At 29.1% G+C, this 281,761-nt stretch overlaps 5 protein-coding genes across 6 annotated transcripts; 1 reads left to right on the forward strand and 4 right to left on the reverse strand.

Annotated features, from left to right (window-relative positions):
- Nucleotides 1-9,749: 9,749 nt before the first annotated feature.
- On the reverse strand, nt 9,750-12,805 carry LOC129966344 (innexin shaking-B-like). Its single transcript, XM_056080765.1, has 3 exons — nt 12,793-12,805; nt 11,121-11,248; nt 9,750-10,571 (listed from the first exon to the last, which is right to left on the reverse strand). Exons 1-3 carry the CDS (start codon nt 12,803-12,805, stop codon nt 9,750-9,752), a joined length of 963 nt encoding a protein of 320 aa, XP_055936740.1.
- A 13,410-nt stretch (nt 12,806-26,215) lies between these two features.
- LOC129966093 (L-seryl-tRNA(Sec) kinase-like) lies at nt 26,216-38,535 on the reverse strand. The gene is made up of 6 exons (XM_056080469.1): nt 38,266-38,535; nt 35,889-36,135; nt 35,166-35,367; nt 34,377-34,446; nt 31,159-31,252; nt 26,216-27,314 (listed from the first exon to the last, which is right to left on the reverse strand). Exons 1-6 carry the CDS (start codon nt 38,464-38,466, stop codon nt 27,037-27,039), a joined length of 1,092 nt encoding a protein of 363 aa, XP_055936444.1. The 5' UTR covers nt 38,467-38,535; the 3' UTR covers nt 26,216-27,036.
- Nucleotides 38,536-43,977: 5,442 nt separating this feature from the next.
- Nucleotides 43,978-68,103, reverse strand: LOC129967111 (tudor domain-containing protein 5-like). Its single transcript, XM_056081785.1, has 19 exons — nt 67,983-68,103; nt 66,472-67,128; nt 65,888-66,051; nt 64,675-64,837; nt 64,381-64,448; nt 63,452-63,633; nt 62,366-62,513; nt 58,907-58,968; nt 58,759-58,828; nt 58,581-58,664; nt 57,291-57,434; nt 55,977-56,140; nt 55,324-55,447; nt 53,469-53,548; nt 52,524-52,583; nt 51,575-51,677; nt 51,374-51,486; nt 46,678-46,805; nt 43,978-44,278 (listed from the first exon to the last, which is right to left on the reverse strand). The coding sequence occupies exons 2-19, from the start codon at nt 67,121-67,123 to the stop codon at nt 44,262-44,264; spliced, it is 2,526 nt and encodes an 841-aa protein (XP_055937760.1). The 5' UTR covers nt 67,124-67,128; nt 67,983-68,103; the 3' UTR covers nt 43,978-44,261.
- Nucleotides 68,104-68,356: 253 nt separating this feature from the next.
- Nucleotides 68,357-82,620, forward strand: LOC129966208 (succinate dehydrogenase cytochrome b560 subunit, mitochondrial-like). Its single transcript, XM_056080621.1, has 6 exons — nt 68,357-68,564; nt 69,664-69,714; nt 77,989-78,093; nt 78,957-79,018; nt 80,271-80,434; nt 82,426-82,620. Exons 1-6 carry the CDS (start codon nt 68,539-68,541, stop codon nt 82,528-82,530), a joined length of 513 nt encoding a protein of 170 aa, XP_055936596.1. The 5' UTR covers nt 68,357-68,538; the 3' UTR covers nt 82,531-82,620.
- Nucleotides 82,621-90,485: 7,865 nt separating this feature from the next.
- Nucleotides 90,486-226,378, reverse strand: LOC129965756 (monocarboxylate transporter 12-like). 2 transcript variants are annotated; one of them, XM_056079911.1, is made up of 6 exons: nt 226,011-226,378; nt 100,595-100,906; nt 99,103-99,246; nt 96,615-98,204; nt 95,257-95,382; nt 90,486-92,320 (listed from the first exon to the last, which is right to left on the reverse strand). In XM_056079911.1, exons 1-6 carry the CDS (start codon nt 226,054-226,056, stop codon nt 92,124-92,126), a joined length of 2,415 nt encoding a protein of 804 aa, XP_055935886.1. In that variant the 5' UTR covers nt 226,057-226,378; the 3' UTR covers nt 90,486-92,123. The 2 variants fall into 2 exon arrangements, with proteins under 2 accessions (XP_055935886.1, XP_055935884.1); XM_056079909.1 differs by lacking the exon at nt 226,011-226,378 and adding an exon at nt 117,934-118,820.
- Between the last annotated feature and the right edge of the window lie 55,383 nt (nt 226,379-281,761).

Below are 281,761 nucleotides of genomic sequence, written 5' to 3' on the forward strand. Positions count from 1 at the left end.
ATTTTCTAGTCGTTTAATAATATAATAAGCGCTGTGATACAATATCACATTCAGAAAATGCATGATTTTAAAATGAAATTGGTGCTATTCATTGTGCACGATGTGAGTATAAACTAATTTCATTAAAAAAACTAAGTATATACAGTAGCTCAAAAAATTGAGAGTACACCTTACTTTTATTTGATAAATCCGACTTTCAATATAAATAACACATTACCGGGAAGTTCAAACATGTTTTTATTTTTACACATAACAAATGGTTTAATTTAGAGTAAAAATAAAGAAAAATCAACGAAAAACTTCTAAATTGAAGAGTTTCAGAAGCATTTTAAATAAACATACTCAGAATTTTGCCTCAAAAAAGTGAGAATACACCAATGAAATTCTTGTAATATCTCGCATAGAAAGAACGTGTCAGTTTTTAGTTGCAAGTATTTTGGCTTTTATAATGGCCTCTAAACGTCGTGGTACCGATACGACCCATTTTTGGTGGTATCTGAAGACATTTTACCCCATTCTTCTGGCACCACTTGTTTTAAATGGGTTTTGTTTCTAATTTTGTGTTTTTGGACCACTACTTCGAGTGTGGCCCACAGATATTCAATGGCATTGATGACGGGGTACTGTGGTGGCGCGTGTAACTGTTTTTTACAATGAAAAAACATCATATTTTGACATTACGTGCATTCTGTTTGGGGTTGTTGTCCTACTGCAAAATGAAATTTCCATCTAAACCCAAATTTTTAGCACTTTCCTTTAAATTGCTGCTAAGTATATCCAAGTAAACCATATCGTTTATAATGCCATCTATAAAAATTAATTTCCTACCTCGGATGAAGCCATGCAACCTCAAAACATGACGGACTCACCATCTGTTTAACTGTAGGAGGTAAATTTTTTTTGGATCCAATGCAATATTAGGTTTTCCTTATACAGTACGATGGCTGTCACTGCCAAAAATATCGAGTTTTCTTTCATTGCTAAATATAGCTTTCTTCCAAAGATTATTGGTCTTCAATTGATGAGTTTTTGCAAATTTAAAATGCTTTTTCTGAATTTGCAAGCTGATGAAAGGTTTCTCTCTAACAATGCGAATTTTATATCCAGCTTGTCTAATGACATTTCGCACAGTTTCAGCACTTACACTTCTGCCTATGATTTGGAAAGTTTCTGCAACAAGTTGGATGAACCATATGGTCGCAGCAATCTAAAGAAAAGTGTTAAAAATTTGGGTTTAGATGGAAATACCATTTTCCAGTAGGACAACGACCCCAAACGGAATGCCCATAACGTCAAAATATGGTGTCTTTTTCATTGTAAACAGCAGTTACACACACCACCACAGTATACCGACATCAATGATATTGAATATTATTGGGCCATACTCGAAAAAGTGGTTCAAAAATAAAAAAAATTAGAAACAAAACACATTTAAAACAAGTGGTGCAAGAAGAATGGGGTAAAATATCATCAGATACCACCAAAAATGGGTCGAATCGGTACCATGACGTTTAGAGACCATTATAAGAGTCAAAAGACATGCAACTTAATAGTGACACTTTGTTTCTATGCGTGATATTGCAAAAATTTCATTGGTGTATTCTCAATTTTTTGAGGCACAATTCTGCGTACGTTTATTTAAAATGCTTCTGAAACTTTTCAATTTAGAAGTTCTTCGTTGATTTTTCTTTATTTTTACTCTAAATTAAACCATTTGTTATGTGTAAAAATAAAAACATGTTTGCACTTCCCGGTAATGTATTATTTACATTGAAAGTCGCATTTATCAAGTAAAAGTAAGGTGTACTCTCAATTTTTTGAGCCACTGTATATTAATTTTATTATTCAGAATATCATCTATCGTCATATAAAATTAAATTTCTTTCAAAATGCATCAACCATTTTGAAATATATTAGAACTATTGCACTCGACATAATGATAGCATGCTTAACTCTCCTAGTACAGTCAATTCGAATAGTTATTTAGAATAGTAATTGTTTCGTGCAAATTTCAAATAAATAATAAAAGTTTAAAAATTTTATTTGTTTAAATATTTATTTGTTTAAATATCTTCTCTTTACAATTTTCGGACATCTCTAAAAACGATTTTTCGAGCAAACGATTTTTCTTATACATTTTATTTACGTATCAAAAATATTTATTTTCGAATTTTGCGTCAAAGTTACGAGAGTTTTCTTTCTAGAAATAAGTTAATTCTATGAATTATTTACATTCCTTATCTTCTTCTACTTCCACAATGTGTATATTTAGTACTTGAAACAACGTATTAATTAAAGAAGTTTTTTTTTTAGTATCACTATTTACTCTTTGAAAATAAAAGTATATTTGCTAAATTTTATTTTTAAAATGTAAAACAATCAATAAAAAAAGTCCTTTTTTTTTGCTTTTTTCATCTAAAGAATATTGAAAATAGCAAGAATATAGAAAATTGTTTCCAAAAACTTTTTTTAAATCAACACTTCTTAAACTGTGAATCGTTACTTCAAAATCAATCACTCAAAAATTATTGGGGATTATTTCTAATTTTTCACAAATTATATTCATAAACTGAAACCTTCAAAATCAAGTATATTAGAAAAATTAGCATAATTGTTTTTTAAATTTAGACATTTCATTTATATTATTTGATTTCTTTTTAAATGATCATTGTTTACAGCTCCAATTTTTGAAAACAATTTTTGTACTTTTGAGTAGAATATATTTTTAAGAATGAAATTGAGAATACGAAATTTTTGCTATCCAAAAAGAAGATCTTGCATATATAAATTTTAGAAGGCTTTTTAACCACTTACTTTAGAATCAGAATGGTACTAGATCGTTATCATTACCGACTTTAAATATTAAAATTTAAAAAAAGTTTGCTTAGCATAAGAAATTTTTCGTATATAAAAATGGAATAGGAGTTATTTCACATAAAGACTACTTCCAGAAAATTCCCTGGGGTCGAGAACCACAAAAACGCAATAATAATAATTATTATTAAGAATTCAGGTTTTGCAAATTTAATTTACATTTTATAATCTAATAAAAAGAATAATTTCTCAGAAAGATATGATTTATTTTCTCAAATATATATAAAAAAGCGATATTCATTCAGAATTTTTATGCAGTATTTTTTTCCTTGTAAATACATTCATGCAAAATAAAAATCAAAACTAAAAAAAATATAAAAAGTTCGTTGCATAAACGAAAAATAAAGTAGAAGATATATAGTTAAAGTAATCCTCCTTTTCTCGGAAGAATCCTCTATCTGTAATTCACCAATTGCATCATCCAATCATGTGACACTCTTGAATTTCGTATGAGTTATTATTGCATTTGAGCATAAATCATTTAATAATATATTTTCAGATAATTTATTCCACTTGTTCGAGTAGTGAAGCTATCTGTAAGTTTGCTCTTTATTCTTTTATTTTATCTCGTTCGAGCAGTGTTTTAAAGTACTTTTTCGTATCATAAATTGAAAAGAACATATATCATATTACATCAAATTATTAATTACTTTAATTTCATGCACTTATAAAAATATCACTAAAATCATTATTCTGCTTTTTTAGTGTAACACTCATCGTTTACCTATTCGTTCCAGGATCGCGCTATGGAAGTTAGAAGTCCTCAACAGAAATATTCAATGCTTCCAAAGATGATGTTCATGTTGATGATGGCATCAATGTCCCAAGTGATGAATATCGCGATGTTTGTGGGCATGGTGTTCACGACATTGATGATGGTTCTGATGGCCATCATGATGATAGTCATGTTGGCTATGATGATGGTGATGACGCTGTGCTTCTGCTTCTACATCAAATGTGTTAGATATGTATCGCAATTCACGCCAAGGAAAATTATTGTCAGGAGGGTAGCAGTGGTACAAAGAAAGGTTCCTGACAAAGTAAAGTAATCTGGAATGATCTTGATTTTCAATTTCAAATTCATCTATCTGCAGTAAACGGTGGCTTTGTATGTAATCTTAAAAGTTTGTTAAATTAGTATTTGCAAGTGCTTGGATATGCAATAATTCATTAAAAAAAGAAAAATAAAGATATTTACTACTTTGCGAGGACGGTTTTTTTTTTTTTTCCAATTATGCAACGTTGATATGTTAGCATTTATATATAATGGTAGGTCTGTGTTTCTTTTTTAAAATCGCTCTTGAATAATTTTAATTATTAAAACGTTATCTCTTCTGAGGCAGCTATTTTTTCTCAGCTGAAAGATGAAAAGGAAAATAAAGTGGATATCAAGGTGAGAATTTAAAAAAAATCAGATTTTTTTTCGAAATGGCTTTCTAAAATTGTGCAATATATTAATTTTGATCATTCTGACTCAACACAAATAGTTCATTCTTATAAATGTATTTATTTTTAGTCGAATATCAAATAATATAAGATAAATTAGACGTCATAAACTCATACAACCGTTATGTTTTTTAATATGACATGTTTAAACATATTTGTGAATACTTGAAATAGCTGTCAGATTATTTTTGCAGTTTTATCAAAATAATTCCGAGCTATGTCGATTTTAATACATTCCGTTTTAATTAAATTGTATACAGCGCTGAAAATTTGATTTCATTTTCATAAATTAAATTTATATAACATTTTAAATCTTAATTCATTGCCTATAAAAAGCATTTATGAAAAAAAAATTATTTACTACACTATATGGTTTTTCTAACTAAAACCCATTTAAACTAAAACTAAATGTAAAACTACTATCTTTATGCATAAAACAAAATCATAACAAACTTTATGTAGGAGACATATTTTTTATTTTATAATAAATTTTTAAAATACATATGTTTGATACTTTACTTTTAAAAATTTATCCCACTTTAATATAATATATTTGATATAATAATATTTATATAATATAACTTTAATATAATATATTTGAAATTAAAAAAAATTACACTTTATTTTAAAATTATAAATCAAAATTTTTAAATTAAGAATAAATAGTGTTAAGATTCGTTTCCTTAGTTGCATGAGGATTTTAGTAGAAATTCATTGCATAGTTTTGACTAAATTTGTTTAAATCATCCATTTAACTGCTGCTTTGCTGAATTGATTTATTGGGACTACTCATATCAAGATTGCAGCCGATTTTTGATGAGATAATAACCTGAATGACGAATTCAGTATTTTCATTTATGATGAGTATCGATGTCATAAGTTTTAATTTTATTTCGTTTTTTCTTTAATTTTAGATTGACGATATAGAAAAACCACGATCTAGAGACGTATTTCTCATAATTCCGGGAGGGTGGATTGCACAGTTAACACAGATAGGAGGCAAAGTTCTTTAAGAAAAATATACCTCATTTCTATATAAAACCTTCACATAAAAATATATAATTAGTTGACAGCGATTCAATTAATTTTATATTTGTTGACTGCTCAACCATTCTTTTTCACCGAGATAACGACGAGAAGAACTAGAAAATTTCGTTTTAGTATTAATATATAATATAAAAATGAGTCAAGTTTTATCTTTTTACTTGTATTGATTCATCTGTTATTATAACGAGTAAATTTTAAGTTATAAAGAATTTTTTTTTTCGAATTATGGTTGGATAACCATCTTCTAATTAATATAAAATTCTTCGAATTTCTCTCCTCCTACATTTTATATGCATATGTAAGATAGATATTCAGTACTAATATCTTTTTCAGTGTTTATCTGGATGATTTACCGTTTAAGATAAATTTCACGTAACTATAACTGTGGAAAATAAAATGAAAGTGAATTTAAAACACTGTTGGATTCCTAAAATTTAAATAGAAATCTATCTCATTTTGCAAATAAAGAGCTGCTTAACATAATAAATATCTTGCTAAAAAACAATTTTGCAATATTTCATTTTCAACAAGAGCATAATCGCAGGAAAATATGTGTAGCTGTGTAATGTACTTTGGATTAATCAGCCTAAAGTTTGCAGATAGAATAAAATATTGTACTGAAAATTGGGAACCATTGTAACCATTTGTCATCATTATTTACCAGTTTTCATAAAGCAGTCACTTTCATCAAATAAAAAAAGGGAAATAAGAATTTTTCTAAAAGCATTAGGTTTAAATTCTTTTTGCCATCCTTGAATAATGTGTGAATTTTATATGCAATATCTAAAATGTATGCATCAAATACGTTATTAAATTGTTACAAATTTAGATTTAAGGATTTAGTTAATCATAAATAAAGATATTTTTTATAAACAATTGGACATTAAATCACAATCTCAAACAGAATACTAAAAAGATGATGCATCCATAATTAGTTCCGAGTTTGCTGTATGAATGATACAATTTAAATAGATGTTTATTTTACGCTCATATTTTTCCTTTCAAATTATATATGGAAATGCATCCTCACAGCGTTTGATAATTGCCTTCTTTTGTTAATCAGTTCTGTTTCCTTGTTCGAATAGCCTTTAATAATTTTTACTATAAAAGTTGTTGAACTTTTCGTAACAGTATTTCGCAATTATAACTGAAACCCGGTTGTATTGTTCGTTTAAAGATCTTTTCTCTATGTGCTTGTCTGAAACAACGAATAAACGATTTGTAACAAGAAATCTTTATCTAATTATTCTGTAAGCAGAAGAATTCATTTTCAATTTCACAATTCTTTTCCTTCCTAATTATTTGTGTTACTACTTAAATCAATATCGTCTGCAATATCAACATTTATTTTTACTTCGCACGAAGTTAAAACTCAGATAATTCTTTGCCAGCATTATATTTAGATTTAAATTAATGTATTAATAAGAAAACAAAGAAAAATTCCTTTCGTTTGGTGAAGGCACGTGAATTTCGCAACTTTTTACCAGGTTGCTTTTATTTGTATTTTGATTTTTATGGAACTTCTAATTTGGTAGCTAACGCTATCTGGTAAAATATGTATTATTTTACTAATTAGCTGTACATATCACTATATCTAGCTTAACTTTTTACATGCCTTAAGGCTGTCAATTTAAAATTAAACTGTTCCTTTTTTTTTCAAGTGAGATTTAAGCAGAATAATTATTCTCTAATAAGATGATGTTTTCTAAACGTAAACATTCAAAAATAAATTATTTTGAAAATTTTAAGGAAAATTTAGCAGTTTATTTTTTTAATTCTAGCCAGTTATAAAAAAAATATAATCATTGTCAATTGTAAAAAAATGCATGAGTAGAGATTAAACATATGCAGACAATATGCATGAAATGTATCGAATATATGTATTATCACTTGATAGATTGCACAATAATAAATATATTCACAAACACTTCAAGGAATGGTAAATTTTGTATTAGAAATTGTTATCCAATCTTAAGATATTGGAGAATTATGAAAGGATTGACTATATATAAAGAGAAAAATTGCGAAATACAAAATTCTATTTGTATGTGTCATTCTACTAGTATGTGTCAGCAATATTATCCTTTATTTATAGAAATTTTTATAAATAAATTATTTTCTCATCATATCATTTCAGACACTTATTATAATTATCGTCTTATTAAATATTCGTCATTTTTGCCGCATTACTAACAGTCACAGACAAAACGCTTCATTCAAAAATTCATAAGTTTGCATAGCAACTTCCATGCAGCAAAATGAACTCTGCAAATTTCGAATTGGAGATATTTTAGGCAGAAATTATCAAACATAGACATATCTTTGACATAAGAGCTCAAACATTTGTTTTGAGTTACTTTTTAATAATACGAAAATTTGATCAAAATTGCGTTTGTATTCTAAAAACTATTGCAACATAACCCCCCCCCTCCGCCAAAAAAAAGCCCAACTGATGTCTTCATAGTTTATTTACAAAGCAAGAAAAAAAAAACTTGATTACTACGTAGAACCATTGAATCTTACCTATCCATTGTTAGCAGACTGTGTTTTGGTACACACAAATTACTTAATTCCTTTATGCTTATGAATACAAAAACCCCATTATCTTCTGAGCTTTTGCAAATTACTTTAAACTGTTTGCTTGTACATTCTTATTAGATTTAGCAAAGTTCTTTCATGTTATTCGAAGAAAAGTGCCTTGCAGAACTACCCATCCCTTTATTGTAATCGAGCTGGACAGTTACTAGGGATCCACCAAATGAAAAGAAACTTACTGCCATAGAGATGATTTTTATCTCCACTGTTGTAACAAATGGTAATGAACAGTCAAAGAGTGATAAATGTTCGATTATCACTCTAGCTATATGGAATATTTTAATGTTTCTAGATTTTAATTAATGCCAAATTTCTAGTATTTCTATTGTACTCAAAGCACGACCCGAAAACTTTTTAGAGCTTGTTCGTGAAACAAATATCCTGTGATGTTTCACTTACAATAACAAAAGAATGGTTAAATGCTTTGGTTCAAGGTGAGAAGGGTGGTTGTCGCAGAGGACCGGTTGTTGCTTTTGCTGGGTCCACCCGTTTGTTCTTTATGGGATTCGCGGGCAAGTCACGACCTTACTTCGGATTCGCCTCTTTCGAAACGAACAAAAAGGAGATGCATTTGCAAATGCAGACTTCCCACGCCGAATGTGTGCGTCAGTGATGAGAGCATTGATCTGATGTCCAAAATAGGAAGTTCATTACCAGAGGGCGAGGCGTGGAAGATGAAATTAAAGGAATTTTTTAGTGTGTGGTGAGAATTTTCCAAGGATGCGGAAGTCTAAAGGTGGTAATGAGGTGAATTTTGGATACATTGTTATTCTTTATCTTCTTGTTATTCATCATTACTGAGATTAATCTTAGGAATGAAATCAACAATTTTTGTGAGATAGATCTTTTGTTACTATTTGCCGCTTTGAAATTAAACAAATGAACGCTTGAAATTTAAAAAGTATTGGGAATTTTTGAACCTATAATTATTGTCATTTGGTAAAATAATGAATACTAAGTAACAAATAAAAAAGAATGATTTCCACTTTTGACTTGCAAAGAAAATGCGATTTACACTATAAAGTTTTTTTTTTTCTACAAGTATTCCAATTGTAGCATTAAGGTTCAATATATAACTGCACATGGCATCTATCTATTGAGAAAAAAAAAATTCACCGGAATATACAAAACATTGCCTTCATCTTTATAATTACAATATTTTAAAAAGAACGAATCGATATTTTAAAACATATATAAAAATTGTAATTGCGCTATTAAAAATTCTACGTTTTAGCAATTAATTTGTTATTCAGATATTTAGTTAAGATATGCATTTTTAAATTAATAGTACAATTATTTACAGTTTGATAAAAGTAAATATAAATTAACACTCTAACCTTAGGTTGGCAATAAAATATATTGACATTCCGTATAAAATTATGTTTGTATATTTTTACAGTTATCTCAAACATGCAAAATCTTTGACAGTTTGTATCTTAAACGAAAACTATGCTGTTTATTTTTTTTTCTTTTGAGTGCTCATTTAATAAATATACACAGTGTCTCATGAAAACATAATATATTTGCATATTGCTGGCTTGGTTATTGGTTTGTAAATAAACGTAAAAGTTTAATAAAATCAAAGACAATAGTAAAAAGAATCATCGATGATATTTTATGAAAAAAAAATTGCTATAAAAAGGCTTTACAATCATATTTATATATATACAATAAGAAAAGGTTCATATGCAAAGTAGATCTATCATTCATTAGTAATTTAATACTAAAACTCAAAAGACAACATATCAGAAGAAGAAAAAAAAATCCAAATATACATTGAAGCCTGATCAGTTCAGTTTACCCCTCTGAATAGTGACAAAATACTCAATAACTTCCAAAAAGCTTGACTCGTCCATATTTTGTCCTAAGAGAGTTATAAACAGATAGTTACTCAAGTTTCCAGTCTCAACAATAACTTTAAAATCATCTTCTCGAATGCAAGGAAAACGTATACATAGTAAAGATAGCCTCAGCGAAGGAACAGAGAAAACCACCACTTTGAAGATCAATGCACAGAAAGTAACGATGCTTAAAGCCATAAACCAGAACCAGAGAAAAAGGAATATTTTCTCGTTCATCACATTAACGGCGAGAACGCAGAGAACAGACTCGCTGCGAATCTTGCCACCTTCACCAAAATATCGGTAAGTACAACTAGTGATCCTAGGAAACATCCTCAACATAGGATCTGTTCCAGGTGCTGAATTCTTTTGATAATAGCTCATTACTTCAAATCCAAAACTAAAGAATTCGTTATCGAATACGCCATTCAAAAACGCCATCTGCCCAAAGATATTGAAGAAACACCAGATTTCGCATGCAAGGTATTTGACAATGAAAAGATTGTCCTTTGTCCATCTAGATCGAAGATGCTGTATGATGAGATCTCTGGATTTTATCTGTTCTTCTCTTGGTAGGTACCTTGTATCTCGTTCTAACAAAGAGGACAGTTTACCACCTTCAAACATCTTCCATAACCAATGTGGTGCATAAAAGAATACAGCTTGAATGAAAAGAATGAATCCAACCCATTGATAGTATCGATGGTATCGGTGATCTTTCTCATCTTGAGAAGGGTATATGCCGGGATGGGGAGCGCCTTCCAAGACCTGAGAGAAACTAATATAATCATTATTTGAATTCAAGTTTAAAAAAATGTGTCGTTCTATGTTAGCGCATTTGCCATTCTAAATAGATTTTCTGCCACTGCTGAAATAACTTTAAAAAGTTAAAAAGAAATGGTGTTCTCATTCATTACTATACAATGTTATAATGCTCTGCTTTGATATAATATATATGTGTGTGTGTGTGTGTAATAAAAAATAAGATATATTTTGATATTTTTCCACAAAACTTTCAAAAATATTACAATGCAAAAATTATTTTTACGACATTTTAAAATTTTTAAATAATATTTTAAGCACAGTTCCAAACAATATATTTCGTACAAAATAAAAATAAAAGTTAACCTGCATGAGTATGTTACGTTGGAATGAAAAAATTAATTATATTAATTTTTTATATAATTAATATTAATGTTTATATTTTAAATTTTTTGTGTATTAGCACTGATTATTTTGTAATAAAAATGCTTAGCATTACAAATAATCAAATATACATAGACATGCGCTTGCCTTGCTTCTTAAAAGAAAACGTACCGTTTTATTCAAGGCTGTCTTGACAGTGTAGGTGGAAGTGATGAAACAGTAATTTTCAACTAAAGCAGAGTACTCACGAGTGTCTTTAGAGCACTTTATAGGCTCCCCGGCATATTGCTTAGTGCTCACTATAATACAAAACAATAGTAAAAAAAGAACAGTAAATCTGTAGTGTAGTCGGAATGCCCAATGATCGATGTGTAACTTTTTGGATTGAAGAAGGCTTTTCAATGCACTGAATATGTGGATCATGACAGCTGATCTAAAAAAAAAAGATTTTTAATTATATATTTAGTTGTATATTTTGTTTTTCTAAATTAGTGATCATTTAATGTAGAAATAAAATGACTCAACTCAAAACTGTCTGCAAAATCGTCAGTTATTATTTTGTCATTTTAGTTCTTTAAAAATAGGAAAGAACGAATAAATAAGTTGTTTTTGTTTTAAATTGACAACAAATATTCCGAAAAAATTATCTGACGCAAACTTTGAGTAAATGATATGTGTTACTTTAAAAGAAAATGATGGACAAAGGTTTAAATTTAAACATGCAAACACCACATTGAGTTTTAACATACTGCAAACTTACTTTTACAAATTGCATGAAAATGTTAAGAATTATTCAACAAAAGTGTGAGTTATAGATAATCAAGAAAATTGTACAAAATAAGAAAAGGGCAAAATTACTATTACCCAATTTACAAGACTTTTTAAAGAAATTATTATATAATAATTTAGTTGATTTGGACTTTTATACAATGAGTACAATGTATAATAAAAAAATTCATTTTACAAAATAATTACAATTACAAAAAATTATTTCAAAATTGCAAGATTCGCATATTGGTTGATACAGTAACGTACACAGAGGGCCATGAGAAAGTTGATACTTTAAGGATTGATAGTTAGAAATTTCAAACTTTTGCAGGTGTTAATTTTTATATTTGTATAGTTTTGTAAATACTTCGTTGTTACTAGGTGCTTTTCAATCGACATTTAATTTTAAAATGCATCTTTTATGAATACTGAAAGCAAATAGCCTAAACAATTTTAAAAAAAGCAAATAACTATAAATAGAAAAACTTACTCTTTTCATCGTTTCTTCATACGTTGCAATTAATGCTCCGTATCTCTGAATTCACGATTGATGAATCAAAAGAAATTTCATTATATTTAGAATTTGACTTTCCAAGCAGCTATGGTAGAAACAAAAGGCATTAATTCATCCTATAATAAATAAGTTATGACAATATGCAATGACGAGTTTCCTTCTGGAAATACATAAATAGATAACATTTTACCAAGCTTTGCAATTTATTCGGTTATAATAAAAAATAATGAATAAATATAGAATACATGATTTTAAAAGAAATATATAAATTTTTATAACAATTTGAGATAACTCAATATTGCTTGAAACCGATTATTTTAGTTTGGTAAAACTTTATTTGCTACAGAATGGATGATAGGAGAACATACTTTTGAAGTGCACTGTATTATGTTCCTCAGCTACCACCCAGACAAGATATTTCTCAATTGCTCGCTAGTTTAAAATGGCTAACAATAGAATTTGGAAATTTTTATGAAACATTCTTCATTTTTATTCGTATTAGTTCATCATTTGAAAATATTAACAAAAGTTTTAAAAAGTACTGAGGACTATTTTAAATACTCTTATCTGTCATGCTCAGCTGTGGAGCAAAAGAGGACACAATTACATTTAGAGTAAGAATGATCAAATAAAATAGTTTGTGCGTCTAAAAAGTCCGAATTTAGTTTTGAAATGATTATTTCCAATAAATACATCACAAATTTAACCTACTGCCCAGTTAATTTATTCATGACATATCTTATAAGAAATATGATACATCTTATTTTGGAGTTTTATAATTATTTCATCCCATAAAGTAGAAACATAAAATGCCCTTGAGATATTTAAATCTTTCAAGTTATTTTCGTCTTTTGATTTAGTAACGGATTTAAATATAAAAAATTCTGCAATTCAAAGTATAAGTCATATATACCATAGTAGACAAAAAGGTCAATTAGTATGAATCTCAGAGTATTTTTTTAATAATATTTATGATTATAACATGTCACATATTCAACTAGAATTCTGACTAGAGTCTCCCTTATGCAATAGGAAATTTAAATATTATTTTAATGTTTTATAATTTACGAAGATCAACATTTTCTCTTCATGTGACTTTTTTTCGTAATTTTTAAAGAAAAATTCAATTTTTAATGTTTTTGAAAGTTTAAATTGCCTAATTTCGTCTCATCCCTCTCGTTAGCTTTATTACAAATATTTTAAAGCAGTGAATGGTATTTTATAACAACCCTACACTTAACAGATATGCCGATCATGTCTATATTTCTTAGAAGTTTATAAATATAAGAAATTTAAATAAATAAGGAATACTAATATAGAAACACGTGGAATAGCATATAATTCAGCTTTTCCATCACTTTGATTGCAGTTACATTGTGATATCCTAAGTAATTAATTGCTAACTCTTTTTTTTCATTAGTGACATTTAATTTTTGTTAAGATGACATATAAATATAATATCGTATAACAAAATCATGATCTAATTTAATTTGCTACATTTGAAATTGAAAAAGTAAAAATATAAAATGCAATAGAATTATCTTGTTTCATAAAGAAACTTATTTTATATGTGATTTCCGATTATAGCTATAGTAATTTGTGGAGTTTTTTTATGAATTTTTTGATTAATAGTTACATCAATTTCCCACTAAATTATTACTCAAAATAATTAAAAACTACAAAACATATCTTAGTTATATAACATTAATTCTAAGCAAAAATACCGAAAAGTAAAATGTGGTCTAAGTAGTAACTATGAATATTCAAACCATAGCAATGGTAAAAAAAGAAACAGCTTATTTAAAAAAAAAAAAAAAAGATGCTATTTCTAATTAATATTTGTTCATGTTGTTTCTTTTTAATGCAAAATCATGATTCTTAAATTACAGTGTTTTAAGAAAAATTACATAAAATTAAGCTATTTTTTTTTATACAGCGCACGCATAGTAGGAAAAATATATTTTCTGCAAATGGATAATTCTGTATTAATGAAATTATACATACATTTAAAACTTATGCTAATAAAAGTTTCTGTTTCTAAACTAAACACGAATTAAAATGAAAAAATTACATATTCATAAACAAACAAATTTATGATATTAAACCAACAAAATTTAGCAAAATGACCATGGAATATTACAATATTACCTCTAGTATTATATTAAAAAAAGTTAAATATAAATAACTTGTTTATCTTAATCAAACAAATAATTCGAAACTTCACATTCATGAAGAAAAACATGCTGATATCAAATATTTTCTTAATAATACTACGGCCATTAGATAAATTATTTTTAAAAGTTGCCATTCAAAAAATAATAAAAATGATGCAAACGATAATTTAAAAAAATTAGCTAGCAGATTTCCACACTTAATCATATATTTATCCTACAATACTTTCTAAACTAAACACGAATTAAAATGAAAATACGAAGATTAATAAATACCAAATCATAGGAAAACAGAATTCGTTCTCTGAGTATCAAATGTTCTTTAAGGATTAATATGAATTAAAATTGCTTTACATTAATTAATTTATTTTAAAATGACAGATAATTTGGATGAATTATTCAACAATATTAACCAGTCGGAAGAAGAATCAAAAGCTCAACAAGACTATTTGGAAGATTGTAAGTATTAATTTAATCGTTTTCATTTATTTTTGAACATTCTGAAAATTAGATTAAATATTCAAATATATATTTGCTTACTTTATACAAAAATGAAACTGAAACGTTGAAAAAAAGGCTTATGAGAAAGTTGTTTTTGTTTTTTTAAAGAATTAATCCGACAAGTGATTTTCTCAAGTGAAGATAATTGCATGTTATTTTTTTATTGAATTTTATATCAATTCCTAATTATATTATTAGCAATTATAATTATTTTTAACTGTAAAATTCCTTTTTGTATACTATTGCAAGAAATAAAATATTTCCTTTGCACTTTTAAATAATATATAGAATATACATTAAAATATTTTTCGTAATATCAATCGAGAAATTAATTTATGGAATATATATTATAATTATAATTTAATTAAGTTTATTTTTATTTTATCACATTCTGAGTTAGTTAAAAATTAGATAAATTTACAATGGGTTAAATAGTGTATCAAGAATGCTATTTTTTGCCTTTATTTTTTAACAGATTTCACCGTACCTCTTTGTGCATTAATTCGCAACATTTATCTACTTCTCAAATTATAGTTTTTGTGCTGATAAACAGTTTTATTCAATAAATGAACTATTGAACCCAAAAAAGTAGAAAAGGCATTTATTTCTTAATTTAGCAATTAGATATACGCTTTCAATTGCCAAGTTTCATCAAATAAAATTACCAAATATATGGAAATAATTGAGCTTTTTTAGAAGATAAAAAGATACATAACTTTAATTTGTATATGACCTCCATAGCGAAAATCGTCAGTAACTGAAATATTTTTCTTGCAGACATCTATGAAGATATAAAGTTTCATACTTCTCCCTGCAAAATTTCGAGAGATCAAAAATCAAATTTATTGACTTATACCATTTTATCATACTTCTGACCTATATTAGAGTCAGACTTTCGCTGTTTTTTTCAGGGATAATATATATAAGACAAAGATGACTGAAACGGCGTAGTAAGAAAATAATTATATTCTTTAAATACTTGTGTATACGCAATCCAGTTCATCACTTGTTACATAAAGACAGGTTTTTAAAATTTGTTGATAAAGATCTACGAGCATGTATTGCCAAAGACAATTCATTTTTAAGTTCTGACATAATGCCAATGAAATCTAACAGAATACAACATCAACAATTTAGTATACCGCCATAAAAATGAGATCAACTAAGGAGATTCTAAAGATACCAAACCCTACGTTTATAGAAAATTTCCTCTGATAATGAATCTTTTGAAAGCAGAATGGATTTTTACGATTCCAGAAGTGATCGTTTTGAAAATTAAGGCTTCGTTCTTAATTAAAGCACATTCGTCTGTCCCAATAGCGGTTCACAGAAAAGAAGGATTTGGTTTGACCTATAGCAGAACATAATTGTAAAATTCTAGATATCTATCATGTAGTTGTTCATGTAACTGTTGTGAGAGTGTATGGATTTTACGAATGTCATATAGATGCTAATTATTAAGTTTTTTCTACAATATTGGTTTAGGAACGTTGAGCTCAGAGTTAACTGTTCGTACTCGGGTAACACTTATACACAATATTGTAGAATATTTTGCGACATCATTTTATATTGTCCAATATTTTACAATATTATACAATATGGCCAATATTGTTTAATATCTTTCAATATTGTACAATATATGCGTGCTACTAGGGTATTCCATCATGAGAATAATTAGAAAAATAAGCTAAAATATCAATTTTCAATAATTATATGCATAACCTTATCTTCCCCGTTCCTCCCCAAGGAAATAAGAATCGTGTAATTTGTTATCGCTGACGATTCTATAAGCACACTTCCTAGGAGGATAACAGGAATTCAAAAAACGACGTTTCCATTCTTCAACAACTAAACCAACATTATAGTTAAATTCAGCATAAATCGTCAGTGTTTCCAAACGCTCTTTTTAATTGAATATGTCATTTCTTTAGAAAGCATATAATTTCAAGCAAAGAATTTTATTCACTTGTTCGGCATTCCAATATTTCTCTGGGATATATTAAATGTTCAACTTCTCAAGTTTCTGTTTCCTTCCATATAAAATCATAATTGCAACTGACGGCCAATTAAAGAGAAAATTATGCGTCATTAGCGAATTTCTCTCAAGTCTTAAAATTTGGATGATGTACTACTAGAAAAATATTTGCATATGATAATTTTTCTGTACTGAATAAATTTGAGTTCCATAAATAAATGTTTACATCAAAATTTGTGATTAGTCGCTCCAAATTTAAAAAGTAACATTATCTGCAAATTTTGTAGATAGGAAAATGAAACTTTATGAGAGCATTGATGAATATATAATAAACATCTCACTCGTTGATACTTTTTTCGCCAAATTGTCCGTATAAAAATTCAATATTTGTCATTTTCTCCCCTTTACAGAAACAAAGTATTTTCATAAATTACTCACCTTATTTAATAAAAATTTGTAAGTGGAATTTAATAGAGGGGGACTATTTTTACCCAGTATATAACAAATTATAAAAAATGATTGAAAAAAATAAATAATAAATTATAATATGATTTTGTGTTAAATAAATTTTGTATCATCACAATGTATAAATTTAAAAAAAGATATATAGACACGAATTTCTTCCCCGTTTTGCTATATATATATATGTAATGATATTTTAAATTCTTAATTTAATCCAAATTAATTTCCAAAACTTTATCTTAATTTAGCCTATCGTAACTTCATTCTAAAATATTCTCTTATTTCGTGATCCAATCCCCTTTGTAAAAATAATGCGCCATCAGTACTACGTATCAAATGAAAGTGATGCTTTTGCCCTTGAAAAGCTGTCAAAGATCATCACGTAAATTGAATTGGCGCCTGGCCAGAAATCCTATGTTATATAAGACTAGTGATCATTTGTTCGGCCCTTTTTGTAACTTCTGTGTTTGTGCTGCGTTGCGTTTTCTTGCATATAATCATGCTTGCCACTCGGAAGAGAATAAAACGAAATTAAAAATACCAAGTCTCTTCACTGCTTCAAACCTACATTATACTTAAACCAAAAATATATTACATATACATATATATCTACGCTCTCCGTCCTTCCTCTAAAAAAAATCTATTTTAAAGTGTTATCTCATTTCAAAAAAGAAAAAAAAGAAGCGAAAATATAGATAAAAATATATTTTTTTCTTGTATATCTTTTAAACTTTTTTCATCCTTATTCTACTTGCATTTTCTTTCAAAACTCTGGAGAAATGTCAATACTATTTTCTTACGCAAACATTTATCAAAATTTTTTTTAATTCTACGGATCGAAAAAAAGCAAAAAGGCTAATAATAAAGGAAAGCTTTACTTGAGAAGTTGTTTTGTTCAGTATGCAAAATACAAAAGATGCATCATGAGTGGAGTTTTAATCCTAGCAAATTTCTGAGTCACTTTCTAATTCCTTCGACTTTTTTCATACTTATATAATAATGTTCGAAATGAGCCAAACATTCTGAGTTTGGGTTCGAGCATTATTAAAAGAAGCGAGTGCATCTAAAAGTTCCTATTCATCTAGCTCGTTACATATCCATATGTTTCTGACAGTATGAATGAATTCTAACACTGAGTTCCACTGTAAATATTTCATATATATAACCGTATATTTAGCCCTTAACCTAGGGCTGCTTGACTAAGGAAATGAAGGAACAACAAACATGTTGATATTTTGTTTGTTTTACATATTCTATAAATTATAAGTAATTACATAATTAATATTATTTGGGATATTTATTTAACTAGTTGAGTTATATTCCTCTTGAGGTTATACTGCTAATTGGAGATCCTTGCAATTATAATTTTGATGTTATTTGTTAGGAAGTAATGACTTTCTGATAATCCAACATATAAATGTAATCTTTTATTCGCAAATAAAGAAATCATTAATTTAATAATTATGGATAAACTTCCAAGTATTAAAATAAAATAAATCTTTAGCATATTGATTAAGTTAAAAATATGTTAATTTAATTATAATTAAATTGGGCACTATGTAAATTGTATAGTTATGTAAATTATCTAAATTTCGCACTGACTGACATATCTGTCTTGAACAGAGGAAATAAAATATTATGCATGCATCAAAAGTTTAAAGAACTTATAGGCCATCCAGTGGTGATGCGCAATGGTTCTTAATACACCTAAACACAACGCCATCCATATAAGTTTTGCATAAACAAACATACAAACTAAGATTATGTAAATATACTCATAAATATGTAATCAATCATAAAACGTTCCGTTTCAAAATTTTCTTGTTTTCTACTTGCAAATGCGTATGCCGCACTTTAGCTCCGATACATTACGTGATCAGGTTGAAAGAGAAAATATTATCTAAAGATCATTAACTCAAAAGAAACATTACTGAGACGAATAGGAAGCATTTTTTTTTTCTTTTAAAATGTTCACATTTTTTTTCTATCGCATTCATGATCAGTTGGCAAATAAAAATATTTGTAAGCGTGTTATACAATGACTGTTCTGCCATATTCTTTTTATTATATCTATTTGCTATAATAAGAGACGGGAGATGGAGGGTAGTTCTAAGTGACAAAAGAAAACGGCATCAAGCTTTATCTGAAAATTTGTAAGGGAAAATATAAATTTATCACACACAAGAAGATTGCGCTTTAAAATTTCCCGTTGAAGTGCTGTTTTACTTGCTTATTAAATGTATGTCATAAAGACTATGATGATTTTTTTTTGGAAAGCTTTTTTCTCAATGTAAAAAGATGGTTTGTTTTGTAATTTTAATTTGTGAATATATTTTAGCTGATTATTATCTTTGAATCTGATACGGAAGAAGCATTGCATAAGTGTAATCGTTATCGCCCAATAATTGCATTCATGCTGTATCATTTCAGCCATTTTTTTTATTTCGTTAATCACTAAAATGAAAATACTTTCAATGCTTGATTTGGATTTTTTAGTATATTTTTTTTGAACGCGTTATTATCTGTAAGAACTCATTTTCAACAATATTACAGAAATAATAATATAATTAATCCAATTTATTCTGATTAGCCTATGTCTTGAACCAAATTACTTTAAATATGATCTGCAAAATTCTTAGATTTAAATTTTCTTAAATAAATTTTGTACGATGAAGGATATTTTCTGGTTAGATAGAGGCATTTATCTAGAGAAATAATACAAGCATATGAAATACTTTCACTAATTCTGTACTGTGAACATGAAAAATAAGCCGGATATATGCTTAGAAACAAACAAACAAACAAAAAGCAAGAATTCGTTTTAAAATTATTGCATATTTCTGTTTCAGTAAAAAACCAAATCAAAACCTGTGAAAATCAACTGAAAGATGCTGATCAAAAGTGTACTTACTTCCAAGAAGTAACTACCAAGAAGGTAAAATTTACGATTCCGAATAAAAATGCTTGTTCGTTGAGAAGATCATAATTTTTGACAATTTATACAACACGCAACAGAATATTGCTTAAAATTTACAGCAAACAACTCTCGATTGCACAAATTTCAGGCAGGTGTTACAGTGTCTAATGGGCATAACATCATTTCTTCTATTAAAATATCTTGCCTTTCTAACATTTACGAAACGTTTATTATTTATAATCAGTCAAGTCAGTACACAGTATGTAAATCAGCCAAAGGTAATTATATGGAATATTAAAGGTTTTCAATAGCAATCAGCAACAAAATTTGAGCCCGGCAAAATTAGATCTGAATAGCCAGCAGCTCTCTAAAACTTCGCCCTTTCTAACTGTATATTATATGATCAATCCCGATAAACACATGCAATAAAATATAAACTTTTATAAATAATGATGGACTTTTTTTAATAAAAAGCTATCTATTTAGCTTCCATATTAATAAAATAAATTGAAAATATGATCAACACATTAACATTTTTTTTTACCAGCAGCATCAGCAACAAATGGCTTTTTTTATAATTTAATATTAAAAAAGTGATTTTGTGATTTATTTAATAATTCTTTTCCTTCAAAATTTTCGTTTTTTTTTTTTTTTTTTACACCATTAAAAATAAATTTCCTAACATTTCCATAAGAATAATGCGATCTCATTCAAAATTCTTTTATAAGATAAACAATTAGTTATACTTTTCTGACTTTAAATTCAGAATAGAAAAAAAAAAGACATTAAAAATAGATTCCAAGTTTGATTTTCATTGATAGCTGATGGTAATGATTCAGTGGAATTTAAATCGAAATATTTTGCTATAAGAAATCGCTCTGTATGATTCTCAGAACTTTTATTGACTTCCACCTTCATTATCGTAATTATCCATGAAAAATCAAAGAATTTTATTCGAATTTTTATAAAATATTTCAATTAATATAATGGATGATAATGAAATCAATTTTGCTGTGGAATAATCATCAAACTAAAAGTTTCTAATAAAGAATAAAAAATAATAATTTTCCTATTCTAATCGTTTAACATATTAGAATCAGTTGATTCATTATGAAGACAGGAAAAAAGAAAATCCGCAATTTTAACTTAAATAGTTGGGAATAAAAATGCAGAATATATATATATATATATATATATATATATATAACACCTCCACGGTTAAAACTGATTCAGTGCTAAATAAAAATTAATAATAAATAAAGCCAATTACAAAAAAGAAAAAAAATGTTAAATAATTCTTGCCTACATTTATTCATACATATAATTTGCAGGTAGAACGTCTTTGCAGAAGACAAGTTTTATTGAAAATTTTACAAATACGCCATCAACTACTTAAAGAAAGAATTCGCGAATTGAATTTAGAAAAAGAGTCATTGAAGAAAAATCTGGTAACACCAAAAGCTATATTATATGCAATCATTAGTCATGCCTATATTGCGAGTAAAAACTTCTTTACGTTTGATTTTAGGAAGAAATGAAACAAAAACGTTCTAACATGCAGCATGAATTTTGTGCTAAAGCTACACATTTCGATAAGGAGTACGGATTTGCGTCGAAGAAAGGTTTCATAGATATAAAAGATCACATTTATGGTAAATATGTATTATTTGAATAGAAATAAAATTTAAAAATATTCTAGATACATATTAAAATTACATTATATACTATCAGAAATTCGCTTTCCCAAAACAAATTTCTTAAATCGTATGTTACAATCGTAAGCCGGGCTCGCACAGAACAATACCAGAATCGAAACAATTTTACAGTACTTTCACTTTTCAAATTCTTTTATATTTGAAAAAAAAATGTATCACTGTTTTTTTCTCATTATTAATTAATGCTTTATTTTCTTAATTGTTTCGTGATTTTAAGGATCGTGATAAAAATTTTTTTTAAAAACAGAACTACAATTTTTTTTTTCTGATAGGGATCGCCAATGAAAATAAAATTAAATTCTGATTAAATTTCTGAAAATAAAAATATGTTCGCTTAGCTAACATACAAAGTTTTCACGGACAGTATTAGAATGATCTACCTATTTATTTTATAGAATAATTTTTTTTAATTTTCGAAACAAACATTCGAGTATAAAAAATATTATCTCAGTATTAATCTTAAGTTTCCATGGTTACCTTATTTAGCAATTATTCAAACGGAACTTCTTAGTTAATCATTTTAAAACTTTTATAGCACTTAAAATTAAAAAAAAAAATGGTCATAATTGCCGACAAATTTAACAGATTATAAAAATTTTTTAATAAATTTGTCAGATTAGATATTGAACTATTTGAAGTTAAGGGTGACTATTTACACTGACCTGATTCAAACTATGAGCAGAAATGCTTGATCAGTGTACTTTATTCATAATTAATTGTTATTTGGAAGTTGATAATATCCTTACAACATATGATAGCATGGATGTTATGTTGCCAGAACTGGTAACTAGAAGAGCTGGTATAACTTAAAGGACTTTTAACATTGCCCGTATCGTCACAAAATATTTTTCAGTTCACAGGGATATGGGAAAAAGCGAAACCAAAATTTTATTCTAGCTTGTCGTTAGAAACAAAATTTAGTAAGGAGACATAGAAATAAAAAAAAAAAAAAAAAAAAAAAAAAAAAATCCTAACTATTCCTTTCATTGTGAATAATATATAAAAGGAAATTCAATTAAAAATTTCTATGAAATTTGTTAAAGTTCAAATTGCTTTCTTAGTAGTTTTTTCTTATAATGTTTAAGAAACTGAATTTTCGTAATTTTTTTTAATGAATCCACAATTTAAGAAATTATTAAGATGGTTAAGTTAATTCTTCTATTAACAGAATTTTTTCTAATGGTGCATAATGTTTTTTTTTAATAATTCACCATGTGTATTTTAACAAAATTAGCTATCACTGCAGTCCAGTTCCGGGAAATTTTTATTTACAGCTAATTAATTTGTTAATTTTACAGATTCGGGTCCAGACGATAAAGGTACACCAAAGATCTCAAAAAATGATTCAACTGTTATAGTGCAAGAATTACAAAGGTATGAATACAAAACGTCTCAATCCAGAGTTAAAACTTCTAGGAGGAGTAAAGTACGATGACTTTAGAAATATCCACTTGATCAATCAGAACTGCTTGCCAGATACAGTAAATGGCATTGTACATGTGCAAGATTCCCAAGCGTTCTTCCAGGGACTCATCATTTCAGTATTCTACAGCAAAATTCAATAATTATAACCAATGATTTCACTGTTAGCAGCGAGTCTTCCCACCACTTTTAGACCTCTTCTCTGAAATTTATTTTGTGATAAAGGATTAACATAAAAGAAATAAAAGACAAAAACTCTGTATTGACTTAACAGACAGCAATGTAATGTAGTTGTGATGTCACTGGTTACGATCATGAGCACAATTGCACCATTGCTCACTTTACTGATAATTACTGACTTTATGCTAAGGAATTTTGAAATGAACACTCATAACAAAAACTCTTGGGAAGAAGGCGCATGGGCAATGCACGACATATCTGCCAAGCAATTTCAACCAAGTATTACTATGTAATTCCGAATCATCTATGTGCATTTTAACCCTCTTAAATTTTTGTATTTCTGGTTTGAGACACCTATAGCAAACATTAGTCAAAAGAGAATAGCACAAGCACATTTTTAATGTTTTGTTTTCCATTTTTTCCAGAGATATACAAGATTTAGAAGGAATAGAAGCATTGCTTTTCGATGTCGATTTCAACTGCAGTCAAATCGGTTAAATAAAACAGCGTAATTAAGTAAAACTTCAATTTCTGTCAAGTACTTATTCAATTAATAAATTGTAATTATCAAAATATTCAAAATTTCCATTTTTTTTATATAGAAAATACAGATACAGCAAAGACTCTAAATTGAAAGGTATAAATATATAATTTTATATAATTTAAAATCCATAAGTATTGCTTTTTAATTAATTTAAAATAATGATACAAAAAATCTGCTTAAAATTCCATTAAGAATTATTTTTCTGTTTCTTAGACCTATTGAAAAATTTTACTTCCTCAAGAATCAATTTTTCAAAATTCAAGCCTTTTGTTTATCAGTAGCACATTTGTATTTTGTAACCAGAGGATCCATTAACTTATGTGAAATGGTGAATTTTGATATAAATTAGTTTCACTTTTTTATTAATTAAAATTTTTATTATTAATTAATAAAAAAAGTAAAATTCAGATTTTTGACTTAACTTCCTGGCCTAAATATTTACTTAACCTTTTAATTATATGACATGTTCTATTTGAGTCATTTATTGTTATTTCAGCCCCTATTGTTATTTCAGTCCCTCATAGGAAGAACACTTGAGATACTGCAGCATTTTAACTTACTTAAAACTTTCAACAAGCCTTTTAACTTGATTAAAACTTTCACTTAATTGCATATTTAAATATGCAAAATTCCGTAATTCGATGCACATGACAGACATGCAAAAGGAGTTTTAACAAAAGTTTAGTAAGTTTTAACAAAAAAAAAAAAAAAAAAAAAAAAAAATATCAAAGCAAGTATTAACATACATTAATCAAAATAAATTTCTTAATAATAATTATTACAGTCTATACTGTCATTTAAAAAATTTACATAACAGTGTTTGAACAATAAATAATGAAAGTGTAAATACAAAATAATTACAAATATAGAGATTTTGTTTCCACATAAATAAAATAAATAAATACAACATTTTTAATTGACTTCTATTTTTCATTACTCAGATCCAATTTTTTTTTTATTATTAATTTTAAATTTTAAGCTAGTGGAAATATTTTTCATTACAGAAAAAATATTTAAACCTAAACTTCTAATAGATCTGACACTGTATTTTCAATACCTTTTTCTCTTTACAATAAATGTACTATGTTAGTACACATACACAGCAACAGGGAATTTACCGAGTTAAAAGGCAGTACTTAGAGAAATTTCAAGGAAAAATTACCACTTTTTTGTAATATCATTGTTTTCTGAAGACTAAAAAACAAATTGAAATAAAAAATCATTGTGACTTTCAGACTATATAAAATTAACTACACACTTTATATGTAAATCATTAAACAGCTGTAAGTTTTGTTATAATTTAAATAAATAAAAGAGAGCTTCATATTATACAAATATTTTTTACTGCATTTATATTAAATAAAGTTATTAAACTTTAAGTAAATGTAGTGTATCTGTAAATTAAATTTATGTATGAGTGAAAAATATTTCATGTATAAATTTATTCATAGATATACTATCTCATTCTTAATGCAAATACTTTTTAAAACAAAACATGAAATCTTATCTTAAATGAAACAAAAATAACAAAATTTTTAAAGAAAAATTATTATAGTGCAAAAAATAAAAACTTCTGGTCTGAAAATTATTTAAAAGATGGAAAACATAAGTTTTTCAATATACTTTATTGATTTCAAACAAAACAATATAAATAAAACACACATTTTTTTATATAATTGCGACTACTAAAAAAAAACAACTTTAAATATCATAGATTTTAAATTTTAAGTAACCATCATATACTTATATTTTCAAATAATTATACATTAAATAAATTATGTCTTAGACTCTTGAAAGAACAAATATTAAAAACCATACTCAGTTTTAGTTCTCCCTCTCTTTCCAGTAAGTTATTATTTAGCAAAGAACAATTTCTCATAAAATAGATGCTTTATTATTTCGTTATTTTAAAATCCATTCATGCATTTATTTATAACATCTTAATAATTCAATGAATTCCTGATTTTTTCAAAATTGTTTATTTAAATTAAAAGCAAATGTTTGTAAACATTTAAATAAAATTTATTTTAGCTTATTCATGCCATTAAATTTAAAATCGAATAATTATCTTAGCATACTAAAGGATATTTTCATATTTAATTTTTTACCTGGAAATTTATAAATTACATTTATGCTATTTAAAAAAATGACTTAGAAAATTGTATTAATAGTCTAATTAAGAGATTGTTCAACTAAAGAGTTTGTATAATTTATATATTAAGTAAATTAGATGTTAAAAAATAAGAGAAATAAATAAATTCAGGATATTTAGATTTACTTAATCATTTAGTCTTCATCCTTTCTTGTTTTTTTTTATTGCTAAGGATTTTGAGGTCATATCCTACTTTTTTTTTCTTTTCTACACATAAATAATTTATATTTTTCTACATATAATAAAAATAAATATATATGAAAAATAGAATAATGAGTGAAAAGCTTTTGTGATAGAATAGGAAATAAATGCATAGCAATTAAAAAGATTTCAAATAAAATTAGGGAATTCAACTGGCTTTTATAATTTTTCATAACAAAACAAATCAGTTTTATGAGGAACTTATAAGTAGGAACACTTCACATTAATAAATGCAATATCAATAAAAGAAGAAATCACATTAAATAATGACAATCACAGAATTTCAAAACTGATTATATCAAACAATATGAAAATATTTCACAATATAAATACATTTCTGCTTGTCCATTTCTTTCAGCTGCCTAGAGACTATACATGCTTTCTATCTCTAATGTCCTTTAGAATTTGTCAAAACCTTTCGAAATTCTTTCTCTACATATATCTATATACATAAATATGCAATATATACTAAAATATAAAGTATAACATCTTATTGATACAACTTTAATGTAACAAAATAATTCTTTTGACTTAGAAGATTTACTTAAAATAGCAGAATAAAATATCAAGAAATATAACCATTTTTCAGATTTAATGTTTTACTGAAAGTTCTTGATAAAAAGTCAACATCTGCCATTTTACATTGCAAAGTATTTTCAAAAATTTCATTTAGTATGTCTTCATATTCCTGATGCACCTTTTCTATACCTAATTCTTTTAAATTTTCGAGAACTTCTTCTGGTAGATTAACTTTTCCATTTCTAATGCCATTCAGCAATTCTTGTTTAGCATCAATAGTAAATGAAACCAAAGATTTTAAATCTCCTTCATCAGAGATATTTTCTGAAAAAGAAAAATATTACAAAATCTTAGTTTATATTAATATGATTTTTTTAACATTTACAAATCAGATTGCAATAAAAATTGTGCATATTAAAAATAGACTCATAATCTTAAGACCACCTTATCTTGCAATGACCAATATGTTAAATACAGTAAATGAACTTTAACAGAATATTTTGGGGCATATTTGACTAATTAGTATTTTTTCAGAATGTTATAAAGAAGTCAAAAATTTGGTGACCTGCCCTTTATTAACAGGATTTTCTATTTATTGTTCTCTCTCTCTCATCAAATTTTTCATCACTAGTATTAAACTGATACATTTCAAATTTCAAAAAAGAAATTTTTAAAACACTTCAGCGTCAGAACAGTTATCCCCCCTTCTTTTGTTATTCCTTTAATTAAACATTGTAATTAATATGGCTTAAGTAAATTCATTAAGTTCAAAAGAAATTAAACTGTTCTTTTAATATACTTATGTTTCATTGTTCTTCTTCAATTGTTACTCCTTCCACACTTTTTTTTTATTTTAATATTACAAACTTTTCCATTATTTTTCTTTTTTTGTGGAATATATTTTCAATAAACTGACTACCTATATTTTTGAGATCATTTCAAACAATGAAATATTTATCAAAATATTGTTCCACATGAAATAAGCAGAATAACTCAGCTATAATTTTTTTAAATTAATCCATTAATGGCATGACTAATCAGACAATAAACCAAAATGTAAAACAATAACCATGCCCTACATCAGCAATATAAAAAAAGCTAATAATTGTCACATCTCATCACTGTTTATACTCTTACATATGTTTGTGTGTGTGCATATACATGGTGATTCGTAAAGCACTTTAAATTGCAAATGGTGTCTTCAAGAGCCAGGGAAGTAATGTGCATATAAAATAAAGTAATTATATTGAATTTATTCAGATAATTTACAGTGGTGAAATAAGGAAATTTATAAAAATAAAGTAAGTCAGTAAAAAAAAAAACCAATTACAAAAATGTTGCTATAGTATAATAAAAACACAGGGAAAAGTTTCGTGCAATGAGAAATTCTGAAAAATAGGCTGAGATATTTGTGACTAAAATTATAAACATTTCATTATTTGAAAAAGAATTCATCCTAAAAATGAAAAATATATTATCAAGTATTATCACACAGTTATTCTGAGTTAAGTGACAGCAAAGTGAAATTTAAGCAATAAAGAAAATAAACAAAAATATTTTTTTTTTAAACCTGGAAAATAAAAAATCTAAGGAGTACATTTTTTATGTTTAGGATTAATCCTTTTCTAAGAGAAATAAAGTTTACAATTTTAATCGCAGCTATCTCCACCAATTTTACAAATTATTCCATGAATTTTTTCCTTTTTTTTTATGGTATAGAATACTTTTTTCTAACTGGACTTTTTGAGTTATTTTTTTGTAACTTCCTTATTTTGCCACTAGGAACACTGCAACCTATTTCAATTAATTAGCATAGTTTCTTTACTATAAGTAAAGAAACTTATAGTAGTTTTATTTTTTTATAAATGAATCATATTTTCAAAATATTAAGAGATAAATTGATGTGTGTGTGTAGGGTGATTGATCAGTAAAGTCCTTAGAAGCACTTTTAATTTAGAATGTTGTCTCACATTACTTCCCTACTATATGAGACAACATTCTAAATTAAAAGTGCTTCTAAGGACTTTACTGATCAATCACCCTACACACACACATCAATTTATCTCTTAATATTTTGAAAATATGATTCATTTATAAAAAAATAAAACTACACAAGAGAATAATGTAATTATACAAACATAAATATATAAATTTTAAACATGGATATTCTAGCATGTATTTTTAAAATATATATGTTACCACTTTTATGAAATATCAACCAACATTAATACATCTAAATAAAATAACTTTTTAAATACTAATGCAAATTACACTTTCTTTGAAAAAAATTGTGTATCATAAATAAAATAACGTTCATTAATCTGAAACTTGCTTTCTAACTCATTTCCTACCAGAACAATCCAAATAAGAGTTACTAAACTAATTATTTTCTTTCTTCAAATCATTATCATAAAAGGCATAATTAACATAATAGATAAAAGGTAACCTTAACAATGGCAACATAAAGTATATATTTAAAAATATTTCCTATTTATAATTTTAAAATATTTTCATTAACCTTGAAAACATTATTTATGAAAGCTAAATGAAAAAAATCATTTTTTCCCAGTTTTTTTTAAAGGGAACATATGTAATTGAATGTAATTATGTATAACTTCAAACACTGATGGCATTTTTTTTTCTAACATCAATGAATATTAGTCATCAAATTTCAATTTAATTAAATATTTTAAATTATTTTTACTGTTTTATTTAACTAATTTCATGTACACAAAAGGGCTGTCCAAAACAAGAACTCAACTGATTTTCCTCTATTATCTGCATTATGCATGTGACCTATCAATTACATATCTTGGCCTTATAAAACAACTAGCTACATATAAAAAGATTTTATCAATATTTTTACTATATTATATTATATGGCTCATAAATAATTATCAATATTTTTACTATATTATATTATATGGCTCATAAATAATTATAGCATATATGTTTCCAAAATAATTACTTCATTTCCTAAAATTATATTTCTAAAGAAAAATGAAAGAAGAAGAATCATAATTTTGACTATGCAAGATAAGTTTTAATGTCATAAATTGATGTAATAATCCATTCTCCTAACACAAATTCATTCAGTTATCTGAATTTCAGTAGTAAATGATATATTGTGTTATAGTACACGCATGATGCAGTCATAAACTTATGCTACAAATCTTTCTATCAACAGAAATTCTTCTGGTTCTCTGAATCAGTTCTGAATTATTCAAATTTGGAAAGCCATAAGTATATCATAAACATTATCAATATATAAAACAGTTTACATTCTATAAAATTACCTTAGTCTCATCTGCAGGTATAGAAAAACACAATATAATTCTGAGGATGCCAAAATAACTTTCAAAGGTTAAGATTTATCTATATTTCTCCATTATTTTTTAACATTAATTAATCATAATTTCAAACTGAATATCAAAATTAAGTATGCTTTTCTTCAATAAGTGACTATTGGCAATAAAATTTTATGGTCAATCCTAAATAATACACATTATGAAGCCCCTTGTATAGTAAACTGTTTACTATAGTTTCATACTTCAATACATTTTCAATTTAGTCAACATGCTAATGGTTTATTTTGGATTAATTTTTGATTAATATATATATTAATTAATTTTGGATTAACTATTGTGAAAATGTATATATAATTTTTACCTATTTATTATAACTCATGATTGCAATAATAACATTTGTACATAATATTATTTAAATAGATGTTCAGAGTTTCTAAATACAATAATAACGAAATGAATGCTATGAAACAGATAGAAACCTCACCAGCAATACTCAACATCATGCTAATATCATTCTAATAATTTTTAAAGTTTATCCTTTTTACAAACTTATTGCCAGAATATTTGCCAGATAAGGCAAACAGTTCAATAGAATCTTTTTAATTAATTTGCCTGCAACATCTCCCTCCTCCCAACTCTTTGTATTACATATAGTTCCTAACTGGATATCTGAAATTGACTATTGTGAGAAATAAACATCATATTGAACACATATCTGCTATTCATGATGAAACATGCTTAAAAATAAAATATGAAAAGAATTTCATATAGTACAATGAGACTGCTTGATAGAGATTAACTCATCAATTAATCAACACAAAAATCATTCATTACTTTCAAAACAGAAACTTTTCTCTCACCTTTAAAATATAAAATTTTCTTTGATATCAGTTTTCTTAATATGTTGTCTGCTTGATGCACAGCATTCTTAGAACAGACTTTTTGAGCTTCAATCTGAAATAAAAATAAGAAATATATATATATAGCCAACAAATAACTTATTAGGCTTTTTTAGATGTTTTTTTTAAAAACTATTAAAATGAGAATAGCAAAACAATAAGGAAAATTATTTATTATTATTAATATTACATGTGTAATGGTGATTCAAATATTGTTACAATGAGGTATTGATTTACTTTTTTATACATATTTTAGCATATCAACTTAACAGTAACAATATGAGCAATCAAAGTGCTGTTATGATTAAATTGTTGAAAGCTGCATTTTCTTTTTTTATACATCCATAGTATCTATTAAATGGTTTTTAAAAAATGTTAACTCATAAAATATATTTGTAAATGCCAGCCAGCATTTAAAAATGAAAATATTTTTTTCAATATGCGAAGAAAATCTCTAAAAACTGAACAGCAACACATTTTTAATTATATATGCATCAAATAAGCATTGTAAATAAGAGAAGTAATGAAAACAAGCATTATTATATATCAGGTTAATAATATATATCATGCATTTGAAAATAGGGAACATTTTCTTTTCTTAGAGAAAGAAAAAACACTTTATGAAGACTTTGATTGACTTTTTGATTTTAGTGACTTAATAATTAATATTTTTTGTAGATAAAAAATATCTTTTTAAAAAAAGTAACATTTTTTTGTTGTTGTTGCAATTTTTATGCCTTTTACAATTGGCTACTTTATAATTGAACAAGAATTTTCTTAGCTGCCAAATCTAAATGAATTCTTCCAGACCAAGGGAGAGGAAGTTGACAAAAAAATGAGCTTTTAAATTGAAATCTATGACTTTTTTTAAGATTGCACCTGAAAATTAAAACTTATAATGCACTTTTTTCTAATAAATGACATGATGATACTCAATTGACTGATTAATAAATTGTCTCAATATTTAAATCCGAAATGATTCACTAAATAATTAATCAAAAACTAATAACTATTAAAATTTCTCTAAACTAATAGTAAAAAGACCTTGGTAATGCTGAGTAAACTCCTATGCTGGATGAATTAATATATTACAAGAACTTCATGCTTTGCAATGCCATCTATAAAAATTTGTGTATGTGGACCCAGGTGGCCATGTTTGTCAATTTATCAACCACAATCAAATAAATAATATCAAAAAGTACACATTATTTAAAATTAAAACATGTAAATGCAGCTCTATATTTCAGAAAAGGAAAATAAAGCAACATTTCAAAACTATCATACAAATTTTCATATTAAAGTGATGCATTTTTCAGCATGACAGCACATAACTTTAAAAATTCACTGTGTCTAATAAAGTTTTATAAATTTGATCCAGACATTGTTAACAGTGACAATTTTTTCTTGATAAATTTTATAAAAATCTACTTTCTACCATACAACTTTTTTCGTCTGAAGGTTGTTGTGAATCGCATATAAGCCAGTAACAACTCTTCTACCCGAACGATCGTTTTAGTATAATTGTTAAGTTACTGGACTGCTAACCTAAAGATCCCAGGTTCTATCCTCTCGCGCCCCTCAACGCTTCAAGGTCCTTCAGACCTTTTTTGGTCTTTCTTATCATCTAATGCTCTTTACCAGGAGAAATTCAAGTTTTTTTACACTCATCATAAGAAAGAAAGCTATAGGAACAGAATAGGCCACATCTAACTAACATGCAATTCTCATTACTAATCCAAAATATATAACTCATATATTCAGGTTTAATTTTTATCTACAAAAAGGCTATTAATTCATTCTAGTTAAAACAAATTTTAATGTATTAGTAAAATAGAATTTTTTTAAATAAATTTTGTTAGAGATGCTTTTTTGTTTATTTTCTAATTTGAATTCTGATTACTTCAAAGAATGTATCTAACATTAATCAGTTTCCTCAATTAATTCCTTATACAATATGAGCCACCTTCAGTGATCAGCTAAGTGATTATTAACTTTTTAGGCAGCAAAATTCATAATATAGAATGCATTTTTTTTAATTCAATGTATTATTTGATACAACTTCAAAACAGGAATTTGATTGAATCCATTTATTACAATTTACTGGGATGAAAATGCATTTACTATGAAATAAAACCAAAAGTGAAAATCCAGCAACTTTACTGCATCAAAGAAGGTAATTTTTTAATCATAATTTTAATGCTAAAACGAGCTTGTGATCAAATTTTTTAATGGATGAATTTGAATTTTATCATAACATTGTTTTAGATTGAAAATTAAGTAAATTTTAAAAATATATATTAAAAATAAAGAAAAGAATTGTCAGAAATAAAAGATCATTAAAATATTAATTTTTTGAAGTTTAAGATAATGCAAAAACTATTTTTGGGAAATAATAGTTTTGGATGATATGAACAAGAGTTTCCATAGCAAGTCATAGTAATTATCTATCTATTGATGGTTAAACCTATTTTCATGCACAATTAAATTTTATTTGATACTTGTTTGATACATCTTGATTTCTTTTACGCATTCCTTTCTTTGACTAAATGAACTTTTCAGTGAAATAAAAAACCCACATCCCAAAAATCCTAATAGTTGATACCATTAATTAATGTTGAATTAAGTGCAGCTGTAAAATGAAGCAATCAGAAACAATTGTATGACACTTTGCTTACATTTGATTGCTGCCGTTCAACAATAAATAATAATAATGATTTATGTGCCACATACATTAATGTTTCATATATACATAGATAAACGACAAAGGATTCAAGATTTTGAAAAACTGTCTTGGAATTATTATGCAATCAATAAAAAGCCAGCATTCAAAAATTATTAGGGAATAATGTTTTATAAAAATTATGTATCTACAAACAAATAAATGCATTGAATTTCATATAATTTTCAAATGCAACTATAACATATATCTTTATAAATAAATGGAAAAATATTGATTTAAAAGCAAAGCAAAATTTATAAAATAACCTAATAAACGAAAGGAATATACAAGAGATGCAAAACAAAAACATAAGTGATTATAAATTAGTAGTGAAATTACTTGACACTTTTAAAAAAATAAATGGTACAAGAAAATAAATTATCCATCAAATTTTATAAGCTTTTGTTTTGGAGAAATATTAATGATGCAAATGTCTTATGAAAAATTAAATTTAAATAACCTTCTCTTCATTAATCATCAGCTCAGCAGGATTATTTGCAGCCTCTTCTATCAACTTGATTATTGGTGTTCTACAAATTAAAAATAATTTACATTAAATTAAGTTTCTTACAATTCATAAATAAATAAAAATTCTTGATGAATATACATCCAAAATAAAATAAAAATATAAGGTAAATTGTCAGCAATTCTTATATACATTAAAGTACTAAAACATTTAAAAAAAAAAAATACAGCATATATCATAGATTTTTTTTTTTTTTTTTTTTTTTGCTTTTGTTAGAAATTATTATCATAAATCACAATTTTTATTTGTGGGTATTAATGAGGATTGATTTTTAATAAGAGTTTCAAATTCTGTACAAAAAAGAATATCAACCCATATCATATATGAAAACACATTCATTTGTCTGACTTATTTAAAACATTATAAATTTTTTAAAAATATGAGTTTGTTGAAAAGTATTATAAAGTTTTGAAGTACTTTTTTTAAAAAAATAAATTGTATATGCTGCAATTTCCATAATTTAATTTAGTATGAAGATCAACAAAATGATGAAAAAATAAGCATTATATCTTCCTCCTTTTCTCTCCCCTATTCTAATTAAGGAATGTAAAAAAAGGTTACCACAGTATAAACACATTTTATTTCATTCATAATTCAAAATATATGTGTTGTCAACAACATATGTTTGTTTAAGTAAAGAAAGTTTCAACTCTATCAGGATTACTATTTTAAAATAACCAAAAATATAATATCTTAAAAATTAGAAATATTAAGAAAACTTACAGTGCAGAGCAATTCAAGTCAGTCGAGGAATCAAACACCAGAGAATATTTTTCCCATTTATATTTAACAGGGTTTGGATATTCCATACAAGTCAGCATCATTTTAATTTTCTGTTCAGGAATATTATAGCCTCTGGTGGAATTCCTATATATTGCCATATTCAAAGGGCACTGCACAAATACCTCACAAAATCCGATATTATCTGAAAGAAAAAAAAACAACATATTTTGAAGGCTAGTACATGAAAGATTTCAAGTATGCAAAGAAACATAAAACTACACAAAATTCAACAAGAACATACAAAAAACATTGTTTAAGTATTTAAAATAATTATTGAAATATCAAATTAATTTTTAATATACTTTAAATTTCTTATTTACACGTTTGCTTCAAATACACAGGTATCGTAAGTTTTGTTCCTTTATATTGTCACAATTTGGAAAATTAACAAAAATTAAATGAAGCTCATAATATATGAAAAATGCATTACACCAATAGTAGCATAACTACACTACAAAGTTACCTTTTTTTTAAAATTCTTATAAAACATCCTTTGTGATAAATTAGCAACCAATAAAAATATACTCTAATGAAACATTATATACATTTATTTGCAAAGACACTGAATTATTAAGAAACTTACATGATTATAAGAAACACTTTTTTTTTTCATCATTATTAATGAATATGCTTAAATATAAATGTAAATTTGTCAAAACTTACTTCTTCTAGCTATCTGAAACCATTCATATCTCATGCTTCTGTAATAAAAATTGTCCTCCACAAAGAAAATTGCTCTTGCAGTACTGGAAGGATTATTTAATTTTTGTATTTGATTATACAAATTTTGGCTACGTTCAGATAGTGGCCCTGTAGCTTGACATTCCAAACCACAAACAGAACTTATAAAGTATTCTGAAGCCATTAGAAGATCTACTCGAAAATTTTTCCAACCTTTAAGAGATTTCATCTGAAAATAATATAAATTTTTTTTTTAGAAATGGATTTAATTTTGTTAAACTTTTTTCAATATAAAAAATAACAATGGACACTATTTTTATTTTAAAAAAGTAAAGAAAGTTCTTAAAAACAATTTTCTATTTAGGAGGCAACAGTTGCAGCCAAGCGAAAATGATGGTGCAAAAAAATAACAGCAAGATGATTTATAAGTGAATTCTGAAGGTATGCGGTGTCACCTTCACAAAATAATGTAACTATTTTAAATATACTGGCATATATATTTAAAATGGTTGGTTGCTGCCCCAAATATAGAAAAATATTTTATTAAACCCTTTCGTTTATACTTCCTTAAAATAATTACAGCATATTTTCTTTGCCTGAATATATGGCATATATTTTTAAATAATTCTTCTTTATTCATGATATACATTTAAATATAACTGCAATATTAATAAATCTATAGAAGTAAATTTATTGATGATATACATGAGCATAATTTAAATGCAGAAAATTTCATTTGAAATGGGATCTGGACTTGTCTAGAACTACTTCAGAATACATAAAATTCACTATTGGCTCATGGCCTCATAAATATGAGATATTTTATGGAAATTTTATTTTATTATTTCAAATATAATACATATTGTTTTATTTTAAATTACTACCTAAATCCACTCATAACTTAAGTAAATCAAAAGGGTATTTCCTACTGAAATTTGTTTAACAGTTATTGCTAGATGCAAGCATGTCTTATTTATTTTATCCATTAAGCTTTTATTAATTTTAAAATGTATATCAAATTTTCAGACAGAGAAAAGAAGGGTGAGAGTTTGTGTGTACATGTTTCAGATATTAAAACATTTAGTGACAAAAAAAAAAATTTTTTTTTCCAGCTAAGAATACCATTATATCAATGACTTTATCTAAACATAAGAATACTTTAATTAAATTATTTTTATAAATTTTACTCATATAAATATTGTATTAGTAAAATTTTCTTCTAGATAAAAACTGATATAAATTATTCATTTCTGTATTAAAACATCTATATTTAACTACTCCACAGATATTTTATCATTCAGTTAATAATTTTATTTCACTTATCAAATATATAATTTCAGATAATTATTGCTGTTGAACAATAGCCAGATTACATGATAATACTCATAAAGCAAAATATATTATACATAAAGAAACATTTCATTTTATGTTCCAAAGTACTGAAATGGGAAAGAATATTTTATTTCAATTACGGACCAAACACTCCTATTTTAAAAGATCAAGAGCTCATCCCTGCATATTCTAAATGTTCATTTTATTTCTGTAATAAATAAATCAAGTATAATTCAAAACAGTTATAAATATTCTTGTAATGATGCATCATAAAGAAAAATTTGTAGATATAAAGAAATAAGAGAATATTTTTGAAATAAAATGTTGTTAGCATAGTTATGAATATTTTCCCTTAAGAATATAGGATAACAAATGCAATCAATATTTAAATTTTTAAAAAATATGTTTCACAGAATAAATCAGGAAATCTATCTATCTATATTTTTATATATCTATATAGAAATGTTTATACTAATTCTGATGAAACAACATTCCATAATTATTTTTTAAACCTTAATTTATTTAGAAAAGTGGAACATATGGATGTATGATCTATTTGTGAAATTACTCGAAAAAATGCACTTAAATATAAATATATGGAACTTTAAAAATGATTCGATAGATTTATCAGTATCAAAAACACGCCATACTAGCGAACCGGCCAGAAACGTTCAGACATTCAAATGCTTTTTTACAAAAACGATTACAATATTTTGCTTATTTTAATGAAATATGTTGAAAAAGTGATTGATCATAATTTGTTTTGCTTTAATTACTGCCTATTCACATTAGGAATTTATGCTCAGACATTAATTTAAATTTCTTTTAATCTCAAATAATTAAACTCTATGGAAATGCAGTATACTACATCAGAAATTAGTATCAATTTCTACCCACTGGGTATTCAATGCTGTTGCGGTTTATTTATTATAGTTCAATAAAAGGAAATAATCTATAGAATATAATTAAAATTCCATAGAAAAGAAGAGCAAATATATCAGATTTCCAAAACTAATTAGGAACTAACCAATTCTGCCTGTTCCTTTATTGAACAAAGTTCGTCAAACATAATTTTATACGCTTTAATTTCCTCCGATTCGTTTATCCTTTCATCATTTTCATTATAGAAAGAATTTTTTAAAAGTTCATTCTGATGATCGAGAAAGAAGTTGACTAGAGTACTTTTACCACAACCTATCAGACCTCCTACTAAAACAATACACGACATATTTTTAATTAATATAAAAATAAACTGCAAGTTTTTTTCCGGCAATCCGTGAAGTTTAAATACCACGGTACCGATAATGTAGCAGATAACAACAAACGATGAATTCACTTCAGTTTTCTCTCTACGTCATTTTTTTTTTCTAATGAGTTTTTTTACTTAGTACATATTTTGATTATAACATTATCGTTCGACTTAACAATTTCGCAACTTTGAAAATACAAATTTTATAATTTTTTATACATCTCTGATCTTTATGTAAATACGAGCCTCCACAAAATGGCACGTAATTGCTTTGTTATCTACAATTCATTTCTTCATGCATATTTTAGGTAAATCGATTTAAAAGGGAAACAGAATAAACAGCATCAGTAAAAAATAATGCATAATTCGACATTTCTTCGAGGAATCACTGTCATATATGAATGTAGTCTTTATATTGGAACCAGAGATATAAAAATGGAGGCTGCATAAACTAGAGCCGTTGTAAAGAAAACCGAAAATTTGTCTGTTTATAAAATTTAAGAGAAATATAACGTAATGGTCTTCCATCTAAAAGCTGCTGGACTGATTAAAATTTTTTTTTATTTAAAAAAAAAAGCTTTCATATTGATATGCTGAATTATTTGCTTATGAATTTTCAGTCCCGATTTCGGAGAAATTCTTCACTAGCCTTAAAATTTAATGTGTTGCAAAATTCTGCTATTTCAAATGCTAAATACAAATTAGTTATGACGTATATATAATACGCACCGAAATAACTATTCATTTAAATGCTAGTTTCTTTAAATAATTTCCTAAAACAATCAAGGGTGATTTTTTAAAAAAAGTAATCAGTAAAATTGTCAGTAATTATTAATTTATTAGGATAAATATCACCCTAAGGAAGAATGCTAAATATTATGGTCGCAATTTCGGGACAAAAAATAGACGATATAAATATTCGAATAAACATTAAAAAAATGACTAAAATAATAATTATTAAAAAGAAACAATATGTGGGTGGGTGAGAAAGGGTTAGTTTTTTTTTTTTTTTTTTCAAACAGTAGAAATTAAAAAAAGAATTTTAAATGCTCTAGTAATTCCACCTAATTGCTGAATTAATTACCACAGCTACTAATTGCTAGATTAATTACCACACTTAAAGTCTATATGGTATATCAAATTCTAGTAGCAATTTATAAGTAAAAGTAGAAAAAGAAATCATCCATACTTAGTTATGCAGGATATTATAATTAACGCCTAACATAAGCATGCTTTTTGCATAGATCCGAAATCATAATTCACATAAATTACTTATATAGAATATATTGCTTCATTCATTACTTATAAATTGCTTAATTTATATAAGTCGATAATTTCTTTGGAACAAACGTGAATAATTTAAAAAGTAAGGTAAAGTTAACATCATTATTATCTCTCGATGTAGAGTGAGGAAGGTACTTCAATGAGGCTCAAATGAAGTCTATACTGATCCTATTAGATTTAGTTCTCATTTACATCGCAAAAGATTTTGTAAATTTTTATTCAAATTTATTAAGTTGAAGTTTTGTTTTCTGTTGTTTAAAATAATTGTATGTTAAAATAAACAACAACAATTTTAAGCAGATTTTTCAACTTTCTCTCCTGGATAAAGACTAAGCTAAATGTTTATCTGAAATACAGTTCTTCCTCAATAAGTGATCACTGCTTATGCATTTTGGAGGTAAAAGAAAGAGCGAGAAAATATAACGATACGATTTAAATGATATATATTTGAAACATTAGTTCACGTACTGACCATTAAATATATAGAGAATATATAAGTATTACACTGAAAAAAAAAAAAAAAAGAATTTGGAAGAGGACTATTTGAGATATTACATCTTTGTGTAATGCTTGTGCACTCATGTATTATTTTATTTCAGCAGAAAATCAAACAAATATTTTCTTTTGTGTTTACAGGCAGGAATCTTGAAGCGATAGAAATCTATAATAAACTACAAGAATTAACAACTGTAGTTAATTCTATTGAACTTAGCATTATCTATCATCAGATTTGCAAAATAACTTTTTGCTTTTATATGTATATAGATTTAAGTATATATTTAGTTTAATTGTGGCTCTTACATATTAATTTTTTAAAAAATGAATGATTTGTGAAAAGATTTTAGGGTCAAAGAATTGAACCTGTTGTGGACTTTTACTAACGAAATGTAATGTAGAAGCATCCAAGCCATCCTAAATTGAAATATATAGTTCTGACTGTTTGTCATCAGTACGAGGATTAAAAATGAAAATTGTCTTAAAATGAAAATTTGCCAGAGGGAAAAGGGGTTCTCATACTTTTGAAATTAAAATATAAAAATATTTAAAAAATAATAAAATTCGTTTATTTAAAAATATTATGAAAGAAGGAAAAATATCAATTTGCATGACATTTAAAGTAAACCAGTTTTATTTTGTTTACAAAAATAGCAAATTTTGTTCAGTATATTAAAATTTTTTTTTTCTTTGATATTTCAAGAAATATACAGGTTTAGCATACATAACTTCTAAATGTTTGCTAAAGCTGTAATGTGCAAAATCCGTGAGCCCCATCAAAAATTTCCACATGGGACTTTTTCGTTTAGTGTATATGTAATAGATTTTTTTTTTTAATTTTTCTTTTGAAATGATCATTCCATTGAAACAGTAATCCTTCGGAATATTGGAATGACCCCCCCCCCCTGCTTCATGCCACTCAACTTAAAGTGCATTAACCTTAAAGTGTTAAAGCCCTCCTCCCCAATAATAAAACATTACAATATGTTTTATTTGTGATGATTTCTTTTACAAATAATTTCATTTAAATTATTTTTTTTCTTGTCATTTCAAGATTTCATTTCGTTTCAATACTTATTTCGATATAGTAGTTCATTTGAAATCTTCCTTCAAACAAACTACCTGATTTCAAAATATAACTATTTCCAAATTATATTATACAGTTTAGAATTTGTCTCAAACCATATCAACACTTATTTTATGAATCATCATTAATAAAATAAAATACACAATGAATCTTCTCTTCAGCAGACATTCTCTGTTCCACACACACAACTGTTCTAAAGGAGTTTTATATTTTAAATACAAAATATGTATTTAAGCATGACCGAATACATTGCTCCTGACAAAATGATTAGCTAGAATCATTTAAAGGAAAAAAGTACTTTATTTGAATTTTTTTTCTTTAAAAAAAAAGATACAGTTTTTGTTGGCTAGGACTTACATATTAACCACATGCCAGCAATTAATTGTAAGAGACATCATTTTAATCTATTGATGATATTCGCTTATGGCATGCAGTTAATATTTAAATACCGATGGAACCTTTTAGTTTTTTTGAAATAACATCTTCAGTTTTGCTTTTTAACTGTAAAGAAAAAAATATTAATCAGAGTTGAGGAATGGGGAATTATATACAGGGAGGTCATAAAAACCCTATATATAAGTTCAATAAATATTCCGATATAGGATGAATATATGACTTGAGTTGCCTGTCTGTTGAACCACTCAAAAGAAAATCTCCATATTGTTATTTGATTGCACGAGCTCGAGATTGTGACAACGTAAAACAATAGAGCTTTTATGGTTACAGTTACAGCGAAAAATTTCGGAATGAATTTTTGAATAGCACCACACTGAAAAACTATGAATCGCATTAACACTATACTAGTATGACGAAAATCGGAAGCGTAAAAAATTTTCAAAGAGCATTCTAAAGAATCAATGACTAAGAGAGAAGACGGAAAAGAACTTTAATCGGTATTGTAAGTTTTTAGTGTTTCAACTTTCACAGAGGATAATGGATTGAATGCTGAAGATTGTTGGCAAAAATGAAAACTAGGATGATTCTGTATAATTTAACGTTTTATGGCAATTAAATTTACCCTTTTCATTAACAGTTCCATCATCATTTTATGGCATTCAATTCTGAGAAATGCCGTGGATTCGATGTATACACCTTAGATTTAAGGTAACCCAGAATCAGAATTACATTTGAGTAAAGTCTACGGATTAAAACAATATGTGATCATAAAACTGAAAAATTACGAGACTTTTATTATTAAAATACTATGGCAGCACTTGTCGAACACATGTGGCAAAGTGTGGAGCAGCACAGTTTTGCATACATATAATGTCATTAACGAAATTCCGCTGTTGCAATTCTGGAATGCTGCAACAATGTTGTATACTGAGCACTTGACTTCGAAGAAATACGAACCAAAAAACGAATGTAATTGCGATGGCACATCATATGGTCACTTTAGCGTCATGTAAAAGTACTGATGTCATGTCATGAGGATTTCCGTCAATACACTGAACTCAGTTCTTGAGAATCATGTTTCCAGTTAAGAACAAATGTGCTTCACCGATCCATAATGCCTACACGAACCATGTTCCATTGTCATCATTTTTGAAGAGAAAAAAATTCTCAAAATCGTCAGTCAACAAGTTGTTCAACTCCATGCTACAACATTTGAATACATTGAAGTCGGTGAAAAACATCTGCAGAAGCTTGAAGACTTATAATATGTGTTATATTTGTGCAGGCAACACTTCTTGCAGTGGACCCACAGTAATCGAATTATGCAAGTCTACAGCCATTTCAATAGGAATAGATGATTATCAAGATCACGATCATTCATATGTCCATAAAATTTCATATATTTTACCAAATAACGTGGTTTTTTAGAAACATAGGCTTTGTCTTAACTTATGATTTCGCACTGCTGCATCAACATTTTCTTCATTCAGATCAATTTTATCAATGCACTACATTATTTTTCTATGTTCGAATACCCGATTGAAGAAAGAATCACACACACACACACATGCACGCACACGTAACACACACCTCTGTCTGTTAAACTGAAAATTTTATTTGCTGCTTTGTTACAATTCTTAACAGCATATTCTATATTAGTTTGAACTGCTTCCTGAAAAACCACATTTTGCAAAGAGGCTGAAATACAGTTCCCTTTATATAATGAAATGAATAATTTATTTTGATTTTATTTCAGGTGTTGTTTTCAAATGCATATATATATATATATAAGAAAAAAAAGTCAGAGTTGAAAAAGGAATGAACTTCACTGAAGTTGAATGGGTATCCAAGCCAGTTGTGCAAGAGTTTGCAAGTAAATACCTATGAGGCAAAAGTTCTATTCCAAACAAAGGTGGTCATTGAGAGGAATGGCTATTAAAGAATTAATGCATTAGACACAATTTTAGCAGTCTTAACAAGGAATTTTACATATTTCTTTCTTTTAAATCTAAATATTAAAGACAGTCCAAAATTAATTAGCAATTGCCTACAAATTCATGCAACTAAAAAATCAACAGGCAGAAAAATTTTCATTATAAAATAAGATCTGGAAAAAGTATAATTTCTTTTTAATTAGAATTCCATTTCACTGATTATTAAACATGTGCAATCTTTCAAATAAATAAGACAGAAATTTATATTGAGTTAAATGTTTTACTAACAACATTGTAAAAAATACAATGAAAATATTAAGCTCAAATAACAGTCAAGTAACAAAAACTTCAACACATACACAATTGGTTCTGTGTTAAAAATTCATAAATTAATACACAAAAATGAGCATCATTGTCTATTCTGTATTAGAAGCATTGTTTTGTTTTTCTTTACACAGATTCAGGAATACTGAAACAAGGAGATTCAATCACAAAATATCACAGCTCATGCATTTTCTTGTTTCATACAGGAACTTGTCCCAACATTTATTCTGCATGCATCAAGAGTATAGATGAAATCATACACACTTTGAAACTAGGGAAAACAAAAAGATTTATCACTACTATGCAAATAAAATTGACAAATGGAAAATGTATAGAAACTTTTAGAAGCATACACATATATATTAGTTTAAGACAGAAAATCCCTCAATAAATGGAAAAAAAAAATTGACATTTTCACATTCACAATAATGCTTCAGCTTAACTTTCAAGGTTATTTTGAAGGAATAAATTGAAGCTTTTAGAACTGAATTTTTAAAGTACATAAATCAAACTGTTTACATATGTAAATAAAATTTTCAAATCCAGAGTATTTTATTCATTTATATGAGTAAAAACACTCAGTTTTTGACGTCACTATTAACAAAATATATTAACCTCCTAAGTAAAATACAGATATCTTAATGTTTTAAATTCATTTTCACAAATATTTAGTCAAATTAATTCTGCATAAGTAAATCCATATATAAATATATATAAAGATTAAATATTGATATTAAATTAATTTAGAATTGAAAAATTGAATGTAAAAAAAGAAGATAGTAAAAACACAAAAATCAGTAAAAAAGATCATATAAATTTTTTTAAAGCATGGAATCTGAACCAATAGTAAATATTAGTTAAAAAAAAACTTTTAATCTTTTTATTTCACATTTCGCTCATTTTTGTTCCTTCACTTATGCTTATTATTATTTTTTTTTTATCTAATTGTAAGTTTACTAATACTAATTTTTAAAAAAATATTTTTTTGTAGTTTATTCAATATTTTATATATATATACGCAATAGAAATTTTTAAAAAAATACAGAAATCTGATAATATAGATATAGATCTGGATATATATACTAGAATATAGATCTGGATATATATATTAGAATATAGATCTGGTGAATTCAGATAGCAACAAAACCACACAAAATTAAAGGCTGATTTTTTTATGACTTCAAAATGAGAAACACTGAAAGAACTAATATGATTAGAAATTGCAGATGTGGTATTTTTTAAGATGCTAACAAAAAAGGTTCAAGACAGTTAAATTAACAACTAATTAGATTTTGAAGAGGTGTGGATAAAACAAGAAAAAATTTGATGTATGTGTGCGTATGAGATAATTAACCTCTCTGAAGAAGCAAGTAATTTTATCAATATCTTATTGCTATTTCTTTTCAAGATTAACCTTTTCGTGGCAGAGTGCTCAGAAATGAATTTATCTCGAGGCAGCCGGCGGGACGATGGAAAATCCGGAAAACACGATACGAGAGTCGTTCCAAACACGATATGCGGAGCTGATTTTGCTGGTCATTTCCCGGAAGCAGCTGACCGGCACGCCGATCAAACAATAATAATTTTAAGTCAAAACATTACCTATAAAAGCATTTTAGAAACCTACTTTAAGGTAGGATATGTCACAAATGAACAGCGCCAAAAGGAGTTGTTTGTTTGGAGAGAGACAAACTCTGCTTGAGCGCCTATAGGTGCTGTTCGCTCAGGGTGAGCGTCTATAGCTGAGTGTCTAAAGGCGCTGTTCGCCGTGAAAGGGTGAAAAGTTATTCTTTTTTATCACAAAATTAAAGTCTAATTTTGCACATAGACGTTCCATTCTGCTCCATTCATAAAGAAGTTTTTAAAATATTTATTTGATGACGCAGTGACAGATTTTTAAAATTAAAAGAGATTCTTAAATGATTCTAATATCAAATTTTGAGCACTACATGAATTTATCCTTGATATAGATTATTAAAAACAGCAATTTATGAAGGAATTAGAAACTAAAATTCAACTACGTGAAGTTTAAAGATAAAATTAACTTGGGGTTAGTACATTTTTTTTTCGTTTATGATTCCTTTTTAAAAAATTACTTTTTGATAGAAATTTAATATGCATAAGATTTTTCACTTTATAAAAAAAATTCATTCTCAGCTAAATATCTAAAACAATTTCTTTTCTTCTTTTTTTTTCTCTGCAAAATTTGATAGGTATTTTAATTTTAATAGCATTAGAGATTCATAAAAGGATATCACAGAAAAATCTAAGATATGAGAATTAACTGCAGATGTTAGAAATTCATTGCAATGTATGACACTGCATAAATGCTTTGCAAATAACATTTCAAAAAAAAATCTTTTTTTTTTTTTTTTTTTTGCATGAAAGATAGTCTAGAAATGTAAAAACATTTCTAACGGTCAAAATGATAAAATTGAAATTCTGATAGAAAAGCTACAGATAAAATTTTATGACATGTTAATAGAATGAAATACATATTTATTAATGGAAATAATAATTATGCTTGGTTCAAGAAAAGATAAAAAATGAAAAGATCTACAATACTTAAACATTAAAAAAAATTGCCAAAGAATAATTAATTTTAAAAAAATAGAGTAAATAAGACATATCTTCCCATATTTGATTCTTGATAAGTAATTATATACTTACATTTAATACAAATTGTATCAATTTCTTTTATACGCTTGTTAATATAGTTTTGAATGGCATCCAAATTTCTCACTTGATCAATTAAATTATCACTCCATTTTTCCTCTAAAGCATCTAAAAGCATTTTCCTATGGAAGACATGAAATATTAATTCCAAGTGTAAGAAACTTTATCTTAAAATCAATGTATAAATTTATTATTCACCGAATATACCAGGAATGAAACTGAGTTAAATTAATTTTTTTTATTATTTTAAATATAAGCTAACACTTTATATATTCAGTGAATAATTAAACATCATGTCATATTTTATTCATTGATATTTTATTAATATATTTGCTTAAAAAATTAATTTCCTTTAAGAGTTCCAATTTTAACCAAATTTGAATTTAAAAGATATTCCTTCCCAAAACTTAAAAATGTATAAATATTTTTTCGAAAATAATCCTTTTTTATTACAAAATAATTTTAGAAAACTTACAAAGAAACTTTTAGCATACAAAGTACTTATAAATAGAATGAAAAACCCAATTAAAATTAATAATTTTTACAGAGAATCATTTTTTATACTACATTTCCTTTCATAATACTTCAATTAAAGTATATTTGATCACTTTTTTACAATTTATTGAAAGGTAATAAATGCATCACAATTTTGCTCACTTAATAACTTTTTGCATGAATACATTATTTCTAAAAAAAGGTTACAAGAAAGACTTGCTCAAACACCACTTTGAGATATAGAAAAATAGTCTGAATAAATTTTCCTTCCAATTTCTCAGCAATTTTACAGATAGAAAAACCAATTCTTGTGTGCTTATACATGATTGTAGGAAAAAGATTTTATTGACTAATATTTTTTTACTGTGGGGACAGCATAAAACATTTTATTTTTTAGGACGACACCTGAGTTGGCACACCCTCTCTAAATTTTTGTACCACACCAGTGGGAGAACATTTGATTCTGACAGATTTAACGGGCACCAGACTAGCTCACACGACGGTTCTTCAGTGGAATCAGGTCTCAAACCTGAAAAACCCTCCATTTCCGAAGAAGTTGAGTTAGTTTTGGTACAAAAGCCAGATTTGTTTATATTATTATTATTTGTTTATATCAAACATATAGTAGAAATGGATACAATACTGATAATAATAATAAAAACACATGTTAATTTTTTAAAAAATTAGGTAGTTTTTAAATGAAACTGAAAATAAAATTTAAAAAAAAAACAGGGTAAAATCTATCATTAAATAACAAGGTATGAATTACAGAACTTAGTTAAATAGTTAAAAAAGGCCAATTGTGGATTTTTTTTTTTTTTTAAACAGAAAAATCAGGTTAGAATTTTGAACAAATCAGAGCAATCATCATGGATGTTTTATTGAAAACTAACAGTTATGAGTATGTTTGACAAAAATACTAAAAAATGTAGATATGGTGGTATTTGTCATCATACATCACAAGCTTAATGCATTGTACTAGATCTTTGGCATAGGATAGAGTGGAAGGACTCCAACATTTATTACTAGTAAAAAATTAAGTAAAATACTTTATTTCACATCAATAGCATAAAGTGAATTGACATTCTGCTTCTTATGTAGCTGTAATCAATTACTCGCATTTTGCTCATTCAAGTGGAAAATGCATTGCTCATCATGCAAATAAGTCGGACTCATATTTATTAAGTCATCATTTTCAAGTTCATTTAAACAAGTGAATATATGACCCCACAAATAAATGCCTAACAATGACATAAGATTGTGAAAAATTTCTAGATATTCTGAAAAGCAGTTTTTGCTCAAAGCAAGAAATTACGCAGTTAAAATAATCAATAAATTTAATGAGAAAATTTCGTTCCTATGACAAACAGATACGAACATAGAAGGTTTAATGTACCACTCAATTTGGAGTTGTAAAGCATTTTAAAAATTTAAGAATTTTTGATCCAGACAACTTTTATTACAGTGAGCAAGCATGTACATACTTAAGTATTTTTTTTTTAAACTATACCAGCATAAATTTTATTTGAGACCTTGGACAGCATTATGTCCAAGAAACTGTCAAAAATTAGAGATAATTATAAACTTCTTATTAATAACTGTTCAATTTTCTACCAATAACAATTCAACATGCATCTTTTTCTTTTTTAAATAAAAGAGGTGTTTAGTAAATTAATATTTTACGGGTACCATTTTGAAACCAGGAACTAAATTCTACATACACATTTTGAGATATAGCTATATCCATTTTTAAAAATTCTGCTCAATTTACTGGAGGGCAAAAGGGCTTCATTAACTTAAGTTATTGTTTTAAATTCCTTTCAATCCTTAGGCAAAAACAATCAAACATTTTGAAGCAACTATAGTTAATGATTTTATTCCCATTACATAATTCAGTATTTATTCAAAAATAATGATATTCAGGTAAAAAGTATTATAAAAATAATATACAAGTTTAGACTTGTCACAAAGTTTATAATATTTAAAAGCTTTGTTTTTAAGCAAACACCAACAGTTTTTATCATTTCACAGGAACTAAGGGTCTTTATCTTAGCATATTAAACATATTTTAAGAAATCATTTCAATTATTCTTTTTTCAATTAAAAATTAAGAATAAAATTTTATGATGAAATGATGGTATGAATTTATTATTTGATTTTTCAATTATATTGAAGGGGGAAAAAATCATCTGCTTTTCTTAAATGTTGAAATTAAGATCTTATCTGTTGCACCTCTGAGTATTTCAATTATAACTAATAATTGAAATAAATGGGAACACAGTTTTTTTTTTTTTTTTTTTTGAAAATATACTTTGTACTTGTGTAATAACTGGATTCATTGGAAAACTTTCGGCTTAACTGCTTATCATGGACAACATAGTCAACAGTCAATATCTTTGATGATCATTTTCGGTAAATAATCGGTGTTATGTAGTTAATATAAATAAAGATTCTTGGATAAAAGTTGTAATGGTTGTCTATATGTATACAATACAATACAATATACTATCAGTAATGTGACAGACAGAAAAAAATTTAAATATAAACCAAATTAACAAAAGTACCAGAATAATGAATAATTCATTTAAAAAATGCATATAACAAAACTTATAGCCCAAAATATTTAGAATTTTATATATATATATATATATATACAGACATTGCAAAATATAATTCAAAATTTGAGCTGCAACCCATTTTTTTTTTTTTTGACAAGATAATTTACAGTTGGTTAGCAAATTTGTCCACTACTATAATAGCAGTTTCAAGAAATATATTCTTTGGATAGCAAAGCATGAAGTAAATCACTCAAACAGTATTTAATAACATTTAAAGAAGAAGACTACTACCCATGAAAAAAAAAAAAACCTAACAAATTTAATGAGATCCCATTGTTATTGAGTGCTTGCATGATTTTTTGTTTTTGTATATAGCATCATGAAGAAAATACAATGTTAGAAAATATGTTTTAATTAAAAAAAAAAAGAAATGCCCATACAGGATAATTCTGTACATGCTTTCATATGATTCCAAGTTGCAATATTTTTTTAAATAATAAATCGTTAAATGTGTTAATTTTTTTCCCCCATTTCTTATTACATTAGTTAATTTCGTAAATTCTGATAATTTGTTTAGAATTTTTTTTTTCACCTTGACTTGAATACTCATATAAAATTTCCCTGTTTTAACAGAAAAATAAGATAAATGAACTCTCATACTTGCTTCCAAAATAAAAAAATTATAAAATGCATTTATAAGAGCTAGGAAACACACATCTTCCGGTAATTTTTATATTGATCCTTTTTACATAATGCAGTCATTAAATCTTTCTCTTCCTTTATTTTCATTCAATTGGTTTTATTCAAGCTTTTAATCTTTAGCCCACAAGCATTTAAAAAATTTCAAAGTATGAAAATGAAATAAAAGTAGTTTTATTTCATTTTTTTTCAAAACTTTGCAATAAAATCTTAGAAAGTGTCAAAATTAAAGAATTGAAAATTACTTTTTAGCTCCTAACTTTTAAGCTGTTGCAGCAATTAAAAAAAATTAATTAATTTTTTTTCCTTAACATTAAGTAAGTTTTAGGGAAATTTCATCCTTTTACCATTTCTACCCCCTCCTTCTGAGGTAGATGGTTTATCTACAAACTCATCTCACGTTTTTACATTTCTTATAATGTATTCCAAGGGTGTTAAGATGCAAACAAAATTATAATAATCTTATTAATAAGATTTTCTAAACTATTGAATGAAGAGTGATTTTGGGTTCTAGAAACCATGACCAGTGAAGATCTGAAGAAATTTTTCTGAAGTCATGAAGTTCAGAACCATGGCAAAAAGGTAGTCTTCCTATAAGGAATCTCTAATCAAGAGAAAATATTCTAATACCATTTTTTTCCCAAAAATTAATTCTTAAACCTTGAGTCATCTGTTATGCAATGAATAGAAGTTACCTCAGTTTTACTTAAAAAATTCTACAAACTCAGGTGTAGCTTTCAATTGGAAAATTGAAACCATTCAAATAGCGGTTAGTTCATAATTGTATAATTAATTTTATTTGAGCATATTTTCAACTTTAATGAATATTACAATATTATTTTTCAAAATTTCTACTGAATAAGATGGAAAATTCATAGCCACTATTTGAAATCTACTCATTTATTGATTTACTTGATTAAGTATAGAAAGAGCATTACCTCTTATAACGAAGAGCTTCTTGCCTTGCTTTCAAATCATGCAAACATAATCTGTCAAGTTTATTTTCATGTCTAGTATTTTCTTTGAAAGGTTCAGATTCTTCAAATAGTTCCTGAGAAAGAAAATTATAACTTCTTAATTAATGATGTATTTGAAATATAAAATAAAACTGAAAAGATATAAGTTGAAATTCGACTTACATTCCATTCAACATTTCCTGGATTGAAATGATCCACTTCACTGATAAGTATATTCCGGAGATTTTCAGAAGGATGTCCCAAAATGTTTATAATTTTTGGAGCACTAAAAAGAATAAAATAATATTTAAAAAATTCTGTACACTATTGTGTATAGATCATATAAACACAAATAATGAAGTAATTTAAAAACATAATAGAATGGTAAAATAACAAAATAATGTATTGATAAATAAAAAGATTTTTGTTACAGAAAACTTCAGACAGAATTATGGTAATGAAATCGTTTATAACAAAAGATTTTATAAAGATAAGTAAAATATATAAATGAAGCTTGAAAAGGCAAAAGGTACTATTTAAAATTAAATTTTTAAAACATGGATCTACATTAAAAATTATATAAAGTAGCTTTTGAATTTTTGAAAAATACAATCAATGAAATAGTGATTTAAATAATGGGAAAATATACAGTGTGGGTAATCACAATAACTAATATTTAAATTTAATTTGAGGTGATTAAAAAATATGCTAAACAATAAGAAAATGCTAAAGATGGGAATATAAAAGTGGGGTATTATTGTAGCAAAAACAACACTACTGATAATGAAACTGTACAATTATTATACATTCATACAAATAAAAAGAAATGTGACACAGATAACACAGAAGCTTTATTTCAAAGAAACAGCATTTCTATTAGTGTTCCTAGATATTTTAAATATAATTAATTATGAAAAAGATAAAATGACATTTTTGTAAAATAAAGAACATCTGTTGCAGGTAATAAATTTTGAAACAGGAAACTACTTAAAAATAATAAATAATTTATCTCAATAATTATTTCAGGAAGGGGATGATGAGATTCTCAATAATAATAATAATAAATGAATGATAATGAATAGAAATGATAACGATGAAATATATAGGAATAGATGTAAATCATAATACTTACAGCTGAAGAGGAAATAGAGTGACTGAATCTTTAGTTTCATCGAAATCATTCACAGAAAATCTAGAATAAACAGGCAGAAAGGCTTTTATAAAAACAAATTGCAAATTCTTAATTTAGAAAATTAATAATTAAGAATTTTTGCTAATTGAAACTTAAATATTTGTTAAATAATTACTGAAATAAAAATTTAACCCCCACTCCCCCAAGAGAATTGACTGCAAAAAACAAAACTTTGGGGGGGGGGGGACTGCTTGCCACCTATTTTGAAGAAAACAAACAAAAAAAAAAAAAAAATGGTATTTGACTTGTTAATTTATTTTACTTCACTTTTCTTTTGTATTTAGAAAAAAATAATCAACTTAGAAGAGCACAGAAAATACTAGATGAGAAAAAAAATAATTGTTTAATAATATGCAAATTAAATGATAAACAGTAACAATTTATCATTTTTTTAAAATCTCAATAAAAGGAAAAATATGAAATATTTACAAGTTCACAAAAATTTTACAAATTTTTAATTTCATAACCTATTTGAAGATGTTATTAAATGATTCATCAGAAAACCTTTTACAAAATGCTCCATAAGGAAAAAAAGCTAACAAATCTCCATATACTCAATAAAGCCTTTTACAATCAAGTTCGTACAAGGTATAAAATTAATAACATCTATAAAAATAAATGAGAAAAGTATACTTAGTCATAAAATATATATCACAGAAGACTTTTTTGTTGAAAAAATTAAAATCAATTAATAGAATATGAAACAGAAGAAATGCAAAACTTCTTTTAGTATTTAACTGAAAGGATAGAATTTTTACTAAGTAGACAAGATAGTATTTTTACTAAGACAAGTAGTAATATTTTAAAATAGTTATATATATATAAGGTAAGCTTTAAAATTAATTTTTAATAATTTTCTTAATTCAGTCTTCATGAAGAACAAACCTTTCACACTGTTCAAATAAGTCAGGGAAGTCATCTCTGGAAATAGTAGTGGTTGGTACTGCCACATTTTTATATTTCAGCTGAAATGAAAAATGCAAACATTAGAAATCAATGATGGTCAAATAATACAAAACATTTCGTCAACTAATCTTACAAAATAAACAATAAATATAAATGCAGTTTCCTCTTCTTTTTTCTTCTTCTTCTTTTTTTTTTCACAAATTTTTATATAAAACCATTATTATTGAATAACAAACTTATATACTATTTATTACATATTTATATATACACCCTTCAACTTTTAATAGTAGAATTTTTTCACAACTTAAAGAGGGACAATTTAAAGTCACATTATACCCATGAAATGGCGTGATTACATTTATATGCAATAAATAAAAAATACTTAAAAAATTTAGAACAGGAAAAAAAAATGAATAAAGATTTATTATTTATGTTATCAATACAGAAAACAAAATAAAATCTAAATAAGTGCATAAACATAATTATTCATTTATGTAATTAAAATACGTTAAATTAAGTAAATAGTATTAAAGTAAAATGCCTTAAATGTTTCAAATATACAGTCCTCAAGCAAACTATCAACATGTATATTTACATAATATGGCTTAAATGCAAAGTAAGATTACCTATACATGATAAATTCAATTTATTTACATTTACAGGAATGTCATTGAAATCGTGGAAGAGATTTCTCTATTTGCCTGTATGCATATGCAATTTAAGCTAGTTATAATAACATAAACACTAATTTTTAATAGTGGAAAAAGCAAGGAGAAGTAAGAAAAAGCCAATATTACCTGAAATAATAAACTATTATAATAAAGACTAATTATATTCACAAATAGTTTTTTTTTCTTCTTCATTTATTGTCTAGAATTTAGCAAGACAAAGTTCACATGTTGAGAGAATATCTCTTATTTAAAGCCACACAAAATTAAGGATTCAGGTGAAATAAAACACAAAATACTATTGTTGCTATCAAGATAAAAACTATTTAATGATCACTTAAAAATGTTACAAAGCAATTTTCCTTTTATGCTAAAATAGCATTTCTTTTCCTTTAGTAGCTCCACTACTATTCAAATGTCTTGCACATATTATTCCAATACTGGCAATTTTCTTTCAATCTTGGAAATTGGACTGATATATGCAAAAGAAAAGGGAACGGTTTCTGCAGTTTGACAAACACAAATAGTTTTTTTATGTCATTAAAGCTATGGCAACGATCTCTTATTCTTGAAATGTTTAAAGAGATTGACACTTTTTTTAGATGAAAAAAAACTAAGAAATTTAAAATTCCCTGTACTTTCCTGATTTTTAAGGAAAGTTATAAAATTTCCGAAATGTTCCTTGTTTTAGAGATGATTTATAAATTTCTTTTATTTTCATATTCTCTCATTGTCATGGCAATCCTGAATTCATTAATTTTTTTTTTTCTTGCCACTTAGTTTTAAACTTAAAAAGCCACTTTGGTTTCTGATTTTCTTCTCAGTTTTTAATTTCTACAATTTTGTCTAGTACCAAATGGCCATATCATGATTGTTTGGTATTAGACAAAGAAATGGTCAGCTTTTTTCCCAATAAAACCTGAATCCACCTGAAATGCATAAAAATATTTAACATATTCCTATGTTCCTTTAATCGGTGCTGATAGCATACTATTTAGATTTTTAATCATGGTGGTCAATAAAGAACTTTAAATTCATATAAAGCTTTGATTGACAATGAAGATAAAGAAAATTGTGATTTAAATTATGATTTGTTTTACCATTTAATCAATATTTTTAAAACAAAAGGATAAAAATAATGCATTTATTAAAGAGGATTTACTTACTCTGGTTAATAATAAGTCAGGACAATTATCACTCCAGAACAGATTGTTTATATCTCCAACAGACACATAAGCTTTATTTTCCACCCTCAAAATGTGCATTATATAATCATCACTTGATATAATTCTATAAAATGCAAATTTATTACAAAATGTTTGATGAACAAGATACTATACATAAAAATATAATAAAACAATAATACACTTTTAGTAAAAGAATTTATATTACTAAGCATATTATATTCTTCAATATTGTTTAAAACAGTATTAGTCTCTGTATTATACATATAACAACATTTAAAAAAAAAAGGTTAAACCAGTAAGAAATAATATCAATGAGATGTTTCACTTTTTCAAGAATACAGAAGAGTTAACTAAAAGAAAATGCTCTTTAACTAAGGGGTTTAGTTTGTGGATGATTGGAGAATTGGCTAGAATCATCCACAAGTTAATGGACAAATGCAGTCACATTTGCTATAAGACTCTGATTTTATATGAATCAATTCTATTAAAATAAAAGATGCCACTAACAATATGTAATTAAAAAAATAATCATAAAAAATAAATTACAATACTGTTAAAACAGAAAAAAAAAAGAACTATTTGTACCATGTATGAGTATTTGATTAAAAAAAAAAAAGCAAAAATATCAGTACCTTTTAACACATTTTGTTGGTTGCTGTTTAACTGTTAAGTTATCAGTAAATAACTTTTTGTGACAGTTATCTCGGGATCCTTTCCCATTGAATTGATTAATATGAGTTACACGGTAAACAGGCGAAGGTAGTGGACTAGAAGGTGACGAACTGTCTTCTGATGTCTAAAATAAAATAAATAAACATTAAAAACATGCACAAATAGTACAAGGCAATACTTCCCTGAAATTGGTTACATTTAAAAATAAATCATATGATTCAAAACTATGTAAAATTTGTTTTAGATAGCATTGGTAAGAATAATAGTGTAACCAGGGATAAAAAAAAACATAGATATATAAGTAGCTGTTTTCAGACTGTAAAAGATATTGTATTAAATAGTTAGAAAAATTTTTTTAAATAAAAATTTGGATTTAGCAGAATTTGAACTTTATAACCAGTTAATATGATGGCATGAAATATAGCCTTAGCAGACATTTAAACATTTTATTATAAAAGAAAGCCAATATTTTTCGTGTATACAGTGGAAGCACTTAAAAAAATTTTTTTTAAGTCCATATTCAGGAAAAGTTCTTATTGCTTTCCTTTTCAAATTTAGAATGAAATGAAAATACTTCTAAAAGAAACAATACAAGACACTTACACGATAAACAATTTTTAAAATAAACTTCAGTTTTACGCAGATAATATTACTGATAGTTGCATAATCAGATACTGTGACTAATTTTTAAAATTCACCACCTTAACTAACATTAATCTTAAGCACCTTCATTAACAAGACTACAAAGTAAAATAGTTACAGCTGGGTTTTTAAACTAAGAAAAGATTCTGTCCAAATAATACTCATTTATTTAATTGACTGATTAAAATTTTTACATGCTTTTCTCCTTATTTTACTTCTCCACTAATCCTATGCTAATCCTCTACCAATATGTATTTGCATATAGAAATGAATAATTCAAAAAAGTATTTTATTAATAGAAAATTAATTACTGAGAGTTGTGTAGATAATTAACATTTGACCTCAATTTAATTAATTCCAAGAAACAAGTGAATTAATATTTTAACCCTAACTATTTGATTTAAATAAAAGACATTGTTCATAATATCCATAATTAGAAAATCTTAGGAAATGAAAAAAGAGTTTAGGATTTACTAACTAAATGTATTTTACAATGGTCTGAATTGAAACAAAAATCATAGAAAACTTTTGAACCACAGAAACACAAAAGCAAAATAACAATAATATTTATGTTATAAAAAATTCATAAGAAATTTGGCTTAAATGTATAAGAGTCAAAGAGTTATACTTACATTTGGATACAAAAGAGGGGGAGTATTGTAAATATCTATATCTCTATAGAATTCAGCATAACCTTCTTTAACAAGGGTATTGTTTATATGAATATCATCATCTCCAGAAGTATCACAAAGAAGAATTGACAAAGTTGAATTATGCTAAAATGTAATAAAACAATAATAATAACTAAAAATGCAAAATATTAATTATGATTACTTATAAAAATACCTGATCAGAAAATTTTAAGTCAAAACCACAGTATATTTATTAAAAGTGAATGATACAAACATAGTTTGATCTAATATCTGATAAACTGAAAGGTGATTTGAAACATCAAAACTTCAAATTCTAAAAAATTCTAAGGCATGTCACAGCCAGTTAGGATAAAATACCATTATTACAAAAACAAAATCTTCAACAAAATATACATACTTTTTCAGGCAGTATTATTTATTTAGTTAAGTATAAATATTGAAATTTAAATGAAATTAATATGGGAGAAAGATAATTCAATTAGGATTATATAGTAATTGAAAAGAAAATTTACATGGTAAATTTAATTCTTAAAAGTATTCATCACAGACAAATAAACATAGATGCATAAAATACAATGTATTTAGACAAAAAACATTCAGAAGCAACGGCAAATATTTACAGAACTGTATCAATGAAAGTTTTCCTCTAGAAAGAGATAACTACTTCAAGCCTTTTCTGGTCCCTTTAATCTTTCATTTAAGATTAAAGCCTACTGTATTTTTCATCAAATTATCTATTGCTTTCCAAAAAAGTCATAAAAAACTGCTAGACTAAAATTAGTGAGCATCAGCAAACAGTTTACAATTTGAAGGATTAGAATAAATGAGCAACAAATGAAATAACATTATAAATGCAACTACGAAGAGCAAGAAATAATCATTTACACATATATAAAGCTCAACTGTTGACAAAATTAGACTTTATTGGCATATAAAAATATTAAAGTTGCTATTTTAAATACAATTTAATTACATTATTAATTATTTATGATTCATTTTGCATAAATTACTACTTTCCAATATGCTTAATTCTAAAACCACATATTGTATATAAAAATATATATTATTTAATTCAAAATAACTCATTACTACAACTATGTATTCTATCTTACATTAAAATCATAGGCAAATTTGCATGATTAGTTGCTTTTGTAATAAACATTAAATCAACCAATATTTTATTGTTTGCAAATTTGAAAGAGCAAATATAGATTACAACAAAAAATAAAGATATAGCCAATAATTAAAATAATAAAGTTTTAAATATACCATAGTTTTGATTTGTGCCATCAAAAAAATCTTATTGCATAGTTCAATAAACCGTTTATTAGCTTCCTTTGTCCATTTGCCTTTCTAAAAATAAGAGGAAAAAAAAGCAGTTAAGTATATTATTACCTAAGATAATAAATTCATTGTTCAATTAAGAAAAAAAAAAATAATAGCATACTTCATTTGGTGGTTTCACAGCAGCTAATTGAGCCTTGAATGCCTGAGCAGGTAAATGAATAAAACTATACCTAATGAGAAAAAAGTATATTAAATGTAATAAAAATAAAATAACATCAATAATATGGACAAAAAAAAATGCTACATACTTTAAATAATATAATGAAGATCGTGGAACTTTATCTGAACTTCCATAATCAATAAAATCAACCTAGAGAGAAAGAGAGGAATTTGAGAATGCAATACAAGTTATCCAGTACTGAAATTTATAGAAAGCAACTTTTTTTTCTGTAAAAATAATTCCAATGTTTAAAATAATAATATGAATAGTAGTTTGAAAAAAAATATACTGTAGAAATATCTTTTAGGAATAATATCATAATTCGAAATTAATTTTGAGTATTTCAACACTGAAATTGTTGACAAATAATCCAAAGAATTGGGAACTATTTTGAAGACTTTGAGCAAAACAATTTTAACTCCAGAGTACTATTATTCAAAAATTAAGTATAAAAAAAAAAAAAAAAAAAAAACTAAAATAAATGTTGGTAATGGAATTTGTTTGTAAAAAAGAATTTGACAATTTAAAATTGCATTACACAAAAGAAGATTTTTTTTTTAATCATGTAGGAATGCCATTTTTATTGATTTCAGACTAAAGTAACTAAATGATGGATTCAGTTAGCTTTTTATCATAAAGTTATATAACAGCTATTTCAAAGGCAGATTTCATCTTAAGAAATTTGACAACGTCCTCTGCGAACATCGGTACTGATGTTGCAGCAACGTTTGCTGGTGTCCATTTTAGTTTTTCTTGAATATCTTAAAAACTTCTCAGTTTATGTCAAACTGGTTTATGTCAAACTATGTTATGGGCTTATGTCAAATTAAAGAGTATAAAATTCCTTATATTTTCAAGATTTTTTTTTTTTCAAGTTTTAATATTTTTGAAAATAAAAGTTCTGAACTACTTTTTCGTTTTCATTAATTTACGGCCCTCTATATCATCAAATCGGGATGCTTCTATATGAAAAATTTTTTAAGGATGTGCTTTCATTTAATAATGAATTCATAGTTGGAACATGATTTGTTACTTTTTTATTAATTTCTTACAATTTCCAACAGTTCTCGAACTCCCTATATTTTTGCGACTTTCACCTACTAAATGTAGCTTGGGACCCTATGCTGTATGATGATTCTTTATACTCTTGATTCCTACTATCATCCCTACGAATTTGTCTGTCAAATTGGGCAACACCTTGTGTGCATGCATGTATATGTATATATATATATATCATTGAGACATCAATGAGAGACACCTTTTTTTTTAAACTACTGGATGTATTACTTACATTCTAATAATTCTTCAGTAAGTATTTCATACTACTTTAGGGCCAGTATACATGCCTTACTGATACTAATAAAAAAATTAATGTAACATTATATAATGAAATGTTATTTAACATTTAATTACATGTTGTCTTCCTCTTACTTCAACATCAAACAGATTTCAAAATTATACTATCACAGTATATTTGTTGAGTGCTGTATCAGCAAAAATGAATATTATAGCCTCTGTAGTACAAACTAAAATTTTAAATGATATTTGATGAAATCTAATCCATTAGATCAGTTATTAGAAAACTAATGTAATTTTTATGAATTAAATTGTTTAATAGAAAAGAATACCAGAGTTTAAAAATTGACAAACTATAAAATATTCCCCTCAGTCAAAAATTTTAGAATCAAAGCTAAATTGTAATTAATTAAAAGTTTTAATAAACCTCATTTTAATAAAAAGGACTTTACATTGAAACATGCTTTTTATGACAAAAAGTCTTTGTTTTTAACAATGGAAGATATGCATCCAAACATACATGAAGTAACAGTAAAAATAGTTTTAGCCTTATTATAATAAAGAAAAACAGAAGGGAAAGATCTTCCATTTTTTTTAATAAAGATGTTATTTTTTTTCCACTGAATAAAAATTATAGTGAAGTGAATTGAATATTCATTTAAGATGCCTTATTTTCAACGAACTGAACCAAAAATTTGACATAGAGATACAGTTCTAGAAACAAAATCACATATCACATTTCATTTATTTGCATTTTTTAATTATTGCATTTACAAACATGAAAATGATGCCAAACTCTTTTATAGACCAGTATCAAAATATGAAACAAATCAATACTTTATATTATATTGTGTTCGGAATTTCATTTAGCTAAGTCATTGTACTTTTGAGTAATCAAATTTATATGTGTAATATCGCATTTCTATGTGAAAATATAAATGGAAGATGAATAATCTTTTAATAGATTTTGTTCAAAATACACATTTCATATATTTACACTTTACACATACATCTACACTTTACCTGCTTTAGTGAGTGCAAAAAATTTTATTCAATCAGTTCTATAAATTTTATAGATATCATTTCACTTGAATTTAGACAGCCAAACAGAAAGACAGTCTGAATGAATTTCTTTCAAAATTTGATAATAATTCTAGAATTTTGCATACAAGCCACACATCAAATTTCATCTCTCCTGATCAAGATGTTTTTGAGTTATAATGTTCACAGATAGGAAGACATAATTTCAAAAATGTAGTTTAAGAACTCAAGAGCATCTGAAATATGTAAATTCATTAACATTTTGAAGTCAAATTTTTTGACAATTACAATACTTTTCTTTTGTATGCTTTGTATATCAGAAAGTAACAATTCATGGCATCTTTTTAAAGATAGTCTTCTTAATTTTAAGATAGAAATGGGTAAATGAGAATAAAAAAATCATAATTTAAGCCAATAAATTAAAAAAATTAGGGATGAAAATATTTTTGTTAATTTCTAGTGTATCAAAATGCTAATTATAATTTCGCAAAAACTATCGAGTTGAATAATATCTCTTTCCAAAGAACATATATGCCAAATATTTTATAACGTGAAAGATGGTACATTTAATTTGCAACTTCAGGTCAATTTTCAAGAATATACTACAGTTCTAAATAGAATACATAAAAAGAATTTCATTTCAATATGAATATTTAATTAATATTTCATTACATCACAGTAATTGAAATATTTAGTCATAATTAATTTGACAGAAATGAAAATGAATAAAAGTTTATCAAGCAACGAATAACAATTTTTTTAATAATTGAATTTTAGTTAAACAATTTTATGTTATAATATGACTTATTGATAGATTTCGACATACATTTTGTATAATACTTCATCAAAGTTTAAAATAAAATTGAAATTTAGCACTGAGCAGTGTAGTTGCTGGAAAGTAGATGCTTCAACATAATTAATAAATAGCTTTTGAAAGTATTAGACATCAGGTTTAATTCAGACAAATAAAGAATTCAATCATTCTTTAATTTTAGAATTTGTAAATCGACCAACATACGTAAAACTTAACAAATAGAAAGCAAACAAATGAATTTTTTTATATTAAACTATTTTATATTAAAATATACAGCATAACTTTACATTTTCTGAAACAAAAGGGGGAAAAAAGTAACAAGTGCATTAAAAAAACAGAGTTTCAAACACAAACACACAGAAAAAGTAAAAGTATATATAATAAAGAATTACTTACAACAACTGACTCAAGAGATGGAAGAGCTGCTATGACAACTCTATACCACTGTTGGTCAACTGCATAATAAGCAGCACAAGTAGCTCCTACTACTATATCAGCATCTGCCATTTTATAGCTACGATTTGGTAGATTGTTATAAAAATCCCTAAAAATTAACAAATCCAAATTAAATCAATGGATTTCTTTGTTTTGTTACTACAATAATTTGTCAAGGATTTAAGAATATTCTACTCTCCCATTTTAATAAATGTCATTCAAATTCTGCAATCATTTCTTTTCAAAGAAATTATATTTCAAAAATTAACAAAAATATTCATCAAATCATGTTCAAATTTTTTATGAATGAATTTAAAAATCAAGAAGAGATTTTCAGGTTTTTAAAGAAGGGTGTTTTAATAATCTCACTATTTTTGTACTATAAATAAAACTATTTTGAATAGGTACTACTTTAAAAGAAATACTTTTCATATTCCATAGTAATTATTTCTTGGGAAACTAACTAAACATATGACTATGTGAAAAACTAAATATTTGACTGAACTGCATGCTTACATCACAAATGTTACATTACATCACATTTTAAAATGTTCATGAAATTTATCAATTTAATTACAATATTTTCTAATAAAACTTTAAATTACTAAGCACTGTCTCTTTTCATAGTTGAAAAAAGAGAATATAGACTATAGTAGTAGAGATAGCAAAGGGATGACAGGAAGTCTATGAAATAGAATAGAACAGAACTGATAGAACTATAAACAGAATTCATAGATAATTTAATTTATGCCTATCAACAATCCTAATCTTGGATAATTAAAAAAGTACAGGAGACAGGGATTTATTGATTACGTTTAAAATGACTGGTCTATAAATAAACATATAATAAACAAAATACAAGTAACAGGAACAAAAAAAAAAAAAAAAAAAAAAAAATGTTAAATTGATTTAATTAAGTGATTTCTTTTAATATCAAGATTCCAGGACTTTAATAGAAAAAGGGTACCATAAAAATTCTGAAGGCAAACACTCTAAATTATTTAAAAGACACACTTGCAACAGCTGAATCATCCATGCATTACTTACTGCAATTCCTTTCCTAGACTTTCTATGCCTAGAATTGCATCCTGAGTTTGTAACTGAAACCAGAAATAACTAGGGCTATTGACAGCTGATATGTATACTGGAACATATGATTTTTTTGCTTCTTCTGGTATTTCTGGAGAGATGTATTGTAGAAAAGGCAAAGCAATATCACTTGGCATATTCTGAAAGCATAGAAAAAGGTTAAAAAAATATCAAAATCATTAAGAATTCAGTTTTGACTGAAAAATAATTAAATATCTTCTAATCTCACTATAAAAAAAATTAACACAGTTCTATTATATAGATAACTTAGGAATTTCAGTTGGTATTAAAAATTCCACTCTGATATTTATAAAAGTTGGATGTTTAGGGATTCAGATTTTTTTTTTTTTTTAAATATGTGTACAAATAAAACTAAGCTTGAATAATAATTAGTTATGAGATCATAAACTTCATAACATTTCTTTTATGTAGATAATAGAAAACATCAGTTCCACAATGTTATTTTGTATTTGACATTATATATTTGTTAGTGAATCATTGTTTGCTTCAAATCAATTTTAGTGATTAGTTCTGAATATTCATAAATATAACTGCAAGGAAATAAAACTTTAAACATAACGATACATTTATCACTAAAGCATCTACAAATAGCATTTTTTTTCTTCTTTTTTCAAGAGATTTTCCATAAACTTTTATTAATCTTATATTAGTGTGGCAATCATACATGAAATACCGTTAACAGTATAACAGCCCAATTAAATAAGCACATTTTTTGGTAAAAGAAATTTAAGCTGCTTATGGACAATTTTATGACATTTTAATTCTTTCATATACCCCTAAATATCCATTGTAATGGGAAAACTTAAATCTCTTTTTAATGCAAACAAAAATATGACAATAAAAAAAAAAATGTATACAGAACTTACCTCTTTCAAAGTGCATAAAATCTTATTTTTTAAACGAATTTCAGAACTTGGTTTACAAGCAAATGAACCTGAAAATAAGATGGGAGAAAAAAATGAAAAGAATAATACACAATTTCCTATTTTGAAAGAAATTAGGAAAGTTAGAAAATTTGATTCATTTTATTTTGTTTAAAAAAAATTAATAAAAATTATTTTTGTGAGAATATTAGAAAGAATAGAAGGAAGAATAAACAGGAAGAAAAGAAGAGAGAGGGGAGGGAGGTTACATAAACTGGAAAAAAATAATACACTTACTAAGATAATTTGCCTCAGGTGCATTGTCAACATGGAAAAGCATCCAATCCTTTGAGTTTTTTGGAGCAGGTACTCTTATAAAAATATCTGGCAGAGAATCAGCCATTTCTAACAATGAATTATATCCATATTCATGAAGCTCAAATTGTTGACCAGTCAATTTCTAAATAAAAAAAAAAAAAGTTTGAGAGTGGTGGGTTTTCTTGAATTCTTTTAAACTAGAATTTTGAAATATCAAAATTCCCTACTTTTAGCACATGTTTCCACACATAATAATGAAATTGAATGAACTTCATTAAGTTCTTTTGGTTGGAATTGATTTTCCAGTATAGCCATATTGACAAGCATAATACAGTGAAATATGATACAAGCAATCAAGATGATGAAGCAAAATGAATTGTTTACACAATAGCAATCTTGCTTCATAAAATTGATATATTATTGACAATGATTGGATTCTTAAAGCACAAAATACATTTTATTCAGTTTTTACTTTTCTATATATTGTATTCCTAAAGAAAAAGCATAATCATAAAAAAAAAAAAAAAAATCAACCTTGATATTTCAATGAATTTAGGAGTTTTCAAGACCATTCAATTAAAAAAAAGAGCAAAAATGTTTTTTTGAATGCAAATATGATAATACATGAATGAAATATTTAATGAAGTTAAGTTTAATATGTGGTCTTTACACTAAAATTTATTTTATTATTTTGAATAAAACCCCAAAATGAATCAAGTAACTTTTTCAAAATATGTAAAGAATTTTTCTTTGCTAAATAATGAAGGTACCATAAAATACTCTATAATGACAAAGAATACGATAGCCAAGATGACACTTTAGATACTACATTTTTTTGTATATTTTTCTATTAACACTAACAGGTTTTTGGAGAAATGATTCCATTTAATAAGTAACAATAACAGTCAAAACAATCAAAGAGAATGAAAAAAAAAGCAATAAGAAATAAATTAACCAATTTAGAGACAAGTAAAATACTGTTATTAAAAGTTAATAAAAGCTAAACAATAAACTGAAATAGCCATTTCCTTGCAGGTTACAGAATAAAGTATTATTAATTTTAAATTTTGTAAAAGTAACATAAAGAGTATGATATTCATTTAGTAGCACACAGTAAAAAAAGTTGGTGCATAATCTATAGATGGGGCATTAAAAATTAGAATTATATAGAATAGAATATATTTTTTTTTACCTGATATAATATAGGGAAATGTACAGCCATGATACCCTCAGGATAATGTTGTAGAACCTTTACAAAGTTATCTTTTGATGATTTAGAAATGAGAGCTTTTTCTTGCTTTTCATCACATATTGAAAGTAACAGATTTGACTGAAGTGCTGAAGCACTTTTAACAGCTAGAAAAATTTAATAACAGCCATTAAAAAAAAGAAAAAATCTAGTCTTTAGAAAACATTATTGTTAGTGTAGATGATAATAAATAATTGCAATGATTTGCGCTAAATATAAGAAAAAAATGCTAATATTTTTCTATAATTATATGCATTTAAAATGAAGTAGCTTATTTGTTTTATAATGTAAAGGAAGATAGGACAAAACATGAACGTAACTGTATAAATAATTTACACAATTAAATAATAACCAGTAACATTAAATTACAATAAATATTTATGAGTAGATTCAGAAAGGTATAACCATACAGATTACATACCAAAATAACTAATAACTTATATTGGTTTATTTCATATTTTTAAACATTTTATTAATATTAGCTTCACAACATTTAAAATAAAAAGAGTTAAAACAAAAATACTAACCATCTAAATTCTTACATGTATGTATGTCACTTGCATATTCAAAATGTTTGGAAATAAATAATTTTTCTGTATTTCTAACCGTCTTCAATTCAAATTCTGGCACGGCTAACACAAGCTTTCTAAATCTTTCTGATGGATTACTTGACAACCACTCTAAATTAATAGGTTTGGAAAATGTTTTATTATAATCTAAAATAAGAGCAGTATAGCCAATTCCATCTGGATGTTTCTTTAAAATCTGAAATATTTCACTTCTCAATTTTGCAGGAACAAATGGTCGATTTTTCGGCACGCTGTTTGAAGAAGATACATAACTACGCACAGAACTGCTGGCAATATGTATTTGTTTATTATTTTGTTTCTTTTTATTTTTCTTCTGTTTTTGAACAAGCTTTTGGATATGTTCAGTTGTTTCATCTGCAATAGCAGTCAAGACATAAGAACCATTTCTATCTTTTCTCATACAAACAACATCAGGCATTGATTCGATTAGTTCAATGTCAGTAGTATAGCCCAGTTCACGAGTTGGAAGTCTGGAACCAAGAAGAGCTCGATATGTTTTAAGGAATTCTTGTAAAGTCAGGCCTTCCTTAGAAGATATCAAGACACTTCTAACCTCTTTTTTAACATCATCTAATTTTTGTTCCCTCATCGTGCCTATAATAAAAATAAAAACAAATTTAAGACTGTCTAATATGACACACATTTTTAAAAAACAAAAATAAAATAATTCGATGAAAAAAATAAATAGTACAAGTCTAGAAAATAAAATGCTCAAATTTGTGGAAAATGTTATTATTTTTTTTTTTTTTTAAGATACATTGTTTAAGTATGATCAACCAAATAATTAAATTTCTAAAAATCAGAGATAAAAAAAATTAATGAATTTATTTTTGGAGGTGTATTTCAAAATACACTTCAATGTAGAATCAAAATATATTGGAAGGGAATAAGAGTGAGAAACAACATTAAACATAATTCATTAACATAATTGAATTAAAAGTAATCAGTCAAATTTTATAAACAAGTTTTTATTATCTTATATAACATGTAAATTCTTAAAACTGAGAAAAAGGGTTAGATTTAACACTATTTTGAACTAAAATTAATACATCTTTTAAAAAATGAGACATATTTAACTAATCCCTTAACATATATATATTCACTTTTGAGTACACCATAGTATTTTTTTCAAGAAAAGGGAAAATTAAGCAATAAATTTAGCATGCCGATTGAAAATTTAATGTAGAAAAAAAAAAATTGTTTATATAATGCGCAACATAATGACATCTCGTGTAAGCAAAATATTTAGTGCTCTGTAATGTGAAAAAGTAACTACGTTGCTTTATAAAAAGTAATTATGTGCATGAAAATGTATATAATAATAATAAAAAAAATGTTCAACAATCATATTTTTGAAATAAGCAAAAAAATGTAATTTAAAAGAACTATTTTGAAAAAAAAAAATGAATGTTCAAATATTATTTCCTGTTATTAAAAGTATAACCTACTTTTTATATTAATATCTATGTCATAAAAATTCGTTTGAAATATTCAATCAAATAAAATGAATAATCTTGGAGAGGGACATAAGAACCGATGTTCATTTCATTAATCTGAAATTTTGCGTTTATTTACACGAATATATGCCGTTACAGTTAATGCTGCGTAGCCTACAAATAAAGGCTCAGCTTCAAAAATAAAGTTGTTTGTATATCCAATATATTAATTTTAGTAAATTCATTATTATTGATGTGAAAAATAGTTCTAAAAATGTTTATTAGTTTTTAACATAACATTACTTATAAAAGCAATATTTACTTTTATTAATGATTATATTCTATGATCCCAGCCTTTCGTTGGTCAAGAAATTATTCAAGGTTAAATAACTGCAAAGCTGGACAACCGGTAGTTGTATAAATTTATTATATGTTTACGAAACCAAACGAATATAAATTTCTTTCGGATTAAGAGTAATTCATATGTTTGGAATTCTTGAAATTCCTTAAATCACATCTGAAAGCTTTCTACCGAAATTAATCTTTCTATAATTTTCTTGAAATAATCATGAGTGCTTGCCTTTATTTGTCGAGGTAAGTTTTAAAATATATATATAATCAATATGTTATAGATAGGACATATTTACAATTTTTATGAACCATATTTATAAAAAAAACCCAACCCTGTATCTAACATTTGCAATATGTTCTATAAATAGCCCAGTGTGGGTTATTTAAGTATTTATCAGATTAGAATTATACATTTAAAATTATATTATTTCTTTATTTTCATTCATATTTTTAAAAATCTATTCTAGATAATATTTTAAATAAGTATGACGCTCAAAGAAAATACTGTTTTTTTCTCATTTCTATTTTCTAAGGATTAATGTTGGGTAATACCAAATATTTCTTACCTTTTTGTTATTAAAATTAAGTAAATACTTATATATATAAATATATATTGATGTATTTCTTCTAGAAAATAGTATAACGTAGTATATTTTTGTGGGCAAACAAAATTAATTAAATTATAATAATATAATTGGTACACTGCATAGTGAAAATCCAACAATTTGATTTGCTTGTAATAATATTTTGAACTGTTAAAATATAAAAATAAAATTTGTTTAGTAAAAACAAAATTTTAAAAATAAAATTACTTTACATGGACTTAATTACTGATGGGGAGTTAAAACATATAATAATTATATTATACTATGTCAAAATAGTAGATTAATATACTTTTAAATCAGATTTCAAAGAAACTATGTATTAGATATACAACGTGAATTTTATACATAGTCTTATATTGCCTGACTATTTTTTAAAATTTGTATTATCAATTTCAGATAAACGAAGTTTATTGATTACTTGGGGTAATTTGAATATAGTTCCAATATAGGTCTATCGGTGATATTTTGTATTGACGATTTTTCATTTGGCATATTATGGAATTTCTGCGATTCATGTAAAGTTCAACTTGCCAAAAAAAAAGTTGCTAATAGAAAATATATCCAAAAACCAATATCAATATGTTTCATATTTTATTAAACTACAATCCAATTCATATTTAAAGACTTGACAATCAGGGAGAAAAAATGCAACATTGTTTTGATGCATTCTAAGTCAAAAAGAGCATTGCTGATGACTATCTATTATTAAATAATTGCATTTCTTTTATTTATTTCAGACATTTGGGAAGAATAGGAAAGAGAGCTTGTTTTACATCAAGCCTTCAAAGGTATCTGGATATTTTATTTTTATATTTTAAATATTCATTTAATGTTAACCTTATTTGTTTTCATATTATTTCTAAATTGGATTTTTATCTGATAAATAAGAAAACACATATGATGTTTAAAGGAAATGACAAGATGTTTATTTTCTTATCAAATTCCTGATTTAGGTATCTGTTTTAAGATGTTCACCTTAATAGTTCCATATATTTTTCACATTTAAAATTGTCGTAGTAATTTTTTTTTAAGACTTTATACATGCCTTCTGAAAAATATCATCATGCCAACGTGGAAGTACAATAATCTACATTTCATTTTTATAAGGGTTTTAATCCTCAGAAATACAGTAATCAATTCATGCTCAACTCTGCCATACCAATTTACTTTTAGTATGTATTTCATATCTTTAAGTATTTAAAAGGATGTAATGTCATAAGCATTATAGTTATGCTTGTAATGCAATTGTGATGCTGCATGAATAAACTTCATCGGTATTTTATATTCGTGATAAAGTTTGGAATAAGGTTGGACAATGACTACATTTTGTCTTATTTTGTCCACTGTGCATCATGATTTTATTATCTATTTATTGCAATTATAAATAACCTCTCGTAACATGCTGACTAATCAGAATTTACCAAACAAAAGAAAATTTCAATTTATTTTGCTGATTTTTCATTTTATAAAATATTTGTGCTTTTCCTTTCAATAAAATATTTTGAAAATAATAGTATTAAAATCTCCTCAATGAAGTGTGTCAATATTAAACAATATATCTTGCATTTAATAATTTATCATGATAGTGATTGATAATGCAGAATTGCTCAGGATTAAAATCTTTTCATGGATAATATTTTTAACATGAAAGCTGCTTTTGTTTAAAATATTATAATAGAAAACATTCTACAAGACATGTTGTAATAATAGAGAAATCTAAAAATTTTAGAGTAGTCCTATTATTGCCAATCTTGTCTTATCATTGCCCAGCTGGAATGCAAATTTCTTTATTTCAAAATTCTTCTGCATTAAACTTTCTAAAGAACTAATAACTGATGGAAGAAAAATTGTACGAAAATGAAATTAGTATTATTGGGAAGGTAAAGTTTTCAATTGTATTGTAATTTTTTTGTACAATTTCTTCCAAAGTTTCTATAGGGGAAGCACAGGAAAAATGGAAAAGAAAAGAAAAATGCAAAATCTCTATTTCTAAAATACTGATATATGTGGCACAGAAATCTCTTTTATTACTTACTGTAGAATGGTGATTCTCAAATGCAAATAAATATCTAGATGAAAGTTTGACTGCTTTAATAAGCGTTTTTGCTTAATTCAAGGCTCACAAATTAATGAAGTTGGGAATTTTATAAGAAATGCACTGGAGAGAACCTGCAATATCCCCTAAAGGTTTTATTTATTTAGAAGAAAGAAGGTTTAATAGAAAACAAGAAATAGGCATTAAACTGATAGATTAATAAAGTTGCTTAACCTATTAGCGAAATGGCTAATCACTATGGGAATTGATGACCATATATTCCAAAAGTAATATCATAAAAATGATTTTTGCATTATCTTAAATCCTAAAAACTACCTTCTTCATGATATCCATTTCATTTCCATACATTTTTTTTTTCCTTTATTGTAACTTTTTAAAAAATTTATTTGATACACAAACTATAACAATGTTTTTAATATTATTCAGAAATTCAAATCCATCCTGCAAAATATTCAGTTATGTGCTTTTATTAATGTTAAAATGCAAAAGAATAGCTTTATTTAGACCATAACTCCAAAGTAGGATATTCACTTCCGTTTTTATTTCACAATATATATATATGTATTCTAATTTGCATTTTCATTAATTTAAGTAGCTTGATAAAATTAAATTTATTTTTTAGTCTTTCAGCGTGATATAGTTTTTAAAAAAATGCAAACTAGATTAATAATTTAACTGCCAAAAAGCAAATCTGGATGAACAAGTTAACCCTGATGTTCATTTTGTATAGTATACCATACATGCAACTTTATAAAAATATACTACCACTATAAAATAATTTTTAACTTAGTTTTATTAAATGATTTTTATTACACGATTTTTTAATTTTTTTTTATGTTTTTTTTTATAGTGTAAAGAAGTTACCTATATACTTTTTTTTTTTTTTTTTTTTTTGCTTTTCTTCAAAAAAAAAAAAAAAAAATCTTGCCACAATAAGGGTTAATTACCAAAGTTGGCTATTATTAACATCTCATAGCTTGAAAAGGCTGCTGTCCTTGAACATGTTTTATTTACTGACAAGACTTTACTTTTTTTACCTCCATTTGAGCAGCTGACTTATGCCCGCTTTTAAATATTTTTAAATTACTGTCTTGTAATAAGTGAAAAATTAGTAAAATATATATCAATTAAATAAAGCAGAATATTCTTAGAATTCTTATATTCTATGAAATATTCTTAGAATGGTTCAAAATTAACACTAATTTTAATGCATTGCTTTTTTTTTTTTATAAATAACTATTTAAGGAAATACTGTGCAGAGATGAAATTGATATAATTGAAATTTCAGAGATCAAAAGGAGATTAAAACTAGTAGTTCTGAAATGTGTGAAGCATATAATAAATAGTATTTTGGAGTGTAAGTGCATTTATGAAATAATAATGTAATATATTAAAAAGTTTAGAAAAAAGATTTCCCAATTTTTAGACAATTACGAAACAGTATAGACAAATAAAATAGTATATATATATATATATATATATCAGTATAAATTATCATTAATATAAACTCAAGGAAATAACTTGAATAAAACACTTATACTTCTAAATATTAATATCATTTCCAACTATTCTAAAAGCATTTAAGTATATTTTTAACTTCAAATTATAAAATTGAAAATTCAGATATGAAAAAGTCTTATGTAAAAGGCATTTATGGATTGAAAAGTTGTATAATAGTAATAGTTAAAAAGTAAAATAATTCAAAAAAATCTGAAATAATTTAAATGCATTTCAGTATGCAGAATAATTGAAAATAAAGCACACACACATAATATATATATATATATATATATATATATATATATATATATATATATATATATATATATATATATATATATATATATATATATAAAAACTGTGTGGGAATGTACAAATCTAGCAACATGTATTCCAGTTGCAAAGAGTGAAATAAACTCAAGAAAAAATCATCCATCATTCCTCCAGCATAGGCTCTCATCATTAGATATGATTTTACTATCATGCTTCCATATTGAATACCACTTATACACATTATAATGTAAGTCTATCATTTCATCAAAATATGCTCTTCTAAAATTGTTCCGTATGAATTTCTCCATATAAAATTGGAAGATATTTCTAGGATTGATTCTTAATGATTATGAAGATGTGATCAGGATTGAGTCAAGCTTAATCAGCATCAAAAACTTGATCATCACTAAAAGTTTATTGAAGTTTGATCTTCTGCAAGCAATTTGTCCTGTTTAAGCATTTTACCACTAAAAATAATCATTATTGAAAATACAAAATAATTTAATAAAGAATATTATATTTAGAATTGAAAAGCAGTTTTTTTTAAAGATATGAAAGATTAAAAATTATGCATTTAATTTAATATAAAAGCATCTATCACAGAAGGCTATATGAATTAAAATCTAAAACAGAAGAGTAAACCAAATTATATTCTATTGATATGCCATTTGAATAATAAATAAAATTATCTACTTTCCAAAGTGATTTTAAAGTGATGTCTCCAAAAGCAATCTGAAAATTTTGTTAGAATTGTAAGCTTAGTCAAATGTGATCAGCAGTGAATGTTAGAGCTAGCTATGATTAGCACTTTAGAGGATGTAATTATTTTGTGTTATTAATCTTCCATAATATAAAATGTATATTCAAGGACTTCTTAGGTCTTTGGATAGAAAATATTACTGTCATATATTGCTGCGAGAACTGAAAGACTTCTGGGGCTGTTGCATTTTCTATTCCCTATAGAATGAGATCATATTCTGCTTCCTATAATGTCTTTAATTCTAATGCCTCCCTGAAAATTTATATTTTGTATTGTTCTTTTCATTTCTGAATGGAATAATTACACTTTAACTTTATGAGCCAAAATGCCTTGTTTGACAGAGCCCTGACCGATCCTTTTGGGCGCATAGTTCAAATATAAGAGTAAAGAGTAATTTGTGACCACTACAAATGTGTTCTCTATAGGATGCTAATATCCCTAACAGTGATTGATGTGGATTTCTTATGTCATGCAGATAAGAACAGAGTGGGCAGAATGTGGTAACTACAGAGATAAAATGTTTATCAGTAAAGAGAGACTCTAAACACAATCAAAGATTGCAATTTCCTTATACATTTTATTGTTATTGCCAAAAACCATTTCTTTTATTCATGAATAGGATATAAAAAGTTTATAAAGGCCTTTTTTTATTTATTTTTATTGATGCTGATTACTTAAAAAATTTTTTCTGAGTTCTTTTAGCTCGTATTTTTCATATTCACTCTAGTAGTAAAGTTATGTATAATCATTTTTTTTTTATTTAGCTTGCTGGGCTTATTTCATTACCAAATTAAATAAGAAATTATAAGATTACTATTTCTTTGCAAATTACTGGTTCCCCTCCCCCTCATTTTGCAGGATTCGCTCATTTTATTATCTACATAATAATTGTAATTAGATGATAATTGTTAAATACAATTAAAAGTCACTTGTGAATATAATTTTAGAATAAAGTAAAATTTAATGTTAAATTTTAATTTAAAAATAAATTGATGATAATTTATAAAATAATATTATTTACTATAATTTGTTTATGACATTAATATACTCTTTATTCAAATAAAAAAATTTCTTCTAAATGATGTATGATTAATTTCTAATTTTTTAATACAGTTTTGTGCAAATATTATGACAAAAGAAAAAAAATAAAGAATAAAATAAAGTAAAAGTATCATTTCATTTCTCTAATTAGTAACTATAAAAACCAACAAATTAACTTTATATATTTGTTCTCATACATTTATTTTTTAAAAGAAAATACAGAAAACCTTTTACATTAATGTGGTAAGCCACTATTTGCAATTCATATTTAAATTTTCATCTTAAAGTATAAAACTCTTGTGGGGGAAAAAAGTAAATTAATTCATATTTCTGCAACTTTTAACTTATCTGTGGAAAATGGAAACTAGAAATGAAATTGATAGTCTTATTAAAAGTAAGAAAACATTGGTCAATAAAACAGTTTCTGCTTATAAAGCAATTGCAACTAATATTATTGAGGACATGTAAAAATATATTCCTTTCTATTTTATGTCAACAAGTTTCATCTTATTAATATAAAAATATTTATATTTCAATGAATATTTATTCATTATACAGGAAGTGTTTTATTAAATTATGATGAAAATTTGTCAGTCATAGAAAATTTAAAACGCTAACTTTATCGTCAAAAAGTTTCATATGTGATAAATAGGCATATAATTTTTTTTTTATGGAGATTTAATTTTTATTTCAAAGTATTGTAGATGATAATGCTTTACATTTGATATGCCTAACCTGATTTTTTTAAAAAATATATTATTTCTAATAATATAGCAGTAACAAACTGCAATCACACACATACAAAAAGAATGTAATTAAAATATTTGAAATATTGCCAAGTCTAAATTTAACAACCAACAACAAATTAAACAAAACCGTTCCTTAAGCCACAAGTGACAACCACAGGGTGTGCTATCAGTGTTGAAAACTGATTGCTCATTTCCATTTTTAGTTCAGTAATGTCCCCCTGAGGTTCCATTTTCTTTCATTGTTGGGAAAGCTACTCTTGAGATTTAAAGTCCTGAAATTCTCACATTAGCAAGTTCATAAAAGTAAAATTCAGCTGCATTCTATAGTTGTTAATACTTTTATTATCTTGCAATGACATATAATATATATCTCTTTTATTAAAGGAAATTTCTTTTTACCTTGAAGTTTGGTTAATAAGATTATTTATGCATTGATGTAAGACCTTTGTCTTGTTTGCCTGGAACAACAATGCAAATATTTTAAATACCTGTTTTTATTATAAAAATATTAAAATGCAATGCAATCTGTGATATTACATCGAATTGATGACTAAGATTTTTTTAGACTTTTAAAATAACATTAAAAGAAAGTTGCAAAACAAAATTCTTGTTTAAATTGATTTTCATCACGAATTTAGTTCCAGTGCTTTAGAAAAAACTTACACATATAAATTTTTAAAATGCATTTTGAAATATGAAGGCAACAACATTAGGAAATTTTTTTAAGCAAATCTGTTCTGAATTTCAAATTTGAGTAAATGAATTTTTCAATGACTGTAATATTTTCTAAAGGTTATAAAAATGTTTAAAGTTAAATCATACTTGGCATCTATTACCTATAAGATATATTTTAGGTTCAATTATTTATATTACTTTTAAGCTTTATTTGTAAAAGTATTAAGAATTAATCCAAAATTATTTACCATTAATTTGGGAAAATATTTCATATATTTAAAGCCAATAGAAAATAAAAAGTGCTTGAATTGTAACTATAGCTGAAAATGAAAGATTTGTGATTCTTTTATTATATTCATAAAACAATCAATTTTTGAAGTATTTCAGTTTAGAATACAGAAAACAATTTCTTCTAAAATAACTTAAATCTAGTACTTTAATATGTTAAAATATGACAAAGTCTTTATAGAAATTTTAATAAAAATTTTGTAGGAAAAACAAACAACTAAGAACAATTAAGTTCTTCTCATGCTAATTCCTCTTCAAGCCACTTTTTTTTTCTGTCAGGTTGTACTTTTATAAAAATGAAAATAAACATAGAAATTTTTATCAAGTTTTATCCAGTTTCCATTTTTGAAAAGTAGGATTAACATAAATCCACTAATGATAAAAGTTTAGAGTAAACACCCACTAGGCATCAAAAATTAAATTTATGTATATGGATTAACTGCATTGCAGTTCATTGTAAACTATGATTCTTCATCAGGATATTTATTAGGTGCTTGTATATATTTTGATCATTTTTTCACTCTAAAAAGGCATTTTTTGGAAAAATTTTTTACAATAAATATAAATCAAAATATTTTCCGTCATTTTCTACAACTTTTTCCCATTTTTGTCTGATAAGTCTTGCAATTGATTGTCTTTGAATATTTTTTTGGCCATCCAGGCCATTCTTTGTCATTGATGTAGAAATTAGTACTCTTAAATCTTTGAAACCAAAATCATTGATTGGGATATATTGAGACGGAACAGCATCATCATAAGTTTCAAAAATATTTTATGGACTTCGGTATCAGATTTCTTCAAATAATAATAATAAAGCAATGAATGTCAAAAATGCAATTTGGAGCATTCCATGATTGGGGTCTTTATACTCTGAATAACTCAATAATACTAAATGAAAAATTTTCAAAATGATAATAAAGTAATAGTAAATTGGTAAAACCTAAAACCATTGTTGTTTATATAGATATTTTGCATGTTTACCAATAGATGTCACTGATTAAAATGCAAGCAAGCATTTAATATATATATTAAAAAAAAAATCGATTTTCTTTTTAAAAATATATTTTTTTTAAATGTTGAAAATTGGCTCTCCCTAGGTTCCAACTGTTAATACATTATGATTTCTTTGTAAATCTACAGTTTTAACACTTTCAAGATGGATATGAAAGGATTACCTTATAAACTGGCATGAATATATCTCATTAAGTTCGATAGTGTTCAAGCATGGCCTCACTTCAGCCATAAAATTATTTTGCAAAACAAGGCATTTATTAATAATAAGCAGAAAAAATGATAAAAAGCTTTTATTTGTAAAATTTTGGTGAAAAATTTCAAATCTTAACTGGCATTGTAAAAGCTTTGATTTTACTTACTGGTATTGTAAAAGCATTCTCTGCCAATGTTTCTACAACTCTAAAATAGAAATACACTATCTAATCTGGGATAAAAACTAATAATATTGCCAACTCTATTTAAAACAAATGATATTATAATTCAAATATTAATTCAACATTCAGTGTTTGTTTTATAACTTAACAAAGCAAATTATTATTTTCACATAAGTATTTAGATATTGGTTTAAATATCATAATTATAGATAGTATTTAAAGGTTGGATACCTTTGGAGACAAAATTATTTCTAAAGTTGTATTTAGGAATTTATAATTTATGTATATACATTATATTTATTATATTATTAATTTTTTCCCTTTTATTAAAGTTTTGTACCTGTGAGCACATCGGCTGTCAGAGTTTCTTCCGAGACATTTTTCGAAAGGAATGAAAGACTAAAGAGGCCTCTTTCTCCTCATTTGACTATATACAAGTATGGGGAAAAAAATTCAATCATATATTTATTTTTTTAGTTAAATATTTGAATGTTTTAAAATTTTGCCTTTTAGTTCAAAATATTGATCTAAGCTGTTATTTGAATATTACCTAAGTATGCTTAATTATGGTTTGAATAAAGAAAATTATTTTATTTTGTTATACAAAAAAAAAAAAAAAAAAAGTAAGATAAATCTTTTGGATTTTTTAAAAACTTAATTATAATAGCCTGAATTTTATTAATAATGTAATCACATTCTCTGAATCATTCTGAAATAGGTATTAAAATTATTTAATGTACCATGTCTTTCAGTTTGTTTCTATTAAATTTTTTTTAAAGAATAGTTGGCAAAGTTTGTACCCGTTTTGAAAAGGATTTTTTGAAAGAAAAAGAAAACTAAAAAGATTTTTTTTTTATTCTTGAATATATTTAATGATTCATTAATTTTACTATCCATATGTCTTTTTTTTTTTTTAAATTTCATTTTGATATTACATAAAAGCAGAACTGTTGATTACTTTTTACCTGATTACTGATTTATATTATTTTTTGGTATGTTTAAGAGTAATTTTAAAATTTATAAATTTCATTGCTGCATCATATTCTATGAAAATTATACTATTCCAGATGAAAGAGCTGAAATATTGCTAAAATGTTTATTACTGTGCATTGATTTCTTTGACATTAAAAGCTATTTTGTGAAAATATATTTACTTAAAATAAAATACCATTCTGCCAGATACAAAATAGAGTTTGTATCTTTGTTGTCATTTAATTTTTTTATTTTTTATTAATTCATGCATTTTGGATTTTTTTTTATATTTTCTTGCAAGTTTATTTCTTATCTACTTTTTTTACAGACCGCAGTTAACATCTATTCTTTCTGTAACTCACAGAGCAACTGGTATAGTCTTGTCCGGAGGTATGTTTTCAGTTTAAATCACTTAATCACTAAATTATTTTATTCAGTTATTATGTTTATATATTCCTTAAAAGCTTGACCTGCAATAAAACATATATTCAAAAAATCATATTTCATTTAAGCTAGACATGCTACATGCATTATGAATCACTTCATTCATTTTTCTATTGTTTTAAAAAAAGACTGTCATAATATAATCAATGTTTCTAAATTTCGATTTAAATTTACAATTTAAAATATTGGTTCAAAATATCGTCTACTTTTAAAAAGTATTTATTGTTAAGTCTTTAATAAATGGAATCTGTAGTATTCTCATTGTGTATTCCTATGGTATGTCTTTAAATGATTTTTGCTTTCCAAGATAAAAATTATATGCGAGAAAATACTTTTATAATGAAATAGTTTAATGTATTTGTACATTTAAGATCTTCCTATGACTAAGCAGTTTTTTAAAAAATTATACCTGTGTGGGTATTTTGGTATAATTACAAAAATGGCAAGACAAAATAAATAGATGAAATGGGTTTTGCAATCTTTGTGTTAAAATTGTAGATCCATTTCATTTTTTTGCCTAATAAGTTCATAGTCTTTCCCTAAACAAACCTACTCCCTTTTAATTTTACTGTGAAAAGTGCTATTTGTACAATTTTTTTAAACATTTACATAACAATTGCATTGAAGGAAAGTATTGCGAACATCTTTTAGTATTGTATTTATCAAGCAATATATTGCCACTTGTAAAAAAAAGAAATTATGACATTCGTTTCCAGTTAGTTCTTTTACTTACATGTAATTTGTCATTATCTAATTAAATTATATTTATTTATATGCAGGCAGTTGTGCTTAGAATTGAAAGTCATTATCTGCCATTAAATGGATAATTTTTCAAATTTTTTGAGATTTTTAATAATGTTTGTTGCCATTAAGATAGCAATGAAATATATGCAGCAGTGGTAAATTAGAAAAAACAACAACAATAGATTAGAAAGATAGAATATTTTTATTAATATCAACCAAGAACATTTTGTTGCATATTGGGGTCATATCTAATCTCCTTTTAAAATAATTAAGTATTTTAAAGCAATTAAGTTAACTCATTTTAAAACAAAAAAAGTAAAAAAACTTTCTAAACTCTTTTTATATAAAGAAGAATTTAGGAGTATTGTGTGAGTGATGACTTGTTGATGATTTATTGTGTGAGTTATGACTTGTATTGCCTATGTATGTTAATTGATTTTTTTTATCTTTACAGGCCTCTATGGTTTTGCCATTGGAATGCTGGCTCTACCAGCTTCATTTCCATATTATTTTGCATACTTTCAAACTCTACAGATTGCAGCTCCAGTGATATTCTCTTTGAAGTTTGCATTAGCATGGAATTTGTTTTACCATGGAGCAAATGGAGTTCGGCATTTGGTAAGTGTTTAAGGTTTTCCAGTAGTCTGAAGCTTATTAGAAATATTTATTAAATTGATCTGCATTTGTTATGGAGTTATCAGATAAAATTTTGAAATTACTCTGTAAGAGTTTATGAAACTGTTAAGCTGTTTAAATATCTGTTTTTATTTGAAATATTTAAAATATCTTGCATATATATATCTTTTTTATTTAATTCATATTATTTTTGAAAAGCTTATGTGTTTTTAAAAATGCTCTTCAATTGACTTTAATACTTTTTTACTTATGAATTTGGAGACTAGCATTTGAAAACTTTAATTATGATAGTATTTTCAGAATTCTTTTAAAATATAGGCAATACTGGAGAAATAAAGTTTAAACCTCTGTAGAATTTTGTTACATTCTTTTGAAATTATTTAAATAATTTTAAAATAATTTAATTATTTAAATAATTTTAAAAGGAAATTAATGCCAACAATTTTTAAGGATATGTTCATGATAAATTCCATAAAAATTTTCTAATATTTTAAAACATGCAAATTTACTATAACTTACCTTTAATTTTCATATGGATTCTTATATTTTTTACCTTTTTATCAGCAGTAGTTACATGTTCCAAATTTTTTGATAACTGTATCTAATTTTTGTGTTTTTTTCCTGTTTCCTATTTCGTGATTCAGATATAATTGGGATAAAATGACTTTTAGATAAAGTACACCTATTAAGAGAATCACATGATATATTGTTTCCATTTTTCAAAGAGAAATTATCTGGATGTAATTGCTCCATGTGTGTTGGAAAGTTGTGCATAAAGAGAAAGAAAAAAAATGTTGTTTCTTGTGAAAATACATATGGATGTATTTGCTGAAATTACTTATTTGTTTTTAAACAGTAAAATTAAATGATAAGTTGAGTCTTCTCATTAAAATCATTCTTTTTTGAATTTATATTTAGAAAAGAAAAAGAATGCTTTTAATGCATTTAAAATATTAAAATATATCATTGAAATGAGAATTTTTAAAATAACTTCATAATTTTAGATCTTATCTCAATTATTGTGTAAATTACTTCTCTCTTTATCTTGCATAAGACTATTACTAAAAACATATAGTTATTAATTAATAACAATCCATTAATTTTTTGAAAGCTGTAGGAAAGAAAAATTTCTTATATGCTATCTTCTTATATTTTTATTGTATATTCTTGTTGAAAGTTAATTTTAGAATACAAAAAGAGGAGCAGTAGACTATTTTTTTATACACATATTTATATACATTTTCACTAGTACATACCTTATTTCCAAAGATTTAATATAAAATCATAGTCTTTGTTCTCTTCCTAAAAACTTAGGAGAGTAATGTCATAAGGCAGTGAATTTTAATATTAAAGAATAAATTTAATTTATGAAAATATTTTAAATAACGAAATTATATATTTCAATAGGAAATAAAATAATTTAAAAATATATCAAATGATTTTCACATATAGTTAATATAACATTGTTTTTGTGACTTCATAATTTTGAGCATTGGATTAAGTTATTTTTAAGATTTTGTTCGCTTTGTATGTATTTTAATTTCAATTTTTTTAATATTATTTTGTTAAAACATTTATAAGTACTCATTAATGTCTGTTTAATCATTGTCATATAAGATTCGAGCTCAACAATCAAGTCAAATATTGTGTTGTAGTTGTATTGGCATTAATCAGTGCTAAATATTTTCTTTTGAAGATAAATTTATCTTATTTTGTACATGATACACAAATTTTTAGTGGTAATATGATTTTTGAAAAATTCATTGTTTCAAATTCATATTTGCAAAAATGGAAAGACTTTTAGTCTCTCACTATTTTCAAGTTTTGAAGTAATTAATTGAATACAGTATTTTTAAATTTATAACCTTATAAAAAGTTTAAACATTTTTTTAATATTCTCTATCATATTCTTTTTTCATGTAATTCTTTAAATGCATTTATTAATAAAGTATTTTCTTTTTCTTTTTTTTCAGTTTTGGGATATGGGGTATGGATATGATCTGAAAAATTTGTATTTATCTGGGTATTTAGTGCTTGGTTTTTCTTTGGGAGCTTCTCTCATAGCAGCTGCTATGTAATGTTTTCTAGATTCTCATATTTGTAGTTTATTTTAACTCTACCACAGAGCTATTGTGTAATATATACTGAATAAAAAAAAAATCTGCGTATTCATTGTTTCCATTAGTTTGAATTTTTTATAAAGCATGATATTTGTTTATAAAATTATTTAAATTATGTATCTTGTTTTATAATTTTTTAAAACCTAATTTAAAAAAAGAAAACAGTGTTGTAATGTAATATAAAAATGTATAGTGATAACTGTATTATAACAAATTTAAAATAAAAATTTGTAATTTGAAGAAGTAAAATGCATTGTTATTTTGGATAAATAAGGGATATATCCTTTTTTTTCTCTTCCCCCCCCCCTTCAAACTTTTTAATGAACGAAAGGTAATTGCATTTATTTATAATATGTTTTCACTATTAAAATGTATTCAAAATTTAAAATATGTGCTGCTATATAATTTTAGAAAAAGCATTTTAAAGTTTAAAAATAATCTGTTGCACATTTTATTTTCGTAACTAATGCATTTTATTCAATGCTTTAAATGATAACTATGGATTTAGTGACAGCTTAAAATTATTATTGCTTAAAATTGAAAATATACTTTCATTACATTAAAAGTTTAAAAAAAAATTTATTTTATTAGTAAACTTTTAGGAAATTAAACTAATAGCATCATCAAAGCCAGACCATTCTAAACTAAAAGTTCTTGTTTGTCTTCTTTTTCTTTTAAATTCATTAATTTATTTAACAAAATTATATACCTCAAATTTATTTCTAAAAGATTATTTAATTTTTTAAATTTTATGAAAAACTATTCTTGATTTCTCTGTATAGAGATAGCAGGAAACAACATTATTTTGTTGTTCAATTTCTTCATTTCTAATATATAACTGCATTTTAAAGCCTATGACGATTCTTTATCAATAATTATTGTACAAATTCTTAATTCTAAAACCAAGAAATTGCTTTGTAACTTTTTTTTTTTTCTTTTTCAATGTTGTATTTGAGTTTCGATATTCTGAAAGCATTCTTCAGATACACAGACTGATGTATAGTTAAAATATGCAGATTATATTTTTCTTATACTTGCTGTGTCATTGAAGTTTGATAAGGGCTTACTGGCAATCCTCATCATCGGAATATGTTTTAAAATTGGATGGTAATTTGTCAGTAACTTTGATGCAATTTTTTTTAGTTATTTTATGTGAGTTACAAGGATATTACAGACATAGGCAATATCTAAATCAGTATAAATCTTGTATTTTTAATTACAATAACTATTTGGAAATAAAAATTAGTTTACCATATAGTAGGTAGCTATAGTATGAGTGTATAGTATGTTGTAATTTATACAGTTACACTCCTAAAGACTAAACCCAAATTAAGGAGAATAAAATCAATAAATTTTTGATATTAAATGACAGACTGTTAATCTGGTCAAGCCTTAAATCAAAAAGTGAAGTCTATTAGTTGTTATATTACATGAATTTTTATTCATTGACTGATTGTTATATTGCAAACTCTAAATTGAATACATTCTTAATGTGTGAACTTAATGAATTCATAATATTAATTGTCTTATTTATAATATGTTCAAAGATCATATCAACGATTAAAGAATTAACTAATAAATGAAATTAATAGACTTGGCAATTTTAAGATTAATAGAAATTCTTCACAAAAAAAATTATGAGCAATTTCAATTTTAATTGTCTTGTAAAATTGCTTATGTACTTGAAGGCTCAGTTTTTAAGACAGCTGTCTCGAGTTTAATCATTATATGTCATAATGCAAAGTGATATATTTCATGTTGGATATTCATTTTGTGATTGCATTGTATTCTAATTAGTTTTCTAAAATAAGGTAAAATCTTTTAAGATTCCAAGCTCAAAGCTATCAAAGAACCAGTCTGTATGCAAGTGAGGTTAGAGTCATTAATTCTAGCTGTTCAGATGTCCTCCTGCTAGTATGGACATTTGATCTGTTAGTGTATGACAGCTTTGAAAAGAGGATGCTGGCTCAAATGTAGTCCTCTTCATCTGATGAGGTTCAAAATTTCCAAATAATCCTGATGTTGCTTCAAAATTGAATATACTTATGCAAAAATATAATATAAATCGAATAACTAAGCAAAAATATTGTATTTAATCCAGGATGTCATGAAATGTTAGGAATTTGAAATCTATTTCTAATTTACCTGGTATAAAGAGATATTTTATAGCATTTTCCATAAAAATAAAAATTATGATTTTAAGTCAAAAATTATAACTATTATTACAAATCATTGTAATGTTTAAATCTGAAGAAAAGAAATATAAAATTTTGCTCAGTTATATCTTTTCTTTAAATAATATTTTTATTAGAAAGACCTTTTATTTGGTGCTCTGTGTGATTATTCATCCAATGCAAGGGCTTCATTTATTTCGCAACTGTTTCTGATCTACCAACTATAAAAAAGTACAATGACTGTCTCAATGATTCCATAAAAACATTCATCCTTCAATAATAGCACTGGGCAAGAACAGAAAATTGCTACTTGCATGGCATTTTTTAAAATTAATTTTCATTATTTTGATTCATTGATTTCAAATAAGAAAATAGTTTTCGTCTGCAATTATTTTTTGTGATTCAGTGTAATTGAATTATATATGTATCTTTAACTTTAAAGAATGAATTATTCCTCTGACAAAGAAATCACATGGGGAAGATGAAAAGAATATTAGTATTTGTTATGTAGAAAATCCCGTGCTAAATAAATAACATGATACCATAGCTTTGATCATGGAGAAGATGAATTTTTTGAATATTAGTAGATAATTTATGTGGACTTAAAATTGGTTAATTTTCTCTTTTGGTCAGCAAGAGGATCGCATGAAATATTGTTTATTGTGTCCGTGATAGCAGATTCAAATACTGAATACAATTTATCAAAGGAAATATGGTTGCTGGAGAAAAACATTTGGGATCATCATGTCTGCTATATATAAAACTAGGATTGACAAAACATTTTCTTGGAAAGCTTTGATCAGGAAAAGCCTTTGTTTTGCATAGATGAAACAAAATTTGTGGAAATGATGTCCTCAAAACTTTCTTGCATAATCTGTTAAAGGTTATCATCCCCATAGTCTCATAGTCCCCATAGTCATATCCCTAGTCTCAGATTTTTAAAATTTATTTGTCTGCTCATGAGCATTTTGTGATTCATACATATGAAAGAAAGCAAAGTATGGATTGTGGGCGCGCTTTTATTATTATTATTATTTATTTATTGAAACCAAGGTTTGATACAGAAATGCTATTTTAGTTACAAGATAATGTACCAAATTTCATTTATTTAAGTTCGCATCTTTGACGATTTCTCTTGGACTTAAAAGTAATTGAGGACTAATACTAGAACCAGATGATAGCAAATTGTTAGGATTGCTGAAACAATTGTGAGGGCAAAGCTCACTGAAGAATGTCAAACAAAAGGAGCTTTTAGAGTGGAACAAAATGATACCTTTATTTTTTTATTTTTCTAATTTTTAATTAAGCTATTATAACCTTACTGGAGTTCTATGTTTTTCTGTTATTTGAAAAGCTTTACAAAAAAATTATTAAAGGAAAGATTTTTTCATTTAATACTCATAATCTCAGTACTGCCATTTGGGCCGTTTCATTGAAAATCTTGCCTATTCTAATAGAGCAACAGATGAACAAACAACAGATAAGGCGATAAAGAAAATGGAGGACCAGTACCGAGTTATATGGGATATTTATTTGATTACATGTTATTATAGGCATAGTTCAATTAAGAATGTTACAAAAAAAAGTTTCTGCAGTGAAACAAAGTAGCTTTTGTTTTGATATGATTCTTGTTAATTCTTATTTTTAGATAAGCAATTGTAGTTTACAAGAGTGTTGCTATGTTTTTTTCCCAATCATTTGAATTATTTTATATAATTAATTAAGAAAAAAGTTTTTAATTTAACGCCTATAATCTGGACGCATTTAATTTTTTAATTAAATTAACAATTAAGGCGCATCCTACTAAGAATTAATGGACAAAAAAGAGCCATTTTTTCAGCTCATAAAATTAATTTTAAAATGCCCTGAAGCGATATGTGATGCGTGAAGGATAGAACCTGGGACCTTGTGGTTCGCAGTCCAGTAACTAAACCAGGAGACCAAAGTTTACGCTCTTGTAGCGTAGTTGTTAACTGGATTATATGCTATTCACCACAGTACTCTCCCTCCAGTGAGTCGGAGGTGAGACGAACGATATGGCTGTTGAGTGGTGATGTATTGAGTTATTAGCTGTTGTTTTAATGGGCCTGTACCCAGTTGAATAACGCCGAGCATTATGGCGAGCGTTGTCACCATTGTGGTATGTTCATGTAGAGTGTTGTATAAAGTACTTCCTCGCTATTAGAAAAATAAACTCTTTATTTCACTAACAACTATCGGAACATCACTGCTTAGCGCACGTATACATAGAATGGGGATTCCCCGTGCGAACTATTAATATAGATTGTATTAGAGAAAGTAGATAGGTAGCGCTTTAGAATAACATGAATGAAAGATGGCGCTACGATCACTGCAGCCCCACGGCATCAAAATGTGCTTGATATTATTATTATTATTATTTTTTTTTTTTTTAGTTTTTATTTGGTTGTCAAAGATGGTCGGAAAATATTTTGAGTTGACGTTTCGACAGTCGGGAAATATTTTGATATTTCGATTTTTTTTTTTTATTGTTTGTTTGAAATGATTGAAAATAATATATTTTTATTCTTTTTATGATTAACAGCGAAATCAAAGCTACTTTAATATTGTTTTCATTCAATAAAAAATAGCATATGTTTGTATACAGGCATTTGGTTTTTTTGAAAAAGAATTGCGTAATTTGACATTATTTTAATATACATTATTGAATGTATTTGAAAGTAATATCTAAATACTACATTTTGATTCTGACGTTATAAAGGCAAACACAGAATTTTTTTTTTTCTGTGTGTGTGTTGTGTGAAAGGCACTTCATTAGATTGAGAAAAATTATTAAATTTTGAAAAAAAAAAAAAAAAAAAAAAAAAAAGTGAGAATGCGTTTGGTTCGGCGCGGCAATTTGCGTTTATCATCTGGCTACCCAAAACCGTTATTAACATTGCTTATGTAAATAAATATAATTTTTAAAAATTTAATGGAATAAATTTTTTTAGCAAGTATAATTGTTACATTTTTTTAACTATTAGTATGCAAAAAGATTATTTGGAATCATTAGTGTGATTTAATTTTATTAAAGCTCCGTATTGAAGTAACATAGCCAAAATGCGACAAATCGCGGTTAGATGAAAACAAGCCTGTATTGGCACTCCCTATGCAAACATTCTCACCTTAGTAACGGGAGGGCATTTGGCCTACATTTAATATACGTGAATCCAATCGTACATTCATGAAAAATCTTTAATGGAATTAGTTTTTGAAATTGTGCTCTCCGTTCCCGCAGACGATATGGTGCCACCTCGACCCTAATATGGAACCATCAGCCGTACTTATTGACCATGAGATATCTACATGCTAGCCATATAGGTGTAATAGGATGGATTTAACGGATTAATTTATTGGGAGTAGAAAGCTTTTAGTTTATGTAATTACAATGAGCTAATTGGAATATAATGAATTAAAGTTTGAATGGTACAGATATAGGGTATACATATATTAAAAATGCTTCGAAATATTTACACAAAATAGATTTCTTAGATTGTAAAAACTTACGAAAAATGTGTTGAAATTTCTATGGCTTGTCCATTAAGCTGCAAGATTCCCTGAAATAATTTTAAAGGCCCCCCTTTTTTTTTAAATTCCGGTTTTAAATTTGCGTAATTATTTTTCTTCACTAAATAATAAGAAAAACGAAGCTGCAATAAGGATAATAAAAATACAAAAAGACAACAGAAAGTGAGTCTATAAATAGTACCTATGCACGTTGGAAGCTTTTCGGTGACCAGCTGCAAAAAAAATATCAAAATTCTTTCATTACGCAAACGCGAAAGACATAAACCAAAGATTCCTTCCATTGATTCTGGCGGTGGCTGGACTGCTCCGGTTATAGATCAAATTTGGCGCATGTCCAATTGGGATTTTCCGGGTTTCCCTCCCCTCTTCTCAAACGTAAGGCTTGTTTTTGTTTTCTTGATTTGTTTTTCTCGTTTGATATTTTTTAATTCTGATTTTGCTTTCACGGAAACCAATTTATTTTAATAAATCACTTGCCGAAAAAAGGATGTGACGATAATTTAAAAAAATAAAAATTTTTGGAGATATTCAGAGGTAAAATTGTTTGGTATTCACTTGTGAAATATTTTTTTATTCTCCACTTGTTTTTGAACCGACAAGTCGCCTTGTAACGAGTATTATAATAGGATAGTTACGGGTTGTTATGCGATTGTGATCTACTGACCTTGTTACAATATTGTAAAATTTCCTTTCTAAGAAATATAATAAATTATGTTATGGAACAATAATTACAAGTATTGTTTTAAATTCCTCTTTCAATCTAAATCAAAAAGGTTGCCACCTTTTATATTTAAAGCGCATTCGGATGGCCTGTTCTACAATGCAATTTTATAAATAATGTATAAAAAGTATGAAAATGATTCTGAGTACTATTTAAAGATTTATTGATTCTCGATTACAAATAGTGTTGCAGTTAGTGAACTTTGCCATCAAAAATTGTGTCACTTGAATTTGTTGCGAACTGTTGTTACTTGTTGGTAGAGTATCGTTTTTTGGATCAAAGAACTGTAGGTTCGAAATCCGATTCCATTCAAGAAATCCCGCGTAAGCTGGTCTAGTGCACATTTAATCCATCGGGGCTGAATGTCCTCACGTTGAAGACGATCTGCATGGAAGTTTGAAGAAGAGGGTGCTAGTTCAGGTATCATCCTTGCCATCTACCACTGTTCAAAATTATGAAGTCTACTTTAAAAAAAGTCCTATTGCTGTTTTCGAAACAAGACGTAAATATAACCTCCCTAAACTGAAATAGCAAACTGTTGCTTTACAGATGCTTACTTAGGTTGGTGAATATTCGTGCAAAACGGAAATTTAACTAAAGCGAATTAAATTTCGACTAAAGAAGATTCTTGGAATAAGTTTTAGGAGTGAGTAGGAAAGGTGTGGTTAATTTTGAGGTTAGAATAAAAGTTTTTAGCTCAGAATGTTAGAAGTTATGTTCAGGCATTCTGAAGGAAAGGGGCCACTTGATAGTCACATATGGGCAAACAAGTTTTCTTGCTATCAAAAAGAAGATAGCTGAGAAGTGGATTAGGATGACTCTTGATGTGGTTGAAGAAGTATCTGAATAGCTTCTGATTCAATTTTTAAATAGTTATCCATGACGTTGTTTCTCATGTACCATGGCGCGTTCATAATAACGAAGAATTTTATTCTGTACGTATTTGCTGCAAGCCTCCAAATTTGGGAGCTGCATTTTAAAATATGAAGAAGTACTTTCTTGTATTGCTCTAATTACTTTCTTTATGAAACTAAGGGAGGTATTTACAGACATATTATAATTTAAAAATTAATTCTTGAAAAATGGGAACAGTTGTATCTCAAAATATAATGTTGGTTTCCTATTGGTTTATTTTCAATTGCTTTTTTCGTTGTCCCGAGTATAAGGTTTTTAGTTCCTACTTTTAAGATTTTAATGATCACTACATGTGTCACGAAAATGTAATAAATTTTGATTTATTTTTATGCATACAGTGTTTATATTAAGTGTAATTGTGCCTGAAGAAATTTTAGATCAGAAATTGTTTAGCATTGTCATTAAAATACAAATGAAACAAAACAGAAGCATTTTTTTTAAAAAAATTTTATTTAAAAGTTGATTTGTTATCAACAAACCAAAGATCATTTCTTCCAGCCAGTTTTAGGCATCGGAGATACTGCATCATTTCAAGTTCACAGTTGTTCTTTAAATTTTTCTTCTCGCCGATAATCAGTAGTCAAAGAGCGTGTAATTAATGTTTGATCCCTTCATTACAGTATCACAAGAAGTATTCTAATAAGAACATCAAAGTTGTGTTTGATAGTAACAATACTGAAGTAACTTGACGAGTGAGCTAAAATGGACAGTTCCTAAAACATTTAAAAACGTTGTTGCTATCTATTGTAAATTATGTAATACTGCTAAAACATTAAGGAACAAAGAATTTTCTACTAATTAAAACAATTTTTCGAAAAACTTCTATCAGAATTATAACCTAGAAGCAACATAACCGAATAAACAGTATTCCTCGATTTTCCACTCAACAAAAAACTTTTATCTTTAATACCGTTCCAAGAATTGCTTTCTTTGAACAGACATCAATTTTGCGTTTTGATGTCATGGACTTTTAATTCAGTCACGAAATACAAAATAAATAAAAATTTTGGTCTGCTGACATAATCAGCAGTCATAAATTTCAGAATCCGTACATCGCCAGAATGCGAAACCGCTCACCAACTGTTTTGCATAATAGCATTTGATGTTGCAATGAAGTTGATGCTTTATGAGGCGGGAATATTATCGCAGTTTTAGCGATTTTTGAATTCTTAACGTTCATTTAAATGCTACAGGGGATTCCAGATTTCACATTTTATGCCTGATTTCTTGAAAACTTAATTACTAACTCCAAGATAAGAGCATTAAAAATTTTGCGAAATCACATACTTAAGTGTGAGCTTTATATATGTAAGTAGTTTAAGCCTAAAATTACATTTATATGTATATAAAAAAATAAGTATTCATCATGCATTTTGAAACAAATAAATAAAAACTTTCAGGAATTAAGTACATATTTATTTAGAAATATAAAATTGGTTTTCCCTGTATCATTTAAATGATTACTGCAATTACTGGAACGAAAAGAAGTTCATAAATTAATATAATAATAGTTTTTATCGTGAAGAATTTGCTGTGAGTATTGTATTGCTTTCTGTAGATATCTTTCACAGTTGCAGCTTCTTGCATACATTGTAGCCGATTGAATAGTGATTGTCTTTTTTTTTTAATAACGACGATCCATTTCAAAATAGTCTCTGGCATACCCGTACGGGAATGTGCAATCATATCACAGACTCTTAGCTGCAAAGTACGCATGCGTTAAGCAGTTTGTCAATCACACTTTAGAGGGAAAACAGAATCGGCATGGAAATATTTGTTGTGAAACCCAAGCTCTGTTAAAAATCTGTGCGGTATCGCAGCTCATAATATATATATTCTTTTATCAACTCCTTTACACAAAAAGAAACAACTAAGAATTGGCATCATTTTGTCACTCAGTCATCTCATGCACGCATCCACCACAAAATTGTATCAAATTGCTATGAAATCCATACTCAAAATACATCAGCAATATCGACGTGCTGCATCTGTGGGTACTTTGCATATTTTTTTAAGCACATCAAAACTGTCAGTTTTTTTTAAACACCAACAGTTATTTACACGAAGAAAAAATAAACTACAAGGCCGATAGATAGATCTTTGGATCTTCTTTCTGCTTAACTTCCAAAAACTATTAGAGATAGATGGTGAAGTCTTTTAAATAAGATTGCTGGTATAAAGGAGAGGAAAAATTAGACGACGCTCTCTTGGTCGTCGCTCATGACGTCAGGGTTCTCGTCTCCTCGCACCACCTCGGCGTTGTTGGCTTGAGCCTTCTCTCTGTTGACTACCACAGGCACCATAAAGCTGATCATGGCAGACACGATAAGTAGGACCCCCGCAATGTAGAAAGGTATGTCATAGCTGCCGGTCATGTCATAGATGGAGCCTATAAAAAATATACAATTTTGTTTAAAATAATTCTAAACTTTTAGAAGCATGGTAGCATATTGCCTAAAGACAGATGGGGTTATATACAGTGGATAAAAAAAGTATTGGCAATTGCCTATAAATGATCATATTTGCTAACAAAGTATGTTTACAAATTCTATTTTGATATATCAATTACAGAAGGAGAAAAGACAAACAAATATAACGAAATTTTCATTTAAATATTTTTTTAGTCAAAATCTACGAGAAAATCCAAAATTTGCATGATAAAAAAAGTATTGGCAAAATTATGAAATTGACAAAATTATGAGCGAATACAAAATCAGTATATGTTTAGTACTTTTTATGCATACCTTCTGCATCTATAACAGCTTGTAATCTATTTCTCATAGAGGAAACTAAGGTCTTTGTTGTACTGTTGGGAATTTTGTGCCACTCTTGCAAGAGTAAACGTTTGAGGTCGTCTTTACTTGAAATTTTATGTTTCCTGATTTCTAGATCCAGCAGGTGCCATAAATTTTCAATTGGATTGATGTCATATGATTGAGGTGGGGTTTTTAATTGGCGAGGAGCATTGTAGAGTAGCCATTCACGGGTGAGATTCGCTGTATGCTTGGGGTCATTGGTTTGTTGAAAAACGAATGATGTTCCCAAGCCAAGATTTTGGGCACTGATTTTTAAGTTATGGCGCAAAATGTCAATGTATGTGCATGTTGTCATAATACCATCATTAAAAAACAGGTTGCCAACTCCATTAGCTGCCATACAGCCCCAAACTAAGGCTCTGCCTCCACCATGTTTTACAGTAGCAGTTAAATGTTGCTCTTCCAATTCAATATTTGGCCTCCTCCACACATATCGTCGTCCATCACTGCCGAAAACGTTAAACTTTGATTCGTTGGAAAAAATAACTGTGTTCCAAAACTCTTCGGATAAATCAACGTGGGATTTTGCGAAATCTAACCTCTTTCTCCTATTTATTTGCGAGATGAATGGTTTCTTTCTAGCTGCCCTTCCATAATAACGTCCCTCATGTAAAACATTCCGTACAGTCTGTACGCTGAAAGTCTTTTGCGAAGTGAAAGAAACATCTCTAACTATCTGGGGTGCACTTATTTTAGGGTTTTTCTCAACCTTGTTAATAATAGCACGTTTTTCTCTTGTAGAAAATATTCGAGGTCGTCCACTTCTAGTCTTATTTTCCATTGATCCTGTTTCCTTGAACTTTTTTACAACACTTCTGACAGTAAATAAATTTATATTCAACTGCACTTCTATAGCACGATAAGTTAAACCTTCATTTCTGAGCCTAATAATCATGTTTTTAACACTAACGTTTTCCTTCGATTTCGAAGTCATTTTACTGCAGTAATCGCAAAATAATGCATAGACACTTTTAGAGTAGTTTTGCAGACTTTATACCGGTAGAATTTCTTATCAGTCGAAACACGTGACTTCAATGTAACAAAATTTGAATAGCAGTTAAAACTTTGCCAATATTTTTTTGGCGTGCAAATTTTCGATTTTGAAAAAAAAATCGTAGAAAATGCAAATTAAAATAAAAGTTTTACTAGTTTTATATATCTAAGATGTCTTGTATTTAATTACGACAGCTAAAATTGCATAACATTTTATTTATTTGTCAATATGAATAAATTAAGGCAATTGCCAATACCTTTTTTACCCACTGTAATTGGAACTAACTATTGTTCAAAAGATTTTGAATTCACTATTGTAAATTATGTTTAGTTTTCTATGCAAAACTGAACTACTGTTTAAGTAACCTGAGACTACCACTTTTCGTTGATTCTACCTCACTAAGAGGTGAGACATGGAAAGATGAGCGGATTTCCGGAGTGTGTCATTTTTTCATCTTGCTTCCGCCCTATTAAATACTTTTTCGTTCAGTTCAATTGTGATAGTCGTGTCATTTTTAACCATATTATTTTATTTTAACTTATATTTGCGTATCGATTGCTTATATGGTAAGTTCAGTTGGTATAAAAGCTTTCAGGAGTGGCAAGAATATTTTTTATATAATATCATTAAATGTGACAGATTATCTAGCTTTGTTAATCTCAAAATGTTATTAAAGAAATTCAATAACAAATAAAAAGTTTTAACATAAAATTATTACTTTGTAAAGAAAAAAAAGAAAAAAAAAACATATTTGAAGAACAGAAACCTTAAATCTTCTATTTGTTCACCATGATTTAATGATTAGGTCCCTTACGGTAAACAAAAATTGTTCTAAATTATTTTATTGCGAATTAATATCTTTTCCGACAATATTATTTACATTTTTTTACGCCTCCTAAGTAGGCATACAATACAAGTTCATCTTATTGTTAAATGTAAACATCTCCTCTCTCACCCCCATTTTGACTAAATAAACGCATCCTAACGCATGCGCAAAAGAATGAACAGCACTTCCAATCCGTTGCACAAGAGATTTTTCATGACATAATAATTTTGGGGGAAATGGAACGTTCTTTCTATAATGTTTCGTAAACATCTATATCTCAAAATCGGATATTTTGAAAAGGTCTTATAACTTGAGTGCATTAAATGCATCGTATTGCCACGTTTTTACTTAAAGAAATTGCTAATATTAAATATTGACAAATTTCTGTTTTTAAAAAAATTAAATGTTAAGAAAATTAGGCGCAGAAGATACACTATTATGTAAATATCGTCGATGAATCAATAGAAAGAAAAACTTTAATGTACGCTATTATTGTTTCTTCATTGTGATTTTTTCCCCTTTTTTGATTTTGACGAATATTTTAACATATTTTATAACTCCATTCTTCCCATTATCTAGCATTAAGATTTGACTCTTATCACTTTATTTAAACTGTCATTTCAGTTTTAATTCACTTACTCACACGCATTTCAAAATCGAAGAAAGGCAGTATAAAAATGATTCTTTACCAGCTAGTGGTGGTCCTATAATGCAGGAACCTCCTCTGAAGAGACTGAGCAAGCCGAATGCATTTGTTAATTTGTCCAACCCCAACAACTCGACCAAAATGATTGAAGTCAAACAAATATAAGCAGCTGAAAAACGAGAAACGAAAAATTATTACAAGCTTATAATAAAATAAATTCAAACTACAATATATTCAAACTTCGCATACACATATAATTTTACAGTTTCATCTCATTTGGAACACGATGGAAATTATGATTTCTCAAAAGCCAAATTATTTTCCTAAAATATAAATTCAATTGGTTTCTAATTGGTTATATTTTTTTTTGTTGTTCGGTTAGGGTTATTTTTAATGGAACTGGAATTTCATAAGATAAATGACGCAGCACTGCCCATTATTATACTTACGATATAAAATAAAAGCAAGTAGCATAGGATACGTTGTGTCAAGACAAAAAAATAATAAATAAATTGCCTGTAATAGCAAGGATACCGTTATTAAAAAGCAATTGAAAAGAAGCTATAGTAAATTTAGATAAAGAATAAATCTTTATGCTAAAGATGAATTCTTTGAAAAGAAAAAGACGATCTTCTAAAGATGTAAAGAAAGTGCCTTGTGAAAATATCAAAAAATTGAGGTTAAGTCTTTAAGAAAAGTTCAACTAAACTACTGAAGTGCTACTGAAGAAGTGAAGTCAAATGATAAAGAATTTTGTCGGCGATGTATTCCCTCCGCATTTGAGAGAGCGGCAAGTGGATATACATGCTCCAATGCTACAGACATTACATTAGAACTTTTAAATTACTTTTAAAGCCAAATGTAACGCAGGCAATAAAAATTAATTCCATGCCGCGGACGGCATTTGCACTTTCAAAGTGATTGAATACAGGACACTTTATAAAACTATGTAAAAACCGTAGGGCATTTGCAAAATCACTAATGGAAGTTTCTGCTAATATTAGTTGCTAAGGGTGAAATCGTAATTATTTACAGCTCACGCATAAGAAGAAAGCATATTATTTGAATATAGATGAATAATAATAATAGCTTTAAATGCTCTAATATTCTAATTAAAAACGTTTGAATAATTTAGTTCAAGTCATTATAAAATTGATTAAAAACAGTTTTAAAGAAACTGATCGTATGGGTTGCAGAAAAATAACGAGATTCAATTTGTATCAACAAAAACACCAGGAGTTGATCTCGCATTTATGCAACTCTTTTCTTTTAGTTAGTAGTGCTTTTATATTAAGATTATATTCTGATTCTGACAGTCATATTTTTCTCTAATGGCTGTTCAAACCTCAAAATTATTATGTTTTAAATAAAGTTTGAAGGCAAGGAAATGTGTTTACTTACAAACAAATAATCCAAAAAGGACGCAGTCAACTACGATAGAGGTATAATCAGTACAGAATGGCAAAAAGAAAACACATAAGCCCGTTAGGACCATTGAGACATTGTTGACCATCAAGGCTGAGATCCCTGGTCGATCGGCGATCCAGCCGAACAGCAGTCTCCCGGCTGTGTTTGTGATGCCAATGACCGAAAGCAGGAACGCAGATTTGTCAGCCGAAACGCCTTTCATTATACTACTGTCCGTAATGTAAACAAATGGCACGTAGAAACCAACCATTCCTACAATGTTGGAGATGCAGATCAGGAGAAATACATTATTCTTCAGTAGAGAGAAGTCCAGCATTTCGTAGATGGTGTCACTCATCGAACGAGGCAAGTGGAAGCAAGGACAAAACTCCCGGCTTGGTTTGTCAAATACAACTGATCGGTTATCTAATCGATTCAAAACTGAATGAGACATTGGTATATCCCTCGGAATAGACGTGACACTCGCAACATAAGAGCGGACATCGCCCTGCGATTGTTTGTACTCTGGTAAATTTCTGATGCTACCACTGTAGAATACATCTTTTCTGTACAGTGGTCTGCTATAGTCTTTACGATCTCTTTTCAAGGATGACCTCCTACTTCCGTCCAGCGGAACAGGGGTCTGAGAGTTCGCATCTCGAATGCTTTGTTTCCATACCTCGTCGGCATTAAAGTTGTTGTTCTGCTGACCAGGGCACAGGAATCCGCTGGACGATATCTTCATCGGGGCATTGTTCTTGCGCATGTCGTTGTTAACGGTGATATTGCTCAAGCTGAGTTTCATCGCTCCCTTGAAAGGTGGCAGCAGCCCCTTTCGTTTGGCCAATTCTCGAATGGCCGTTTGGGGAAGCCCACCGTTCATGAGGTGGGGAGAAGAGGGCCCTTCCTGCTGATCTATTCCGTTAGGGGCATTGCAGATCTGGGCAGTGGCTGATTCAGCATTGGGCAGAGACACCGTCGTAGCATTCTTAGGTAGAGAAGGACCTGTTAATGGCACTTTCTCTTCCTTTTCGATATCTTTTTCTTCTTTCTCCTCTTTTTCGTCCATTTCGTCTTCCTTTGAACTGGCCGGCGATTTTCTGGCTTCCTGGATTGGAGACAAGGTGAAGACTGGTGTGTCCGCTGGAGATTTTCCAAATTGATCAAGATACAGAGTGGAATGCACTCCAGGCTCTAAATTCAAGATGAATTTCGGTCTTTTTTCGATAGTTCCATCCGAGTGTTGTACTATCATATACTGGCTTTCGCACATGGAATCCATTCTGTGTCGCTCCTTTTCTTCAGCAATTCGCTGCAATAAAGGCTTCTGCTTCGGACCTATTGAAGATTCCAATGGCCTCATCAGTGCTCCGAACACCGCACAATTCAGACAGAGGCCAGCGAGGATGAGCATGGCGCCTTGCCATTCGTAGATTTCCAAAAGCTTCTGGCAGAAAGGGGCGAAGATAAAAGCTCCCATTCCCGATCCGCATACAGCTATGCCCGTTGCCAAGGCTCGTTTCGTAGAGAAGTAATATCCAACACTGACGACTGCTGGCAGAAACACAAGACCAAAGCCTATTCCTAAAAAGTAAAGAAAAAAATGTATACTAATTAATACAACATATAATATCTTACAAAAAGGAATCGTGAAAAGATTTCTGTTAGGCAATTATTTTATATCTACAACATACTTATAAGAACATAAATAAAATAAAAAACACAATGTCAATTGATTTATAGACTTAAAATGCGTATAAAATAAACTATTGGGAGCAAATCATATTTGCTGTCAATATCGGATCAGATAAAGGTTGGGGGGGGGGATGCTGAAACAAACTAATGTTTGTATTTTTCCCAGTTTTTGTTTAGGTTTTACCCCGCCTTAATCAATCCGATATCCGGAAGGAAATGTAATGGTCTGTTTTGGATAGCTAATCTAATAATAATAGCAATACAATTACTATGATACTACTCTACACTTTGAGATTTTACATGACAATGCGACTAAGACTACCCATGAGACGAAAAACTTTCAACACTTTTCCAAATGATCATGAAATGTGTTCGTTTAAAATATCTTTTTATTTAAATCCTAAAATAATATTTTACCGATCTTAAAGTCATCTATCATGATTAAAATTAAGAATTTTTCAGGGTCCATCAAGACTGCAATCTTTTTAAGAAATCTATACATTTTCAATCAACTTTATGCATATAGCACTTATCTGGTACAGTATGAATTTTCTTTTTCTTTAATAAGTGCCAACTCCCACTGCGGGTACTTCAAAAATGAGGATAAGAAGCTTCCAGTATGGTGGTTGGTTTCGCCATCCTAGTGGATACAGAAAAAGGTGGGGGTGGGCTTTCTCCCATCGATGACGGGACGTATTTCCCGAGGGAAGAGTTGTACTGAGGCCGGTGATGGCCCTTAGGACTTAACCATAGTTCCCGCCAAATATATAGATAGAAATTGTCTTACCTCCCATGACTCCATAAGTTATCATCAGTACGTCTATCGAGGGTGCCATCGTACTCAGAATGAATGAAATGCACGAAAAAATACTTCCTCCTATAGTGACGGCCCGACAGCCGAACCGATTCGTCAGAGCACTCACCACGGGGCCTGCAAGAAAGAAACTAGTGAAAAAACAACATTGAGTGTACAGCACTCAACATACAAAATATTAAATGTGTTTAGTTTAGTTGTATTAATGTCCCAGTTAGAAGTAGCATAAGGATTATTTCTGGACGGACCTTGCAACTTTTACCCTTTGTACTCGGTTGGTATCTCTTCCTCACCATTCAAGACGGTGCACCATTTTGACATTTTATTTATGTATTTTTTAAATTTTGATTGTTAAACATACCTACAGAATGGTAAAAAGATGAATTTCTCAGGAAAAATGAATCTACAACTTAAACAATTGTATGTATTTATTTTTTGGTGAAATAACAATTCCAAGAATTAAGTGAATAATTATGCATCGAATTAATTAATCGATTGCAAAGAGTTAACTCTGTTCAAATGATGAAAAGGACTCCTGAGTTGAGATTCACCCTCTCCAAGTTTCCACCTTAAATTGGCGGGGGATGTAATTCTTTAATTTAATTCTGCACTAATTAAAAAAAAAACTAATAAAACCATCATTCATCTAAATAAAATAATATTGCAAAAACTCTCGGTAAATAACAAAGAACTGAATGTAGTTATTCCAGAAGGAGGCAACTTTAAAATAAAAAACATAAATGTTTTTGGAAATCATTTCAAAGAAAAATTCAAATGTCGCACGTTTCCGAAATTACTAATTACATGATAAATAATCTTTGGGTAAAGCAGATTGTAAGTGGTTCGGTTTTAGACAACGAATTAACTGTATTTACACTTTTTAATAGTAAATTCGCATTTAATCAGATGGTACTTGGTTCCTAATTAGTTCCTTTAGAAAGAAGAAAGTTTTAGAATTCTTCAGATATTCCAGCCATTTAAAAAAAGAAGGGAAAAAGATTATTGTAGCTATACGGCCATTAAAAAAAGGGGGAGGGGGAGAATACTGTAGATATTCCGACCATTAAAAAATAAAGGAGAGGAGAAAAGAATAGTGTAGATATTCTTGAAGCGAAGTAGATATCATGGTTTACTTAACTACTCTTTACCTCTTATACTATTGCGGCATTTTATTTTTATAGCAAGTTTCAGAAATATCTTACATTGTTTCCACGACATCATGCAACAATGGCAATGTTGTATATTTCACTAAGTTATTACAATATTATACAGCATTTGTGTATCGTTCCAGAAACTCAATGTCTGGAAATGTTTCAGAGGTTTATATTCTTTAAAATGAAATATCTGTATCTAATATATCACATTCAGCTATTTTTTTTTTTTTTTTTTTTTTTTACATAAATATTCACATTTCCTTGCCAGACATTCAGAAGCACAAAATTAAAATTTTCAAAGAATCACTCACCGACACTGAGATAGAACCCAGAGAGGAGGGATCCAACCCATGCCACTTTCCCTTTCGGTACGTCGTAGTACCGGACGAATTCGGTGAAGAAGATGCCAAAAGTGTAGGCGATGCCATCCACGATGAGGTTACAGAGGAAAGAAGCTGCTACGATCACCCATCCGAATCCCCCGTCCGGCGGTTCGGGGATGTGGGCGAGCTCCTCCGCCTCCCACTCCTCGTCCTCCTCCGGCTCTTCGGACAGGCTTTGCTGCACCGAGCTGGACGGAGAGACGAAGTAGAAACGGTCCTCCATGTCCCGGAGGATCCGATCTGAAAACAATAAAAATAAATATTGAATTAGATTTTATAACTTGAGGGAAAAAGAGTTCATAAAACTAATAAGCTCACAAATAATCATTTTGACAAAGTGGTGTATTGCAAAATTACCAAAGCAATAAAATGAATTCAGGTTAGTTCTTTCATTTACGCAAGTAAAATATGGAACTTTTTACCTTCTCTTATACGTAATATAGCGAAAGTATAAGAATCGTCAAAAAGTTTGAACTCGAGATCTTGACGAATCACCACGTTTTAGAATCCCCTGAGTTCGAAAAACACATTTTTAGAAAATGCCATCTCTGTCTGTCTGTGACAAAGATAATTCGCAAACGTTTTGAACTAGACGGTTGAAATTTGGTATACCGAATTACACCGAATTTGCAGATTATTACAAAGAATTTGCAGATTATTACAAAGAATTTGCAGATTTCTTTCAAATTTTGAGTAAAACCTGTTCAGAAGTCCGCTGTTCGAATATTAATCAACGTGATAATTACAAAACAAAAAGCGCTAGATAGATAAAATACAGCACACGAAATTAACATCTATATAGTAGATATCTGTCAATTTTTGGGCCAAACTCAACGTTGGGTTGACTATAATCTGCCTGTACTTTCAGAAACATATAAACACGATCATTCAAAAACGCATTGACTTAAATATATCAAATTCGATATGAAATTTTGTGACTACAAGTGCAGGTTTATGTGAAATTTTTGCTTTAATTGGTTGGGAAAAATGTCTTTTGGACTTTTCGACTTTTGGACACTATTAAAGCATTCGAGGGATTAATCGCATAATAATTCGCCAAGTATGACAGGGTAGATTCAATGAAGATTCAGAATTCACGTCAAAAGTTAATATATCATAACAATTGTACGCCAATGGCATGTAAGGCATTCTCTGGTATGACAAACTTATTAGATAGTATGCGAGAAAATTTTGGAGTGATCGCTCCTTCTGGTTTTTATAAGGAATCATTAGAATGTACATAGACATGAGATAAAACAGAGAGATTTTCTCCATTTCAAAATGAGATCTTCTAGAATTTGGATACTTAATCTGGAAGATGATTAAGCAAGGGGGGGGGGATGAAAAAATCCGGAATGCATAATAATAATAATAAATAAATAAATAATGCCAAACAATTACATAGATACTTATTTTTAAAAAGCTATAGGAAATAAGAATATATTTGGCTACGATTTTCACAATTTTTCCTTCAAATATTGCATTGGGGCAGAGATATATTTAGGAATTAATTTTTTTAAAGTTATCTTTTTCTCACATTGTTTACTGATAAGTAACAATTTAATAATACGAGACATTTAATTAAAATTCTTGACAATTTATCAATCTGGCACCAACTGTCGTCTGCACCATGTTATTTTGGAACACAGAGGTAGGAAAATTCCGAAACAATGAATTCAGATTCGGAAACACTTGTAGGTTTGGGTAAAGATTCAAAGAAACGATTCTATCGTAAGGGTGCACAACATATTTTTTGGCAGTTGCGCTTTCTCACTTATTTTCTAACTTTTTTCTAAAGATTTTGAAATGAATGAAATATTTTTTAAAAGCAGATAATTAAAATTTCAAATACGTCTAAGCGGAGATGATATCGGACAGTATCTCAAAATATAAGGAATCGAACATTTTCTGCAAACACAATACTCCGATGTATTTCAAGGAATCGATTACATTCTGGTTGAATTAAAAAAAAAAAAAACTTTAAAATAACTATATGTTTAAAATTTTGGTTAAAATAGATGGTAAAAAAAACCTATATGAAATCAAAATTGCCAATTAAATCCTAAATTTCTTTAAAAATTAGATTTCTTTTGTAAAAGAGGATTATAAAATAAGAACCTTCTGGTTTAAAAGTTTATCAAATGATTTGTTCAAAATCTTACAGTTAGCTTAAGAAATATATCATCTAGTCCCTGAATTGAGAAATAAGGTGGATTTTTATCCAGTCTTTTAGATACTGCGGTTCGACTAATAGATAATATGAAGTCTTAAATTTTTTGCATAATAAAGTATTTTTATGAAAACTGATTATTTTAAAACTGATTATTCTATTAATAATTCTATTTTAGAAACTGTACTACATGTTGACTAAATATTGATATAATGTTATCAATATTTGTTACATATCAGATTTTAATTTATAAGAGTTTTTACATACAAAAATTCAACTAAAATCTAGTAACGTTGTGAAAATAACGTTTAAAAATTCAAAATAGGAAATTAAAATGTATATTATTCAAAAACAGAAATCAATATAATTTCCCAAAGAAGGAAACTTAAAACAAAATTCGAACGATTTTATGAAATGACTGTTCAAAAATTTAAAATACTGAATTAAAAAAAAAAATTTCATATTTTCGAAATGTAGTCACCTAGTTTAAACAGATAAGATAGATACATATTAATACTTTATGTCGCTGAAAAAGGCAGGACCAAACACATTTATAAAATTTGATTTTATTTCTTCAGCTGTGAAATATTTTTAATGACAACACGTGATTTAGATCTGATCGAACTATTATATACTTTCTATGAAATTTTTCAATTTGATACAAATTTCATTTTACTCAAAAATTTACAATGCACGCTTTCATGGCGATTCTTTAATTATGAACGGGTGCTATTAAAGATATATAATTATTTTATGCATTAATTAAATAAACATTTCTTACTTAGAATTAAGAGTCGAGAATGAATGAAAAACCAAAGCAAAATTATTTTATATAGTTTTAGTCATTGAACTTAATATTGATATCGTGCTTCATTGTTATTCAACTGAATAGATAAATATTACGCGTTTTCATGCTTTCAGTTTTACAACAAAAGAATATTTCTCCATAATAAGCGATGAATTTGCTTTTCTATTGCATTTCCTGTATTACAGTACTCTGTGTGTGTTATATATTCTTTTTACGAATATTGTGTAAAATGCTTTGTAATTTCCGAGTTGCATAGTTGTGTCAAAGACAGCCGGAAATGGACTAAAAGTTGAATTTCATCATTAATCCATTTAATAAATATCAGAAAGATACTAACAATTTACGTGCTGTTGTCATGTAAGTGTGTGAGCGAAAACGAGGGTTTTAATGATATATGAAATAGAAGTAATAGGATGGATATTTAATTGATTGTTAAACACATTAATCGTCTATTTCGGATCATGTCAGGCACTGAAATCTTCTCAGTAAAGATTCACTCACAAGAATTGAAGTAATAAATTTCTGTCATTTTGAATCATAACAGGTATTTTAACCCTTTCTAGGGCCGTGGGAAGTATGCTTCCCACCAAATTTATCAATCTTTGTATGAAATTATGTAGGTTGGCATAAGTTCTGACAAATTATTTTAGTAAGTCAGAAACTTAGATGCTTCGGTTCTTTAGCTCAGACAAAATGATGTGTCTTGATTTGTTACTTAATTATTAAATAACCAAATTAATTAATTAATCAAATTAAATTTATCTAATAAGCTAAATGAATCCTTTTTCTTAGTCTAATTTCAAGCCTAAAAATATTTTAACATAATATGAATAGAAAAAAAAATGGCCCTTTAAAGGGTTAAGCAAAAACAAATCCAGAGTAATCATAATCGTTTAAAATTATATGGATTTCAATCTTTCGAATTAATGATTCTTAAACTAATCAGCTGCAAAAACCGATGTCGAGCCAATTATGAAAAGAAAGTCAAATCTTGGTATTTAAGCAATAAAATAAGTGCCCTAATGCAGTGTCGAGCCTGTCAAATTTATTAAAGAACATATCTTTCAATCAGGGATAAGACGCATAAACTAGATGGAATATTTTCAAATGACAAAAAGATTTTACATTATTATGAATGGCAAACTATCAATATTGAAAGGCCTAAACACCCATTTAAACGGATCTACGGTGGATGCCTAGATATCACTGAAAAGTTTTCATTTGAATAAATACCCTTGGCGCGTGCTTTGTTCGTTAGAAACGTTCGCCAAGAAGGTATTAGGGACAGGGAGATTTTCAAAAAACCTTGAAGGAGAAGACCGAGCATGCATTTATATAAAAACCATGAGTTAAGCGGAGGCCTCTTATAATATCAACTCCTTAAAAATAAGGATTGCCATTGCGGTTTTTTGAGAAAGTAAGGAATTTTTCTTATCTTTGAAACAGAAAGACGTTTTGGTATTCTGAAGTGCCAGAACCCAAATGATCTTAAGAATGAAAGGTTAAAATTACGATAATTTTTTGGATTAAATCGATATTACAACATTTTAGTTCTTAGGCCATTTTTATTTCACTCATTTCCCAAAGAAATACAGAATAAACAACTTTCTTTGTTCCAATCTCACAAGAAAGACATTGAGACGCACATCACGCTTCCACAAAACTTTAATATAAATATATACCAACAATATTAACCCTTTTATTGCCAACTTTTCACCAGGATTCTAAAGTTATTTTATATTTTATTGGCTGTAAAGTGACCACAATTCATGAATTCAATCCCAGGCGCTCTAGTTATTTGGCTAGATAATCTATCAAAGATAAAAAGAAAAGAAGAATGGATTGTTCCCGATTATTGGACGTCTGGGTATTTAATATCAGCACTAAATGACTGTACGAATTTCATGCGTGATGGAATTTAATCATATGCAAAGAAATTAGGATATTGCATTGTCATTATGCATTTAGATAAGCTGAATATATATAAGTTTTGCCTTACAAAAAATTTTAATATGTATTATTTAGTCACACACACACACACACACACACACACACACACACACACACACACACACACACACACACACACACACACACACACACACACACACACACACAAAGAGAACATTATGCGGGATATTATATACAAAACCTAAGCATTTTTTTTTAATTTGAAAAAATTCTAAATATTGTGACTGTTAAGGATATGTTGGCACTTTATGCAATTCATCCATAAACCTTTGAACCAGATTTGTGAGCTTAAAATGTTCCAAAAGCTAAGAACTAATCAATTCATCATTTTTTTTTACATGTCCTGTAATTTTAATCATTGCAAGTGTCGAAAACATTTTTAAATCGAAATCAAAAACAAGAAACAAAATAAAATGTGTAAGATGGAGGGATTTGCTTCAATTTTTTCCTTTCAATTAAGGTCATTCTTCCTCTTGTGCTGTAAAGTCTAACTTTTGAAGGATTATCCTTCCTTTATTTAAAATAAAGAATAAATATAACACTAAAAAGTTTAAAATAAAATATTTTCTTACAAGTAAAGAACTGGATAAATAAGTTAAAATCGGTAGACAACGAGAAGGAAAAAAAAAAAAAAAAAAAAATCGAAACTTTTTATTGTCTTGGCTAATTCGGGAACATCTTGCCAATTTATAAAAAAATTTGATACTTTTCATATAATTAAAATTTATAATTAAAAAAACTTGATTTTACAAAGCGGCATTCAGACCACAGAATAAAACTTCTTCCTAGATATAGTCAAAGCGAGATACGGAAGTCACCTAGACAGTGAATTTATATTTTGTTTAATGTTTTGTTCAACAAGAGACATTTATTATACTGTTACGAATCTGTGATGCGGCTTCCCAGCATAGTTGGTTCCATCATCAGAAAGACAGTTTTACAGTCATCTGTATTAGACGGAGTCCGGGTGTCGCGTCGGAGGTCCATGAGCTTGGCGACCATTTGGCGCCAAAATAGATTATACCCGAAACATCGAGAATTTTCCCGATCCGTCCATTAGGAACCGAGATACGCCTCGAACGTTCCTGATTGGTTGAGAGGCTTCTAGCCCCGCCTCCTGAGACCTATAAAAGGAGGCAGCCGCGGCTGTCAGGGTCGTCGTAGTCGGAATCGACGTTAAAGAACTGGTCTTCCAAAGATAAGCGGAGCAGCGACGGAGTCAAGCTAGAGCTGAACCAAGCTGTGCGCTACTGTCTGCAGTAGAGTCTTCTTGTTGTATGCTGCACGTCTCGGCTGAAGATAATCGTCTTCTGTGCTGTATATAGTTGTCTTTGTGTTGCCCTGTGTGTCTTCGTGTAAATAAACTGTTTTATTTTCTACTGCCGCCTGCTGATTGAGCATTCTCCACACCATATAACTCACACTATCCAAACGAACCCGTAACAATACGAAAAAAAAAAGTTTTTATGCAAAGTTTAAAGGAAAATTTTACTATGATTAATACAAAGAGTAAAACATCCCCTTTGAATATTTAGTGGAAAATGCACATTCCGTTGATAGTCAAAGAATTAACTAACTATTCTTTTTATCTGTTTGCTATTTGGGGAATATTAATGGAATCGGAGAAATATAACATGCACGTTTACCATTTCTATTCTCTGATTTCAAACACAGCACTTAAATTATGTTTTCTACACGCAATAATGTTAAATTAACAGATTTTTCTGTACTAAGAGACAAGAGAATGAGAAAAGGTGAAAGAATCCATTTGGAAAGAGTCCAGGAAGCAGCCAACTAACAGACGGGCTGTGTTGATTTCCACGGAACTTTACATCTCAAGGTCGCAGCTCGCTTGCTTCACGTGATAGCAACGGACCAGCTGCCTGCAGTAATTGTTGAAAAGCAGAGAAATTATTTGCAAAACAGTCTGGCTAATGTAGGACGAGCAATAAATAATTAAATGCCAACGAGGTACATAGCCATAACTGATGGTTTATTGTAGAATGTGCAGTTTCTGTTTTCGATCATAAGAAATAAAACAGAATCATAAATTAACAATAAAATATTAAGTTCGATGCCTAATTTTTTTATTATTATTATTATTATAATTTCAGCTTCTATAAAAAAAATTCGGAAATTTCAACAAACGGAATTTAATTAGCTATACAGTTAATTACATGTTAATTGCCAATGACAAGTCTATTCATTTTTACTTTCTCGCATATATAATATGGAGAAAGTATAGTAATCGTCAAAAAATTCGAAATCGAGATTTTGACGAATCTTCATGTTTTAGACCTCCCTAAATTCGAAAAACGTTTTTGGAAAATGTCCGTCTGTCTGTGACATATATAACTCAAAAATGCTTTGAACTACGGTTGAAATTTGATATACGGTTTTTACACTTACAAATTTCAATCAAATTTCGAGTGAAATCTCTTCAGAGGAAATTCGTCTGTTCGAATATAAGTTAGCATAATAACTATAAAACGAAGAGAACTAGATAGATAAGATTCGGTGCACATATTTAACATCTATAGTGCAGACACCTGTTAAATTTTGAGCCAATTCCAACAAAGCGTTGATTGTCTGTCGGTCTGTACTTTCAGAAGCATGTAAACGTGATAATTCAAAAATATGATGATTTAAATATATCAAATTTGGTATGGTATTTTGTGACTATAAGTGCAATTTTGTGTCAAATCTTTGTTCCAATCGGTTGAGAAAAACGTGTTTAAAACTCAAATTCGATTTTCGGATACTTTTAACGGCGTACAAGGGATTAGTCGTTATAAAAAATTAAAAACCTCGCCAAAAATAACACGATAGAATGTATAAATTTTTGCCAAAAGTATATTTCGTAACTATTGTACGCCAATGCCACACAAGGCTTTCTCTGTCATGAAAAGTTTATTAGAGAGTATGTGAAAATGTTTTGTGGAGACCATTCCAGTTGTTTAATGAAATGTTAAGGATATTTAATTTTGATTATAATAAATTTAAAAGCACGTAGCTCCATTTTTTACGTCTATTATTGATGAAAAAATAAGACTATGAGCTGAACATAAAATGAAGAACTAACTTTAAGGTTCACAGTGTGTACAATATTGCATGTTTGTGTAAATTTAATCCTTCATAAAGAATTGGATTTCATACTGCGAAATAAGAAAGTATCCAAACCCAACCCTGTCTTTCCACTTAGACAGTAGATATTTATAGACAGCAAGTTCACCCTCTTTAGCCGATGCTCTGATGAAGACCAAATGCGACACAGAGTCCATTTTCCTTTTTATCTTACAAGGATCAGTTTCGACACTGTTTACCGCCTTGGCGAGATTGATGTGAGCAAACACGCACAATTTTTTAGCTACGCCACACCCAAGCAGTCTGATCTGCAAAATACAACTTCTCAAAGGGAACCTTTTACATAACTCATGGGGAAGGCGAGGGATGGTAGATCACTCAGTGTCAAAACACATGTCGGACCATTCTAAGAAAAACAGCTCGAACAGTTCACGGTCAAGAACAAACCAAACTCCATTCACCGGGGACATAGGAAATCTTCAAGGCAACAACAACTCTTTCCTGGCAATTTGCCGCTCACAGGCTGAGGGTGCGATAAAGAAACTGCATGATTTGCGTCACCTTCATAAAGGTAAATACAGAATTATTATTAGAAAGGCCCTTCGAGATCTCTTCAAGAACTCCTTGGAGATGGATAAATGATCCACTTGATCAAGGAACGGGAGTCACTAGGCGTTTCTATTAATAAAGGCATCGTTACGGTTGTCATTTTGGGGTTTATAAGAAATGACGAAATTGCATTATGAGAAATTTAATTGATTTGGGGAGTGTCGAAAGAAATGATACAGCAATTTCATAACCAAATTTCCTTTCTTTATTCCATATTTCAATAAATGTTATAGGATTAAATCCTTTATTATAAATTTTTTTAAAGATTTTTGAAAATTTTACCCTAAAAATACATTAAACAATACATTATTAGCTCGTATTTTAAATTAAATATGTATTCAAAATTATCAACTAAAGTATCAATGTTATTTACTAAACGTATCACAATTTTTTAGGATGAAATGCGTTAAAATTTAAAAAACAATATGTATCGACGTTTAATATAAGATTTTAGCAAAGCATAAATTAACCATAATTTTATAAAAATTTAATACAGACTTCAATTTAAAGGGGTAAAAGAATTTTCGGACATATTCCACTTAAAAAAATTAATAAGGAACAAAAATAAACACATTACCAGTAATTGAAGAATGTGTATTGTAATCAAGAAAATGGTTAGGAATTTCAAAGAAGATAAAAATACAATTTTAATTTCTAAATATAAAATTTCTAAATATAAAATTAGTCTTAATCACTAGACTTAAGAATCTGTCATTCAACTGTGAAAAAAATCGGACAATAGATCTTCGACTGAATTTGAAAGCACGAAAGAAAAACCTTCAAAATAAGATTCTAAAATTTAAACAATTTTAGACTTTAATTTGAACTACAACGAGCATATTTCTCTAGTAAAATAAATAAATAAAAGCGCAAATATTTCCATAAAAATATCATAGAAAAATTTCGGGGATTCTCAAAGTTGTGAGGTCCCTAGGTAAATGCTATTTTGCTTATTTGATAAATTGACCCTGGATACATCTTCCTATTTTGTACGAGATCCATATATTCATTCGTTGAAGAGAATAAGGCGAAAATTCTAATGTCAGTCATTTATCCTCAAACAATGTATTGCAGGGTTTTGTTCTTACTATTCTAGAGTGTAATGAGCAAAGTAAAAAACGCTCCAGAAGGTCGAAGCACTAAATTTAAGCAACGCAGTGATGCTGCGAAAAACAACGCTACGGCACATGAAGATTATTGCACTTCTGGAGTTGAACGGAAGCTTTCAAGATATGAAATAATTAGCTTCGGGAGATTGGGAAAAAAAGCAATAACTTTTCCTCTTTGTTACATTGATTGCTTTCGTGGGTTAAATATTACACAACAGAAGCATCTTTTCACACTGAAAGCTGCGAAAAGGACTGGCATGATATTTTATGGATTTCAATTCCTATTGGCATGTAGCTGAAATTTTTTTCTTTTGTATTAAATTCATTTTCATTTTTTTGTGAGCAAGCTGTTATAGTATTTTCCTTTTCCTTTTAATCATAATGCATTCAAGGATAAGTAGTTATTCTTAATAATCATTTATAAAAAGAGCAAAATTGTAGTTTCTTTGGTAGTAAGCAAAGTAATATGTTGGCATCTGCTATCATATAATAGTAAAATGTATGCTGTTATATTATGTCTTAACTGCGAATATGTTAATAAATATTTTTTGCTCCATAATAAGCATCATCATCTTATTTGGAGAAAATATTTAACATAAAACTAACATTTAAGGGAATAAAAATCTTAATGCAAATTTTATACCGTTTTCCATAAATGCCTTTAGTATCGCAGTTTAGTCCATTTAGATATATAAGTCCCTTTGCAATTCTAATGATATTCGTATGATATTCAATGTTAAAAAATATTATTTTTAAAATTGTTAACTAACGAAACTTTAAAAGTACTACTCTCGTTCTACTTTAGCACCCGAGATAAACTTAATGACTTACACTCTGACGAGAATTAAGGTTCTGGCTTAATGGCCATTATTATCCATGGTATAACTCCTTGCATAGGAGGCATGTCCCTTCATTGGAATAGAAGTAATCAACCCTACGCCATTACTTTACTCGCCTGGGAAGCGAGGACCTACCATCATACTAGTAGCTTTCCCATTATAAGATGGCCTCGGTGAGATCAGGAATATACATTAGTTGGTAGAAGACATTTTATGGATTTAATAATCAAGTAAGTCAATTAAAACTGACAGGTGAACAAATTTGTCTCATACACGAAGCAATCGGCTGGGTTTTTTATTTTTTTTTTATTTCTTCACAATTTCAGTATATCCATTAGTTTTGCAGCTTTACATGGCATTGATTTCAAATAGCAGCATTCAGCGAAGGGGAAAACCAATTTTAGAACTAATATTATAGGGAGTAAAAGTATTTTGGTTTCTATTCAGATATCCAACGTTTCAGGAAATAGTAAGATTTTCATACATTTTGTATTCCCTGGAATTAATTATATTTGGTTCCCAAGAACGAACGGGCAAATACACAAAATTATAAAAATAACGTTAACACGTTTATGTTAATTTTCAAAGGCAAATGCGGTAAGAGGGCAAAAAAATTTCATGCCTGTGCTTCATTTACACCTGCTAAGTCATTGGTGACGGCTGGAGGCTAAAATATCTTATTTTGCTCTAGGTATATATACTCACTTTTGCTACGCCATTGCGAAGAGGATAATGATGAAGCATTAGAAAATTTTGTCAAAATGTTTTTAAAGCATTTGTGATATTCAGAAGGGGACTACAAGCGAAATGCTACAAATAATGTGTTTCAATCCTTATAAAGGCGTGAAAAATGAATGAAAATGAAAAGTTTATGAAAAATGTGTCCTGTATATTAAATCTACACAATCAGAATAAAGAAATTTCAGTATTTAAGATATTTGTTAAAAGTTAATAAAATGGATATCTTTTTTCAGTTACCTTATTTACTAATAACTATTTGACGGATTGTTTTACAATGAAATTTCTATATAACAAAATTTCGTTATAACGAATTTTCTTTATAACAAATTATTTCATAACGAATTTCCTTTATAACAAATTTCTTTATAAGAATTTCCTTTACAACACAGTTTCTTCATAGCGAATTTTCATTATAACAAAGTTTCTTCACGACGAATTTTCTTTATAACGAATTTTCTGCATTAAGAACTTTCTTTATAACGAATTTTCTTTATAACAAGTGACGATATTTCGTTAAATAAAGACGCTATTAAAAATAAGCCAGACGCGCTCACTCTTTCAAACGACACAACCAGTATTAGAAAATACCAATTTGCGAAATATCTCCAACAAAAACTAAGGTGCAGTGAGGCATTGAATGTCAAACAAATGGGTCAAAGAAGCGTTTCAAAAAGAAAGAAAAAAAAAAAAGAATTTTCAAGGAAATTCACACGTCCCTTTTTTTTATTTCTCTTATTTTTGGAAACGATGAGAACAGTTACGACAGTACCGTCACGCTCCGTTCGCGCAAAAATTCTTTGCACGTGACTCTCGACCACTTTGCAAGAATCGTGTTTGCTGGATATAAAAAGACGAAAACTCATGTTGAGAAAACATTTGACAAAGACCGAATTTCTTCGAGCGCATGCGCAGTTTTAACGAACAAAGCGGAATTTTAAACTTTATTTTTAACACCAGTTTGGAAGGTTAATGCAATTCCCAAGCATGGAAACAATTGCCTGACTCAATTTCTGGGAGCCATTGCATCAGAAACAATTGTGCAGGAAAGTGGAACTCGTTGAATATGGAAAATGAGAAGACTTAACAACAACAGACAAGATAGTGAATAATGAAGTCAAATAATTTGAATTTCAACTCATTATTTAAAAAAATTATTTCTTCAAAAATCTCTTTAAAAGAATTTGTTTATTTTAAAATTTTTTAATTCAAATTATATAGAAAATATTAATATTCATAATCAGAAAAATCAAATGACCGGTTTTCTAAACCTAACTATTAGTTGATTGCTGTCAACTTTTTTTTTTCAGATAAAAACTTATGACCACTAAGCATGTCATCAGGGGTTATCTATTCCCTACCGCTCATCATTTTTGAATAAAATCTTAAAAACACAACTTCACTTTTTCGAAAAAAACCACAAGTTAATCACGAAGTCCCAATTATTATACTGTCAACTACTTTTTATTTTATTTGAGCAGTTTCATGTTTGGATACGTTATCAAAGTGTATTTGCCTCGCCTCACTTCTGTGTTTTAAGATATCAAAAAATAAAACTTTGACATTGACCCTAGCCTCAAAAATTAGTCAGATTTCCTCAATGTTATTTGCATAACTAAACAATTAGTATAATATTGTGTAAGTACAATCCAAAACAATTCTATGATTTGCTGTGATAAGATGTGATTCCACAAAGTTGGTTGACATCACTAAATTAAAGTTATTAATGCTATAGGGGAGAAGCTGGTCGCTGAAGGCGGATATTCTATAAAGTGATATATGCATTTGCACTGATAATTAATTCCCTTTTAGAAATTGTACTAGGACTATTGTGGAATGTACATCATCATTGTAAAATATGGTGCTGACAAGGATGTTTAATAACAATCAGAAATTATCCGAGTCTTCAAAATTCCATACCACACAAACATGAAGATATCTTATCTTCGACAGCGAATTTGATTTGCATTAGTCCCACATACATAGTGAATCTTTGGTGGAATCAAGGATCGGAACCGAGACCTTATCACCAGGCTGCTCTGAATCTCGTAAGAAAAATTATCAACAAAAAAATGACTTGCATAAGCACAACGCCTATTAAAAGGCACAGTAAATATTTTTTGAAGCAGCTTTAATTGTTAATTGTTTATTTTTATATACTGCTTAAAATATTATATCTGTAATTATTATAATTTTATTTAAAATGCAATCAGATAATTAAATTATGAAACTGACCGTAGTTTAAAGAAGCTAATTTATGAATTTATAAATTAAAGTTTAAAAAGTATTCTGATAAATAAATTTTGATAAGTTTTTGAACGCCATATATGAATATATAAAAAAATGAAAGGAAAATAAAAAGTTTTATAGAATTATCCAACTATATTTACACAAAATTATTCTCATTTATTTCTTTGATATTTATAATGAAAAAAAGTATGATAAATGTTTTCAGTGATTGATCAATCAGATTGAGATATTGAGTTTTTCATACCATTAGATTAAGTTACCATTCAGTCCAATCGATACTTAATGATGTATTTATAGTATTATTTTCAGCAGAAGTATTGGTGAGAAAAATGAATTAACGTGAGGATTTATTTTAATTTCATTCGAAATATCAAAGCTATAAAATAAGATATATGGTTTGCGTATATATGGTAATATGGTATTTACCATATATATATATACCAGTATGGTTGGTATCATTAAATAGTTCTATTAAAAATACTTTAATAAAATGAACTGTAATAATAATGAAAATCCTAAAATTGCCGATTAGAAATTTTAAATGTTGTTTTTAAAAGCAATAGAAAGTTGTTTAAAAAGAAATAGAAAACCTAAGTGTAAGGACAAATAAAGGACACTTTAAAAACAGCTATTAGAATTTAAAATTCACCAAGAGTGTGAAAAGATTAAGAAGTTTCGATTGAAAACACATCGTGACCTAGGACAGTATGAATGTCAACACTCATTCTTAGTTTCGAAAGATAAAACAGATTAAAAGATGTTACGTAACATAGATTCTAAACTGTGGTTGTGAATTTCAATGGAGAAAACACTGAATATTTTAATTTTAAAAGGAAAGTTAAATAATGCTCTTTATTAAAATGATATTTTTTCAGTTTTCACTGATAACTTATGGTAAAGATATATTGAACAAGAAAATATTTTTTTTAAAGAATTAAAACTCAAAAAATTAGCGTATTTTAGATATGAAGTTAAAATTAGAAGATGTTTAGATTAAAAATTTTCCAAGACACCTTTTTTCCCTTTAAAAGATAAATATTTTATTTCTTATATGAATTCTAAACTCAAGTATTCAGAAAAACATATTAATCGTATGCTTCATTATAACTTATCTCGTTTAAGCTAAAGTAGAGCAATTTTCATCAAAATAAACAACGGTTACATAATTCCGTTATTTTTTTAACTTAATCAACAGATGACTCTGCAATTAATTACTCTGTTTATTTGTAGGCAAAGGACACCGGATGTCAGCGAGCGACGTATGCGAATGCTTGCATACTCATTGCTTGTTTATGCTGCAGGAATCTAATTCATTCATTCTCGTAATGAATTTCTTTTCTCGTCTATTTAGAGATGGGCAAATGAATAATCATAATAGTCTCTTGTACATAAAGATAATATAGTTGCTATTTCTGCCCTTTGGATTTTCAGGTCATCAGATACAACTATAAACTCCTAATAAATATAAAAATGAATAAATAAATAGAGACACTTTAATTTTTAATACATAAAAACAGACTTACACAACTTTTATTCTTGTTAAACCTGTAACCCATTAACATTAATAAAAACAGGAAAACAAAATGAATATTGTTTTATTAATTTTTTTTTGGATAAGTTTCATAATCATTTTTTTACAGTTGACAGTTTCTAACCAACAGATGAGGTAGCTTGAACTGATATTAGCATAAAAACACCAAAGACTTTGAAGCAAAACAAACTTTTATAACGCTAAAATAGTACAAAATAAACACTACCACCCGCAAAAATCGCCAAATTCATTAAAAAAAAAAAATCAACGTCCCATCATAGTAAACCACATAATATGCAGATTGAGAGGTAAAGAGTAAACCAACTTGCAGCAATTTTCCTATCCATTTTTCACATGTTAAAGGGCCTTTTAATAATTAAGTCTTCTTGATTTATATTAAACACTTAAATGCGATATGTAAATAAATATAATATTTACAAGTGATTCTTATTCTACTTAATAATCGTTACAGCATAATTTTCACAAACATATATTCTTTTATATTCAGTGCATGCGTTCTATGTAGTATATAGCCAAGTATCTATTTCGTCCTGTCTAGGAATGCTTATGGCAAAGAGAATTCTCCAATGAAGATATCTTATTTTACAACATTTAGTTTCAAAGCACCGCTAATGCTTGCAAAAAATAAAAAATAAAAAATCAAATTTTTTTAAATGATAATTTTTAATTTGTCACATATATAACGCCTTTGGTACACCATTAGTAAAATAATATCGAATTACCAAAAATCACACTTACAAATTCTATAATTTCAGTTTTCTTTACATTTAAAATATAATTTGCCTCCCCCCCCCTTAGCTTTCAATCGGGTATTAGTTAAGTAAAAATTTAATAAAATTTTCCCCTAACATAAAAAAATTAAAGGCAATTAAAACACATTTTTTTTTCACAATGCAGAATAATTTTGAAGCAACACAAGAAGATGTAATTTTACTTTTAAGCATCATAAAAATTACCTCCTTACAGTTTTGAAATTTTATTTATAATTATTTTCAATTAGATTTCACTCATGACTTATTGTTTATAAATTGTGCACCAGTTAAATAAAATACTGTCTGCAAGCAATTCGCTTGAAATTCCATGGCACAGCATACATAGAAAACTGCACAAATACATGCTTAATAATTGCTAATAACTTTAATAAGCAAAAAATGGACTTGTATTCCAAGATATGACTAATATGTCACGCCCTTGTTAATGCTCAGTTCCAAAGAAACTACTTAAAAAATTCGAAAATTACTTTTCAAATTTCTGATTTGCATTAATAATTTTGAATGTGAATAACAGGGTTTTACTTTTAAGTAACAGCATTCGGCCTCTGACGTATTTTTGCCTTAATCGTTTAGATTCCAGTTTAAAACTCAATATCTTCTTGTTTATTTTACACGTACATATCTTAATAAGATGCTTTTTATCTTTTTATAATTTAGCAATTTTTTTTATACTACAGTGAATTTAATAAGTTCTTTATGATTTATATTAGTCAGCAATTTTTCTTTGTAAAAACTAAATAATTTATTTTTTAAACTTTCATTTGGAGAGAATTATATTTGCAAATTATATGGCATTTCTAATATTGTACAATTTTTATTAAAAGATTACTATGAAATATGTTGCTCCAATCCAACAATCTTTAACAATATCCTGAAAAATGTACTTAATGATATTAAGAATTTATTAAAATTACGACAACAACAAAAAACTGAAAATAAAATTGGTTTAGTTAAATTTCCAATTTTAAAAGATTAAAAAAATGTTTTTTACTATATTTGCGCAAAGTTATTGAGGAAGAATGTTAAAATTACGATTAATTTGTAATTGTTAGTCTAATTAAAATTTCGTATGCATCCGTTTCGTATATCAAGCACAAACTACCCAAGAAGCAATTATTGGCAGCTCTGGGTTCAAAAGTCCGCCCTGTCGAATGTTTTGCATGATATTTTTCCTCGCACATGACGCAGAATGCTAGACTAAACTTTACAATAAAAGATCACTTGAGTATAGAGCCAAAATTTATATTTATAAAAATGAACGATGGTATTAAAAATTAAATAGTTCATTCAAATTATTTTAAACATGATGGGAATGAACTATAAAAGTATTCGAACAATGAAATAATTACATATCAGAGACTTACCAGTGTGCACATATGGTCCATTAATTTGAGACTCTCTTCTCGAATGTGACAGCAACGCAGGCGCATACGGAGTACTCTGACTCCTCTGTATCCGTCTTCCCGTATAGGACGGCTTGCGATAGCGAGTTATCACTTGGTCGTAGCTAATCTTGCGATGCATCGTTTCTTAATGGTTCACAGCAGACAAAGAAATGCAAAATGGGAACGGTCGAATGCTTAAACTTCGATCAGCCAAAACGGAAGTAACGGCAACCGAGCAAAATATCTCCAATGAATAAATTACTCTGTCGCCGTAAAATTCATAAATCCGAAGCTAGGACACGTACAGAAAAAACAACAATATTTTTTTGCAGATCCAGGAAAAAAAGGATGAAATATTTTGCAGACACAACAAAACTGTTTACTCTGATGCTGTTTGAAATTATGATGAATCGCCGCCTGGGAGTCATTCATTTAGGTCATATAGAAAATTGTTGCCGAGATATTTCTATCTCACCAATCCACTTTTTTCTGGAAACTCATTAATTCACCGTGAAATTAAAAGTAAGATTTCTTTCAACGCACTGGAGACAAATGAAAACGATTTTTTCTTGAAATTCCAACTCATGATTTTCATAATACAATTATCATAAAGTTCCCAGAAGGACTCGCACCATATACTTGGCGTTCCTTTTTAATTAGGAACAGCTTTCGATTCCGTTCGCCAGATATCTCGTAAAAGCTGTGAATGCTTCATTCGGGAATCATCAGAAAAGATGAGCAAACAGCTCTGAGAAGTAGGGCAGCAGAGAATGAAATAATACTCTGTTTACTCTGGTGAACGTTAGCTGTCTATATTCTGTGGCAACTTTTACTAGAGCAAATATCGCATTATTACAGCACCACATTTTAATACGCGTATTTATGCAATCAGTGATGAATTGGTTTCTAGGAATGCAGACAAAGAAAAAAAGAACATACACTAGTGAGATGTGGGCCATTATAAAAGCAATACGGGAGTGAAAAAATACATCGGTGGAAATTGTACGTAAAAAGGAAGATTAATACAATCGTAAGTTTTTTTTAATGCGTACTACTTACGTAATCATGTTTGATTACGTCATATGGCATGGATGTAAATACTCTTATAAATAAATTTAAAAATCAACGTCATTCATTCATTCAGAAATATTGTTCCAATCGTTTAAAACTTTTTGCTATGACGTTCAAATCATCCGCGTAACTACAATAAAGAAGGTAGAGTAAAGCTCTTGACAGCAAAGCGAGATGTTTAAAGAAGGTATATTAATATTTCAATGGTTAAACAAATCATCTTTTGATTATTTCTTTTTTTCAGGTAAAAAGCAAAATATATACAATAAAGAACTAGCAAGCTAAACCAAAGATCAGTATAATAATAATAATAATAAATAAATTAAAATGCATAAGTTTAATTAAATTTCATCCCACTTTTATGTGTGAATTAATCTTCAAAGTGAGTCACTCCAAAGATAAATAAAAACTATAAACCATTATAAATTAGAAATTTATGGTTGAGTTATCGTAATTTTTGGGCACGGAATTTAATTATTGTGACATTAAATCATTACATTCTGTAAATTTATCAAGTTAAAATTGTATGCAAAATTAACCTGCTAATATGATCATTTAATTCTGTATCAAACAAATATTCGGATCCGAAATTTGGAATAAAAAGTATTTTCAACTGAGTCCTATAGTAATCAAAATTCATTTTTCAGATACCGGTCAGAGGGGAAAAAAATATTCAGGTTTTTAAAAGTCTTATTTGTTTATTTTTCCAACAATGCATCTATACGAATTTTGTGGAGAGGAAATGCAACTTATCAAAAACATTACTGCGTCTGAAGTAGTGGAATTAAAATCTTTTTGCTTACCAAATTGGGCAGGAAACGATTTTAAATGATGAAACCTGAGAGTACACATAGGTAGCGGAAGCAATAGAAGAAATTTAGAGAGTAAAATGAGAGAAAAAAAAAACCCTAATAGATTTTAATTTTCTCAAACTTTGTGTGAAAAGCGAAATTATGTAAATTCGGAAGCCTACTGGATCGAACAGAACGAAAATGACTATATCGATATTAAAACAGTACAATATTTAATATCTTTCACGAACACAGGTTTTATTGAAATAACATTCTCGTCTGATTCGTTTAATAATAACAAATATCGCAGCAAACCTGAAACAGTTTCTGATATAAAATTATATCAGTTTCCGTTTGGGTCTGATTTTATGAAATTCATCTTCATAGCTGCCTTCCATTTTAATAACTGGTTATCACAATGAGTAGTTGTTTACTTTCAACATAAGCTAATGTGAAAATATTTCATTGATTAGGAAATATTAATACTATTATAAAAAAATGGAATAAAATATAATATCTATGGTATCTATAATCTATATGTGCTGAGTGACGAAATTCTTTATAACTTTACTATGAGGTCATGAAAATAATAGACGAGATTCAGGAACAGCTATTTAATTATTTTCCAAGTTCCACATTTCACAAGACAACACGAACACGAAAATACACTAGAAAACAATCTTATAACGATCCCTCAAAAGGATCATGGGAAATATACCTTGATGTCAATAAGGTAACGCCATCTGTTGTACCAAAAGAGAAGGTAGTAGAGTTATGTAACCGCTACATATAGAATAATATTGGAATACAATATCAAGAATAAATCGTACATATTGCTGTTTATTAAATCAATTCTGGTCATTTTATTTTTAAGATAGCCTAAACTTTGAACATTAATAATAAGTGCCTCTTTTGTATAAATTGAGGGACTCTTTTGGCCGAGGAGAAATATATAAAAAAACAGAGACACTTAAAAAGAATTGATCAAGCGGTATGGGATGGAAACAGTTTTAATTTAAACAAATGTTTAAAAATGATTTTAAATATCAAATAAATAATAATAATAAAACATATTTAATTGCTTTGCATCTTTAAGATGGCACCTTAGATTTCGGAAATATACTACCCTATTAAAAATCTATAGAATACTTGAAGTGATCGAAGATTATGTGAATTTTTTTATATTGAATTATAAAAGAAATTAAATCATCAAAGACACTATAATTTGAGAAGAGTTGATTTGATGCCCATGTAAAGCACTCCACGAACGATTAAGAGATTAAACCAATGAAAAAAGAAAACTCTTGTTTTCAGTTTACTTTGGCATTATATTTATATACCTTTCCTGAATTACAGAAAGAAAGAAAATCTTTTATAAACGGCGACGTTTAGGACACCATCTAATAAACAGTGATCGCTGCCTGTAGAAAATGATATCGATACTTTATCAAACAAGAAAGTTAGAGCAGAAAGAAAAACTTTTTGTTAACAGAAAATGAGAAAATATAAGAACTACAGTCGGACATTATTAATATCAGATCAATTTCCACGCTTGGTGGAAGACAAAACGCAGGAAGTTTGGGAGAAAAATAGTTTATGTCAGGAAACAGAATAATGAGAAAAAGAGTATTCGGTAGCAATTATTAAATAAGATATGAAACCTTAGCGTCTTTTTTTTTAAATTTTTTTTTACCTAATTTAAGGACAAATATATAATCTCTTCTTGAAGAAGTAGTTTGAATTCTTACTTTAATTTCGGTAAACTTGGATAAAATAAATATTTAGAATTCGTGAAAGATTGCGTTGTTGATAGAATAAAATTGCGAATTAATTGTCCATAAATAATATGACAGAATAAAATTAATTATCATACTTTAATTCTAAATTATCTTTGAATTACAGCTGAATATTAAAAATGTCAATTTCTGTAGAATAATTCAAAACAATTCTGAAGTTTTAATTGCGAATTATTATAAAAATCTAAAGTCACGCATTTTTTTGAGGCCTTTGAAATACATTAAACGAAATTTAATGATTCATTCACAATCCTATTACCACAAGATATTCTAAGATATCTCTATGATTTTTAATATTTTGAATGCCAAATAATATTGTAAAAATACTGTTTGACATTTAAAGTTGATAGAGAAATAATACTTTGAAATTGTTATATTTATAATTCATTAACTTACTTAAAATTAATATATTTAATAATATTAAGTTTTAAATATCCAAAGATCTTCAACTACCAACAAAGATGTAGTAAAAATTAATAACTTTTATTTAACTTTAACTATTTCAATTCAGTTGTATGTAAACAAGACTACATATCTATTTCTGTTTCTAAAATGAAAAAGATCTATTAATTCATTCTAAGTTCGAACAGTTTTTTCAGGTTTCCTGAAGAAAAAGAATCGCGGGCTATTTTTTTTATCTCTATTTATATGTTATAATTGAGAATCAGCCAAATGTTTTTGTAGTAAAAGAGTTGCTTTTTAAATGCACCATTATAACAGCGTAGCCCCGCAAAGTCAATAAGCGTGCATAACATGAAATTTTTATTTCTAACGCAAAGACGTCGTGAAATGCGATTTCTGGTTCTATAAAGCTAAAACAAACATTTCAGATCAAAGGAAATTAAGAAGTTGCAATGGATATTTGCCACAGAAGTTTGTGATATTGAAACATGAAAGCTAGGAAAACAAACCGATGTTATGTCTTGTGTTACAAAATAAAATGTTTGCTAATTCACAAAGAGATTCAGAATGGTAAACAATTATGAAATTCTTAACCATTAATTAAAAAATGGGGATTAAAAAGTGGGAAAAACCATTAATTAAAAAATGGGGATTAAAAAGTGGGAAAAACCATTAATTTAAAAGTGGGGATATTTTAAAATTGGTTAAGTTTATAGATCTTATTACAAATTCTATTTGGAAATTTACCATCTGCAATAAAAATAATTATACGCGTAAGTATGATAGTTTAGCGTAATAAATTTTTGCAAATCTGAGAAGGCGTTGTTTTCACTATGTGTATTATTAAGAATCCAAACGCATTTTTCAGCACCTATCTTTCTTACAAGTAACAGCAGCAAAGAATATGTTCTTGACCCAAATCATTATCCGATGAAAGAGTATGCAAACCACTGGTGATGCCCTCGCTATAAATTTAGAAATCTTGATTCATTTAAGAGTTTGATGTCTATCCACTTGCGTTTCAAGGGAGGTGTTTTCTTTTTTCCCCATGTGTGTGTATGTGTGTGTGTGTACTTCTTTCCTTTTTTCCGCACGGCCAGCTGAGATTCTTTACGACCTAGCGCTGACGTCATCAAAGGAGCACTCGCTTTCTATGCTAACTCATGTCGAACATCTGCTTGGCAAGGTGGGTGTATTGTCAGACCCATCTGGTTGGGAAGCAACCGTGCGAAACACTTGTAAATCGAGAACTCAATAGAAGTAGGAGGACCAACTACGATTGTGAAATTATTTGTTTTTATAGGATGAACTGAAAACAGTGGAAAACAACTTAAAACACACTCGATTTTTATATTATTTCATTGTAAAATAAATAGTGGAGTATTGATGGAGAAAATTTAAATCCATTTAAAAACAAAAATAAGATTGCGGTTCGATATTGGAAACTTATAAGTAAATCCTTAATTTATCTTGCACAACCACTTAATTAAGTAATCTCATTGCCATGTTATTACTCTATTCACCTGTTATGTTCGGAGATTAAGAACCTTGAGTTCAAGTACTCCGTGACATTTCCTTCAAATCAGCAAATCGGTTAAAGATAAAATAAAATCCAGTTTCATATTTTTATATCAGAAAAAGGGGAGGGGGTAGCATTGAAATTAAAACTGTTTCGTAGTTCTTAATCATATTCAAAAAATTTTTGATTACCCCTTTATCGTTATAAATATAAACATAATAATACTCTGAAAAATTTTATTCGATTTATTACAGAAGAGAATAAAAAAGAAATTAAGAATTAAAATATCCATTTCAGTCTTGCAAAGATAAACCTTTAGAATAAGATCTATAATAGTCAATATTACTCTAAAAGGCCGGCGTCCTGGGCTAGGGGTAGCGCGTCTTCCCTGTGATCTGGGCGTCCCGGGTTCGCGTCCTGGTTCGAGCATGGTTGTTTTTCACCTTCTGTTCTATCTGTGAGATGTGTGAAAAAGCCCCCCCCCCCTTCTGTAAAAGGGGTTGCGCAAGTGATTGGTTGAGTGTCATCTTCATATGAGCTAGAAGTCAGACTTCTGCCCTCAAGTGCTTAGAGGGCTTTACCCTTTCCTGCAGAAACTCGGCTTAAATCGGCTTGTCTAAGGGCCATAAGTTGTCTAAAAGCCAACAATAACTCTAAAATCTTTAAAAAATTCTTTGACTCAGTAAAAATGTTGGTGGGGGGATGCTTGGGTATATGTAAAAATTTCTTTTATTCCTAATTTTCTAAGCACTGTTAATATCACTTTCACTCATTGAGATAGATTACATTCTCCCAATGAGGATTTGTCAGTCTCTTTAAATTAATCTCATTATTTTTTATTTATTTATTGCATGCCTAATTAAGGTAATTCCCACCTCAAAGTTTTCAAAACTTTCGTCATAAAATTGACGCCGTCTTTCTATGTTCAATCATTTCCGGGACATACGTACAGCAACGCACTTACATTATCAAAATGGTCATAGACAGGAAATATATAAATTCTTTTAAAGAACGATTGCATTCTCTCAAGAAATGATAACGTCATTTTCATTGTATATATAAGTCATAAATCCTTTTTATCCACACCTATCAAAGTGTAATTGCTATTAACTTTCACTTTCACAAGTTAGTTGGTTGTTCCAATGAGCTTCAAAAGTCTTTTAAAAGTAATGAATGAGCAATTTCTTCTCAATTGCATTCCAAATTACAAGTATCCCTTAAAGAGAAGTTGGAAAAAAATGCAGCCGCTAATTCATCATTTTTATTTTACTGTTCAAAAATCCTTGATTGTTCGTATACTTCACGCTTCGGAAAAGTCAAGGACTGAAACCTCCTAAAATACTGAAAAATATTTGTTTACTTCTCATCAATTTTCAAATAAATAAATACTATCATAATGTTTAAAAATGATTATGTTTACAGGGTGGCATAATATCTATATACTGCGACATTTGTGATGGAAAAAAAAGTTCAAAATGCTCTACAAGGCAGAATATTGATTTTGAATTATGGAATTTAGCACGTTGTTATATCTTGGATATTAGATGTTTATTAAGAAATTATTTTCAAATATTTTTCATTAGATTTTTTTCAATCAAAGTTTTAATTAAAAATTTAACATTTTCTTCTCAATCAATCATTTTTATACCACATTAAAATTTAAAAAAAAACTTTCCAGAAAAAGAAATTTTATTTTCATATAATTTGTCGCTAATTTTAATAAATTTTAAAAGTTTTTTTAGTATATATATACAACGATTTTTCCCATTGTTTCAGTTACTAGAATTATTCTCAAACAAAAATTTTTTTGCCTGTGCACGCTATCGTTGTCATAAGAGTAAAACAAAAAAAGATTGATGAATCGAATATAAAATGAATCAAATAATCAAGTATTGTCATGCTACGATGTTTTAGAGTAAAGGCTCCACTCTATTTTAAATAATTTCAGAACGACATTAGCTATTTTTAATGACGTTTAATGGTTATAATGCTTGGTTATCAGGAAAATGGTTTTCAGTTAATTTAATCTCATAGATATCCTTATGCCCGGCTCGGATTAAATAAAGATACTTAGACAATACAACGCGTTGTTTAACCAGAGGCAGTCCGATTCCCTCCAAACTTCTAACACTATATATTTTCAATTTAATTTAATTTTCATGTAAAGAGTTTTTAAATGATATATATTTTACGGAAAAGTAAAATAATAAAACATTTATTTGAGAATCCTTTCAGAGAATTTATTTTAGTTTCTGGTATGCAAAGAAAAAAAAAAAGGAAAAAAAATAAGGGAGAAAAAAGAAAAGAAATTTTAATTTGATATCTTGAAACAAAATTGTAAAAATATATAATTTTTTTTAATTTAATTTAAATGCTTACATCTGAATTTTACCAAAACTTCTGGATTTTGGTAGTTGGTGAACTCAGAAACCAACCACCACCACCAACAACAAAAACCCTGATCTGCAAATGATTTTATAAACATAGAAAAAAATATAGAATATTTAAAATTTAAACAACGATTTTAATTTTTATATGTTATAGTGCAATCAAATGAAAGCACAAAATGAAGCAATAATCCTAAAAATACAAAAACGGCGCCTTCAAAAGTTATTAGGTAGCTGTCTACTTTGCCTATATAATAACCCGACCCTTCTTTATATAAGATCGTAGATTTAAATAAACGCAAAGCTATGCTATAGTTAAACATTCTGACTAAAATTCTTGCTTAATTATGGCTTCCCTTCGATTAAGAAGAAACAAATCTGATTTCATTTTCACGTGGCTCGTCAAGCCATCCGATTGCCAAGTTTAACAGTAATCTCCCATTACGCATATAAAAAGACAGACACAAAACACACCAGTCTTTCTTATTTTTTTATTCGAAAACCGACACCGACTGCCCTCTTCCGTTGTAGGTGTCAGCTGGCGAGATGGTTGGTCACTTCATGAAAAAAAGAAAGAAAAAAAAAATCTTTGGCACAACCCTCTCTTTCTGCTGTTACTAGGTGGAAACAGGCGGCTGAATCTTCACTGCAGCACTTCCGCGGTAGAAGGGAATATTCATCAGGTTAGCGGAACTGACGTCACGAAATCGGGATCTACAAATCGATCCTTTTGTCAATTCCCTCCCCCCTTCTTCCATTCTCTCTTCCCTCCCTTCTTCAGTGGGGTTTTCCTTTTCAAAGAAAAAAATGAGGCAACTTCAATTTTTGAATAGAATGCTTTCGAGATTTACTGTGTTTTCTTTTGGGTTTTTATTTTCTTTAAGAGAAGAAAACTGAACAGCATTGGGAGAGTGAGATGTTAAAATGCTTTGGGGAATTTTTATGATGGCGTTTACCTTGCAGGACTCATTTTTTTTAACAGTGTCGGGTTGAATGGAGTTTATGTCGGGTGAGTGGGTTTACGGTCTTCTCTTCTATAAGCATGCACATACAAAATGATCGAATTTCGATAAAGAAATATGGTTCGATAGAAGAACAAAGTTTAGCTATTTGAATATTTAGTATTGTGTATTTTCGATATATGCGGAACAAACAAGGAAGTTTCTTTGCTAAGTTTCAAATGATTTTAAAACAATAAGGATTTTTTTTTTCTCATTCAATGGAAATAAAATTAAATACTCCAAACATTTAAAAAAAAATAGGAAACAAATATATTATCTAATTTAGGAAAAAGCGCAAGGTTAATTTTTCGTTAAAATTAAATAATAATAATAAAGACAAAATACTAACAACTTTTAACATTCTAATCTAAATCATATTTCCACTATATGTAAAAACTATCTTGTTGAGTTTTTTCTTTTTATATATATCCCACATCGAACCGTGAGAAACGTTTTCAAAAGCGATTTTTAGAATACCATTCCTAATCAATATTAAACAAAGAAAAAAAGGAGCAAAAAAATTCTACAAAGATAGCTCATATCTCATTCATGAAATTGCAATTTAAGAGGATATCTTCCAATTATCTAAACATGAAACCGAAATCGACGAACAAAATGCCGTTTGCATTATTCTTTTTTTCAATTGCATTTCTTCTTCACAATGTATTCATAACAGTTTTTTTCCGATTGTCAGAAGTCACGATACCAGTTCTAACTGAATTATTGGGTTGATTAGCGTTTTTTTTTTAAAAAAATAATTTAGATTCTATTCCAATAAACAAACTGATTAACTGTATTTTTTTTTTAAAGAAACAAGAATTGCATCTGGATTATGGCAAACATTTGGCAATAATCGACCAGATTTTTTTTAATACTGCATTTGTAAAAAAAAATCATAATAAAAAAAAGATTTTTATATATCTAATTAACATCAATATTATCTCTGAATTGAGAACTTCGAGATCAGCTCATAAGAATAATTGTGAAATTAGACGAATTTCTTTAATGATAATCATATCAAATAACAATAAATAATAACATATAATCATTACGTAGGATTTAATAACAAACAATAAAAAATATGTTATTAAAAACACATTTTTGAATAAAAAATTATATGAAATCTCTCTAAAACGAAGAAATTATAAAGTGACGAGACAATATTTTGATACTTCTTTGAATCCAAAGGCTAATTTAATAAATAATAGTGTCATTTATCAATTTTTTTCATTAGTGTAATACAAGAATGCTAGATAAAAGCATTTGTTATTAAAGAAATTCGACTCATTTCTCACTTAATAATTATTCTTATGATCTCAAAGTTCTCACGTCAGAGATAATATTGATAACAACTAGATATATAAAAGTCTTTTTTTATTTTCAAACCAACTCTAAATTTCATAGAATCAAATTTTAAAATTACCTTATAAGATGATTCATTATGATTACGTACAAACTTCTCTGAACTCGTATTCGTGAACAATGTTAAAATCCACTATGTACTCAGGAACATTATTATGGCAGATACCTTAAGACTTCCCTCAATATCTGAGAATATGCTGACCATGAATAATTATATCGCTTACCTCAACTATACGTAAATCCCACGTGAATGTATGTCCCTAAATTGAAATTCATCTTCATTCATTCTGCAATGTAATCATTACGATTGTGGCGCTAACGTATTTAACTGACTTCTCTTGTAAGGTAATATATATGGTAAGGTGGTGATTTCTAATGAATGAAGAGTATAAACTGTCGAGTATTGATTCTTCATTGGAAGCAAGTTATATCGATGTCATTACTTTAAATATATGGCATGCCAAATTTAAATGAATCTCTAGCTCTAAAGGTCTTATTTCACGTGGTAGAACTGGGAAAATTCCACTGGAAAAATGGCTGCATTATTTTATACGGCCGAACTGTGAGATTCCAATGGTATGTAGCTGTGTATTTCAAGACGACTTTGGAACAAAACATTCGGTAGCAGCGTTTTATTGAATGAAACAAAGTGAAGAATGCCGCAGCAAGGATTCTCTATACAGGCTTGGAGAACAGCAATTCGGTTTTTTCGATAGTAGCCAATATTGACAATCGATATTTACAGTTGGATGCAAGACTGATTATGAATGGATGGGGACTTATCTGTGTATTAATTCAGTTTTTACTTTCTAGATACAAAATAGCATTGCATTCGTCAAAAAATACGAACTCAAAATTTTGATAAATTTAGTTTTAGACAGTACGAGTCAAAAAAAAAAAAAAAAAAAAAAAACCTCGCTTTTTGAAATTATATCTCCCTTTACTTATGAGCTCCCCTTTACTTACGAACTTGTGTATACAGCTGACAAGTGATTAAGACAATATTTCACGAAAAGGCTTTCAAATTATTATCTCTAGCTCTAATAAAGACAAACTTGTGTGCATGTGTGTTGTACTACGTACATGCTGACACTCTAAAGAACAAATCGCTGGTTTATGGGCAACCAAATTCGATACAAACACATGCACACACATATTTGTTTTTAGAAGAGAGGAATCTCGAGGAAATGCATTAAGGTCATAATATTTAATGAAACTTTTATCAATAATTAATCCAGACGAATCAACTAGTAGCCAAAGGCGGCTAATTACATAATTTATCTGTTCATCTGCCAGCCAATATACAAGAAATACAAAATAGAACTAGCAATTAATTTACTTTGGATTTCAGATAAGTATTAACTCATTAACTATGTCATAACCGAAGAGCATCAAACGCTCATTTAATGAAACTACGGTGAGTGACCCAGACATCTAGGTATCACTGTTAAATTTCTTTTCCCTTTCGTTAGAAGTGGTTTATTGAATATTCATGACGTGAGAGCTTTTTTGTTAGAAATACTTGTCCAAATAGTTTTGAGGGATATTTTCTGAATATTTATAAAGGATGTCCGATCATACATTTACGTAATACCCATAAGTTGGTTCCTTTTTCTTATATAAAGCTCTTAGTTTAGTTTAGTTTAGTTATATTAACGTCCCGTTTAAAGCAACACTAGGGCTATTTTGGGACGGACCTCGTCATTTTGAACCGCGGTCAGATGACGAAGACAACACCAGAGCTGGCACCCCCCTCTCCACACCACACCAACGGGAGGACGTTTGGCCCTGACGGATTTATCGTGCAACAGACCCCTTTACACGGCGGTTCTTCGGTGGAATGGGGTCTCGAACCTGAAACCCTACGGCTCACAAGCCAAGACCTTACCACCAGGCCACCACGGCCATAAAGCTCTTAGATACACAGACTATCATTGATGTTTTCTGATGGGTACGATTTTTTTTGAAAGAGATACTTGAGGTACTAGCATTCTGAGGTGCTTGAACTCGAGTTATATTTGCAATGAAAGGGTTAATAATATTCATTTATAAAATATTTATCTCAATTTCTGAGAATATTATACTTATGAAAGAGTTCCTCACGAAGTACATTTCTCCTCCATTATTGCTCTGAAGCCTTGAAAAGTGTGAAAGCGGAGCAATGCTCTAATTTTACTTTATAGCACACAAACAAAAGTGTGCTTTTAAAAAGTGCTTTTTAAGTGTGCTTTTTTCATTTCATTAAATTTATTTACTTTTTAAAAAGCTTTTTATAATTCGAAGAAGAGTTCCCCGGTCTCGAACAAACACGAAACGTCCGTGAACGCACAATTGCTTTACCGAAAGAATGAACAGTCAATTACATTGACATGTTACTTATCTTCAAGGAATGGATTATTTGCTCTCGCAAGGATAAGAAAGGAAACTCGGAATTGGTATAATTGGTTTATGAGATTAGCTCGAAAAGGAAAACAAGGATTTCGCATTTGTCTGAAACGTCAGCTATGGGAGATTTATGATAAGCGGAATGGAATCTTATTACGACGCATGAGAATGGAGATCTTGATATTTTCGAGACTTTTTATGTAAACACACAATAGTTATTCTTATTCCTACATTTCCGCTTTTGAGCATGCAATAACGATAAATCGTGGGAAAATTTAACGGAATTCGAATAAAAAAAGATTTGCATGACTTATCTAAATAAGCAGACTTTTTTTTTGTCATTTCTTTTTTATTGCTTCTTCCATAACCATTCGGTTCTTCAGTATAAAACAATGACAAATCAAACTGCATTTAGTGCAGATTGTCAAAGAATTTTCATAGTAATATATCAATTAAACCTCCAAATGCGTAAGAAGCGATTTCCGCGGGTTGGAAATTAGTTTCTTTTCATTGCATTCTGCAATTTTTCAGGCTTTTGTGCTTATCTTTTATTATTACAGCACTGAATTATACAGGGGCAATTACAGATTAATATTTTACGGGGGGGGGTGATCATTCTTAAAAATATAATCTTTGGCACAGAATTTTTTGATGAAGTTTGAAATTCAATAAAAAGTATCAAATCGGCCAGAATTAAGGCGTGAAATAGAAATTAAGGTCAAACTGTGATGTTATACAACATATAACTTTATTTTAAATTCAAAATTAGAGCTGACATTTTCAGTTAATTTATTTCCTAGACAATAAAAGGAAGTATAGTACAAATCGTTACTTAAACTTCCATTATTATGGTCTGTGTATTTTCTGTAGGCGGTTCAAGGTCTCATTTTCTAATTCGTTATTGGTTGTCTGGTACCTGTAACGCGGTAGAAAATGTGACCTTGAACCGCCTACAGAAAATACATAGACTATAATAATCTTCAGTTACTCCAAACTTGAAATATATAACCATCTATATATAATATAAATAGCATATTATAACTTCGTTGATAATATATAACATATATTGTTCTTTTATAGACAAGCCTTCGAGACTCAACTGTATAGAATACATTATGCCTAGTGTTCATACTTGACATGAGAGTCCTCTGTACTAAATTGAATGTTGATCAATGTAGTTTTTTATTAAATTTTAAAAAGATTGACAGTATAAGACTACATAAAGATGGATCATAAAAATAAGGCAATTTAATTCATTCTTTTACCTAAATGTTTCTAATCAAACCATCATACATAACTCGATCAAATGTGATCAATTTTATGGCAGCATTTCTTCAAGATTAAAAAATATTATTCAAGATTGGGAGGGGGAGTGAGGGGGAGGGGTTCATGACAATCTTTTGTCTCTACCCCAGAAATTATATTGATGTGATATAAATAGAACATGAACAACATTCTGCTTCATTTTCAAAGTATTTGAACTTGTTTGCAAGCGTTGCATTAAAAAAAAAATAGATCGTTAGAAGATTAAGCAATCGGTAATTACTTTAAGAAGAACGGTTGTTACGAAAGAGGAGAATAGTGTTAATCCAATGCATACAACGGTAAAAAACTCTAATTGTCTTATTCCAGTAGATAGGGAAAAACTTAATGAAATAATCACTTTTTTATTTACAAAATATTTTAACCTCTGATCCATTGCAGTGAATTAATGTATTAGTTAAATGTAAATATGGAGTCTAAGTTCTTATAAAGATTTTATTGCTATAATTTTCGGATTAATTATTGCAATTTATGTTGGAACAAAAATATCTTATTTCAAAAGTTACAAATAGATTTTGAATATTTTTAACAAACAATGACAGTTCCTCCAATAATATTATAAAAATCCTTTCATTCTAGACTGTTTCATTATTCTAGACCAGCTGTTTCTAATATTTATTGCATCCCGTGCTCCTTAATCCTAAGCGATCATAAGTCACCTCTCACGTGACAACAATGCTTTGTCAACCACGCCACGTAAAAAAAATCTAGTACCGATAAAGGTTAAATAGTTCTTTATTTTTGTGCAATCCATATTTTTCTTTAGAACAGAATTTTTTTTATTCATAATATTAAAAAATTGGGTTAGCTTTAGATGTAAATTAACTTATTAAAATTTGTAAGATTTATTTTTTTATTTTATATTTTGTACCATTTTTTAAAAAATAACTGAAAAAAGCGTTTGAAATTATTTTGCATAAATAAATGATGAAAGCCAAACGATTACTCATTGTGATAATCAACTGTTCAATTGTAAGTAATTTCAATGTAACCTTTGATCTTTATTTTTATGGAGTCGAGTTTTATAAAAGTAAGTTTTAATGAAGAAAGGTACAATCTCGTATTTAGAGTTGCGTGAAGCTTACCGGGATTTTTAAAAATTAATATTTGTTTAAGACATGGATATATTTTTTTTCCAAAAATTTTGTGCTGGTGAAAGGCATTAAATATTTCATTGGTTTACCCTTTAAATGCCGAGTGTTATTTTTAAGTAAATAAAATCAATTTTGTCTTTTAAGATATTGTGACAATAAGACGGAAATTCTAATTATATCGGTTGCTGTCAATAGGATACATTCCAAAGACGTTTTATTTCGATTAATCAAATAATTGATCAATTTACTATGGAAAAAAGAATAAATTGATATTTTGCTTGTCACTGCATGTCCTTTTTATTTTACTAGTACTTATTCAGAATGTCTCATTTTATTCTGTGATGTTGAAATGAAAGCTGGTACTTGAAAAATAAGGCGTTTAGCCTAAACTTATCGCTTTTTTTCTTCCTTGTTTTACCGAACCATAGACCATCATTGACTGATAAAATAACCACACTTAAAACAAAATATGACTTTTTAAAGTTTTTCCCCATAATTTATTCAAAAAGTAAAAGTTAAAAATATTTGACCAATTTTTGAAACGTCGGGCGCTTAATAGTTAACATTTAATTTTTTGTATTCTTCTTTTTCTTTAGCATACTTTTGACTATATTAATGCCAGTTTTTACATAAATAAAGAAATAAAAAAAAAAACCGAAATTCTACAACTTTTTTTTGTTTTAATCCATTATATTCTGTTTTCTGCAACTACCAACCTTACAATAACATACCTCTGACTTACCCGCTATAAATATTGCTATTTTGACTGCATTACAGTCCATATATGATATCTTTACCGAGAAATATAAATCACATATTTTTAAAGATCAGACACTCAATTAACTTTTAACTTAAGAAAATTCTCAAAAAACTACATTTAACTTTAAATCTAATTTTAAACAGTTTAAGTATTAACGCTTTTTGAGTTTTTTTATAAATAATTTCATAAAAATTATAAAATAAATGCAGTTTATTTCTTAATTCCAATATCTAATTTTCATACTTTCAATAAATCACAAAATGCTTATATAGTGAAATATGTTTTCTCTTCAACATCCAAAACACAGATTATATATTATTCTCCCTCACTTTTTATCGATTAATCAGTTTGATCGACGATCTTGCTCTTGACATTTTAATGCAAAAACCCGCTTAACAACTCTTTAATGGAAAAGTTCCTTTGAAAAAGCGTTTATCCTTCAGCTTTATCATGCTTTTATCCTTCAAAAGAATAACGAACACTCAGAGTTGCGTAGGAAATGATACATTTATCATTGCCAAGATCAGAATAATACATTAGCATTACGAAACAGTATTTGGTAAGCGATAATTCTCAATACAAGTAAGAAACAATAAAATTTTTATTGATGGAGAAGTTACTTTGCATATTCAAAGACTGTTCATACAAGAGCCTGATTGAAATATTTTATAGACAGTTTTATGAGGAAAATAAAACATTTCATGCTAACCTCAACACATTTTAGAATCTGAACTCTAACCTCGAATTTTACGATTAATAACTCCAGAATTCTACACGCTGATGTTTCTGAGTCAAAGTTGTAGCTAGACCTGTTCAGGATAAACAAACGACTAATTTATATCTACTAATCTCTTATTGCGAAATAAACTATCTATATTGCCGGGTTTACAATCGGCCAGTTATAAGACGGCCAGTAGGCAGCGCATGCGTAGAAAGGCTGAAAAATGTTGTTCGGTCGATGGCAAGTAATTGTCCCGACTGGACAAGATGCCGCTATATTGTATTTTTTTCTTGCTGCGCATGCGTTTGTAGAATGTAGTGGTTTTTTTTGGCGTGAAATAAATAATCACTTATCATGGATTAATTCCGACATTTTTTGCCCTTTGTTCTTTCTGATGCGAGGTTGTGTTTTTTTATTTTCATTTTGTTTGCCATTTCTTGTTTATAGTTTTCAAATTTAGGTATGTTAATCTTTTTTTTTTAATTTTTACCATGTTTCTTTGTGTAAATATCCATCATTTTAATACGATACACAGTAAAAAAAAAGAAAAAAAATCAGGAACGCCAAAACGAAATTCATAGCCAAGTACGGAATGCCTGAATCTATCTTACAAAATTTTAGCAAACATAAATCAGTCCCTTTCTGCGCATGTGTTGCCTACTAGCCGTCTTATAACTGGCAGAGGGTAAACACTAACATACGCGGCACAGAAATCGCATCGCTCTAACTACATATTGTCGAATGGTAATGGTCAAAGCGTCATACAAACATTTCAGACAGCTTAATTGAACGTGTTTATAGCTGCACTTAATTTAATCCTTCGCTTAGCTAATTAGCTGCAAAATATTATATGAAATTTTCTGGAAGGGGTTCATTGGGGGTTGTATGCCAAAAAAAAGAGGACTCAGTCCAGTTCCATGCAGTTAGAGGAAAGAAAATATAAAAGATTTCAAGAAATAGAAAGTTTAATCGAGCGCAAAAATAGGCCCAACCGTCGCCAGATAAGTAATTGCAGCAACTTGCCTACGGAAATTGAGTCTCATATCTTTCAAAAAAATACTTTACAAGACTCAAAACATTATTTTTTTAATGATATTAATTTGAATTCCTTATAATTTTTACTCCTTAACTTTAATAACATTTTTAAATTTAATTTGACACGTAATCTTTTTTTTTTTTGAAATGTTATGAGGGAATTCAAACTCATCCATCAAAAAATTCAGTCGTGTATTTTTGACGATTACTAACTCCGTAATAGGATTTTTACTTCTACTTTTATTACATATATATACATTTTTGAATTTAAAGTAAACTGATTCAATTGAAATTCATGTTTTACGGTCGCATCAAATTACATTCCATATTAATTCATTTAACAGCTTTAAAAAAAACCAGTAATCTAGACGAACAAGCTGGTCGCCCAAGGTTGCTAGTTAAGAAATAATGAGCTAAATCTCATGCTATAGAATATTTGAAATACCATCTCTTGAAACAGTAATTCTAGGGATAATAATACAAGAATAAGGTTTATTTCAAAACAAAAACGTATCCAGCATGAAAATCGTTCTTCCCTGAGGAATTCGAGAACCATTCAAGTCTTTTTATTTCATTTAACCACTTCGTGCTTTATCTTTCCTTCGAGCTGAAAACGGCTGCTATCCAACCATTCCACTGATAGTTAACCATCTTCAAATATTTACCATCATCCACCGAAATTTGTGGAAAAATGGTATGATTCCGAAAGGTTTATATTTCAAAGGAAACTAGCCAATATTCATTTAATATAAAGATATAAAAAAATTCCTGATTTAATGGGCTTCCAATCAAACGATGTAAATACGGGAAAAAAATTTAATTATTTCCATTTAGCTTTTAACCTTATTAATAAATCGTTTGGACAAAAAGAATGGCTATATAATTATTTCTATTAATAATAATGTCTGTGTTTTGTCACTTTAATGGCCATACCATTTGATCTACATTTAATTGAAATGTTTGGCAATCATTCATTTCGGTGACCAATTAGTTGCCAAGTAATAAGGCGGTTAATATATAATAAGGGAAATTTTAGAATAATAAGATTATATGATAGTGGAACATAAAAATGCCTACATTGTTCAGAAATATTCGTCGTTTTGAAAACCACTCCAACGGTAAATCAGTTCTTGCTATATGTATGTGAGCACCTTGTTCAAACAAAATGTAGAGCAAGCATTGACTGCTTTCCAAAAATTTTCTGAGATTCTTCTATTCTTCTCGATAATTGTGAGGAATAAATTTTGATAAACCATAGATAATATTTCAGTTTTTCAATGCTGCTATACATCATCTAGTTACAAGAACGTACAAACGTAAACAACTGCAAGTTACATCTCACTTAAAAATGGACTTGAAGCATCTAAAATGATCTATTAGCAAAGTTAGGATAAAAGGCTGCGAATCTGCTTAACTAGTGCTTTATCATTATTATTTCTAAAAATATTCAGTTATGAAATTACCCAACTTATTTGTGCCCACCCTTTGTTTGGTAGTGATCCAGGAGATTGAAAATTTTGCGTTTCCATTTCCCCCCTCCATATACCATTCTATTGTGAAAAATATACGGCAGTCATAAATGGCTTCTCAGACTTAGTTCAATAATATATTATTTGCATAAACTTTAATTCACTATTGATTAAGCTCGACCGTTGAATAGTTTTGTTATGTCATTGTGATGAAACAGAAAATTACAAAAAATATACTCAGTGTTTCATCAGATAAACAAGATCCTTTAAGGGATAATATTAAAGAAATTGAAACCTACGTCATCAAGAAAGGGGTGAATAATGAATTGCAATATAGTTTCAATTTGTTCTTTTGCTGTTTAGAGTCAATGGCTTACAATCCTATTAATCGTCGATATAATGAAATCTGATAAACAACGTAACGAACAAAATATGAAATACTGAAATTATTTGATGAATCCCTGCTAAAAATAAAAGAAATGTAGCATTTATGTTGGTTCTACACAGGACAGACTGTTTAATATACAGTTGCCACATTTGACATAGATATTGTTACGAAATTGCCGGGGGGTTCGTTTGGATAGTGGGAGTTATATGGTGTAGAGAACGCTCAATCACCAGGCGGCAGTAGAAAATAAAACAACTACGTTTATTTACAGGAAGACACACAGGACAGCACAAAGACGACAACTATATACAGCACATAAGACGATTATCTTCAGCCGAGTCGTGCAACATACAACAACATACACAGCAGCTCTACTCCGTCGCTGCTCAGCTAGTCCCTGGAAGGCGAGTTCTTCACCGTCGCTTCCGACTACTCTTAGACTTCACTGGTCCACGACTCCAATTCACGACCGGTTCACAATTCCTCTGCTCTGCTCTGCCGCTTCCGACTTCTCCTCAATTCACCACTGCTCGGCAGCTGCGGGTGCTTCCTTTTATAGGTCTCAGGAGGCGGGGCTAGACGCCTCTCAGCCAATCAGGGACGTTCGAGGCGTAACTCCGTTCCTACTGGACGGATCGGGAAAATTCTCGATGTTTCGGGTATAATCTATTTTGGCGCCGAAGTCGCCAAATTTGTTGCCAAGTCGCCAAATTTATCGCCAAGCTCTGGGATCACCTATGGAACCCACTATGCTGGAAAGCCGCATCACAGAATCGTAACAATATTCTTTAGAGAGTGGGATAGTGCATCTCGTCATTGTTTTAAAATATTCATTAAAACTTTTATTAATTAAGATTAATAGTTAATAAAAATCAAGGATTCATGAAGTTATCAATCAAATAGCCAAGGCGCCTATCTGCAATAATTACCGAAAATTTTATTACGCAACAGTAATTTTTGTATAATTTAAAACGTATTTTTTAGTGATTCCATTTAATCACCGAACAGTGTTTTCTAAATTTTGACTGTTTAAAAAACCGGTGAAGAATTTTTAGCAATGCTTTTCTTTATTATGATGAAATTCAAAACGTTTTAATCGCTTCATATTATTTAAGCTTCTTATTTTTCTTTCTTCAATATTTTCTTCCATTGTTTAGAGATCTAACGAAAATAAAATTATTTTCATTTCTGCGTAGTTTGCATGCAGAATAAGAAAGTGAATTTCCAATTCAACGGAAGACAACGTGCAATTAGAAAATAGATTATCCAGATAGTTACGTTTTTTAATGACACTCTGGTGTCTTGGGACACGACTCTAATAAAAATTTTACTATTCAAAATAAACAGAACAGGTGTAAGGCTATTAAAATATTGTTTGAATCTCTATCACAATATGTACAAAAATGTTGTGTTGAAGGAATCATGAACATCAAGATTTAACTGACAAACCATCTGATCGAAAAAAAGCGGCAAGTTATTTTATAAGTTAAGAATTCTTCATAGCAATAGCGTTTATTAAGTAGAATTCGTTTTTATTGCTTTTGAAAAAAAAAGAATTATCTTATTTAATTCGCAAAACTAAAAAAAAGTATTAAGCGAAAGCTACGTAGCCCCGGCAACTAATTTGATTTTCCTCTAGTACTTTATTAGGAGTAATTACCGCAAATGGCTTAAAGTATATTAAGAGATCCAAATAAATAGGAAGGCTAACAATGCACTCTCCACGGTGAAAATAGTAATTCTGTGAGAGTAATGTTTTTGGGGTGGAGCACTGCTGTGCTCTTAAGGATATCGTGCTCTGAAGTTAATTATTAAAATAGTAGAATGCACTCTATTACAAATTATGTAGGATTGAAATAAATTACAGATCGTGAGTTTTCTTTCATTAACCGGAATCTTACATATATGGTTCAAGTTTTTGCGATTTAGACTAAAAAACAGAGTAATCAATTAACATTAAGAAGTATAAAAACATTAGTTTATAAAGAAAAGTTAATAGGATCGTTGATTGAAGTTAAGTGAATAATTTTTTTTTACTAAAGTGAAATCTATTAAAAAATCCTTTTACACTGTAAATATTTTTTTGTTTTGTTTTGTTTATTTCGCCTTAAAATCTTTTTCCATTTTTTTTGTCAAAATCAGTGCTGAATTATACATGAGTAAAAGACGAATTAATAATAATAATAATAATAATAAAATGGTATCTACAAAACAAACTTCATAAGATTATTATTAATTAAAATAGTGAAAATATTTATTTAACTTGCTAACACATTGAAGGAAGCGTAACAAATTTTGTAATTATTTTGTTTATCTTGTGACTTTATTGGATCAAACTGAAATAAAATTTGACTCCCATGAATGTGAGAAGCATTTAGCAATTCAGACATTTAGTTCACTTTTATTGCTGCAACGATTTTTTACAGACTGGCCTGAAATTATAGATTTAGGATGAAAATAAAGCTCGCTTTCATATAATAGTATACGATTTCCTACGTTTATAAAATACAAAATTAAATAATTAAACTTAGCTAAGTTATATTTATGATTCATTCTGAAGCAACACGGAGACTATTTTGGGACGGGTATCTCAATTCTGAACCATGATCAAATGCTGAGGACGATGCATGAAATAGCATCACCTCTTTGCATTTCTACACCAGCTTGCGGGAGGACATTTGGCGCTAATCGATTCAGCTTGCATTTTCTTACGTGGAACAAGGTTTCGACTCTGTAACTGTCCAGCCTAGAAGCTCAGATTTTATCACTTAGCCACAGTGGTCCACTAATAAAAGAAAAACACTTTTTATGTCCTGTATCACGTATTACTCATTCGTGATTAGAGAGCACATTTTACCCACTATTAATGAAGTATGGTTCCCAAAATATTTAAAAGAATTTAATTAAAAAATTATTTATTTTATTCCTAGTAAGCGAAACAATGAGTTTCAGTCTTTATTTATTATTACTAATATACACCATTGAGAAGAATGTCAATTTGTAAGGTACGGATAGCGTTCACCAGTGTCTGTCTTAATTATTCATGAATGAAGTTCCCGTTTAATGCACTAGAATACATAATAGCTGAATTAAAACCGCAAGCATTGATCAATGTCCAATTTTCAACTAAAATTTTACCTATATTTCTGGCGGCATACCAAAAGGCGAAAGGCATCCGTCTGTTTGCAGGTATAAAGACCCCCTCCGCCAATTCCTTCTATAGTTTCATAGGAATTGGAGTATGAAAATAAATGTTGAAGTGATTGAGATACGAGTTTTCATCAAGGTGTCACAAGTTTAGTTTTAAAAATGCCCACTTTTTACGTACTATTTCTAGTGCTGTTGCAACTCTTGAAAAACGTTTTAGCACAAAAGTATTCTGTTATGACGTGATAATTCACCTGATTTAAATTGTCTTCCTAACTTTAAGAATAAAGGAGTAATGGAACAATGAAAAATTCAATCTAATGTTATTTTCATAACCTCAGAGTGGATGGTCTATCTATAAATTCGGCTAAGATTTTCCATCTGCGTACAATATATTTCTCACCCGTTTCAATCCGATCAAAACTGTTTGAATTATTTTGATCACAAAATAACATGGGCAAAGTGGTATATGCATAGATAAGAACTTCTAGGTCCTACAGGCTATGATTGTGAAAATCTGTAGAATTTTTTTTCTTTGAAAATCATTTCCCGAGAATTACTGCTATAGGAAGGGAATGAACAAGGAATCCACCCAAATCAATCGCATTATTTTGGTTCATTAAAATTATGAGATTTTTTTAAAGTTGCCTAAATTTGAATGTATAAAAATAAGGAATTCATAAAAATAGTTTAAAATAATTTACTTTGACTTATTATTAATTAAAATAAATTTAAAAATTAGTTTAATAAAAAATTATTTTTTAAAATTCTTTAATAAATTTTATAAATTAATTATCAAATTATTCGAATTTATTTGAAAAAGTAAAAAAATGGTAAGGATGTAAAAGGAATCGAGGTCAAGATATGTTTGTCATGCACTGATTAGCACTACCTCTTAAAATGGAACTGCTTCATAGTTGCAGATTAGAGGAAATTCAGTCTTGTTTCAATGACATTTATTAATAATAAAAAAAATCTGTCGCGCTTAATTTTATGCCTATTCTACTAAAAAATAAAACTATTTACTGTATATTAACATTTTAAATTTTGTTTCACGTAATAAAGTAACCTTTTACTGTTACTTTGGATTAATGTAATCTGAACGGAATGTTGGCATTGCTGTGTTTCAGCACAAGCGGATGAAAAAAATAATAATAAATAAACAGTCATTATTTCGAAAACTTTTTAAGCAGAAAATAGAGTTCTTTATATTCTCATTTAAAAAAATGATTTCTAAAACTACCCAGATGCACCAAATCTAAAAATCCGGTTTTACAGCAGATAGAACGATTCAGATCTTTTCCAAGATTGTCAATGGTGCCTAAAAATAAGCTTTCAGAAATCAAGTTTTTAAAATTAATTGGGTTATTCAGTGAAAAAAAAAGACATCATTCCCAATTAAAACTGTTCCATATGCAATGAATATTAAAAATTCTAGACAGAACTTCCTCCCAAAGAAGACGTTGCATTTGAATAATATGGACTTGTTTTTCGCGACCAGACCGCCCAGATCGCTAAAAGAAAAACAACGAGCGATCGGGATGACGCAACAACCCTTGTTTACCAAACTGCAACCGAAAAAAGAGGAAAGAGGAAGTGAAGTAACAGTCTGATGGGAGAGGCAACGCGGAAGAGGCGATTCTCACTTCCCGGCAGATCACCAAGCGAACGAAGTGGCACATGATCTTTGAAGAAAGAAAACAATAATTAAACAATCATTCATTTGCGTTGTGATTTTTGACACGCCAGTAATCGGAACCAGGGTAAAAAGGATAAATTCAAAGCTCCATGAAACACAATTCATTTTGGTTTGTTTAGTTAGATAGACATTCCGTGTCGAAGTTACTCAAAAGTTAAGTTCGAGTAAACCTAGCAATTTCTTATGGTAGTCAGATAATAAAGATGACATTTTAGCTGACAGCACCTCTTTAAATTTCTATACCATACTAGTACGCAAAAGTTCGACCGTTGGAGTTTGTAATGACTTGATCCTGACCGACCAAATAAGAGGGTAACGTTTAAAGACAATTTATTTATTTACAGCCTTATGCACATAAGAACATATAACTCGTTCTCATATAGGTTAATATGATTGATAATATTTACAACTCAGATGAAAGTTAAACATGAATAGTTCCTCGATTCATTCGGAGTAACAACCTCCCAAGAAAAGCTGACAGGCTGTTAGCCCATCCAACTATTGCAGGGTTAGCTCTAGGAATCCCCCGAGAGAATCAGAAGTCAGAATCACACAGATCTTCTCCAACTTCGTCTCAAAACGACTCTCTCTCCTCTTCCAAAAATCTCGAGTTTTATTTTCCGTCAAATCTCCGCCTCTCATTTTCACACTGGTGCACTTTAGCTCCCTGTCACCCAATAGCTGTTCAGAAAAATTCTCAATGGTCTCCAGTCAATCGTTGGAAAGTCCATTAATGATCCATCCTCGTAGCTGACCCTTCACAATGAAAAAATATTTAACATCCGAATGGTTGACACTCTTCCTCTTTGAAGATACGATTTATTTCCTTGAAACGACGAAAAACGTGCGTTTGGTTCTTTATCTGGACACAGCTAATGACCAGATAACCCTACTAGGGGAAAGGATCCCCCATCTGGCAGTCTGGAGGCACTTAACAATGTGGGGGTGTTACACAGTTGATGACACAGCTGGCCGGAAATGCCTGTGGGAACCAGGAAACGTTTACAGGTGTCTCAGGGCAAGGCAGCTGAATCTTTACATGTTTGTCTTTTACAAGGTTTCCATGTACTGTTATTTCAGTATCCTGAGAATACCATTTTTCGACTATTCTATTTCACCAAAGGGCGAAACCCGGAAAGATGAGCATATTTCATGAATTCTTCGTCATTCTTTGATCCTGATTTTCGCCCTATTAGAAACTTTTCCGTTCAATTTTTTTATGTGTATGTGAGTGTCATGTCGCTTCTGATCGTATTATTTTATTTTAATTCAGAATTTATTTATTTTATTTCCGCGAATAATCCGAGTTTACTTTATTGTTAAACTAGCCACCTTTGGCGACCAGCCGGTTCGCCAATCTTAATGTTCGTTAAAATTTTAATAATTAAATATTTTATGCAATTCCAACTTTAATAGATTCTTCATCAAAATATTTTTAAACTTCAAATTTTGATAGCCATATAATTCACTCATAATATTATAAAGGCCTTCAGTCATAACGTGATATGTATCTCTCTAATTTTCTGTTACCCCTCGTAGAATTTATGCTTTAAATTAAAGTGTAAAGGATTAATCTGCAATTAATATAATAATATTTTTTTACTGAAACAAAGCATTTTTTTTAATAATATGATTACTGATAATAGAGTCACTGAGCGTTTAAACTTTATGGGCACTAAAGAATATCTTTCTTAATTTATGTAATATCTCAAGAATTTGTCAACAAAATTTTCTCAGATTCATCATGAATGGATCGTATCATTAACAATGTTTCATTTTAAATGCATCAAACACTAAGAAAATAAAATGAATCGTTTAAAATAATCGGTCGAAAACAGGTTTAAAAAAACTACTTAAAAAACGATGTACTTAAAACTATAAGCATATATAAAAAAATATATAACTAACATAAATACAATTTAATTACAAAAGCATGCAACTAACCTAAAAATAATTTAAATCATTGTAAACAGGTTAAAAAAAACTACTTAAAAAACGATGTACTTAAAACTATAAGCATATACAAAAAATATATAACTAACATAAGTACAATTTACTTACAAAAGCATACAACTAACCTAAAAGCAATTTAAATCGTCCGTTGATAATGGTTGCCATGCCAACAATCAGAACACAGTGCGCATGCGTGAATTTTCTTCGCCTTTTACGGTAACGCAAATGCGTGAATTTTTCTACTCTAGTTGGGGTAACGCTATGCAGATTAGACATTTTTAATTTCCTTTATTCTGTGTTATTTTAATTCAAAAGTACTTCAGAATGAATCTGAAACATGGATTAATTAAAAATGTTTAATTTTAAATGCATCAAACATTAAGAAACTAAACAGAATCGTTTGAAATAATCCGCCGAAAAATATTAACCCTAGCCTCATTACTGTTTGGAGAAAAAAAAAATGCTGAAGCCTTACTCATTTGGCGGTGGGGAAAATGGAAGATTTTTTTGGCGGGAAAGTTAGTTTTTAATTAATAATTAAAATTCTAATTAAAATTTCAAAAAAAGGGACCCCAGGTGCACATTCCCGACCTCTAAGGTATACATGTACCAAATTTGGTAGCTTTATGTCAAATGACCTGGCCTGTAGAGCGCCAACACACACACACACACACACACACATTGAGCTTTATTATAAGTATAGAAGATATAGATGTAAACATCTCCCGCTTTCATCTTTCCTCTCACTCTATTTTGACGAAGTAAACCATGTGCATGCGCAGAAGTGCAGCGGGTTTTAGAATCCTTTGACGAACAATATAGAGTTAAGGGTTGTGTTGCTTGTTGGATGGAATCAAGTCCATTCTCCACACTTAAACCAGCATTTTACAAAAGATGTCGATAAAGAGAAGAGATTTTTGAAATACCGAATATAGTTGAAATTGAAGAACTATAATTTTACCGAATCGAAAAAGCTATCTTCGTTTGGATGGAGATAAATAATGTTAGGTTTTCAATGAGTTAGAAAGTTTTAAATTTTAAAATCATTTATCAAATTAATTAACTTTAAACACTTCTTTTCTTTTAAATATAACACGGCTATTGGTTCTTTAAAATATGCTGCGATTTACAAATCTGTGTGCTATTAAAATATAGGATAATTCAAAATGAATATAGCGATTATAAACGGCTATAACTATATAACGAAAAAGAATTTATCAATAAGATTAACACAGAATATAGACGGAACTTCAAAATTTCCCATGTCCAAAACAATTGATGAATTCAAAGTATACATTTGTAATGCGCTTGCGTCGGTGACTGCAGGCATGCTTCAGAATGTATGGCGTGAAATGGACTACTTCCTAGATATTGTCCGTTGACCAAGGGAAGTCACATAGAACATCTACAAAATTTCGAAGTTCAGTTTACATTATGTGTTAATCTTATCGATGAATTTTTTCATTAAATAGTTATAGCCGTTTGCAATCGCTATATTCATTTTGAATTACCCTGTATATGCTGTGCTGCTATAAACAAAAGATCTAGTTTTTTTAAAAAAAAGCGTTTAAAAATAATCATGCAAATTTTAACGTGTTATATTTCATTTTTTATTTGACATTCGATATTTCTGTAATTTAATATAATGTTGTTGCAAAAATTGCTAATTAGTTTCTTGACCTTTGTTTCGTATTTTGGTAGTTTTACATTTCGTGTTATTCAATACTGATGCCAGTTTCGTTTGTTTTTATTTTGTAACTTTATTTCTCTATTGAAATTCCCCACTGTCTGTCGGTATCTTATATCGTCTGGGTAGACTGAGTCGGTGTGGGGTAAAATAAATTACTTTTCTTACATGCATATCGCAATCTAATCATCTGCAATAGGAAGAAGGAAATCTACGTGTGTTAAAAACTAAACTATCACTTCAAACGAATATTATTTTAGAGAAGTTTCTCCCTTCCTTCAGGCTTTGTTATGCGGTCAGAAAATCCACGCCAGGCCCAAACGAACCGAAAACTAATCAAAGATTCTGGCTGAGATTCGAAACACGTCACCGAAAGACTGAGGGTATAATTAGAATTAATGAAGTTGACAACCCAGCTGTAATGAGAAGCTGCAGCGAATAAATGGGAAATTAATGATTTGCTCAATCAGACTTCCTCGTGTCTCTGCTGCGGTTTCTCTGCTTTTTTTCAAACTCCATTAGGCACTTCGAGGAAAAGGGTTTTCGAAAGTGGTTTATTTATTTTATGATCGGTTTTTTTTTATGGGTGAGAAAATCATTTTCACACAATCGATTTAACCACGAAGTTTTGCCTCTCCCCCTTCTCTCTCTCTCTCTCTTGATGGATGTTTGAGAACGGAACAAGAATAATTAGGTTTCCGATTTCTAAGAATGACAGCTTTATGAGACCGGGACAACTTGCTTAAGGGGTCAAAAAATTTCTAATAGAAATCATAAAAAAAGTAAAATAGGGTGAAGAGTTTTAAAAATAATTGGAATTATTTACGATTCTTATTAGGCAAAACTTCTTATTTTGTCACTCTAATGAGATAAAAATAAAGTGCAAGATGGATTTTAACCATTTACATTCGGACGGCAAATTTTAATCATAAAATGTAATGTTTTAATATATATATATATATTATTTTATGTGAAGCTGAATGTAGTTTTGAAGACAGTGAAAAGCCTTTTTACATTTTAAAATTAATTTTAATATCCATTCCGGAAAAGCATAATTCTGATAGGGAAAATATTTCTTCGTAGTGCTAATATATTAATAAGATTCTAATGGGGATTTCTGACGCATGTCAATCACAAGTAAAGGAAACACAGGGATCTTTTAAAAAGAATTTTCCTATCCCTTCAAGCGGAGCGTGAGAATGTGTCGACGTTTAGCCTATTTAGCAATTTTATAAAGCTTCTCTTGAATTAATTAAATAGAGAAAGTGGAATTGGATCAAGAAATAAGAGAATGAATTTATTATGGGCTAAATTAAGATAAAATTTTGGAAATTAATTAAATTGAAATTAAGAGTTAAAATATCATTATATATATATATAATGATATTTTAAACTATTAATTTCAATTTAATTAATTTCTAAGACTTCATCTTAATTTAGCCCATAGTAACTTCATTCTAAAATATTCTCTTATTTCGTGATCCAATTCCACTGTCTCTACTTAATTAATTAAGGAAAGTTTTGTTAAATTGTTGAATCAGCTAAAATCTAACTTTCCCACACTACGCGTGAAGAGATAACATACCGCTGATCAAGCAAATTCTTTTTTAAAATCTCCCTGTGTTTCCCCTACCTTGTCCACCCGTGTAATGAAAATCCCTATCGAAATCTCATAATACATTAGCTCTGTAAAGAAGTATTTTCCCTATCAAAATCATAGGTTATATAAGAGCAGGGATAAAATGTCCAAGAGCTTTTTCCTCATTCCTTTCTGTGTCCTCGTCGCTTGTACATATGCTTGCTTCTTCAAAATGAATAAAATGACGTCACGAAATTAAAAGTATCTTCATTGTCTTCAAACTGCATCATGCTTCACAACAAATAATATTATATATATATATATATATGTGTCTGTGTGTGTGTGTGTGTGTGTGTGTGTGTGTGTGTGTGTGTGTGTGTGTGTTGACGTTTAGCCAATTTAGCAATTTTATAAAGCTTCTCTTGAATTAATTAAATAGAGAAAGTGGAATTGGATCAAGAAATAAGAGAATGAATTTACTATTGGCTAAATTAAGATAAAATTTTGGAAATTAATTAAATTGAAATTAAGAGTTAAAATATCATATATATATATATATAATGGAATTGTAACTTATTTTGAGAGAACAGAATTCAAAACGAGAGAAACACCGTTCATATTACATGGGAATATTACATTTAGGCAAGAACGCTATATTCTAAGAGAATTATAATATACTTGGCGGCGAATATCGCTGATGGAAAAGCAAAGAACGACTGCCATAATAACAAAGAATCTAAAGATTAGCAAGCTTGATGATTTCATATATATGACAATATCAGAACTAAAGCTATAACTCTTCCAAAATAATATGAAATTAAATTACTTAAAGGAACTAAAATAATCTTGATGAACAAGTTGAACGGTTGACGATTGTCCTTGACGATGTCCCTGAGCTTAAAGGCTAATTAATAATGATTTTTTATATAAAAAAATAGAAATTGTATATTTTTACAGTCACAATATTAAACATCTCGTTAAAATATAGAAACCAAAAATTTTAAGTTGCTTTTTGTTTGACAGTTTTCATGTTTCAAAAATATTCTTGCGGTTACTTTAAATTCCCTCAAGATTAAATCATAAGAATTGAAGTATAGATTTTCTCATCTTAAAATTCGCAATTCTAAAAACACCAAAACAAAAATTATTACGATATTTTCAATCTCTTCTTAATGCAATTATGAGAGTAACAAGTACGTTTGATATAAAGAGGTATAAAAATTATAACAAATACTATATTTGTTAAATATTTCAGAGATTTTCAACATATAAATCTTTTATTTCTGATGAGTTATTACATAAACAGAGTTTCAATAGAAATCAAAAGCTATATCAGATCTTAAATTTATATTAATCTAAATATTTAATTATTCGCACTCGTAAATATATATTTTCATTAGCATAGTCCCCCCCCCCGGGTGGAACTTAGATTTTGGAAAAGATAAGAAAATTTTCTATTACATCAGAATAACGGTTTTAAGCATCCTTATCAGAAGCGGGGCAATTATAATTATTTTAGATTTTTATTAACAATTTTGTAAATTATTTATTAACAATATTATACAGTTTCACAAAATTATGTTCATTCTGATTTTAATTGATAAAGCAGAATAGTTTTTATTTATAAATAATTTGTTGACAACAATTATTAATTTTCTTTGTAAGACGAAACATCAAAAGTCTATATCCACATGACTAAATATACAGCAATCCATGAATGAATCAAGATATCAGAAACATTTAAGTGCATATAGTTACTGATTAATCGGAGTAATGGCTGCTCTAATCCATTACGCCGCATGCATAAAAATAAAATACATTACATTAAAAATGTTAAAATTATTCATTAAATATTTACAATATCTGCTTAAATCACATTCTTCGTAATAAATTGTTCATAAATTTTAAAAATACAATTTAGTGAAAGTGATTTGGCTTGTTTCGCCGTTAAAGAGAAATATAAATTAAGCGAGAATACATTTATTTAAGCAAAAAAGAATGTTAATGATTTTACTTAATCACCAAATGTTAATAAAAATTCTAATTCATGCACTTTCACGTCATTAAAATAAAGAAATCTATTTATAATAATTTAAGAGAAAAAATATTTAATTGAAAATTTATTTTAAGCACTTTAATAAGAATAATTCAACAAGAAAAAAATTTGTCGTATGCATAATGTCGATTTTCACACAATTCGATAATTTTATACATAATGTCGTTTTATAATATAATAACATAATGTCGATGTATACATATATGTATAGATGTACACATATATGTATAGATGTATACATATATGTATACATAATTTCGATACATGTTGAAACAGACTGAAAAAGACAATGGAACAGTTAAATCTCTACAAACCTCAACTTGTATCAACCATTTAATAACCTTATATATCACTTTATATACAAAAATAAGTCAAGGCAAGAAAATTCCAATCCCATCCGCTATCAGTTGCATTCACAACATGCTGATTTTCAACAGCAAACAGCGATGAAGCAAATTCTGCGAAACTTTCTTCTTAACAAGAAGAGGCTCTTGGCTGGAAAGCTGCCATTACAACAATTCAAGGGCAACAACAATGACACATAATACATAAAAATACTCCCCATTATACATAAGTGGCGTTCGCATAAGAAGCTTTTGGTATTAACGTTCAAATTACTTTTTAATTTACACTAAAAAGGGAAAAAACGGAAAGAAAACTCAGACACATAAAACACAATACAAGAGAATCATTCGTTTCTCTCAGGTAACAAAACACATTTTTATAACAGCTATAAAAAGTATCTTTAAATCTTTTTTTTCCTCTAGAATGACAAAGCCGAATGGGTTTCATTGAGTAGGCACTAGAGATTAAACGAGTTTGCAGTTAAAGGCTTTGCAATTAAATTGCAAATGCAGTGAAAGCTTCATATTTAGTCTGAATTGGAAAAGGCCTAAAAGCTGCTATCGATTTTCCCTCATTCCAATGCTATAACTATGAACCTTATCATTAAACAGCTTTTAGGCTGCAACCCTTTCTGTTTTCCACATATAATCTTCAAAGGAAATTAACCCTTTGGGAATATTCTTTTACAGGGAAATCTCGAAGGTAGAAGTAGTTATAACGATGAAAGCATTTATCTTTGTGTGAGATATGTTTCACTAAATTCATTTTGGTCAGGACTGTGTGAGATCTGTTACCATCTTTCTTCTTTTCACCGACATTCTATTACCCATTATTATGTCCTTAATTTATCATAATTCTCTATGCATTATCATTATTTTGCAAGTATGGATATCAAGCAATAGGAAATTCCTGGGTAATATGTTTCCAGTGGATGAGAAAAGAACAATGACAATTTTTATACCTTATGCACAATTTTTGTCTCATTTATAAACAAATATTTATTCGGCTAATGTTCTTTGCTACAGTAGAAAGTATTTAAGCAAACAATGGTTTTTGAAATAGTTATTCGATTGGCTGGCAGAACTTACATTAGATTTTCTTCAGGTTTTATTGCCAAGGGAAATCCGAAATTAATCTCATTTTTATTTAAATTAATAAAATGTTAAATAGAAAAATATACGAGTAAAGATTTTTTTAAATATAATTCTAAATATTTTTTTCGACATTTGTAAACAATAATAAATACGAATAGGTAACTATCATTGCTAATTTAACTTTTACATAATAAACATACAAGTTTTAAAATATGAATTCCCTCATACAAAAATCAGTTACAACAAGTATTTTTTTTATAATTTTAGACTTAAATAATAATAAAACGAACGAAGTAATGTTATTATTTATATTTAATCCTTTGCCCTCGGATAGTTGCCTCTCACTCATCATTCACGACGCTGCATCATTTTGACATTTTAATTATTTTTTAATTTGTATTTATAGGTATTAAAAATACCTAAAGAATGGTAAAAAGATGTAGATTTATTTTTTCCAAGGAAATTCATCTGTATGTAACTGCACTCTAAACAATTGTATGTATTTATTTTTTGGTGTAATAAACAAGTCCATGTATTAAGTAAATAACTATGCATCGAATTACTTTTTCGAGTGCAAATTCCAAATTACTCAATAAGTGATCTAGCTATTTTCCAAAATATCCAAACCACATAATCTCCTGAAAAGTACTTCATAATGAGTAGTTGATTGTGACAACGAATAGAATTGAAACAAGGGAATTTTGAATGGCAAACTACAAAATTATATTCAAATTCTATTAAGTAGTAGCCGGTTTTGATTGTATAAAATTTCATACCATTTATATTCATTTTGATTGTATAAAATTTCATACCATTTATATTCAAACTTAAATTGGATCAAATATATTCACATATTCAATAAACATTTTAAAATGTTCAGTATTCAATTTCAGGTATTTGGTAATCACAGCTAGTAAGCATTTTTATTACAAAAATCAATATACATCGATAAAATCATAAAAAACAATTTTTTTCCAAAAATGTCACGTAAAAATATTACATTCATGGTTATGGTGTAATTCCTATTTATTTTATTAGTTTTTCAGCATCATTTCAGAGATCATTAAGTATGCACCGGAACTCTCATCTCCAAGCAAAACATTTTTAATTCCGTCCAGCTGGAAAAAAAAAACAATTTGGTATGTGTTATAAATTACTAGGAGAAAGCTCAACGTAAGCATTAACCTGAGTTCCCTCTCAACTGAAAAGTAACTCGATTGGTTCACACAAAAAACATAATTGATAAATCGTGATCCGCTTTAGGTTTTTGGGTCAGTTGCTTATTAATTAATTACCAAACTTGTTAGGCAGACATGTTTATACATGCGGAAAGATGTTTTAAAATTATAGGAACACTTTTTTTATGGAGAGAAATGACCTGAAAGAAATTATCGTCTGGAGTGTAGAGAAAATAAATTAGCCCTTTTTATATTTACTTTTTTAATTATAGAATATAGCTATCTTAATGTATAATACTCTGAGTGGAAGAGTCATTTTTAGAAACACCAGAAAGTAAATTACTGCATGTTTCAATATTCCAAATTATTTTAAATAAAGCAAATATTGCCATTATATATTATAAAGTTTTCAATCGTTCATAGAATAATATCTGATTCACTATGAAAAATTAAACACATCAAAAATAGAAATAAAATTTTTAAATAAAATCATATAATAATTGAAAAAAAATCATTAGGAGAGATGCGAAATATTTCGTGGAATAAGTTGAAGAACCATTTTTTGACATTTTAAATTCCAGTTTTCAATGAAGCTCAAGTGACGTCATAGATATGTGATTAAAATAACTAATTTTTCTGTGACGCAATACTACAACGTAAAGGATTACAAAATTAAACGTTATGTATCTAACGGTACAGAATATTTTATGTGTATCCATAAAAGGAAAAAAAAGCGATACGATATAGTAAAGGATACGATATAATAAACTACTAACAATATCCATTTATAATATTGCCTAATTTAGCAACAAAAGAACGAATTCGGTCTTTATCTTTATAAATTAGGCTGGCAACTATTTCTATCAAAGTTATTAAATCACAGGTTGTTTTAATTTTTTGCCTTCAGAGTTTGCTTTCCTAGTTAATCTATCAGAAAAAATATTTAATTTAAATTCAAGTATGGGAGGGTAATCTTCATAGCAATGAAAAAACATTTCATTTTGAAAAAAAAATGTAAGGAGATTCGAACCTCTTATCTGAAACATCGTAACAGGATTATGTTTTAGGTTTAATTCGTCTATCTATAGTTTATATTTAAAATTTGCTTTTAATTATATAGCATTAATAAGGTGAACATCAAAATATATGTAACATCATAGCAACGTGCGTTAAGTATAAATGCACTAATTAAAAGAATGAAAAGTATTAATATGAAATGTACTTAAAATAATTTGGTAAAATGATTAAAATAAAAAGGCAGAATTGTGTGGAAGTTACATTAATATTGCTGAAAAATAATTTTTCGAAATTTTTAAAGTGTTATAATAACTGTCTTATTTTGTACAATATTATTCCCTTAAATTATTTAGAATAAAAAAGTTATCATTTCGTTTAATTCTTAAATTAAAAAAAAATCAAAGAAAAATTTTGGAAAATCATTTTTTATTGAGTATCTGCTACCTAAAAAGTCTTTTCCTGCCAAAGTTGGTAACTCAAAATTCAGTTACCAATTTTGGTAAGTGTTAAGAATGATTTCCGTATGTCACAGAACGCAATTTAAAGATAAAAGGCCAGCTTATAAATATCATGTGGAAAAAAAAAACATGAAAACAAATAAAACAAGAAAGAGTTTGACGAGATAACACAGAAAGCGATTATATCGGTGATATTTTCGTATCATCTTTGATTACCATTTATTTTCATTGATTAAATTTAGTTGCATTACATTAATTATTCTTGAAACATTCATCCAAATTTAATTGTTCGATTTTTCGATTTAAAGATCGTTATGATTTAATTGACAATTGTTTTTACTTTCACTCATACGAAACATACCGAACTATGCATTTTTCGAGAAAATTTCTCTCTGAAATGCATAAAACATAGTATCACTCGTGTAATTGTCCTTTGCAATCGTCACAAAATTCAAATTCTAGATTTTGACAAATATACATGTTCAACAGATTCCAGAATTAAAAAAAAAACACGACATTCTTGGCATTATGTCTGTCTATAAACACAATATCACAAAAAATCATCTACAATAAGGCATTTTACTAACATCCGTTATAAATGTCGGAACACAGATATTGAACGTCATTCATTCTTTATAACTACGATACATCCATCCAAAATAGCGAAATTGATTCATAAAGAAGAAATACATTCATTCATAGCAAGAGGAATACGTTCATTCATAATAAATACTTTCATTCATAACAAATGAAATATATTTATTCGCAATTAGTTAAATAGAATGCTCAACAGAATCTGAGGCATTTCAAAAATAATTATTTAACCTACAAGGCATCGTTTAACCTTTTGGCTACACGTTTTTATTTCCATTTATATGTTTCACATGACTGTTCTAAAGGGTAACAATGAGTGTTTGGAAAACTTTTTTTAATGTTTTTTTTAATAAAAATGTGTAGAAAAGACCTATAAGATGGTAATAATAGTACTAGAAGTAGATTTAAACTGCAAACTTCGAAAAATACCAAGACGGCTGTTGCATGTATAGTTCTAGTATTAAAAATGCAATCAAAATTCTTTTTTTGCTTCTTAAAAAATATATTGGTAAAAAAGAACTTTTATTTTTATTGCAGAATTGCTATAATTGATTTGTGTCAGTGGGATATTGTTCCATTCATAATGTAGCCATTTAGAATATTTTAATTGTTTTAAATTTCACGAAAAAAATACTTTAAAAATTTTAAATTTTTTTTTTTTTTTGAATTATACGCAGTTATTTAAAACACATGCTTTTTTGTAAAAAAGAAAGTAAAAAAAGCCATGCATTGTAGGGTTAACCGAAAAGAAACTGCAGCATAGCGTACCACTATTTATAAATAAAACTTTTAAACAAAATACAAGTATGCCCAACCAAAATTCAATCAACACCAAACACCTAACAATCGCATGGTATATAACTGGCAATCGTTTCTGTCATAAACATCAATTTGTCAAGCATCTTAACAGCTTCCCTCAGTGAACACATATAAAACAGATTAACATCAGATATTTACTTTACTTAAAATTAATAATGAATTTAAAAATAGCCCGAGCCATCATGGCTTCAAATTTTCAATAGTCAGTTTGCGAAACACGTTAATTGCAAAATGAAACCTTCTCCACTTAAAGCAATCACGTAACATGCAATCTAATAAATCATTCACTAATATCTCTGAAGCGAATGACATGGAAGTTATGAGAGATGACTTTAATTAGTTCAGGAAAGGCCCTTCTTGTATGAATTCGGTTGGCCGCAAGTGAAATCAGCTCGCAAGATCAATATTATGTTGAACTGCGGAATAATTATGGAGTTCAATTTAATGAACTCGAAGGCCCTTTCAAGTCAACGCAAGTGCTGCGAACTAAAAGGTGACCTTCAAATATTAAAATTTTGATGGATATTTAGGATTAGGTTACTTTTAGAGGAGCAGTGTTTTGGGAAGTTTAAATAAAATGAACAGATGTCACATAACAGCCGAGACAGTTCTGATTTACATCCGTTTATCCTGAATTAAAAAAAATGTTGTATTTGTCCTGAATTTCACTGGATTTTTTTTCTAATAATTATACAACTCTTATATTAAAAGAATCAAATATGAAGATTATATTTGATTCAAGAAATTCCATTTTATTTTCAAAAGTCAATTAAACATTATTTATAAGTAAAAGTATTGCTAAAGTGAATTTTTCTTCTCAAATTTTTTGTGCATATGAAATGACCAGTAGTTCTGGGTTATAAGGAACCCGACTTTCAGTCATTTAGTAGTTCTGGGTTATACGGAACCCGACTTTCAATCATTTAGTAGTTCTGGGTTATACGGAACCCGACTTTCAATCATTTAGTAGTTCTGGGTTATACGGAACCCGACTTTCAATCATTTAATAGTTCTGGGTTATATGGAACCCGACTTTCAATCATTTAGTAGTTCTGGGTTATATGGAACCCGACTTTCAATCATTTAGTAGTTCTGGGTTATATGGAACCCGACTTTCAATCATTTGTCTGTCCTAGAGAAATAAGTCTGGATTAACCCTTTCTAGGGCCGTGGGAAGTATGTTCCCACCAAATTTATCAATCTTTGTATGAAATTATGTAGTTTGGTATAAGTTCTGACAGATTTTTTTAGTAAAACAGAAACTAAAATACTTCAGTTCTTTATCTCACACAAAATGATGCGTCTTGATTTGTTATTTAATTATTAATTAACCAAATTAAATTTATCTAATAAGCTAAATGAATTCATTTTCTTATTCAAATTTCAAGCCTAAAAATATTTTAACATAATATGACTAGGAAAAAATGGCTCTTTAAAGGGTTAAAAAAAGTGTCCTGTATGTGAATTGTACGCCCTAGATTGTCCTGTTTTATATTGAGTCAATAACCATTGGAGATTAGAAAAATAAATTTATATTACCACTCAACATATGAGAAACAATCCAAATACCATCATATAACACATTTTTTCAAATTCAACACTTCAGTATACCACCTCTAGGACATGCTGTTAATATGCGAGATAAAATCAGATAGATGACCAATGCAAGGCAGGTGATTATTTATATGCAGAAACGACAATCAGATAAATGGCCATCGCTAGAGAAGATGGTAATCTTTATATAAACAGCAGTCTAAACAATGATTACCTCTTAGAAAGAACGATGATGATAAAATCAGATAGATGGTCCCGGTCAGATGGGTAGTTATTTACATATATAACTAAATTATTACCATCGCTTGTAATGATGGTTTATTTTATATTACATATATATTTCAAGCAAACTTAGATCCAAAAAATAATTTCCTAATCCCCCGAACTCCGTCTTTATTGTAATTTTAACTTCGGAAGTGTGCGGGCTTTTAATTTTCTCACAGAATCAAAGCGCCGAGGTTTGCACATTCCCTTCTAAAACCACATAAGATCGAAATTCTTCCACACGTTCTCTTTTTCATCTTTCCTGCTTAACTACTTCACTTACTATATTATATTATATTATATATGCAAACATATTTCAGCAGATACGTGGCCAAGAAGAAAACTTTTGAAATTTTTATAACGATTTATTTCACCACGGGAGGCATAATTTACGTACAAAGAATAAGTGGTAAGAAATACGCCAGTCCACATCACGATGCAAGAACAGAAGAGTACAGCATTTTTCCCTTCAGTGATTTTACTATGGTATTTTGACAAGGATTTCTTCAACATGTGTCCATTTAGGAACAGGAACTTTAGGTATCTTTAAAAGAATGTTGTAAGCATAAGGATATTTATCTCTTCATTCGAAGTGTGAGAAAATGCAAAAGTAAGTATTTTTATAGAGTGCGTACAGAATTAATTTAATAAAAATTCAGAGAAAATTTTAGAATGAAGTTAATATGGGCTAGATTAATATAAAAATTGTGAAATTAATTATGATTTAAATTAGATTAAGAGATATCATTACATATTATACACCTGAGTAAGACCTTTCGATCTTGTGTAGTTTTAGAAGGCTTGTGCAAACCACAACGCTTTAATTCTATGAGAAAATTAACAGAAATTAAAATAACAGTTGAAGAGTATAAATGTCCGGGGCACCAATGTCAGTAGGCGTCAAGAGGAGAAAACATTAGGATGTTTATGACAGTTTTTAATGAGAAAAATCTCACTGGTTAAAGTAATATTAAATACTGAGAACGTCATTTACCTTTTCTAATTTGGAACACAACGGGGAGGGGCGAAAAATATTATACTCACTATGTCTCAATGTCTTTAATAAAGCTTTTTCGCTTATGCGAATAGAATATGTCCTAGACAGATTTCTTGGAAGGAGGGTTAGCTATAAAAGATCATTTTATTCTCACTCTCATTCTCATTTTATGCTAGCGTTACTAAAATACTGAAGATATATCGAAGACCGCGTGAGCCGGGAACACGTTTCTCTTAGCCACATGACTTTCGCGTTCTGTTTAAAGCACATGTGTTCCAGTAGAAGATAGTGACAGTAACCAAATGATCCTAACTCTCGTTTTTCTTTGGGCATTCGGCAATCTAAAAATTAACTAGATCATAACGATTAATTAGGTACTCAGACATGTAAGTGGATTAGAAAACAATTTTGTATATGAATATTTAACTATTTGCTTGACTTAATTGTTTATGCAGTACTTTCGTTCTATTTTACCCTCTTCCCAATCAAAATTCAGTCTATTTTTCAGAGAGGACTTTTCAATTTTAAACTGTTGTTGGGAAAATTGCGATCAATATTAGCCCAATCAATTTTATTATTCGCAAATGTGAAAATTATATCTATAATTTTATTCACACTTTTAGAATTAAAAAAAATAATAATAATCTACACGAAAACTACATAAAGATTTTATAAGATAAATATATTCAATATGGACGAATGAACTCGTTGATCTTATGGGAGAAATATAAACAGTAAAATAGCTCCTCTTAACTCCTTTCATTATAAAAAGAATATAAAAGAGCTTGTTTTTCATATATTTAAATTTCTAACTGCCATTTTGAATCGCAGTTTAAATACAACGCCTGAAAACAAGTTCCATATATTTTCAAAACAAAAAAATTGATGTTTATATGTCACCAACGTTTAGCATAATATAATTCAATGAAGTAACCTAAAAGATAAGATCTTACCCACGAAAATTGCAGTAAAAAGTATATTGACTTCCAAACCTGCAAAAGGAAAATTCTTGTGAAAGTGTTAAGCCTTAACACTTTCAACGCTATCGACGAGATATCTCGTCTTTCAGACACTTCCAATTACAGATTTCTGTATGCTAAAATTTGTCTCTTATGCCAGTTTAGATTGGTTGAATTTTCTAATACATATCTGAAGAATACCTTTTAATTTGTGTTTTTATATAAAAAATGTCAATAGCCGGAAGAATTGATATTTGTCTTTTTATGGAGTTCCTTCCAATTCCACCTTACCAATGAATGTGTTAAGCATTCGATGGATCATTTCTAGAATCATGACTAACCATGACAAAACCGAAATTTTGTCATTAAAGAACACCGTTCTTATCATTTGTGAGAAATTCCACCAAATATTTCATTATAACATAAATTAAAACATCTCTTGGAATGATTTACTACATCATATCTATAACATTGAAGTAGTGATCATAATTACCCCAAATTAAATATCCACTATACTAGACAAATACCCATTTTTTATAAGTATTCCTAAGTAACAGTTTCATTCTGGAAAAAACTTAAATAATTGTTTCCATTGTTTTTCTTCTGCACCGCAAGCACCATACTTAAGTAATAAAATTAGGTTAATTACAATTTAGAAACTTTAACAACAACAGTAAGCTAAATTTTACCTATAATTATCAACTAAGAACTCTCCTATAACTAAAGCAATATTATAACAAATGATAACTTAAAGTTCGGAATTTTTTAAATCGGCATTACAGAATATCTAATTTTGTCTTCCATCAGTGTAAATTACCACTAGGCGAAAAATTTCAACACGCTTCTTAAATTCAAATAAATAATGAGAGAATAAAACTACGAAAACATTTTCTAAATGATCCATGTCTTATAATAGTCCTTTTTTTCTATTTCGCAAGTTTTCACTCTTGTACCAAGAAAAATAAATAAAAATCCAGTTCACGTTTCACTGCTTAATGGCTTCGACGAAACTGCATATTCATATGGCAAAGAAAAAAAAAGATTGGGATCAAGCCGTTGGCAACAGCGGCCGAATCGTCTGCCATTTGAAACGAACAGCGTTTGGAAGATGTAAATTGGGGTTAGTAATTCAGGCTAAAACACCCATTTCGCAAAGTGCTGCTCATGTTGCATAGCTATTCGGTGCAGGTAAGTCAGACAAAGGTCACATTGTGTGTGCACGGAAGGGTTTCTATTTCAGAATCGAAACGGGAAAACAAGTTGGGAGTTATGAAACACAGATCTTGGCTACGGCGTCATTTGAATAAAAATTAAAGCAAAGTGAAAGTAAAATCAACAAGTGAAATACTTCTCTGTATTGACTACATTATCCGATTCAATTATCAGATTCAATTTAATACTGCCAACTGGGTAATTGTTGATTAAAAATAAAGAACGGAAAAAACAATGCGGTTCCAGTAGAAATAAAACCAACATAAAATTTAATTTGTGACTTCCGTAAAAACAATTTATTAGATAAACGAATATACTTGAAGGAATAAACTTCTTGGCATTAATATTTTACAAATACTCATTGATAGAAATTTATAAAAAATAAAATGTCAAACATTAGAAAATTAATTTTAAAAAGTGAAAATCTTTATACCACCACTTTGACCTTTTTATATGTAAACTTAAAATCCATTCAATTTACTTAAAGAAACAAATGCTTTAAATTGGTTTTATTAAATAACTTGTAAGAAATATAAATTTTTATTTACAAAAACTTCATTAAAAAAATATGATAAAATGAGTTCCTATTAGTTTAAAAAAAACAGGGTCCACACAATTAGTAAATGAGAGTGGATTTTATTCAAATATAAACCACTCTCATTTGCTAATTGAGTCAAAGTGATTTCAAACACACATATCATATACTTTAATAATGAACTGTGTCGTCACATTTTGTTTTTTCTACTGCAAAACATACAATTAGAACAGTGTATTTATTCTATATTAATTATTTTAGGTAAATTTATCTCACTAACATAGAATTTTAAAAATTAAGTCAATTTAATAATAAAAATAACAATTATTTTTGTTATTTTTATAACTTTACGGTGAAACTAGATTGAATAGAAAAGAATCATTAAAAATACTGTATACAAATAATGTAAAATATATATAATAATTGGAAATATATATAATTTATATTATATGTGCCACAAAACTGCAAGCTTTATAACAGACGCAAAATGAATGAACAAGTCTTATGCGATAGCTATGGACAGTAGTACTATAGTGATAACTTTATGAAGCTGATATTAAGGAACTGCGCAAGTAAATTATTATGACAAAAACACATGGTTTGTATCAGATTTTAAAATAAATTGCTCATTATTACTCACTAGTCGCCATTGGCGACCAACTGCTTCACCGGGTTAATAAGTCATTAGATCAGTTAATTCATTTAGATATAATTTCAAATCCATGTATCCATCAAACAGCCAAATATTAAAAGACACCTTTAATTGTCTTACATATGTTCAATTAACTGTGTACATGAACCTATCCAATGGTAACCAATCACATGACACATAACGCTATTAAAAAACGAAAATCTCCGATTCGTCTATCTAAATTTCACGATATTGTAACTTCAGTTCATTAATTCATCTTGTAAGGGATATTAAACAGAATTCTACTTTCTTTAGCTTAAAGCAATGGAATAAATCACGGCGATTAAGTATTTGATGAAACAATGGAACGGTTCGAATTTCAGGGCATTAATATGGAAAATTAAATAAAAATAATTTTAAAAGAGTGTGCAATTTATTTTTGGGCAGAAATATTTTCAGGAGTTATTGCGGAGAAAAAATTCCAAAATTCAGTTGAATTTTTAATTAATTAAAATTACAAAAAAAAATCGCTCCGAAGTGCAGTCTCACCCTTCAAGGTATATAAGAGCCAAATTTGATAGCACACACACACACACACACACACCTTATTATTTGTAGAGAAAGAGAAGCTCTTTGTAATAGCGACAAATGGCATTATTACAGTGTCTTTCAATGTGATTTATTTGTGCAATAAATTTAATCTACAGAAGCGGAATTTACGAGAAATTTACATATAAAGAAAAAGACTGAGAAGTAAAAGTGTGTTAATTAAAAATGAAATTTTGAACTACCTTATCTAAGACATTGCTTACATTTCTGTTTGTCTTTTTTGGAAAATATATAGGCTAAACTATTCATTATAATTAATTTTTGAATTTAAAGTAAAAAATATTTAAATTCAAGCTAAGACAATGAAGCTTCGAGCTAAATACACAAACAGACTTTGTCAAACATGCTACTAAAACGCCTTTCATTAGCTTCATCGGTACAAAAAAAGCACTAAAAAGACCCTATTCATCCAAAAAAAAATCTGGATACTTCAGTCACAAAAATGATAATTTGGCATTTGCGTCACAATATTAGCATTAAGAGATACCAAAATAAGTTGGAGTTCCAACTAATTCCTGCTGGGTGTGAACCAACCGGGTGTTCGTTGAACCAAGGTTCAAGAAATTTTGTGCAGCTGGGAGGCGAAGATTCGGAGAAACGAGGCGAAATCCGCTTCACAGAGATGCGGTGGAAGAGCGAGAGAGAGAAAAAGAATCCGATCTTATCATTTGCTTGGCAGTAATTAGTGCACGTGCAGCCATTGTACTCTGTGGCTGAGATTGCGAAACTTTAGTTTTCATTGAAATACAGATTGCTACAATCACATTGCTTGAAAAAAATGACAACCAAATTGTGTAAGTTGATAAGATTCAATTTGTTCACTTTTTGCGGATGTTCTTGAAGAATGCCGAAAAAAAAAAAAAGGTAATTATTTTGAAATTGTATGTAAATAATCTAAGGCTTATTGGTTATTCTATGAATTTAGAGCAGAAAGTTACTAAATTAAGACTGCATTTTAAGGCAATCCGCAAAAAGTGAACAAACAGATCGTATCTTATTTCCTATGCATATAACAACATTTCCGGCTAGTTCACCAGATGACAGAGTTTGGTATATAAAATTACAAAATTTGATAATTATATCAGTATTCCGCATAAAGTTTCTTTAAAAGACAAAAATCAATTAAATAAAATTTAAGTAAGCACAAATGTCATTTAAGTTCTTATATGGATTGAAATAACAATAAAAATATCATCTAATAAAAAGATTAAATATATCGCAGGTCAGAAATGTAAGATACTCATCACTTCCGATTTTTATTATTCATTGGAATAATTAACCTTTGGCTTAAACGATTTATTCAATTACTTTTATTAAAACTATAAATTATTAATTATTACACAGATGTAAAACATAATACAAATTTCACTGCAGTTTTCATTTTCAAAAAGGACTAATGCAGAAATTTATAGTTTTTATAGTTAATATTTCATTATATTTTTTATTTATAGTTAATTTTAATATCTTTTAATTATATTATTTATAGTTAAAACAAAAATCTTGCATTGAATTAAATTCCATGCATTGAATTAAATTTGCAATGTAATGCAAAACAATGAATGATATGAATATTCAAGAAACCAACATTTGCATTATTCTCAAAATACATCAAAACCAATTTTATAAAAACATTATGTATAATTTTATACAAAAATATGCCTGTTGTTTTATATACATATAGTTTTCAGCTAATAACAAAATATTACAGTTCATAGATCTTCACTTACATGGTCTCTTTTTATCTGGAACACTTTTAAGGAAAACATGACCGCAGCAAAATCTTTTAGAGTAAAAATAACGAAAACAACTGACTTTTAAATATTTGGGAAGTGTTATTTCAATACAATAATTATAAAAAATGTAAATATAATTTAGTGACTACGAAGACAATAATGTGTTGTAAGTAAATTTCTTTTTACACTATTAAATAATTTTCATCAATTATCCAGCTATCCGATTATATGATTATCCGGATCGGGTATGATTTCAATTAAGCAGGAAAATTTGAGCGCTGCTGTATAAAGCCCAGTTAATCTAAAGCTGATAAATTTTGGCAGAAATTCTGAAAAATAAATATTCAAGAAACACATTTAAACAACATTTTAAATTATTTATTAAACGAAAAAAATATTAAAGGAAACTATACTTCACCTCAAGCAATTGTGTTGATGAAAATAAATATACTATACATATTTTATATATTATTACATTATATATGTATAGGTATACATTTGCATTATATATGTAAAGCAAATAAGGCACTAATATTTCAGATGAATATCTAAATAACACTATACTATATATAAACGATGCCACTTCAAACGAAGTATTTTTAAATCTTATACATATATTATTCCCCATTATTTTACAAATAAATCCCCTTCGCCCTTTCAAATTCAAGAGATCAAAATATTAAAAAAAGCGACATTAAGACCTCCATTACTTCGTAATTCTACACAATTAACTTTTTTGAACATAAATTCCGCGTCAAAAGTAATTGAATATTGTATAATTATTAAGTTATTGATATTAATACATCATTTAGCCCATAGTTCTCTCACGCTCCATAGATCACGGATTAAAAAAGTGGAAAGGTCAAAGAACTTTTATCTCTTGGGACATATACTGTAATCTGGCGGGATCCCAAAAATTTCGTCAACCGCTTGACGATAGACACTGGGAAACTAATTTGTCACGGGTAGGAAGGACCACTTCCGAACATTTCTCTCTCTTTCTAGAATTTTTTTTTTTTTTTTACTTGGAATAAACATTTCTTTTGCTTAAACGATCTCTCGCGTGTTGGAGTAGAAGTTGAAAAAAAAATTCAGATTGTGTGGATTCAAAAGAGTAGGATAAAAAATATTGACAAAAACGGTGATTTTTTTTTGTTTTGTTATTTCTTGAGCATTGTCGTTAACATTTGTCACGGAACATAAATGTAAAATAGGAAATGAAACAAGATTCAAAAATGCCATCGAACTCTGCAGAATAGTATTTTTTTCTTCTCAAATTTTGTTTGTAATATAGTGTGCACTAATACATTATGGCGAATATACAAAAGAACTTGCCATAAAGCGGCAGAATTGGTATGATTTTGCAATTTATCATCATTACCATTCATTTTGATTATTTTCAGAAAATCATTTACAGACTGAGCTATCGAGATTTGCAAGAAAAGTAAATCTAGTGAAGTATACCATAAATAAGCAGAACAAAAAATATCGCTTTTCAATCCTTTCTTAAGTCTTATTTGCATATACTTCATATATCGTAAAGGAAAAAAAAAACATATTTAAAAGCTTATTTAACCACGAAAAGGTAATTTATATTCTTTAACGTAGGCTTATAAATAAATAATTCCAGCAGTTATTTCAAAAATTAGTTGACACAATGCTGTGATTAAATTATATTCTTCTATTATCTAATTAGATGACTTCTTTTACGCCAAAGTGTTGCAGTATGAGTTTAACTAAGAGTTTTTAGAGCAATTGAGAACTTTATTGGTTAGGTTTCATTTCTGTATCGAATTGTCTATGGAAGGTTCAATTTTTAAATTAAAAATACGATAAACTGATGCACAAACCGTACTCTAACATCAAAGATAAGAGAGTAATTACTATTCTTATCAGAAGTTCCTTGAAATATTTTAAATTGTAATAACATGTAAAAGATAATCTTCAAATGATTCATATTATCAGTTACATGTTACATTTACTTTGCATATCAGTTGTTACGTTGATTAAGTATGTAATAGCTGAAAAACATGAACTGTTAAAAAGATTCATTCCAAAAGTAGTAGATCTACTGTGGGCTCAAAATTGAGTATATACCAGCCACTCTATTTTTTTAGTGTAAAAATGTGATAAAAACATACCATTTTAGTTTAATGTTTACAGAAAAGCTAAAGTATGCATTAAAAAGTCTATTGAGCTAAAAACAATTATGAAGACTTCAGGATATTTTAATTATATAATTTTCCTGTGATAAACACAAAATTAGAAACCACAAAGTTGAGCATACACCTAAAGAATTTGTCAGTTAATAAACACTTTTTTTAAAGTTTTCTTTAAAGTATTTCACAGTTGCACTCGAAGCTTATAATGCAATATTTTTTTCACCATAAAACTGAATGCCTTGTAAAGAATTATAAGAACAAAATTTATGAGAAACACGTTTGCGTTTCATTAAAAGGACAATTTTAGAGGTTTTCTTTCAAATGAAACGCAAACTTGGACCAGTTTCTTCTAAAAGACTTCCAAAAAAAGCAAAATTTTCTATGGGAATTAATTTATACGTTTCAGATGCTTCTAGGTCGGCTTTAGGCAGCACACGATACCTTATTTCCCCTTCAAGATGAATCCTTGAATCGTGGATTTAGATACACATGCAGGATACTAAACAAGATGGAAATCATATAGGTATCTTTTAAATGATCTCCCTATCTCCAGAGTTCAATACTACACAAATGTAAACAGCCACAATGCGACAACATACTGCATTCTTCTTTGAAATCGACATTTAACCTTATGACCTTTAAATCAAGAACTGAAGATTTTACTTCATTTATTCCAGATATATTAAATTCCTTGATATTATTTACCTTACTTATTTTAATGTAACTTATTTCTCTTAGAAAATTCAAGGGGGAAATTTTATGTCAATAAACAAAAAAAAGGGGATTTAAATTAAATAGAATTGGATAATTTTTTTTATTATGAAATTAATTTTAATAAAATAATCATAAATAATTTTTATAATATAAATATAATTATTTTATTATAACTCTTTAATTTTATTATGAAATTTTAAAAAAATAAATATTGAGTATACATTACATGGATGGCTTTTTTTAAAAATAGTTTCAATTAAAATAAAGTTTAAATTAGTGTGATGATTTTTTTATTATTTATTTTACAATTCCATATCCAATTTTTATAAAAATTGTTGGGTCAGTAGATTATTAAACTGAAATTATTGCTCTGGCAATCTATTTTTACCTTTCGCTTTCTATACTTGCACAGTAAATGAATTTACCAAAATAGTCCAAACTTTCATACAACAATGCAATTGTTAAGAAACTGGCGCAAGGTGTATTATTCGAGTCATTCAGATAAATAAAAATAACAATGACAATCTTCTTGAAATATTCTTATTAAGTTTGACTTGAAATGTTTTGAAGCACTAAATTCAAAGCGAATTGTAAAGAAGTGAATTTCTTTCCCTGTCAACAGCACTCTCTCGATGAAGTGGGCGGAGAAGAAACTATGACGTTAGTGGATGACGTCAACCACTTTCAAGGTCGAAGTGGAGCAAACGCATGGAGAAAATCCGATGGAATAATCCAACTCAGTCGCTAATGTTCTTATTTTTATTTTCACTACAATTAAATAAACAGATTTGACAGCAGAATGCAAATATTATTTCTCAAACATAATACGAACCAAAATACTTTGAACAAGCAGGGCAGCGTATTTTTGTATAGATGTTTTGACAACTCTCAATCCTTTAATAATGCATAATTCCTAAAAGTTTTATTTTCAGTGGCGCAGAGAGTGATGAGAGATCTATACCCTGGCGCCAGTCTTGGGAGGAGGGGGGGGGGGAGATAAAATGAAAGTGGAATTATTTCATACTTTTAAAATCAAATTTGGCCAGTAGATAGAAAAACCTTTGTACGAGAATCATTTACTGTCGCTATGAAAACACATATCCTGTTAATTTAAGCATACATCATTTAAATGAGTAAAATAATAGAATAAGGACTATTAGTCCTAATTAGTCCTAGTCCTTAGTTCCTTAGTTCTAATAGTCCTAGGACTAATAGAATAAGGACTATTAGTACTTAGATAATTGCAATAAACTATCGAGTGAACAGATTACTAATTGGGGTAAAATGGTGTCCGTAAAATCAAAAGTTTGTTAAATCATTAATTTTTGCACAAGGAAGCTTTTTAAAATTGTCGCATAACAAGCAATACTACCTTCTCAAACATTTTGCTTCAAACAGTACAATATCCTGATATATTTCTGAGATCGTATATTCGCGACAAATGTGGAAAAAGAAATCAGAAATAAAATCAGAATGAAAAAATATTGTTTTTTTTTTCACCTGTCCTTTGTTTTAAAATATGGGAAAATAGAAATGGGTGATGATGCTTTTTTTATATGATTTGAAATTGTGTTGTATCATGAAAATGTAAATACATATCAGCATAAATTTTGCATGTTAAAATCAGTATTTACAACATCGCTTTTTTATGTAGTATAATAAGAGGATATAAAATAAAATATCCAAAAAATTATCATGGTTTTATTGCTTCTTTTAACTTACAGTCAAAGGAAGTCAGTTACACTAAAAGCATAAAATTTTCACCTATTTGCCGAAAACTTGCTAAATGTTCACTAGCTAATAATCTATCTAAGGTCTACATGTGATGATTGTAAAAAGCAAATTATATTAAAAGAAAGAAATAAAGTGAGTTTCATAGCGAAATGAATAATTTATTATCTTCGTAGCAAAAGTTTTTAAGAAGAAATATACAAAAATTTATCATTTCTACAAACAACAAATGTTGTTACAAAACATTTAAAAAAAAAAAAAATTTTATGACATGGCCAAACTTCGAAAATTGATTCATGTATGTTCGAAAATGGTCGAAAAATAATAATAAAAAAAAACAACGGATAAATTATAATTGTCTTAAAAACGATAAAAGTAGCTCAGCTTTATTAAAATTTGTTATTTATCTATTTATTATAATAAATATATACAGAATTTAAATTTTATTTTTAAAATTTTGCTATTTCGCATATTTTTAGCTTCATCAATCACTTTTCACTCATTTAACTTCTAGATTTCACACATTTTTCTCAGTTCATCTTATAACATGATAAATGATTAAGTAATTATATTAATAATACCAGATAATTTATTTCTTAAATGATGGCAAAAAATTCACCTAAATAAAAATAGTAATCCTATGAAAAAATAGATACGAATTCATTACATATAACTGTATTAAAATGATACCGTTTCAGTGGAATAATTTTTTTAGAGATAATACGTCAAATGGGTAGCTCAGGTTTAATTTTCGAATCTACAAGAACAATCTTCTAAAAAGGACTATGTATCCTATTAAAATAAATATCTATTGCATTGTTTGATACTGAAATGCAATGCAATATACAGTTAAAAATTAACCGGCATGGACAGTTCCTTAATTATGCAAAAATGTTGACAGATAAATAGATTTCATTTTTGAAAAACCAATCAGTTATCTAAAATTTCATAATTTCTACACAAAATTCTTATTTACTCTTAATTTAACTCATCAGCACTCGCACATTACTTCCTTTAATCCGAACATCCATGAAATTATAAAATAAACATTTAATATTTATTACCCATCTTTAAGCCACCATTCAGTTCTCCGGGAACAGCAGTTCAGAAAAATTTCAATTAAATCTCTTACACAAAATTTGATGCTTCCGATTCCAACAACAAAGTATTTTTAAATATCGTATTTCAGAAACATTAAAGCCATATTATTTTAATAACTTTACTCTTGTTTTGTTTACTGTGTATACGAACATTCTTATCGCAGTCGAGTCCCATGATATCAAAGTGTAATTAAAACATAAGCAACTGTGTAATATATCTTCAAAGTGCGCGCTGGTGGCACTGTCACTCAAGTTTCCTATTCGTAATTTTTCTACATATGATTAATAGAATCTTTCTTTGTTCGTTTTCAATAAATTGAGAAAACTAAGCGATAAAGAGATGAATTTTAAAATGGTGCAAAAATCCGTTTCGAACTATATTTTCTGCGGGAAAACACCAAAATCTCAATATTGTGGGAGCTGCTCTCATATACTGTATGGCGCCATGTTGCGTCACTGATCACATGATGCTTTCGCGCCTTTAGTAGCGGACGAGAGTTTGACGGTGAGACGTACAGCTCACGCTCAGGTATCTTTGTATGTGCTTTTTGTTAGTTTAGTAATGTTTTGTTCTTGTAATCTTAACATATTTTACATATTAATGCTAGTCGCTGTCTTTCCTCACATTTTAATCGATTAAAATTTTAAATGCAATTATAAAAACATTGACGTGATGTGCACATTCTTATTCTTATATATCAAATTTGGTAGTTTTAAATCAAACACAGACGCATAAAAAGATACATATTTTTCTTTATTATGGAAAGAAAAATGGTTAAAAGGAAACAATTCTCTGCTATTTCTCTTCGGACAAGGAAGTTTCGAAAGATCGGATGGCAGCACTCAAGATAATCCCATTGAGATTTTCTAGAGAAAGCTGCGAAGATTATATGCCCTTCGGCATTCCTTTCCGCAGCTCGGAGAAACACAGCTGCTAGAGACAGAAACGCATCAACCGTTCGTTTGCACACAATAGCGATCAAAGCACAGACCGCTTCGTTGAATCTCGTTTGTGCCACGAGATTTTCTGTTGTCAAAAAAGGAAATTCAGTTCTATTTGAAAAAGGGAAGGAAAAAGATTTTTGCATGGTTAGAAACTCTCGTATCTTATTATTTAAAAAAATAAAAAGATAAAATCGGATTGTTGTAGAAATCGCAAATGTTTTTATTAAGATTCCAGGCCAAGGCCGTTATAGCTAGGTTTGTGCAAGATTTATGAGGCTCAGTTTTATCTACATTATGAGTCTGAAATCTGTTCAATATGTCACTACGAGTATAAGGTCCATTCAGTATAGTTTAGTTTAATTAAATTTATATTATACCTCGAAACCATGCAAAGGTTATTTGGAAATTGAAGTGATTTTGAAAATAGACGACACCTATGCCGTCACCTAATATTCCAAACAACCACGTCACTCTAACATACTTATTTTAAGTGCACTAAACAAACTACAAATCTTCTGATTTTAAAGCAGATTTTTTTAATTTAAAATAAACTATTGAAAATGGATATCTTCAGCAGTTCTCTAGAGTATAAAAATGCGGTAGTAAAGACAATGCATTGCAGATGGCTATAATGCTAAAATAACTGAAGATCTTATAATATTGGATGGTGGTTTAGTTTAGTTATATTAAAGTCCCGTTGTAAAGCAACACTAGGGCTATTTAGGAACGACCCTCGTAATTTTGAACCACGGTCAGATGACGAGGACACCTGAGCTGGCACCCCCCTCTCCACAGCACACCACACCACACCACACCACACCAGCGGGAGGACGTTTGGCCTGACAGATTTAGCGTGCAACAGACCCCCTTACACGACGGTTCTTCGGTGGAATCGGGTCTCGAACCTGAAACCTAACAGCTCACGAGCCGAGACCTTACCACCAGGCCACCCCGGCCCATTTTGGATGGTGGATGGATGGTTTTGGGAAGGATTTCAGCTTTGACTCCGCAATAAAATGAATTACTTTAAAATGCAAATGCTATAAATATTTAAGTGTTTAAATATTAAGTGAAAAAAAGATTAATGTTTATTAATCAATTTAAATATATAGCTAAATCGACAATCGTTCGCGGAGTAATTCAGTCTTTTTACTAATATTCCATTTGACTTTTTCTGCATACATTATTAATTTTATTCAGATTTTTTTTAAAAATTTTTATTTAAGGAGAACTTCTGCTTCATTTTATCTTAATAATCATTCCCAATTAACTCCCTTTTACTTTTGTAATATTTGGCATTAAGCTGTTATCTCAGTCTAATTAAACTCCAAGACAATATAATAGAACTTCAGAAATGATGCAAGTTTAAAATACATTTTGCTTTGTACTTCAGGAAGACACATAGGCCTATGCATAATAAGTGTAATTAAATTGTTTCACACTTGCAAGTGATCTCATTTCTAAATGAATACGATAATAATAATTAAATAAAACTGATCAATTTCTTCATTTAAGCAAAAGTTTGTTCTAAATATTATTCACTAAATACATTATTCATATTTATCATATTTCAGCTTAAAAATTCAAAACGCAAAGCTCCAAAAGTGAAGATCTAAAACACGTTTCTATAGTTTTACAGCGTTCCTGACTAAACTTTAATTTCCCTTATTTTTGTTTAATTGCTAAAATTTACAATGAAATACATTGAATTTCTCTTGAATGTTCCAGATACTTTACTTTTACATAAATACTTTTTCTTATTCAACCATATTGTCATGTCTTCCAAATGAAATTTCTTAATTATGCAGTGTAACTATCTTTAATGTAATTTATTTTAAATTCATTCAAACTTCTTGACCTTACCATTGATGTTATATCAGCGCGCTTTTGATAACAGTTCCTGAATATTATATTATATAAAGTTATAAAGGAGTCGAATTGTTTGTTTCAATAAATTATAATTTAAGAAAGGTTTTTACAATTAATATTACTTTTGCTACATAAAATTTAAAAAAAATTTGTAAATTACTCAACTAGCATACACTCAATATAAAAATCATATTCTCGTAAAAAGAAATTATTTACATTGAACTATTTTTTGTTATTGTTAAAATAATCTGTTTTAAACAGACTGGAGACTAAAACTTAGAATAACAAATCTTAAATTACTCAACTGCTTTGTCTATTTCAAATGCTCTTAATTATCAAAGATTTGTGAGATTATCTGATAGGGAAGCACATAAATAACCACTGAAAAAAAGAGCAGAAACGGCTCAATATTATTATTGTTTGCAGCTATATATATGTTGTGATCAATATCAATATTTCAATGAAACATTTTGTATAGCAATATCCTGATCGGCATAAAAAAAAGTCAGAAAATTCCTCCATTGGTCAATAATTATATACCCTTTCCATAATATAAATAAATTGACATAATTCAAAGTCAATTTTTTAAATAGACAAAGTAGAGAATTGCATAGGGACCCTACAACTTTAGCTCTCTAAATGTTTACGGTATTTTAAAAATTAATTTAGTGTTTTTATTTAATTATTAAGTCCATGTAATCGAACTTATTCAAATTCAAGTGAAATGTTATATAATTTTGCAGCATTATTCCAGCAACATTCCTAATGAATCCCCATGTGTAAGCTTTGTATTATGTTATTTCATAATTCTAAAAAAAAAACTTTTGTGCTTAAAATTTTTTTTAAATGTACTATTCTTTTATTAAATATTATTTAAATTATGTCAAGAAGAACTATCCCATTTTTTAAAAATATTTTGTTTAAAGTAAATTTTTTTAAATTCCAGATATGCTCTTTTTTTTATAAGCAATATACAGAACTCAAATTTAAAAAGAAAAGATTTGTAATAAAGTTTTTGCTAGTTTGGTATGCCAAAATTTTCTACTTAATTCTACTTGTACAGAGAACAAAGTTCAACATTTGGTTTTGAAAGTTTTGCAGAGAAAAAGGATCCCCCAGATGCCCACTGCTTAAGATCACCTAGAAGGCTTCATCCGGCCCTGGGAAAAAGTGTACTAATAGTCATCAGACATGGTGGTTATAAAAATCACGTCCAACTGCGAACTGGACCAGTTACAAAAATAAATCCTTTACCGTAGCAACGGATTCTACTTTATTCGTCATAAGGGAAAGAGGTAAGGTGCGTATTGAAACTCTTCCAGGCATTGGGTAATGATCCTACCTGGCCGATTCGCCTCTCGCAGACCCGGATTCCAGGAGCACAAGCGAGAGCCTGTGCGCTTGCATTAATTTTAGAAGAGGGAAACAAAGCTCTCGGCTCGATTTCTCAGTGGGATACCTAATTTGGGATTAGTGCCCAATGTAAGAGCAAGTCCGAAGGTAACAAATGACTGAAAGTAACTTTTTGCAGAGTGAGTAAATCCTTTGCACTTGGAAAAGTAATTCGATGCATATTTATTCACTTAACACAAGGAGTAGTTCATTGCTCCGAAAAATAAATATTATATATATAATTGTTTTAATTTACATTTTTTCGAATTATTTTCCACATCTTTTTACCATTTTATAGACATTTTTAACAAATAAAAAATAAATAAAACGTTAAAATGATGCATCGCCTTGAATGGTAAGTTAGAGTTACTATCCGATTGCAAAGGGTTAAAATATAAAAAAATTGCATTTTATTATAAGATAGCTTAGATTTTATGAAATTACAGCTTTTATTTAATGACACGTCAGAAAGTTGTATTCAATTAATAGGGCGAATAAGATATTAACTCTTTGCACTCGGATGGGGCCTCTTTCTCACCATTCAAGACAGTGTGTCATTTTGACGTTTTATTTGTTTATTTTTCAATTTTGATTGTTAAAAACGCCTGCAGAATGGTAAAAAGATGTAGATTAATTTTTCAAAGAAATTCGATTTAAAACAATTATGTATATTTATTTTCAGAGCTCCAAACAAATCTTTGTATTAAGTGAATAATTATGCATCGAATTACTTCTCCGAGTGCAAAGGTTAATAGTTGCCGTTATGTGGTAGGATTCACGGAGTGCTCGAAATCGACAGTTCTTAACCTCCGGATATTGTTGCTGTTTGGAGAAAATGGCATTAGAAATCGAGTTATTATCAAATATTGAAATTATAAATAAATACATGATGAAAGATATAAACATATAAAAGGTGATGAATGATAAGACAAAAATAATTGTTTTCATAATAAATATTAATAATTAACCCTTTGACTGCGCAATTTTTTAAAATCAGTATTATATGCGAAGCTTGCAAATGAGTTCGAATATTTTTTTAACAAAGCGAATTGATATTATATGCTGCTCGACAACGACAATGATATAATAAAAATCTGTCATCGTAAAAATAAAAATAAACACACTAAACTGCGAAAAATGCGGATGCAACAGAAAATGAATTGACTGTCAACCGGCGAAAATCGCGGGATAAGTAGCTGGAGGGTTAACAATGAGTAAAGAACCGTTAATGGTTGATTAATGTAATCCATATTATTGGTATCTAAATCTCAGGTATATATAGAATAGCTGATTTAAAAATTCCAGATTTCAATGACGCTCTTTAGTGAAGATTTTTTTATAAGTCTAATCAATTATTGACATTTATCATATTTTGAAATTATTATTTTATTAAAATGAGCTCAATCCTATGAAGTTGAAAGCAATAATCAGCAAATCAGCAGATGCTCCGATAGCAGTTACATTTCATTACATCAAAAGGTTAAATCTAATGATATAGAATTAACATTTTTAGATTGCCGTTAAAAAAAAAAAATCTGAATGGAATGCGCGGTTGCTGCCAGTTGTCCAATTCGCATCACAATTCAAGGGCACTTTGAACAATGAGGAAATGTCGAGTTTACAAACTTAAAACTTTCTAGAAGATTGGTTGTTTTGGTTACTTACCAATACCATGTTTGTATTCAAGTACTGGGAACACGGGAATCAAATAAGGCTTGCATACATATCTCTACTAATAATAAAGATTAATGAATGATTGTGTGTTGGACAGATTGTTTGGTCTAGAATTACCAACTTAAGTACATATACATTTTGTAGGATGGGAATGTGTGCGATTTCTCTGAAATTTTGATTAATTAAAAAGTAATCATAATTTTAGTATTTTTCCGCAATAACATTCAAAAATATTAGAGGACAAAACTTATTTTACATTAATCTTAAAATTGTTTTATTTTTATTCTTTCTATGAGACCAATTTGCATGCTTTGCAATTTTTTATTATTGTTATTAATTAATTTTTTAAAGCATTAAAAGCCATTTAAATGTCCCTCAACCATAAAATACACTTTTATTGATTACATTTTTTTTGCTATTAATATTTCATCCTGACTTTTTCTACTGTTGATAACTATAAAGATTCAGCTTACTTTTCCATTTTAATTAGGTTTCAATATAAAGCACGGTTTTAATTAAATTTTTTAAGTTAGTTGTATTAACAATTAAAGTTTAATTTTAAAATCAAGTAATTGCGAAATAGTTTTTAAAATACAACCAGTTTCAAAAACTTTCTTTTGTAATATAAATGGATGCATAAAGATATAGACAGCAGATTAGGGAAACGCATAATATAATATACAGAAAAATGAAAGTAGTCTAAAATACCACAATTTATATATCTATGAAAACCTGAAGTCTAAAAATATTTTGTTGAGGAACCTATAAAGACCAAAAATAGATAAAATATTTAATTTAAATTTTTAGCAGCCATAAAACGTAGGGAAGCAATTATTTGGCGTCTGGTATGTAATAAACTCAAGCTATTTGCTTTCATAAAAAATATTTTCTAACTACTTGAATTCGTATTACTTTAACTTCCGAAATGAATGGCGTCTTGATTTTTCCACACATCTTGGGATCTAATTTTTGTAATTTTGGGACTAAAGTCTTATTACAGCTTTAACTGTAATATGACTATGAGCAGTATAATCACGTAATAACATAACATACTAACATAAATGCTTGCTCAGCTAAATTTTAAAATTGACTTCAGAATGCACATGCTATAGCTATCTTCAGAGCGCTATGCTTTCATATGCCGTTTTTTAGTCTTACGTCGCTATGGGCAATATGTCAGTCAAATTCCTGAACATGGTATTAAAGACATCTGCTGATGCAAGAGTTAATGGAAAAAATTTAAAGGAGATTATAACTATTAGAGCATTCGAGCATGGTAATGCTTTATGTTTGATTTGTTAATCTTTAGTGTTTTAAAATGTGCTTTCAATTATTCAATTAACAGGGAAAATGTTCAACAGTGAAAAGTATTGTTGTAAATATGCTTAACAACATTTTTAAATGTATAATAATTAGAAGAAAAATTTCTATTTAAATAAAACCGATATTTCAAAAATGCTTATTTTTTAATTTTAATCTTCTTTCAACTGTTATATTTTGTGCAATAATATAAATTGGACACGATTGACAAAGAAACACTCATTTTAATTTGATTAAATTTTAACGAAAAGAATCTTATTAAGATCTTGAAAATACACTTTCTTAATGAGTATTTACTTATCAAGAAGAAGAACTTAAAATATTTTATAGCTTTAGGTCCAATCATCTAAACCTACTCATAAAGCTTTAGAACGATTCTTGTCTTATGTTTGTCGCAGCAAACATATCTAAATTTAGATATATAGAATATCTATGTAATTTATATATTGAACAGTATAAAATGATCATCTGCAATCTGCTAAAATGATCATCTTGCAATCGTATCAATATTATTTAAATATACTATTATCAATATTATTAATTAAAGAAAAAGATTTGCTAGTTATATGCGAATTAAACTGAGGATCTTCATCTCTGTAGCAAATATTCCACTGCAAAACTTTTTATCCATTTAAATGTCTCTCAAATTGATTACCTAAAGCAAATAGAAATTCTTTTAGAATACGATATATTTTCCAGATACAATCAATCGAAATAGCATACTTAAGATCATCACATATTCATAGTATAGAGCAACATGTGCTTAAGCGCATTTAATAAATTACTTTCATTTATCGCCACTTGATAACACATACTAGACTAAATCATTCCAATTCCAAACAAGTTCAGAAGCTACAGCACCCAAGAGGACACTTATTTCGTTGTCATTATCGTGATTGATGAGATTCAAGATTAAGATCATTGGAATCACTTTTATCAGTTGTAAAATGCGATAACGCTCATTCGTTTTTCGGTCTACGGCAATGGAAAGCCAAGTCATGGAATGTAATGGGGTTGATTGACGATTAGGATCGGCAACAGGCGAAACCGAAACTTTCACGCATCACAGGCCATCTGAAACCCCATTTCAGAAAAGAAAAGAGAGGTGACAGCTGGAGACATTGTTCTTCTAAGAGAAGAATAGAACAGTTAGAAGAACGGAGAAATTCCGAGAATGTAACAAGATAATACTTTCTGGAGGCAACTTAAAAATTAGGAACATGATCTTCAAACAGTGAATTCGATTAGTTAATAATTCACTATTACAATAAAATGAAACCTGTTGATTTTTATTAAATCTATTACAACATATCCAATAAAAAAAAGTTTTTTTTATTTACTGACTTTTCCCTAAACAAAAATATCTATAACCATTTAAGTGTCCTATTAATTTGGTGAAATGATTTTAAGGTTTGAAAAATTACCATTTATATTGAATGAATCGCATCTTGATTTATTTACTAAGATGTTTGAATCTTCAGAAAATTTTATTCCTAAATTTTAAGAAAAACGATATATAGACATGAATGATCTACTTTTAAATTGAATGCTAAAAACAGAATATTATAGGATTCATTTGGATGCTTACAGTATTAATCTATTATTCGTAATTTAGGATTTCAAATTAGTAATTTGAATAATGATTGTTTAATGCATTTTATTTATAACAAAATGAATTTCAATACCATCTATTACCTCTTCTCTTTCTGGATAATGTATTTGCCTATTATCTTCGAGTTAAAACCCGTAATATTTAGAATTTCTCATAAGAATGTTTAAGAGTTAAAGAAATTTGTCACTTGCACTTAGCAACTAAGGTTGTTTTTATAAAATCCTAGAATTGTTTCTAGAAAGAGGATCGAATGCACTTGTAAACAGAATTACATAAGCCAAAAGGTACAAGGTACGTTTTCTTACTATTTTAAATGTATTTCTTACTATTTTAAATGTACTATTTCAAATGGGGAAAAGGACAGTTGTTTCTATGCTAGCTTTAATGCCATCTAAGACACTATGTTGAAATAATAATTATTTGTCAATTATTAGGAGTCGTTAAATGTTCTGAAAGCGCAAAATGTCCAAAATTTCTATAGTAAAGAACTGAATTTGCCTCCGAATTATATATTTAATTATGTCAATAATCGTGATTATTTAATAAAATGAATCTCTGTTTTTGTTTCCGGTTTAAAAGTTTATTGTTTTCACTTTTTTGCTTGTGTTTTGTATGTGGCAACGGAATATAAACAATTATTCTAAGAAAAATTAAGATTTAATAATGAACATAAACCAGATTATACAAAGCAAATTTTAGATTAATGCGCAATTTTTCCAAAAGCATTATTATACAGGGTGCCTCAAAAACCTTGACCGCGGCTTTTGTTCCTTAAATATTAATAATAGACATATACTGTAAATTCCAAAGTTGTGTAAAAAAAAGGTGCAAAATGTTATGAAATCGATTAAAATTTTCACTTAAATTTTCATTTAAATTTCAATTAAACTTTAAAAATACAAAATTTAAATTTTTATACGGACCCCGTACAAAAAAAATTCTCAGTGAGTAAAATGAGCTAGATACTTTAATAATGTCATGTACAAAATTTCAGAATTTTTTCATGAAAACTCTCAAAGCTATGTTAAAACAAAGTTAGTGAAGGGTCAATCACAAAGTAAAATGCAAATGTTTACAGCTTCAGTGCAGATGACGCTATGCAGGAATGCATCATAAGGAAATAAAATATGCTTCATATCTTTAGTTTTAAATACAAATTTTAAAATCTATGCTTCCTGAAAAATACTTAAAAATTGCAGAATATAACTTAAAACTAGTACAGTCAATGAACTTGTAAAAAAGGAAAGATTAAAAAGGAAAAATTACTTAAGTTATGCAATCTTTCCTTTAAGTTATTATTTTTATAATTTTTTTTGTACTTTTGAACCAATAAATAGCAAAATTATTATTTATTTATTTATTCAACCATTACTTTCTTTGTTAATTTGTGTAGGACCTTTAAAACACGAACATGGATTTTCCTCTTTGCGAACTCATATTCAGGCATCGAATAGTGGTTTAAGTCAGCATTTATGTAGTTTCATATCCTTGAGACTTTTTGTGACAAAGTGCTGAAATTTTGTACGTGACCTTATTAGAGGATGGGACACATTTTACTCACTGGGATTTTTTTTTTTTTTTTTTTTTTTTTTTTTTTGTACGGGCTCCGTATAAAAATTTAAATTTTGTATTTTTGAAGTTTAATCCCCTGAAAATTTTAATCGATTTTATAACATTTTACACATTTTTTATGCAACTTTGTAATTTACAGTATATGTCTATAATCAATATTTAAGGAATAAAAGCCGCGGTCAAGGTTTTGGAGATAGCATGTATATTACTCGCTTACAGTATCTTAAAAACGTCTTCTTTATCATTTTAGTTTAGTTTAAATATACTTATGTCTCTTTTTGAAGTAATATGAAGGGTGTTTTAGTTTTGACTTCATATTTTGAACTGTGGTCATCAGATGACAAGGGTAATTCTTGAGCTCTCCCCACCCGCAGCGAACTTCTATCCCACACGAATCAGACATAGTTTCGACAAATTTGATGAGCACATGATCCAATTAAATTAAATAATGACCCACGACTTATTTAAGTAAAATTACATTCTATGAAAATTTTTATTTTAACATATGGTTACTTTCTTAGTCCATATGCTAAACTTATCTGCAAATTAAGGCACATGTCGATGTACAATAAGAATGTTTGTTTTAAAATTATCGTAATTTGAATTAGAATAAATTTGTTTTCATTAATATAATTTTATTAAGTTTATTCTATATGTCCATAAAACTGCTTAGTTCTATAATTCTTAACTTCACAGGAACGTATTGAGGCTTATATATGCAGTGGAGCTTATTTGCTTATTTATTGATACTTGTATTATTCTTGTAATGTGGTTACCAGTAGATGAAATATGAAAGCAGTTTATTGGAGAGTAACAGAAAATATCATTCAGACAATATTTTACTAATTAAACTAGAAAAAAGCAAAGTTTCATGCTTTTTATTTAATAACGGGGACAATCATGCTTAAAAATTGGAATCTTGAATCACAAAAGATTAACAGAAAATATCACTAGTTTATACCTAAAATTCTTCTATAAAGTATTGATAAAGAATCCTTGCTTGTTAAAAAAATAAAATGAAGAATATCAGCACTTGGCCTGCTGTTACATTTATTATTTTTTTCACAGAAAGAAATCTCAGATCGCGCCCTAGCAATATAAAAGCTGTAATCACCCCACCCCGCTTACAGGAGGTTCTTATTTCAAATCAGAATTTATCTCCTTTCATTAACCTAAGCATCGACATCCCTCTCACAGTAATCGAAACGCCCTGTTTGTATGTATCACTGCTTATCTGGGTCTTCGGGGAACACCCCTGCCTGAAATGTTTCCATTCCCTCGCCCTTCTTTTTCAAGGTCACATCACCCTTGGTTACCGATTCTATTGACTGCCGGCCGCCCCGGCACGAATCTCAGTGCAACACAATAAAAAGCAGCGAGATAATCTAGATTAGCAGCAATTGAATTGTTGTTTTCATTTTTTCTTTGCAATTTGCAAAATAAAGTGATTTCGAATTCCTAAAAATAATTCAGGTGACTTAAGGAAAAGTTGTAACGAGATAAGCAATGACAGGGAGAGAAAATAAAAAGAATTTCAGCCCTGAAAAATTCATCAACATTTGAATGCCCTGTCTAATAGTTAGTTCTTCATTGAGTGTTTGTGTTTAATTGATTTATTTGTCTGCGGAACTTTCGCAATAGTTTGTATTTTACATTTGAAGTACGTGGGGACTTTAAATGTCTTCCTTTGTCAATTTTCTAAAGTTATTATAACATTAAATTGAAGTTAAAAAACTAAACTAAAAGATTAAACTAAAGATTCAAAAGGGTTTAAATGCATTCCTCCATTTTATTATTTTAAAGCACCAATCAACCAGCAAATCAAAAGCAGGATTTAGCAATTTGTCACCACACGTTTTTTTCTCTTAGTTTTTTTTTATTTATTTATTTAACACGGAAATTGTTTTTTTAATCATTATAAGACATTGTAGAATTTGCTTTCTCCAAAGAGTAACTATACATACTCTTAAAAACTAAGTTTAACCCTTCTTTGCATGATGATGGATATTTCTATCTTACTGTTTTTTAATTATTTATATATTTATACTAGGATTTTTTTAAACATTTCGCATTTAATCTAGAATATGAATTATATCACCCTGATTTATTTCATAAAAAAATCATGCAAAGAAGGGTTAGGCAATATGGATGTACCTTTTTGAGTTTACAAATGCACTTTATATTCTATTATAAATATTTTTTCTTATTATATATTATCATCGGATATAGCATTAGTATTTTGATCATGAACTTGTCTGCGATTTAGAGAGTCTTCAAATTCGCTCATGAATCTGCTCTTCCGTCTAAATCCTTACAGATTGTAGTTATGATTCTAATTATTGTAGTGAATTTTACAAATTTGTAATTGGCTATCCATCAATTTTGATCAGCTATAATTTTCAAAAGTCCGTAGCAATAAAACCATTAAACTTGCATAATCTTAGAGACATGTTTTAATGCATTAATTCTGATTTTTCTACGCCCCCTTTTAAGTGTATAATAGCAGTTTCATTTACATATAAATGCGATAGTGTGTTGTAACAATTATTAATAAAAAAAGCTGTAATTCAATGAGAATTTCAAATTTTTTAGGTTTCTTTTCTTCCATGTTTTTAATTGCTTTAATACCCCAATTGCGTTTAATTTTGTTACAATCCACATGTAATTTACATCTGTTGATACTGCAGGTAATAATAAAAAATTAAACTATATTTAATACGTTAGTTGCTACATGACTCACTTGTGACTCACAGTTAAGTGTTTAACTAGATTACATTTCATGCGTTACATCTAAACAGGGCTTTCATTTAATTAAACAGATTGCTATAATCACAGCCGTGAGTCATGTCAACTAATGTATATATGTCTTTTTAAGATCTAATATCTTTCTGAATAATATGATCGTATCCCATGTTCGTAATAAAATTGTTTTCATTCCGGTTTTTCCTATTTAAAAGTGTTTTCTTAATTGAATTTATCAAATCGTTTATTTAAAACACTATTTCGATGTAATTTCTTTCAAAAAAAATTTAAGCAAAAATATTTACTAATCTACTTTTTAAAGCAGGATGTTTTTAAAGGAGAAAATATACAAATTTTAGAAAATTAGTAAAACAGAACACGAAAGAGAAATACTTGTACATACTTTTTAAAAAATGTTTTCGAATTTAAATAATTCAGGTTTAAGTCTATCTTTAGTTTTCGGGAATTATTAAATCTTTAGTTTTAGTTTTCTTTAGTCTTCGGGCATTATTAAACTTCATTTCTTTTAAAGATTTTATTAATTAAATATACTTTTGATGCATCTTGTTATATGCCTCATAACTATTTGATTCATGACATTAGAATGGAAATGAATTATTTAAATCAATTTTATTTAATTTTTGCATTTACATATATCTCGTCAGTTTGAATTAGCAACTACATCATTTAAGTTAATTTTATTTAATTTTTACATTTACATATATCTCGTCAGTTTGAATTAACAACTACATCATTTAAATGAATTTTATTTAATTTTTACATTTACATACATCTCGTCAGTTTGAATTAACAATTACATCATTTAAATGAATTTTATTTAATTTTTACATTTGCATATATCTTATCAGTTTGAATTAACAACTACATCCACAGTGATGTAATATAATAACAAGCACAACTTTTCAATGTTTTTACTTGTTTGCTATTTTTTTGAGATGAAGAAAATAATTACAGTATCAGAATGAAAATATATATTCTCTTCATTAAAGTTCTTGATATTATTTTCAATGTCTTTTCTCATTAATTTACATTCGTTAGAACAAATAGCTAAAAGATTCGATGACACAAAAAGTCAAGATTCAACCAACCACTCAAAATAAGGCATTTTCTTTGTTACAAAATTTACTTATCTCCAAACAATCCAAAAAAGACACAATGTATTTATTCCAACTTTCAGACAATGTTTTATGGCAAAGAAAATATCCCAGTTGCGACACTAAAACCTTTTTTATTACCAAAAAATCATGCTTTCCTCTTCAGTGAAACAAGCTAAGAAATTCTTAAGGATTCCCTTTTCTTGCAAAGTTCTACGAGATAACTTTTATCTTAGCGAGAGAAGTACTTTCTCTTCGGGAGGAAGAACAATTTATTAACCTGCCCAGTTTCGGAAACATAGCAAGAATTTTCTTGTTGGCATTTCAGGCTTGGAGCGAGAGCAATTTTCTTGGAAAAAAATAATCCATTCTGTTGTCTGCCGTTTTTAACTATTTCTTTTGCACAGTTCTAGTTAAATTGCTACTAACAGAGCCGATGTTCTTGAAATGAAGAAAAACATTTAAAAGCTACAAGTAACTACTTTATAATAGTTATGCTGTAAAGAGACGAAAGCAGTTTTCTCCGAGAAAAATGGCACATCTAGATTTCTGTCTTTCTAATTACAGATTACACTTGAATAATTGAACAGATGTTACAATAAGATTTATATATTTGCAACGAAAAAATATTCAGCATTTTTGCTTTTTCGTATACGAGGTATAGAAAAAGTATAGTTAATAGTCCAAAAATTCGAACTCGAGATTTTGACGAATCTCCATGCTTTAGAGAGACTGAAAAACACAATTTAAGCATTATGTTTGTCTGTCAGTCTACATGTTTGCGAACACGATAATTCAAAAATGGTTTGAATTAAACGAATTAAATTTGTTATATAGAATTATTATCAAAAACATTTTTGGAAAATGTCCATTTGTCTGTGACAACAATAACACCAAAATGCTTTGAGCAAGATGGTTGAAATTTGGCATACAATCTTTACATCAAATTTGCAGATTTCTATGAAATTTTATGTAAAATCTATTCAGAGGAAATACATTTGTTCGGTTGTTCGAATATAACACAATAATTACAAAACGAAGACTGCTAGATAGATAAAATTTTATACCTGATATTAATATCTATAGTGTACACATCTATCAGATTTTGAGCCAAATACAACTACGTATTGACTATATCTGTCTGTACTTTCAGTAATATGAAAACGCGAAAATTCAAAAAAAAAAAAAAGCAATGACATATTTATAAAATTTTATTATGGAATTTTGTGACTACAAGTGCAGTTTTGTGTCAAATTTTTGTTTCAATCGTTAAGAAAAAGACGTCTAAAACACGAATTCCATTTTCGGATACTATTAACTGCATGCCAGGGAGTAACTGCCAAATAACACGATAGATTCAGTGTTCTTAAGCTTTCAGTTCAAGAATAACACGATAGATTCAGAGTTCTTAAGCTTTCAGTTCAAGAATAACACGATAGATTCAGTAAAATTGCTAAATCCACGCCAAAGGTTAATATTTCGTAACTCTTGTACGTCAGTGCCGTGTAAGACGTTTTCTGGCATGATAAATTTATTATAGAGAATGCGAGTAAGTTTTGTGGTTACTACTCTCGCTGGTTTAAAAATATGATTTAATAATTGACACAATAAGAAAATAACCGTTGCACTTTTTTGTAACGATTTTGAAGTAAAGTAGGATTCTTGAATAAGCTTCTTAAATAACTTTCTCAAAAAATTAACATATGTGGTTGTTTAAATTATAGTATTCACATACAGATGGAGTGACAGACACATTTATCGTACATTCATTTCGACCAAACATTTGATAAAGATTTAGTTTTGGCGTTAAGTTTGTACACTACATTTCGTCAGTCTTTCTTATCATAATTTGTGTTATCGTGTTCAGTCATGATTCTAAAAATTGGATTTTAATTTTGGACTCAATTCAGTCAAAAATAAAATGCTTAATCAGAATTTCATGATTAAATTTTTTAAATCAAACTTTCTCTTAATATATTTCGTATGCAAGAAAGTTAAGAATGCAGAAAAATTACAAATGCGTAATGTTAGAAATCGCCAAAATAAAGTACGATCCAAGAAATATTAACATGACAGTTATTAAATCATTAAGCTTGACAGAAGCTAAACACACTAAACGTTGAAGAATAAATTATTTGTTATTTCGTTGTTTCCATGGATTTTGGTTTATTTAACAGAAAATGGCTTTAACATTAGTGGCAGACGATATTTCATGTTTACAAGATATATAGATGTTTTGATTTGGTTTTCTATAAACATGGAATTCGTCACTTTTACTAAACCAAAATGCTCTGATTAAAGCTCCAAAGAGGTCTAATTCTTTTTCATTATTATTAATTTGACTTTCTTATCGTCGTGCGAGCAGAGCACAAAAATAAAAAAATTAACAGCAATTAATAGCATAAATGAAAGTACAACCGAGGAAAACTTAATATTAAGCCAAGGAAAAAAATCTTATTGTTTTTTTTATCTCTTTCTAAGTCAATTCAACAACTTTAAAGAAATATGACGAGATTACACTGCTACTAAAACTTACCAAGGAAATTTATAGTTCCATCTGGAAACTGTAAATTATCTTATTTTCCAATAAAATCATTTCCAGCCATTCACAAATATCTATTTATTATTTATAACAATCAGTCTTTCACAGTAATTTTTCCTTAAGGTTGCATTTCTATAATCCTGCATAGGAAATATCACAATTATACTTTAACGTCCTCCACTATATACTAAACACAAGTATTAAATACATCATTAATTTAACACACATAAAAATGTGAAATTCATTCATTCTTAAAGAAAAAGAGAGAACAGGGTGTGATCATTTGCAATTACCACAGCTCTCCAATGTCAAAGTCAACAAGTTAGGCAAGTTGTTCGTTCTGACATTGAATTTTATTTAATCAAATAGGATGTTTTGTTATTAACTTAAGGCATAATGCGTAGAGTTCTTGGTGTTTTCCCAGCCCTTCCTTATAGATTTCTTAAACAGACAATGCTTTTTTTTAAAACTTTTTTTTAAAATTTGAGATAATAATTTGTTTCTATTTTAAAGTAGTATAAAATTAGATAAAATACAAATATCTCCCGTCAGAATGTATTACTGAAGGCAACAAAATATTTTAATTGTATTAGTTTCCAACTTAGGCAGTTTTGTCTTATGGTGAAAATAACACAAATTTTACAAAATTATGAACAATAAAAAATGTTTTAATTTATTCATTATGTCCCATGTGAAGTCTAATTTAATTACGAAGAATTGCTTTGAATTGAAATTAAAACAAAATAAAGTCGGTAATTTATCTAAATGTACTTTAACCCCGTTTAACGACTATCTCACATAACGAATGAGTCGCATAATGAGCAAAATAAAAAGCAAAAAAATATACTTGATTAATGAGCGATGTTTCGTAGAACGAGTGGCTAGGCAACACCACGCCATCACATGTTGGATTAGCCTGAATCAGTATGTGTTGAACACTTATTCGAAGACAGCTCTTTAACTTAGATGCAAGAAAAGAAGTTTTGGCCGTATAGTGTTGTCGAATGCAAATCCGGGGGGGGGGGTACCTGTGGAGCTTTAATCGACAAGATTTTGTCCCTGGCCAAGAATTGGGATTGGGGATGAATAACAAAGACATTGACGATAGAAAAACATAGTCGGAACAACTGAAGAACTTATGAAGCTGCATTCAGTGTCACAGCAGAAAGCTGTGGAGGAGATTTAGTCAGTAGAGAAAGAAATAATAAATGAAATAGAATTACAACCTTCTAGAGAAATAGGGAAGATGCTGAAAGCATGCAAAATTATTGCATCGTTTGTTGAGAAGCATCACACTGTTAAGTCAGTAACTATGAGCGCTATAAACAAATTTAACGGTAATGCTGTGTCTTATTTTCGCCAAATTTTGAAGCATCGCCAAAGATAAATGGCTTTAAACAATTTTTTTTTAAAAAAAAGCATGAATTATAAATAAGAATTTACTTTATTATAATTTTTTGAGTATCTCCCTTTGGAATGGAATATATTGTCCCATTTAATGCAGATTAACATGTGTTTCGCATTATGAGCAAGATTCGATAATAAATTATGCACCTTAAGTGAGGTTTTACTGCATTCTGAGATAGAAAATTCATTTCAACATGATTTACAACACACACACAAAAAAGGGTGATTGATTTAAGTGATAGCATTTGACAAATTTCTTTTCCTTACTTTCATGCAGAAAAACATCAAAAATGAAATTCAAATCTGAAATGAAATCAATTATTCATAATATGGTTCGAACCGAGACATTTCAATTCTAAGACTATACTGTTATTAACCGAAGCACTGTGTTATGAATCCATCATGTGTCTACGGCATTGTAATCCTATTAAGCGGCATTTGTACAAAGACACCAATCGAATAATTTTAATTCCACTTTTGTTTTAAAATCTACTGCGATCTGGACAGAACATACAAGTGAGCTATTGTTAACCCATCACAAACATTTTAGAAAGGCAATTGAAGTTTCTAACGCTGTTTGAAGAATGCTATTGCAATTTTAAAAAATATATTTTCTCTCATTCGAACATATCGAATTATTTGAAATATTCTTTCATAAATACATGCTCAATATAGTAAAAATAATTTTTCTCTATGCAATCCACTTTCAAAAAACGCTTGAACTGTATGTACTCGATTCGAGAATATCTTGCACTTTAATCAAGAGATCTTTTTCCCGCCTAATGTGTATTATTTTGATGGCGAAGGTTAGGGCGGGAGGGTTAATCGAGGAGAATGAAAAACTCGTCTAGTGCTCCACCCTTATGTAATGGCAACTACTAATCGCTACTTGTGTTACGGGGTGGTCTTCATTTCATCTGCCGAAAGAAACACATTCATCGTCACGAATACTATAAAAATAGATGCGTTTACGACATTGTAATCCCATTAAGTGACACTTGTAAAGAAAAACACGTTAATTATATCTTTCTCGAGAATGCTGTGTTCCAGTAAAATTTATTTAACATGAGATCAATTCACGTGACGCAAATGTCACATGGCGGAAATGCGACAATCACCTAACTGCACGTTGCATTATGTTACACAGTAACTTAATTTTAGAATTAGTAAATAAAAGAAATGCAGTTAGTTTATGAATTAATTGAGCTAGGTGCATTCATTTGCTATGTTATTTAAGAACATGAGTTGACTCCTTTACCGACTTTTGTTAGAATTGCAATTAGTATTTTGCTTATGTAGATCTTATAAAACATACAGGGAAAGCATAAATTTTTTCAATAATTTGTATATTGGTAAAAACGGTTGAACTCAACGAGAAGAGAAAAAAATAGTTACTTTAAAAGCCAGAATGCATTCGATTGTTATATTTCCATTAACTCTTTGCACTCGGAAAAGTAATCAGAAGGAAAATAATTAAGCTAACAAAGGACTTGCTTATTGCTATGAAAAATATTTATTATAGATTTAAGTTGAATTTTACCGAAAAATTAATCTACATCTTCTCACCATTCTTAAGGTATTTCTTAAAAATCCAAATTACAAAAATAAATCAAACTTCAAATTGCTGCACCATCTTGAATGGTAAGTGAGAGTCACCATCTGAGTACAAAGAGTTAAACTTTTTTTCATCTTCAAAAATAAAATTATATATTTATAGCACAATATAATATCTGAAACAAGAGTAAAAATATCGGAGCTTTTTTCCAAACATTATAATCAATTGTATCATTTGTTCTGTGATTCAGCTACAGGAATGGTGGACTACATTTTCAGCATTTTTATATCATCTAAGAATCAAGATTAAGCTTTCAGTTCAATAGATCCTCCTAACAAGACTGTCTTGGAAAAAACAATAAAGACTATAGGAAAGTTCTTGCCAATTGGCTGATATCTGACATTAGGTCTGTGTACAGAAACAATAACGAAGAAAAAAGGGTAAATGGCATCCGAAGCATGATATCTTTTTACGCATTCATCATATTCGGCTTCAAAAAGTGACATAAGCGAACTTTTGTTTTCTCCCAATAATTTCCTTTGATACTGGCTTCCGGATCATCTACATCCCTTTCGCGGTTACTACGTCACTGCATAAAATTTAATAAACAAATATATTTAAAAACTTAATACATTTCCAGTTGGTTAAAATAAATTGGTTAATACTGTTAAAAAGAGGATGGATCGTATTAAACATCACTTTATTGTACAAGTTACTTTAATCATAGCTGAAATATTCACAGCATAAGACAATCCTTTAGGAGATAATACTTTTTCCTTGTTTTATTTACCCTAGTAGCACACAAATATTGTGCAATATTGTATGACAATGATCAATATTCGCAATATTGTGGAATATTGCTTAATATCATATAATATCGAACAATATTGTGGAATATTGCTTAATATCATATAATATCGAACAATATTGTGGAATATTGCTTAATATCATATAATATCGAACAATATTGTGGAATATTGCTTAATATAATATAATATCGAACAATATTGTGGAATATTGCTTAATATCATATATCGAATAATATTGTGGAATATTGCTTCATATAATATCGAACAATATTGTGGAATATTGCTTCATATAATATCGAACAATATTGTATAATATTGTGCAACAGGCTGTACTAACTGGTTACTGGATGAATATCTTCTTACATTCTGATGATTTTAATTGCATGTTTTTTTTTGTGTGTATGCATGTTTTCATTGCTATGTAATAAAAATTTTAAAAATAAAGAGAAACGAATGAAGCTTAAACATATAAATGAATTTAATTTACACAAAGCCATCAAAGAATCATCTCCCGACTATAAATCAATCATTTTTCTTTTCTTTGAATGGGCGGAAATTTTAAAAACACATTATCTTTACATAAATACATGGAGACTTTTAATCGCGAAAGATATTAAATAGATTATTTTCTAAGTTAAAGAGTGAAGGACTTATCGTCTGTCCCACCAAGTTCTGAAGCATTCATTATACCAGTGTCCCCAATTACCCCGTCCATAGCAACCTGTTCGAACCTAAATGAAGAAGGTACATGTTTTGTAATAAGGGGCTTCACATGAAAGGGGAAAAAATAATAATAATAAAATGGGCTTCCAATTCGATTCCATGGAATCTGGTACCGGCCGTTGACCTTGAAATTGACAGTCGATGCCCTTGAAAATAACCTGAATAATGACTCATCGCTTCAATACAGAGTTCCTTCGGGCAAACCTTGAAATAATGTTATGCAAATGTTTCAATGGATGACCCTGGGCTGTGCGCGCTAAAATTATCCTCGTTCAGTTTTTCTGCCCTGTTGATCGGAGACCTACCTACCAGCTGGCTGGGAGATGCAGAACAGGGCTGTTTTTTTTTATACCTCTGTGAGAAGCAACTCTCTGCAAATAGCTTCATAAGCTTTTCCAGCCATCTATTTATTTAAATACTAGCATAAATAACTTTAAATATCTGATAAAAATACACAATAAAAATTGGAATAAAGTTAAATATATTCTTCACCAGCTAGGTTGGAGTCACACTATTATATCTGGTTAAAGAAATATCGTTTGGATACATTAAAATTCATTTTCTTTTGTGACATAACATTAAAATGATATCGTAAATAGTCTAGAAATCTTCAATGGATCTATATTCGAAATTTGTTTAATTAAAAGCAAATATTTAATTTAAAAAACACAGATATCCTAATTACATGCATCCTCAGTATCCTTGACAGTTTATAACTCGCACACATTAATAATCAAATTATTCATTCATAGTCAATAGGCCATTGTGACCAATTGATTCGACTTTATTATTGAATCGGAGGATCACAGATTCAATATGCGATTAAACCAGGATTTGCCATGTAAGTGGTCCATAGATATTGATTTTATCTGTAAATTTGGAGTGAAGTTATATTAATGCCCCAATTTAAAGTATTATCAGGGATATTTTGGGACGGATTTCTTAATTTTGTACCCTGGTCAGATGATAAGGATGTCACCTGAACTGATACCCCCACCCCCACCCTCTCCAAACTTTCGCATCACATCTGCGGGAGAATGCTTGACCTCAACTGATTTTAAATGACCAATCCCACTTATCTACAGATATCCGGTCTCGAATCTGGAAATCATCCGGTCCTGAAACTGTGATTTTACCATCAGGCCACCGCATCTCATAGGTTAAGATGCCCACTCAGGTGTCATTCTTATCTGTAGTCTACAGTTCAGTGTTACGAAATAAGTAGTAAAGTAGTTCAATTTTTATTTCAAAAAGGGGTACTATTCTAACAAATCTGAATTGATTATTCATAGACTCGTACAAAAATTACCAGAAATTGAAACATCTCTCGAAAGTTTTCTGCTGAATCAAAACAATAATACATTCCAAAAATATAGTATATCTAATTTTACAGCACAATAAACTGAGCTGCCAATAGGTTTAAAAAAAGTGTGAGAGTCTAACTCATGCAATATAATTATTAAGACCAAAGTAACATAATCCTTTTAACATCTTGGTGAAAAAGAAAGAATACCAGAGTTTATTTTTTAAATATATTTATACTCTATCAGCAAATTCAAAAACACAGAAAGTGAAAGCAATAACTAATTTGCACAGGAGGGAAAATTGGAAACATATCGAGAGCATGTATATTTCCATCAGAAAGAGCGAATCATTCAGTTTTTATAAATAATTTTTTTTATGAAATTTTACAAAAAAAAAAAAAAAAATGTGTTAGTTTATACCTCGCACAGACAGAGATAATAGGAGAAAGGCTTAGAAAATTTAGTTTCATATTTCAACTCATATTTAACTTAAAAAACCTGGTTGATGATTTTTTTTATTTTAGTACCTTTTTGAAAATATGCATGCTTATTTATTATGAGTCATGATCGTGGGGCATCCATGTTTGCATCTTATAATAAGTTAAGCATATACTCATGCTTAACTTATATATTATGCTTAGCTTGTCCGCTTAAACAGATCTTATAGTAATCAAATGAACGTAACGATACAAGTAAGAACGGGTCGTTTAAACTGAATAAAACGTTAATAGTATTCTAAGATTTCATAATTAATAGATTTTTTTTTAAAAAAAAATATCTAACTGGCAACTTGCCTACCACCCTTTGTCAAACCCAGCTGCCTAGTCGGAAATCTGTTATAGTGTCCCTATGAATGCAATAGGTAAAAAACACGACAAATAAGATGGATGAATTTTAAGATGTCTACACCAAAACTATAAATTTGTATTTAAATTTTAAACGAAATCTCTCAAAGATATGATACTATATTAATCTATGCAAAATTCAGTAATACAAAATTTATTTGTATGCTGTCTTGGCACTTAAATTGCAGATCTATATTAAATTTTGAACCTAGTCTAGAAACATAAATCTAAAATGTATATTTGATTATTTTTTCACTATACAAATAAATAAAATACAAAATGGGTTTCAGTGTAAATATACAAGAAAGTCGATAGAGGAATATTCTCTCAAATTAAAAATGAAAGACGCTAGTGAGTAGATCATGGACGATAATTAGTAGCAACAGGAATAAAAAAAAGGAAAATTCAGCATTTTACGGGAAAACAAATCTACAATTTACTAAAAGAATTTTTAAAAGATCCACTAAACGAGCGAAGTCTCCGTAAACTTAATCTTTTTAATTAAACAGCGCATTCCGAAACCCTTTTGGCTTAATCGAGTGGCGAGTAATTGAACAATCCATCAACGTAGGAGCGAAAGAAATTTAAATGAGGAGGAAAACCAGCTGCATGTTTTCATTCACTAATGAAAATTCCACAAACGGGCAGCCTATTTAAGATTCCCGTCTCAAAACTGTTGTGGGAAAAAAAATTTCCTTTTTTTTTTTTTTTTTTTTTTTTTTTGTAGAAAAAAAATGGAATATGATTTTGATGCACAGGCAAAAAATAAAATGGAAAAATAATCAAAATATGTCGTTAAAAATTAAAAAGTAATTTATTAATTCACTAAAACTGTAGACAATTTCACAAACGGAACATATGAAAATATTAAAGTGCAATGGCCAGTCAATTTCGAGAAAATGGTCCTCAAACTTTTGGTAAAGCTTATATACTGATAACTTGACTCCCATTCGGGTGACATCCGGAATCCTAATGGCATGGTTGTTTAGGTAATATGGTAACGGAAAAAAATAAGTAGTATATTAAAGCTATCTTTGAATCGTTAATTAAATTATATAATTTAATTTTTTTTAAAAATGCATCTGTATTTATAATTTTTTCTTTTAAAATTTTAATTTTTTTATTATGTATTTCGATAATAAATATTTATTTTTGGATAAAAAAATTGAAAACAATAATTAAAAGTATTTGTAAATGTTTAATTGAATAAGAATTATTAAAAAAAGAAAAAATAATTAAAAAATTCTCAGCCAGGTTCGAACTCTGACTTTCCGCATCCGAGACTGTTACCCAAATAACCATGCCATTGGGATCATGCGGATGGAAGTCAAATTATCAGTATATAAACTTTACCAGAAGTTTGAGAACCATTTTCCCGAAATTGACTGGCCATTGCGTTTTAATATTTTCATGAATGAACATTCTAAATGTATACTATCATTATACTAAATCTCATCCCGATCTCAGATTTCAACCCCGTGCCCTCCCCTTGTGAATATTTTGTAAAGATTGTATAAAAATCGTATTTTAAATAAAAGCTTTCAATTTGTTAGAAGCAATAAGAAAAAATTTCTAAACATAAGGCGTACATTAAATAGGCTGTCCATAAGTACATACGATCTACTACAAGTGAGTAAAGCGAACAATCGACGTCCTTGAGATTCCACATTCGAATTTTGTTTACCATGCAGTTCCCACAGTATTTAGTGGATTCATTCTCATTGAATTGTGATGTCTTTAACTGACATACGAAATAGCAAAAAATGAATTCCAAAAAGATTCCTGGTGATATTATTATTAATAACTTAAACAATGTTAAACGCTTTTCTTTCACGATAAATACATTAAGCTGATTATTTTTAAGAAAAGATGAGGAAAGGAAGGGGGGGGGGATAAAAATGCAAATTCTATTACACAGAATTTAATTATGTTAACTATTTTTTTTCAAATTAAATGTATTCGTTGAATAATTTTGGAAGCTATTCCATGAAATCCAATTTAAAATTAATATCATTTAAATTATTAGCAACTCAAAGCCTTGCAAGATTACAGTCTTGTAAACAAAATAAAACGTTTGCGATTTAACAAAATACTTATTGAACAATAGTCAGGAGTTCTCTAATCTATATAATAAAATTTATACATCGCCCAAATATATGTTGCTTTTTAAAATTGAACTATTAGAATTAAATAAAAAATAAGTCAATTCAATTTCAGCATTTCTTAAAACTCTAATGAACATTTCATTAGAATTCATTTTTCTGGCCACTTTTTGATACTTAAATTGCGAAACTCTTCTGTAAAAGATTTGTAGATTGCCAATCAAGAATTTTTATTTTGTGGCCTTAATTTCAGGAAGCTTAACTAATTAAATGTTTGGACTTCTTCGGAAAAAGCGTATCTAAATTGCGCCGCAATAATTTAGCAATGGCGAGTATATTCGTCAAACACAGAGTACATGTAATATGAAATTATGTTATAATGAAATGACTTTTTATTTCAATAATCACATTTATTTATTTACTTAAACTAACATACATTTTTTTGCATATGGACAAAGAGAAACATAAAAAATTAATTTATTATTTTAATTTGATGTTAGAGAATGATATTGAGAGAAACATGGTACAATGCATAATAGTCTTTTATTTGTTCTTTGATTTTGTCTTGGCCTCAAAATATTTTAAACATCTTGAAATTTACGGAAAAGTTTGAGTTTATATTAAATTGTAATTCAAACTGCAAATTGTCACTACTTATTACTCTTGACGAATAAACTCGCCATAAAGCAAAATGTGCTTTTTCCATGACGACTCGTAAAAATAGTTAAAGTTAGTTTAAAAAGTTAGTTCCTTTCTTGAAACTAAACTAAGATTTTGTATGGACTTACAAAATCTTATGATTTGTATTTATCATATACAAATCATATAACACACATATCCTTAAATAAAAATATTCCATTAAATGAATACGAAGGTAAGTTTGGGCATTAAATACAGGATCCAGCCAAATATGAATTTTCTGCACCAATAAGGTCCTCACAAACGAGATACATTTTCCCGCAATATTTTGTGCCGACATAGTTATTGTCCTTTCTTTATTACTGAATTTTGATTTATCTCGCAAATAGCCTTTGTTGTAGGACAAATTATTTCAACAAATAAATTATTACAAACTATGACACAAATTTCTTCATTAAAAAAATACAAACAACCTCGAATTTTTTTGAATACAAAATCAATTTAACGCACAAAAATATTCCACAAACAGAATGATAAGCGAAACATTCCATAAATTTTATTCCAAGAAATGAACCGAGTGAATCCATGTGAATTCTAGGAAGAGGAACTGCTCGCGTGCTATTTTATTGCCTTCGTAATTCTGAAAAGCTTTGTCATCCCCAAACATGCATTTCCTTTGTTTGAATTCTTGACAAACTGCAAGGCTGGAAAGTTATTGTTTCCCCATTTTGTACGCTGCAGTAAAATAAAGTAATTGCATCGTATATTTATTTACTATTGGTCGTGGAGTTCATGTTATATATTTTTAAAGCAAACATTTAAAAATTTTGCTTTTTAGATTACCAGAAGCATTTTCTTTGTTTGGAAAACGCAAAAAACATATAGAGACCAAATGTCCTGAATTAGCTAATTATCCCTAGATGTGGGTTTGAGTTTGTTTCTGTTTCAAAGCAGAAAAGCAATTTTTGGCTAAGCTGCGCCACACTTATGGAATTAAAATATTTATATCAATTTATAATAAAATCAAAGTATGGAATGTCTACAAAATACAAATGTTTAAAAGTATAAAAATGTGACTCATGAAAAAGTGCAACAATGATGTAAGGTATGGAACAGTACTAAAAAGCGTGGCTACTTCTGAAAATGGAAATAAATATCTTGGTTATCTACAAATTTTAGTTTCTAAAAATAACATATTCAAAAAAGATAAACAGGATTTAATTTCTAAAAAATTCTTTATACTTTTGTTCGTTAAATTAAAAGTGACGAAACGCACAGTAAGTAAAATACAAATTTTAGCAAAAAAGGGCACTTTTTGTGGCCTACATCATTTTAATACGTATTATTCATTTTGTTTGACATGTACTTAAAACTAACATATATTATTGACATCAACACAAATCTTGGAATATGAGCCAATGTGGCGTATGTCATATGTACAAAGACATTCGTTTTGAACAAGGGTCGCATTCACAAGTTATCGTTCTTTGACTATAAATAATTCTATGACCACTCGCATGGAATTATCTAATGCAGGAGATTGGGGGAAATATACGAATGAATATTAATACAAATCTTGGAATATGAGCCAATGTGACATGTCCTATGTACAAAAACATTCGTTTTGAACAAGAGTCTCATTCACAAGTTATCGTTCTTTGACTATAAATAATTCTATGACCACTCGCATGGAATTATCTAATGCAGGAGATTGGGGGAAATATACGAATGAATTTTAATACAAATCTTGGAATATGAGCCAATGTGACATGTCCTATGTACAAAAACATTCGTTTTGAACAAGAGTCTCATTCACAAGTTATCGTTCTTTGACTATAAATAATTCTATGACCACTCGCATGGAATTATCTAATGCAGGAGATTGGGGGAAATATACGAATGAATTTTAATACAAATCTTGGAATATGAGCCAATGTGACATGTCCTATGTACAAAAACATTCGTTTTGAATAAGAGTCTCATTCACAAGTTATCGTTCTTTGACTATAAATAATTCTATGACCACTCGCATGGAATTATCTAATGCAGGAGATTGGGGGAAATATACGAATGAATTTTAATACAAATCTTGGAATATGAGCCAATGTGACATGTCCTATGTACAAAAACATTCGTTTTGAACAAGAGTCTCATTCACAAGTTATCGTTCTTTGACTATAAATAATTCTATGACCACTCGCATGGAATTATCTTATGCAGGAGATTGGGGGAAATATACGAATGAATTTTAATACAAATCTTGGAATATGAGCCAATGTGACATGTCCTATGTACAAAAACATTCGTTTTGAACAAGAGTCTCATTCACAAGTTATCGTTCTTTGACTATAAATAATTCTATGACCACTCGCATGGAATTATCTAATGCAGGAGATTGGGGGAAATATACGAATGAATTTTAATACAAATCTTGGAATATGAGCCAATGTGACATGTCCTATGTACAAAAACATTCGTTTTGAACAAGAGTCTCATTCACAAGTTATCGTTCTTTGACTATAAATAATTCTATGACCACTCGCATGGAATTATCTAATGCAGGAGATTGGGGGAAATATACGAATGAATTTTAATACAAATCTTGGAATATGAGCCAATGTGACATGTCCTATGTACAAAAACATTCGTTTTGAACAAGAGTCTCATTCACAAGTTATCGTTCTTTGACTATAAATAATTCTATGACCACTCGCATGGAATTATCTAATGCAGGAGATTGGGGGAAATATACGAATGAATTTTAATACAAATCTTGGAATATGAGCCAATGTGACATGTCCTATGTACAAAAACATTCGTTTTGAACAAGAGTCTCATTCACAAGTTATCGTTCTTTGACTATAAATAATTCTATGACCACTCGCATGGAATTATCTAATGCAGGAGATTGGGGGAAATATACGAATGAATTTTAATACAAATCTTGGAATATGAGCCAATGTGGCGTATGTCATATGTACAAAGACATTCGTTTTGAACAAGGGTCGCATTCACAAGTTATCGTTCTTTGACTATAAATAATTCTATGACCACTCGCATGGAATTATCTAATGCAGGAGATTGGGGGAAATATACGAATGAATTTTAATACAAATCTTGGAATATGAGCCAATGTGACATGTCCTATGTACAAAAACATTCGTTTTGAACAAGAGTCTCATTCACAAGTTATCGTTCTTTGACTATAAATAATTCTATGACCACTCGCATGGAATTATCTAATGCAGGAGATTGGGGGAAATATACGAATGAATTTTAATACAAATCTTGGAATATGAGCCAATGTGACATGTCCTATGTACAAAAACATTCGTTTTGAACAAGAGTCTCATTCACAAGTTATCGTTCTTTGACTATAAATAATTCTATGACCACTCGCATGGAATTATCTAATGCAGGAGATTGGGGGAAATATACGAATGAATTTTAATACAAATCTTGGAATATGAGCCAATGTGACATGTCCTATGTACAAAAACATTCGTTTTGAACAAGAGTCTCATTCACAAGTTATCGTTCTTTGACTATAAATAATTCTATGACCACTCGCATGGAATTATCTAATACAGGAGATTGGGGGAAATATACGAATGAATTTTAATACAAATCTTGGAATATGAGCCAATGTGACATGTCCTATGTACAAAAGCATTCGTTTTGAACAAGAGTCTCATTCACAAGTTATCGTTCTTTGACTATAAATAATTCTATGACCACTCGCATGGAATTATCTAATGCAGGAGATTGGGGGAAATATACGAATGAATTTTAATACAAATCTTGGAATATGAGCCAATGTGACATGTCCTATGTACAAAAACATTCGTTTTGAACAAGAGTCTCATTCACAAGTTATCGTTCTTTGACTATAAATAATTCTATGACCACTCGCATGGAATTATCTAATGCAGGAGATTGGGGGAAATATACGAATGAATTTTAATACAAATCTTGGAATATGAGCCAATGTGACATGTCCTATGTACAAAAACATTCGTTTTGAACAAGAGTCTCATTCACAAGTTATCGTTCTTTGACTATAAATAATTCTATGACCACTCGCATGGAATTATCTAATGCAGGAGATTGGGGGAAATATACGAATGAATTTTAATACAAATCTTGGAATATGAGCCAATGTGACATGTCCTATGTACAAAAACATTCGTTTTGAACAAGAGTCTCATTCACAAGTTATCGTTCTTTGATTATAAATAATTCTATGACCACTCGCATGGAATTATCTAATGCAGGAGATTGGGGAAAATATACGAATGAATTTTAATACAAATCTTGGAATATGAGCCAATGTGACATGTCCTATGTACAAAAGCATTCGTTTTGAACAAGAGTCTCATTCACAAGTTATCATTCTTTGACTATAAATAATTCTATGACCACTCGCATGGAATTATCTAATGCAGGAGATTGGGGGAAATATACGAATGAATTTTAATACAAATCTTGGAATATGAGCCAATGTGACATGTCCTATGTACAAAAACATTCGTTTTGAACAAGAGTCTCATTCACAAGTTATCGTTCTTTGACTATAAATAATTCTATGACCACTCGCATGGAATTATCTAATGCAGGAGATTGGGGGAAATATACGAATGAATTTTAATACAAATCTTGGAATATGAGCCAATGTGACATGTCCTATGTACAAAAACATTCGTTTTGAACAAGAGTCTCATTCACAAGTTATCGTTCTTTGACTATAAATAATTCTATGACCACTCGCATGGAATTATCTAATGCAGGAGATTGGGGGAAATATACGAATGAATTTTAATACAAATCTTGGAATATGAGCCAATGTGACATGTCCTATGTACAAAAACATTCGTTTTGAACAAGAGTCTCCTTCACAAGTTATCGTTCTTTGACTATAAATAATTCTATGACCACTCGCATGGAATTATCTAATGCAGGAGATTGGGGGAAATATACGAATGAATTTTAATACAAATCTTGGAATATGAGCCAATGTGACATGTCCTATGTACAAAAACATTCGTTTTGAACAAGAGTCTCATTCACAAGTTATCGTTCTTTGACTATAAATAATTCTATGACCACTCGCATGGAATTATCTAATGCAGGAGATTGGGGGAAATATACGAATGAATTTTAATACAAATCTTGGAATATGAGCCAATGTGACATGTCCTATGTACAAAAACATTCGTTTTGAACAAGAGTCTCATTCACAAGTTATCGTTCTTTGACTATAAATAATTCTATGACCACTCGCATGGAATTATCTAATGCAGGAGATTGGGGGAAATATACGAATGAATTTTAATACAAATCTTGGAATATGAGCCAATGTGACATGTCCTATGTACAAAAACATTCGTTTTGAACAAGAGTCTCATTCACAAGTTATCGTTCTTTGACTATAAATAATTCTATGACCACTCGCATGGAATTATCTAATGCAGGAGATTGGGGGAAATATACGAATGAATTTTAATACAAATCTTGGAATATGAGCCAATGTGACATGTCCTATGTACAAAAACATTCGTTTTGAACAAGTGTCTCATTCACAAGTTATCGTTCTTTGACTATAAATAATTCTATGACCACTCGCATGGAATTATCTAATGCAGGAGATTGGGGGAAATATACGAATGAATTTTAATACAAATCTTGGAATATGAGCCAATGTGACATGTCCTATGTACAAAAACATTCGTTTTGAACAAGAGTCTCATTCACAAGTTATCGTTCTTTGACTATAAATAATTCTATGACCACTCGCATGGAATTATCTAATGCAGGAGATTGGGGGAAATATACGAATGAATTTTAATACAAATCTTGGAATATGAGCCAATGTGACATGTCCTATGTACAAAAGCATTCGTTTTGAACAAGAGTCTCATTCACAAGTTATCATTCTTTGACTATAAATAATTCTATGACCACTCGCATGGAATTATCTAATGCAGGAGATTGGGGGAAATATACGAATGAATTTTAATACAAATCTTGGAATATGAGCCAGTGTGACATGTCCTATGTACAAAAACATTCGTTTTGAACAAGAGTCTCATTCACAAGTTATCGTTCTTTGACTATAAATAATTCTATGACCACTCGCATGGAATTATCTAATGCAGGAGATTGGGGGAAATATACGAATGAATTTTAATACAAATCTTGGAATATGAGCCAATGTGACATGTCCTATGTACAAAAACATTCGTTTTGAACAAGAGTCTCATTCACAAGTTATCGTTCTTTGACTATAAATAATTCTATGACCACTCGCATGGAATTATCTAATGCAGGAGATTGGGGGAAATATACGAATGAATTTTAATACAAATCTTGGAATATGAGCCAATGTGACATGTCCTATGTACAAAAACATTCGTTTTGAACAAGTGTCTCATTCACAAGTTATCGTTCTTTGACTATAAATAATTCTATGACCACTCGCATGGAATTATCTAATGCAGGAGATTGGGGGAAATATACGAATGAATTTTAATACAAATCTTGGAATATGAGCCAATGTGACATGTCCTATGTACAAAAACATTCGTTTTGAACAAGAGTCTCATTCACAAGTTATCGTTCTTTGACTATAAATAATTCTATGACCACTCGCATGGAATTATCTAATGCAGGAGATTGGGGGAAATATACGAATGAATTTTAATACAAATCTTGGAATATGAGCCAATGTGACATGTCCTATGTACAAAAGCATTCGTTTTGAACAAGAGTCTCATTCACAAGTTATCATTCTTTGACTATAAATAATTCTATGACCACTCGCATGGAATTATCTAATGCAGGAGATTGGGGGAAATATACGAATGAATTTTAATACAAATCTTGGAATATGAGCCAGTGTGACATGTCCTATGTACAAAAACATTCGTTTTGAACAAGAGTCTCATTCACAAGTTATCGTTCTTTGACTATAAATAATTCTATGACCACTCGCATGGAATTATCTAATGCAGGAGATTGGGGGAAATATACGAATGAATTTTAATACAAATCTTGGAATATGAGCCAATGTGACATGTCCTATGTACAAAAACATTCGTTTTGAACAAGAGTCTCATTCACAAGTTATCGTTCTTTGACTATAAATAATTCTATGACCACTCGCATGGAATTATCTAATGCAGGAGATTGGGGGAAATATACGAATGAATTTTAATACAAATCTTGGAATATGAGCCAATGTGACATGTCCTATGTACAAAAACATTCGTTTTGAACAAGAGTCTCATTCACAAGTTATCGTTCTTTGACTATAAATAATTCTATGACCACTCGCATGGAATTATCTAATGCAGGAGATTGGGGGAAATATACGAATTAATTTTAATACAAATCTTGGAATATGAGCCAATGTGACATGTCCTATGTACAAAAACATTCGTTTTGAACAAGTGTCTCATTCACAAGTTATCGTTCTTTGACTATAAATAATTCTATGACCACTCGCATGGAATTATCTAATGCAGGAGATTGGGGGAAATATACGAATGAATTTTAATACAAATCTTGGAATATGAGCCAATGTGACATGTCCTATGTACAAAAACATTCGTTTTGAACAAGAGTCTCATTCACAAGTTATCGTTCTTTGACTATAAATAATTCTATGACCACTCGCATGGAATTATCTAATGCAGGAGATTGGGGGAAATATACGAATGAATTTTAATACAAATCTTGGAATATGAGCCAATGTGACATGTCCTATGTACAAAAACATTCGTTTTGAACAAGAGTCTCATTTACAAGTTATCGTTCTTTGACTATAAATAATTCTATGACCACTCGCATGGAATTATCTAATGCAGGAGATTGCGGGAAATATACGAATGAATTTTAATACAAATCTTGGAATATGAGCCAATGTGACATGTCCTATGTACAAAAACATTCGTTTTGAACAAGAGTCTCATTCACAAGTTATCGTTCTTTGACTATAAATAATTCTATGACCACTCGCATGGAATTATCTAATGCAGGAGATTGGGGGAAATATACGAATGAATTTTAATACAAATCTTGGAATATGAGCCAATGTGACATGTCCTATGTACAAAAACATTCGTTTTGAACAAGAGTCTCATTCACAAGTTATCGTTCTTTGACTATAAATAATTCTATGACCACTCGCATGGGATTATCTAATGCAGGAGATTGGGGGAAATATACGAATGAATTTTAATACAAATCTTGGAATATGAGCCAATGTGACATGTCCTACGTACAAAAAAATTCGTTTTGAACAAGAGTCTCATTCACAAGTTATCGTTCTTTGACTATAAATAATTCTATGACCACTCGCATGGAATTATCTAATGCAGGAGATTGGGGGAAATATACGAATGAATTTTAATACAAATCTTGGAATATGAGCCAATGTGACATGTCCTATGTACAAAAACATTCGTTTTGAACAAGAGTCTCATTCACAAGTTATCGTTCTTTGACTATAAATAATTCTATGACCACTCGCATGGAATTATCTAATGCAGGAGATTGGGGGAAATATACGAATGAATTTTAATACAAATCTTGGAATATGAGCCAATGTGACATGTCCTACGTACAAAAACATTCGTTTTGAACAAGAGTCTCATTCACAAGTTATCGTTCTTTGACTATAAATAATTCTATGACCACTCGCATGGAATTATCTAATGCAGGAGATTGGGGGAAATATACGAATGAATTTTAATACAAATCTTGGAATATGAGCCAATGTGACATGTCCTACGTACAAAAACATTCGTTTTGAACAAGAGTCTCATTCACAAGTTATCGTTCTTTGACTATAAATAATTCTATGACCACTCGCATGGAATTATCTAATGCAGGAGATTGGGGGAAATATACGAATGAATTTTAATACAAATCTTGGAATATGAGCCAATGTGACATGTCCTACGTACAAAAACATTCGTTTTGAACAAGAGTCTCATTCACAAGTTATCGTTCTTTGACTATAAATAATTCTATGACCACTCGCGTGGAATTATCTAATGCAGGAGATTGGGGGAAATATACGAATGAATTTTAATACAAATCTTGGAATATGAGCCAATGTGACATGTCCTACGTACAAAAACATTCGTTTTGAACAAGAGTCTCATTCACAAGTTATCGTTCTTTGACTATAAATAATTCTATGACCACTCGCATGGAATTATCTAATGCAGGAGATTGGGGGAAATATACGAATGAATTTTAATACAAATCTTGGAATATGAGCCAATGTGACATGTCCTACGTACAAAAACATTCGTTTTGAACAAGAGTCTCATTCACAAGTTATCGTTCTTTGACTATAAATAATTCTATGACCACTCGCATGGAATTATCTAATGCAGGAGATTGGGGGAAATATACGAATGAATTTTAATACAAATCTTGGAATATGAGCCAATGTGACATGTCCTACGTACAAAAACATTCGTTTTGAACAAGAGTCTCATTCACAAGTTATCGTTCTTTGACTATAAATAATTCTATGACCACTCGCATGGAATTATCTAATGCAGGAGATTGGGGGAAATATACGAATGAATTTTAATACAAATCTTGGAATATGAGCCAATGTGACATGTCCTACGTACAAAAACATTCGTTTTGAACAAGAGTCTCATTCACAAGTTATCGTTCTTTGACTATAAATAATTCTATGACCACTCGCATGGAATTATCTAATGCAGGAGATTGGGGGAAATATACGAATGAATTTTAATACAAATCTTGGAATATGAGCCAATGTGACATGTCCTACGTACAAAGACATTCGTTTTAAACAAGAGTCTCATTCACCAGTCATCGTTCTACGACTATAAATAATTCTATGACCATTCGTATGGCATTATCTAATTCAAAAAATTGGAGAAATGAAATCATACTAATGAATTTAAAAAAATTCAATTTCTTAAACTAGTTTTTACAAAAGATCAGTAAAGAAACAGTGACCTAGAGTGAGTTATAGGCGCCCATATTTTAATTCTTTCAATAACTTATCACATTTTACTTAGAGTATATATTTTAACATTTTTTTTCTAAGACTGGTAAGATTGGCGCCATAGCGTTTATATCTCCTTCTCACCTTGTCACTACGCTATTTAAAAATGGCGATATTTTATGCCAATCCAAAATCATGAAATATGCTGCCTTTTCAACTATCACTTTGAAGTAAATAGAAACAAAGGGTTCAAAGAATTATTGATTCATTTATTAAGTATAGAAATTTTAAACAATTTTCTAAATTTAATAATCCTGAGTGAAGTAGTTCCATAATACAACAATAATAATTTAAAAGAGGAAAAAAATCGAATTTTTAAAAATTATTTTAGGTTTATTATTTTACACTGAAAAATTTCGTTGTTTCAAATCGATAAAACATTCATTTAGAGAAATGAAAATTTTTAAAATCTATTTACAAAATTTATTTTATTCTGTCGTTTACCTTAAAAGATATGAAATCCACCTGGTGAGCGATTTAACTGTTTGGTTCATTGTTTTTAACTCGCCCAGAAAAACAGGAAAATAAAAAATGAAGATGACGAAAATGATGAAAGAGAAACAGAAAAACACCCAAACAACCTATTTCACAAACATTCAATATTTCTCTTTTACCTATGCAATCCAATCCATCAGACTAATGACTTCCAAAATAGATCAACTCATGTCAAATCCTAACAAAGGATGGAGGGTGAATCGAAAACACTCTTCAACTAAAATATCCCACATTCTCCAGATGATAATTCTCGCTCTTTAGTTTTTAAAATATGAAGTGGGAAAAAAATAACAGCTTGACACCGTAGAGAATTACTTCATTAGGAAAATGAGACGTTTCTGAAAGGAATTCAATCCATGGTAAAACCATTTCTAAATTTACATTGAAGAGTACATATTATGTCAACGGATTCTTTCATTTTTCCCTGTCCTTAACCTTGACTGCTTCACGTTTCGGTCAAGGTTACTTTTCTCATCGCGAAAAAGCCGGAAGGCATTCGCTTTTTGTCTTGCACTGCAATCAGCCAATACGTCCATCACTGCCAATTTGAAGTAATCAATACACATTTCCCATCTAAGAATAATACAAGGGGATAAAAACCGATAGTTCTCTGAAAAGGCAAAGGGCTAATCATGGCCGTGACAGACTGGAAAGCAAACTATTGGAATAAAAGTTAGGGCTGAACTTCAAATGAGTAGTTCTTTTTTTTAAAAAAAAAAAAACAATGTTTAATCGGATAGTTACTTATTTTTCAGTTTTAGCTCAAAGTTCTAAACTGCCAACCCATCAGGGAAATCTTTGCTTCAACTATCTGGGTGCAACGTCACGTTTGCATTGACATTAATCCATCAATAGTTGTGTGTGGAAGATTATTTCGAATAAGCCAAAACATTAGAAGAAGATGGGCAAATTATTGACTTTCATGCAGTTCTTTAGACATTCGCTGTTTGCAGTCTACTTTATATATATATATAATGCTATTTTAAAATATAATATAATCCTAATTAATTTCCATGTTTTTGTCTTAATTCAACCCATATTAACTTCATTCTAAAATATTCTCTTATTTCCTGATCCAATTCCACCTCCTTTTATTTAACCCTTTCTAGGGCCGTGAGAAGTATGCTTCCCACCAAATTTATCAATCTTTGTATCAAATTATGTAGATTGGCATAAGTTCTGACAAATTTTTTTTAGTAAGTCAGAAACTTAGATGCTTCAGTTCTTTATCTCAGACGAAATGATGTGTCTTGATTTGTTACTTAATTATTAATTAACAAAATTAATTAATTAATCAAATTAAATTTATCTAACAAGCTGAATGAATACCTTTTCTTATTCTAATTTCAAGCCTAAAAATATTTTAATATAATGTGATTAGAAAAAATGGCCCTTTAAAGGGTTAATTAATGCAACAGAAGTTCTGTAAAATTGCTGATATCGACAAGTTCCCACACTCCGAGTGAAGGATAAAATTTGTCGATCTAAGGTATTCTTTTTAAAGATCCCTATAATTCCCTTACCTAAATTGACACGTGTAAAGAAATCCCTATCAAAATTTCACAGTATATAATCACAGGAAAAAATATTTCATTAGTTTTCCTCTTTTCGCTCTTGTGTCGTTCTGTGTTGACGTGGCTCGTCGCTTCTGCTTGTACATAAATTATGCCTCCCGGGATGGAATAAAAGCGAAGTTTAAAAATTCAAAGAACTCTTCACTTTCTTCGGCCATAAAACTGCTCAAAAATTATACGTTTACATATTATATATATCAATTTTCGTGGCCAAAGAGAGAGAGAAGACAATTTTGAATTTTGAAACTCGATTTATTCCATTATTCCAACCCAGGAGGCATAATTTATATACCAGAAAGAAGCGAATGAGATACATCATCCACGACACAAGAGAAGAGCAAAAGAGCGAAAAGAGACAAATATTTTCCCCAGTGATTTTATACTATGAGAATTTAATAGGGATTTCTTTGACACATGCCGATTTAAGTATGGTAATTTAGGCATCTCTAAAAGAATGTTGCAAAACATTAAAGATTTTTATCCCTTCACTCGGAGCGTGTGAACTTGCTCATTCAAGCAGTTTTACAGAGCTAGGGTAGTATTAATTAAATAAAAAAGGTGGAACTGGATCAGGAAATAAGAGAACATTTTAGCATAAAGTTAATATGAGTTAAATTAAGATAAAAATTTGGAAATGAATTAAGGTTTAAATTAGATTAAGAGATATCATTACATATATATATATATCATAAAGATTCTCACTTTTTCTACTTTAATAAAATTTATTGGATTACATTGTATAATATGAATATTTTTATCATGTTTTAATATCGTACTTTTACTGCAGAAATAAAATGGCAAAACCAGTCTCTCGCAGTAAAACTAGTCAAACCATGGATATATGAATATATTCTTTTTTTAAAAAAAATATTAGTTTAGTATACAGTTATTATTTATATCGCATTATTATCAAATACGATTTTTCGTCATAAAAGCCAACTGCTCAATCTGCATCCATTCTTTTCGTTTCAGTTTGGATCTTTTAACTCTTTGGCACTTAAAGGGTTAAAAAATATATCCAACTTTTTGATTAGCTTTTTATGCTAAGTGGGATATATTTTTACCTACCTCGAAAAGTTGAAGTTACTCATAGCAATGCAATTTAATATTTTATTTAAAGTTTTTCATTCGATTGGCAATCCTATGCATCAACGGTAAATGCTTTAATAACTGAAAATCTATCAGTAAGTAGTTACCTAAAACTCTATCAGTGTACTGGTGAAATTAATTATGTAGCGAATCTTTGTAGCTCATATCGGTATATGTTATTTTATTATGAGTGAATAAGTTGTTTATATTAGAAAAAAAATATGTTATTTTGCGTTATGTTATGTGTTATTATTATTAAGCTTGTTGTGAGGTAGTAATAGTAAATATGTCCAATCATGTAAAAAAGCACTAATTGAAATATTACTTTTCTTCTTTTAAATAAGGTTTTATGTTAAATAATCGAAAGTTTTTTTTTAATTCTTTATAATCAAAAACTTCTGTGCAACTACGGTTTTTATTTTTTAAAATCGTGAGCCTCGAAGAGTTAAAACATGGAAACAGAATAAATTTGTAAATATCAACATGATAATCCAAATCATGACATGTATGGCTTCAGTAGTGACATTTCAAAAATTACTGAAAGATTTTATATTAATTATAGCACAATGTGGAAAAAATAAGTCATTTCAATCATCTGGATCTAAAATAGCAGAACAGAATATGATAAAACAAATATTTCATAATATTTGAATTTCAGTTATTTCTGTCACTCATATAGCAACGTATGTTTATATCATATTTTTTCACTTAAGTAATTATCAAATTACGGGAAAATACTAAGAATTCTCTGTTTAATAAGAAATTACCAAATTTTTAAAATATGAAGGGGAATATAATTTTAAGATATTTCCCAAAACTTACTTTTTTTTTCTTTAAAAGAAATAGGTATTTCCTCGTCGAATGAAACTATAGTTAATGAAAAAAATACGTCCGTCTCTATAACTGTCTATTAAATTTTATGGAGGCAATCCTGCTGTTTTTTTTTTAATTTTTATTCACAGATTCACCAAATATTGACCCTTTTGTTCATGCATCAATAATTTTGTTTACAATTTTGATATGGCTAATCCTGGAACTTTTAATCACAAGTCATGCATCATGGTTACATTGTGATGACTAGAGATATATTTCTAATGAAAAAAAAAAAAAAAACCCAGCAGGGAAGGAAGATGACATTTTACCGTCAACAACTTTTTTTTACATGGGAAATAATTGCTTCAATAAAAAGTATGTTTTGAAAGAATTTGGACAAAAAAAAATCACATCAGCAATTTGAAATCTGTCGCATAAGAATGCTGGAAAAAATTGTTTACGAGTGATACCAGAAATATTTATATCCGTGTGAAGAAAATCATAAATATTATATCAGAACTATTTATATCAAAAATAATAATAACTATATGTTGTACAAATCTTTAATCTGGAAAATCTAATAACATTCCTACATTTTTTTAAAAAATAATTTTAATTTCACTGTTTTGCTTATTATATATAGTTTGATTTATTTATTATTTAATTGCTTTAAAAATACAACACAAATATACAAAATAAGGAAATTAGGTCGATTTCATAACAGACTTATCTAACACTGGATAATATGTTTTCTGAATGACATTCAAAACTTTGGAAAACGAGCAATATATATTATTTTAACATCAGCGAAAAAGTCACCGTGACACAATAAAAAGTACTTAAACTATGTTTAATGTCATTCTGGCGATCTCGGCATTATTAGGAGATCTTAGCTTGTTTTTCTGATTGTCTTAGGTGACCAGAAACAAAGAAATCTCCGATGTTATATTGATTTCCTAAAGAATTGCAGGCAATAAAGATCTAAAAAGTATAAGAAAATTTTTTTAAAGTCTAATCGTTACTGAAATAACTGTGCAGAGAATGGCAAAAAGCCATTTGTAAATATGCGAATTATAATAGTCATTTCAAATAGTAAAACTAAAAATTCTGAAATTTTTTTTACCCAACAAAAGATATACTAGAGCTTCAGAACCATAATATGTTTAAAACTTTAAGACTGTTTAATTTATAAAATTTTAACCAGCATGCATCCATTAATGCAACATCTATTGTCTAGTTAAAGTTATTTTTTAAATGAGTTTTCTCTACAATATTTTCGCAACAACTGAAGCGAATCTAAGCGGATTTGTCAAGCCTTGAAGTTCGACAAACAATTGAGTGAAAGGATTGAAATCGTCTAGTTTAGCGGAAATTTGATGTAAGAAAAATATGTGTCTTACTCAAGTTTCCTAAAGTGTGATTCCTTTTTGCCTTTTGTATTAATTATGCTAACAAACGAATGTATTGTCATATGTATAAGAATTTCAAAATCTCAAAATGGGCATCACTTTTATTAATAATGCGTAGATAATGTCAGAAAAGTTTGTAAGGCAACTTTTTTATTTTTCTCGTATACATAGTATAGAGAAGGTATAGTAATTGTCAAAAAATTCGAAACTCGAGGCTTTGACGAATTTACAAACCGTTATTATTATTATTTCCGTTTTAGACCTCCTTCAGTCCGAAAAACACATTTTTTAAAATTCTCCGTCTGTCTGTGACAAAGATAACACAGAAATTCTTTGAGGTAAACGGTTGAAATTTGGTATAAGGACTTAAAAAATTTGCAGATTTCTATCAAATTTTGAGTAACATATATTATGAGAAAGTCCGTCTGTCCGCTGTTCGAATATATTTCAACATGATAATGCGACGGATTGTTAGGAGCGAGGATAGAACCTGGGAGCATGTGGTTCGCAGTCTAGTAACATGACCACGATACAAAAGCAATTGCTCGTGCAGCGTAGATGTTAACTGACTTAAACTGACTTATAAGCTTTCACCACAGACTCTCCCTCCAGTGAGTCGAAGGTGAGATGAACGATATAACTGTTGAGTGGTGATGTATTAGCTGTTGATTCTAATGCGCCTGTACCCATTTGAGTAGCGAGTGTGTGTGGGTGAGTGGTTGCTGCGTCAAGTGAGTCTGACGACTTTGGGTTGCTGTGGGTAGATGGCGCCACAACAGCTGTACGAAGGTTGAAGGTTCATCGTCCGAGGTCACCATATTTGGCGAATGTGTGATGCGCGAGGATAGAACCTGGAACCTTGTGGTTCGCAGTTCAGTAACATGACCACGATACAAAAGCAATTGCTCGGGTAGCGTAGTTATTAACTGGCTTATAAGCTTTCACCACAATAATTACAAAACGAAGAGCGCTGGATATATAAAACCCGGCACAGGAAATTAACATCTATAGTGTAGATAGCTGTCAAACTTTGAATCAAATCCAGCTACGGATTGATTGTCTGTCAGTCTTCACTTTCAGAAATATGTAAAAGCTACAATTCAAAAAACGCAGTGACTGAAATATATCAAATCTGGTAAGGGATTTTGTGACTACAAGTGCTCTTTTGTGTCAAATTTTTGTTTTAGTAAAAGTTGAGAAAAATGTGTCTGAAACACAAATTTGACGTTCGGATGCTATTAATGTATTCCATAGATTAATCGCCATATAACTTGCCATGGATCACATGATAAATTCAGTAAAAATACTAAACATGCCAAATATCAATATTTCGTAACTGTTGTACGCCAGTGCCATGCAAGGCATATTTTGGTATGACAAGTTTATTAGAGAGTATGCCCGCTGGTTTGTTCTTATATTTAATATTTTTTTAAACTTAGACAAGTAAAATAACTTTAACTTCTTTTTAATTTTAATTTTAGACAAGTAAATTTTTCAACTAAAATTTATTTAACCTTAGATTAAAATAATTTGATTTAAAATATTTATCTCATTAATAATGCAGTGTGCAGTGTTAAAATATTTAGGCTTAACTTTAACATTCCAATTATATTCTCAAATCTTAAATAATTAATACTAATATTTAGTGTGTATAATCAAGAAATTTCGATACAATAAAAATAAGTATAAACTATTGTATTTTATAACTATTTCGATAAAGCATCGATTTTATATAAACACATATGATAATTTAATCAAAAGGAAAAAACATTCTGTTTAACAGGATTATTTTGTAACTAAGCGTTCTACTCCGCTTTCAACACATCATTACAACTCACTCATTTCTTTTATTTCAAATGTAAAACTAGTTGGTAAACATTCTTTTTTATGACATACTTTCCTGCATGCACCACTTTTGCAACGAGGGAAAAGTGTCACCAAGTGACGTAAAGGCTGCGCTTTGCTCAACGAGGCGTCGATTTCCGTTTTCAACGGTCGCTCACCTGATAAAAAAATATATTTGCGTCGAACAAGCAAGTTCTTCGCTCTTTCCAACTTCGCAGTATTCCTGTACAAAAGTCTGAGACAGAATTCTCTGATTTACACCAAAATAATCTCTGAATGCATTTTCAAATATTGAAAATGTTTTCCGAAACTCGATTTTTATAATCTAAGAAACGTATTTTAGAAGTCAACAAAAGTTGTTATGCAAAAATTAGATGGAATTAAATACTGTCATTTAGCTTCATGAATATGCGATAATGCTCCATGAAAACAGACCATTTACATTTTTCATGAATATTGCATAAATTTAAATCGGCAATTAATACATCGTAAAGATAATAATTTTGATTATTTTTCTATAGGAACAAATGACTATTTCATCGTATTTGTGACTGCGTTCTCCTTTAATTGATAGATCAGTTTCGTATATATAACAACATTTTGTTGATGCGTTTTCATTGGCTATTATTGTAGATGTTATTTTCGTATACATACATAATTCTTTTCTTTTTTACCTTGGCAGAAACATTTTATTCTTTCAATTATTTTTCAAAAAACGCCTTATAAAATTTTATAAAGTTTTTTCACTTATATAATACCAATTTTTTTGTCTCCATATTATTTTCAGTAAATATTAATTCAACAATAGGACATATTTTAAAGTATTTTATTGTTAACATAAGAAATCATACAATATGTCTAGGAAATTGCTTGAAAAAAATGGTTATGAAAACTCTTTAATCTTCCAGAATTATTTCACATACAACTAAATACTTCATGCAAAATAAGATAATAACTGTAAGGCAGATTCCGTAGCGTTTCTTTATTATATTAATATCCTATTTATAAACAATGGGGAGCCATTTTAGAATGGATTCGTAATTTTGACTTGTGGTCATATGATGAAAAGGGCAATCCTCTCCGCTCCAAGTTTCCATGCCACACCAACGGTTTGAACTTCGATGGGATTAACGCACAGCTAAATAGATCTTTAGTGGAGTCAAATTTTAAGGCTGAAATTCTCCGATACCAAGTCCACAAAACTACTACAGCCTTGCAATGTTTTCTTTTGGTCCATATCATTTTTCCTATTCATATATTAATATTTTATATAAAAATATGACATATGTACATTTTAAATCCATGTCATATCATTTCACACTTCAAATAACCAATAAAATTTAATATACTTATTTCTTAATCATTATGTTGCATTTGCGACAAATATTTCAATATAATAATTTTTAATCGTTTTTATTGCGTATAAGAAATGCAGGAAAGGCTTAACAAACGAATTTAACTAGCCAGTTATAATTACTTTCTAATTTAAAATTTGCCATTTCATGCCATTAATGTCTAGTAATGATTAGATACTAAGCCTTTTTATCCCTGATACATAAATCATGTCTCGGCTATTTCAAACTTTTTTTCGTAAGTGATGTGATTATACTTCTTAATTAAGACTAGAAAAATTTGGATTTGTCCTCGAACGTTGTATATAAATAGCAATTATAAATTACCAAAATATCAGTTTTAAAACTGATAAATAAAAGTCGACTGTGATTGAAAGTTTTTTTTTTTTTTAATTTTATTTCGATGCATATATTTCCTAACACAGTTGAGTTTCCATGCACTTGCCAAGTGATAGAATGCAATCTAACGTGTAAATTCACATTATACAATTTGTTAGTGCCTTCTTTAAAATTCAAAAACTTAAGAAAACTGAAATCTTTTCATTCTATTTCCTTGCCTTTTTAAAGAAAACCTCGGTCATTCCATTGACAAATCACCTTGAATAAACATTAATATATTTAAATAATACATTTAAAGAATATTTTTAAAAATATTTTTATTAATAAATTAAATAATAAAATTTTTAAATTCATTAATTGTTCGCTTTTATTTCATAAATTTATAATTCATTATTATAAATATTAGCAAATCTTGAAATCAATTTTTTTAAAAATTTACCACCAGGTGGCGCTAGAACAATGGAGACAAATGTTAATTAAATTAGTTGATTAATAGAAAATATAATTCTGAAAATTCTAAAATAGAATAAAACCATCGATATTATAGCAGTGTATGAAATTGCAAAACTCTAGAATATTATTGAGTGAAAAATCAACTACTAAATTCCATCTCTACAATTATAAAATAATCCCAATTGCAGAAACGTATGAAAAAAATAAGCGTTTATTTAAATAAATATTTATATATGCTTAACATATCTATCTATCTATATATATATATATATTAAAATCAAGCAGCGAAATCCTATAAATGTTTTAAAAAGCATTGACTAAAATTTTTTGAAATATTTGATAAAAAGTGGACATTCTAGAATTTCTAGTCATTGAATTTATTTAATACTAGCCGCCTTTGCCGACCAGCCGGTTCGCCAATATTAATGTTCGTTAAAATTTTAATAATTAAATATTTTATGCAATTCCAACTTTAATAGATTCTTCAGCAAAATATTTTAAAACTTCAAATTTTGATAGTCATATAATTCACTCATAATATTATAAAGGCATTTAGTCATAACGTGATATGTATCTCTCTAATTTTCTGTTACCCCTCGTAGAATGTATGCTTTAAATTAAAGTGTAAATGATTAATCTGCAATTAATATAATAATATTTTTTACTGAAACAAAGCATTTTTTTTAATAATATGATTACTGATAATAGAGTCACTGAGCGTTTAAACTTTATGGGCACTAAAGAATATCTTTCTTAATTTATGTAATATCTCAAGAATTTGTCAACAAAATTTTCTCAGATTCATCATGAACAGATCGATTCATTAATAATGTTTCATTTTAAATGCATCAAACACTAAGAAAATAAAATGAATCGTTTAAAATAATCGGTCTAAAACAGGTTTAAAAAAACTAATTAAAAAACGATGTACTTAAAACTATAAGCATATACAAAAAATATATAACTAACATAAATACAATTTACTTACAAAAGCATGCAACTAACCTAAAAATAATTTAAATCATCCGTTCATAACGGTTGTCATGGCAACAATCAGAACAGAGTGCGCATGCGTGAATTTTCTTCGCCAGTTACGTTAACGCAAATGCGTGAATTTTTCTACGCCAGTTGGGGTAACGCTATGCAAATTATACATTTTTAATTTCCTTTATTCTGTGTTATTTTAATTCAAAAGTACTTCAGAATGAATCTGAAACATGGATTAATTAAAAATGTTTAATTTTAAATGCATCAAACATTAAGAAACTAAACAGAATCGTTTGAAATAATCCGCCGAAAAATATTAACCCTAGCCTCATTACTGTTTGGAGAAAAAAAAACCCTGAAGCCTTACTCATTTGGCGGTGGGGAAAATGGAAGATTTTTTTGGCGGGAAAGTTAGTTTTTAATTAATAATTAAAATTCTAATTAAAAATTCGAAAAAAGGAACCCAGGTGCACATTCCCGACCTCCAAGGTATACATGTACCAAATTTGGTAGCTGTAGGTCAAACGGTCTGGCCTGTAGAGCGCCAACACACACACACACATTGAGCTTTATTATAAGTATATAGATTCATCAGTTTAAGTGAAATAGCACCATTTTTTCTTAAGTTTAAAACACAAGTACTTTTTTTAATAACTAATAAATGTGTTATTCTGTACCCTTTACATGTCAAAATTCCAGACACATTATTTTCTGAATCAGTTGAGTTATAAAATGGGAAAAGTTCCGAAACTTTTTTAATAGAAACTCGATTCTTCGTGTGATCGCTTATCAGAGAAAAAGGGCGAAATTTCTTACAGCAGTATTCCAAAAAATCTATTCAATATTTATCACGAAAATTTATTATACAGCCAAAACCATTATCTAAATCAAGATTGAATTCACTTTTTACAAATAAAATATTTAACAGAAAATCATTTCTGTGATGTATGTTACAACACTTTATCGTCCTTTTCCAGAAACGGCTTTCAATTTTTTCCTTTCATTTTCTGTGTTAACAGATCCCAGAAGCTGGATCGATATCACTTTATCTCAATTCTCTAAATCATCTCCGATGACGCTGGGAGATTGGTATAAAATATCTTTTTTTCTTATCATGATCTAAATCTTTTTTGGAAAGAGTGCAGATCTGATTTTCAAACCTGAAAATCAAACCTTTCCAAAGCCTTCAAATGTCAGTTGGCTATCAATAAGTCTGTATTATTAGCTTTACTTACTGAAAAATATTTTCGAATTTCCTCAAGACTTTCCTATGTGCTATCCAGTAACTCTTAGTTCCAAGAAAACTTCATAGCACATTGGATCCAGTGATGGAGATATAAGTATGTTACGGCCGAAGCAATGTCCATTATGAATCCCCTCTTTTAATAATGAGTGAAGTTCCACTTATTTTTACATTAATCAACGTGCTAACGATTTATAGAAGTTTTTATATTTTTATTTTAAGTAATTTGCAAAAAAAATAAATGTTTTTAAATAAGTATATCATGGAAAATATGGTTATTAATTCTAACATTTACAAAGACAGCCGCCGTCCTTGCAGAGGAGTAGCGCATATTCCTCGTGATCTGGGCGTCCTGGGTTCCAATCCCGGTTCGAGCATGGTTGTTCCCCATCTATCTGTGAGGTGTGTGAATGTGCCCCCCTGTAAAAAGGGGTTGTGCAAGCGAATGTGTGTGAGTTTCATGAGCTAGAAGTAGGACTTCTGCCCTCGGGTGCTCAGGGGTCTTTACCCTCAGAAGCTACTGCACTGCCTTTCTGTGGTAACTCGGACACGACATCATCATTTACAAAGACATTCTATAAAACGGTTAGAAAGACCTAATTAGTGTATGCTGTATATCAAAAATGGCACCTATTCTAACATTTTCACAGATATTTTACAAAAGGATTAGAAAGAGGTATATAGCAGACTTGATGTGCACTGCATAGCAGAAACGGCACCTATTGAAATATCTGTATGCATGCATTCAAAATTTTAATATATTACTTCTTGACGCATGCGTCTTTGAAATAAATATAACAATTTTTTGTTACGGCAAAAAGTTTTGAATCAATGCACTCGTTTTAATTAATTTTTTCATAAAACACATTACAAAAGCTTTTTTTTTTTTTTTTTTTTTTTTTGCAAATAAATCAACATTTTTTAAATATCAAAATCACAAAATACAAGAGAATTCAAACACACTCATTAAAAAAAAACTTCTATGAACATTTTGCCTTTATCCATGAAATTTGCATATCCTCTTAAAAATTTCTATTCGTTAAAAGGCAAAAACTCAGATTAACCCTTAAATGTATATTGTTGCCAATTGTCTACATCAAATTCCACTTAATTTTATTTAAAAACCTGAGTGTGTCTGTTTTCGAAAACACATTGATAACCATAGATAATAAATCATGCGTGGAAGAAAAAAGTTGACATTACTTTTGGTGGGTAAGTTATATTGTTTTTTTTGGGGGGGGGGATACTGTATGTTGCCAAAAGTCGACATACAACATTTTCTAAATAAATATCCCATATTATTACCCGAACTTTATTTTTTTGCGTAACCTATGACTATTTTCCTATAGTGAACGATTTTTTTAAATTCAAAACAAATAATCATGTACCTAAAGGTGAAATGATAATAAATAGCTCCTTCGACCTATACCCCTATTCCTATGAACTCTTGAAAAATTTTAAAGTGGGGTAATATTGTGTTTTAAATTACTTAATGTTGCATTTAATAAATAAAGATAACTAAAATTTTGTTTCAAAAATATACCTGATGAATAAATAAATCCTCCTAAGAATAATCACATATTCTTTTCATAATTTTAACGAAATTTTAGCTCACTATAAGATTAAGCTGTCTTTCTCATAATCTCTCAATGGAATTTAATTACATTTCAAACTGTGCTATTTGTGGTTTAGTGATGTCAGCACTTCGACAGAGAATAGAAACGAAAGTCTTTTCTCAGAGACCGGAGCGATAAGACGGAACTGCAGAGTGAGCTGGTGCACAAACCGCAAAATTACCCGTTAGTTCCCACAACAGAGAGACCGCATGACCCTGACCTTCATCTGGTGGGCGTGATCCCAGCAGATGCTCAAGATGGTGGGTTTTCCTTCAAATCGCTTATCAATCGACTTCTGCAAGATTGAGCTGCTGAAATCCAAGAAATAGCAGCAACTTTCCAGCCTACTTTCTGACAGACATGCATTTCCTGCTGTCGAGGCAATGAAACAAAAGAAGAATATCTCATTTTACGATCGTCATTTGTTATAAAAATTTTATGTAGAAAATTATTGAGACAAATACTCTGGTAAATGCTTGTCAGAGTTCAAACAAAACTTCTTTGCAAAATATTAGAGTCGATTCACAAATTTTAACCCTTTTCACTCGGATGGTGCCTCTCGCTGACCAGTCAAGAAGGTGCCCGATTTTGACATTTTATTAATTTTTCAATTATTAAAAAAGCCTACAGAATGGTATAAAAGTAGATTAATTTTTCAAAGAAATTCGACCTAAAACAAATAAGTATTTTTATTTTTCAGAGCAATAAACAAATCTTTGTATTAGGTGAATAATTATGCATCGAAATACTTTTCCGACTGCAAAGGATGATTGCTTATAACTGAGAATTAGGTTAACTATTTTTTTGTAAACTTTTCATAATATAGAGAATTGTTCACAACTGTAGGATGAATAGCTCGTGAACTGTTCGAGAACAGAGATTCGCAGATGTAGACGGCGGTCTTTTGATTTGTTGCGAACCATCTTCTGTCTTCTGTTAGACAAAAATAAAGGCATTTGCAGTTTTAATATTGACATGCTCGCATGCAGTTCCCATCATACCTCCAATGAATCGGCAAACAAGGTGTTTCTAAAGATCCCCCCTCCTCTCCAATTCTTTTTCCATTGGCGACTAATGGAGATGATTCATGGCTCGTTTTGTGTTCGTTTGGTTTCCCCACTTAATGTTGGATTCGGCATTGAAAATAATTTTCGCGAACTGCTCGCAAATATATTCGCGTCTTGAAACAAAAATATCATTCGATTTATTGTTAACCATCGGCATAGCTTTTGATATTCTTATTAAGAAAAAAAATTATGTTTAAAACAAATGCAAAAGCACAAGCATTTCAGTACAAAGCTGAAAACATTTCAAATTAAGACTGGATTGAAATAAAAATTTGATTCTTTTAAATTCTAGTGATCATTTAATTATTAGATAAATGCCACGTTTTGAAACTATATGAAAGCTTATTATGGTTCAGACATCAAAATTTTTAATCATTTCTTCAAACTTTTACATTACATCAGTGAGACAATGTTTGACCCACAGCAGCAATTTAACGTACACCTGGATCCTTAAATACGGCAAATCTTTGTCGAAATCATACCTCGAGCCTTCAACTTTTCTGTCCCAAATCCGGCATTTTACCACAAAAAGACTGTGGCACTATCTAGTTAAGTTAAATAATCATTTTAATGATAACAGAATAATTTTTCTGATCTATATCTTAATGACTTCATTTTCAACTTTCATAAAAGCAAAAAATAGATTCCAAATTTTTAGACTTCTTTAATCTTATTTTAAGTCTTAAAACTTTTTGAAACAATGGTCAAAACATAATATAGTCATACATAATAATCATAAACATACTAAAAAAATCCATAAAATTACATTTCGTTACTAGTTTTGACTAGCTAATAACTACTTGAGTCACTTTGAACTCGAACCGCAAATCATCATTCTACAATAAGATTCGATTTATAAATAGATTTATTGCTGTAAAAAAGCGTCTCGACAGCTTAATTCCTTCCTTATCGCTGTTATAAATCAGGGTTCAATATTCAACAAGAACTCAATTTCTCTGTTCCAAATTCGATTGCACAATAATGAATTCGTTGAAAAGACATTAAGATTAGCATTCAATGAATGAAGCGTGTCCCGGAACTCGAGTAAGGAAATATTTCATTACTTTGAATTACTTTTGCAATATTCAATAACAAAAATTAACAGAAGAATAGATAAGAAATAAGTTAACATAATTTGTTACTGTCTTAAAGAAGAAAAATTAGATATTATTGTAATTCATTTTGTTCGATTTGTTGTATTACAAAATGATACTTTGCTAATAGATATCAGTTCTTGGAGTCACATTTTTTTATTTGTACAATTAAATTATTTACAAATAATAATTTATTGCGAAAATGCTCTAGATTCGAGCAGAAGGCCGTTATGTACAGGGTGAGCACAAACGGTGGATCGATTTTAAAAAATCATATTTTTGAAATTACTGCATATATTACAATAAGTGATACATGAATTTAAAGAGAAATATACCAAGTTCTTTTTCAATTACAAATGTCCGATGTGTGACTCTTTTTTTAACGGTATACGTTCAATCTGTAATCCAGTTCGTTCCAAACATTTTGTAACATCACTCAGTCAATGGTTCTGAATGCTGCACAAATGCGTTCTTTAAGTTTTGGCAGTGTTTTCGGCATTGGTGGTACATAAACAATGTCTTGGCTCAATGATATTTTTTGTGGGATCACGTCAAAGTTCACAGACAAAACAAAATACTACAAAATGTTTGGAACGAACTGGATTACAGATTGGACGTTGCCGTGTAACAAGAGGGTCACACATCGGACATTTGTAACTGAAAAAATTTGGTATATTTCTTTTTAAATTCATGTATCATTTATTGTAATATGTGCAGTAATTTCGAAAATATGATTTTTTAAAATCGAATCCATCAAAATCGGGTCCAATATCAGTAAACCTTATTCTAAATAGCAACAAAGTTCGAGATTAAACTTATGGATGCATCTGATCCTTCTTCGTTTAACATCTCGCCGCTTATACAGTGCAAAAAGTCCTATATAAAAAAAGATCGATTTCATAGGAATCAATCAATCAATATTATTTCACATCTCAAACGGATGCCATGTCGTCAATATTGAAAAGCAAAATAGTTGCTAAGACCTAATAATGCACTGAAAGGATAATATTAAAAGATTAACCACTTAGAGTTTAAACAAATTTTCATTTTTGCCAACTTCTTATTATTATTTTCGAACTCCAATAACTGATTTTGCTCTATTTACCATATCATAAATCTAAACAACAATCTATTTTTCAGCATTGTCGACTTCGCTTCCATTGACGACATAAGAATCCAACAACTGGGTTTCAGTAAAATAGAATTTTAATATACAACTTTTTACTTGCATTTTTTGCATATGTGACTCATGCCATGACACCAAATAAAAAAAATATTGATATTGTTTGTTTATTAAAATGGTCTTCAAGTACTCAGATACTTCAAGTACTTCAGGCAGAAGTCTAAATTAGCCTCAATGTATGGGGTAAATTACCTTCCTTATGGAATTTTAAGAGGAACTGGTCTCCATTCGTATTTTGGTCAGAAGAAAAATCCTAAAAACTCTGATAGACAACAAAACCGCAAAGCACGATTCGTTGCTGAAGCACTAATACAAATGTGGATCAAGACGCACATTAATCTACCAGTTTTTCTATTATTATGATTATGAACAAGGACAAAGAAAAGAATTAATAAATTTTTCTTCTCCAAATGCTCCTCACCTATTCAATGATTTAATTCAAAATATCACTAATGGGTTATGATAGAAAATATGCTATTTAATAAACAGCATTCTGTATTTTAGAATTTTATATTAAGCAAGGTTAAAGCAAAAATAATTTTTAATAAAAGAATAGAAACAGAAAACTTAAATACGTTTGTGAAAGTTCCATGTCTTCACCAATAAGAAAAAAAAACATTATAAACATCGTATTTTAAGTCGATCAATAAATAATTGGATCAATTCGTGCGAACGTAATACCCGCTGCTCCAATTTAATTTTGGGATTCACTTTGGAGAGAAGGGTAAGAATGTCCTGTAAGATGTCAGATAGCATAAAATCGATTCGCCTAGTAACTGGGGCGTCGAATCAATCGAATCTATTGCCATACTATTTTGATAATTCAGAAAGTTGGAAAACATTATAGCAAAAAGATCCATTTAATAGAAATTCGCATCAACAGCCAAAATTATTTTATAAGAGAATAAAGAAACAATGTTCATATTAGATTTCCTAGTATATCAGCATAAGACATTTGAAGATATTTAACAATTGATGCTACAGTTTTTCTTAGAAGTCTTTCCTATATAATATAGCTTTCAATCAGGAACAACTTTCGAAGATTCAAAAATTGTTTTAATTGCAAAACTTACCCCAATCTGAATATTTACCGCGATAATAGCAAAGAAGATAGAGATTAACAAAACGGATGAGTATCTTGTATCCTTAGATTAGTTTGCAAAAAATAGTGAAATTATTGTGGTTATTTTAAAACAAAAACGTTGATATTCATTAAATTTTAAAAGTGTATTGATATCACTAGTTTCAATATAGACATGAAAAACTATTATTAATTTATTGACAACATGGACAGTATCGTCATGGCCATCTCTTTACAAAACTGAAAATCAGAACCTATTCCTTTTAGCCACTAAACCGATGGCAGAGCCTGTTCAGAAGTATTTAGACACAATTACTTAATACAGCTGACAAGAGAATACATTTTCTGAGACAAAATATTACAAAAAAAATTCTAATAATAAAATTTTTACAAAATTAATTATTTCATTACAAGGTGGTTGTGCAATGGATTGCGCGTTTCAATAGGATTTCAATAACAAAATGGGTGGTTCTCCGATTGCATAATTCTGTTGAATGCTCATTTTACTTCTACCGGTGACGAGGGTAGCCGGTAGGTTCTGTGAGTAGTTTGCCCACTGTTTTTTTTTTTTTTTTCAATGAATACATTCAATTCAATTTCAAATGTGATCGATTAGACAACATTCGGTCATGCCATAAAAAGTGTATAAATAATATTCAAATAAATAAAAATTAAAGAAGAGTCAGTAAAAGCAAGAACTTTTTCAAATTCTTCAGCAAGACAAAAATAATCGATTATAATTACTAATAAATGTATAAATACATAATTTTAACTTGCCATTATGCCCTTAGGCGATGAGTGTATGGTTTTGGAGTTTTTTTCATCATTATCAGTATGGTTTAAATTTGTTTAAAAAGTTAAATTACTTTTTCAAAAACTCCAAACCAGTTCTGAATTATTATTCGGCATTAATTCCAATAACACGCAAATCAAATTATATTCGAAAAAGACTTCACACCAAACTTAATTCATTGCAAGATATTTCTGCCATTAGTTTCATGGTAATGAGTTCGAATGAAATACACTTGCCCGTTTTGATGACATTATTACCAGTTGATGGAGAAATTAATAATGACTACTCCGCTTGGGAAACTTGTTCTAAATTATTCTGTGGGAAAAAATACCCAGGATCGTTCTGGCAAATGAGGAAATACTTAAATTTAATACTTTACTACTTTCTAAACGACACACTCAGCGATTTGCAAATTATATGAATTGTTATTTTATCGCGAAAGGTTTTTATTCATTTAAATATTTTGATTCTATGAATAAAGCGATATCATTTTTTTCATCATCAGTAACATTCGTTCTGAAGTTTTAAATACTGAAAACTTTTTTTATAAACAAAGTGAAAAAAGTATTTCGGTTATTTCTGTGAAATAGGTCACCATGAGATTTATCATATAGATTACAGAGCATTGATACTGATTTTGTAAAGAAAAAAATATTCATATCGAAAAATAAGAATTTCTATTTCATGGAATGAAAATCTTTTTTTGAAATTGTAAAGGATTGAAAATTATTATTTTAATTCTAAACTTATTGGAATTGTTAATGCAACTAATAGAATGCACGTTTTTAAAGCTGCTTAATAATCAAAAATATAAAACATACAGCTCTGGTTTAGAATTCTTAAAAGTTAGTGTTTTAAAATTAAATTGTCTTTCTTTCATGAAAAATATTTTAAAACAACATACAGTCGAATGTTTTAGCATAATAAATTAATAAAAATAAAGGAACGATTTCAATATTTCGTATTATATTCTAAAATGGCATTTTAAGTTTGATAATTTATGTAAAAATATTAAAGTTAAAAATACCACAATTGATATGATATTCATGTTCTTCTAAAAGGAACTTTAATCACAGAAATACATCTATAATAGTAATTTTATAAATTGAAACATACACAAACACATATTTTAAAACAAAGTAACCTTTTTGCATGTATAGATATGCATGCACCGCCTACTCTTAAAGAAATAAAAGCTAATTATGTAATTTGATTTATGAATATAAACTAATTCATTTAATAGCTATGATTCAGAAAATTAATAGCTTAAATATCAAAATATATCGAACAATTTTCACTCTGCATTTGGTAAAATCATACAAAAACAACAGAATACAAAGAAAAGATCAATAAAACTGTTCATATCAGTTGTCAGAGGGGTTGACCTAACATGAAAGAAAATATTAGAAGTCAAGCGATGTCACCATCAATTGCTTTAAATACAAATACGATTTTTATTCTAAAATAAATTATTTCTTCCATAATATACTCAGACAAAAGAATATTAACATGTATATGGCAACTAAATTCAATATCCACTTTTTAAAAATAATTAACACTCAATGAATAATCTATCAACATAATCCAACTAAGGCAAGTTATTTCACACAATACTTGGCAGAATTTTTTTTATAAAAAGAAAAAATTCTGCAAAAATCAATATTTTCTATATATAAATTGAATTTACCGACATATAAAGAAATACATAAAATAGTACATATAAAATATAAATAAGGAGCTAACTTAGAGAACGCATAAAATTGTTTGCAATTTATTATTAAATTCTGATTGTAACCCAATTTTTATTAAAGTAGCTAGTGAAAGTTCTGTGACAACCATTTCTTTTTTGACAACTCGTCACCAAAGTAAGATTTTAGATTCAAATACTTACAGTAATTTCAATTTATAACAATTATTTTACTAAAATGTTTCCTTGCATTTCACAGTATCTCATGTCAGATTATTATACTATTATTACAACGATTGATTTAACCCATCTTTCCCTAAAATACTGACATTCAAGTGTTGAGATGTATTTTAATTATACAAAAGTTTAGAAATCACTCACCAGATCCATTAAGATAAAGAGACGATCCATTCCTTAGTGGAGGCATCGCGATTTCAATTTAATTAAAGATATTCCACCAACAAAATCAAAAGACTTTTCTAGTAAAGTATTCACAAGCAGATATTCACTTTGGCAACATGGCTAGGAACATGCAGGTTCTCTTCAGAGTCACTGGAACTGTATACTTGAAGAGGGAGGATTAACCACAGAGCGTCAAATAATTATTTCAGAGAAATACAAAGTTCTTGATCATCGCTGCCGTTCGAAACACCATGCTGTCATTTCTCTGCCGGCGTAAAGCATCAGCTGTTCTGCGCCGAATTTCATATGCGTAGCTTTTCCCCCTTGTTCCTCGAGAATCTGACCAATGAGAGAGTAGCTCCAGACTGGCTGGAACCGGACCAACACACCGCAATAGAGCGGGTTGCTAAGGTTTCCTTGCCATCGCGTCCCAACACCGCCAACGGAAGCAGAGAGAGAGAGCTGATTTTTCTCTCCATTACTCAGTTATTGTTCTTTGCCTTTGAAACGATTCTTTTTGTACTGAATGTGTCATCAACGTTATGATGATAAATTCTGAATGGAGTAGGAGATGAACGTGGGAAAGAAGGATTTGTTCACAAATGTATAAAAAAAGATGAATGTGATTGTCATGCTATTAAATCTCTAAATTTAAAATCGGAGTTTCTTACACTCTGGGTCTTGACATCAAATAAGGGAGCATAGAAAACTGTTGGGGGTGTGAAAATTGTCACCACCTCCCCAATATTTCTCTTCCACCCACTTTATCGTCAACATTTAAAAGCAAAAACATTTGTTAAATGATTTTGATGCCGAAATTTCATTAAAATTTACAAAATTATTAATTGAATTTTGGTGCTCCAATTATTAATGGATTTTCCACTCTAGGGTCAAGATAAACTTTTCTATTGGAAATGGGGTTATAATTGTCCCTTTTTTTACCTGAAAAGAGATGTCATATTTCATGAGCTTTCATTTTCATAATTTATTCGATTATTTTACATTGTTTATAATAATCATACTTATGTGAATTGTTAATTTGCAAATCGATTGCATTATGTGAATTGCTAGAGATCTCCAGAATCGATGTTAACTATAATGATATTCTCTTTTAAGACACTTTGTACTATATTTTTTTTTAATAAAAGTTCTTTAATACTTTATAAAAGTTCTTTCTTACTTTATAAAAGTTCTTTCTTACTTTATAAAAGTTCATAGGACAAACATTCCTTAAACCCACAAGAAGGAAGAAAAAAGATCCTTACAAAATGAAAGAAAAGTGAAATAAATTTTAAACAGAGAGTAAATTTTCAGGAATTTTTTAAGTATAATTTTCTTGTTTATTACAACGGAAAAATAATCCATCCATTTTTATTATGATAGTATATAGGATATTATTTGTAAATTGTACATAACATGTACATTTGTAAATTATACATGAAAAAATTCGGCAGGCATTGCGCCAAAAATTGTTGACAATGTTCAACAGGTCAGATCGTTGGGTCTAGAATTATTAAATCTAATTTGTAGTTATACCTTAGATAGTAAATTCTCACACAGAAAGAATTTTTTTTAAATATGATTCAGATTTTATTTAAAATTTAATCAAAATTTTAAGATTTACTCTTTAATTACTTCAATCTATAATATTTCGCAAGAATCACTTTAAAACTCTAAAACTAACTTTTTGGTGATAGCAATTTTATTTCTGTGTCGTTTTTTCTTAAATTTTAATGAATTTTCCAAAATAACTTTGAGTATATTTTACATTAACACTTTTAATTGCTTTTGTTTGTAGATTAATACCCATTCACGTTCCGAGGATATTCTGTGCACTTTTTGTGTATGTTTGCGAACATGTTACTGCATATAATTAAGAGCAAAGTTTAAAAATAAAATAATGATATATGAATCATTCTGCAAGCATTGTCATGCTGCAATATTTCAAACTAGGAGTTTGAATCCCTTTTTTTATTTTTTACATAAGAACCATTTTTAATTATGTAAAAATAGGTCAATTTTTGTACATTATAAATTAAACTGTTAATAAACGCGATATTTTTAAAATTTTGTTAAAACACCCTTAAAAACACATCCATGTCTCCAAAGAATGGAGAAGTATTTTCAAACATGTTTACGACGAAGCTTAAGAAAAAAAAAGGGGGGGGGGAGGATTTTTTTTTAAATATACAGAAGAAAATCTTTTAATTTATCAGTTTGAAGTTTTTATATATTAAAATTATTGTAAAAAAATGTATTTACTTTTATGACTCATAAAATTCTGAAGAAATTGAACCGGTTTAGAAATATGCTTGAATAGTTCTACATCTTAATTTTAATTGTGGTTATTCTTTCCTGCATTTATATTTTTAAAAGATTATAACTGACGAAAAATAATGGGAATAATTCATTAAAAGCATGCAATGGGAAAATGTTGATTAAAAATTTCTTCACTTAAACTATTAACAATATCACAAAAGACTTTTAACAAACCACGTTTCATTTTCTACAAGCCGCCTTTGGTGACCATTTGATTCACTAAGAATATTTGTTGTATTTAATTTCATTTAAAATTTTTAAGCATGGCTTGATGTTCATGATTCCCCCAATAAGAATTTTTTAATCTCAAATTGTGATATGCATTACAACCGTGTTATTTAACAGTATTGCAAATAATCTGTTTAATATATCATTAGAGTCAAGTTTCATATCATCGTTAGTGCTGCCATTCAATATCTAATCTATCTTCTAACTGTACACTGTCTTTCGTGGTATTGTAACTTCACTTTCTGATTGGTCATGTAAATAGAGCAGATAATTAGCAGAATTTTTTTTTTTTCTTTATCTTTCAGCAATGAAAAAAAAATTGTCTGGTTAAATGTTTGAAAAAAATAAAATGATTTTAATTTAATTGTAATAATGTTAAATAAAATGTTCTGTTGAAAATCATTCAAAAAATGGGAAAATTGGGGGGGGGGGAGAATTGCACAATAAATTAATTGGCTTCAATTAAAACATTTTTTTTAAAATTGCAAAACGATGTAAGAAAATTAATGAATATGATTTCTTCAATAATATTTTCAAAAATTATTGAAGAAAAATACCAAATCATTAATTAATTTTAAAAATATCAAATTGAATTAATTTTTAATTAACTGAAATTCTAATTAAAATATGAAAAAGCCGCTTTGACGAGCACATTTCCACTCTGGAAACTAAATTTAAACCAACTTCGGCAGCTCACAATCAAGCAGCCTGGTCTGTAGAATGCCAACAGATACACAGTCAGTCGCTTTTATAATTTGATTGTGATTATGGTTTTAAAATATATAACAATAATAAATAGAATAATTGTCATTAAAAATGTATTAAGACATTCGGTTTCTCAAAATAGCGAGTCTAACTGAACGGAAATCATGCCTTGAAATAGTTTTATGATGGATTAGCTGCATAATCTCGATCTAGAGGTATTTCTCTCATATTATTAGTCGGATCTGTAGAAATCCTGGCATCAAGATCAATCCTGGCGGATTCTCGATTAGGCAGCTCTCTCAGGACGATAGGCTGAGAGAGGGCCGAAAGAAGATCGATTGAAAAGCTTTGTTTCTTAACTGCCAAATAAATATATATGTAAAAAAAGACCATTGGCAGTAGTCTCTTAAAACTTTCTGACATACACTCTAATAAAGGTGCTATCCCAGAGAACGCCTTGCATAATATTGGCGCACAATAATTACAAAATATTAATGTTTGGCGGGAATTTAGAATTTTCCTTGATTATTTGGTACGTTATTTGGCGACTCCTTGCAATATCCCTCGGTTAATTAAATTTGCTTTTTAGATGTCCAGCCGATTGAAACAAACCTTTGTCATAGAACTGCACTTGTAATCACAAAATCATATAGGGAATTCTATATATTTAAGTTATTGAGTTTTTTTTAATTATCGCGCTTATATGCTTCTGAAAGCACAGATTGATAGCTGACCAACCCATGGTTAGATTTCACACAGAATTTGGTGAATGCCTACACTATACATGTTACATTTGTGTACCAAATTTTATCCATCTAGCTCGCTCCGTTTTGTAGCTATCATGTTAATTTATATTCGGACAGTCGTACAGACAGACTTCCTCTGAGTGAATTTTGCTCAGAATTTGACAGAAATCTATACATATTGTATACAGTTTGCATACGAAATTTCATCTGTCTAGATCAAAGCGTTTTTATCTTTGTCAGAGACAGACAGACGGACATTTTCCAAAATTGTGTTTTTCGAACTCCGAAAGGTCTAAACCGTGGAGATTCGTCAAAATCTCGAGACCGAATTTTTTGACGATTACTGTACTTTCTCTGTACTACGTATTCGAGGAAGTGAAAAACACAAATATTATGAATGATAAGATATTGGAATAACATTCACTCTTTATCAGGTATAAGTGGTCAAATTCCTTTATGCTTTCCTATAATCATTTAGTTAATGGGATACTTGTAGGTCCGAATATCTGCTTCAATAATATTCTATACAAATACCGATATTAGGCAGTCTGCAGTCATAATAAATAAATAAAAACAAATGCATATTCACAATTTAATAAAATTAAAAACATTGACCCTGAAATAAAACATAAATATGTTTAAAATGTGACGAAATACAAAGCTAAACTGACCATTTTTTTGAAAATGGGGCCGTAATGTGTAGTGTCTAGAGCTGTAAAGTGCCTAAATCAGCCTATGATCAAGATACTCATCAGAGCTGACGAGAGTTCATCGTGTGCCCTTCCTCTGTCGGTCACAAAAGCCCTACTTGCCTTAAAGTAGACGACTGTGGGACTGTTAAGATAGATGAAGATCTTTTATGGCATGGCCAGAAAAATATATTATGAAATGTCTGATAGTGCTTCATAGCACTATACAACGCTATACTTTTACTAACTATAATAAATATAAACAAACATTATTTATGTTATTCTCTTAAGAGTGTATCAATATTAGCATCATTATCTTTAAGCATCCTATTGTATTACCTTCGTATTTGCATTTTGTGAGCAAAATAATGCAAGGAAGGTCATGTACTTTAAGTTACTATACACTGAATTGTATAGTAATTAAGGGCTGAAATTCCAAAAAAGTTATGCCGTATTTATGAATATATTTGCTATTATCTTTTGAAACACTAAGCCGTAATTATGAATTATATTCAATCTCATTCTGAAAATATAAGTCGAATTTAAGAAAATAAGTTCTACTATCTTCTGAAACCTATTTTTTCTTGCACGCATCTCAGATAACGTCGGGAAAATCGACCTCAGATGCTTTTGTATTTGACATATTGCCTTCCTTTTTCCATTGCACATTGCCTCTCTGTAACATTTCCCAGAGGGTGAACACATGTGTGCGACGAGCATTTTCATCTTCAGAGTCACATCCTTTTGTACTGAGAGATACTTCAATGTACTCTATACTGTTTTCTGTTTTTGTAGTCTGCAGGAAAATACCATAAGCGTGACTCACAAAAATAAAATGCATAAACGATATTAAAATAATCTAAACCTGATAAAACTAAAGCAATACAACCAAATCATACATCACACAATATATATATATTCATGTAATTCTGTTATTGGTAATTATTATTTTTTGTGTAACTATTCACATGCTAAATAGGCTTATTAATGCTGTTAATAAATGACGCTGTATATACTCTCTAAACTGTATAGTTTGAGAGTGAGTGGAAGCACTTTTTTACATTATGGAATAAACTGGTGCAATTAGACACAGCTCGCTTGTTAGCAGCAGTATTGAATGTGAAATGATATGTGCTATCCTAAATGTTATGTGATTTTCGTCCATGTTGTATGTGTGTGTGATATCAAATTGCAAAAATAAATAAGCAAAAGGCAACCAAGAATTGTTCGTTGGATAAAACCCATACATCCAGTTATAATATATAATTACAAATTACAAAAAAAAAAAAAAAAAAAAAAAAAAAATTGCGTGCCTCCTAGGAAATATTAATCACTTAATCTTGGTACGCAATGTATTAAATTTTATAACTAAATCTTTTTTAGAATTGTTGAATAGAAGTTCAAAAGGACCCAGATAATTACTACTAATATAGATTTAGCAAAACTGTCATGACTACTAATTACCTGTGATTACTCTTAAAAGTTACCACAACTTTTAACAGTAATGACGTATGACAGAACAAACTAACTTTTTGTACCATCTTTTAATCGAATTAGAAATATTCTTAAGATGAATACAAATATCTTCTTCTATACAGGCTATAAGTACAAAAACAATAAAAATGGACATAATAATACCTCAAAAAATTATTGAATTGCTGTCACGCGATAATATTGCTGTCATATTATAAGGTAATCATTTACACATCACTCACGGTCGTTATATTCAAGATGTTTTTTTTTTTGTCCTTTTGAAATTCTTCAAATTTATTCATTCATGTGTACCTAATGACTTAATAGAAGACACGCCCGGAGATGTTCGATTAGTTACTTCTTTTTTTTTTCCTCTCTCTCTCTCAGTGTTTACACTTGTACAGTAATTACTGCTGGATGAAAGAATGCGTGACTCTGTCGTGATTAAGAGTGACTAAAATACACTAGCTTACAAATGGGATTGGTGATCACGTGATTTTGATGACATCACGTGGTTTTCCAACAGCTTTTATTACTATTTCAATATATAGAAGGCCAAAAAAAAAGTGGTATTGTAGTTACTTGCTGATTTCTGAATAGACTGCTGCCTAGGGCCACTGAGCTGAGAAGGGCTATAGGTATTTCGATTAAAAAGATATTATCTAGTTTTTCAATCAATAAATTTGTAAAAAGATATAAAATCTTTGAATTATAAAAATATTAAGATAAGGTTAACATTCTGGCTAGCCTTTTTTGTAAGATTCGCATCTGTTTTTATTACATTCAGCTAGTTTATTACAGTACTTATAAACACCTAGTGGCTGTTATATAATATATTTGCCGTTACAGATTGTGAGAATCGAGGACGTGGTCACGTGGTCATCAGTCTTAAAAAATAAATAAACTAAAAACATAAACCTTTTTAGAAGTTATTAAAATAAAAAAAATAAAGTATTAATCATTTATATATTGATTACGTCAAAAAATGTGTTGAAATGTGAAATAAAATTGGCCAGCCCATTACAAGAGGGATGTTTTGCACACTGCCTAGGAATGCAAAATGCTAAATATTCCATTGCTTGCACCTAATTTTTGATAAGACATAAATATACAATTCCATTGTTATTTATTTCAAGCCGTCAATTTCATGATGAATCATTTTCCTCTACAAGTGCACATTATGCGAAAAAATCAAATTAATTTTATTTTTTAAATGAGTTTTATTTACCTGACGAATATGGATATCAACTTTTAAGAAAATTTGTTACTTTGAATATATTTTGTTCTATTATTTATATATATTTGTGCAGTTCTATTATTTATATATATTTGTGCAGTAGTGGATTTCCGACAAGACAGCTGGCTGCTCAGTCTGCCACAACAAATCCTGTTGATAATATTTCGTTCAATGGTGGCGGGGTGGTCGGCTGTACACAAAAAGAAGACAGCTGCTTGGCAAAAGAGGGAGGGGAACTCATACATGAATTAAAACATATTATGTTATTGTTGCGTATGGCACTTGTCACGGACAAGCCCGTTGTTCGAAGACAGCCGATTTAAGCCTAAGGTGGAGCGCCTCTTGTTTTTATCGTAGAGCAAGCTAGGCCCAAGAGTACGACTTAACTACACACACGTCACAACCCTTTTTACGGGGCGGACTTCATTCTCGCATTTCATTCACAGATCGTAATTTAGACCTGAATCAGAAAACGATCACCCCTGATCCAGTACCTCCTGTGGTATTACTCTCGACATGGAGGACTTTGTGACCACGACAGATTTATACGCGCGTCAGCCACCAAGCACGCGGGGAATCTTCGGCCAGGCGGGTTCGAACTCGCAACCTAAGGGACGCAAATCCAACGCTCTACCAACCAGGTTATCCCAAAACATATCATTGGTTTAGCTTTCAAAAATGTAAATATGTAAAAAAAGCAGATTCAATTAATTATAAAATATTAGAATAGTATTAACATTTTACAAGTATGTTTGATCAGATTCTTACCTATTTCATCTCGTTCGTATTTCATTTAGTTATTAACATTATCACTTAGTTTAACATTTATGAACATTAAGCATCTTTTTAAACAATAATGTATGCAAACGCGCAAATTTTGATGTGTGAAATAATAAATAAATGAAAACATTCATCATATTGAAGTTACTAAAACAAGAAAATTATTTTTAAAAAAATTATTAATGTGTTATTAAGTCAAAAATGAGTTGAAATGTGAAACTAAATTGACCCGTTCATTAAAAGAGGGGTCTCATAGTATACAAATCGCAAATCAATCCTTGATGCTGTCATAGGGTCGGAAAATCCGCTGTTGTATTTGTGATAATAACATCTTTTTCACTTTTTTCTATAACTTTTCTTAAGTTTCCGCCGTCTATGAACTACTTCATGAACGACGCTTTTCTTTCTTAAGAACAGAGGACCGTTTAAATGGCAAAGAAGATCCCCGAATTTAACAAGCCACAGAGCAACACCATATTCCAGTGTCTGGAACAATTCTAAGAAGTTGCAGTTGTCCTTCACATGATCAGACTGAATGTCAGTAGGAAAATCCAACTTGCACTCCCTCGCTTCCTGGTCTAATTGCATAACCTTCTCATTTCGTGACAAGTGCACTTGTCATGCCATGTGTGTTCAATCATGCGATCGGTTTTTAATTAATAAAAAAGATTGATTTCTGACACTTCGGGTGATTTGTGTGAGCGAAGCATCCATCAAGTCACTATGAAGAAAGTGATTGCAACCTAAGGACCCGAACTTTCATCTCTTAAATCTGCTGGCTCTCATGCAAGTAAATGCTACAGATAATTGAGGAACAGATCGAATCAGCGCAGAAGCAAGAAGCGGAGGACGTGAAGATAAAAGGATTAATGAAGGTAAATGATTCAAACTAGAACTGAGGGAAATGAATGGGCTGGTCTTGAAAAGCATCAGATGGAAACCTATTCCGTTTCCCAAAACACTCGATGTTTGGCTAAGTAACAAATATCAGAATGATTTTGTTTGAAGTTTATGACAGATTTTTGCAATTTTAAAATGGATGCCAATATTTTAAGTGAAATCATTACTTTTCAAACATGAGATCAATGTAGAAAATGAAAGTGTTTTTTACTGCATAAAATACATTTCCTAATGATAAAAAATTCCTTCTTTTTAAACAGTTTTGTTTCAATGTTTATAATTTTCCGAGCACAATCATAATATTGAAGGTTTTAAAAAGGTGTGAGTGTATGTGTTGACGCTCTGTAGATGAGACCGATAGATTTATATCTACCAAACTTGGATAATATATAAAAAAATATATTTAATTTGGAACATATTTTAAGCCAATGTTAGGCTGAATGTTGAAGCAGCCAATGTTGAATAAATTCAAATCACTCATTGTTTCATTAAATATTTAATCATATGTTTTTCTTCCTTTGATAAAAGTTGAGAAAGAAACATCATTATCTGAGCACTTTGCACAAGAGATAAACAAAAGACAATGTTCAGTTAGAAAATAGATTACGGAAAATTACTTTTTTAATGACTATGGATGTCATTGGAATCAACTCTACTAAGTTCATTTCTCAATAAAGAGAATAAGCTAAATGCCGCAGTTTTATTATCTATCACAATTTGATCTTAAAATTGATTTACCGAAGGAATCACGAACATAAGACTGCGCATAAGAAAAGCTGTTGAAAGGAAAAACAATTATATTCTCAGCAAATCAGCTTGTCACTAAAGACGGCTGGTAAAATTATGAGTAAAAAACAGATTTATAAAAAAAAATTAAAAATTTATTAAATAAAGTATTATGTTAAAAAAATGCAAGCGAAATATGAAAAATAAGCCATAATCGACTCGTAGCTGATAAAACAACTATAATTCCCTAGCAGTTCAGTTTTTATTCTCGCCATCCGATGCTAAGATATTGATAGCGTTTTTTTTTTTTTGCAAAATCATGAATCTTTTATACGTTTCTAAATTACAAAATGATGCCAAGAATGCAAAATTTACTTCGACAAATCGCCAAGATAATTTCCACGTATACAAAATTTGTAATCAGACATTACGTTTTGGCAAATAGTTATCAGATAGCTGGCAAATAGTTTTTTGTCCATTAATAGTGTTAAAGATCTATTACAATGTTCGGCATCAATTATTTTGAAAAATGCTTACGTTTTTGAATTTTTGCATAAAATAAACTGATATAAAACAAAAATTATCAATTAAAAAGTTTTAAAAACAGCAGAAAATAGTGGGTTTTTTTAAGTGTTGGTTGAAATGAAGTATAAAGCAAAATCAACTTTCCAATTTAGAAATTTATGAATGGGTGTATTCGGAATCTTGCAGATAAGAAATATATTATCTAGTTCTTGAACTAAAAAATAAACTGCATTTCTATCTAGTTGGAGCTCGATTTATAAATAACATAAAGTGTTCGGGTTTGTTTTTTTGCATAATAAAGCAAAGAAATAACGTTACTATATTTTTATGAAGACAACCTGATTATTCTATAGCACAGAAACTATACGATATATCGAGGAAATATTATGTCAAATTTGAAGAAAAAATATCTGTCAGATTTTAATTTATAATGTTTTTTGTAAAATATTTTTACCAAAATTTAGAATATGACAAAAGAACATTTAGAGATAATAAATAGCATTCAAACATAAACTATGCAAACCCTAAAATCCGTCTAATTTTCCAAAGAATGAATGTCGCAACAAGATTCAAAAAGTTTTATAAAGAAAATTGTTAAGAAATTAAGAGTGTTGAAAAAATTATTCGATATTTTCATCACCATCACCTGCCTTAAGACATAAAACATTTGATATAACAAAGGATTTCTCAGGAGATTGTTATTGAATCGATCGAACTACGCACCGAAGAATAGTATTATCTTACGCAACTCCATTGCATAACTTTGACTTAATAAGCTAGTTACAATGTAGCTGGTTTTGTTTTGTTTTTTCAAGAAGCAGTAAAATTAATGAAGAAACCGCCAAAGGAAATTCTGATAAGCAAATATGTGACTAACGGATGCACAAACACTTGCAAAATGTCGGATGTGATTTCTTATTTTTCGTTCTGAAGACAGATTGATTAACATCTTTCTAGGAATGAAAACTTTCATGCTTATGATTCATGCTTCATTATTCTTTAATGAATAATGAAGCATGAAGAAATGCTTGTTATTCATTTGGAAAGAGTTCGAACTTCAAAATGTAAAGTCCGTATTATTATTATCCGCTTATTGAGAGTCAAGGTGATTAACTTTTCCCAGACTGTGATGATTTCTGAGTCTTGTTTTCATTGTTATGTTTTCTGGAAATGATCAAGTCGCATAGTATTCCAAATGAATTCAAGGAAGTTGTTAGGAAAACTTAACATTATTTTATAATCTCTAATTTATTGACTTTGTATATGTTTTTTTCTACATCTTTATTCAATTTTTAGTCTTAAGATCGCTATTTTTAATATTAATTTTTTAATTTCTCGTACAAAGTACTGTCAGTCAAAAAAATTCGAACTTGAGATTTTGATAAATCATCATATTTCAAACTCTATTTAGTTCTAAAAACACATTTTTGGCGTTATGTTTGTGAGCACAATAACTGAAAAACATTTTCAGCTAGACGGATGAATTTTGGTACAGTACACTCTCGAGTATCCGGCCTAATATGGCGGAAGGGCGGGCCGGATAACAAAAAAGCCGTAGTTTTATGAGCTCATCTCTTTGCCCACTTTAACGTACAGTAGAAAACGTTGTTTCCTAAAAAAATCACAAACTCGTACGTTATCTTTTATTTTATTTTCAATAATAAAATATAATATTCAATTCAAAGTATATAAACATTCAGATGTATTCTAGTTCTTAAATTTAAAGCTTTCCATTAATAATAAAAAAAAAGTTTCTCAAAAAGAATAATAAATTTCCAAGTAGAATACAATTAATTCTAAAACGAACATTCAGTTCATTCAGCATCAGAATAACTTTTATAACATATGTTCATGGCTATCAGAATCGAAAATAAATTTAACTGTTCTAGATCATTATTAAATATCATTTTTTTCTAAAAAGTAAATGCAAATTATAACATTCTCCCACCTTGAATTGTGAACAATTCAGAAACACATACATAATAGCTAAATACAGGGTGTTTATAAAGTCCTGGACCCATTTTGATGTTTAATAACTCATAAAATAATAAAGATAGATTTAAATTAATAACATAAATGGTTAAATAGACTCAAAAAGTTTCATGACCCTTGTCAATGAACTTCCACGTGTGCCCACTTCGTCGCACGGAGAATATCAAGTCGATAGTCAATTTCACGCCAGGTAGCGACAAGCATGTCGGCATCCACAGAGCCATTTGCGCACATTATGGCGATTAACAATGCCAGAAACATGAAAGGATGCTTCATCGGAGAACATTATGCTCTTCAGAAAATCAGCAGCATCTTCTATCCTTCTTAGCATATCTGTTGCAAAGGCCATCCTCCAGGCCTATCGTTCGGTTCCAAAACTTGAACAATTTGAACTTTGTATGCATGCAGTCTTAATTTTTTCTTAATAACCTTGTACACCGTCGAAATTGGCATATCCAATTCTGTTGCCGCTGATCTCACAGATATTCTAAGATTGTGTAAAAATGTCTCTCTGACACGCTCAACATCAAAATCACTTGTGCAAGGACGTTTGGAACGTTTCTTATCTTCGATACTTCCAATTTCTAGAAAATTCTTTTTCCACCGCAAGATGCTGTTTTTGGATGGAAGATCTTTTTGGTAAATTCTTCTGAAATTTCTCTGTGCTTGCACTATCGATTTCATTTCTATGAACCACCACAAAATCTGAGCTTTCTCTTGTGGTGTATGCATTCTCCTTAATATCCGCTCGAATAAAACATCACATACAAAAGTACTGCATAGAACAAACACATCAAAAGTAAACATAACATTGCAATAGTTGCCAAAAACAAAAGAGTGAAAAATGCAATTAATAAGCAGACAATATTTAGAAAAGTACAGATATTTAGAATGGAAAATGAAATTATCTGAAATTAACCAAACGCGCAGACGATATTTACAAAAGTAAAAATATTCAAACCTGAAAAGGAAAATATATGAGTTATTCCATCAATAAATGCCATAAGTTTGTTTATATCTTTATTATATTATGAGTTATTAAACATCAAAATGGGTCCGGGACTTTATAAACACCCTGTATATCTACTTCAATTTACAGTTTGTGAAATAATTATTGTTATAAGTTGAGTCTTTCAGGAATTTGTGCAAGTCGACCAGATCTAGTAATGTTAGGTATTCTGGTATCTTTCAGTTGAACTAAAGATAGTCTTTCCTTTGGTATATTTCTGATAGTATCTTGACTGGGGACATCACCTTCTCGTCGTTGCTTCTCTAAATCTTCACAGGGATTATTGATATCTTTACTCGAATCGAATTCAAGACGATAAATCCTTTGAGTTGGGCATAATAAAGTACAGTGCGATGTCTTCACTTTTACCAATCGTACCTGTTTATCTTTTCCAGGTATAAACTCAGTTATTATTCCAAGAGGCCAGTCGATTCTCTTGCGATTATCACTTCCAATTTAAACTACCTGACCTATCTTAATCGCATCGGATATTCTACTTTTAGGTTTTTGAACAAGATTCCAATATATTCATATCTGAATCTATTTCGTAAATTATTATGTAGCTTTTGTCGGAATCTAAATCTTCTATTTAAATCTATTTGCTCGACATTATCAATATCTGGAGCGCTACCATCACAAATGTCTTGCAAGAACATCGATGGAGAGAGTGGTCTAAGGGAATCGTGTTCTGAAATGTATATTAGTGGCAGTGAATTCACTTCTCTTTCACAGTCCACCAACACGGTAACCAACTCTTCATGAGAAAAGCAAGCTTTTCCAAGCACCCTCTTCAAGAGATCTTTCAGAATTTTAATAAGCCTCTCCCACCATCCACCCCATCACGAAGCAGTTGGAGGGGTTAAACTTCTACTGTATTACATTGGAAGCGCCATAGCTTTGTATGCGGTTCCAATCTACGCTCTTCAGAGAATTGGCCATGTTTTTTGCAGCATTAGCTTAAGACATAGCATAACAGGGGACGCAACACCAAAAGGATCGAATAATCTGTGAGCTATAGACAGCATTGTTCTTTTAGTGATGGTTTCTAATGTTATATCCTCTAACCAGTCAAGCCTAAATGTGATAACGTCTAAGAGTGTGTTCCACCGAAGTCCTAACAAATCCACAAATTTCGAGCTGTTTATTTCAGACGAAGTAAATGTCCAATCTCGCAGTTCAAAACCTCCTTTAGTTAATACATCATTCGCACCTAACATAAATTCCTTCAACTGTATTTCATTTTCAACACCAGTGATCAGATTATTCCACATAGAAACTCTTTGAAAGACCTAACAATACGAAAGGTTTGAGATCAGCATAATTTTTAATATGATAGTTCAGAACATCTTCCAACAAAAAGGGACTGCTTGTCACTCCAAAAACAACCCTAGTATGACGAAACAGTTTTAACTTTTTACAATATTTTGTTTTCTACCAAAGGAAGCGTAAAAAGTCCCTGTCTTTCTTACAAATATTTATTTGTATAAATGCCTGTTTTTATATCTGCAGTGACTCCAATTCTTTTCCTTCTAAATCAAAGCAAAATGCCTGGGATCAGCTCAATCAAATTTGGGCCACTATGTAAATATTGATTCAATGACGGATGTCCTTTTATTTTAGCTGATGCATCAAAAACTGAGCGAATATTTGTTGTGCTACTGCTTATCTTTATAACTAGTTTATGAGGTAGGTAATTTCCAAACGCCTTTATTTCATTTGTTCGCACTTCTTCAATAATCCCTTCATCGAGCCATTGCATCAAGATCTTCTCATAACTCTCATACAAATTTTCAGAAATCTGCTTTGCGGTCGCCGAGTGCAATCTTCTTCGAGCCAACTCGAAATTATTTGGTAAAGGCACGCAATCGTTCCGCCAAGGGAGCTGAACCTCATAACGCCCTTCATCTGTATACTTAAGGGTTCCAAAAAACGCTCTTTGATAAAGCGTTCCTGTTCTTCTTTGGATAATTTTTCAATTAGATCTTTGATCCCGATCAGGTGTAATTCGCAACGATCAGATATATTAGCTTCTCTCATAAAAAGTGATGTAACAAGCATGGCTGAACTAGAGTCGTTCTCTTCTTGTGGCACTTATCAAATAAAGCCCAGCCTAAATACGTCTCCATAGCTACTAGTCCCGAAGATAAGACTTTCCGTTGTCCAGTCATTAGACGTTCTAAGACATCAGCCCCTATGAATATATGAATTGGCTCAGGTTTCTCTCCCAAATCAGTCAAATTGATTTTCATTTTATGAAGCTCTTCTAGCCATGATCCTGTGCTAACTGGAATTATATTTTCACATATCACTGTTTGATCCAAGGCTTCAAAATTACACCTGAAACTTTCACTAAGATCGGCCAATCTTATCCTGTAACACTGATGTTTGTTCTTTTCCGAAATAATACCACCAAACAATGAATGGTTCATAATCTCTTCTCGCATTGATATGCAACCCATTTTTGTTGCAAGATCTTTTAAAATATAAGATTTTTGTGGTCCAGAATCTAGAATTGCTCGTGCTTCAACTATTTTATTATCGGAAATTAATTTACTTTCAAAGTTTGAAGAAACACTTTAGGGTTTCTATTGATATTAGCTAGAACAATTTCATTTCCTGGCACTTTTACCTCGTCTTTTTTTTTTTTTTTTTTTTTTTTGCATATCTTTATTTTTGGAGTCAAGCTCTTCACATATTAAAGGCACATGCCTTTTTCCACAAATAACGCATTTTAAAAACACTCGACAAAATCGGGTTCGGTGTCCAGAATGAAGGCATAAGAAACAAGAGCCTTTTTCCTTCAAAGTATTTTTTCTCTCGGATAAACTCATTTTCTATGCTGCAAAACATTCCGGGCCTGAATGTTGCTTACCTCTACATAATACACAGGATTTTTTTATTTCTTGTGCTGTCGTAGTAGTAACCCAGCCTCAGTAGGTGATCTCGCCTTGGAAATTTCGTAGTCCTACTTCTTCAATCTAAGTATCTTTTTATCTTCATCTTTCTTCAAACCAAAACCTTTTCATTGCCATCGTTCCTTCCCTTCAACTTCAGTTTTAAGGAACGCCATCAAATTGTTTAAACGCTCTTGGGCTTCGGTTGGCGAACCAGAGGCTTTGTTCCTGTTCCAGGCTTTCAAGAAATTCTCTGGAAAACAGGATTCTACCACGGTTTACAATATTGACCCTCAATACCAGAAGACAAAGTTTTTATGCCAAAACTCACTGTTATAATACTTATTTTCTCACTTCTTATTAAGTACCAAGCCCTTTATTTATCTCAAACTACGTATAATGTGAACGTGGTCAGATGAATCTTAAAAGCAGTTGTCGATAACATGTCGAGTTAAAATAGAAGGCTATGTACTGATAGTTTATATATGTTTATATACTGCACTGCATATTTCAAGAATTTATAAGAGAACAAGTAAATTAAAGATATAAACTGTTCAAATTTTAACATAAATTCTGTAATGTCTAACTTAATTATGATAAAAGAAAACTAGGCCGGATAGTCGCAAATCGGATACTCAGGCGTGTACTGTATATAGTTTTAAAATCAAATTATTAGATTTCTATCAAAGTTTGAGCGAAATGCACTCGAAGAAAATCAGTCTGCCTGATATTCTAGTACAAGTGAACTCGATATCTACAAAACGAAGAGTGGCAATCGATAGATAAAATTTAAAGTGGTTAGAATGGAATAAAAAAGATAAATTACAGTACAGCAGAAGAAGGCATGTGATTAGAATATAAATTATCTGGATATCTCTGTTTTTAAGGGAACCATGATGCTAAGGACTTGCTTCCATTAAGAATGTTCATTTATTCAATAAATATTGCAATTTTATTACAATAATCTTATTCTTATGTCTATTACAATTTGATGCTTAAAACTAAACTTTTTCGAGGTGAATCATAAAAATATTTTATTCGCATCCTGAGCTTCAAGTTTTGCCTTAGAGTTTTGACGGAAATTAAACAAAACCAATATTCTCGATGAATCATCTGATCAATGAAGTCTGCTAGTCGATATGTGAATGTCGAAAACATGCGAATGCTGAAAGACGAAAGAAAGAATATTTAATTGGAAGTCAATAAATAATTACTTTAAATCAAATTTCTTTCTATTTATCTGAGATTATTATATTTTTTTTCATTTGGGGATTTGAATACATGTTTATTTCAGGGGTGCATAAAGACATGTTTGCGAAATCTAAAGAAAATATTAAAAAGTTCTAACTCAGCACTATAAATAAACTCTTTTTGCTTTTAAACTATATTGTTGTATAGTAAAATCTTATTTAAATTCATTAGCTCTTAATGTGGAGTTAATTGCACATAATACATTATAAAAATGACAAAGCTTACTAATTCGTATCCTAATGCCAATTTAATAACAAAATTTTATCATTCGGATTATATTATATGTTACTTATGTATATGTATTTTAAAGATGCAGCTCCCTTGCCCTGAGACCCTGTTGACCACTTGGTTCCCATACTCGATAACTGGCATTTCCGGCCAGCAGTGTCTTCAACTGTGTAACACCCCCACAGTGTTAAGTGCTTCCAGACTGCCAGATGGGGGACCATCCTTCCCGAGTACGGTCATCTTGCTATTAGTTGAGTCCAGATAAAGAAACAACATGCGGTTTTCGTCTTACCAAGGAAATAAATCGTATTTTCGAAGGGGAAGGGTGTCAAATCCTTCGGATGTAAATCTTTATTTTTTTTATTGTGGGGGGTCAGCTACGAAGATGGATGATTAACGGACACTCCCACGGTCGACTGGAGACCATTGAGGTTTTTACTAAATGATTATTAGGTAACAGGGAGCTCAAGTGCACCAATATGAAAATGAGAAGCGAAGTTTTGACAGGAAATAAAATGCGAGATTTTTGGAAGAGAAGAGGAGGACGGAGAGTTTTGAGAGAGAAGTCAGAGAAGCTTCGTGTGATTCGGGCTTCTGAGTAAAGTTCCACCCGAATGCAATTCGGTGGATTCATAGAGCTACCCCTGTAGTAGCCTGTGCACTAAAAGCCTGATAGCTGTTCTTGTGACGACGACGTGGTGATTATTTTGGTGGAGCACCTGGACTCGATGGTCCTTCATCTCCGAGATCTTATAATTAACATGCTTTTACCTTGTTTAAGAAGGAAGTTGATTTGAATCTAAATCTTTTTATACTCTGTTGTATCACCTTAACCTTCCACATGATTAACCATTTACCAAGGTCATCCAGATAACTATTGAGCTCGTCCATGATGTTAATGGATTCACCGGCGCTCATGATGGCAGTGTCGTCGACGAATAGACATATTTGGGTCTGGCAGTTTTGGGGGCTGGGGATATCATTTATGTATATATTGAACAGCATTGGTCCAATCTTGGACCCCTGTACCACTCCAGCCTCAATTACGCGTTCTGAGGAGAGATTTCTCCCTACTCGAACGGTAAAGTGCCTTCCTCGCAGATATGTTGCCATGGGCCTGATAATGCTACCAGGGATCCGCATTTTAATGTTTGTATAACAGGCCGTCCTTTTCTTGTGAGGTTGTTTCTCCGAAATTATTCGAGGAACTGTTCTTGTTTAACTTTCAACTGTGTTGTAAATATTATCAATCATATTAAACTAGATGAGAACGAGTTGTTCTTATGCACATAAGGCTGTAAACAAAGAAACTGTCTTTAAACGCTACTCTCTTATTTGATCTGACAGGATCAAGTCATTACAGTATGATTCAAATGCAAACTATTTGATTTTGTTAGTCCACAATAGCAACTTTTCCGCGGTGTAAAAAAAAAAAGTCTTAAAAAAGATGATACTATTCCCTGGGGTAGTAAAAATTTTAACAATTCAAACTTCTATTTTTAAGTCGAATTAAAATAAAAAAAATTATTGTTAATCAAAGAACTTCTTAACCAATTTGAAAATTGTGAAAGCTAGTAAAGATTTGTTCTCCGTAAAAATAAATCATACTTACATATTTACAAAAAGAAAAGCTAAGAAAATTCCAGTCTTTGGTTTGAAGTCATCATAGCGTGATAACAATTTTGGCTTGATTCGAAAATGTTCATTTTATTTTTAAAATTTTAGCTTAATTACATAGCATTTGGATTTCAAACATTCTATGAGCTTGTCACTGCAAAATTTAAGGCACTTCTTTCAATAATTGGCCAGTTTCATTTCACATTTCACCGTATTTCTAACTTAACCAATATGTTAATGATTTATTTCAGCTTAATTTTTTATTATAGTAATTTTATGAAAATATGTTTAATTTATTTTTTAATACGTGATTTCAGAAAAAGTTATTAAAGTTAGAAAATATTTTTAAATATATTCAGAGAATGTTTTTTAATCTATTAAGATAGAAGAAAAAAATATATGGAAATAAATATCATTCTAAGTTTATTTTCGGAATTGTAAAACTGTATAAATATAGTTTTGGAATAAAGTCTTCCTATTTTATTGCAAAATAATGTTAAAATATTGATTGATGTTTTATTATAGTTTTGAATAATAATTTCTTAACAAGAATCTTCCACTCAAGAAAAAAGTAATTATGTAATAAATTTTATACCTCGGCCTGTCCAATTGAACAAATTTTCCGCAACATAATTTGCATAAAGTAACGAGAGTGTTCTTTCCTTCTTCAGCTTTGTTGCATATTTCCGAGAATGACGTCATAAATAATCTTTGTTCATAAATATTATTACCTAAGCATTACTAATTTGTCCTATATTCGACATCAATATAAATCTTCTAACAGTATCCATAATTCATTTTCCACTGATAGATTGACAATCATGTTTTTCTGTTTTAAATTTTGTTGTTTTTCAGTAATTATCGAAATATGAAAATCCATTAAAATCTCGAGGTCAATTTTTTTTTTTTTTTTAGTTACGATGCTTTTTCTTAAAACATTTCGTATACGTGAGAATAAATTTAAATAAACTTGAAAGAACCAGTTTGACCAGTTATCGTGCTGTTTTCTCTAATAACCATATTATTTTCGAAATTCATCTTCAATAATGGATATGACAAAATATACATAATAAATATACATTGTATTTACATTGGTAAGAGTGGAAATGCGTGTTTAAAAAAAACTTAATAATTAGAAAAATGTGTGTAACATTTTTATTAATGTAAGTGGCAATACACAATAAAAATGTTTAATCAATACAGTACTCAAATTGTATCATATCAGAGGGTGTTTCTTTAATCGTGTTTCGCTGTTATATTAAAATGCTATACATCAAAAACCATATTCTGCAAACCATACGAAAATCCCATGGAATACTGAGAATTACAAGCAACACGTAATATTTTGTAACAGCATACAATAACTTGAAAGCAAATGAAGCTAACCTATGAAGAATTTTACATCAATAAAAAGTTTTGACATTTAGCATACGACATGTATGACAGTGATGATGAAAATATTTAATAAAAAGATCTATTTCTTTGAACAAATCTGCTCCAAATAATTTATAAAGATGTATAATTATTCAGTAGAAACAAAATTTCATAGTTCATCTTTCTAGCTTTTTGAGTTAATTATCTTGAAGATATATACAAAAACAAACAAAGAATTTCAAAAATATTATTTTTTATTTCCTTCGAACTCTAAAATAATTATGAGAAAGCTTTTTAATCCTAGTGATATATCGACGTTATATAATGCAATTGAAAGAAGAAAGGAACGAGAATAAAAAGCAAAGTTTCAAAAATAAAGAATGTTGAAAATTCACATTCTTTATAACAGAAAGTTATTCTTTATTACTTTCTTATACTTATTAACTTTCGTATAAAGATCAGAACATGATTTTTATCTTTGCAATAATAATGCAATAATGTGTTTAGCAATTCTTTATACTCTAACAAAAATGTCAAACGATTTTATAAAAAAAAAAAAAATCATCACGTAATTGAAATTAAAAATTCGGTTACAAAACAGGGAATATAGTTTGAAACAGCGTGTTTCGAATTCTGAGTTATATTTTTGACCATTTGGTTCTTCTTTAAACATACTAAGTCAAGTTACTAAACATACTAAGTTTCTTTTTGGTTTTTCTTAAATACATACTAAGTCAAATAAAGGAAAATTTATAAAATAATGTAGTTGAAACATATGTAAGATATTTTACAAAACAATTCTGTGACTGGAAAAATATAACAGCAATCAAAATGAAGGCATTTTAAGTTATTGTTATTCCATTCCAAACTAAAGCTGGCGGTATTCTGCTTTTTTCCTTTCAACGATTGTGCTCATTATATTTACATAATTTATATTATTTTAAAAATAATTTATATTTTATAGCTAAAAAATATAGCTTTATATTTTATAGCTAATGAATTTGTAATTATTTGAATAAGAATTTTTTATCAGCTGTTCAAGAATAGAAATTCGAAATTGTTAAAAACACAAAAATTAAGTCCGGTATTGTCTGCTATCAGAAAGCATTGATTCTCTATCGTTGAAGAAAATCAATTATATTTTCAGCATGGAAATTTTTCAGAAATTATGTACTGATAATAAAAGAACAAATATTAATCTCCCTCACATCCACAAAAAAAAAAAAAAAAAAAAAAAAGAAAGAAAATCGTTAACCGTCTCGTAATGAAAAATCATTAACAACAAACAAAAACTGAACAACGACTAACATCTTTCGCATAATTAACCAAGCAAAACCTTTGAAACCCTCCTGTCATAAGTAAAATTCAATAAGCAAATTATTCAAGGACTTGGCAGATCAACATATCGCCAAGTGTGTAGCAATTTGGCGACTTTTAATAAATGACATGCTGCCATCTATTGGAAAGTACACGAACTTGCTATCAGTGTGTTGTCGTATAAGAGAAGGGTTATTTTTAGATCTTTCTCCTATGAACGCGGAAGATCAAGAGCTAGGAAAACAGAGGGTTGAATGTTGCTTTTACTGCCGAGTCGTTTGCGCACCGCAGTAAACAGTTGAAGGACGGACGAGCCGTTTTTATGCTTTCTTGATTCTTTCCGAAAGTTTTTGAAGTGTATTAACGAGAAAAATATATGAATGGGAAACCGGACCTACTAAAAATATGGAATTTGTTGTTTTAGCCTCGTTTAGTTTAAGGTCAAAGTTTATGGCTTAGTGTCGTCGGGGGAGGGGAGGGGAGGGGCTTTTAATGAAAATTGTTTGTCTTTTATTATTTATTTATAAAACTTTTCATTTTAATCTGATCATAAAAGCTGTTTGCTTTTGCATTTTTTTAAAAATTAAAGGCTAAAACAGAATTAACACAATCGATTTCATTTCACTATTTTCATTTATTTGTAGCTGCAATAATATAAATAATTTTACTGCATTGTGTCTTAAAGAGCCAATAATAAGTTAAAATTTATCTAATATTAATGAGAAAATAATTATCAAAAATTAAAATTTAAGAGCCGAAATTTCGTTTCTAAGTATTTTTTATACTTACAAAAAATGCTTGGATTTATAAATAAGACAAGTCAGGAAATGCTTGATATTCTTCTAAATCATATTTCACATTAATTCTTACTCACTAGGTATCCAAATGTGAAAATTTTTTTGATATTCCTAATTAAATATAATTCATATAATTTAACAAAATCTGAGATTTGCGTCAATCAGTCATTTCGATCAGTTCAATTTAGATAATGTTATATATGGGTAGATGTTTCAACTACTTTGTAAAAATTTCCACGATTAATGAAAGTTGACAAAAGGAAAATAAATAAATATAAAAAACTATGAGGCCTTATAAATATAATTATGATTTCTATACAATAAGAAGCTAAAAGTATTTTAGTTAATTTTTTTATAATTCAATTGTTTTTCCAATTTTATGCAAGTCATTCAAGATAGTTTAAATTCTTAAAACATATGATGCTATCTTAACAAATATAATATTATTTAAATAAGTACAATGCACAATTTATATTACATTATATCAATCACATCTCTGCTTTTAGAATCGAAAGACTTCTTTACTGTTTTGTTCAAGAAGTGAAGGAAAAGAGAATTTATATGTAAATAAAGTATATTGTGTGAAATACTAAGACAGAACAATTGCAAACATAAAAACTATACCGTAAACAAGACAGTAATAAGGAAAACAGTAGAAAATTAATAATACATTAAAAATTTAAAAAAAAATGAATAAATTAGAAAAGTTTTTAGTAGCTGGATTTGAATATCGGTTCAAAGAATTCTTGTTCAATGTCGCTTTTCTACAAGAATATTATTCTCATCTCAAAAGAAACGAAAAATGCTTGTAGTCAAGAAAATGTGAAGAACTTGTAGGAATACTTTGAATCTGTTCCCAGAAAAGAAGATTTCGCTAAAAGTATTAATTAAAATATAACGAGGAAAATAACTTTTCATATATAATTACAGATAAACGAGCTAAAAGATGTAGTTGAAAAAAACATTTATTGCAGTGGAATAATCCCAAGTAGAAAAAATTATCCGTACTAGTTTTCCATTTGAATCCCTTTCTATATTACTGCTTTTTTCGGGGTATTTATTTCATATTTATGCATGTAAGACTTGCTATTTAGAACTAACAGTAGTGATCTTTGATTTAACATTTGGTATTTCGTTATTTGCTCCTGTTTTTTTCCTCAACCTTAGGAAAAGGACTCACACATTTTCAGTGAATAACACTGAAGAAGTCAATGGTATATTTAAATTGATAGGAATTCATGTCAGAATCTGTGTTGACGAATTTTCAACTGTTGAATCATGCATGAGATTGTCTTTATTTTCCTTTCTGAGTTAATATTTGAATTTTGCTCGAACGGATTAGGGCAAATTTATTCCATAGCAAAGGCTTACCACATGCCGACGCGTTTTAAAGTTGGCTGTTTTATAAATTCGGTAAGTTCAGTAAGCTAATTTATGATAATGATGAAATAAACAGTTATTAATTTAAATTTAATCGAAGCTAAACACAAAAAAGGTATTTTCTAGTTAAAACAATGTTCTTTTATAAATAAGATACGTTACATAATTTTTCATCAGTAGGTAATGTTTCATTTCTGTAAGGGAAATTTAACTTGCTTATATTATCATCCTAATTTGTTGTAGCTCAAGTACTATGGCGAAATGGACATATTAATTTTGAGTCACCATCAGATGACAAGATGGGAACTTGGACTGGCTGTACCCTCCCTCTTCAGGCTTCCTCATCATCCGGTGGAAAATGCATTTGGACTTCGAGGTCAGATTTAGCTGACACCGAGTTTTTCCATATACGGCGGCTTTGATGGAATTGTTGTTTTCGAGCCAACAGTACTCAGGCCAAAATTTTATCATTAAATTACTGCAAAAGCATTTTTCAACGGGTAATAAAGATCAACGTTTCAGTCATAATTTTATGTGCTCTAAAAATAGTCATGAGAAAAAGAACCTTAAACGAAATTTCTTCATTTCAATTATTTAAAGTAATTAATCACAATTCCAATTAATTTTTATTATGCCATCTAAAGAATCACAATTTCAAACAATTTTTAACATGCAGTTTGATTTAAAGAAGTCATTACAATAAAATTTTAATTATAATTTAATAATATAAGTTAATATATAATTTAAAGAAAAAAATGTAAATGTGTTAAAATTCAATTTCCATTGTATTCATTACCAAAAAACTAATCTTCTTACATCAATGGGCATATGTATATTTATTGCAATTTAATACAATCTTTATTATTCTTCAGTTTCTATTATCTGTAAAAAAAGTATTTAGTATTCTTTAGTTGAATATTCGTAAAAGCTGTTTCAGAGCAACGAAATAAATCGATACATGAATTTTCTGCTATTTTGAAACCTTTCAAGAAAATGTCTGCGATGTTGAGAGAAATAAACAGAAATCCTCATAAATCTTTCAAGAAGTTCTTTCAAAAACTTAGCTTCGAAAACAACGACGAATGTTTCACTATTACTTTTTTTCCTTCAAGATAGAAATGGCAAATGGAGACTTATAGGATTACAAGCGGAATTTTGTACCATTTAACAATTGATAAATCTCTTGTAAAAATCCATATATGATTTGTATTATCAAATATTCTAAAAGAGACCTTTTTTAATCACATAAATTGCAGTTCTAGCGTAAAATATGTTTTAATGTGAAAAGTTATAAATAAAATAAGATTTTGTTTTGTATGACTATTATTTGACATCTTTATAATCTTTATATTTTATCATTTTCGGGAATTCAAAAAATGAACATTTCGTTTTATTATCACCTAAAGAACATGTACTGCAAAGGGAAGCGAAAGAATTTCAACTTCAACTGCAAAAAATAAAATGTATTTTAAAAGTAATCGAATGATGAAACAAACGTGGATATCTGGCCCTATTTAGAGACCGCGAGGCTTTCGTGGTAGAAATTTGACTTCGAGGTCGTAGATGTCGCTGGTCCAAAACTCAATTCTACAATCTACCACAGCGTTTGCAACGCTGAAGCTCGCTAAATCTGTCGTTATTCAAATGATATCCTGTTGATGTGGTGTGGAAGCTTGGAGAAGGGGAGTTCAAGCTCAGTTGTCGCCCAAGTCATTCCACAATGACTCAAAATGTCTCGAATTATGTCCGTCATTGAATCTGTCATTTAATGGTTCACATCTTCGAATTAGTACAATATTATAATTAAACTAATACTGGCTACGCTTTCTAGCTGACTAATAAAGGTGTGTGTGTGTGTGTGTGTGTGTGTGTGTGTGTGTGTTTAGCGCTGTACGGACTAAATGTTTTGAATTAGAGTGTGGTGCATTAGAGATTGAAAAGTGGAAATACTCACCTTGGGGAGTTTTTTTATTCAAATTTTAACTATGAATTTCACTAATTACAAAATAAGCGAGCTATTATCGGACAAAACTTATCTTTATATCGTTTTAAAATTGAAATAATTGCTTTTAATGATACGAATTAAGTTGTCAGGCAAATTTTTTTCGTTATTTCCAAAAATACATTTCATTGTTGCAATAAAATCCCAATCACTTTTATTGTTTCATAAATTTTTTGTGTGATTTTCTGTATGTCTGTACATGATAACGCACAACAGGAAAAATATGGAATTCATTATTAAATACTGAAGAGTGCCGTTGCATGAAGATAAAACAAAAACTATTTAATGAATTTTCATATTTAACATTTAAAAAAATATAAATAGAAAGTCAATGAATCATATCACTAAAACGGCAAATAAAAATAAAATAAAGTTTTTAAATCTAGTAAAAAATGAAAGAAATAAAATAATATTGTATAAATTATCATATTTAACATTTTATAATGCACACAACAGAAAATCAATAAATTATGTCCCTAAAATAATGATTAAAAATAAAGAAAAGTGTTTAAATCTAGACGCTACATCGATCGTTAAAGATATCCTCTCCTCTGCTATAAAATTATTTCTTGCTGGACATAAAAATTAAATCATTTAGTTCTTCCTTAAAAAAAAAATAGCACCAAAATATCGTAATTTTCAGGAAACTATCATCTAATTTTATTTTTTAGCATAAATTACCAAATTAAATTCTCATCTCGGTAATTCCCTTTAGATTTGCCACCATGATGTTTTGGTCATCTTCTATAAAGGTTAAAATAGTCTCAAATTTATATGAATTCTAAATATTAATTATTAATCTCTTTTAATTAAAACAAGCAAGTATTTAATGGATTTTAGAATGAATATTTATACTGATTATGAGCTTCTATTCGCCACACAAATTCCAAAAAACCGATTATAAAAATTTATATTTAGAAAAATAGAACAAAATTTAAAGATAAAATTATAAAATTGCAGTTTAATTAGGAAATACTTATGGTTTTTTATATTAATATACTTTTATAAGTACTTAAATAAGAATAATAAGCATTAATAAACACTCGGAAACAAAATATGGTGAGAATTCAAATACCTTCTTAAGAAAAAGCAGTGTTGCCTATTTATTTTCACCTTCACAAGTAGATTGGCTAAATGCCAACTTAGGAAAATCATGACTTGCATTAAATACCCATTTATTATAATTTTTCTGCTTTACAGAACGTTCCCAAAGTTTTATTTCTGTTCAGCCTGTTCACATAGATGGATTTGGCCCAAAACCATTTACAGTAAATAAAAGATCCTATTCTAAGTTAAATAAAACATATAAACGTAGACCACAGATCCGTTTTCCCATTCCAATAAGCGAGCTCATTCATAAGCAAAAGCATTCTCATCGTATAAGAAAATACATAAATAAAAGAAAGCGTTCTGTCCCTTTTGCATACAGCAAAAAAGAAATTCTTAAACTTGATTTCAGTCTCTACAGATAATAAAGATGTGTGTGTGTGTGTGTGTGTGTGTGTGTGTGTGTGTGTGTGTGTGTGTGTGTGTGTGTGTGTGTGTGTGTGTTTAGTTGAGGAAGTTTAAGTTGGAATTACCAAACTCGGACCATTTTTATTAAGGAAGGTGGGAGAATGTTTCTCCGAGTGATATTTTTTTTACTTTTAATTAATATTAATGTTAAACAATTAAAATAACATACCATTAATGTCAGACAATTTGGAAAAATCATGGACACTAAGTTATATCTAAGAGATTTAACTGAAATCAAATATAGACAATATCACAGACGAATCAGCTGGTGGCCGAAGATGACTAGCGATTAATAAGTATATAAAAATCTAACAAAAAAAACCTTTCAAATTTTATGAAGCCCTACTCTGACCTCTTTACATGCTTACCGTTTAGCAGATTATTTTGGTGTTGTTATTAGAATCACTTATATCTCCTTAACCTGAGCATTAAAGCTAAGGACTCTTGTCTACATTGCATAAAAGTTGTATATTTGTGGTATATGACGGTTAACTAATATGTGCATTTCGTTTAGTTCTCAAGATTCATTATATTTTCACATAAAGCCGTAAAATAAAAAAAAATATGTTTGATACATTGTGTTCAAACTATATCATAGAAAGCTAAAGACACCATCTTAGAACAAAAAGTTAACATTACCTCCACCTTCCACCTTGCTGAGTCCTTGGAGAGCACTCTTGCTGGTCCTGACCTTCCATAAAAGTGGCGTGTTTGTGGCATAAGACTGTTTGCTAATTTATTTGTTTAGTTTAGCTCGTTCAATTCATTATACCCTTACCACTGCGGTAAAAAAGATTTTAGAATATTTTTTTAAAAGAGTATTAGATGCATTTAGGTCAAGCCATATCGAAAACACAATCACTAATGACACAATATTCAAGCAGAGAAGGTTATCATGTCTTTTTTCTCCGTCTTGCTAGATCATCGGAAGGCAATAAAAATATGAGTGCTCGCACAAGTATTGGCCTTGCATGAAAGAGCTGCGTTTTGTGGCATAAAAAAAATTTCTATTTGGCTTATTTCGTTAGATATATTAATGTCTTACTATTGCCGTGAAAATAAAAAATTTGCATTTAGTACTATGGCTTCAGGGCACATCAGAGCTTTTGTGTTGTCTAATAGAGTAAACTTTAATCTCTGCTAAAAGTTAAAAAAAAAAAAAAAAAAGATTGTTTAACGATGTTTGTATCAAGCCAATAGAGATTCGCCAAACTATGATTATGCTTGTTCAAGGAATATTACAAGTAACATTTTCGAAATTTATACTAAAGTAAGAAAAAAGTCAAAATATAATCCGATTCTCCCCGAGTAGTCCATACAGATGAAACACGGTATATCGAAAAAATGTCATTTATTCTGAAGCTCTGAAAATTAAAATAATAAGTTATTAAAATATTTGCAACTATTTTTCAAACGTTATGCTCGGTTTAATGAACAATGAATCTAGTTATTCGATAACTTGTCATCTTTGACGGCATCAGATTCAGTCGGAATATAGCTTGTGTTTGCTTTCAATAAAATCTCTTACACAGAACTTGATGTTCATGATTTTCTTATAAAGTATAAATTAGGCATCTAATTGTGCCAAAAATTAAAGCCGTATTATTTAATCACCTCACGCTTGCTCAATGCACATGAAAGTTCCTAATGGAGTCGAGTCCTACGACCCCATTAGTACCTTAAAAAATTTAAGCATCTGAGTAATTTATTTCAAATTGCACGTTGTTTTTTTATTGTAACATCACTTCACTTTCAAATTCCTCAAGCAAACTCTCATAATCTTTGTTCCTTCGGTTTTAATAATGGAAGACGATCGAGTTATAATTATTTTATGAAAGAATGAAAACAGTTTGAATTTCATTGCTACATGAAATTTATTGTTGACAATTATACAAAAGAATATTTTTTAAAATTAGCAAAAACTTCGAAAATATTTCGCATGATGATTAAATTATCGTCATTGAAAACACAATTTTTAAATTTTAAAAAAGCATAAAAATTATTTCCGTTAAAGAATATTTTAGTGAATTATCCCAGAAAAACCCCAATAGCTTACTTTTTAAACTAATTAAAATTTCTAAGAATGTCTTCAAAGTGCACTTTTCCATTTGCCATATATATATACAGCTGCAATAGATAGTAATAGATAATAATTTCATAACTGTAAACCAAATGATGCGTGTTACGTCTGCAAACACACATTCTTTATTAGTAGTAGAAATATCTCATTAGTGTGTCCCACATTTCTGAATATAAAATTATTTTTCAATCTACAAAATATCTTATATAATCCTATAGATAGACCAAAGGAACAAAAGTTGCAATAGAAAATTGTAACGCAAACTACGTTTAGAAAAGGAAAATAGTGAAAAGCACATGCATCATCTGGTCCAGAAAGCATTGTCAACACATATAATACACACATGCGGGCGATGTATAATTCCTATGCCAGTGTATCGTAAAAATTTCAACAGAGATTAGTTGTCATTTTGTGGGCAATTCTAGGTGTTATCTCAAGAAGACATAATTGTTCCCAAATGTCTGAAAGGAGCAACATGCCTTGTTTTTCTGCAACACGTCTTCCCGAAATATTGCAAAGTGTGCTGATACACTTTGCAACATTTCCGGAGGGCGTGATTTACCACATTCCCTTAAATATATCATGTATGAATCACAGTGCAGTAAGTCATGTGATTCATACATGATGGTGCCAATGCAAATTTTTCCGGCGAGCAGCGTAATCATTTTGAAGTTACATATCTAAGGACAGTGACTAAAGAGATGTAACCTATTGTTTGACCTACATGTTCGCCACATCTTAATCCGCATGCTTCTTCCTACGATATTACCTTAAATCACTCGTTTATGCAGTGCATATGAACACAAAAAAAAAATCCCATTGCACAGATTGTTTTCACTACGGCAGACATTAAATGCATATCTGATATCTTCGTATCTGGAAATCGTTCTTACTTTGTTGTAGATCATGTAATGATATTAATGGCTCCCGCTTTCAACATCTCTTTTAATAATTAATCTATTGAATCTTTTTGCAATTATTATTGCACTTTTTTGATATGTCCACGTGATAAAACCACCATGATTTTTTCGCAATTTTTACCCTCACAACATGATTTTAGACACTTGTTCGTTTGCCATTTCATTCATCTTGATGTCTACTAATAACCCTTTGAGTTTGTTGGTCTGTTAACAGTACATCCAATGTAAATAAATTTATACAGAAGTATTAGTCTGCAAAAAAAAAAATTTCCAGTCTAAGAGTAAAATTCGAAGAGAAAGAAAGAAATATACATAATAATATCAGAATATTAGAACCACTACATTTCTCGCAATCTTATTCATAATTTAGACAATTAAATTCAGAGTTTTAACAGCTACATTTGTTTTGCTTCATCTATCACATTAAAAAAAAATTCTGCAAAAAGTCTTAAAAGTTTCGTACATTTATTTTGAATTACTTTTTAATTGAAACTCTTGAAGATATATACGTGAGACAATACAAATGTTTTTTAAAAATTACGAGCAATTGTTTAACATTTAGCTTCTATTTTTCTGATGTATTTCTGGAAGCAGTTTATAATTATCTTCGTTATTCATCGTATTGGCCGTGAATTTTTTGTTTCGTTCGGTTTGGCAGTTCTTCAACAAACAGAAAAGTTCAGGTGTTGGCAGATGAGCATTTTAAAGGAATTAGAAAAGGAACTAAGTACACGAACGTAAAATTAAAAAAATATATATATTGAAAAAGTATTTTGATGCAATCAGAAAACCATCAGGGGTGGTCCCTTTGAGACTTTCTCGTGTTCTCACTAATAAATATCACTCCCCGTATAAAAATTGTGTGTATTAGGTAAGGCCGCGATTGTCATCAATTTCAAATTTTATTTTCAGAATTCCGCAAACGAACTTTTTTCTACACACCAGAAATGGAGTATAGTAAAATCTTGAGTACGCATTTTGATGGCTTTTTTTAACTCTTTAAAACCAAAATTTGGCATAGAATAATAATTTTAATAACAAGATTACATGCCAAATTTTATTTTCTAAGTCTATGAATTATTGCATTTATATGCGTGCGAAAACACAGATTGACTGACGGTCAACGACTCAACAGATTTTTCTTGAAATTTGATAAATACTACACTTTAGATGCTAAAATTGCATTCAAAATTTCATTTATTTGTCTTTGCATTTTTAAATTATCGCATTTTATTTCTTAAGTCTTTGCATTTTTTAAATTATTGCATGCGAAAGTATAGAAGAGGAGTCGCATTTCTTGTAAATAGATTTCTTTAAAAAAATTTGATTGAAATTTACAAATTTGGTGTTAAGAACAAATACCAAATTTAACTGTCTAACCTTTTGCGTTATGCAGTTATCGTTTCGTTTTTACTCGGACAGACAGACTTCTTGTGAATGGATTTTGCTCATTGTTGTTGATTGAAATCTACAGATTTGATACTAAGAACAAATGTCAAATTTAACTGTCTACCTCTTTATGCTTTGTAGTTTCCGTGTTCGCTTTTTCTCGGACAGACAGACTTCCTGTGAATAGATTTCGTTAAAAATTTTATAGAAATCTACAAATATGGTGTTAAGTATAAATATTTGTAACTGTCTATGTTTTGTATTAGCGTGTTCTCTTTTATTCGGGCAGACAGACAGACTTCCTCTGGATGGATTTCGTTAAAAATTACATATAAATCTACAAATTTGCTTTTAAGAACAAATGCCAAAATTTGCTGTCTAGTTCTTTATGTTTTTAGTTATCTTAACCGCTTTTGCTCAGATAGACTTCCTGTGATTGATTTCGTTCAAAATTTGATAGAAATGTACAAATTTGGTGTTAATAATAAATACAGAATTTCTAATTAGTTCAAAACGTTTTTGAGTATCTGTACTAGAAACACAGACATAACTCCAAAAATATGTTTTTTGGTATCATGAAAGTCTGAAACGTGGAAAATCTTTAAAATCTCGAGATCGAATTTTTGACGATTATAATACTTTCTCTTTGTGTAATGCGTAGCTTAGTTTAGTTACATAAACTTTCTATTTTAAAGCAACACTCGGGCTTTTTTGGGAGAGGCCTCGTAATTTTGAACCACGGTCAGATGACGAGGACGACATGTGAGCTGGCACTCCCTCTTCTAAACTTCCACTACACCAGTTGTGTACTTCACATACAAGATAGTAAAAATACTTTTAATTCCCGGCATTTGATTATATTATTGTGAAATGACTTCATATCTCTAAAATATTTTTCTCTAAAGGTTAACTTTAGAGAAATTAACTTTCAAATGTCTAACCTGTTCTAAAAAATGAATAGAGAGTAATCGGTTCCATGGGAAAAAGGAAAACAAACAAGGATGCGCTAGAGAAGTTACAATGTTTGTCAGTAATCGAAACGATTATAAACTGAAGGATAAAAATTTCGATCTACTTAAAATATTATTATGATTACTGTATTACAGACTAAAATAGTGACTTATTCTGCAAAATATTTTTGTATTCAAATAATCATCATTATTAAAGGATTAATGGCTTAAAATAATCAAAGTATTGTAGATCTATTACCTTTCATAACAAATTGTTAAAGATTTCTTTTTAAGAAACGTATTAATTTATTACTAGTTAATAAATTAATATTACGTATTATATTTAAGTAAACCCGAATTAACTAGGTTAAACGCTTTGGGAGAACCCGTTTTATTCGTGTTTTGGCTGATTTGTTAGACAATATTATTTGAATCCATCGGAAATTATTGTATTAAACTATACTTAATAAAGCAGTGTTTAAGGAAAGAATTATCATTGAAGAAAAAATACTTTATTATTTACTTTTAAATTTTACTTTACTTGTTTTTTAAATTTTACTTTACTTGCTTTTATAATTTTAATTTACTTACTTTTTTTAATTTTACTTTTTTATTTATATTTCATTAATACTTTATTATACTTATTTATTTTTATTATTTCACAAGTAACAAAATGTAGATTCATGCGGTTTTAACTGGACAAAACCGGAAATAACTGGAGAAAACCGGTTCCTCCTAGCGCTGACGGTAAGAACGCGTTTCCCCCTAGTTAATTCGGGTTCTCCCCCAGAACTCTTTCTCTGTGGGTTCTAATTAGCGCTTTTAGTTAAAACGAGTTTTGACAGATTTTGGGTTTACACTGGAACATATACATATATATATATATATATATATATATAAAGAATTTTCTATTTAACTCCCTTTTGAGCTTTATGCTAATTAATTTGCTTTTTTTCTTGATTAGAAAAAAGGCTTTTATAGTGAAATACTAATTTTATTATTAAGGATTATTATATAACAGAATTAACTAATTATATTACAGAATTAAGCACTTTTGGTTAACAATTGGTTAGCTGGGAGTATTTACTAAGTTTAATTTCAGTTAAATCCCTTATGCATAATTTGAAGTTCATGATTCCATTAAAAAATTATTTTAAAGTTTTAAATTTCAAGTGTTTAAGTCATGTCGTTTTAATTGGCTAATAACTGTTCTGCTTATTCTACAGATGAATATTTTTAATGGGGGGTCAAGTCCATGACATTGCAATGTGATTAAAAACTTAATTGACTGTATTATCTGTCTTTTAATTCTATGACGCCTTTTGTGGTAATACAATTTTATTTTCTAACTCTTCATGTAAACTATGCAGATAATAAGCAGACACTTCATCCTTAGCTTTCAAAGAGAAAAGTAATTCTAGAAAACGATCGCTCCTATACAGTGCAGCACACTTCTTTATTATTAGTAGAAATAGAGATAGGGGCAAATTCAATTCCGAAATAAAGAGATTTATTTACTGCTGGATACTATTAAGTTAGTACAAAAGTAATTAGAGATTTCACAGGCAGATAGTTAAGCTACTATTTTTAATTACCCTTATCATTCACGATGTTTATTTCATTTGATGTCAGTTACTTGATACTTTAACCCTTCTTTTTAATCAAGCTGCGTATAATTGGATTTAAAGCTGTTTATGTAATCTTCATATGGACTGGGAAAAAAAGCTTTCATTATATTTTACTTTTTTTATTTTTTTCACAAAAGGAAGACAATTGTGAATGAGATACGTGGAGTTAATGGTCTCTATAATTACTGTGACTCGCTTATCAGAACAGATTCACCCAATTTCTTTCTATTAATTTTTTACGTAAAGGTGACCAACATCTCAATCAGCGAACTGAAGATGATGATGAAGGAGGCTTGCATTAAAAAATTGGTCTCTCCATATTTCCGTACATGAAGATGACCCTGAATTCCCTTTTCAACCATGAACAAGAAATCGTAGCTGTTTTTTAAAAGCTCGGTATTTGAATTCCAAATTAATTGGAAGAAATTCAATGAATACAAAGTGTCTTCTACAATTTACATCCTAAACCCTTTGAATATTAATATGTTTAAAATAACTATCAAAACCAAAGAACGAGTCCATTAGCTCCAGCCGATGGTAAGATTACACCACTTTTCTAGTTTGTGAGTTCTAGATATACCACTCCACGTTATCATTGTAATGTTTTGTTCCTGACTAATAAATCAGAGAGTAGAGTAACAAACAACTCTTTTATTTACAGCCTTATGTATGTACACTAAAACATCTTGCTCTTATCTAGGTTAATATTATTTACAAAATTCAACAACAATTGAAAGTTTAATCATGAAATAGTTCCTTGATCAAATTGGAGAATAGACACACACACACAAAAAAACGCTAACAGTCTGTTAGCTCAGACGGCAATTGCAGGGGGCCGCTCCAGAAATCTACCTATCTTTATCGGGTGGATCCTAACACAGAAACCCGAATAACACGGAGCTTCTCACAAAATCAGGAAGACCTTCTTCGAACACTGACGTCTCCCCGAATTCTCATTCGACGCCTCTCACTGCTCTTCTCTCTTCTCAAAACAAAAATCCAGCATTTTATTTCTGTCAAATCTCTGCCTCTGATTTTCTCTTGGTTCACTTGAGTTCCTTATCACCCAATAGCTGCTCAGCAATTCTCCTTCATTGGTATCAAGTCAATAGTGGGAATGTCCGTTAATGATTCATCTTTGTAGCTGACCCTTCCCGAACACATTTTAATTATAATCAATTCAAAGTTAACACCGGCTAAAGTTCACCTGACTTCGTCACTTAATGACAACGGTTGCTGATGATTGATCGATCGTTTCTTGAAGATTTGTGGGGTCTCTTCATAATGGAAAAAAGCATAACATATGGATGTTTCGACGTTCTTCTCCTTTAAAGATATGGTGAATCTCTTTGAAACGACGAAACGCACATCTGTCGTTCTTTATATGGATACAACAAATGACCAGGCACAATGAATCTACTAGTGAGGACGATTCCATGTGGCGTTCCATCACTCAACTATGTGGGGGGGGGGGGGAACGGGTGACGCTACATCTGGTCAGAATGCCCATTACTATGTGAGGATAAAAGGAAAACACTACATTGTCCTGGGAGAGAAATCTCAAAAACCTTATTTCACTAGATGTTCTCTTTAAGAGAAAACCCTGATGGAATCCCCCAGACAAAACCACTGAACAAATTTCGATTATTTTTATTTTTATTTTATTTAAAGGTTTATGTTTCCTAGATAAATCAACAACGGTTGCTTCCCCTCGCAACCTTCAGTTTCGAGAGATAATACAATATAAAATTTTTGCAGAATCACGAGCATTAACAATTAGATATATTTTGTCAGTCATTTCACCAATTAATCAATTAGCCAATTAGAATGCTTGATGTTTAAGTAGAATTATACTTTAAAATAAAACCTTCTTTTGTGTTGAAGAGATATAGGCATCAAAGCTGATTGACAATGACTAAATTAATACTATTAGTCTGCAAGGCTACAGATTTTTGTGAAAGTAGCAGAGGCGGCGTTAGTAAGGGGGGACAGTTATATCCTGTCAGTAATCTCTTGCCCCTCCCCGTCGGTAAAAGTCCTCCCTACTTCGAAACAGTTGTGGAGAGCCAGGGATTAACGAATATGATAATTAAAAAAAAACATCTAAAAAAAGCATTTTATGGTTTATATATTGTAAAAAATCGAAATATTCAAATAACGATTTAAATCGGCAGAATGACTACATTTGGTAAAATATTCGACATGTCAATAAGATGTAACATTTTGCCAATAATTTTTTTCGGTTGATTTAGAAATTAATGAGATGGATATCGGCGACTTTATGTCCACAAATCTTCAGACATTTGATTCAAATGTCATTCATTCAACTTATAATTTGAACTATATTTGGCAGAATAACAGAAAAGATGGAAAGTGAATAAAATGTCGCCAAATGTTCTTTATCTTCCGGCTAAGATATCATCATGATTTATAAAAAGAAAAAACAAGTTTGTATTTTCATCCATTATTTCAATCACTCATCGGTGGAATTATTTAGAAAAATAAAGCATTTATATCTTATAAGAATAGTGCGAGAGGTTTGTTTCCCCTGGATTCACTGAAAAGTTCAGAAAAGAATCTTCCTTTTATTCATTTAATCGTTACTTCCTCAGCAATGAGTTAGTGAGTTTTTTTTTAGATCTATTATGATAATTTCATCCTGATAATTTTTTGTTTAAAATCTGGTTAATGGTTAAAGTAAATTTAATAAAATATAAACAACTATTATTGACACTTTTGAAATATGTATGTTAAAGAAGAATTGCTTTGCTTATATTAAATTGTGTGAATTCACTATAAATCATGAAGAAATAAATTGTGCAATTGTAAATTAGGTTAAATTGCAAAAAATATGTTATTTGCAATTTAATTTACTAGGCTGCAATTATTTCGTTAATGAAATATTACTGACTTCAACTGATGACTAAAGATAAATATATGAGATATGGTAACCTTTTTGGCTACATTATTTTTATTTCAACACTTAACTTAGTAAATAGCATGTGTTCTCACATTTTTATTTCAACACTTAACTTAGTAAATAGCATGTGTTCTCAGCAGTCATAAATTTCAATTAATAATAAAATTTTTCTCTAAGTTTGTACATGGAGATGTCCAAATTTAGGTATAAAAAATCGATAAGTGATAAAGAGGGGATGGAAGTTTTAATATCAGTATTTCGAGTTAAATAATATGCTATTAGGTAATAGACATAACAAAAAAAAAAACTATAAATTTAGTTATAAAACCTAATGAGAATTTAATTAGATCAGAAGTAAATTTAAAATAAATAAAAATTTGAAAGAATATTTTCCATTTTTTTTAATAAGAACAAAATTTTTGAAATTCCACTTAAGTACGTATTATATCGATGAGAATTATTGGTATAAATTTTAGATAGATATCTGCATTATTTTTGAAAAATTCCTCTTCATCAAAAAGTGCTTTTAAGTATCTGTAAGTATCTTATCTGTTGGAATCCGAGGAAAGAAAAAAGATTCTAAAAAAAGTTTTTCTACAATTTCAATCCAGTTTCAAAAATACAATTTCAAATGAGTAGCAGTAGTCGATTTTCAAAAAATACGTGAAAATTTTATTTGAAAAATAAAAAGTCTTATCTTTTGGCAACTGATTGTCGAAAGACGTTATATAATGTCCAGGGGCGAAGCAGTCATAGAAAAATGAATTCAGGCTTAAGGATTCTGACAAAATGTTAACTTCAAACATAATTTCCACTTTTTTTTTTTTGAAATACAACTATAATGACACTATTTGAAATCACAGAACAATCGTCATCTATTATTATAGAATTGCAACTGATAACAAATTGCTTAGGGACATTTTTCAAAAAAAAAAAAAAAAATCCTAGGGTTGTTTTTTTTTTTTTGACAAACTTGAATTTTTAAACATAATGAAGCTATCGATCCGAAATTTTTTACTATCCATTTCCTTCTGCATAACAAGTACTTAAGTGGCATTTTAAAACTTTTGCTCAAATGAAAGGGAAATAAAAAATTTTTTCAAAAGGTTAACTTATTTTAAATTTAGACCTGCACCAATTAAGTTAGCATTATGTTTATAGCTCATTTTATAGACCTTTGTAATATATACAACTTTTTAATTTACTCTTTTCCTCTTTTTACTTAAACGATAAAAACCAGTGTTAAAACTTGTAACTCCCTCCACTCTCTTATCCATTGACATCTGCGGATACAAATTTAGAGGTCAGTTTAGAGTAGCCAGCTGATACAATTACTACCATGTATTCTTTTCTACGTTTCGTTATTTTTCATGACATTTCATCTGCACGAATATACAAAATTATTTTTAAATAAAGATTCTAATTACCAAGAATTTGTGAAAATAACTATGCCAAATCCAAAACCAGGAAACGATATATTTTTTTAATTGTGTAATTAGTAATTTACAAATTTTCTCACAAAAATCCAAAAAAATATATAATTGTTTCAATCCAAATCGGAATAAAAGCGCTGAATACAGTAAAAAGTTAATACAAACGAGTAATAGGCTTTTGCACTCGGAAAAGAAATTCGATCCAAAATTATTCAACTAACACAAGGACTTGCTTTTTATAATGAAAATATATATACATTATAATTTTAAGTTGAATTTATCGAAAAATACATCTTTTTGCAATTCTTTAGGTATTTTTTAAAAGTCAAAATAAAGAAAATAAATAAATAAAACGTCAAAATGATGCACCAACAGACAACATCGAAGTACAAAGGCTTAAAATACTAGAAACAGATTTTCCTAATTATCAAAACAGCAAAAGAGAATATTTGTACAATTTTAATTACTATTTAAGGAAGAAAATGCAATCCAAGCGTTCTAAATGCACCGCAATAATACTTTCAAACTTAATCACCTGAAATTCATACAGACTGTTTCTACTCAGAAATCAGTAATTATCTTTCTGCCGGTTGCCTTTTTATCAGAATCCAACTTAATTCCGAAACTTTCTTGGAAATGGATGTAATTTCTTGTAAGATTGATCCATCGGGATGCTGCTTGCATCCTAATAACAAGACCGTTACCAAAGTTGCTAAGATGGGGAGAAAAAAAAATCTGATTTGTCTGCAACTAGCTGTAGTGTTAAACTTTGGTTCAGAGATTTTTTTTTTTCAGCATTAAACCGAAAGCTACGTCTAGAGTAGAATATTTTTTAAATTCTCTCTCTCTCTCCCTCTGTATGTGTCGTATAAGGGGGTCTGTTGCACGTTAAATCCATCAGGCCAAACGTCCTCCCTCTGGTGTGGTGTGGAGAAGGGGGTGCCATCTCAGGTGTCGTCCTCGTCATCTGACCGCGGTTCAAAATGACGAGGTCCGTCCCAAAATAGCCCTAGTGTTGCTCTGCAACGGGACGTTAATATAACTAAACCTAAACCTTCTGTATGTATATATTGTTTGAACAATATACAATTCCACATTCCTTCATGGATTCAAATGACATTTAGTACATATGCTCCTTAGCCTCTATAAGGATTTACAGTATTAACCACTTAACTGTTTTATTTTCTTTACAATCCATTAAGATGACACCTTCTATTTTGGGAATATTTTTTTATTTTGATTCAATTAGAAATCTATTGAATACTTGACTTATCTATGTAATCGAAGTAATTTTAATAGTGAATTATAATCGTTATGAATGGTTTATTTTTTGCATACAACTATCAAAATTCGATAAATCGATGCACGTATTGCATTCGGACAAAACAATCGAGCGGTTAAAAAGTTTTCTAGAATTCTAGTTCTGGAAGGATTAAAAAATGTGTATGCCCCTCTAAGAGGAATAATAGAGAGTTAACAGGTTTTGCATTTTTCCCGCCCTAACTTCTGAACATCAGCATATAAACATTATATCTATGCCATTTTAAAATTTAAAAAATTAGCTTTATAGTAACATCAGTTTCATTACCGCATAACATTTTTCTCTTCAATTAATTTTTTAATTTACTATAAACATAATTTTACTTGTATTTTTTACTCGTGTTTTGTTTCTTCTTATATACATAAAGAACTAAATAGATGCAGGCGAAGCCACTGGTACAACGAGTAGTATAAATAAATAAATCCTCCAGTTGCTTATCCCGCGATTTTCGCGGTTGGTAGTCAGTCAATTTTCTATTGCATCCTGCGTTTTTCGCAGTTTAGAGTGTTTATTTTTACGATTACAGATTTTTATTATATTATATTATTATCGTGTAACATATAGTATCAGTTCACTTTCTGAAAATATCTGAACTTATTTGCAAACATCGCATCTAAATACTGATTTTAAAGAATTACGCAGCCAGGGGGTTAAAACTAAAAGAACTGATAAATATAATTTTAAATACCTATCAAGAAATATTTTTAAATTTTGGAAGCCATCCTCTCATTTGGAATTTATTTGCTTTATTCATTTTTAACTAGTGAATTTGTTTATTCATTTATGGCCAGAAAATTTACTTATGCATTTGCGATCTATAAATTCATTATTACCATATAAATATAATATATGGCATATTTTCATTACGATTAATTTTGAGCATAAGAACTTCAACAACAATAAAACTTGCAGGGATATTTAACATATTTTTTATTTTTTAATAAGATGCACTTACAACTGAAGCACAATTTAATGAGCTGGCAATTAATATTCTGTTCTGATATCCAAGGAAATATCGATATAATTAGTCTAGTATCAAATGTGTTTTGAGTTCAAGAAAATACCATTTTGGATTCATTGTGATTCGAGAACAAATCAATGCAATTTATATAGACATGATTAGAATTCTAAAAATAACTAGAAGAGGCATTAAATGACAAGAAACAAAATAAATTTATACCTACCGTGAACGGAGACGTCTTCATTTGTTTTCCCTACGTAAAAAGATATTTTGAGAATGACTGATATTTATGTGTAGCTATAAAAAGTCTTACTAGAAAAGTTATTCATGGTGTTATTTATGTTGCCATTAAGAGATGATCTTTGCTAGTTTCACTTAGATAGCCAGGTACATGATTCTAGGATTTATGATTCAAAAATGCGTGTTATCTTCTGTAAATCCAAAATATGTAGCTTGAAACAGCTATTAGTTTCTGTGATACAAAACTGTTTGAAACTATACGATGATACCTTGTTACTGAACATGAATTATAAATACTACACATTTCAAGAATTCTTTATCATGGAATTTTTTCAATTTGTTTCAAGGAATTGCTTTGTTTTTCCCATATAATTATAAAAGTTATGCAATATGGTATAAGCTAGAAATATTTTCAGAAATGACACCCTGGTAAAATTATTACTTTCTTCTGTACGAATTATACAAAGAAAAAGTACTGTAATTTAGAAGAAAAAAAATTTAACTCGAGGTTGTGATGGATTTTTAAGTTTCAGACCACTCCGAGTCGGAAAAATAAATTTTGCAATTAAGCATGTTTGTGAACATGATCATTCAAAAGCAATGGAGCTACATGGAAGAAATTTGGTATGAGATCTTTATATCAAATTAGTACATTTCTATCGCCGGCGTCCTGGCATACGGGTAGCATGTCTTCCCCATGATCTGGGCGTCCCGGGTTCGAATCCCGGTTCGGGCATGGTTGTTCTTCATCTGTGTTCTATCTGTGAGGCGTGTGAATGTGCCGCCCCCCTGTAAAAAGGGTTGTGCAAGCGAATGTGTGTGAGTTTCATGAGCTAAAAGTCAGACTTCTGCGCTCGGGTGCTCAGGGGTCTTTACCCTCAGAAGCTACTGCAACACCTTTCCGTGGTAATGCGGACACGACATCATCATCATCAGTAGATTTCTATCAAATTTTGAGCTAACTTACTCAAAGTTTGTCTGTCTGTCTGCTCGAATGCAAATGAGTACGATCATTGCAAAACATAAAGAAATTAATAAATAAAATTTGGTTCACAGTTTGCTACCTAAAGCGTAGATTGGCATCAAATTTTGAACCAAATATGTCAAAAGATTGACCAACTGTTAATCATGTACATTTGCATAAATGTAAAGAGAAAACTCATAGGCATAATGACATAGACAAAATTTGGTATATGATCTCATCACTAAAGTATATTTTAGTATCAAATTTTGGTTTCAATCAGCCGATTAAAATATGTCAAAAATGCATAATGGCTTCTTTTTTTCACTATATTACGAAGCACAAAAGCTCATGTTTGGAAATCTGTGGATAAAAAGTGATCACCCGTGGCTTTCACAGCTTGTCCATAATTTGCGATAGCACTTTTGTTAGGAAGTTTCCAAGTAAGTTTCAGGGAGATCAGTCCTACTGGTTTAAATAATATAACCATAACCATTCTGATAGGATAATTTGCTATAATAACGAACCAATTATCTATCAGACATTAACATATAAAAATTTGGTCAATCACTTGTTATTTTTTAAATCTTTTAAGAAATCATGAAATGAGTTGACTCCATCTTTACTAGACAGATCGGAATTGGTAATAATAACACAAAGATTTCAAAATTTACGCCATTTCAAAATCAGTTTGTTCAGTTTTGCTAGAATGTTGTCGTTTTTCTTTAGCTTAATTATTTTTCGGCAATTGGGAATTTAATATCCATTCGACAAAATCATTGATAAATGATCAAGTATACCCAATAATTCCAAATCAAGTATTTTATAATAACTATTATCATGAAAATGTATATTGCACACATAATGCGTTTCATACATTCTATCTAAATCTTCAGTACACAAGAAACCATCAGTAGTTGTATCCTCTTGGCTTTCTCATAATTTCAATTTTGAGGTAGACGAAATTATTGATTGATCGTGAAATATAACCAATAACTTCAAATCAGGCAATTTATAATAACTGTTATTCAGAAAGTGTATATTACACACGTAATATGTTTCATACATTGTATATTAATCTTCAAAACACAAGAAATCAGCGGTAGATGCATTCCCTTGACTTTTCCATAATTTCAACTTCAAATTTTGATGTATATTCTAATAAGATTTTGGCTTTCGAACATTCTCTAACATTTCATAAAATAAAAAAAAAAATTCTTTATTACATTAAGAATGACAAAATTATATAAAAAACATATCTAAATAGAATTTTTTTTAAATATGGGAAATGTTATCTTATCCAATCATGGTGACTTGTCCAGTTTCAGCGTTTTTATGAAGTTCGCGACCTCTGCAAAATCGTTTTCTAATGCTTTTGTAAGAAACTTTCCCCTTATTCTATAACGTGCCCTGACAATACCTTGTTGAAAGCAGAATCATTGTTAGGTTCAAATTTTTTTCTTAATCCTATCTGCTAAAACCTCAGTTTCTCGATGAGAGTCAGAGCGATGCTCCAAAGTGCGTCCTCTGGAGAGAGGCGGAGGGAGGAAGATGGAAGTGTATGGCTTCTTGTATAGAGAGGCTGTTCTCCAGAAGGAGTGGACGTGCGTTTTAAATCGCATTTGTGTGAGTTGCGATTTCACCGAGTAATCTCATTTTGGATTCTGTGGGGGTTTAAGCTAAGTGGGTGATCATTGTCAAAACCTACGCAAATGAGTTTTGGAGCCTAATTTTGTTTTGGATTTAAAAGATTTACTGGAGGTTTTGAACATTTTCGCATCGAGACTAATAGTACAAGGGTTTCTCTTAGAATACTTCCTAAACAACCAATTATAGGTTCGGTTGATCGTTATTTATAATTAAGGAGAAATGGAAGCGGCTTTGTATTCAAAATATGTCAGAAATAATCCCACTTAATGAGAAATAATTCTGGAGAATTCATAGAAAAGTCTTTTAAGGAAATTTAATCTGAATTTATGCAGCTTAGTATTCTAATTTGAGAGTGAATTGGAATTCAACACTTATAGTTCAATGATTGTGCCACAGTCATTTTAGAGTAATTAGAGATCCTATAATTATTGATCTTAAATTCATATAAATTGCTTTATTCATTTACGCGCTTTTGCTTCAAACCATACTTAGCTCATTTCTACATCTAACAGGAATATTCTTTTCTAGTCTTTCTCGTATACTTAGACAAAGTTTTGTTGTTTTTGTTGTTTGTTCTCCTGTTAAAAAATGTCTATTTTATGAACGTATCATTTGAGGGGGATTGAGGCAGCAAATCCTCCAAGGTAGGGAAAATCCATATAAATATATCCTACTCTTTCCCGTTGATTTCCTGGTGCTGCTATTCAATATATTGCATTTTGTAGAATAATGCAGAAACACGAGCATAAATTTTGAACGCCTTCCTTTCTACCAGTTGAGTCAATATTTTAATATACATTTACAGTTTCGTTCATAAAACGACACAACGGATAGGGACGCTTTATTCTGTTCGAAAATGCGGAACTTAGGTAACAAAATGCAGATGAAACGAAAAATAAATAACACTTGCAGAAATCAACAACTCACAAGCAGCAAGTCACTATTTAAAAACTACAACAGCGCAAAAGGGCTCAGATAGAACTCGTTAGAAATCAATACTCCTAAGAGAGAATTCGCTCAACTACTCACTTCAGCTCGGCCTCTCAAATTTTTATAGTTTCCATGACATGGCATAGAAACTTCTAGAAGGATATTGTATTTTCGCTCCTAATCGAGTCATCGCCAAAATTGGTATAATTAAGAACCTACATTCTTGTTGACAAGTCGCCAAACAGTCTCCATGTTCGAGGATCATTGACCTGGCATCCACTCAACGTCGATTAAAATATCTATGAAATTCTCTGCCTTACTTTGAAAACAATATCACAGATTCGCAACCATACAAATAAACAGGCAAACAGATGATTTTTTTCCTCCGTGGATGATTTTTTTAAAAATTTAATACGGATCTACATTTCTAATGATAAAATTATGCACAAAATTTCAGTCGGCTATCTCGTAACGTTTTGAGCTAGCGTGTAGAGCAAATATTGAATCCTCAAAATTTAATTTTTAACTCGAGATTTTGATGAAACTCCGTTATTGGAGACCATTAAGACGACTAAGACAATTATTGGAGAACACGCGAGAAAGTTTCAGGAAGATCACTCACGCTGGTCTGAGTTACCGTATTTCCAAATAAGCATTTTTTTTTTATCTACTCAGTCAGGTTTAAAATATTTAGATCCATCAAAAATTCGTAATGAAACTTTTTGATATCTATATTACTATACTTACTGTACATCATATCGAAACCAGCGGGAGTGGTCTCAACAAAATTTTCTCATATATTCTCTAATAAACTTGTCATGCCAGAGTACACCTTGCATGGCATTGGCGTACAATAGTTTCAAAATAAACTTTCGACGTGAATTTAGCATTTTTACAGAATATATCATACCATCCTTGGCGAGTTATTTGGCGATTAATCGAGAAAATCCGTTAATAGTATACAAATATCGAATTTGCTTTAAACGCGTTTTTTCCATCCGATTGAAACCAAATTTCAACACTTGTAGTTGCAAAATTCCATGCCAGATTTAATATATTTAAATCATTGCGTTATTGAATTATCGCTTTTACATATTTCTGCAAGCACAGACCGACAGACAGCCAACCCGTAATTGGATTTGGCTCAAAATATGGCGAGCCGAAAAACTAACTATAGATGTTAAATCTGCGTACCGAATTTTATCTATCTAGCTATCTTCATTTTGTAATTATTGTGTTAACTTATATTCGAACAGACAGATAGACAGATTTCCTCTGAAAGGATTTTGCTCAAAATTCGACAGAAATCTGCAAATTTGGTGTAAGGACCATATGCCAAATTTCAACTGTCTAGCTCAAAAAGTTTTTGAATTATCTTTGTCACAGACAGACAAGCATTTTCCAAAAATGCATTTTTCGAATTCAGGCAGATCTAAAAAGTGGAGATTCGTCAAAATCTCGAATTCGAATTTTTTAATGATTACTATACTTATTCTGTATTACCTATATGAGGAAGGAAAAAAAAATGCAAGCTGCCAATGAATGGCGAAATAAAAAAAAATCATAAAAACCTTAATCTTTTACGATAAATAAATGCTAGACAGTAAAATTTCTCAATAGATACAAAGATTAACCTATTCATGAATTGAACAAAATTAAGAATGTTGAGTATTCAAAAAGAAACTACCGCGCCCGCTGCGGACTCTTTGATCTCATTAACAGCACTAAATTACCACTCTTGTCTTTCAAGTTTTCCTACAGACATTCGCTTTAATGCAGGCATATAAGGAACAAAAAAGATAATTTATTCGTCACCTGCGATGCGATTTTTTTTTTTTTTTTTCATCCCCAGGGAACGTGAAACACCTGAATGATCACGTGCAGGCACAGACTTATGACCTACCTTGATCGGTGTTAAACTTTTCCTCTCAAATAATGAAATCATTAAGTTTTTCGTCGTCTTTGTGCGCTGCCATTTCTTTTCTTGTTCTTTTTTTTTCCAGTCCACCTCCTGTCTCGTCATGGCAGACTGCTTGGCTCCGACCACAAAAGCAGCACTTGCTTCTGATTACAGAAACCAGCAGTCGAAAAGAAAGGAAAGTTAAGCTAATAATACTTTTTTTTTCTGTGCTGCGCTGTTTCTGGCACGGCTCCGTCAGGTAGCTGCAACGCTGACATGGGATTGCGGAAAGTAAATCTTCAAGCAACGACACGCCTTCCTTGCAAACAATGATGATAGGAAGGCAAAAAAAGATCCTTTTGTCAACCCCTCTCGGTAGACACGATGTCATTTTTTTAATTTTTATTTTCCTAAGTTTCCTTTTTGGAAATTCCCAGAAGTCGAGATTTCACCTGTCTTGTGCCAGAAAAGTTGCACGCGAACTATATTTAAAATAATTCTTTTTTTTTTTTTTTTTTTTTTTTTTCGCTTAGTTCTTGCCTCTGAAAACTTGTCTCAGAATTATGCAGAACGATATTATTGAGTTCACGTAACACTTTAACATTTCGCTTTCCTCGCGATTGGGAAGATATGTGGGAAGGGTTGAAATAGGTATAATTATTTTGAATTAAATGATGATTTCTCCTTTGTTTGCAATGCCCAGTTTTTCTGAACAGTGACTTTCTTTCCTTCTAAAATTACTGGTTAGAGCAAAAATGTTAGAAATTCTTAGGAATTAAAAAAAAATCATCATTTCATGGGGTTGTTTAATAGAGATGATACATGACTGATTATTTATGCGCAATTATTTAATTTATTTCAAGTTTGTAAAGTTGGAAATTCGTAATCGAATTTTCACTCATTTCCTGATATCTTAAACTGACTCCTTCGACCCTCTCTAAGGCATCGGAAGTTTTGGAAAGACCGAGAAAAAGCTGGAATGACCGCGCCGCCTCAACAGCAACACTGGCGGGAACTGTAATTGAGTCCTAATGGCCATCATCGGTCACGATACAACCCTTCTCTAAGAAAGTACGTCCCATCATTGATGGGAAGAGCCAGACCACCACCTTTTCGCGTACCCACAAGGGTGGCGAGAACCAACCACCATGCCGGAAGCTTCTCATCCTCAATTATGAGGTGCCCCCCGTGGGACCTAATTTGCTAATATGCTAGAGTTTTAAAATTACCTACGCCTTTTTGTTTTTGATAATAATAATTTTTTAATACTTTCACAGCATAATTATCAGTTAATCAATTAATTAAATTAATTGTTAATTTCTTTTCTAACGGTGCCACTTCACAGTCAGGGCCAGATTATGAAATAAGCAAAGTAGGCAAGGGGTCGTGAGATATTAAGGTCCCAATGCTTTCTTTTATTTTGGGGTGCCGGTGGACTATTTTTAGGGTAATCTGATTTTTATATTTCCATTTGATATTCAAGGATCATACTCTTGATTTATCCAAATTAAATTCAAGAACCGTTTAAATTTTTAAATAATATCCTTAGAATCTTTTCATGTTTTCAAAATCGTCTACGATCAAAGGTCAATATGATCCAATTTTTTCTGAAACTCGCTAACTGATATATCTTTGTTGATATAGCTTTGTTAGACATTGGATTAGAATGTTATATTATATTTTTTTAAAAAATTATATATTATTATAAGTAATTCATTTGATCGTCTAAAATCGATCAAAAATAATTTTCTCTTGTTGCCAAATTACAATTTAAATTTCTACTATCCCAAAATCTTATGTGCAGGAGGTGCAGATTTATTTCTTAAACGGTAGTTTGTAAATCGAATATCCTTTCTGTTACCTTGACAAAAAATTTAATTGAAATGTGTATTTAACTTTCATTACGAATACGTTATTATATGTATTAATTAATTATTAATAGTTAAAATACAAGTTAATAAAAATTATTTTTTAAAAAATTCTTTGTAAAATGTTCAGTCCTGTTACAGTTACAGTTACAAAAAAGTTCATATTCCGCTTTGTGGGGTTCCATGACGAACTGATAAAGAGAGTCACGTGATCTTATACAATCCTTGTTGATCCCATAGTATTGATTAATTTAATCAAAAGGGAGAAATCTCAAAAATTCTTATTTCATTCCGAGGTGTAGGTTAATTAAAAAGAAAGCTGTATTTTTAAAACAGGCCCTGTGAAGTATGCTGCATAATTAAGTGAAACAGAAGTTTATGTGAAGACCAAAATTATATGGAGATTACAGAATGGTATTTTTATATGATGAAGCTTAAAAAAAGGTCTTCCACAAGATTCCTAAATCTTGTGTGTGTGTGTAAAACATATTTTAGCAGTTGCGTGGCCAAATAGAAGAAACTTTTGAGAATTTTTTAAAAAAATTCCAAATTTTAAATTAGGGGAGGCATTTTATGTGCAAGAAGCGATGATAAAACTGGCGTCCATTTACATCGCGACACTAGAGCAGAAAATGTCGAAATTTTTCTCCTTCAGTGCTTTTACTATGAGATTTTGATAGGGATTTCTTTGACACGGATCGTTTAGGCAAGGGAACTTAAGTACCGTTAAAAGAATGTTGCAAACATTAAAGATTTTTATCCCTTTACTTGGAACTTGAGAAAATGCTGATGTGAGCTGTTTTATAAAGCGTTAGTAGAATTAAGTAAATAAAAATGGTGGAATTGTATCAGGAAATAAGAGAACATCTTAGAATGAGCTAAATTAACCCTTTAAAGGGCCATATTTTTTTCTTGTCATAATATATATATTCCATAAAATATTTTTAGGCTTGAAATTAGAATAAGAAAAGGGATTCATTTAGCTTATTTAGATAAATTTAATTTGATTAATTTATTAATTTGGTTAATTAATAATTAAGTAACAAATCAAGACACATCATTTTGCCTGAGATAAAGACCTGAAGCATCTAAAATTCTGACTTACTAAAAAAAATTTGTCAGAACTTATGCCAACCTACATAATTTCATACAAAGATTGATAAATTTGGTGGAAAGCATACTTCCCACGGCCCTAGAAAGGGTTAAAATAAAAATTTGGAAATTAATTAATATTTAAAAATATCATTACACACAAATATATATATATATATATATATATATATATATATATATATATATATATATATATATATATATATATATATATATATATATATGACATAAAAAATGCTACAGTCGTCCTTAAAAAGGATGAAATGGGGAGTAGAGTGATTTCACATTTATATGCCATAAGCTCGGAATACATAATTCGGAAGTCTAATTCTCAAAAAATTAGATTTTCAGTATATAACTTTCATTTTGGGTACAACTGTTTCTCTAATATTAATTATTTTTTTTAATTTAATTCAAACATAATTTGTAACAATTGCTCTATTTCCTCTTAATTATTCAGCCTATATTCTTATTTACATCTATCGCGCTTTTGTTAATATTAAATTTCTTTCTTCGGTTTTTATGTCTTATTATATGATCTTTTTAATATTCGCGAGCAATAATTTACATTTAAATACTGTCTAGGTAAATTATTGCGCGTTCTTTTTTTCAAATATTTAATTTTTTTATTTAATATTGATTTAAAACCAAGTGTTTACAATTTCTTTTACCATTTGACTTAATTTTGGATCATATTTTAACACTTTCAAATTTTTAGTGTCTCATTTAGAATATCATATGTTCTATTAATAGCTAATTTTTAGCTTCAACTTAATGAATAAAATTTTATTTCAGTCGATAAATTTCTTTGTTTTTATTGAGTTATTATATATTTTATCATGCTCGCTTCAAAGTTTTATTTCAAAAGGAAAAAAAAAAAAAAAACTTAATATATATATATATATATATATATATATATATATATATATATATATATATATATATATATATATATATATATATATATATATATATATTATAGATATTTTCTTTTAGCTTTGAAAATTATTTTTGGTTTCTTTTTAACTTCGTAGTATCTATAATTCAAATATAATGTTTTTTTAATAGAATATTCAAGAAAATATGAATATCATGGTTCAAAACGCAGTAGAGATGTGAATATAGTTTACAAAATCTGCAAGAAATTAAAAATATTTCCACAATAAATAAATACAACTAAAATAGTTTCAAAAATATACTTATTTTCATAAGCGATAGCATTCCATTGAGTGTACGTTGCATCTTGCTCCCTGAAAATTATTTCCTGATTTTTTTTTAATTAGTAGAATTTTATTTTAAGTCTCAGTTAATGTTGAGAGATCTACATGTACTATTAGATTAATTTTTAAATCAAAGAAGTATAAATTTTTATGATCAAAGTACCTTTTAGATTATTTCCTTTTATTCCCTTAAGTTAAAATTTAATCTCTTAAAGTTGCTAATATCAACTTAGAAATTTCATTTCCTTCTTCGTACAAATATATTGTAAGTTCTAGAGCGGGAAATCCAAATAAGCAGCGTGCATATATAACAATCGTTGAGATAAAGAGTGATTGTTTATTCGAAATCTTTAATATTAATCAATGAATTCATGTTGTTTCTTATGGCACTTGCCACGGACAGGCCCGCTTTACGAAGACAGCGATTTTAACAGCGTCTCCTGTTTTTATAGTAGCGCTAACTAGGGCCAAGAGTACAACTTTGCCACGCACGCATCACTCATTTGCTTGCACAACCACTTTTTACAGTAGGGTACATTCACACATCTCACAGATAGAACAACGGAAGAACAACCATGCCCAAATTGGGACTCGAACCCAAGACGCCCAGATCACGGGGGAGACGCGCTACCCCTATGCCAGGACGCCGACATTAATTTTTGTTAAAATTACGATTGAGATTCTAAAACATCTGAATATAAGAATTTAAAAGCTGTACCACATAAAATTACTTGTACTTTGCATTTTCTGTATAGACCAAATAAACGCAGGTGAAACCGAAAATACAACGGCTAATTATGGAGGAAAATCTCAAGTGTCTCTAATGCAATATTCAAGAATGGAAATCGAAAATCTAACCGTTTTTCAATTTCTTCTAATTTTTACCATTTCACCTTTACTATTTGGGAAAATACTATTCTCCAGACGTCAAGGTAAACAAAAAAAAAAAAAAAAAAATCCAACCGCTTGCCGTGGAATAATGAAACATTAAATAATTAGGAAATATAACAAATAATAAGGAAATGATATACAATAATAGTATGAGGAAATACAAAATCATTTAAATCTTAAGATACCAGAAACTGATGACGTTTGAAATAAATCTTGCATCATTTTTCATCATTTGTGGATAGATGCTATTTTTCCAGCTAGTGTATGGTGATGATGAAAACGGTTGATCTTTAATCAAATTGACGAAAAACTAAAAATATTAACAGATAGCAAGACATATCAGTAAAATTGCTTTTTTCGTTAATGCCAAATAATTTTGAATGTAGTTTATCTACTTTATGTAATTTCCGTGAAGGAAAAACTTTGCAACTATGATGAGAAATTCTTAAATAGCTATGTCCGTCTTAAAAATGAAAATAAAATGTGAACTGATGAAACAGGGACAGCTTTAGAATTTTCGCTGTTCTTTGGAAAAACAATTTTAATTAATATCTTTTTTAAACATATTACCGATTTCGATTTCAGAAGGGGGAAGAAGAAAATTGTTTTTCTATTATTTATTGATATCTGTACACAATATAGCATACAGTATACATTCCCTAGTATCCGGTTCACGACTATCCGACCCAGTTTTCCTTCACCGTAATTAAATGAGAAAAGCAAGGCGTTGCATTGGCAACATTGTTTATGTTTCCTGCATTTAAGTTAGACATTGCATACTTTATATTAAAATGTGAACAATTTATATCCTTTAACTTACTTTTTCTCTAATAAATTCTTGAAGCGTGCAGTGCAGTATATAAACTACCAGTAAAGAACCTTCTATTTTAACTCGACACATTACAGGCTTCTATGATTCGCCGGGCCGCAGCTGCATTCACATTGAGATAAATGGAGGGCTTAGTACTCAGTAAGAAGTGAAAAAACACGCATTATAACAGTGAAGTTTGATATAAAAACTTTGTTTTCTGGTATTGGTGGGCAAAGAAATGAATTCATAGAACTCCCGCCTATTCTGCATTTTTGTAATCCGGCCTACCCTTCCACCACATTAGGCCGGATGCTATAGAGTCTAATATATTTACTTTTTTGTAATAAACTGAAGGAAAACAAATAAACATTTTTGATGTCTTTTTTACCTTCCAATTGAATTGAAATTCGATAGAGGTGAAAAATTTTAGTGACAAAACAAGTTTCATCGTTAAACAAAAATTTCATTTACCTAATTCATTGCATTTTCGAGTTTAGAAAATTCATCCATCTTGCTCTTTGCATTTTTTAGTAATCATATTTGATGGACAGATTAAATGAAATTTTGATGCTGTATTTATCTACTAAATTCCACCCATCTAGCTCAAATTTTTAAATTATCGTGTTCAGACAGAATTATTACAAATAATTATTTCAATAATAATTATTCAAATAAAATTCCCCCAAAAATTGGGAGTTGGGGAGGCTAGAGTGGTCTGAAAACGCATATACTTTCTCTTTTTACAGTTTTAATCTTAGTTTTGACTTCTAAATTCAATTAATAAAATTATGTTGAATTTTTTAATAATTTACAAAAGATGCTTCAAAACTTAATTATAAACAATCATTTCTTAAAATTTTTCATTTCATTAACATAATTTTTAGAAATTTTATGGGTAGAAATGTAGCGATTGAATGTAAAACTTTGAAAAAATAAATAATATATTAGATACAATTCGCCTTAGTGATTCTGAAAGATGCGTTTTCATAAAATTCGACCAAACAATAATTAGGGTTTCTCCCCCTGCCCCCTTCCAATGTTGCTGCTGTCTGAAAATCGACCAGCTCTGAAAAATGCGTAATTTATATTATCCAACACTTTAATTTGTAAATGCCACCACCCTAAACAATCTCAAAATAGGATAAATATCTTTTAATTTGGCTTCCTTTATTATGAGATATATTTTAATGGCCCAGTTATAATATATCGGAGGAGATATCTTTGAATATGCCACTTTAAAAGAACATCCATATTTCTGCTAGGGAAAAAAAAAAAAAAAAAAAAAAAAAAAAAAAAAAAAAACTTTTTTTCCACTTACAACCAGTATTAACTGACAATCTAAACTATGTTTGGAAAAATTATATTCACAATATGTGGCTTAAAAGAACTGCTAGTTAAATCCTTAATGTTTTCTATTCAAGCTAACCAATTAATTCTATTTATTGAAATAATAGCTTCAAGAAGAAAAAAAAATTGTTATAAGCTATTTAATTATATTTTCACTTTCAGACTAGGCGCATGAATTGGTATTGATCAGCAAACTCTAATCTTATATGATCGAAAAAGCACTCTTACCTTAAGTGCGTGTCTAATAAAAAAAAATGAAGACTTTATTCAAAGTATACACCATTGGCCTGAGCACAACGATCCCATTGATTAACGAGCCGAAGGATTCCTTGTTCCCAGAATTCCTGTGGCTGTGACGAGACCCAATCCTTCACAGCGTCCTTGAGTCTGTCTTCCGAGTAGAAGTGCTTCCCTTTCAGATATTTTTTCAGGGGACCAAACACATGAAAATCGCAGGGCGACATGTCCGGACTGTAGAGCGGATGGTCGAGCTGCTTCCACTGGAACTTGGCCAGTTCCGCGTGTGTGACCCTGGAGACATGTGTGGACGCGTGTTATCATGGAGTAGAACAACACCCTCCGTGAGTAGCCCCGGTCTTTTGTTCTTCTCCGTAGTCTTCGGAGTGTCTCACAATACATGTCGGAGTTAATGGTTCTGAAAAAACATCTGAAAGGGAAGCGTTTCAACTCAAACGGCGAACCCAAGGACGCTGTGCAGGACTGAGTCTCTTCATGGCCACAGGAGTTCTGGGAACAAGGAATCCTTCGACTTGTTAATCAATGGAATCGTTGTGATCAGTCCTATGGTGTGAATCACTTTGAATAAAGTCTTCATTTATACCCTCAGTGTCGTTTCGTACCTTTTCATTTGAACACCCCTTGTATATTCACAATATGTAGTTTAAAAGAACTGCTAGTTAAATCGTCAATGTTTTTATTCAAACTAACCAATTAATTCTATTTATTAAAATGATAGTTTGAAGGGGAAAAAAACTGTTATAAGCTATTCAATTATCATTTCTGAAAGTGAAAATATAGTTAAATAGCTTATCATTGATCATCAAACTCTAATTCTATATGATTGAAAAAGCACTCTTATCTTACGTGCATTAGCCAGTAAGTGTTGTGTCTAATACATTTAAGACATGAGATGAACATCTTAAGTGCATTAGCCTTAAAGCGTTCCCGAATGTATGTGCGAACAACCACAGTTTTGATAGCAGCAATATGATCTAGCACTAGTCATCAGCTGCTAAACATTAACAGTGCTGATTCATGGTGGTGTTTCAAAATTTGAATGTATGTTTTCAAGACATTGCCAAAATCTTTGGCAAATGATTGTTTTTCAGGTTCATGCAACTTGGATTTTTGGTTCTACTAGTCAAAATTACTCATCCATACCTCAATTTTCATAAATTTAGTGCATAAATGAAAGGTATTATTTCTTTCCAAGTTTTATAAAAAGGAACACATTACAGGAGGGAATGGGACTT

Source organism: Argiope bruennichi, chromosome 4, assembly GCF_947563725.1.
Source record: "Argiope bruennichi chromosome 4, qqArgBrue1.1, whole genome shotgun sequence".
Classification (NCBI taxonomy): Eukaryota; Metazoa; Arthropoda; class Arachnida; order Araneae; family Araneidae; genus Argiope; species Argiope bruennichi.

Excerpts from the sequence above, each read along its gene's own strand:
- LOC129966344 (XM_056080765.1), bottom strand. Across the intron at positions 10,572-11,120 it reads AGACAGCCTTGAATAAAACG|GTCTTGGAAGGCGCTCCCCA; the intron begins GTACGTTTTCTT and ends AGTTTCTCTCAG.
- LOC129966093 (XM_056080469.1), bottom strand. The coding sequence starts at position 38,466 with ATGTCGTGTATTGTTTTAGTAGGAGGTCTGATAGGTTGTGGTAAAAGT. Across the intron at positions 34,447-35,165 it reads GACTTGAATTGCTCTGCACT|AACACCAATAATCAAGTTGA; the intron begins GTAAGTTTTCTT and ends TTTAATTTGTAG. Across the intron at positions 31,253-34,376 it reads TGATGATTAATGAAGAGAAG|ATTGAAGCTCAAAAAGTCTG; the intron begins GTTATTTAAATT and ends TTTTTATTTCAG.
- LOC129966208 (XM_056080621.1), top strand. The coding sequence starts at position 68,539 with ATGAGTGCTTGCCTTTATTTGTCGAG. Across the intron at positions 79,019-80,270 it reads TGGTATAGTCTTGTCCGGAG|GCCTCTATGGTTTTGCCATT; the intron begins GTATGTTTTCAG and ends TTATCTTTACAG. Across the intron at positions 80,435-82,425 it reads CAAATGGAGTTCGGCATTTG|TTTTGGGATATGGGGTATGG; the intron begins GTAAGTGTTTAA and ends CTTTTTTTTCAG.
- LOC129965756 (XM_056079909.1), bottom strand. The coding sequence starts at position 118,093 with ATGCATCGCAAGATTAGCTACGACCAAGTGATAACTCGCTATCGCAAG. Across the intron at positions 100,907-117,933 it reads TGGACCATATGTGCACACTG|ATCGGATCCTCCGGGACATG; the intron begins GTAAGTCTCTGA and ends TATTGTTTTCAG. Across the intron at positions 95,383-96,614 it reads CCTTTTTGGATTATTTGTTT|CTGCTTATATTTGTTTGACT; the intron begins GTAAGTAAACAC and ends CTCGTTTTTCAG.
- LOC129967111 (XM_056081785.1), bottom strand. The coding sequence starts at position 67,123 with ATGAGGGAACAAAAATTAGATGATGTTAAAAAAGAGGTTAGAAGTGTC. Across the intron at positions 58,829-58,906 it reads TCTTCATTATATTATTTAAA|GTATAGTTTTATTCATTTAC; the intron begins GTATGTAGCATT and ends TTTTCTCATTAG. Across the intron at positions 53,549-55,323 it reads CTGACTTATTATTAACCAGA|CTGAAATATAAAAATGTGGC; the intron begins GTAAGTAAATCC and ends TTTTCATTTCAG.